This window comes from Sminthopsis crassicaudata, chromosome 4, assembly GCF_048593235.1.
Source record: "Sminthopsis crassicaudata isolate SCR6 chromosome 4, ASM4859323v1, whole genome shotgun sequence".
Lineage (NCBI taxonomy): Eukaryota > Metazoa > Chordata > Mammalia > Dasyuromorphia > Dasyuridae > Sminthopsis > Sminthopsis crassicaudata.
This window is the reverse complement of record NC_133620.1, coordinates 441,383,107-441,603,029: the sequence shown is the minus strand read 5'-3', so window position 1 is coordinate 441,603,029 and position 219,923 is coordinate 441,383,107. Positions and strand designations below refer to the sequence as shown.

Below are 219,923 nucleotides of genomic sequence, written 5' to 3'. Positions count from 1 at the left end.
AAAAAAATTGAATGAAAGCTCGTTCTCAAGGCGGATGCAGAGCACAGAGATAGGGAGGTGATCAATTTCTAATAGGTAGGAGATCAATTTCTAATAGGTAGGATTCGCGCTCAGGTTCCGCCCACAGCCTTTAAGAAAAGCAGCAGACTCGAGGGCGTGGCTGGGACGTGAGCTACAGACTGAGGGCGGAGCTTAAATCGAGCTTTAGTGCCTAAAGGCGGGGCTAGGACGCTAGTTTACGAGGGGCGGAGCAAAGATCGAATTCTACGACAGGGGGCGGGGCCGAGACCCTAGCAACCAGACTGGGAGCGAGGCTGGGACTAGGACTACTGAACTGGTAGCGGGCAACTGGAGGCGGAGTTGCGGGGCGGCGACGTCCAACCAGATGATTCGGGAGGCGGGACTCGAGAGAGAAATCCTCTACAAGGGGCGGGGTTGAGTCAGTTCCTAGCTTTCAGACTGGGGCTTAGGGGTGGCGCCTGCGCGCAGGATTCGGGGGCCGGGACCCCAATTATTTGAGACCCTCTCGGGCTTCCGTGAAGGAGGGTCGCGCGAGCCCTCGAGGGGTCTCGGCCTTGAGCGGAGCCGAGCCACGCGCTGCCTTCGCCCAGGTGCAGAGGCCGGTTAGGATTTGAATTCCGTACCCTACGCCCCCAACGGCAGTCGGGCTGAGGGGAGACTGGAGGAACCTACGTCCCGTATGCGCTGGAAGGAAAGGGAGTTAATCGGGTCCGAAATGGGTGGGGGTACTCTGCATACCGGGAGGGCGAGAAGGGAATTTTTTTTTTTTTTTTTTTTTTTTTTTTTTTTTTTTTTTTTGCTCCTAGAACGGAAGGGGAATCTCACATATTTTGAATTATTTATTAACAGGGAAACTTTGCAATGGAAACAAATCTTCTAGTGCCCAGAGGCTAAATGTATGCATTTCTGTGTTTGTACCTCCAGGTCTCCTCTTCACCATGCCATTTCTTGAAAAAGAGGGTAAATGTTTGTCCTTGCTGCATTTGATTAAGATGAAGTGTGAAATCAAACACAGGCCAAAAACAAACAAAAAAAGTATTTCCCCCAGATGTGTGTTATAATCTTTCACATGCAAATTAAGTGGTTTTATATATAGTATTTGTGACCATGAACACTTGTATGAAATATACCAAGTGAAGAATTGAACATTAATAGGATGGCAGAAGTAGCAGTTAATGTTAATTTAAGCAAATTCCATTCCTTATGTATTCCTTTATTTAAGACTCTTCAAATTGTAAATTCTTTCATTGAAACTTTTATTACCATCCATTAAACCATTAGGAACATCCTTTAGAGAACTCAAACCCCTTAAGAATATCACAGAACTGGTACAACTCAAAAAGCCTGCAGAATTATTAGCAGATTTTTTTCCTCTTTGATTTTTCTCTGTGTCCATCAAAAACAAAACCAAATTTTGCTTTTTGAAATGTCTTAGAAGATTAAGAAAAATCTATAGTGCGATGTTTAAAAGACAATATTAGATTAAAACAAAATAGTTGGGAAAGGTCTGCTCAGAGTAGATTAAAATGTGTTTAATATTAAATATTCATGTATTATAGAAAACAGTGAACCTATGTTGATGAAAAATGAAACACGCCTGCAAATCTTGTAAGTGAAGACTGACCACCTCCAGTGCTAGATTTTTTTCTTCCATGAAATTTATCCTATACTATAATATATAAAATTATTCTGATTTTTTTAATTTGTAGAAAGAACAAGGAACAGAGAAAGAGACTTGTTCATGAAATTTGTACTTTTTTAGATAGCAGCCAGTCTGTAAGTAATTAAGTGTCCTTATAGTTATAATTCAGTTAATTATAAAGTTTGTGGGGGTGGGGAAAGTGCCTTAAAATTTTCCATGAAATGACCATTGATCTCAGTGACAATTTTTATATGATAGACCTTATATGTTCTGGTGAAAATTATAAATAATTATTACAAATTCAGAGAATTCTGTCACAGTTTCCAACTTTGTCAACCGATTCTCCACTTAAAGGAAATTTGTAATTCATTTTAAAACCTTTTATTAGGAATTAAAAAAAAAAAATTTACCAACACTTTCTCAAATAGGACTGAAATTAATGTTAAAGTTGGAGTAGAGGGAAAAAGAAAGAAATAAGCATTTCTATCATATCTACTATATACCAGGCAATGTGCTAAGCACTTTTTACAACTATTAACTCATTTTAGAGAAACCCTGAGAGATAGATGCTACTATTATTCCCATTTTACAGTAGAAGAGAGGCAAACAGAGGTTGACTTGTGATTCATTCAAAATAAATTCAGGGTTACTTGTTTTGTAAATATAATATACTTCATTTTGCCTTTAGACTTGATTGTTCCTTTTCAAAATAAATTAGATTTTGGATTAATTTAGACAATGTTTTTAGACAGTTGAAAAATTGTTAGCTACATTTATGTATCATTACATCAGTTACAAAAATTGACAATATAGTTATCTGAAAGTTTTTTTTTTTTTTCCCCACTAGGTCCAAGAAATTGATGCTTTAAGGACAGAAAACAGGAAATTAAAAAATGCGGTACTTATATTTGTATTTTTTTTCTTTAGACTTGTAAATATATGCATATAAATGAATTAGAACATGGTTACTTGAATGTTTTTTCATTTTTTTCCAAATTGCCAGTACCCATTTTGTATTTATTCAAAATCATCTTTCTTTCCATTAGAACTCAAGGCTTCGATATAAGACAAAGGGTATGTAATCTGAAATGAGTTATATATTTGTCATTGGAATTACATAATAGAGTGATTTCTTGGTTACTCAAGTGTTATTTATTTATGCATTCTCCCAATTCCTTTCTCTCTGCTTCTGCTTAAATCTTTTTTTAAACAATCAATCTATACAGGAATAGAGCAAAGTGAAACTTAAGCCAATCAATTTTCTCTTTGTGAGCAACTCTAGGAAAATAATTGGTGTAGGTATTATATAAACTAATGGATAAGTCAAAAGTATGAATTTTTGTGCCATATTTGGTTCCAATTAATAGGAAGTATCAAGAGGTGGCTACTTTTAGTATACTTTAATTTCAAAATATCTTTTTAGTTACTCTAGTTTGTTACTATAATCACTTTATCAACATTAATTTATGTTTGTAATCTTTTGAAAATTAATGTATTATTTTCTTTGTCTTAATATTTGAAGTATGTATGTATAGTTTTAAAAAGATTAGATATATCCTAGAATAATTGTATTCTAAACTGATTTTTGAAAGCTAACCTACCATAATAAGAAAGAAGAAGATTTTGACCATGTCTCTTATTTATTTATGATATCTACAAAAAGTTCAGTGGAAGAATTTATTGCTTGAAAGAAGCTTGGAAAGATAAGACTTGCCATTAGGTATTATACCATTCAGTAGAAAAAATCAAATCAATAAACAGAACATTCATTAAGGATCTACTAAGTTCTAGATTGGATACAAGGACCCCCAAAATGAAACAGTCCCTACTATCAAGGATAGTTCTTTCAGAATAAATACATGTATAGATTAAATGAGTATAAGATTATATTCAAATTTTGGAAGAAGATTAGTTTTTGAAATCAAGAAAGGCTTTTTGTACAAGGTGGCACTTAAGCTGTGTCTTGAAGGGAAAAGATTCTGTGAGACAGAGATAAAGGGGAATTGTATCCTAGGCCTTGCCTGGCCTACCAGTCTTACCTGGTCAGAGACTGGAGGAAGTTGGGGTAGAAGACTGTCAAGCAATCTTGAGAACTGTTAAGTGCATTATGAGTGGCAATTTGTCAGTTGAGTGGGTGAAGAGAAGGTTTAGAATAGTTTTTATTGAAATAGATTTATTTGGAAAATGAGGAAAAATCACTTTGTTGCATTGAGGGTCCAATTGAGGTTAGATAGCAGTTGACCTGGCCCTCGTAATTTTGTGATTTTCTCCAGCTCTGTTTAGCAAATGTGTAGGAGCTGGCAGGCCATTGGTGGAGTAATACAGAAGAGAGAATTGGCAAAAATGAGCAAGATAAGGTGATAGATTCCCGGGTAGTGAACAAAGGACACTTAAATTGAATAATACTATTGTTGTTTGTCCTTTGTCCTGGAAGAGGACTATGCATTCAGGGAGGTGATGCTGTGACTTTTCAAGTGAATTGGATTTAAATGAGAGAGAGCTGTGCAAGGTTACCTGGCCTCCCTTTTCCCCCCTGGAGCCATCTGGGGCCAGTGGCCAGATATAGATCAGGACAAATGGAAATGGCCCAGATGCACTTTGAGGCCTTGGTCCAGGGGTTCTCAAACTACGTCCTGCTGGTCAGATGCTGCCGTTGAGGACATTTATGTGGCCGCCGGGTTATGGCAAAAATGGTCTGAGAGGCGGAGACAGAGTGTGAGCTTTTGTTTTTACTATAGTCCGGCCTTCCAACAGTCTGAGGGACAGTGAACTGGCCCCCTATTTAAAAAGTTTGAGGACCACTGCAGTTTGGTCTTTTGAAGGCAAGATCTTTAAACAAGTCTTAGTTTGACTGGGGCACATCCCAGATTGGTTAATTACAGTATTGAGAAGGGAAGGAAGGAAAGAAATCAAGAGTAATGATCTAAGTACTGAGGAATAGAGAGATAGAAGGTCAAAATGAGGACCAAAGAATTAAGTTTGTGAGGCATGAGGGAAAGGTAGAATGATAAAGAAAAATGACTAAAAGGATAAAAGAGTGCTTTTATGAAATGCTTCATTTGTTTGCTTACTGTATAGATATTTCCTTTATAGATCTTAAACTGTCATTTTACCTCTCTTCTTTGTCCCCACTGTGACAGCTCACTCGTCAGCATGTTGACAGGCCATCACCCTTGTACTGATCTCATTTGCTTCCCTTCCCAATTTCAGCCCTTGAAACAGGTCAACTCTACACCTCTTTGTCTGTACATTATTGTTTGCATGTTGTCTCTTCATTAGACTATGAGTTCTATGAGAACAGGGGTTGCTTTTTTTTCTTTTTCTTTTCTTTTCTTTTTTTTTTTTTTTTTTTTGGTATCTCTAGCACACTACCTGGCATGTAGTAGCTGCTTAGCAAATGCTTTTTGTCTTGATAGTCTTTAGATCTACTGCATCTAATATAATAATATATTATTAATAATAATAATATAATATAATAATCACAAAATTACGAGGGCCAGGTCAACTGCTATCTAACCTCAATTGGACCCTCAATGCAACAAAGTGATTTTTCCTCATTTTCCAAATAAATCTATTTCAATAAAAACTATTCTAAACCTATAATATGTTATCTAGTAAGTACTTACATGCTGTTGATTTCTTTATTTTATTTTTTTATAGAACTATATAACAGATCAATTAGGTAGTTCACAGAAGAGCAGATGAAAGGAAATTAGAAAAAATATATTGCTAATTTATTTTTGGTTTAGTTGGCTTTAAAATGCAAATCAGTCAGGTGATTTGGTGCAATCTTTTATATGACATATTTTGAACAAATTTGAGTCAAGGGTGGACTATGTATTAGTTTGCAGGGCAGTCTAATGAACTAGTATGTGGATAAGGTTCTTAGCAAATGAGTGAGAAAAAGGTAGGGTTTAAATGATTTTATTGCGATACTAGTGCATTTTGTTTTCTTTTTCTGCAAGGCAATTGGGGTTAAGTGACTTGCCCAGGATTATACAGCTAGTAAGTCTTAAGTGTCTTATAGGCAGATTTGAACTTAGGTCCTCCTGACTTCAGTGCTCTAGCTGCCCCCTAAGTGATTTTATTGGTCAAGATTCATTAACAATTTTAGAAGGAGTAATTTTGTTTCTACCATTAGTGTTTAAGAGCTGGAAAAAGACCATCCATTATTCTACACCAAGACAATAGAAGTTTCTTTAGAGGGTGAGGAATCAAATTTTAAGTTTCATTGAAGGACATCACATTGGGCATTCCCTATCCCCATTTTAAATAGAAATGTATGGCTTTGGCTTCCATGCCCTAATTTTTCTCCTGTCCCACTCTTTGCATCATGAAATAGCATTTTCAGGTAATTGAGAATGAAGTAGAAGCAGACTTTTTGTTTTTGGTGGTATCACATAACATATGAGATAGATGAACTTGTGTTTTTTACTTTGTCACTTGAACTACAGAGAAAAAAAAAAATCCTTTAGCCATTAGTGTAGATAGTTTTTGATAGTCCACTTTCTCACTTTCCCTTTTCTTACTGATTGGCTTTTTTCAACAAGCATTTGATGAACTCCTGTTGAATATTTCTATTATTACACTAAATATAACATGCTTTGGCTATTCTTTCATTGAATTTTAATAAGCAAATAAGTGAATAGTAATCTTTTCTACCTAGATTGGGCATTAAAGAAAGAAGAATATGAAAAGTAAGTTTTACCTTATATTCAGATGTTTTCTTGTGTGTGTGTGTGTGTGTGTGTGTGTTTTGAATTGGTGTTTTCTCTTGGGCTGGATACATAGCAGCTCTTACTTACTAATCTGCCTGGGGAAAACTTTGACAATTTCCAAACTGCATTGGTTCACCTCTAATTTGATACCCTGATAGCTCCATTCTCCCAGTGGTTAACCATTTTGGTTCCAGATTTGATAAGGACATCTGATGGACTTTAAACTCAAAACTTCCAAACTCATACCATCTATCACCTTCCCTCCAGCAAGGATTATTAAAATGCCAGCCCAGGCAGTTTTTAAGAAATGTCAACCTTAAAATATTATCCTTGAGAACAATCATAGAAGAGTTGGTTTTGATTCCTGGGTCCAACCCCTAACTATGACTGTAGGCAAGTCATTGAACCATTCATCATCTTTAAAGTGAAGGAATTGGACAAGAGTTCTTCATAGCTCTCTTCCTACTTTAAAGGTGGTTCTATGATTTGTGCAGATAGGCCAAATTGGTGTAAAAGAAATAGCTAACATGAATAAAAAAGATAATATTTTAAAAAATAACATAACTAAGAAAGTTTATAAAACATTAAGATGTAATGGCTATCACATTGTATTTTCCTTCCTGTCCATAGTGAAATTGAGAGGCTGTCAAGTGAGATATCAAATTATTTAAATGTCACCAATTTTTGGGTAAGTATGGTCACTTATCATTTTATCTTTTTGTGCTTTAGCCAAATGTGCTAGTGAAAGTGAGAAAGATGTGGAGGGAGTGAGGGAAAGTTGTTTGCCTTATCTTCCTTGTCTATCCTTTGGCTTGGTTTCCCCAAAACCCATGTTTGCCTAATCTTTTTTCCTTTTCTTTCATCTGCTCTTTACCTCCCAAATCCCTTTTTCCTTTTTCCTTCCCCCACCAACTAGGTAGAAATCTAAATGCCTGCTTATAACTCTTTGCAGAAGTAGGTCATATGTCTTTTTCCAATCTTGGGTCAAATGAATCCTGAGTGATTTCTCCCCCTCCCCTATTTTTAAAAAGTGTGAAGTAATACTTCCATTTTTTAAAGCTGCACAATGAAGATAAATAAATTACATGCATATAAAGTATTATGATAAAAAGTAATATATCTGATCAGTGTTGACATTTTGCACTATAACTTGCTGAAATGTATTGTCTTTTCCTTTTAGTATCAAGACACAGAGCTTCTTAATGATGAGCGTGAGTTTCTTTAAATGATTGCAAAGATGGACTTATGTATCTCTCAATTTAAATGATTCTCGGATTTTTTTCATTACAACTTATTAGTTCATTTATTGTAAATTGGAACAATAAGCTTTTTTTGGCTACCAGTCCTATCTTCACCTATATTCTAGTAAAGAACTGTGGAGTTTTAAAGATTTCTTCATAACTTTAGCATTGTCTTCTCTCAGATAGTTTTAGTGTTTTAAAGTCACCTTTTATTGTACTATCATTAATTTGGATAGAATTTGGAAGAAAAGTTAGTTTTTAAAATAAGTAACATCTGTTCTTTCTCACAGTTGTTTTTCTTTTCAAGTAAAAGACCATGGAGACACGATTTAATAAGAATAAGCAAAAGTATATACACATATGTATAGAAAATATTTTGATATAACTGAATGCTTTTAAAAGTATCTCACTCATCTGGCTTTATCATTTATTTGATTTTTTGATAGGAAGTATAAAAGCAAAATTCAAACTAGTCCCTTTGAGAATGAGTACAAATTTCTAATTTCTGAAGTTTAATTTAATGCTATATAAAATACTGCTTATTAAGTACGATTTCTTGTTAAAAAGACAAATAATTTGTTTTAGGCAGAACTTGCATCTTTAGTTCCTTGCTAGAATGTAATATCCTATTCTAAAGTAGAATTAACAAAAAATAGAATGCTAATATTCATAAAAACTTTGGTTAAAATGAGTTTAGTTTTTTTTTGTTTGTTTTTTAATGTACCCAGATAGATGATACAGTAGACAAAGCACCAGCCCTGGAATCAGGAGGACCTGAATTCAAATCCAGTTTAACGCGTCCTAGCTGTGTTGACTGTGGGCATATCCCCCTCCCCCCCCAAAAAAGTATTGATATCTTTTATCTTCACCTAAATTTCCCTCCAAAGAGTCATATATATACACATGCACACATATATGTACATATGTATATACACATACATAATATGATTTTAGAAAGAAAAACAAGAAAAATTAGTAAAAACGAACAATTTATTGAAAAAATGTTGAAAACTTATGCAGTGTTCCACACCCATTAACTTCCCACCTCTGCAAAGGAGTAGAAGGAGATGTAAAATCATCTCTTTCTTTGGGACTATGTTCATTCTTTATAATTTGGCAACATTTATTTTCTATTTAATATGCATTTATTAAATCTTAACATCCAACATGCATTATGCTAAGTGCCAGGAATACAGAAGATGACAAAAACAATTCCTGCCATTGAAGATGTTAATATAAGATGAGTAGATGGGAAAGTAATCTCAGAAGGGGAAGGAATAGTAGTTGCAGAGAGTAGGGACTATCTACTGAAGAAGATAGTATTTGAGCTGAGATTGGAGGAAGCCAGGAAAATTGAGGACCAAAAGTGAGGAGGGAATTCCAGGTGTTAGGAATTGACAATCTAAAAATAAGATAATATTGCATTTGAAGCCATAAATATCTTGTAGGGTTTGTGTATTGAAGTAAGCCTTTCTGGATGCTTTCTATGTTAATTGAATAAATTATAATAACTAAATGATTTTCGCCATTTTAGATAATAATATACCAAGGGAACAGGCAAACAATGTAAGGTAAGTCCTAGAAAATCCCTAATTTTTTTTTTTTTTAAAGTTTAAAGTCATCAGTGCTAAAAGGTATTTGTGATAGAACTTTTTTTCTGGTAAAATGAATTAAATGATAGAAATGTTTTGGTCAGGACTGTTAGCAGAATTTTTTTTCAGCTTACTAATGTTTTATAATTATAATAAAATATATCTAAATACTGATTAATGATGTTACTGATAATTTGCATTTATATATTTTTAAATGTGAAGGGTATTTTACATATTTATTATGACATGCTATTTTCTCATATTGTCATTTGAAACAAACTAAATTCATTTAATGTAGGCTGTTATTTTATAGATTATATTTAATAGTTTGGAAGCATATCTTAAATTTTGAAATAATATATTTTAATGTAAATTATGTAAAAGTGGCTAGTAGTGACAGCCTTTCAAATTTTGAGGATATCAGCTTCTTGAGGGCAAAAATGGCTTGGTTTTGCCTTTGCATAGGGCCTTCTATTCAATTTACTAAATATTTCCTAATCTCCTCCTAGATGGTAGACATTGAGTAGATTCTGAAGATTAAAAATTAAGAAGCCCTGTTTTTGAGGAGTTTGTTGTATTTGGAGAGAAAATGTGTATCTTCATTGATAAGTAAATGTAAAATATGTAGAATGATTGGCTTAAGATCCAGCAACCAGAGGAGTTCAGCTGTCTTTATAGGATCTTTGGTCTTTTGGACCATTTCAAAATAATTTCCTTTGCAATCTTGTGTTTATTTTATGCATTTAAAATGGTATTCTGGAAAGGTATCCACCAGACTCCCAAAGGACTCCACGATACTCAAAAGAGTGAAGAATCCCTACTTTAGGAGGGGCCTTCAGACCACTCATACTGAGTCTTGCTGGAAATTAGGATTTTGAGAGTTAAAGATAAGAAATATATTTCAGGCATAGAGAATAGCTTGGGCAAAGGCATATAGATGGAGGTATATCATTGGTTACGAAGAATAGCCAATAGTTTAGACTGGAAAATAGCTGATGTGAAGGAGAACAGTTTGCAGTGGAGTCATATTGTTCATACAGAGTTGTATCATGAAAACACAGCATCCAAGAGAAGATCTAACAATGGCAAATGGTACAGAGAAATTAAGAAAGATAAAAATGAAAGGAAGGAAGGAAATAAGCATTTATTAAGAGCTCATTGTGTATGTGCCAATGTATAGGACAATTAAGAAATTGCTAACCCATTGAAAGATGAATTTTAGTTGAGTTAGTGGTATATTTGAGAAAATAAAGAATTATGAGTGTAGATAGCTTATTCCAAGTTTGGCTGGGAAAAGGAGGAGAAATATGGTAAAGAGGTAAAAGATTCAAGCTTCTGGGAGTTGAAAAATGTGCACGTGTTTGTGGGCAATGGGGGAAGATCCAGGAAATCAGGCAAAATGAAAAATAAGAGGGGAGAGATAATGGTGACTGTGGAGGCAAAATGCTGCAAATAGAGGAAGACTGTATCATGAATACAGTAGAAGAGTTGGTCTTGGACAGAAGAGGGCCACTCTTTGGTAAAGATAGAAGCAAAGAAGGAGATGCATGGAAAATAGGTTTTGAGTTTTGAAATAAAGAATAGGGGAACAGAAGGGAGGCTATGATGATTTCTTTTCTCCATAAAGTATGTCCATGTGAGAGGAAGGGGATGATGTGAAAGGTATTTTATAAACATCTGTTAAACTGAAATAAGTGCTAGTATGTAATATTAAAAAGTGACATTTAGTGGCCTATTAATTTAGCTTTATTAACTATTTATTTACTATATTGAATTTGTTTCTATATATCTTTATATATTAGATTATAAATTCCAGTGAGAACCGTGACCATGTTTCTTACTATGTCAGCAGCCCCTAAGACAGAAGCTGGCATGCATAGACACTCAAATGTTTGATTATAATAATGAAACTCATTCTTCTGTTGAATTATTGGGTTAAAATTCACAATTGTATATGCTCAAAGTATTGTAGTACTTTGAATGAAGTATTAATTAAATGAAGTATTAATGAAGTATTAAATTCATCAGATTATTTAAGGCAATAATTTCATTATTATGTGCTAATTGGAAATTATCAAGTAATAAATCTGCTAAGACTATGATATCTTTTTCCTAGAATTAGATAACTCCGTAGGTGGGCCTTACCTTGGTTTGTATTGAGGAAAGGGTTTACAATCAGTGGCCAAAACAACAAAAGAATAAATCTTAGTAATCTTGCCTTAGGCTATCTCCTGGGTCACTAATGAAATTAGCACTGGTTGTTTTTGACTAAAAACCATCTGTAATTTAAAAAAAATATATGGAATGTTTATCTGACTGAAATAATTTTCATTTGGCTTTGAACTTTTTTCAGCACTCAGACAGAGGGCGCCCTTGGACCAGTAAAAAGGTACCAAACTATATTCCTATTATACATGCTACTGACCCAATAATTATTAGTTATATAAGTGAAAGAAATGTTTTTGAATATATTAAAATCATAAATGTTTTTGCTTTTGGATAAGGACCTTGAAAGCATATTTATTGTGTGAATAGAGAGGCAAAATATTTTATGTTGTTCCTCAATTATTGTGATTTTATATTTGCCTAATGAACTATTTAATGAATATACTATTTTCTTTTGAAATGATTCTGTAACAATGACTAATGGTATGTTTAACTTCTAAGTTGAGAGGCAGCCAGAGAAATTTTCGGGTTTGCATAATACTTAGTCACATTACAATCTTAATGTTGGAAATCTGAATACTTATTGTATCAACAGATAGTAACTTTGCCTCTAAGGCAGTGGTCCTCAACTTTTTAAATAGGGAGCCAGTTCACTGTCCCTCAGACTGTTGGAGGGCTGGACTATAGTAAAAACAAAAACTCACATTCTGTCTCCGCCCCTCAGTCAATTTGCCATAACCCAGAGAGCCGCATCTGGCCTGCAGGCCGATAGTTTCAGAACCCCTGCAGTCTAAGGTATAATAAAGTGAATAAATTTGATGAAATTTGAAAACTTTTAGAATTTTTTGTTGCCACTAATAGTTCAGGGTACAAATCCAGATTAATTTAGTTTAATAATAACTTATTTAACTAATAATCTTAAATTACATATAAGGGTAAAATGTTTAAAGGAAATGATTTTCATGTATGTTTTATGAAAATCATCTCAATAGTGTAGTAATTTGATATACATGTTTTGCTGGTTTCCCAGAAGTAAGTTTGTGTGAATCTAGAACACATTCCTAAATAAAGAGTTGTACTGAATGAGGGCAGGAGTCCACTGAATGTACTTGAAGCTGTCATCTGAGGATTAATTGAAGGAATTATTGAGATATTTAGCTGAGAAAAGAGAAAGTTTGATAAGGATCTGATAAGTTCCCTATAAGTAAAGGAATTCAAACAAAGGATGGACTTCCAGCATACCTTCTGCCTCTGATCCTATTAAATGTACTATTACACATTTACTTGTGAGAGGCAACAAAGAATATTAATGCCATGAATTCATTTCAATGAATGGAAATTAAAGGAGGGAAGAAGTGGGATGCAAGAGTAACAGGAGAGTATATTCTCCAGAGTGTGTTCTCAATTCCCTCTATGTATGAATGTGTATGCAAACATTGTTCCTGGGAACAATATATTTATTCTCTCTGTATCCTGATTATGACTTGTTAGATAGAATAGTCCAGGATGAAGAAAGATATTTAAAGAATACAATTCAGTATATTTACTATTAGCATCCTAATTCCTATGTTGGAGTTTGGGCTATTATAGAAAACTTATCGATGAAAGAACATTTCCACTGATAAAGGAACCAGAGTATCTTTCCTTTTTACCTTCCAATTATGTAGGGACCATAAACTTGTGGGAATAAAATGATGGTTCTAGGACTTGAAAAAAATAAAAGGAAATGGTATTCTAGTTCTTTGGAAGAAATAGGAATTGAGCAGGATATAACTTAATTTTTCTAAATTTCCTTCTCCCTCTTCCTTGAGGGCAGCATGAGAAATACTTCAAGTCTTGAATGGACTGTCACTCTTATGACTTCAATTTTCTAGATGATCCTTAGAGGAAGGTGTTAGAACTATCTTATCTAGCAACAAAATTTTCATCTAGAGAGAGAATACTGGAGGGCTTTTGGAACAACAGTGGTGTAACAACAGTGGTGTACTTAACAAATAAGTATTTTCTGATGCATAGAAAATAATAATTAGGATTTATCTAATATATTTCTGCCTAATAACAAATCACATTTCTCCCTTTTTTTTCTCCTAGCGTCACTGTGAGGTAGGTACAATCATTTATCATTCTTGTTTACCAGTGTAGAAGCTTAAAAAAAAAAAAAATTTAGTGTTTGTGGGATTTACTTCTAGGTCACAGAATTTTAGACTAGAATCTCTGAGTAATTTCTGATTGCCAGTTCCATCCCTGTACTGAATTGCTATTTGAATTTTTAAGTTCTAAAAAAACATTATTCTATTAAATTTTCTATGAATAATAATAGAAGCATCATGATGTAATGATCAGAGAGCTGATCTTAGAGAAGAAAAATGAAGGTTAAGTCTGCTATATTGTTTGTGTGACCTTGGCCAAGCCACTTAAAAATATCTGTTTCTAGGTAATCCTGTAAGTCTTAAGTTGCAGAGAAGGTGTCATCTTTTAACTGGTAGAGATAATTCTTCAGCTAGGAGTTTCCTAGATCAGTGAAATCACAGATTTGGGCTTTAACTCCAGTTTTCCTAAAAATAGCAGTTTTTGCCTTAAATGATTGGGTAATCTGATATTGCTTCTTCAGAAGCAAACTATAACTATGTTTTAAGGCTAGTCCTAGTTAAATTGAACTGTAATATAACTTTATAATATATTAATCTCCTGATTTAATTCTGGGAGCAATCCATAAGATTAATTAAAGTATATGCTCTTCCCCCCCCCCCCCAGGCTGAGGTTAAGTGACTTGCCCAGGGTCACACAGCTAGGGAGTGTTAAGTGTCTGAGACCAGATTTGAACTCCAGTCCTCCTGAATTCAAGGCTGGTGCTCTATCCACTGCGCCACCTAGCTACCCCCAAGTATATACTCTTGATGACAGTGTGACAAAATCTGTTACTTTTAAGATAGGTGCCACTTTTTTATTTTTGTAATTTTTAAAGTTTAAGTAAACCCATGAATAATAATAGGGAAGAGCATTTCCAAATACCTGTTTTTGACATGTCTTGATTAAGGGGTAGAAAGGAATAGGCATTAAATGCCTCCTATATTCCAGGGACCATGCTCAGCTCTTTACAATCATTGTCTCATTTGATTCTCCCAACAATCACAGGAGATAGTGGCTATCATCATCTTCACTTTTTTTAATTCAAGAAACTGAGACAGATTAAGTGACATGCCCAGGGTCCTCCTTAAGTGCTTGAGGCCTTATATCAGGCCTAGAGTTATATTCGTGGGATGACATTGACTTGCTAGAAATAGTTCTTGGAATAGTGAATTTGGAGTGGGGATAGGATAAGAAGGGAATGAGGTTAATGGCAGTAATGGTGGTGGTAATGGTAATCATCTTTTGGCCAGGTTGTGAATTTTCAAAGCTCTCTCTCCTCTCCCATGTTTACTTTCTGTTTTAAGTATGATCCTTACATAAACTTTTTAGTTATCAATCAAGGCAATGTCTCAGAATTGATCTTTAAAACTCGTAGGTCAGAAGAGTTGCTTTTGAGATCTCTGCAGTAATACATACCCCTGTTAGATATCAAATGTTCCAAACTAGTTTTCTAGGACAAAGAAAATTGAGGGAAAGACCACAACATTCTGAATAAAACATTACTTCTATAAAACTAAACAATACTGAATGAGCCAAAATCATGGATTTTGGTTGCAACTTTTAAGTAAATATGCTATAAATATCTATTCCTCTCAGCCTATATCTCTTTATCTCTTTTTGTCCCTTAACTCTGAGTGAGCTCATCTATTTATTCTTCTACATTGTCCTAAAACTAACTATTGTTGCTGTTTGATTCAAATAAGTAATTACTAAGCACCCAAATGCAAGGCACTGTTATAGGTCCTGAGGATACAAAAAAGAAAAAGTCTCTGCCCCTCAAGAAGCTTATAATCTGCTACAACATGTACACAAAGGTAATTGATTTAAAAGAGAACAGTAACAACTGGGGGTGGGGGGTGGGAAAGGCCTTTTGTGTTAAGTAGTTCTTGCATTGACTGTCTGAATGAAGATAAAGGCTCCAAACAGTAAAGGTACAGATGGGAGAAGCAATGGACACACAGGACTCTATTTAGAGAATAAGGAGATAGGAAATAAGATTTTGCAGGCTTTGGAGTTGAAAAAAAAAAAATACCAGAGAATGAATTAAGAGAAAATTTGAGAGAACCCAATCCTCAAGGTTAAGAGAAAAAAAGCAAAAGAAGCATGAAGATGCACCTGAAAAGGGAAAGTAGGACTCCAGGACAACAAAAGAATGGAAGGAGAAGAACCCAAGGAAGAGAAAGGACAGGAGAGGAAACTGAAAGGTAGGAAGAGGAACTACAGAAAAACATTAAAGAAATTTAAGTCAAGGGAAAGGAAGCTCCCTATGGCTCTTATGAATTGAATTCTCCAAGCACTTTGACTGATAATACAAGCAAGATCAGAACTCAGGACTTCACAGTAGGAAGATGTGCATTTCTGTCCTTCCCCTGACATTTGTGGACTGTGGGACACTTCAGGCAAGTTCCATAAGTTCTTTGAATCAGTTTCCTCATCTGTAAAATGAGATAATAGTTCCTATTGTAGAGGACTGCCATAGGCATCAAATGAGGTAATTTGAGGCTTACATGGTTCTACCAGGGCTGCCAGGTGAGGAGTCATGAATTAAGGGTCAGAGGAAGAAGAGGCAAACAGTGCTAGGTGACTTTATACTGTCAGTCAGTACTCAGGCAGTTGTTACCTGATACTAGATCTACCAATTGGAGCATGTTTTAAGGCAAGACAAAAGCTCTCAAAACTTTGCAGTCTGGAATAGAAGACTATTATCCATTCTGATGATTCTTCCTACTGAAGTCCTGAATGATGATTCATTATTAGTCAGAGGCTTTGGAAGAGAAAGACAAATGTGGGAAGTCAACAACTGATTAAGAAAATAGTATCTGGGATTTGGATTTAGGATTCTTAAAATGAATGACAAGCTCTTAGATATGGCATGCTCTTAACAAAGACTGGCTTTAAAAGTATTTGCCTGGAAGCTTGTGATTCCAATCAAAAGGGCCTTCAACTGGAAAGGAGAAAGAGAGCTGTGCCTGTATGTTGTCACCAAACTAGATTGATACCACAAAAAATAGCAGATGGAGATAAACAGAAATTCAGAGACAAACAAAAACCTAAGACCTAAGAAAAAAAACTTATGGCCCCATGGTTGTGTACATCCTCTTTTGTTTTATTGCCCAATTTTGTCATTTCCTAATATATCCCCCTTCCTCTAGAACTCTCCTTTTAACAAAAAGTTAACCCAAACCTACTGACATAGCAACTACATCTGACAACTTATGCAATATTCTGGAACTATAGTCTGCCATCTCTTTCGAAAAAAGGAAAGTAATCATCTGCCCTCTAGGACAAAGATTTGTCCTGACAATTGAGCTAAGTTTTGGTTGTCTTTTAATAATTTTTTCTTTACATTATTATAGTCATTATATATAAATATGTATATGTATATAGTTCTCTTGGTCTACTTGATTTGTCCTATATCAATTCATATACGTTCTCTGTTTCTTTGTATCATTTTTTCTATCTTTTTGTTATTCAGACCACTCTTTACATAGTACCACAACAATCCAACTAAAGTATTGGTATGTTTGGGGCATTTCCATGCTCAAAAAAAATTTTGTGACCCTTATTACTTCTAGAACAAAATACAAACACTTTAGCTTGGTAGCTAAGGTTCTCTGCAATCTGACTCCCTTTCCAGCTTTATTTCTCAATATTTAACCTTGATGTACTTTTATATTCGAATCAAACTAGCCTATTGGTTATTCTTTGAATTCAACATGTTATCTCCTACTTCCATACTTAAGTTTAGGCTATGCCTATCTCCTAATTTCTAACTTTTAGAATCTTTCTCTTCAAAGCCCAAAGTAAGGACACTTCATTAGAAAAGCATATCCTGATTCCCTTACCCCACAGCCGATATTTTTTTCTCTGCAAATTTGTTTGTGTAATTCTTAAATTATACATAGTTTTGTTTTAGGTTTGTTTATTTTTTGTATGTAATATGTCTCCACACTTAACCTTTCCCTGGCAGAATGTAGGTTCCTTGACATAAACAGTCTATTTTATCTTTGAATCCCCAGATCCTAACAAGTGTGTGTTATAATTTTTAGTGAATTATTTTCTTCAGTTAGCTTTTTTTACTTTGCATTTGCCCAATGTGCTTTTAAAGGAGTTGTTCAGTGGGGTTTTCTTCATATCACCTATTCTGTTTTTTAAGGAGTTGTCTTCAGTATATGCATTTTTTCCATTTCATCATTTTTTTTTTTAAGGAGTTGTCTTCATTCAATTTATGTTTCCTTTTCCAAGGTGTTAACTTTTCCCTCAAAAGTTTCATAACTCTCCTATAATACTTTTATTTCTCTTTTTAGATCCTTTTTGAACTCTTTCAAGAGAGCTTTTAAAACTGGAAACCAGTTCATATGCCACTTTGAAGCTTCACCTGCAGATATTTTGCATTTGCAAAATCTGTGTTCTGGTCTTCTTTGACTCCATAGTAGCTCTCTGTGGTCAGAGGTCTTTTTGCTTTTTTGCTCATTTTAAAAGGTTGAGTTCTGCATTTAGGGAACTAGGAAGATTGTCCGGAGCTTCCTCCACAGGGCAACAGGGGCTTCTCACTGACTGAACTGGGGCTGATGTTGCAGGCATCACTGTGCTGAGTGGCCTGGCCGAGCCCTGCCTATTAACTTGGGATTCATGGGCTCATAATTTGCCTTCTGTGGTTGCATAGATGAGTTCTCACAGCTGGTCTGCTGATCTGGCCTTCTGAACCAGGACAAAGTAACCAACTTGTATTTTGGTTAAGAGCCTCTCGCTAAATTCCCATGCCAGGCCTCCTTGCAGGATCTCTTGGTGCCACATCTATACTGGGCTGTGTTTCCCCTGCCCAATTGAGACAGACCTTTCCTGAAGTCCTTCCAAGATAATTAGAAAATTATTCTACTTTGCATGTTTATGGATTCTGTCACTTCTGCACTCCAAAATCTGTTCAGAGAGTTGATATAGTGGTGATAGTAAAGGGAGCGTGGAGAGCTCATCTTGGCTCCACCCCTATGGGTGTGTTTTAAACATGAAATAGCTAATAACTAAAAAAAATGAATTCTAAAGTACTACTGGCAAAAAGAACAAATTAGTATTTCAAGGGGAAATGAAGATTTCTAATTAGATTGTATTACCAGTAGGCAAATCTGAAATAAATTTAAAGCTAATCCAAGTTACATTCACAATTTTTTTTTAACCATTTCTAGAGTTAATTTAATTGAATTTCAAATATCTTTTAAGATTTATAACGACCTTTATCTTAAAACAAAATAACTTATTTATTCCGGAAATACTATAGTATATCTGTTCAAAGAGAAAAAAAATAGCTTTAACTTTTGTATGGAATATTTTAAGCCCAAAATTTACTAGCCAAAAAAAGATATTTTCATTGTACTTCATTATTTGGGGGAGATTTTCTGTTTTTATTTTTAAAAGTGCTTCATCACATTAGCCTGAACAGGACTAACTATAATTATCATTTCTTCTGCTTCACTAGAAATGCGTTAGTAATAATGTTAACAGTGTTAGTTTTAGCTAAATAAGGCTTATCTCTTTTCCTTTTATAAATTCATGTTTATGCCCTCTGTGCAGTAAACACAAATGTTCACTTATCATGTACTTAAGAATACAAAATGCTTTAAGATGACAGTGAATTTTTAAAATTAGCATTTTAGTGGTATATTTGTATTCAGCTAATCTTAATGTTGTAATATGTAGAAGTAATCTACAAAATGTATAATTATTTTGCTTTTACTATTTTCCTCAACATCTAGGAATGTTACAACACAAACTGGAGAAGATGATACAAGGTATAATAAAGCAAATAAGGCAAATTAATATTTAATTAAAACTTTGTTTACAAAAGACTTTTTTTCTTTGAAAAAGTCATTAGCTTTAGTACAAGCTTTTGTTTTTCATCTTTAAGCATGCAAAAGTCAAACAAAAAAGAACCTTAAACCCCAGTCTGTTATTCTTACATAATTCTGATTTTAGCCTTTTCAAATAATTAATATAAAGAGAATATGAAGCCAGTTTTGAATAATAATGATCCTGACAATTTTGTATTTTAGTAATGAGCTATTTATGTATACATATATTGTTAGATGTGAAAAAATTTTAAATCTTAAGATTTAATAATTTTATTGCTGACTCATTTGGCAGCACTGGACAACTCAGTCTTTCATTGTATTTTATTTGCTTTTTTGGGTATTGAACTGCATTAACACATTATTATATAATTATTCTCTTTTTTAAACAGTTTCTTTTCTTTTTTCATCTAATCCAGACACACAAGTGAAGAACCCTTATTACAGGTAAACAATATATTTTGCTTTGTTTCCTATTTTAAAGTTATTTCTTCCTCATCTTTTATAAAGATTGTGAATAGAAGAAATCTTGGTGAATAAGAATAGATTGGTCCCTTTTCTTTTTCGAGATAGCTCTTAGGATCATGTTCTAGAATTGAGGGATCTCAGAGACCATTTAATCTGACTCCCACATTTTGCAGATAAGTTGGTTAAATGTCTTACCCATTATCACATAGGTTATTAGTTTCAGAGGTAGATTTGAACCCAGCTCCTTTGACTCTGCAGTTACTGTAGTATTCTGTCTTGAACTTGAGATAAGAGATGAATGAGTTTAGTCTAACATTGCAAACCTGGTGTGGTAATGATTTTACATTGCAGATACACATCCCTATGACTTTTTGGGAAAGGGCAGAAGTTATCAGACTTGTTTGTATATAAATTCAAAATGTGACCTGATAAATCACTTGATAAAATAACAGTTTTTTTGTTGTATTCATTTGTTTAATTGGGTCCAACTCATTGTGACCCCATGGACCATAACACACCAGGGTCTTCTATCCTGCACAATTTCTCAAAGTCTCTTGAGTCCACATCCATTGTTTCAATGACACTATCCATCTTAATCTCTGCCACCCCCCTCTTTTTTGCCTTCAGTTATTTCCAACATCAGGATCTTTTTTTTAATGTAGAATGTCTTTTCATTATGGGGCCAAAGTGTTTAAGTTTAATCTTCAATGTTTGCCTTGCTGTCCAGAGGATTCTCAAAATGGCCAAATGGACTCTCAGATGTTCAGTGACCCTCCAGCACCATAATTTGAAAGTATCATGTCTGTGGCACTCAGCTTTCTTTAGTCCCAACTCTCACAACCATATATTGCTACTGGAAAAACCATAGATTTGACTGTTTGGATCTTTATTGGCAAGGCAATGCTTTTGTATTGCTTTTTAGTATGCTGTCCACATTTGTCATAGCTTTCCTTCCAAGAAGCAAGTATCTTTTAATTTCATGGCTAAAGTCATTTGTCTACAATGATCTTTGAGCCCAAGAATATGAAATCTGACACTGCTTCCATTTCTCCTCCCTCTGTTTGCCAAGAAGTGATATCACTAGGCAAGATTTTAGAGTTTTTGGTGTTAAGCTTCAAGCCAACTTTATATTCTCAGCTCTTTTATCCTCATAAAGAGGATTCTTAATTCTTCTTTACTTTCTGCCATTATATAAGGCTTTAATTGTATAAATTAATATAGAACAGATTATGCCTTAAGAACTTCTCTGTCCTATACATATTGAATCCTAATCATACCTAGATTCTTGAACCATGAAACAGGCTGCCACAACCAATTGAAGTTTATAATTCCAATTGAATCAATTTACCTAGAATAATGGAGCTGCTAGGTAATATAGTGACAGTGTCTAGAGCACTTGACCTGGAGTCAAGAAAACCCAAGTTAAAATCTCACTTCAGATACTTGCTGGGATGACCCTGTGCAATTTACCCTATTTTCCTTAGTTTCCTTATCTGCAAAATGAAATGGAAAAGGAAATGATTGAGCACTCCAGCTCTCTTTGCCAAGAAAAATGGGGTCACAAAGAACTGGACATGACTGAATCTTAAAATTAGAAGGAACCTTCTAGACTATATAGTTAATTTGCCAATACAGTTTCTTGTACAAAATCCCTAACATTAATTTTCTTAAACACTTCAGATTGTGGGAAACTCACTGTCCTGCAAAGTACTCCATTCTATTTTGAATGATTCTACTTGTTCTATTATTTTGATTGTCTTCCATTAATTCTCACCAGTAATTCTAGTTCCTTTATAGAACTAATAATAAAAATAAATCTAACCTACCTCCAAGTGAGTTTTTTCAAGTATTTGAATGTTGTGATTTTATCCCACCCAAGTCTTCTCTTTTTTGGTTTAAATATTCTCAATTTTTTCAGTCATTCTTTTTATAATAGTTTATAGACCTATCCTGGTCAACCACCTCTGCATTCTCTTTGGTTTTGTTAATATTCCTCTAAAAATCTTTCCTCTAGAAATTGGCACAGTATTCCAAAAATCATTTGACCAATACAGAACGAGAGGCACTATTAACTCCCCATTCCATATAGCTCATTAATTACCTCATTAACCATCCCTCCCAACTTTCTATCTTCTGCAGATTTGAAAAGCATGCCTTTTATCTCTTCATTCAACTAATTAATTCAAGGGTTGAACAGAACAGGTTTAAAGATAAAAGCCCTATGGCATCTCACTAGTTTGACACTGATTCTTTAATGAGCACTCTTTGGGGTATGGTGGCTCCCTCAGTTACGGATTTATTTGATCATCTATCACTAGAATAATTCGGACAATGATTTCCTAAATGAATTCATTCTTCAATGAGTCAGCTAGGTGGCACAGAGAATAGAGCAATGGGCATGAAGTCAGGAAGAACTGAGTTCAAAAGCAGCCTCTGATACTTATTGGCTCTGTGATCTTAACAAGTCACTTAACCTCTGTCTGCCTCAGTTTCCTTAATTTTGTAAACTGGAGAATAGAACAGCACCTACTTCCTAGAATTGTTGTGAGGATCAAATATCATAGTGTCTATAAAAAGAGCATAGTTCTTGGTATATAGTAGGGACTATAAAAATGCTTATTCTCTTCTTTCCAATGATTAACACACTTCCTCCCTTTCATAGCCACCTCATCCCCATTATTTTGAACTCCAAGATGCTGTTTTCAAACCCTGCTCTCCATCCCCCGACTAATCTTTCCTTGATTCCCATTTTCCTCAAACCTCCAGCTCTAAAGAAAGCTCCTCGGCCCTTCTGTGTTTCCTGGAATGTCTGTGTCATAGACAACAAACTTTTTTTCTCTTCTCTGACCCTTCATATTATTGTAAGCCTTGAGACCTGGCTCCCTTCCAAGGACACAGCTATCCCTCCTATCATCGTTATCACTTTCATACATGTCTCCTACCACTCATTGCCAGCCCATTGGAGACAGTGGAGGTGAATTACACTTTGCTCCCCACTACCACTTCCAGGCCCTCTATTACTACATAACATCTCCACTGATATTCATTCAGTCTCTATGTATCTTCCATATGTATCAAGATTCGTGTAACTTGTTCATAGATCTCTAGGACATTCTCCTTTCTTCTTAAAAGAGCTCAATGCTTAGCTCACATGCTGATTCTTTTCCTTAAAACCTGGGACTAAAGTATTTACTGAGTATATATATTGACAATTCTTCAAATATCCTAATATCCCAATCCCTTAGCTTCCTAATTTCATACAAGCTAGTACTTCTCTACAAATTCCCCAAACAGTTTCATACAGAGATGGTCATTCCCTTGATCTTACCATCACCTCCAAGTGTTCCATATCCACATTCAGGAACTCTGAAGTTCTTTTATCTGATTATGATCTGCTTTCATTCTACCTCTGCCCTTGACTTGCCACCCAAACTGTGCTCTTCTGCTGTACTATAACCTCCACTCCTACCACATGCCATCTTGCACTGATCCTTTGTGTCCTTGTCTTTATTGCAAGTTAAATACTGCTTAAAGAAAGAAAAGCTAGGGAAAATCACAAAACTCTGCTAGCTGCATACACTTTTAGTTTGTTACATAACCTCATCTGGGCCATCACTATGGCAAAAATCTTGGTAGGTGGGACAGTGGGTAGAGTATCAGGTCTATGGTGAGGAAGACTCACCTTCTGAGTTCAAATCCAGCCTCCGACACTTAACTAGCTGTGTGACCTTGGCCAAGTCACTTAATCCTATTTGTCTCAATTCCTTATCTGTCAAATGAACTGGAGAAAAAAATGGTAAAAATCCATTACAGTCTTTGTCAAAAAATTCCAACTGGGGTCACAAAGAGCTGATATGAATAAAAATTACCGAATTTAACCTCCCATAGCTCCCAACTGTCCACGTCTCAGAATCTTGCTTCATGTTTCACTGAAAAAGAGACCTCACACCACTCAGATGCCACTATTTCTTCCTTCACCCCTGTTTCACATGAAAAGGTAGCCTTTTTTGCTAAAGCAAACCCCCTCTACATGCACAAGTGATTCCATCACAGTCTTCTCCAGATTTTCCCCCTCCATCATGCTTAACTTTCTATCTCTGTTAAATTGGCTTCTTCCTTAACTGCCTACATAGAGGACCATGCTTTCCTGGAAAAACCCTCAGAGAAACCAACCATCCCCTCTAGCTATCCCTATGGCTATCTGTAATGTTCTTCTCTAAAATGTAATCTCTGGGAGCAAGTTTCCTTGGGATCTCGGGAGGCAGCCTTAGTTTCAGTTCAGTCATCACCCCAAATGCAACCAGGAGTTAAAGTCCAAATCCTTTATTGTCTCCTTAAGTCTTGTCTCCTTCCTGGGGCCGGGGTAGGTTATTGGTTAGTTGGTATTGTGAAACTAAGGCTGCCATCATGTCCCACCTGGGGCCCTGAAGCTGGGCCCTGCCTCTCATTTCCCTGGGTCAATCTACATTCTGAGGCCTGTGGAAGCCCTTGTGGCATTTTGGACATAGGGTTTTAGGTCTTCTCTTACTCTGTCTTCTCACTCTATCTCCATACCTACAATGGGTAATCAAATGTCCTATTTTTCCACACCGAAAGCATCGAGGATTTTCTCTAGAAGTCCCTTGCCAAGAGAAGGGACCCTGTCTTCCCATATTCATTATCATAGTCTTGATATAATAAGCAGTTGTGCCCACTGTGGCACAGTGTCTTATGATCTCCTCTAAAGGAGTATCTTTGTGTAGTCCCCATATAATTCTTTTGCAAACCTCATTGGCATTTTCCTTAGCCAGTTGTCTTCTTATTTCTGTAGCTGCATTTTCTCCACTGATTCTTGTGACAGCTGTTTGCAAATGTCCCACAAAATCCACAAAGAGTTCATTGGGACCTTGCTCTATTTTTGTGAAGGCTTCCCCTTGGTCTTTCCCTGTGAGGGTACCCCAAGCATCTATAGCAGTAGTAGCAATTTGTTTATAAGCTGTTATGAAGTAATCTGTGATGAATTCTCTGCATACTGACCTTCACCTGTTAGTTGGTCAAAGGTGATTTGTTTGTTAAGTCCAGTTTGCTTGGGCTTGAATCCTATATAATTCATGATACTCCAAAAGCCACAAGTTTTGTCCAGGTTCTAAACATGTCCTTGCTATGGATTTCCAATAACTTGGGATTAAGATTTCATAAGCCAAATTATCTAGTAACATCTTAACATAAGATGATGTAGCCCCATAGAGTGCAACCTTTTTTCAAATCCTTAATTTTTTCCAAATCAAAAGGAGTATATCTTCTCCTTTTTTGACCTGAAGAGTCAAGCTCTTCAATCATAGGACATGCGTTTATTTTAAAATCAAATATATCCTGTCCTTCTCTTAGCCTTAACCAATGCCTTTTGTAATCTTGTCATAGGCTGTTTCATAGGTGGTGCTGATTGTGTCACTGCCTTTTCCCCTCCTCTTTCTCCCTCCACCCATGAAGGGTTAATTGAGAGAAGTAGGTCAGGGGATGGGGAATGACCTAATTTCTCCTCCTGTGAAGCACCACATTTAAAATTGTATTTAACTCCATTTTATCTGATTCTTCATTCTTTTTACCTAGTTTAGTTGGATCCTCCCCCTCCTGCTCTTTCGTCTTAGAACTTAAATAATTTCCTAAAGCCAGTTGTATTAAATTATATGTATTAAGTGTGTCTTTGGAAATTGAGTCAGGCCCATTTTCATTGTAGAATTGACATAGTTGCTCTCCTACTAATTTCCACTCCTCTAGATCCAATTCTTTTTTCCATAGAGAACCAAGGAGATATGTATTGTACAGTTTCTAAAAGTTCAGTGATCTGCTCCCAAATTATAATCAAACCTTGGCTTTTCATAAGTCTGACAATGCTCTCTACACATTTTCCTTAAATTGGAAAAGGCGGTTTTTTTCTAAATATCTGTCCCATTTCAGCTGAAATAGTACTTTAGCCCTCTAACAAAGTTTCCTCTCTCCCTAATTTCTGGGTCAAAGGTTGAGGAGACTTTTCCCCTGAAATCAGGATCGTGTCTGCCCCACGTTGGGCGCCAAAGTGTAATGTTGTTCTTTAAAATGTAATCTTCTCTGGGAGTAGGTTTCCTTGGGATCTCTGGAGGCAGCCTTAGTTTCAGTTCAGGTATCACCAACCAGGAGTCCAAATCCTTTATTTTCTCTTTCAAAGTCTTGTCTCCTTCTTGGGGCCCAGTTAGCTTTCTTAGAGGCCTATCTCTCTCCTTGGTTCCAAGAGCTCCTGCTGCTAGTCCTTTGTCTCTGCTAGCTTCTGCCTCTAGTTCCCTGCGAATGTCTCTCATTTCAAAGATTTGTACTTCAGCCTCCAGCCACAACAGAGGTGGAAGATGGAATGAATCTGTCTCAACCTCCAAGAGCTGCTTGTTCTTTCTGGTCCTGACAGCTCCTCCTTATGTGTTCCACACTGAGTATACACCAATCATTATATTATTAGGAAACCATTATTTGTTGTAGGATTAAATCAATGCTAAACTAGATTTAACCATTGCCTCTTCAATTCCACTTAGCACCTTGTAAAAATCTTAACAACTATCTCCTCTGTAAACTCCTTAAGGTGGTGTTCTACAGTAGGTACCTCTGCCTTTTTGCCTCCCTACTAAGTGTTTGGGACTTTTTTAGGCCTGGAGTTGTTATCTCTTAATTGAGAATTCTCTGATCACCTGTTCATCAACTTTCTCTCTACTTGCTTCATTCTAGACTTTTGTGACTACTCTCTCTCAGTTCTCCTCCTATCTTTCTGACTGCTCCTTTTCTGAATCTTCATCCATGTTCTGCCCACTAACAGTGAGGGTTCCTGAAGCTCTGTCCTGGTCTCTCTTCTCCTCTCTTAACTATATTGTTTCACTTGGTAATTGCTATTCCATTATCACCTTATTATCATTATCATCATTATCATGTAGATGACATTCAGATCTGCTTAGCCTTTTCCAGGCCTTAGTCTCAGAAGGAAGGCACTAAATTTTCTTAAATTTATCCTGTATATATTTTATCTGTATGTTGCTGTTTATATGTTGTTAGACTGTCGGCTCCATGAGAATAAAGACTATTTTTCCCCTTTCTTTGCATCCTCAGCATTGAACACACTGCCTAATAATCAGGTACTTTAGTAAGTACTAATTGACTGACTTTCATCCAACTCACATTTGTTCATCATATCTACAAGGATGTCATAAGCCATTCATCTGATGTTAATCTCACCCATATTTCTCCATCATATTCCCAGGGCTATCATAAATATCTTGGTGAAAACAACATCCATTATCTACATTATCTACATTGTTCTATTTATCAGCCTAATTAAATCAAAAAAGAAAATTAGTTTATTTAATTACACTTAGCAAACCCCCGCCAATTATTAGTGCTCACCATTTTCTTTTATAAGTGCTTATGAGATAATTCAGTTATACATAAATATACTATGTTAACTGTGAACAAGCCTATATACTAGGTACTTGGGGAAAAATAAAATTTAGACAAATTCTCTACATTATAGACAGTCAAACCTATGTTCTTAGTGGAAATTATTTAAATAGCTATATAAATATATATATGTATGTATATACATACAAATAAAAATTATGAAAGCATATGTATTTAACATATATATATATATATAGTTATAGTTATATATAGTTATAACTATATATAACTATAACTATACTATAACTAGTTATAGTTATATATGATAAATTTGTATCAAAGTGTTTTGGGAGTCAGACAGGTGAGAGGTCATATTCTAGAATGATCAGGAATTCTGAAGCAGAAAGTTGTGGGAAGAATCCAAATCCTCTTTCTCCCCTACTTTAGTAAGTAACTATCAAAATAAAGAGAATTCTTTGTAGAATCCTCTACTTAGTACATGATACATAGAAGAACTACTGGAACCTGCCACCTGCCACCTGCCACAAACCCTGAAGCTGACAAATCCAAATCTTGGTGCAATCCCAGGGCAACAGGAGAGGTCTAGCATATCCCAGAGTTCAATGGCTGGAGAAGATCTCTGTACCCTGAAGCCCTGAGCCTGGCAACAGCAAGCAAGGAGCCAACTGCAGGGGGGTAGCCTCAGACCCCTGTGGCATTAAGGACAGCCTAGGAAGAGCTTAAATCCCGGAATATCCCTAGACATCCTTGAAGGAAGAGGGACTTATTGACCATCACACTTGGGACCAGATAAGAGTACAGGAATGGAGACTGACACACAGGTGAGCCAACTATGGAAGATTCTGAATATGATGAAGACTGAAAAGCTACCAGACTGAAAGCTACCCAGCAAATAAACACCACGGAACAAAGTGACCCCCACAGCAAATCCAAGTGAATCTTGGCCCAAACAAACAAACAAAAGCATCCTGGCCACAAGGGCTCTAAAAAACTATTGGGAAGAAGGAAACAAAGATATAAAATAGGATGGCTAGGAGGAAAATGTCAAGAAAAACTGATACCTTAGAAGAGAAGTGGAAAATTTGAGCCAAGAACTGAACATCCTTAGAATAAGACAAAAAATATGAAAATAAAATCACAGAACTGAAAAAAAAATTAGCAGAAAGTAGAAGATATAAAACAAAACTGACTTGAAAAAACAGGAAGAGATGATCTAAGAATTATTGTAATACCTGGAAGGGAAGGTTGAAAGAAAAAGTAAAAATTTGGGATTAGAGATAGGGCTGGGGGAAGAGAAAAGCTGCACCAGAGCAGAGACAAGCTACTTGATTATATAGATCAGGCAAACACCCTCTCTTTTATAATGCAGTAATACAAGAGGACAATATAAAGGGAAATAATACAATTATCAAAATGATGAATGTGAATGGAATGAACTCAGCCATTAAAAAAAAAGAGTAGAAAGGTATAGAAAATAGAATACAACATGTTGCTTTTAAGATATATACTTAAAACATAGAATTAAAATGAGAGAGGAGTAAAATTATGCTTTAGCTGCATTCAAACAGCAGGGAATTTTTTTTGGGGGGGTTAATTTATTTTTTCATTTTTAAAATTAATTTTATAATTATAACTTTATTTTTTGACAGTACATATGCATAGGTAATTTTTTACAACATTATCCCTTGCACTCACATCTATTCTGAATTTTCCTTCCTTCCCTCCACCCCTTCCCCTAGATGGCAGGAAATCTCATACATGTTAAATGTGTTATAGTATGTCCTAGATACAATATATGTGTGTAGAACCGAATTTCTTGTTGCACAGGAAGAATTGGATTCAGAAGGTAAAAATAACCTGGGAAGAAAAACAAAAGTACAAACAGTTTACACTCATTTCCCATTGTTCCTTCTCTGGGTGTAGCTGAGCCTGTCCATCAATTGGAACTGAATTAGATCTTCTCTTTGTTGAAGATATCCATTTCCATCAGAATATATCCTCAGACATTACCTTCTGAATCCAATTCTTCCTGTGCAACAAAAAATTCGGTTCTACACACATATATTGTATCTAAATTATACTGTAATATATTTAACATATATAAGACTGCTTGCCATCAGGGGGAGGGGGTTGGGGGAGGAAGGGAAAAAAATCTGAATAGAAGTAAGTGCAAGGGATAATGTTGTAAAAAATTACCCATGCATATGTACTGTCAAAAAATGTTATAATTATAAAATAAAATAAAAAATTTAAAAAAAAAAAAAAAAAAAAAAAAAAGAATATATCCTCAGACAGTATAGTTGTTGAAGTGTATAATCTCCTGGTTCTGCTCATTTCACTCAGCAACAGCAGGGAATTTTAATTGAGTTCATATAAGGCTAAAGTGAAAAGTAATTTTAAAAGAGATAATGATTACATTATGTAGGTGCCATAGATAATAAATCAATATCAATCCTTAATTTATATATACCATATGGGCATAATATCTAAATACTTAAAGGAAAAATTAAATTGGAGGAAGATAGAAGGAATTTCAGAGTACCCCTTGTAGATCTAGACACATTTACTCAAGAACTTGGATAGAATTTTAGAAATATTAGAGATTGTAAATCCCTGATGATTGCTTATTAATTTTACAGTTTACAGTTGTACATGGCACCTTTATAATATTGGACATTGCACTGAGGAAATAAAATCCTCATCAAAAATACAGAAAAGCAAAAATACCAAATTTGCTGAAACAATGCAATAAAACTTCTATTAGTTAAAAAGTTAGAAATTAAGTTTTTAAAAATAGTTGATTTAAAGAATAAAGAAAATTTCATTAACAAATATAACAATTATAAAAATAATCTACAAAACTTCAAGAGATGCAACTGAAGCATCTCAGGGAAAAGGTTTATATATGAGGATGATTTAATTAATAAAAAAAAATTGAGCACTCAACTAAAAAACTTGAATTAATAATTTAGAAATTCTAAAAATTAGAGATTAATATTGAAAGCAAAGGATAATCGATAAATGAAAAGCTTTTTTTTTAAAGGAAACAATTGATAGATTACAAAGCACATCAAAACTGAAAAAAAAGCAATCACGACAATTGAAGGAGAAAAAAAATTAATCAAAGTAAATTTCTAGTTACGTGATAAACTGATTAAGAGGAAATGAATACTTAAAAAATTACAAAATTGGATAAGACTAATAAAGAAGAAATTAGCTGTTTAAATAACCTTGTTTTAGAAAAAAAGATTAGAACAAGCCATATATAATGAATTTATAAGTGAATTCTACCAAACATCTAAAGAATGAATTCCAATATTAGAAAAAACTATTTGCAAAAATAGGAAATGGAGGCCCTTTCAAATTTATTTCTATGATGCAAATATGGTTTTTAATCCTGAAATCAGAGACAAAATAAAACCACCTAGTGAACAGTGATACAAAAAATTTTAAATAAAATAATTTTATTTTATTATATACTATGATTAGGTTGGGCTTATTCCAAGAAGTTCAATATAATGAATATGTTAATATAAATAGTAAACTGATTTTCAAGAGAGGTAGAAAATTATTTGACATGACTCAAAAGCTCGTTCCTGTTTTTAAAAAATCTTAGAAAATATAGAAATGAATTTTTCATATAACATATTCATAAAACCAAGAGTAAAGAATGTTGTCAGAAAATCAGAGGCCTTTCCACTAAAATCAAGAGTAAAGAATGTTGTCATTACTGCTCCTATAATTGTTAATGATAGCAATAAGATGAGAAACAGACATTAAAGTACTAAGCATAGGAAAAGAAACAAAATAGTTTTTGGCAGATGACTATTTAGAAACTCATAAAATCAAGAGCAAACAATGTCAGAAAATCGGAGGCCTTTCCACTAAGATCAAGGGTAAAGAGTGTTGATTGTCATCATTGCTCCTATAATTGTTAATGATAGCAATAAGATAAGAAATGGACATTAAAGTACTAAGCATAAAAAAAAAAAAAAAGGAAAATAATTTTTGGCAGATGACTATTTAGAAAATCTAAAGTCAACCAAAAAGTTAATTCAATAACTTGAGCAAAATTGTAATATAAAAATACCCATCAGAATTAGCTAAATTGGAATTCTCTTCAAATTAACTAGACAGAAGATATCTGGGAATGTAAATACCCATATGTAATCCATGACCTAAATGAATCTAATAAAACCCTATGCCTTTCTCCACCTCTGAATTCATTTTTAAATGGCTTTTTAAAAATTCTTGACAGAACAAAATAATTTGAGAAATAATAACATATGTAAGTTGAGCCAATATAATAAAAATTATACAACCTAAATTTAACGAAAAAGGGGAACACCCATATATGCAAACATTTTATGGCAACTCTTTTCATAGTACGCCCAAATTGGATACTAAGCAAATTGCTGTATATAAATTTAATGGAATATTATAGCATAAAAGTATGAAAATGTCAGAAGTCCAGAAAACTGACAATCATGCCACCCATGTTCGGTCAAATTTGTGATAGACCTAAAATTCAGAATGAATTCTATTTCCAAATACATGCAAAGATAGTTTTCAAAATTCAACTTTGCAAAACCTTGTGTTCCAAATTTTTCTCCCTCTCCCTCCTCAGAGGTTTGTTTAGCAAACAATCTGATACAGGTTAGACATAGGCAATTCTTCTAGACATACTAATGTATTCATCAAGCTGTGCAAGAAAAATCAGATCAAAAAGGAAAAGTGGGAAAGATAGTATTTTCCTATGCTTTGATTCATATTAAGCCTCCATAGTTCTCTAGATGTAGAAGGCTCTTTTTATCACAAGTCTGTTGGATTTGCCAAATCCATCACAGTTTATAATCAAATCTTATTTACTGCATTCAATATTCTCTTGCTTCTGCTCACTTCACTTAGCATTAGTTCATGTTGGTCTGTCCAGACTTTTCTGAAACCAGCCTTTTAGAACAGTATTTCATTACATTCATATAATTTATCCAGCCATTCCCCAATTGATGGGCATCTACTTAATGTCCAGTTAACAACAAAAAGGGTTGCTACAAACATTTTTGCACATAAGGGTTTTTTTTATGATCTCTTAGGATACAGACCCAGTAGTGAGATTGATAATCAAAAGGTAAAAGTTTCATAGCCTTTTGGGCATAGTTCCAAATTGCTCTCCAGAATGGTTGGATCATTACACAATTCCACCAACAATGCATTAATATCCCAGTTTTCCTACATCCCCTTCATTTATCTTTTCCTATCCTCTTAGCCAATCTGAGAGGTGTGAAGTGGTACATAATTTGCATTTATTGAGGGTTTTTAAACTTTTTCTATTATTGGAGGCAGTGGGAGAGAAAAGTTTGTAAAAATGATTTTTAAAAAGCCATTTAAAAATGAATTCAGAGGTGGAGAAAGGCATAGGTAACAAAGGCAGGGAAAGTGCTTGGCCATGCAATTAGAAGCATTGAGTGATCATCTTGGGCTGAACATAAGAGTATAAGAGGGGGATATGAATAAGTATTGAAAGCAAGGATTTGGGGATTTAATATTTAAACAGCTTGTCAGAAATGCTAGGCCATCTTTTTAAGCTTTTGATAAGGGCAGCAAGCATGCTTTTTACCTCTCAATATCTCTTCATCCCACTGCCAGAGATCTTAGATGTGTTCTCAGGAATTGTTTTGTCCCATGTCTTCATTTTACAGATAAGGAAATTGAGACCCAGAGAAGTTGTGATTTACCAGAGGAGAAACCTGGGCAAGATTTGAAGCAGAGTCTTCTTGACTCCAATCAGTGTTCTTTTCCACTGAGAATATTAGTTTAGATGAATCTGAGGCAGACTGACTTTTTTTTTGGTATAGTTTCTATTAAAACTATTATATTACATATAACTATTATATTTTGTCTTTTATAGGACGAATATGAACAATAGAAGAGCAGTTAACTACTATTTTTAAAGGCCTGGACAACAGATTGTTTTATGTTGTTTCAAGTTTGTCTTCTCATTGAATTACTCAATTCTATGAATGAATTAAAGAGACATGTTATCTCAGTTCTTTCAAGTTACTGTAATTTTGGTTAAATGTTTTATCAAGAGTAGCTCTTAAAGTACTGATTGACAGTGTGGTGTAAGGGATAGAGAGCTGACCTTAGGGGTTTGGTAGAATGAGTTTACTGTAATTTCCTAAATCATTGAGATCATAGGTCCATTCTCTATCACAAACAGTTCCCAAATATCTGTAATTTAGTGGGCACTTAAGTCATCTAGGCTTAGGTTAGATCAGCATGACAAACAGTGAATTTTTTTTCCAGCAATGAAATTTTAAAAATAATCATAAATGAGCCTTTATAAAACACAACCTACTTGGACCTCATGAGTGAAGAGGGGAACAATATATTTTAATTCCTTGCTATTAAAAAAAAATTATCAAAGGTCTTGATACTTAGGTAATTGATATATTAGCATTCACATTTAGGCTCAGCAGAATATGAGTATGAGCTGCAGTAAATGTAGAAGTCTCAAAAAATATATTGTTAGACAAGTTAAAAACTGTTTTTCAAAGAAAGTAAGGACTATATGTTTACTTTTATTTTTGGTGTCAAAAGAGCCACAAATGGCTTGTACAAATTAATCCAGGCCTTTTTTTCAGGCACTGGGGAAATTATTTCTAGATTGTTCTGATATGGAGTATCATTCTGATATGAGCCAAAGAGATATGCTGCTTAGAAAGTTTTCAGAAATGACTTTTATTTAAAACTAGCTTTGTCAGCTGGAGAGCAGGAATAGAATAAGAGTAGACTTGCTGAATGTGGATAAGTTGGAGTCAGGAAGAGTTTTTGCCATTAGTACTCCCAGAATATCCAGTGTATGTCCAATTCCAGCAAGAGCTACAAGCTTGATTGAGCATTTATTTGCATCAGAAAAAACAAAATACTGTTGGAACGCAGAGACGACTAATGTCCTAGTTTGATGCCAGTTGCATTGAAAATGCAAATTATTTTTGCATGTGCCTGTTGTGTGTATGTGTGTGTGTGTCAATTGAAGACAATTATCTATTGTGCCTGTTTCAGGATTATTGTGAAATGCTTTGAAAAGTTAAAATCTATTTAAATGGTGAGGCATATATTAATAGTAATCACATCTCTATATTATGAAAAAGAATAGTGAGGAAAACCATCCTCATTTTTATTCCTTTTAATTGTCTATTGACAAGTTCTTTGGAGCATAGAAGTATATTTGATATAGCTGTATTTTTCTTGATCAGAGTTAGGTGCTATATTGAAGTTAGCTGTACTTTAAAGGGGTTTGATCAGTCTCACCCCACCAAAAAATATCCCTTTTCTACTTTTCTACCATTTCTAGTACTACTGATTTTGCTATAAAGGCAGGTGGAAAATGACTGCCATCAAAAAATAGTAGACGGTCTCTGTAAACCCTTAGCATGAATTCTCAATTTTAGCTAATTGACATCTTGGCCCCTGAAAGAATGAAATAGAGGAGGTATTTAGTTATTAAAGGACAATTCAAGAAATTTGAACCTCTAACAGGAATAGCTTAGGGAGGCCAATTGCACTAAAAAATCAATTTTATAATTTTCTTAAGGCAGGCTTTACTCCTGGTTCAAAGGGGAATTGGCAAAACACTCATGTCATTTAAGATTTTATAAAAGTCCATGACTACAAGCTTTTTTGTTTGTTTTTGCAAAAAGAAAGTTACTCACCAAGAATGAGATCATGTGATCCTTTAGCTGTTAGAAAGTTGTCAAGAACTTTTGATACTTTTATCATATATATGGTCAGTTAAGTGGATAACCATTTACTTTGCATTCGTCTGTAATTAGCTTAATTATAGCATGGGCTTCGTAAAGCCAAGATTATAGCTATATCTTGGATCGTAGATATAGACCAGTGAACTTTCCTCTCTTCCTGTCATGGACTCCTACTCCTACTCTTAAGGGATACTTGTCTTCCAGTTCTGAGTGCTTGGTTGATCCTCAGTAAACAAAGAATGAACAAAGTGAACTGAATAAAGCAATATGTGTGATTTAGGATAAATTCATCACTACTGTAAAAATATCTCAAAATACATATTGTACAGACATTTTTGTCAGCATCTTTGAGGACAGTACATTCTTTATGCTGATTCTGCTTGTTAATCTTAGGATATTCTTTGTCAATGACTAAAGTATTGCACTCAGAGGAATGGTAAGTGGTATAATCAGCCCAGTATGGCTGCTAACTGAGAAGTGGCTAGATTGGAAATACTGAGAAAAGTAGTGTCCCTTTCCAATTCCCATTTTGGAAGTTATGTTAGATTTCAGACCAGGAGCACTATACCTTTTCTAATCTTTGTTCATTCTCCCACCACCTATGATCTCCATTATCTTCTGTTATCTTCTTGACTTGCGAACCTTGTTTAAAGGACAGTAATATCTAAATATCCAAATAAGCTGTTATCTAGCATATTTTTGCATGATTTTATGAAACAAAATATTCATTAATCACCACATAGCTCTATAGGCAATTTGGGTTAACTGACTTGCCCAGGTTCATACAGCTAATAGTTCAAATGTGTGAGGCCAGATTTGATTAATTCCTGAGGTCAGAGGAGTGCTCTAGCTGCACCTCTTTTTTAAAAAATTTCTTTGTCCACATGACTATAAAAAACAGGCAATCTGTACTAGAGACTTCTGGTAATTTCTCAGCTGAATTCCTGATCTTTCATAGTAATTTAAAAGTCTATAAACATGTCATACTTCTCATTACATCCTGAAAATACAGTAAGGGCATATGTGTGTTATGTGTGTGTTTTTTGGACTTGTGATATTATTGGTACAGTGACCTATGGGACACAATTACCACTACAAGTGGCTGCTTCTATGCAGTTTGGAGTTTTCAGGGCTTTGGGAAGGTTACATGCCTTTGCCCAAAGTCCCATAACTCTTATCGGAAGCAGGGCTTGTACTCAGATTATTCTGTGTGTATGTGTGTTTATATGGCAGGAGATTTAATGTTAACAAACTGGGATCAAATGAGAGAAGCTTGAGGGAAAGTGTGGTTATAGATGGTAGAAAATATTTAGCCTGCTTAGCATTTTGCAACACTTTACATTCCTGACCATTCCTTTCTATTCTCAACAAAAACATTGAAGATCTAGTATTTAAATACTCTGAAGATGCAACAAAGTAGAAATACAAGGAAGCTAAAAGCATACCAAGTTAAAGAGCAACACAAGAATAAACATTACAAAATAATTTAAAAAGTCACTAACCCGTCAAATGATTAAGTGGCCAGTGAATAGTACAGACAAGTGTTAAAAAAAATGTAGGATTGGTTAGGGAAGATAATTTATTTTAGGTTCCAAGAAACAGAATTATTCTGGTTTTTGCTTATGTCTCCAATTCTTACTTTTTGGATCCCTTATATGGATTCCCCTAGGTTTTGTCCTTAGCTGCCTGCACTTTTCATACTTTTTTTTACTTGGAAAGCTTTTCCATTTGCCTGGCTTTAACCATCTCTTCTATATTGATTATCAAATATTTATCATTGATGCCTCATTACATTCAAATCCATTATTTGTAAACACATACTATTGAGTATCCTGCCTTTTTTATTAGAGACATTTCAAGAAATTTTGAAGACTCATGTTTTTTTTTCCTTCAAGGGAAAACTCAATTTGGGAAATGTGTTAAAATTTATACAATTTATCTTAGTGACCAATTCATATAAAATCATTATTACTTGAAAAGATTAAATGGGTAGAGATTCTATCTCAAAAATTTTCTCCAGAGCAATTTCCACTTATTTTTGGTAGTAACTATAATTTTTAGTATGCTTTACAGATTTAAACTTTATAAATACAATAAAATTTGTCTATAAAATTGTCATGTTTTAACATTTTAATCTTTGATTTCATTGATGTGGTCTTATCTACCAATATGGGTTATGATGACGCCTTCTTATTCTTGACCATTCTTGTCCATGTCACCCATAAATCCTGCATTGAAAAGCAATGTATTAAATGCTTTAATCTTTTATATTGCATGAATACCAAGGTAATACTTGGATAGTTCATCTGTTCTCATTACAACTTGCCGTTTTTGCATCATATGTTTTCTTGATAATGTCTTAGCACAATGCCTGACATATAGTGGGTGCTTAATGTTAATTGATCTTTTATACCCCTCTTCATATGAGCCATTGTTGATAATTTGTATCCTACTTCACATTATGGGCCATAAGTATGCATAATGAATGTTGAATTTAGTTTTTCAGTTTTTTCAATTGTCCAATTCTCCATGACCCCAAACATACTTGGTTTTAAATTTTTAAATATAAAGTATAATAGTTAAAAATTTGCTATTATAGTTTATTTTTAAATATTAAAAAAAATCTTGTCAAATAATGAACCTATAAATTGCTTAAGTAAAGTTAACAATTGATTTTTGCACATTTATAAGAAACGGGCACTCAGGTATTGCCAGCTCCCAGTTTCTTCAGTTCCCTGTTCCAACCAAGTGCACTTTCCCCTTTGTGGACTTAGGCCATTTGGCAATGGAGCTAGATATGATTTTATGAAGTTTAAGGTGCTTTTGCCTCAAAGATCAGTTCCATTTCAAACCCCATTCTTGCTACTAGTACCTAGATTTGCTACTCAAACCCCTTGCCTAAATAACGTATCTTGTAGTCTAAATTCTTTGACCTCACCCTGATATTGCCCAGAACTTCTCCCTAGATCCCTAGCTTTCTGTTCCCTAATCCTGCCAGTGTCTGGTCTCCTGTTTTCTGCTGGCTGACTTTTCTGAACCCTGAAAACTGCTTGGCTGTCTGAGTCTTTACTAGCTAACTCTTCCTTGAATGGTCTCGAACTTAATCACTTTCTGCCCACATCACGGGGATTAGCAGTCCCTCATTCTATATGGTTCAATTCTAGCACTACGTAGAATGACTTGAACTGTTAATCCTCCAGTGAGACACAAGCAAAAACTTGAAGGCAATTAAATCAAATTCAGTAAACATTATATAGAAGAGACCACATCATAGTAGAACAAAGTTTTTTTTTTTTTTTTTTTATGAATTTTGATGTTCGCAACTGCAAGCAGAAAAGAATTCAAAAAAGCTTGAAAAAATGTAGGGAGGAGATGAGGGAACAATATTATGTTACAAAGTTTTGTTATTTGGTTTTTTAATGTCTTCTTATTTGCTCCTGTTAATCCTGTGAAGCAGGAGCTATTTTTCGGATTTTTCAGAGAGGAAACTAAATTCATAGAAGTGACTTAAGTGGAGGGTAGAGGAATATATACAGAGGATACAGAGGAAGTATTTGAACTCTCTTAGGTCAGTATTTGAACTAAGTTCTTTATGATTCCAAATCCAACACTCTTTCTACTCATGTTGAATACAACTTTGGAATTGAGAGCATTGATGATAATTAGTGGTTTCTGCTGCTTCTGATCATTTTTGTCTTTTTGAATTTTTAAGTATTTGTCCAACTTTAAACAAGCTGCACTATCCTTTTGTTAATTTCTTAATTAGTTGTCTCTTCAAACAGGCTGTTTTCTTTGATATAAAGCGGAAGATGAGGAATTTAAAGCAGGTCAGAAAAAATAGAAATAAGTTGTATCATGCAAAAGTCACTGAGGAGAAGATGCATTTATAAACCAAATGCTTGAAGAAATTCATTTGAATAATGACAAATAGTACCTTATATCTGATTGTTCAGTCTTTTTTTTAAAGAACTCTTTCTGACTCCATTTGGGGTTTTCTTGACAAAGATACTAGAGTGGCTAGCCATTTCCTCCTCCAGCTCATTTCACAGATGAGGAAACTGAGGCAAACAGGTTTAAGTGATTTGTCCAGGGTCACACAGGAAGTAATTGTTTAAAGCCAAGATTCATATTCAGTAAAATGAGTCTTCCCGGTTCCCTTTCTGGCATTCTATCCACACTGCTCCACCTATATTTGTTTAGAACTTTACAGTGTACAATAGAGTACTCTCTCCTCTACTTTGATTCTCACAACAGCCCTGGAAGATTTATAGAGCAAGTCAAAAAGCACCAGCTAAGTATCTATACAATGTGGAATATTCTCTGCTAGAAGCTGGGAATGCAAAGATGGTGAGACATGTTCTGTACTCTCATGGGGTTTGCACTGTTGTAAGAGGGAAAATACAAATGTTGATACCATGTCATAAGTACGAGAGAGAAGTTCAAGATAATATGAGAGATACAAGAAGGAAGAGGAAATCACATGTATCTGGAGAGAATTCCATGCAAAGGCAAAATGGTACTAAAAGAAAACTTAATTTGATGTCCCAGATATCTGTGCCAAATCTAGCTTTGTCACTTTTTAGCTGAGTCATTATTGGCAAGTCTATCTTTCCACAGCTGTAAAAGTACTTAAAGCTACCTTTGTGGCAATATGGAAAATGATTCAGAAGAACGAGCCTGGAAATGAGACTGCTGAGGAATTTATTATAATTGTCCAGGTGAAAGATAATCTATGATCTACAGCCTAATGAAAACCTAAACTAAGGCAGTATAGAAGCAGAAAAGAGAGGAAAGTTCAAATCCTATATCACAAATTGTGTGGATTCTCCAGGTGATATAATTTCTTGTCTCTAATCAATTTTCTAAGACATCAATTAGAGAAGAGTTGCTGATCTGTTTTGATAGGGAAAATTCCTTACATCAATTAAACCACAAAGCCAGACCAAAAAAATCAATGAAAAAAGGCAATTGTTACAGAAATGGAAGGAAAGAAAAAAGTTGAATAGATTTCAGGCTTGATTAGCTAAGAGAATTCTTATTCACTATCTTCCAACCATGACAAATCTTTTCAGCACTCAGGACCAATTCCTCTATCCTTCATATATCAATTTGGTCATATCTTAATTTATCTCACAAAATTGTGTCCTCTCCAAGATCTTGAACTTCAAAATTTTATTCTCTGACCATAACTTACTTCTACCTCAGTTTTTGCCCTCATTATGACCTATCTCTTTACAGTCTCTCAGTCACTTTCCCTCAAACTGGCTTCCTTTTTTCCTCTACATTCAGCTTTTATCCATGATTCTCTTATCATTTCAACTGCAACACCTTCCACTGTTCCAGATTTGTTAATTCTCAACTTGGGTAATACACAATATTCCCTTTATTCCAGTATATGGGCTACTGAATGTTACTAGAGAACAAAAAAATATGTATTCATATGATTATAATCATATGCATTTGTGATACATAACAGCTGGATATTCTATATTACTTGATAATACTTCTGTTTCAAACTTATTGCTCTTAGAAAACTATTCTAAAACTTTTCCTCTTTCCCCTCTCCCAATCATGAACCACCTCCATACAACATAAATTTATTTCATTAAGAACATTTTGACCAGATGAAAAGAACTCCCTCAAACACCAGCCTCTTCTCTACTTTTTAAACTTATCAGGATGATCTATTTCCCCCCTTTCCTCCTGTCTCATTCCTAAAGCTAATTATTCTTCACCTTCCTATTTTGCTCCAACAAGCATCTCCTTCATATGAGCCTTTGATCTCTTTCTCCATTTGAAGATGTCTACAAACATGTTGTTTCTCCCAATCATGACTATTTTTGAACTATTATTCATCATATTCACCACCAAACTTCTTGAAAACATTGTGTACACTAATATATTGTTGGTGGAGTTGTGAACTGATTCAACCATTCTGTAAAATAATTTGGAATTAGGCCAAGAAGTGACTAAGAGGTCCTTACTGCTAGTCAAGTTCTTCAAGAAGTCAAAGATAGAAATGTCCCAAACACACCAAAAGAGCACATAGTATCAGGGAACTGGAAACAAAGTAGATATCTATATAAGTTGGGGAATGAGTAAGCAATATAATACAATATCACACCATAAGAAACTGAATATAAAGAATTCAGAAACTGAATACAAAGAATATATGAAACTGATGCAAAGAGACATGAGCAAAATCAAAACAGAGCAATTATTCCAACAATGTAAATGGAGAAAACAACAGCTAGCCTAAACCTACTTAACATGATCAAGCTAGACTCAGAAGACACAGATTGAGAGATGAGAATGGACCTTATCTTCTCATAAGTGGGGGACAATAAGGGTAGAGTTGTATACACTGATGCAATTGATGTGTTGGCTAATTTTGTTGAACTATTTTTTTGACTTTTACCTTTTGCTACATAATCCCCAGTTTCCTGTCTGAGCTATTTCACACTGCTTATTCTCTTCTCTCTGTAATTGATCTTTTTTTATCTTCCTCACTGACCCTTTATCCTGTTCTCCTGAAGACTTTAAATAGCTAAATCCTGGATGGATTTTTGCAGCTTTAAGAGAGAGTACAAATTAGAGCTACTTCCGGAGATCTTTTCCACAAGGGAAAAGGAGGGAATGTCTTTCTCTTCACCATGTAGCTCCAATGTAGCTTTGAAGGAGCTTTTGATTGGACCAGTATACTTCAAGGAACTTAATCACTGATAGCAGAGAAGATAACTAAATTAAAAAGACTTCTTATGGGAAAGCATGGTGGAGTGTTTATGGGTGAAGATCAACAGAGAAACAAATTCCTTTGTCCTTTGAATACATTGTAGACAAGAGCTCCTTAAACATGTTCTACTCACAACCCCCTTTTGCTTGAGAAATTTTTATGTGACCCCAGGTATATAGATATATAAAATAGTTATACAAATCAAACATTTACTGCTAATAAATTATAATTTCATGATAGCTATATTCAGTTTGTTATAAGACTCCCATATGGGGTCATGATCCAAGTTGGAGAAGCTTTGTGTAGATCATTGTTCAGAAAGAAGTAAATAGTTGGTAAAGCTGATGGGAAGCTTGGCACAGGAACATATGTCAGTGATGGAAAATTTCAGTTATTTAGATGTTTTCTCTTTTTCTCTCTAGATTGATGAAATATGGCTATAGTGACATATTTACTCTAGATTTTGTGGGAATAGATTTCAAGAATTTGGAGTAACAATAGGTGGGATCCCATAAACTAAAACGATAGAAGTTAGCTCAGAATGCGTAGAAGAATCTCAAGAATGAAATTCTGAAAACAAGGGAAATAACTCCAATAAGGAGAGAAAAAGGGAGTTGTATAAAGAAAAAGATATGTATGCACATAGAACTTACCAACCAATTTAGATTTTACAAGATTTTTTATAGAAGATGGAAGGAAAGGCTGAAAAGGAAGAAAAGATGGGAGATGACTATAAGAGTGAAAACTGAGGCAAATTTTTTCTTGAGGAAACTTAGATTTAGGGTTAGGAAAATGAAAAGGGCAGTAATCAAGATTTAAATCCCCCTTTTCCCTAATGAGAAGAAAACCAGAGAAAGATGATACTTGTGAAATTAAAGAAAGGTTTTTATTAAACAGGGAAGGAAAAAAAAATAACATAAGCATAGGTACTGTCCAGTCTCTGCTGAATAGAACACCAGGTAATAGATGGGAACACTTTATATACCTTTTAAACAGATGAAGATAAGAATTTTTAGGGAAAAGGTAGGTTTAGAAAAGATTGAATCATTGGGCTTCATCCCCCAGAGGAAGAAAAGGAAGAATTCCAGGTGTCAAAGGTTGTGACCCTTTGATACACAGATCAGAAATCATTCTAGGTGATAAGCAGTCCATAGTTCAAAGCTTGATAAGGAGAAGTCTCCAAAACAGGCTAATTCTGAGAGCCCCATAACCAAAGTTACAAGAATCTTTGGAAATCAGATTGTCTCCAAAACAAAACAAAACAAAACCCCAAAAACTCCATAAAACAGAATATATTCATAGTCTCATAACCTGCAGTCAGGAAAATCTTTGGGTACAGGTTAGTGAATCTTGAAGGTCCATAAACCACCAAATAGCTTAAACTATAGCAGGTCTGCTTCAAAGCTGGTATGAGATTAATTTGGCTTCAGAGTTACTGATTTTCTGCACATCCAGCTAGGTTTACTCTCAGACTAACTATGAAGGATTGTTGGTATGTCAAGTCATTCTGCTTCTTAGTTAATGCAGCCAATTCTCATATTCTCAAAAATCTTGGTTACCTGGATAATTGAGGAGCTCAAACAAGTCAAGGTAGTTAGTATACTCATTTACAGATGCATTTATACAAGAGTTATAGCACAGTTCTATTAAAGTAATATAAAGAAGGTTGAAGTTTAGTATGAGCTGAATCTGGCAAAAGACAGGGACAAAAAATTGTTTTTTTTTCTTTTAAAGTACTATATTGGGAAGAACAGAGGATCAGAGAAAGGTCTGGAGTCAAGATCCTTAAAAGAGGATTTGCTGGGTGTTGATGGGGTGATGATAACTGACAACAGAAAGATGGACATTCTTTGAAACTTCCATATCCCCCATCAAGGATTCTTGTTTTTTAGCTTATTGATCTTCTCAACTCCTATTATGTACATCATCACTTCACCTCTGTCACTCACAAGGGTGATCAAACCTTGATGGAATGGGGTAAAAAGAACAGATGGAAGAATCAGCTATAGCCAGAAAAAAGATCAGTACCACATTCTGAGACTTGAGAATGGGATGTGTAAAGATTGGGACTTTTGAGTTGTGGAACAGAGAAGCTGAGGACTGTCTTGTCAGACAGGCTTGATCTCTTCAGGAAAATAGGAAGCAAGGTCATCTCTTGTGAGAGAATATTTTGAGGGTGGAGCTGGGAGTGAAAAAAGTAAAAGTCTGAAATACAGTGATGAAGGTGATATAAATAAATTAAACCAGTGTTCTGAAGCAACTCTGGACTCCTCCTGAGTTATTGTCTTGAAGTTTTTAAAACAAGAGAATAAGTAATATTCTCTGCAGCTTAAGTTTTTCCCTACCTAAAACATTTCTCTGGTAATGTAGGAATCTGATTCAGTTTAGTTTTTCCCAGGATTATTCAACTCTTTTTCCCATAATCAATCAAAACTATTAAGACATTTGAATATAATGCAAATTTATAAGGAATGTAAAATAATAAATTAGAGGATTTATATCTAAGATTTTCTAGTAAAAAAAAAATAGTTATTACTTGTACTTCAAGGAAACCTACTGTCATGATAAGAGGAAAAGCAGGTTTAGGAGGAGTCAAGGAGTAGAACAAATTGAAAAGCCAGTTCAGAGGTTGGAATATTGGAGGTAAAGCAGTTTTGGAGTTTAAGGTAATCCTAAAGCTACAGTCAGAAAATCTGGGTTAAAATCTTGGTTCCATAATCTATTTGTTTGACCTTGAACAAAACTTTCCACATCTCTGGGTTTTAGCTGCTTCTTCTGTAAAAATATTTTCGTTTGGTTCCATTTTCTTCTGCATGCATCACTTTATATATCTTTTGATATTTCTTTAAATTCTTTATAACCTAGTTCTTATTGCACAAAAATATAGCATTAAATCCTGGACCATAACATGTTCAGAAATTTGTTTCTAGTTGAATTTATTTATTTTTTTGGAATTGTAGTCTGCTAGGGGTAGTTCTATCTTTTCCCTTCATCAATAATTTCTGTGATTCACAGTGTCAGAAATGGAATCAATCAACCAAAACATATGAGCATTTTTATATGTTTTATTACATAAACAGAAATGTCATAGTGTGTATCTTTCGATTACAGTTTCAGGATTTAATTTTGTCTCCTTTTATTATTTTTATTGTTGTTTTTGTCAAGGTAATTAGGGTTAAGTGACTTATTCAGGGTCACACAGCTAATAAGTGTCTGAGGTCCTATTTGAACTCAGGTCCTCCTAATTTCAGGTCCAGTACTCTTATCTACTGTGCCATCTAGCTGCCCCCTCCATTTATTATTTTTGCTAATTTGCTGGGGTTTTGGTAGTTCCTCGGTGTCTTCAATTTGCATTTTCTGGTTATTGGAGTTTTTGAACATTTCTCATGTTGTTTATAATTTGTGTTTTAAGAACTACTTGTTTATATATTTTGATCCTTTCCCTAGAAGAATGGTTCTTAATCTTATAAATTTGTGTTTATTCCTTTTGTTGTTGTTGTTCACCCTTCGTTCTTGAAAAAGGACCAATGGCATCAGGAGGGCGATATCTTGATTTCCTCTTAAAGTTTAGCTGTCATGATTTTTTTCCCATCAAACTGTTACCCAGTTTTTCCAACTATTTTTGTTAAATAATCAACACTTTCCTTAGTGTTAAGATGATCCTAAGTTTCTTGAATTCTAGAATATCATGTGTTTGGTTATAGCTGATTATTATATGCCTTCTTTCTCTGATCTATTTTTCTATTTCTTTTCAGTATCAGTTAGCTTTGATAGTTACAGCATTAGAAGATAATTTGAGATCTGGAAGTTTAAGTCCCCCTTTCTTCTTTTATGTTTTCATAATTTGCCTTGATGTCCTCCTTGATCCTTTGCTTTTCCACATAGACTTTGTCTTTTTTTTTTTTTTTTTTTTTTTAAGTAACCCATGGAATGCAAAGCCCACTAAAGTCAAGTCAAAGGCATTTATCCATTATGATTTCTTCTATTGTTTTCACATCATTTGAATTTGCATTCAGCAAAGCAAATAATATACTAATCCAAATCTTCTATAAACTTAATATTTTCTAACTTTATAGTATGTCCCATAGTGCGCCTATTCGTTCCTTTTTTGCTGAATATATAAAATTTGTCTGGGTCATTATCACAAAGTTTTTGATTCTGTCTCCTAGGGCATTTGTCATCTTTTATTTTCAGTGACTTCCCAAATCCCTTACATAGCAAGCACTCAGTAAAGGTTTGTTGATTTGATTCAAATTGACTTTATTTACCCTTTAAGACAATGTTGCCTATTTTATCCATCCTTTCTTAAACACATTGTATTATCACCTCAGTTTGTGACCATAAAAGAAGCTTCCACATGAATTGTTGGGAGCAAAAAGTAATATGGTCTTCTTAGTCATTTAAAAATTTCCTGCCAGTATGCATTTTTAGTTATTGACAACAATGTTCCCAGAGAATATATTGCTTTTTCAAGAGCATGGTCATTTTTTTCCTTTGATTTTACTTGTAATACAATCTAAAAATAAAACCACTTAATTTTTTTTTTTCCTATAGCTACTTGAAATATTTTGTTATTTGAGGATGTAGACTGGGCAACTCTTTTAACACTGATGTTATGGAAACAGCAGGAAGGAACTTCTTTTGTTTTCTTTATCTTTATGACTTGAGACTGATGAAAAGTTTTTAAATGTCTCCAGGAGAATTTGTTTAATTTTAAAAAAAGTATTTTAACTTCATGATCATTAACAATGACAAAGAATCAAATAATCCTACAAAACAAAGAGAAAAATCATACATATGTAATATGAAGATGGCAATGCGGAGTCTAAAGGAGTCTATTCTCCCCTGTTTTCTTCCTTTTTATTAAAAAGGAGATGAAATTTACATTCTGACAAACTATGGCTATTTCTGCCTACTGAAACTACTTGGAGGTGAGATTTTCTATTCTATTCCTTTCTAGCTCTCTTTTTTTCCCAGCCTGAGTCAGGAGGAAGAGACTTATTGATACCTTTAAGGGTACAGTAGCTACATTCTGAGCTAAGCCCATAATGGCCATCACTTAATCTAGGGGAAATCCAAGTGAATCCAGTTCAAGTTTTAAGATTCTGCTTGTTAGAAAAGCTGTAGAATCATCCCTAACATGAAACTATAGCCTTCATGAAAGCTTCTTCATACCTATGGATAGGTTTTCAACCCCAAAGCCTAAACTGGAGGATTCTAGCCTATATATTTCATGAAATATGAGAAAACCTTCCTGGCTGATGGCCCCATGCACATTCTCATCATAGACATGGATTTGCTTGAGATAATGAGAATAAACTAATTTATAAAAATTATGAGGTTTAGATTTGGGGTACCCAAATGAAATTAGGGTTTCTGGTGGTCAGGGAATTAAATGAGGCCTAGTTGCAGGTTCAGGGTTCAGGGAGTCAAATGGAGCTCCCCTGCAACCCCTCAGAATTGGCAAGGGTAGGGACTTTTGGGGAACTCCCTTCTGGTGGTGCAAGAGTCCCCTGTAAAGGAATTTACACACCCGAAAACCTAAATTGATAAAAGAGGTTTATTATGGGGATTGGAAGTAAGGTTAAAGTCTAGTTAAGGAAATAGGTGAGGATAAAGAGAGGAAGACACTGTAAAGTGTTTTGCAGTGGGCAGAGACCTTTGGTGTGCCAAGTGTAAGGCTGGCATGTTTGGAACTTCTGCAAAGAGAGGATTTTAAGTTTGGCTCTTTTTATAATGAAAGATTTAGCTAAAGGGGGCCTGTGGGTAGAGTCCCAAGTTGGCTCAGATCTGATGTGGGCTGTGAGAGCCCAAGTTGTCTCAGATCCAGTGGGGGCTGGGACAAGCCCAGATCTCCTATTGGAATTCAAAAGGGTGCTTTTAACCAGGATTTGTAAATCAAAGATCCTAGAATCCTGAATTGATAATGCATTAACCAGGAGAGGCTGGGAGTCAGAAAGGAATAAATCAATCTGAAAGGACTAGTTTCTTAAAGAGACCACAATCTGCTTCAAAAAGAGTACCAAACATAAACTACCATTAACAGTAAGGAACAGGGAAATAGGAAATATTTTGTTTTTTCTTTTTCTTTTAAACTCCATCTAAATGGATGAGAAGGAGGAGGAAATGAGCTGAATGAGTGCCTCACAAAGAAGTGGGCATGTTGGGGGGAGAGGATTTGAGTCTTGGAACTTACTGTAACTAATACCATATAGGAACCTAACACAACTGTGAATTTAATTCTTCTCCCAAGTTGGTATAGAGGGGATTATGTCCCCAAGGTTTTGAGGGAAATGTTTGTATGTTTGTACTTAATATACTTTCAAGTATTTCTTTAGTATATTTCTGAAATATTCCTTTTAAAAGCTAATATGCCTCTTAAGTGGTTGTCTGGCCTTCCTTCTCAAAAAGGACTATGACATCAGGGAGATGATGCTGCGACATGCAAGTGAATTGGATTTAAGTGAGAGTTAAGCAAGTACAACTGCCTCACTTTCCCTTCCAGAGCCATCTGGGTCCAGTGACCAGATATAGATCAGGATGGCTGAAGATGGTCCTGGATGAACCCTTGGCCTTTTTGAGCTAAGGTCTTCAACAGATCTCAATGTGACTGAGAAATACCCATTCAATAAGTAAGACTAGGTAGCAACTGAGGCAAATTCTCCAATTGATGGGCATACATTCAATTTCCAGTTTTTAGCCACTACAAAAAGGGCTGCCACAAACATTTTTCATGCTAGACTTTGTGAGAAGAATTTTTATATATCATTCTGGCCTAAAAAAACCTTTCAATCCAGTTAAGGAGTTAAAATATTAGCAAAAGTTAGAAAATAGAAGCTAAAAATGCAAGAAACTATAATGTATAGATTATATTAATAATTAAGAATGGTATAAATAGTTAAGAACCATAGGAATTAAGAGGAGGGTAGGATCATTAGGGACCAAAGTGGTTGGTTTCCAAAATGTCTTTTGCAGGCAAATGCCACTGCTGTCATTATTATTCCACCTCCTGCCAGGAAGAAGATAAGAGAGAAGTACTTTTTTTTCCTTTAACCTCACAAGGACACTGCTGGGATCCTGTTCTTGGTAATGAGAATCCTATCTATTCAGTAGTGGGGGCTGTTTGAATATTGGGCACTGCAGCTTATAGATAATTTCAGAGTTCTTAATTTTTTCTTTGCTGTAGTAGGAGTTTGTTTTGCATGTGAAATATAAAAAAGAAAATAAGTGTAGTATGAAGTCATCCAAGCTGATCCACAGAGGAGATACATAGACTCTGGAGCTAGAAGGGATCATCTAGTCCCATCCTCCATTTATAGAGTAAGCACCTGAGGCACAGAAAGGCAGAATGATGGAGATCTGAACCTGGGCTCCGTGTCTTCAAGTGTAGGGCTCAACCTTTAAAATATTTAGACTGACTTATTCATCCTCCTCCTCCTCTGTTTTTTAAGAAGATAGGTCACCAGAGCCTCATCACTAGACAAGTATTTTCAATTTACAGGACTGTAATGATTAAGTCCCTTTGGAAGATAAGGGTCCACCAGAAAGGAAAGGATAGTTCTTGGTTCTGATCAGGTTTGAATTCTATATGTTTTCTGTGGACAAAGCCTGTTCGATAGTCTATGTTTTGATTGTCTGGGTGCTTACAATGGTGAGGATGAGGTAGAGAATGGGGAGAAAAAGAGAGAGGACAGTCTTTCCTTATATTGTAAAGATGAGCCAAGAGCCAAATCCTGATGTTCCTGGGAGAAACCTTGGATGTAGGCAAATTGAGCTAGTCCTCAATTTTAAGGATTACAGTCAGGATTACAAGTGAGGATACAAAACATTTCTTGAAGCTCTGTCTTGCTTCTAGGATATGATTCCCCCCCATTTTATAGATGAGGACATTAATGCTGAGATTTTTGACTTACCATGGCCACCTTTTCCCTTGTCCCTTTCATTTGATAAATTCATCCTTGTTCATCTAATTTTTGTGAAATAATTTCCTCATTCTTCTCTTTTTCTTCCTCTTAAAATATATTCCTTTTCTTCACCCTTCCATTCTTCTTTTGAGATCATCCATATATAATAGGATCACTTAGACCATTTGTCTAATTAGTCTCCCTCTATGCCCTCTGATGATAATAAAGTTCTAAGGAGTTACATGCATATCTCATTGTATAAGAATGCAAACAGTTAAACCTTGTTTAATACCTTATGATTTCTCAGTTCTGTTTACTTTTCTATGCTTATCTTGACTCCTATATCTGTATGTTAAATTTTCCATTCAGTTCTGTTTTTTTCATCTGAAATTCTAAGGAGGCCTCTGTTTTATAAAAGGGCCATTCCCCTCCATTTCACATACCACATCATATTCAGTTTTGCGGGTAGGTTCTTCTTGAACCATATCCTTTATGTTTGAAGCATTAGGTTTCCTTAATAGTATTTAATTTTTTCCCAATCACATGTAAAAATAGTTTTCAACATTCATTTTGGTAAGATTTTGTAAGATTTTTTTTCCAATTTTTTTCCTACCTCTCTTTTCCCCCCTCCCTTCTACCTAAGATAGCAAGTAATCTGATATAGGTTATATATGTACAATTATTTTTTTTATCTTTTTTTATTAATTTTATAATTATAAAAATTTTTGACAGTATATATGCATGAGTAATTTTTTTTATAACATTATCCCTTGTATTCATTTTTCCAAATTTTCCCCTCCCTCCCTCTACTCCCTCCCCTAGATGACAGGCAATCCCATACATTTTACATGTGTTACAATATAACCTAGATACAATATATGTGTGTAAATCCAATTTTCTTGTTGCATGTTAAGTATTGGATTCTGAAGGTATAAGTAACTTGGGTAGATAGACAGTAGTGCTAACAGTTTATATTCAATTCCCAGTGTTCCTTCCCAGTGTAGTTGTTTCTGTCCATCATTGATCAACTGGAAGTGAGTTGGATCTTCTTTATGTTGAAGATTTCCACTTCCATCAGAATACATTTTCATACAGTATTGTTGTTGAAGTGTATAGTGATCTTCTGGTTCTGCTCATTTCACTCAGCATCAGTTCATGTAAGTCTCTCCAAACCTCTCTGTATTCCTCCTGCTGGTCATTTCTTAAAGAACAATAATATTCCATAACCTTCATATACCATAATTTACCCAACCATTCTCCAATTGATGGACATCCATTCATCTTCCACTTTCTAGCCACTACGAAAAGAGCTGCCACAAACATTCTTACACATACATATCCCTTTCCCTTCTTTAGTATTTTTTTGGGATATAAGCCCAGTAGTAGCACTGCTGGATCAAAGGGTATGCACAGTTTGATAACTTTTTGGGCAGATTGCTCTCCAGAATGGCCGGATTCTTTCACAACTCCACCAACAATGTATTAGTGTCCCAGTTTTCCCACAGCCCCTCCAACATTCATCATTATTTGTTCCTGTCATCTTAGCCAATCTGGCAGGTGTGTAGTGGTATCTCAGAGTTGTCTTAATTTGCATTTCTCTGATCAGTAGTGATTTGGAACACTCTTTCATGTGAGTGGATATAGTTTCAATTTCATCATCTGAGAATTGTCTGTTCATATCCTTTGTATGTACAATTATTTTAAACATACTGGAATATCATATTTTAAGATCTCTGCTCCTTTATAATGGTGGTTGCATAATCTTGTGTGGTTTCTTGCTACTTGAATTCTTTCTTTCTGACTACGTACAGTATTTTCCCCCTTTGACTCAAGAAATGTAGGCTTTGATATAATATTACTATGAGTTTTCATTTTGAGGTTTCTTTCAGGAGATGGCTAGTGAATTTTTTTTATTTTTATTTTACCCTCTGTAATATAACTGGAAAGCTTTCTCTTATGTTTTCTTGGAATAAGATGTCTGAGCTTTTTTATTTTTATTTTTTACCCCCATAGCTTTTAGGTGATCTAGTGATTCTTAAATTATCTTTTCTTGATCTGTTTCCCAGGTCAGTTTTTCTCATGAGGTAGTTAACATTTTCTTCAGACTTTTGACTTTGTTTTTATTTCTTGATGTTTCATGGAATCATTAGTCTCCATTTAACTAATTTTCAAGGAGTTATTTTCTTCAATAAGATTTTATACCTCTTTTTCTAAGATGTTAATTCTCTTTTCATATCTTCTTTAGCTCTTGCTTCTCTTCCCATATTTTTCTCTACTAGTCTCATTAAAAACAAAACAAAACAAAACAAACAAAAAAAAAACCCAAATCTTTTAGCTCTTTATAACTCTTGCTTTAACTCTTTTAGGAATTCTCATTGAACTTATATTCAAGCTGTCTTTTTCTCTGAGACTTTGCTTGTAGATATTTATAAGTAAATTTTGACTATGTTTCTATCTTAACCTTCTTGTTGCCAATAATAGTTTTTTATTTGCTCATTCTTTACAGTCTGCTTGATTTTTAGTTTTCTATATAATTCTGGCAGAGTGGGGACAGAGATGACTGGTCTGAGCTTTTTTTTTTTTTTTATGTTTTCCTACTGCTTTGACAGCTTTATTTGGGGTTTACATTTTCACAAAGTGATATGGTTCAGGGGGAAGTCTATTTAGCTCTTTGTTCCTGATCCAAGTTTGGGTCTATCCATATTTGGAAGTTTCTTTAGAATTAGCCATTGTTAGCCTGCTGGAAGACTCTGTTTGGAGTGAGTGACAGAATGGCCAACTCCCCTTTAACCTAAGATTCCTGCCCTAATTATTTCATTGCAAGGTCAAACACTAGGTTAAAGGCTAGAATTGAGTCACTCCTCTGCTCCTGAGAGCAAAGCTATGCAGCTACATTTCTGGAACTTGTTCCTTGCTCATTTCACAGCCAGAGTCACACTTGAGACTACTCTTCTCTATCCTGGATCTGTGACTCAGAACTGGCAAAAGAGCTGCCAGATTCTATTTGTTCCTGCACCCAATGCTAGTTTAGAAATTCCCTGAGCTCTCTTTCTGACTTGGTGCTTCTTTTCCTGGTTCCCTGTCTTGACTTCATTTTAGTTTCTGGGTGTTGGAATGTTTTATATTAGCTCCTATTAGATCTTGTCCCCAGTATCTGCAGACCTCTCTATTTGTTCTCCGTGGCCTGAAAAAATGACTGACTTTTTCTTGGCATTTTTGATCAGAAAGCAGTCTGATAACACTTTCTAGATTTTTGTGGAGAAAGGATAGTGGAAACCTAGGCTCAACTGCTTCTAATTCTTGGATCTTGATTCTCGTCCCCTAGGCTATTCTCCAGGGAATCATCAAAGGGATAATCTATGTTTGTGCTTAAATGCAGGATTTATTTCTGCTTCTAACCTCCCTTCTAAAAGCCAGTCCCAAGGGCCAGTTCAAGGGTGTGAAGTAATCCGCAATAGAGTGAAACTAATGGATCCCTACTGCTACCAAGACTTTGAAGCTAAGAATTTGAGTGTAGGACAATGGACCCCAAGCTGAATATAGTTAAGTTTTTTTTTAAACCAGTGAAAGTCTTTTCTTATGATAATGTAGTTGGAGACCTTTATCCCCCTTTCAAAATGAGCAGTCTGCAGTAAGTAGATTTTTCATGAAACTTGCTGAATACACCATTTTAGATGCTTAGATATTCCTTCTATTGCTAAGATTTTCAAAATAAGAATTGTATAAAACTTCATTTTCCTCTCAATCTTAAGCATATGGGTGCCTTTGTTTAAGGATCTGTACCCACTTTCCCCTTCAACGTTTTGGTAATGACAAGACTTTATGGTAAAGTATAAAAATTATTGATAGGACTTGATCCTGTGCTTCCTATAGCTATATACACTTAGCTCTCTAATGCCTGATTGGCTGCATTTACACAGTCACCCACTATCAGGTTGCCCTAATGCTATTATCCAGCAACCATCTCTGAAGGCTTTGCCAAACCTGTTTGATTTAAATACGAATTTAGATGGCATAGTGCCAGGAAGGTGTAGTCATTGCTATACATCCTGGAATGTCAATTATTCCACCAATAACTGGTTTTCTAATCCAAAGAAATCCTGCGGTCATTTATGCTTTTGCATTTTATATAGCTAGTTACAGAATCATATCTTTTGTTAATTCAGAATATTTACTTATGGTTTTGTCCTATAAACTACATGCAAATATAAACACATGAGAATATGGTATGGTCCTATAGAGAAGTGTCAGAAATATTAATCTTCAGAATGAGCTGATGCTGATGGTGGAAGCTAAAGGAATAAAAAAAAGTTTTAAAAATTACATTGGGAAGGAAAAGAGGATCCAAGAAGGATCCAAGGATACTAACAAGGTACTAAAGAAAGGATAGGACCTTTGCTTGAGGGAGGTGGAATATTTATAATAGACAAAATAGATAATTCAGAGGTGCTTAATTTTTATTTTGTGTTGATTTACACTGGAAATAGTAGAATAAAAATGACTAACAGGATGTTGGTACCCAAGATAAGAGAGTAGATAGTGTAAGTAGACTCTAGATTTAACCTCCCAACTTCCATACAAACTAGTAAGTCAGGTATCCAGAATACCAGAATACATGCTTTCCCTCAAGGCTTTAAGGTTCTCTTTGAGGGGATGGTGAGTGTCTTTTCCAAGGATATCAGAGTACATTCTGCCAAATATTAATTGCCAGGTACAGTTACAATTTTATCCAAGTCATAATTGACTCAGTGTTTAATATTTAATATTTAGATAATGTCAATTAGTTTCTACAAAAGGGATATTTATTGAGAAGCTATACCAAATATGTCCCTTACTCTAGAGCACCACATTTTATCCAGAGCACATGTGGAGTCCACATGTCAGCAGAGGCAGTCTCAGCAGTAAGACCTCCATACTTTCTGTAAGCAGCAGACAACAGTGATAAGGATAGGGGTGGTAATCTGTACTCTAATCAAAACCCCTCAGGGCTCAAAATTATATAGAGTAGGGGAATGTCTTGTTATCTATAAAAGCAATAATATGAGATTATTCTTGAAATTATCTAATTAGGAGTGAAGAATGAAGATTGGGGACCTAGGTACTTAACCCTAATTATAAGAATCAAGTAAGAGGCTGAAGGGAGTTAATATCCAGTCTCTGGATTTATTAGCTTTGGTAGTCTGGGGGTTGGGGTGTCATACCAGTTTTTATTGGTTGACATTATCCTTCTAGCATGGTAGCTAACCAAGTACTTTGCTAAGGAAGATGACACTGATGATTTGCACTCATCCCTGTCCTTCATCTGCCCAGAGAATTTTCTCAAGTTCAGCTCAGGAGTCTCACCACTCTCTTAGAGAAGTAGGCCCATTGTCACATTTGTTAACTCTTTATTACCTCCCAGACTACTTCAGGGGCATCTCCATACCATGTTGCCACCACTCCGATCATCCCCGTCTCCTTTCCATAAGAACCTGGATCTCCATTCCCTAGAATCACTCTTGAACATGCTAGTCAATACCAATAGTCTTTCTGGTAGTCTCTCTTTCTATGTCTGACTGTCTTTTGGCAAGTCTGCCTCTGCTGTTGTTATTGTTCTGGTAGTCATTACCCTGTTGCTTAGATGCCCAGGAAGGGAGGATACCATTTGCCTTTCAAATTTCCAAAGGCCTTGTGCCAAAAAAAAGAGATCATAAAAAGGAGGAATATATTCTTCCCAAATAGCAATTTTCTTAGAAGGCCATGAGCTCATGGCTTGAGGCTTGGGGATGTGGGTGAAATGTACCATTTTAACATCTCAGAGAGCCATCTTTATATTTCAAAGACTGAAGAAGAGTAGGCCAGAAGGATAGTGATCTCCTTTATAGCATCTGTATGGAGTTCTGGCTCAGTTGTCATCAAACAGTAAAAACCTGTGAATTATCCTGATCAATATGAAGCAGTCAGTTTTGAATAGGGAGAGGAGGAACCAAGAGAGGACTTAAGCATGTTTGAAGTAGGATTGTTCCAAGTTTTCATGAATTTGGCTGCATTCTTGACTAAATAAGTTGCAAGAGGATTGTCCTAAGGAAATGTTACAGCTAGATTTTGATAAAGTAATGTAATTTAATTTTTTCCAGACAAAAATCTATTTTCTTTCCAATTGGCAGGGGGGAAAGGAAACAAAAACTATTGTAATAAACATACTCAACTCACATATATACAAATATATATACATATGTATGTCAAGCAATGTGTATGTGTGTATATATATATATATGTATATAGCCAATAATTATGTGTGTATATATGTATGTATTTATTATATGTAGTCAAGTAAAACAAATTCTCACATTGACCATGTCACAAAACATATGTCATATTCTGCACTCTTGAGTTCTCTTGACAGGAGATGATTAACATGTTTCAATATGGATGTTCTGGAATCATGGTTGGCCATTGCATTGATCAAAGTTCTTAAATTTTTCAAAGTTCAAATTTCTATTTTATAATGTAGTTATGATATATATAATATAATTTTAATAGATTGTTCTCCTGTTCCTGTTCACTTTACTCTGCATCAGTTCATGCAAATCATCCCAAATTTCTCTGAAATCATCCCTTTTATAATTTCATATAGAACAATGATATGTGTACTATAATTTGTTCAGCTAATCCAAAGATGATGGTGCCCCCTCTGTTTCCAATTATTTTCCACACAAAAAGGCTCTACTCTACATATTTATATATATATGAGTCCCTTTCTTTCTTTGATCTCTTTTAGAGTATACAGATCAAGGATTATTCACAATTTTATCATCATATCTGCCAATAATATGCTATTTATTATGTCTGTTCTCCTGAAGCCTCTCCAATGTTTATTAGAAAAAGAATAACAGGTGCAGCTAAGTGGCACAGTGGATAGAGCACCAGCCCTGAAATCAGAAGGACCTGACTTCATATCTGATCTTGGACACTTAATACTTTCTAGCTGTGTGACCCTGGATAAGTCACTTAACCCCAATTGCCTCAGGGGGAAAAAATAGCATCTCAGAGAGAAAAGCACTAACTTATGGTAGAAATGTCTGCGGGGCATTGCTTCCTAGCATAAAATTAGGATATGACTATTTTCAATACTTTAAAGGTTATTGTTGGGACCTGAAAAGCCACTGCAAGTAAAAATTATAAAAGTAAAAAACAGCTAACTATAGATTCTGTTGTTAATTCAGGAAGTTGATCTGATTGGAGTTAAAGTTTGCTATTTGGAAGAGAGAAAAAGAATACTCTGCTGTGGATAAAGTACTGATTGAGGGCAAGGCCCCTTTGCTCTTTGGCTCAATTTATAACCAGTTAGAAATAGGAAGCCTCTATAGCTTGCCTATATTGCCCTTCCTGCCCTTTGTGCTTCAAGAGGAGAAAATCCTGCAAAGCCTATAAAGAAGCTGAGAATAGCACTGCAGATTTCAGGATTTAAGGTAACTACTTTTAAGTGAAAGAGTGTCTCACATTGCCTCAGTGTCTAGCTAAAGGAGCAAACCTGAGAAGCTTTGCAGACATCAAGTTTAAGGTTGCTGTTAGTTAAAAGAGCTTAACACTATTTTAGCAACCCCCCAAATAATAGACTACTCTAGTAACTGGAATGCTTTGCTCTGCAAGAGTGTAGAATGAGAAGAGGAGAACTTTTGCCCAGGAAGTATTGTAAGAATCAAACTGTTTCCTAAATAAAGCATCACTATCGAAATCTATAGTCCAGAGTTGTGAGTTATTGAGCATATAAAGTTCTCTACTCAAGTGCCTTCCTGATAGGCTTTTATAAGTAGTAGTAGAGTAATTGGTAGTGGAGTAACATAAATTAATGAGTAAATTGTTGTGTTTTATTTTTGTTACATTTTATATTCCTTCTTTGGCCTTTCATTTAGTAAATGTTATATTATAATTATTATGATTTTTGTCTTTCCCCTTAATGAATGTTTTGTTTAACAATTAATTTTGTTTTTGTGATTAATTTATGTAAGTGGGAAGCAAACTACACAGGAGCTACAATGTTGAGTGTAGATGTGTATTTTTGTTCATTGCAGAATTACTTCTAGAATCCCAAGTGAGTTGTAGCCACATGGCTGCCTATAGACAACCTTTGATTTCAGACCTACCATTGTGAAGGCAGTTTGGGGGTGGGTGAGATAACCCAAAGAGAGAAAAAGGAGGTTAGGAGTCGTTAGATGTCATGTCCTCTATAGAGCCAGAGATATATGTATGAAATTATATATTTCACATATACTCCCACAGACTCTTCACAAATATGTATATATATTTTACTGTGTGAATATATGTAAATTATATATACATGGACACATGTATTTTTACTAGTGAAGAGTATGAAAAGACCTAACTTCCTTTTTTGAATTCAAGTCATCAGACTCAGATAAATACAGTCCTAGAGAATTGAAAGAACTAGGTCACTGACATATGATCTTTGAAGGAATAAGTTCTGTATAACAGCATCAAATTAACTGGAACTGAAGAAGTCCAGAAACTGAAGTGAGCAGAATATTTTAGTTGAATCAATGAATAGGAGCTGCCTCAGATAGAAGGAGAGGTCTTCATTTGAGCTTTAGCCAGGTCTTCATCTCTGCCCACCCATTCTCCTTCATCACCTTCACCTTTTTGGCCAAATGAGGATCTTACAGGCTTTGAAGGATCTGCTGGATTTTTTATTTCCCATTTTCTCATCAGCATCCTAGCAGTAGTTGGTGATTATTTGCATCAGCAGCCAAGGACAAATGGATATAGATTGGCACTGTAAAAAGGGGAACTTCTTCAGAATCCAATGAATTTTCTGGGAACCAGGACCTGTGAGTTAACTTTTTGCTGTATGTGCTTTCTAAGCTTGAAGTCACTTACCTTTGGATTTTGTAGTACTCATGGGAGAGTCTCACTGACTTTCAGGAGGATTTTTATTTAATATCTATTGTTATTACCATACTATCTTTGCAAATTGACTTCTAAAAGGTATATAAAGTGATTCTTAGTTGATAATATACATAAACAAACTTTATGTTGCTTATAAATGTAATATTAAGGCTATTTTCTAATTAAAACTTATCCTGTATTACTATTCTTTTGTCTGTCAGATTTTCAAATTAAGTGGTTGACCACATTGGCCAGTTATTCAGTAGAGTATCTGTGAGAATATAGCTACCAGTGTGTCAATGATAGAAAAGAAAAAAAATCGTGTCTGAAGAGACTCTCTCTTTACAAAGGCAATTACAATTAAACATGAAATCTCTAGCTACTTAGAACAAGTTTCTAGTCTATAGTTATCTCACTGCACATCATGACTTTCAAAGACATTTTAGCCTTTTAAAACCCATGATTCAAACTAATTGGTTGGACATCTTGTCCTTTGGTTACATAAATATATATCCACCTTACCCCCATTCCTAATTGGTGGGTTGTTTTTCTTTGTTCCTAAAGAGGAACAAAATGCTATCACTTTGTTGGGGGCAAGGTACATTGTGTTAGATTATGGCTGATCAGCACAATATGATCTTGGAAGGCTCTACCACAGATTGGGAACAAATAGTCCATATGAACATTCAGAGTGGAGATGGCTCTGAATCTGGCACTTCATATTTACTTTGAGCTACTGAAATATCATTTTAGCTCATAGAGCACATCTTCTTTAATGTTGTGCACCTATGAAATCTGGGTCATATACTAGCATCATGCCAGGAAATCCCATACTATATAGGTATATTTAAGGGAATAGTCATTGAAAATCCAAGACTTACACAAATAAGAGAAACCAACCATAAGGTGGTAAACTAATTGTAAAAGGTGTGGTCATAATGGCATGGGGACCTGGGAGAACTGAAGTACAGATAGAAACAATTGCCACAGAGGAAAAGTTGACAACTCTGGGAGTGAGGCTGCTTAGGACAATGGAGCATGAGATGTGTCAAGACAGCACTTAGGTTGCTGAAATGCTCCATACTAGAGACCCCAAAGTGGTAATCCTGAATATCTTTTCTCCTTTAGTTTCTGAAAACCTGAAGTCTTTTTTTTTTTTTTTTTTTTTGTGGACATTAGAAAGTGTATTTAACTTTCAATATTTTAAAGGTTTACCTTGTCTTTAAAAAGAATTAATCACTGAACCTACCAGATATGTTATACTTATTGGGAATATGGTTAGGAAGAAACAACTAAAAGAGGAAATATTCTCATAGAACAGAAGATAGATCTGACACATTTGTTTTGCCATAAAAGCAGTGTTTGGCTGGAGGCTTGGAGCTAACAAAATAATAAAGAAAATTATCCTTTGATATTACTCCCAGAGTGAAATATAAACATTTATAACAGGAAAATCCATCTGGGAAAGAGTCAGTAGGATTAGGGGAAAATAGAAGTCAGTGAAAATCCCTAGTCATCACATTATGTGCTTTATCTTGCTTCATATGTATTGTTTGCCGTGATTAGATTATAAGCTCCTCAAGGACAGAGACTGTATCATTTTTTGTTGTTCTTGTTGCTTTTGTTAACTGCACTATGCTTGACACATAGTAGGTACTTAATAAATATTCATTCTTTGATTGACTGATGAGAATAAAATTCTAATTTTATCATGAAAGTCAATGTAAAAGTAGATTTGATTTGTTTTTACCAAAATTTACTAAACACAATATTCCATAAAGATTGGAATCTCTGTGAATATATATATTCATAATATATAGTTTTTTTCCATGAGATTAAATTAGACTGTTTCTTTCTTTTGATTTAGACTCTTGTTTCCAAATAACTGATTTTCTTTTATATATGCTAAGCTAAAGGAGTCTTGAAATTATTCACTCCTAACAAACCAAAAATTAGTTCTCTGGCTTGTATGATGTTCCCAAGAAAAGTAGTCACATACTAACTTCTTCAGCCCTTCTTAGTTTTCTGCATGTATGCCATCTGTTCTTAGTCTTTATCTCTTTGTACCAAAATTCCTAATCCTCTTAATTACACTATTATTATATATCCTAATGTCCTCAAATGAACTTGTATGATCTTCTCATTCTCCAAAGGACAGAGGTAAGATGTGTTTGGTAAACCCAGTCCGGAGAAACTGTTACCTTGACATTTCTGTGGCCTCATTTTCAAGAACAAATGTCAAGAAATATTTTTGAAAGGCCTTAGGTGATGCAAAGTATCATCCAAAATAGAATGTAAGATCTTACAAATCTGCTTAGTGGCTATATTTAGCTTATAATTTTATGTACTGAAGCCAATACTGCATTGTTAAAACAAATTAAGTATTAAAATGCTTAATAAATTGATGATGAAGAGGAGGATGAATGTGTATAGTTAATGCTCTATGAATAGGAACCTACCCTTCTTGCCTCTAGCAGTGATCACTCTGTTAATGTTAAAAAGAATAATGAGAGAAATAGTATTGCTCTAGGCTAAAATTATCTACTACAGTCACCTGTCACCCTATTTTGTGAATTTTATGACCCAGAGGAGGAACTAGGAAATATTGATGTCATCATGTGAATTGTTCCATTTGTGTATATGAAGTCAACACTTCCTGATTCTTTCCCCCCAGAGCATAATCAGGTTAAAGGGAGTTTCCCTGACCTTATTGCCACCCTAGTCTACCTACTTAGTCCAACAGTTCTATTTGGTGTACTCCTTGTTAAAAGATTGACCAAATCCAGAAAAGTCCTAGTGGACTCCATGACTCAAAACAGATAATGATAATGATAAAGATGAGCTGGACTTCTTATAATCTATGAAATATGCCATAGGGCACTTTGATTTTTCTCCCTAGATGTTCTTAAAATGCATGACATTTATTACAAGGTAAGAGAAAAACCAGTGTTCGTTAAGGATATGTGTTATTGGGAAAGGAAGTGAGCCAGAATATTGAAAGCTAGAGGTGGCAAATGTAGGTACAACAAGTACTGGAAGAATGTAAAAAAATAAAGGAAGGCTTTGTGATGGGCAAATCTGCAGGAGAACATGAACAAAAAATTTGCAAGGATGGAATGAATATACTACATATTAATGGAATCATAGTTCTTTTGAGGAATTAAAAAATTTGAAATCCAGCATTATTATAAGACAAATAAATGCAAATTAACTCCTAACTGATTCTCCTGGAAGATATATTCCACTCTCTTATTAGTGGTTTGCCAAAGCCTGCCTAGAGGCGTTATGATAGGCTGCTATTAGATGAATTTTTTAGGACCTTTCTGAACCATCCTGAATTTCTTGTTACCTTCTGGACCCCAAGGCATGAGATCTTAAAATCTTTATCATCTAGGAAGACACAAATATAGACCCTGAATCATTATACATTTCCACTGTATGTTGTAAACACTAGAGTTGGGAAAAAGGAAAACAAACATAGAAAGATTCTATAGAATTTCCTACTTAAAAATAAATAAATAGGTAGGTAGATAAATAGATAAATAAATAAACAGACAAATAAATAAATAAAATAGGAATTTGAATCTTTTAGGTGGCATCCTACTTATTTGATGGCAGGAGAAAGACTAAAGTGACCCCTGATATGGTAATTAATATGTGGAATATGCACATAGCCATATCTTTTCCCTCCCCTTACCTCCCCTCCCCATAGTGGCTATTGAGAATTAGTTCAGCAAAACACACAGTTTAGAAAGTCTAAACTGTTTTTCCATTCATCTATTTCATATGTGAATGCTCAAAAAATGTTGACAGCCTGCTTGTCTGGTTTCATCATTTAATCATCTGAATAACATTTATTGATCATTTGGATATGGATCACTCAACCTTCTTTCTAACAAGAGTTAATCCTTGTACTTAAAAAAAATATATGCATGCCATTTAAAACAGTGATGGGGAGTATTTTGGTCATTTATCAAAGCAAAAAAATTCAACCTAGAATTATCTGCAAGTTTAAAAACAAACAAACAAACCCAAACAACTTCCAAATCTATCATAATTTGAGATGGGTTTATTTGTTTTGTTATTACTGTTGTTTTTAGAGAGATAAAGCTAAAATGCACAATTTCTGTTAAGTAGTCATGATTTCATTAATATGGATATATACCCTCCATCAGATCTACCAAGGTTATGGCAGACTGAAATCCTACCATATGTAAATTGTCATGATTAAAAAAAAGTCATCATCTTCTGATGATAACTGTTTTTGGACTTAGACTATGATAGTGACAGTCCATCATTGAAACCTTTTCAACTAGGTAGGATCTTCCAGAGTTTATGACTTCTTCAGTGTAGTCTTCAGGAATCTAAGGTCATCTTCAAGACAATGGCTCACACTAGGCATTTTTTGGGGGTATTGATATATTCCTTTTGAAGGTGAGATAAATATAAATGATCCATCTTAGCAAATTTTAAAATTAAAAAGGAGCAGAAAACAAAAAAAATTAAATTAAAAAAATTACAATTACATTGAACTCCTTCCTTCCTTCCTTCCTACCTTCCTACCTACTTACCTATCTACCTACTTATTTATAGCTTGTTAGTGTTAAATGTCTGAGTTAAGTTTGATTTGAACTCAGGTCCTCCCGACTTTCAGACGAATACTCTATCTACTAGATGCCTCCATGCATGCATACATATATATATACACACACACACTTAGCTTTTTAATGCTACCTTAGGTGACAAGTCATTATTGGTAATATGTTATAATCTCTTCACACAGCATTAGCTTAAGTATCAGACAACCTGAGTTCAAATCTTGGCTCAGGCATTTCTTTCATATTTAATCTTGAGCAAATCATGTCTCCTTTCAAGGTCCTCAATTTCCTCATTTTTAAAATGAGGGAACTGGATTAAATGATTTCTAAATTTGCATTCAGTTCTATATCTAAGATCAAAGGTCTTCAATTTTTCTGTTTTTTTTGTGTCACCTGGAATTTTCATTCTTCCCAAGTAGTCATGATTGTGAATGTTCACCTTTTATAATCCCACTATGCCTAATACGTAAAAAATACTCAATAAATGTTTGCTAAATGAATGAATTAACAAATAAATGAATGAATGTAGTATTCTCTACCGGGGCTTTAGCACTTTGGTTTCTTCATTTGAGGTCTACAAATTCTCTTATTTCCTAAATTCTTGTTTCTGCCCTTTCCTTCCTCTCTCTTGTTTTCAATTAATTACCTGATACTGACCTAAAGATTGAATTATTATATTGAGAAACTCAGAGGGTGATAATAGTATTTCTTTTACAATTTTCCCCATTAGATCCCTCTATTCTTTTGTAAGTCATAGGTCATCATGCTTGGGAAAAAAGCAGAGATTGATAAATATCTGTTTTACTCTCCTCTTAGCATAATTTCTGATTGTGAGACATGAAAAAGGTAGACAAATATGAGCAGTAAAATATTTAGGGGAAAACACAAATTTTGTATTTAATTATGAAGAAGATCTTTCAAAATATGATTCATGTTTTCTGACAGTGTGCTACAAATTATGCATCACAGGTAGAAGAAAGACATCAGCAGAATTCATCTTAGCAAATAAGAAAAATTGCTTTCTGAGACATAAAAGGAAGTACAAGAAACATATGATGGACTAGACTTCTGAGTAAACTGCATTTAATTGAAAGGAGAATGAAGACAACTATTACCATCATTATCATAAAAATATGTATTGCAAATCTATATGCAATAAATACTATATTTACGATGCAGGATATACAAAAAGTACATTGCCTGTTTAATGTTCTAAGGCAACCATTCTGATTCCTTGCATTGAGGAGGAAAGATGCTCAGAGCATGGCTACTACATTGCTTACATTGCTTTGAGAATTTAAGGGTAGTCCTGAGAGGCTGGAGGTTGTCTTTTGTTAGGATTCTTACAAGGTGCTAAATCACTGGAATGGATATAATTATCTAATTTAGTATGGTTCAGTATGATTGATCTGAGATGTTATGGGCCAGAACTTGAGACAAGGTAATGTACTTAGTTCATACCTTTAAAGGAGTTCATTCATTAGTTCACACATTAGACTTCACACCTTTAGAGAGCATATATAAGGGGGAAAGGAAAAGCCTGCTCATAGACTTTGGGAGATTCACAACTAGGATTAATTTCCCAGAGATTCACTAGCCCACAGAAATCCACAATCCCACTCTCGGAAGCAGAGTCAAGATTCATTCCCACTTCCACCTTTGTGCTGGCTGGAGACATTCAGACAAGAGCTCTTGGAAACCAAGGAGAGAGATAGGCCTCTATTAAAGCTAACTGGGCCCAAGGAAGGAGACAAGACTTGGGAGGAGAAAATAAAGGATTTGGATTTTAATTCCTGGCTGCATTTGAGGTGATTATTGAAACTGAGCTAAAGCCAAGGCTGCCTCCAGAAGCTCCCCAAGAAATCTACTCCCAGAGAACAATTATAATTTAGAGAATAGAACATTAGAGTCTTTTGATTGCTATATAGCTCATGAGCCCCCACTAGTGTGTTTCCCATCATAATTTTCATTTATCAATTTGAATCATTTAATCACCCAGACTTAACTTTTTTTTTTGGAGGCAATTGGGATTAAGTGACTTGCCCAGGGTCACATAGCTAGGAAGTGTTAAGTGTCTGAGGTCAAATTTAAACTCAAGTCCTCCTGATTTCAGGGCTGATGCTCTATCCACTACCCCAACTAGCTGCCTTAATTAACTTTTAAAAAGGGCTATTTAAGGAAGTAGTATAAGAATAGTTGATATAAAACATTCTTCCAAAGTGTATGGAGCTCAAAGGAAAATGGACTTAAATTAAGGGAAAATATGTAGCAAAAAGGATAATTCACAGCTCCTCTTTTCCTGGACTCCTCAAGATGCTACTCTTAAGTGTGGTATAGTTTTCTGCTGAGATCTCTGTAGAATTATAAATTGTGTCTAATCTGTCCTTGGCTTCCAATGCCATCAGCTAGTCCAGGGATGCTGCTAAGATGCTGATGGGAAAATGGGAACTTGTGTAGACCTCCAAAGTTCACAAGATCCTCATATGGTCAATGATGGCAGTAGTGGGGAGGAGACCAAGACCAAGATTAGAGAGTTCTCTTTTTTCCCCAAGCAACTCCTCAGAACCTTTTCCTTATTCACTATTTCCTGAAATCTCAATTTGAATTTGTTTGCTATTTTGTAGAAGACTCATGGATATATGACTAAGTTCCTTTGGCCAATTCAAATGTTTTTCATTTACTCCAATTCATCCATTGGATTTTTAGAGACATAATTTGGTTGAGGCCTTTTTCACATGTGTTTGGAATTTGATTCAATTAAAGATTGGTAAAGGCACCAAGATATAATATTTTATCACTTACAGGATAAAGGTAACTTGATTGTTTTTCTCATTTTACTTCAATGTTTGTAGGAAATGAGATTAAAAAGGGAAAGTAAGCAAATTTATACTTATAGCCCCTTTATCCAATGATCTTTATTAATAGGTTCTCTGAGTACTGTCTGTTTCATGGGTTGTCAGGGAGTAGAAGATCCCAGTGTTCCCAAATTTCCTGGCTGATCATTTATCAAGAGTGGGAGATAATGGATAGATAAACTAAATGCTATGGCACCACTTGTGGAATAATAAAATAGCCATAGAAAAATGTCTAGCCAGTTGGATGGGTCCTTTGGGTAAAGCTTACAGAAAAACATGGACAAGGGTTTCCTGGGATGAAATGTAAAGGACTTTTGATTTATTTTCTCAGGTAATGAAGAGATCTAATTCAAAGAACCTGGATAATAGGCAAATATTATGTCAAGTATTGCCAAGGTGGCACTTCTCCCACCTTCTAGGTCAGCATTGGAATGAGATACTTGATGCATAGAAATCATATAACACACTGTTGTGGTTTTTTATTCAGTGACATTTAGCAGTTCAAAATACTTGTACAGTTTCCCATTTCCTGGACCTGTGTGATCATATACAACATATCTGTGGGTAGAGATACATGATTGGACTTTCCCCCACATATATATATATATATATATATATATATATATATATATATATATATATATATATATATATATATATATATATAAATGGTTATAAGAAACCTAAATGGTTATAAGAAACCTAAAAAGGAGTTAATTGCTTTAGTAGGGTACTCACCTACAATTCTAGATGGATTTTGGAAACAATCTAAATTGTTGTCTTTGGGGCCTTAATTATGTGGATTCATGTATTGATCCAAGAAATTGAATCATCTCACTTGCCCAGAGAGGTGCACACATTTTATTTCTATTATTATTGTTATCATTTTAAAAATATATGTATAGTTTTCAACATTCACTCTTATAAAACCTTGTGCTTCAAATTTTTTTCTCCCTCCCTTCCCTTCCTCCCTCCCTTAGAAAGCAAGTTATCTAATATATGTTAAACATGTACAGTTCTTCTATACATATTTCCACAATTATCATGCTGTACAAGAAAAATCAGAACAGGAAAAAAAAGAGAAAGAAAACAAAAATCAAGCAAACAATAAGAAAGATGAAGATTCTATGCTGTGATCAACATTCAGTTCCCACAGTCTACTCTCTGGATGAACACAAAAGTGTTGGAATTGGTCTAAATCACTTCATTGTTGAAAAGAGCCACATCCATCAGAATTAATTATCACATAATCTTGCTGTTGCTGTATACAATATTCTTTTGGTTCTACTCATTTCACTTAGCATCAATTCTTGTAACTCTCTCCAGGCCTTTCTGAGATCATTCTGCTGTGTTATCATTATTATTATATAACTTTATAAGGATCTCAGACTACTATCCAGGTTTAAAAATATATATTCATAATAAAAGTGGATTTCAGAGGTTATCCTCTGTTATACTTTGTTTCCAGATTGAACTGCCTCTTATATTGCTATTGTTGAGTTGGTTTTCTTGGCAAAGATATGATTTGCCATTTTCTTCTCTGGTTCGTTTTACAGATGAGGCTACTAAGGCAAACAGGGTTAAGTGACTTGTCCAAGCTCACATATCTAGTATGTCTGAGGCTATATTTGAATTCATAAAGATGAATCTTACTGAATACTACCCAGTAGTGCTCTGCCCACTGCTCCATCTAACTGCTCATATATCTAGTTAAGTTCATTCTTTATTATAGTCTAATGAAATAAACAGAACAATTCATCTTCCTTTTGTGACAAGTTACATTGTGAAAGATTTTCAGATCCTTTTTAGCTCTCTTCTCCAGGGTAAACAATATGTGTCCTTGTAGCCATTTTTCTTGGGTTTTATTTTCCATACTTTAGTGGTTTTTGTTTCTTCCATAAAACAGTCAATATTCTTTAAAGCTTAAGCTATGGAAGTACAAATTAGATTTTATAGTCTAACAACAGCATTACTAATTAGAATGACTGGATTTAGAGACTCAAGAGGACCTAGGTTCAAATCCTGGGTTTATAACTTATTGTCTGGATATGTTTCAGCAAATTTACAACTTCTCTGGGCTTCAGTTCCTTCACTTGTAAAAAAAGAGAGGATTGGACTAGATTTCTAATGTCTCCTATCATTCTACTACTTTGATCCTATGATGATAAAGGAAAACTTGGTTCCCAATCATTATTGTGCTTTTCAATAAAGATAAAGTCACAGCATTATTGGTTAATATGATAAAGGCATATCATACAAGACAACATAATATATATATTATATAACAATACAACATAATATAGTTTTATTTTCCAGATGAGGAAAACTGATATGAAGAGAAGCTATGATTTGTTTGGAGTTCCTGAGTGAGTCAGTAATTCATCTGGCTGAGTCTAGAACCCACACTTCCTTATCCTGAGTTTCATATCATGACCCCCTTTGCCATATTGCATTTTTTAGTTGTGATCATTCTTCTTTAGGGAAAAATAAACTCCAAACCAAAACCATTGGTATGGAGATATGTGTTGGTGTGTCTTAGTCTTTAAACATGGTGAATATAAATGTCCAGTGCCTAGTAATTTTTTAGAGAGAAGAGTTCCAGCTGCTTGGCTAATGACTCCATCTTGTGTCTGGGAGGGTTGGGGTTAAAAGAGTGGGTTCTTTGCTCCCTAGCTCTCTTGTCCCAGAGCTGTTTACTGCAATAATAATAATAATAATAATAATAATAATAATAATAATAATAATAATAATAATAATAAAACAAAGATCCTGGAAATGCTATTCATGCAGAGGAAGGAGGAGGGGAGGAGGAGCCCGAGATCAAAAGAGAAACTTTGTAGGAAGTAAGAAGGGCATGACAGAATGTACTGTATGTATGGTAAGAATTAGTCCTTTCAGCTCCTTTCAGGAATTGGAGGGTTCAGAGTCAAAGGGAGCATTGTCTTTGTCTGGCTTCTGTCATCTTTCCTCCAGTGTGAGGTGAGGTGGAGGGCATGTTTTCAATAGAGCAATGATAGACTTTGAGGTCTTAATGCCTGTCTTAGTTTGTGGTTTTGTGGATTTGGGGTCAGGGGTCTTGGGTTCAAATTCTACCTTTAACCACAACTTCTCTTGCTCTCAGTTCCTTATAGAATGAGGGATTTGGACCAGATGATCTTTCTAGTCCCTTCCTGCTTCTGAAGCTTTGATTTTACAATCCACTTTCCTGGATCTCTGTTGCTCATGGCTAGGGGACAGGGTTGGTGTTGAATTAATGTCAATTGCTAACAAATGCTGAGCTGTTCCTGTCCATGTGAATGTGAAAAGGCCCAGAGAAGAAGCAAAATAGCACTGTTTGGGGGACACCCAAGGGACATTCCGAGCCACTTTAGGAATTGTGGCAGGGTGAGTGTAACTGATTGAGGCTGTAACCTCTTTCTATCTGTTCTCATTATTAGAGTTTTCATTTTCTCTTCTCACCCCTCCCATCTGTATCTATTTATTTTCAAAAGATTTTAAAATTTTTGCATATTCGCCTTCAGACTGTCCCCTAGAGTACTTTATTGAACCCCCTCTTCTGTCCTGGAGCATCTTTAATAGATGTTTTCTGGCCTCAGGGACCCTAATTGCACAATGGAGGTCACCTACTTAAGGAAAATGTTATCTAACTCTGGATTTGTTCCCAAATTTAAAAGAAAAGGGAAAAAAGTTGCTATCTCATTCTTTTTTGGCATCTCTGATTATTCTCCTAGAGCATGTGACATGTGTGCTGCTAGGATGCACATCAGTCCAGTGAGATGGAAAGCAGCAGCGAGAGGGCAATCCCAAGGGGAAATGTATGGGTGTCAGCCAGTGGCAAGTAAGTATTTATTTAGATCATCATAGGACTAACAATAATGGTGTGTGTGTGTGTGTGTGTGTGTGTGTGTGTGTGTGTGTGTGTGTGTTTGCTTTGATTCTAAAACCGTGAGATTTGGAAATGAAGCTTAGAGATCCACTAGTACAGACCCTTCACTTTACAGATGAGGAAAATAAGTCTCAAAGAGATGAAATTCAACCCTGTGTCTCTTGTCTCACAAGTGCCTCATTTGTTGGGCAGTGCCTACTGGGCACTCTGTGGATTTTGGCTCTTTCCCAATGCTGACCTGTTTATTCAGCTGACAGGCTGACAGTGTAACTTACCCATCCCTTCCTGGGCTCCTCCCCTTCTGCCTTGGCCTATGTGTTGGCAGGGTTGATAATATGCATCCTCTGGCCTTGGGGTGAATCATAACATTGCTTAGACATGAATCTGACCTATCTCACCAACATTCCAGGTCTCTGCTCTCCTCCGGGCCTTGAGGACTGACTTCTGGCTTTGATTTGTTTGACTCTTAGGCCTGTCAGAGTTCTACCTGGACAATTCCTCTATGCCCAGCTTGCTTTTTAGGAGTGGAATACTACCAGTCTAGCCAAAGACCTATCTTAAGAATTAGTCCTTTAGGTAAGGTCTCCAGAACAAATGCTTTGGGACTGGAAAATATGGCAAAATCTGTCTTGTGGTCTTATGGTATTTCTCCCAAGCTTTACAGGTGTATATATATAGGTAAAAGAGAGGAGAGAAGGCAGACAAGGCAAGACAGGTGTCTTCAGTATTCCTGCTAGCAGATCCTGGCTTAGATTGGTATCACTAGGCATTTTTCTTATTTTGCTGTTCCAGTAACAACCATATTTTTCCATGGCCTTCCCACAAGCATCTGCTTCTTGGAGACCTGATTCATTTTGAGGATGAATGGCCCCCAAAGAGGAGAGGCTAATTTTGCTCATTTCTTTGGCTAGTTGCTTCATTCTAGTCAATCTTTTAAATAAAATCTAGGTGTGGCTCATGTCTAGAGATATCCCCAGTCATCCATGGGCTATTGTATATATATACATATATGATATGCATACTTTATATCTATCTATCTATCTATCTATCTATATACATATATAAAGTATGCATATCATATATGTATATAGCTATAGTACGTTCTTGTCAGTCATTACAACATAATTCCAAGCTTGGCATTCCAAAGCTCAAGGACTTAGTTCTTCTAGACCAAAACTTCTTAAATTTTGGTTTTTGACCCCATTTTGGGTCATGTAACTGAAAGTGGGAGTTGTGAAATTATGACTTATCAGTACATGTTTAATTTGTATGTCTATTTATATACCTGTATACCAGGGAATTACATAAAAATTTCTCAGGTGAAAAGGGTTCTTAAGTGGAAAAAGTTAAAAAAAACAAAACAAAACAAAACAAAACAAAAAAAAAACCAAGCTGTTCTAGGGCATGTCCTCTTGCAATCCTTATTGGAGGGTATAGTAGCATAAATAGGAAGATTACCCAGGGTTGGGGACATGTGACTAATCAATATATGTTAGTATCTAAAGAAATATGACTCAAAAAAATACGAATGTAACCCTGGATTATAATTCACCTAGGGACACTATAGTGTACAAAATGCTGGATCTGAGTCAGAAAGATAAGAATTTAAATGTAGACTCATATACTGATCAGCTATGTGATCCTGGGCAAGTCTGTTTGTCTTAGTTTCCTTAACTATAAAATAGAATAACAAAACTTACTTACCAGGGTTGTTGCAAGGATCAAATTAGATCATATTTATATAGAACTTAGCACAATGTTGGATATAGAATAGGAGCTTAGTAAATGTTCCTTTGCTCCCTTTCCAAGCTCCCTGTCTAGATGGTGTTGCTATGGAGATGAAATTCTCAAACATCAGTACCTGTTTCTTCTTATGCCCTAGCCCAAGAGATGTGTCTCCTATATCTTTAAAAGAATCAAAACCTCTTTCCATGACAGCATTAATCATACCAGACAAGTATTAAGCAGCTACCCAATTTTCTTTGTTTATAATCAAACACAGACAATACATGAAAATACAAAAAGGAAATCAGATTAGGAAGTATGTAACTGTCTGAAGAAATACTGGCCATTTTGTCTAGGGGCTGGGGACAAGGGGGAAAGGGAAGAGGAAGATTCCTTTATTTCTTCTTCTTGTTGAAATAGGAAGTAAAGTAGAGCCCATAGTAATCAACCTCATTAATTATGAATCTCCTGTCACCAACCAGCCACTGCATCCAGACAGAGACATGATAAGACTGGGGAGATAAGCAGGAGCTGATACTTAAAAATTAGATCTTGCTAGTAGCATATTTCTGCCTGAATGGTGTGAGATAGACCACCTCTCTAATCTCTTCTAGCTCTTTCTTTCCAGAAACCGCTAAAGCTAATTTCATAGATATCATCAAATTGGTAAATTCTAGGATAGAATCTATATTTCATTCTCAATATCCCAGGGTTTTGTGTTTTAAGAAGGAAAATAATAATGACAATGGAGATGAGGAAAGATTTCTCAGGAGATGGCCCATGACTTGAACACTGAGGGAAGCTAAGGATTTAACACTGGTTTCTAATTTGAACTAGTTCCTGCTGGTCATAACTAGACTTAGGCAAAACATGGTGAAAAAAAAAATACCAAGGAGGAAAAGGTCACTTTTGTTGTGAGTGGTTGGGGAAAACTTTAAGCAGAAGATGAGACTTGAGGAGTTCAGACATAGTCAGAACTGCAGCAAATTTTTATGAGGTGCTTGTATATAAAGGATAACTGAATTGCATTTTGAGAATAATGAAAACATGAGTCTGGATTATGGGACATTATATGGTTGGAAATATAATTTGGGATTAGATTATAGATGGTTTCTGAATTCCAGAATAAAATATTATATTTATATTCCAGAATGAGGGGTTTGGACTTTATGTTGTATATAATTGGGAATCATTAAAGGTTTGTGAAGAATAGAGTGGTATGATGAAAATAACATTTTTAGGGAGAAGTGTATAGAATAAAATGGGAGGGGGACTAGAGACAGAAGGAACAGGAAGGTTGTTATTGTAATAATTAGGTATAAAATGAAAAGAACCCAATTTTTGGTATTGCTTGTGGAAAGGGAAAGGAAATAACTTTGAGTTATCATCATGAAAAGACACTTGACAGCAAACTTTCCTTTAAATTCCCTCTGGTTTTCTGGGTTCCCCCTTTACTACTTATTGCATGCTTGAGCTTCAAAGTTATTGGCCTCTCTGGTTAGTTTCCCCAGTAAAATACAAAGTCCTAATTTTCTGACCTTTTTCTGGGTACTTTGGAAGGACAGAATGTTGCTATACTTTCCTGAGGGAGTTTTTGGTACTTTTTGAATGAATCACTGAGAACAATTGTCTTGGAGAAGGGCAGAGACTTTTGTTATAGGGCAAAAAAGGTGGCCTTATGGGACCTAGTAGAATTTTTTCTCATGTCTCTATATTCTTAATATTCTCCTGTTTAGGAGAAAAAATATTTGTTGTGTTCTCTTGCTTCTGAATGACAGATGTGTAGACAAAGAACAAGTGGATTGCGTGTGCATTACTAGAATAGGTTTTTTTTCTATTCAGTTTCACTAAAGGGAAACTGAGACTTGGGAATGAGAAAGACTTACCCAGTGGATTAACAACTGAGCTGGGACTAGAACCCAGGTGGCTTGGCTTGAAACCCATTTTGACCACACTGCTGCCCACATAGCCTGGGTGAATCAACAACAAGTAATTCATTGAGCAACTGCACAAATAACAATGAGTTATCATAGTAAGAAATAGTCACAAAGCAACTGCAGCCCCCATCTCTCCATGACCTCTAGATTGTCAGGGAACCCTCAAACTATGATATCTTCAATGTGTTTGATCAGTAGCTTGAACTAGTATTAAATCTGGGCCAGCATACCTTTTGGATTCACAGCCCCAATCTGAACATACATTGGCTGAACAGAATTCTAGGGTGAAACCTGGGAGTTATTGAAGTTTCTGATATACTTAGGAGCCCCAACCTGTGTGCTCTCTATTAATTATCAGTTTGAATTGACTTTTAGAAAGGGTATTTGCTAAGCAAGTATATTAAAGATATTTGTTACAGAAACATCCCTCAAACCAGGGGTACATGCCCTTGATTCCTTCTACATGTGAATTATTATTTATCAAGGCCCTGTAAAATGTCCCATGCCAACTATTGGCAGTTACCCGATTCTATGTATGGGTTGATAATCAGTCAGTAAATATTAAGTGCCTACTATGTGCCAGGCACTGTTCTGCGCAACAGAGTTCATGGAATAGCACCAGCATATGTGATATTTCCCTTTCTAGGCTTTTATAACAAGTCTGCTTTATGGAATTACTTGCTCTCCTGTTTCCCAGTCTTGCCTTGGAATTCCCATCATTTTAACTGGTAAGAAAGTAATGTATTGTTTATTGCCTCTAGTTCTCAAATCTACACTTTGGATCTTTGAAGTTGAGCAGCTGAAGAAAGGAAGAAAGGAAGTGGTGTGAGCAAATTTATCATATAATGCAGGGGGGAGATGGGGGGGGAATAGAGTGATACTGCTTTCATTTCTGGGAAGTAAGTTCATTATCTCTATGACCTATAGGCCTTCAGAATGGTAAACCTGGCAAATCTCTTATAGTTCAGAAATATAATGAGTAATTAGCCCCTCCTCCCCCAAGATGACATCAAATCCACCCATGGAACAGTAAATGTCAATTCTCTTGAGCCAGTCTCTAACTTTAAAACCTGATGTGAATAAAAGAGATGAGGAACAAACATTTTTAAGCACCGACCGGGCTCCAGCGCTGTTAAGTACTTTACAAATATCTATGTTATTTGATCCTCACAAAAACCCATAGAGGCAGGCGCTATTTCACAGGTGAGGAAACAGAGGCAGATTGTGATAAGGACTAATAATGTCTTCTCTGGGATTTCTTTCGTTCAGTACTTCACCACTGGCGTGCCTCACATTGCTAAAACAGAAGGAAGCTAGAAAAAAGTATCCTTTGCTCTCATAGACTAGCAATTCTTGTAGCACCCCAGGGGACCTGGGAGTTAACTTCCCCGAGCCCGGGCTCCTCCTTAGGAGAGCCCCCCAGGAGGTTTCCGAGACTGAGCTGGCTCACCACAGTTGGTCTCTTTATACTTTTATTGCCCCGTATAGAACCTAATAAATGCTTAAGAACTGACAGTTGACTGAACCAGGTGAGACTCACGCAGTAGGGCACAGGAAGGCTGATTGAAAACTGTTGCATACTCGAACATAATTCAGGCAATAAAACATTAATTTGGCGTGAAAAGCAGATGTCAGGAAGTTGGAATCCTTGGACGCCTTTGAATTCCCTTTGGCATGACACTTCGTCATCACAAAGTATTCCTGAAATGTCAGTTTTGTGCTCTGCCCTGCACGAGGTACCAGTGCACAGTCCCATCCTGCAGGAGCTAACTCCCGAACCTGGGGGATCCATCCCTTCGGTGCGGACGGGGGACACTGGTCCTTTAGGGAAGGGGAAGATGAGCTAGTTCGGGATGGGAGACCAGGAGAATTTAAGAGAGCATCTCCCCTCTGTTCCCCCTCATTTTTGTCCATCCCTCTCTCCCCCTCATCTCCCCAAGCACCAGCTCTGGGCCGCTCCGCTGGGACGGATGGACTAGGCACTGTGGGGCTCGCGCCGGACTAGACAGGGTCACACGCGGGTTAACTGCAGGGTGGGGCGGAGGCGGAGGCAGCGACGGCCGAGGCCGTAGAGATCGAGATAAGGGGGCGGGGCTTCCAAGGGGGCGGGGCCGATCCGGAGGCGGCCTCGGCTTCGGCCGCGGTAGCGGCCTCAGCGGCTTTAGGTGTCACTACCAACCCACTCCGGCCGGAAACAGGCGCCAGTTTCCGGCCGGACGGTTGAGGAGTGGCCGCTTCGGGGCCAGCCATCGGAGTCGAAGTGGGTACCGGGCTTGGAAAGAGCGGGGAGGTGTTGGTAGAGGCGAGCCGGGACTGGCTCGTGAAGAGCTGCCGCCGCCGCCGTCGCCTGGGCTGGGGGGAGGGGTCCGGGTCGACGGAGAGGGAGGGGGCGTCGCCGGTCGTCGCGGGATGAGGAAAGGCTGCGGGGCCCCGCGCTCCGCCCCGGCGGCCTAGGGTAACGGAGCCCCCGCCCCTCGGGACTCTGGCGGCGTGCGGCCGCCCGTCCCCTCCCTCCGTCCGTCCGTTGTCGGACCCCCCACCCGCCCCGCCTCCCTTCGGGTCCGAAGTCTTCCCCACCCCTTTGTCGGTGTGCGGAGATACTTTCGGGGGGTCACCCCTGACCTTCGCCTGGCTCGAGCTTGTGGGCCCCTTAAGTTTGCGGAGCTGCCCCGTTAAACGCCCCCGGGCGTTTCGGCCCAGGCCCCTACCCCGAACGCTCTTGGCAACGAGCTGCCGGCTCCGGTACACAAAACGCGGCCCGGAGCGGCACCCGAAGGGCCTTCGTCCGCTCTCCCTATTTCGGGCCGAGGGGAAAGTTGTCGGGGGAGGCTGGAAACTTGAGAAGCGGCGGGGTGAGTGAGGGAGTGGCGGCGGCGGGGCCGCTCCGGCCGCCTGACCGTGGTCACGGGCTGGCCCCCGGCTTGTTTACTGGCTCGCGATATTTTTAGCCCTGCTTCCTCCGGGTTCGGCCCTGGTGACTAGTTTGTGCGTGGGGGCTCCACCGGGAAAGGGCTGGTTCTCTGGCTGGTCCGGGCGCTCTCGAATCCTCCTCTGCCGACCCCCCACGGGCAACTTTCAGCCCTGCCGGAGGCCCTCGGCAGCCGGGAGGAGCCGGGAGAAAGAAGCCACTCAACTTTTGTTTTCCTACTTTTCGTGTAAAGTTACTGACCTGAAGTCTTTGCCAGCCGTAGACTACTTTTCGATTGCACCCCGTAGGTCTCTTTGAAGTAATTAGCCTCTTCTATAGTGGGGAAATTCGTAGGAAGGTATAGTCAGTTCGTAATCACCGCCTTCATCAATGGAGGACAAATCAGAATGTCAATTCCCCATTTTTTTATTTTTAGTTTTGAAATGGTTAAAAAAAAAAAAAAACTCTCCCTCTCTCCCTCCCCACGTTATAATACTTAGTTTTAATGAGAAAATGCATTTGTATTACTGACAAATATTCATCTATTGATGGGTTGAGTAAGAAGACAGCTGGGGGGTGGCTAGAGGGAGAGGGATCTTAGCTTAAACATGTCCCTGAGCATAAATCACAAGTTAATAAGACCAACAAAATCATTGATTTAACCTATTTATTCTCCTTGTTTCTCAGTAGTTGGTAATTAAAATTTATCATTCAGTTTTACCCCTTTATTTTTCCCATTGTGGATTGGCCACAATAATGCCCTAGTGTAATGGATAATAGTAATAATAATAGAATTGAAATTGACAGATGAAATGTAATAATGCCCCAATGTAATGGATAATAATAAGAGAATTGAAATTGACAAATGAAATGTAGGCAATTCTTGAATGTCTGCAAATTTTTTTTTTTTTAATATATTGCATCTTGGCTACCTCCCTACTTAATTGAACATATTAGTCAATAGTGATAGTCTAAGAAAAACATTTGAAAAGGGGAAAAAATATCGAAAAAATACATTCCAAATAAATTTTGGATTCTTTACTATTTTGGACCATCACATCCTTCATTAGGTTAGTGATCAAGAGTTGATCACTCAGGGACATGACTGATTTAGGATTATTCTGTTCTGGAATAGAGAAGGAAGGCTGGGGAAAGAGCAGACTGTTCCAGAGCTGAGTCAGTTACTCACATTTCTGCCTAATTAAGCCTGTCCCTTTGGTTTAATGCCAAAGATTGCTCTGAGAAAATGTAAAATTTCTGGTTACAGATCTTAGTGCATTTTCCACTATGTTGATATCCATTCCTCTCCAGAATCTGGAAATTTAGCCCCTCAAACCCAGACGATTTAGACAGTGTTCTATCTCGGACCCCAGAATTAAAATACACAAGTTCTTTAGAAAGAACTTCCTTTTACAGAATTTTGGATTAGGGCAATCAGTACTGCATTGAATTGGATTTTGGAGGGGTGTTCTGTTAAAGTCATAGATGTTGTTTGAGGTAAGGGTGCACAACCAACCTAAAATTATTCTGAAAACTCATTTTTTTCCTCCCTGTTTCACTAGCAATGTTTTGAGAAACATATTACGGGAAGTGGAATGCTTTTTTTGAAGTCACACACCCAAAGAGATTAGTAGTACTCCGATGCTTCACTTTTTGTGTTAGTTAGCTCAATTATTACTGACAGGCTCCGTGACCTATTTATAATTGTGGCTGGAGTAAATCCCCTGGTTGAAATGTTGGCCCATAGTTTGAATAAATCTCAAAGAGGCAGGGAAAGAATTGAGATGAGGCTGAGCATATTTGTCACTAGCCTGACTCTGGAATATTGTTGATGAATTCTTCAGAATCCAAATACAGTAGAAAGAATACCTGCCCTTGTGGCCCTTTAGTTTATTTAAAGAGACAACATGGCTTACTACTTAGGGATCGGCATTTGAACTAGTGCAGTTTTATGTAGTGGAAATTGCTGAGAGAACATATCCTAAGGAATAATGATGCATAGTTTCTCAGAGAAGATAGATTTTTTTTGCCTAGGTTTTGGCAGACAATATTGAGATAGAGAAAAAAAGGGAAAGATTTTCTAGCGAGAGGAAGTGGCATGCATAAAAGTTAGTGTGAGTAGAAATGAGCAAGGTACCTGGGAAAAATGGGGAAACATGTAAGATTGACTAGATTGTCTGGTGGTAGGTTATAGAAAGTGATGATGAAATAGAGCCTTATAAGGAGAAGGGGTTTGGAAGCCAGACTGAGTTTGGATTTGTTAACATTGCATACTAGAGAATCATGGTAAGCCTGTGAGCAGAAGAATGATGTGCTAAGAGTTCTGGTTCAGAAGAGACATATATCAGAACCCATTTTCTCTTATCCTGAACCAGACTGGTTGCAGAGTATCTTGGCTGGGGCTTCAGTTTTCTCTAGCAGTTCTGTTTCAAATAACCTAATTTTACAAAGATCTCTCCATGCCCATCTCAGAGTTGTTTAACACCAGGGAATCCCAAAAGGATGTAACTAAAAGTTCTTCACATTTTTGTGGTAAGCAAAAAATAAAAAGGTCCACCATCTGTGTATATTTAGTTTTTAGTCTTCAGTGTTAAGATTGTAAGAGATCAGTAATATAGGCAATCCAGAATTGAATAGTGCAAAAAGTATTTTATTTGGATAGCATTATAATTAAAAAGTTTAATGGAGTTATGTTTTCTTTTGTTTATGCTACTATTAAATTTTGAATTACCTGATCACATGCCATCTAATACTAGTATGTGTTCAGGTAATTCTTCTACCCTTGTTTCTTGACCAATTCATGTTTTCTAGTTCCCAGGCTAAAATTTCTTATCCTTTTTCTATTGTACTTTATAAGTCCTCTTAATATGGTGGCATACTAAATAGCCTAGTAGAGGCAGCCTGGAATTTTCCTTAGAATGGTATAAAATAAACAATTCAACTTGTGGATAATTAAAAACTAATTGTACTAAAAATGTTCATGAGGAACATGTTCACTTATTTTTCAGTTCTGTCAGTCTTTGTGACTCTTGGAGTTTTTTGGCAAAGGTATTGTAGTTGTTTGCCATTTCATTTGACAGAGGAGGAAGCTTGAGGCAAATAGGATTAAATGACTTGTCCTGGGACATGAAGCTAATAAGTATCTGAGGTCAGGAGGTTTGAACTCTGTAAAATGAAACTTCCTGACTCCATGCCTGTTATTCTATTCTTTGTGCCATCTAACTGCCCCACATGTATCTTATAGCAAATCCCTTTTAGGATACATATTGCCCTCGAAGCCTTATAGGCTCATGGGTTTTTCATGTAATAACCAGAGCCATTTAATCAGTCACAAGCATCAAGAGCTGATGGAGTGCATCGAGCTGATGAGAAATAAATTCTCTCTCCCCTTCAAACATAATATCCAAAATAGGGGATTAGAGATAACCAAATTGAATCAAAATTTATCAAGACCTTTCCTTCTAGAGTAAATTTATTTAAAAAAAATTTTTTTGACCAATTTTTTAAAGGGAATATTAGCCCCTTAAAGTTTATAAAATATTGTTAGCTATTTTTCACATAAAACAGTTTGATCTGAATACACCTGACCTCATAATTGTTACCAAAACTGTGTACTTGTGATGTCACTGGCAAAAGATTATGATTTAGCTCTTGAAGGAGAAGATTGTCATCTCCCTTGGACTCTGGAAATAAGAGATTGAAAAAGACTGGTTTCTATTCCTTCCACCTACTCAGGATCATTCTTAACTCTGTGTGTTCTAGGGTTCTGTCTCATCCCTTTATTTTCTCCAAGAAATAGTTTGCTTTCAATTATTTGTGCTAATAGAGGGGAACAGTCAATCAACAAATATTTATTAAGGATCTACTATGCACTGGTTGAATAGTGGGGTGAGAATACAAGTATAAGATACTTGTAAAAGATACAGCCCCTAATTTCAAAAATCTTATGTAGTTAAAGAAATAAAACATATACCAGAAAACTGTCAGTGCAAGAAAGTGTACAATTAAATGTTTAATTATTTGGCATAAACTATAAGTACTAGAAGAATAAGTGAAAGCTTATTGAAGAAAGTGGTATTTGAGCTACAGCTTTGAAGAATAAATAGAATTTGGATTCTAAGAATGGTGAGCATATATAGTAAGGTGAATAGAGATAAAGAATTTATGAGATGGAGAAGACCATGAGGGAAGGTGTGGAAACAGGAATATGCATTGCAATTAAGAAATTGGCATCAGCTTAGGGTTTCATTTGGGGTTAGAGAAGTAAATTTGCTAGATGTGTTGGGACAGTATTATTAGGAGGGGGGTAGGGAATCATGAGGCTGAAAGCCAGACAGAAATTTGAAACTGATTTTATAGGAAAGAGAGAATGAATGGAATGACAATGAAAGAGGATAGTGAAGTGGTTTGGGGAACTTGTTTAGGAAAGAAATGGGATAAGTTTTGGATGTGCCGAGTTTGAAATAAAAGGATGACACAGGAAAATGTCAATAGTTGGAAATATAAAATCAGATTGAAAAATACAGGGTCATCATTATATTGAACCTTGAAAATGGATGAGTTTTTTATAGACAAAAAAGAGCAGAGAACCCAGGATAGTGATCTTGATTATATACATAGTATTTAATGTAAGAATCATGTTGATTTTAATGTGTATATTTTGTTATTTAAAAAATACTGTTTTTATAGAACATTTTCTTAATATTTGGCTCAGGGATAACTAAGATTTGTCTAGCACTTATGTATCAGGAACTATCCTAGTCATGGGATACAAAATAACAAAATATACTTGTATTTCTTTCTGCACTTAACTAAGTATCATTGTGGTCTGGGGCAACATTAGGAAATCCAGGATCAAAGTAGTAGCAATTGAAGTTTGTTGATAGAGTTGGAAATCTTTTTTGGTTTGACTTTATTATTAGGTTTATGACCCCTCTGGGGTTTTGGTGGCCCAATCACTTCTTTTTTAGATAATTATAATAATTCTTAATTGGTCTTTTGCTTCCAGTGTCTCTGTTCTCTGAAATAATAGGCTTTAGGCACAAATTTAATAGACTTAAGTTACTTCCCTGCTTTATAACCATTTGTGGCTTCCTGTTGCATCAGGGACACAATTCAAATTCCTCAGCCTGGAATTGAATAAAGCCCATTGAAATTTGACTCTAGTTTACCTTTCCACTCTTATTCTGTAATATTTCTCTTCATAAATTGTACTTTTTAGCCAATCTGAACTGTTAGATGTTCTTGAAATAGACTTGCTATCTCTTGCCTGGTTTCTTCTGCATAAGTTATTCATCATACCAGGAATATATTCCAATTTCATCTCTATCTTCCAGAATCTTCATTCAGACTTAACTCAGAGGTTGTCTCCTAGAATCCTTTAGTTGTGAGTGCCTCTTCTTCTTCAGATTATCTTGGCTTCTCTGTGTTCCCTGATAGATTGTGAGCTCTCCAAAGGCAGGAACTATTTTGTTTGTCTTACAATCCCTAGTGCCTAGCACAGTTCCTCTTGTATAGTAATCATCAAATTTTCTCCCTTGCATTGTTCTGTGCCAGTTTGATAAATCAGTCTTCCCAAACATCTTTATGAACATAACCTTTAAAATATTTTTATTTAGGAATAATCTTCCCATCTACTTTGGTTGAACCAATGAAGGGGAGAGGGTAATGAGTTAATCCTATCCTAACTTAAAATTCAATTCAGCAAATGTTTGAATGCCTTATGTGTGCAGGAATAAGTCATTTAGATGGTATTTTCAGGTTTACAAACATATATGGAATTATAATCCTGTGAGGTGAATTGTGCAAGAAATATTATATATTATAATATAATATAAGGGAATTCGGATAAATTAAGTGATTGCTAGCAGTCACATGGCTGAAAAAAATGACTGACTTGGGAATCATACTTTGTTTTCATGCCTCTAAATCTATTGTTCTTTGCACAATGCCAGTGCTGCCTTTTCATAGTGCCCATTCTAGGCTTTACACAGATGGATTGGACTGGGAATCTGTACTTAAAATACTTATTACCTAACTGGAGAGAGAAAATAAGAACAGATAACTAGAATTGCTGAATGGGATATTGATATGCAGATAAAGGAACTTTGAAAGTAGATTAGGGAGAGATTACTTCCTTCTGGAGGAATCCAGGATGATTTCAGTGGAGGGAGGTGGCTTTCAAGTTGGACTTTGCACACTAGTTAAGATATCAGTATGTGTAGGGCAGGGTGCTGAAGGGAGAAGAAACTGAAGTATTCCAGACATTGTAGAGAGGATTCTGGGGTGAACAAAGGCCCTATATACAGGAAGTGCAGGGTTGTGGTGGAGCATAGGGTACTTAAAAAAGAAAGAGTGAGAAAAAAAGCTAGAAAACTTAAGTTGGATACAAAGCCTTGAGGGGGTTTGGTTTGGGAGTATCTACCTACAAAATTAAGACTTTATTATATAGGCAATGGGTGAAGTATGGAGCATTTTTGAGAGGGGAAATAATAAAATCAGTGATATTATTGAGCTGCACATATAGACTGGATTGAGGTAGGAAGTTTTGTTAGGAGGCAAAGGTAGGTGATAGGAGGTTAAAAGTTCATTAATTTATTAAGCACCTGCTATGTAAGATTCTAGTTCTTAGAAGTAAATACCACATTATGAGAGAAGGAAATGACAGATGAATTAGTCCTGAAATAATTGCAATAAAATTGCGTCTTTGTAGAATTTTAATATTTTCAAAGTGCTTACATATGTTATTTAATTCTCACAATGTGAGTTAGGTGCTATTGTTCTGTTTCCTTATTCTAGAGATGAGGAAAGTAAGGCATATGGAGAGGTTAAATAACTTGCTCAGGATCATATAGCTAATAAGTATTTAGGGATTTGAATGCAGTTCTTCTTGATTCTCAACTCAGTGCTTTCTCTATTATACCAGGATATTTATGTCTTGAAAAGTAATTATGAACCCAAGCAAAGAGATTATAGGTAGTGAGGAATGTAGGGATACCTCTTCTTTTGGAACTAGAGAAAAGAAAAAGAGTGAGTTGGGGAGGAGCTTATTGAAAAATTTTCAGGAATAGCAGAGGGAAATAAGGAAGCTCAAATGTGATGGACTTAAACTTCTTGAAATAAATTAGAAGGCTAGGTAATCTGTTGTGGGTGCATGTGGATTTGTGGAATGTTTGTAATTTTGGACTTGAATTGAGAAAATAAAAGTTTGAAACTAACCCTTTGGATAATGAGATAAAGACAAAGAGGGCTCAATAAGTTTGCTTGGGAATGGAAAGGATAGGATCAATGTGAGAAATATTGAAGAGGTTTCTATTTATTTGCTTTCTCATTTCCCCCCAGATATCCAAATAGGTCTCCCTGATGTGGTCATGTCAATATAGAGAAAAGCTCTTCTCTTGAAACTATATGGCTGATTGGTGTTTGAGGGTGGGGCCTGGGTTGGAGAAGAAAGGAGGGAAAAGTTCTTCTGATTAGAGGCATTTTGCTTTCTTAAATGGTAGGGCAGTATTTGTTCTTTGCTTGTAGGCTGAGAACTTTCCCTTTACTTTGTTTTTAGGGAACGTTTTTGAAATTGAGCTGCTGCATCTTATATTAAAAGAAACAGGGCATATTAAATTGAATTGTAACTAAAAAGGATTTGTTTATATTTGCCTAAGAGCAATGTCTGCCACAGTACTCAATCTGTATTTTCCCTTTTCTAAGATTGAAAGTTTCATTACATTTTTTTTCTGGGAATGTGGAGAAGGGCAGTTTTGATTTTGATGTGCTGACTGAATTGCAAGTATATGTTTTGAGCAAATATTTGCCTTTCTGATATTTGGAAGTGCAGAAGAATTTAGTTCATGTCCTTAGGTTTCTTTGGAAGGACTTGGTCCATGTCTAATAGAATGAGAGGGTATATTTTTTGTGAGTATTAGACTTAGTTGCATGTGTTTAGGCTCTGATTAATGTTTCTTTTGGAATTTTCAAAATTCTCCTTGGAGAAGGACTTTATTTTGGAAACTATCCATGTTGGCTGAGTTACCAATTCCTAATTCTTTCTTAAGTGGGCAAGGGCACATTTTGTTTATGAGTGTGTGTGTGTGTGTGTGTGTGTGTGTGTGTGTGTGTGTGTGTGTAGGGGGGTGGATTCCAGGAGGTGGAGAATGACTCATTCTGAATAACCATTCTTGTCTGTAGATGGTTAGACATCCTTGTCTTTGTTTTAGAGTACCCCACATATATCTCCTGATATATAGGAATGATGGTCCTCATTTTGCTCAGATAATCTGAGTTGAGGTAGAAACTAAAATTCCTATATTTTTGTTTTTCTCAATCTCCTCTTCTCTATAGATATGTGTAGTGGATATTAGGGAAATCCAAAGGAAGGAGGAAGAAAGCCATGATTTCTGCCCTCAGAGAGTTTACAGACTAATATAGAAAAATATAATCTGTAAACTTGAAGAGATGCATAGCAGCATAAAGTAACAGCAGTAAGGGGAAATGATTGTAGTGGAGTTATGTAAGAGTTGAAGAGGTATTGAGTAAAAATGTAATCAAGAAAAACTTCCCGGAGGAGGTGAGATCATGCATTTCTTTGGGGAGTAAATTAAAGAAGCAAAATATTATAGAGAGTTAATAGGTGTGAAGCTGGTAGGTTACATCTACCAGAAAAATGTGTGTATATGTGTATGTATGTATGTGTATACTTGCATTCATGTTTTGGGAGTGGATGGGCTCTAAGCTGCTGTGCTTTAAGAGTCTTAACATTTCATTGAAGAGGAGTTATTGGTGCTTAGAAACAGTAGCCAGATTAGTGGCACGTTAAAAAAATTTTCTAGGAATTAAAAGTCTCAGAATCCTAGTTTTCTAGAAGGTTGTTGAATACATATTTCTGCTTGCATAAAGTCATGTTTTTTTCATTTGGGCAAGATTCAGCAAAGGTATTGTGAAGATTTAAATTCTAGTGTTTTGTGTCTCTAATTTGCTTCATGTTTTAGGGAACCTTCTGGAAGAATGTCTCCTGAAGCCATCCTAGGGAAAGTAAAAATAAGTATAGATGACTTGATTGTTCCAAGGAAGAGAGGGGAATAACATAATTTTAAAACAAACAAACAAAAAAAGTCGTTTATATTTAACATTTGAATGTATCTTATTATTAAAAAAAAATAACAAATTTCCTAATTTGTCAAAACTATCAAAATCAGGGTATGTTTGTTAACCATATACAGGCTAATAGTTTTGAATATAATATGTGGAACAAGATGATATCCCATGAAGTACTGGGTTGGCAAGGGAAAGCAAGCATGGAATCTAACATTTATTACAAGTAATACATAGTAATAGTTAAGAATTGACTAATTTTTCAGTTTCTAGTGAATTAGTATGACTTTTCTCTTATGCCAACCTTTACCCTCTCTACTATTGACAGGTTGAAGCTACACAAATCAATATAGAATCTTGTTTGAGATTTCTGATGGCTTTTTTGGAGAGTGTGATAGGAAAGAGAGCTTAAGAGTCTTAACTTCTTGTCCTAAACTGGAGACTGGCTAGTCTCCAAAGCCGATTTGGAAATCTATAGATAATCTCAGTAGAGGTGAGGGTGTAGGGATCAGAGACTAAAGAGACCTTTGCAAAAGAGGGTTTTTTTGGGGGGGATGGGAGGAGGGTAAGTGAGTAGAAAGATATTCCTAGGGTGATGGTGAGGGATTCCAGGACCTGGTTGTATTGTGGAGTTGGATCATACTTGGGATAAGTTTAGGTATAAGAATGAAGGAAGTTCATGTAGTCTAGTTAATCCTGCTTTCCAAATTTGGCTTCCAGATTTGACCAGTTTTCTAGGATGCTTTCTATGAACTCTATATCATGTACTTTGATTTTGTAGTCCCTCGGTGTAGTTGTATCAGGCCATCTGTGAAATCCATCAGACAGAATCCTGGCAATATTCTAATTGAACTGCTAGTGTTTATTATAAAAGAATCCTTCTTTGAAAAGCCAGAGTTCTTGGGGGAAAGTGCCAATACTGGTTCTGGTGCAGTTTTTAGTGATAATTAACTATTGACAGAAGAGGAGACAACCTAAGTGCTTAACTGAAATGTTAACAACCTTTGACAGTTTGTGGGATTGATGGTCTGATTGTGCCATTTACAATCCTCCTAAATCTTCCTATCCTTTGCAACTTTTCTCCCTTGCTGAAAGTGCTCTCCGAGAGATTTAGCAAATTCATCTAATCCTTTGAGCTTTTATTAATTGCCAACTGTATATGAAGCATAGTGGGGTAGGCACCAAGGATAAAGAAATAAATTTCTTTCCCTTAAGGAGTGTCAACTCTGCTGGGCAGTCAGTCAACAACTATTTATGAATCACCAATTATGTCCCAAACCTATGATAAGCACTGAGGGTACAAGTACAAAGAATGAAACAATCCCTGATCACATGTAAACAATGTGTATTTTCAGGATAATTTCAGGAGAGAGAGTACAGATGTGAGAAAGTCATGTAATTCAGCTATGGTGACAATTGTGCAAAAGTGGTGAGAGGTGAGAGGTGGGAGGTTGAATATCACATTAGGGGAATTGCAAGTCTGCTTGTGTAGCTGGGACAACAGGGTGTATGTAAGAGGGAGGAGGAAGTCAGTAGAGAGGTAGGAAATGAAATAAATCAGGAATGGTAAACTAGAACCTGATGATGAAATACTTTAAATGCCAAACAGAGTAGTTTGTATTGTATCCCAAAGAAAATGAGAGCCATTTAAGGCTCTTGAGCAGTTGAGTAACATAGCCACACTTGTGCTTTTTAGGAAGGTTATTTTGTCAGCTTGTGGGGAGGATAGTTTGGAAAAGGGAAAACCTAGAAATTGAAAGTTCTGTTGTAATGTTATAGTGGTTTAGGTAGGAGATGATAAGCTTTAGCAATGGAAAGCACCTGAAGAGATAGCTCTTTGTCTTTTTTTTTTTTTTTTTTTTTTTGATTCTCTATCATTGTGATGATACCTTCTGTACTGCTTCTCTCACATTAAAGCTTTATTGTTAATGGAGCTTACTCACACCTTCCATTTGCTCTTTTACTGTTCTTTGGATGACTTAAAGCTCATAATTCTTCAGAGAATGATGTATTTGGAGACTTGGAGCCATATAGCATATAGAAGAGTGACAGGACTTTGTTTCATGGAGAACCTTGTGGGATATGGGGGAGGAGGAAGGAATCCTTAAAAGCTTTGTCTTGTTCTCCTGTTCAGCTCTAGACTCACTTTATCCCCTTCTCTCTCTCTCTCTATCTCTCTGTGTGTCTCACTCTGTCCAATTGAGAGTTAGATTTGGAATGGATAGGAATTTAGGATTTGGCTTTCCAAAGTCTAATCTAACCCAGTGACCAAGTTTTAAGTGCCCACTAAGATGGAGATACTCAGGCAAAACAAACAAACAAACAAACCAAAAAAAGCCCCAACACCAAAAAACAGCTTAACATTCTTTTCAATGGAGTTAGTGTAGAGAGGCTTAAATATGTAATTATTTGAAGAGGAAAGGGCCCTAACAAACAAGCTTTTATCTTGACACAGGGAAGCCTTCATTTATGATAAATTTCTCTTTGAAATGACCATTTTGGAGGCAAAGGGAATGAATCATTTCTCAAGGACACCTATTCTTATTATCTTAAGTTTACACATTTCTCATACTAAATATTTGCTGTGGTCTAGTCTTTTAAGTGTTAATATTGGACAGGAATTATTAACTTTTTGTTGTCATGAAATTGTATGGAGTACTGGGCTTTGAATCTAGGAAGACTTAAGTTCAAGAATTGCCTCTAGTTAACTGTGTACTCGGAAATCATTTAACTTTTGTTCTCAGTTTCCTAAACTGAAAAAAGGGATAATAATAATAATACCAACATATCAGGTTGTGATAATCAGAAGAGATATTTTAAAAATACTTAGCATGGTGCTTGGCACCTGGCATATAATTTTATGCTTAAAATTTTTAAAGATGTTTTTCTTTTTTCTTTTTACAATATGGAGAAACCTGTCCCTTTTTAAAAATAAAAATGTTTTTAAATACATAAAATAAGATAAATAGAAAAAAGTTACATAAGATTATAAAGGAAACCAATTATAATTATGGTTATCAAAATATATTTTAAAAATTATAGATCTCAGAGCCCCTTTTCTGGGGAGATAGAATGAACCTTAGAAACTTTGTAGTTTTTTGTTCTCTATTAAGAAATTGAGACCTTTCTCTTCCCTTTATTTGCCTATTATTATTGGTGCTTTTTAAAAAGATATTTTTATATTTTCTATTAATAAGCCTTTGTTTTATCTCTTACCCTTATTTTAAAAAAAAAGAAAAGAGAAATCTTTGCCAAAAATATGTACAGTTAAACAGATTTAAGCATTAGCCGCATATCTAAGAAATGTATGTTTTATTCTGAATACTTTGTCCACTACACGTCTGTCAGGTGGTAGGTAGTATTCTTCATTGCTGGTTTTTGAGAACTGATCGATAAATTCAAAGATTAGGATTCTGTAATCTCTCAAAGTTGTTTGTTTTTACAGTGAATTTTTCATCTCTTAGTTTTGACCATTTTACTCTATCATTTCATACAAATTTTTCCAGATTTCTGTAAAACCACTTTTCTTTCATCATTTCTTAAAGTTTCCATCATAATTACATACTATTCTCTAATTATTCAATACTACCCCCTTAGTTTCCAGGTTTTTTTGCCACTATAAAAAAGAATTTGTATAAATATTTTTGTATGTGATAGTTTTTTTCTTCCTTTTTTGATCTCTTTGGAATACAGGCCTATTAGTGGTAATGATGGCTCAAAAACTATGTATACTTTTGTAACTTTTGGGCATAGTTCCAAATCGCTTTCTTCAGTGTCAGGACTAATTCATAGCTCTACTAACAGTTCATTAGTATATCTTCATTCCCTCCTCCCCCCAAAGCTCCATTGACATTTGTCATTTCCCCTTTTTTGGTCAACTTTGCCTAGCCTAACGTATGTGAAGTGGAATCTCAGTTTATTTAATTTATATTATTTCAATTATTAGTGAAGTATTATTTTCATTTATATGCTATTGATAATTTAGATTTCTTCATTGAAAAATGTTTATTACCTTTGAGTGTTTGTCAGTTGCAGAATCAATATTATTGTTGTAATTAATATGAAATTAAAGGATTTTATAGTTGTAATCGACATCTACTTTTATTAAATACCTAGGAGGTGTTTACCTTCTAGAGCACTGTCCTAAGTGCTGGAGATAGGTTGTGGCATAAGACATCATCTTCACCCTTAAGGAGCTTGTGGTCTATTTAAAAAAACATAGAATCTAGATATAGATAATGCATTTTATTTGCATTAAATGAATGCTTCTGCAGTTCAGAAAAAGAGAAGTTCTGTGAAAGTTTCACCTTTGTTAAAAATTGACATTGCCATTGGGTAATCAGACCAGTAGTATCCTTGATATTAGACATAAATAGAAAGAGATTATACATTTTTTGAAGGTAGGGACAGTATCTTATACTTTCTTGCCTAATGAAGTATTCTGCATGCTCTCTTATGTTTATTGATTATAGTAACCTTGAAATGATAGAACCCCTCCCCCAAAAAACCCACTCCACTAAAAACTAGATTTGACATAAAATGATTTTCTGTGCATAGTATAGAATTTTAAATTAGAGGGGATTCTATAGATTAACAAATTTAGCCTCCCTTAGAGTGCAAAAATGTGAAGTGCAGAGGGTGATTTAGAGTTTGAATAGTAGCACTGATGTCTGAAATGGGAGAACTACTTAAAAGAAAGAGGTATATTACTGCTAAGTATAAGTGGAGAAGGTAGAGCATATGCTTGAGAAATTGAAGACCATAGTATGGGGAAATTTGATCATAAACTTTTGTTTCATTTCTGCATTGTGTTCTTTAAATTTAGATGCTGTTTATGTTTGTGTCTATTATTTTATAAAATAGACTAGTGTGAAGAATAGTTGCTCAGCAGGACTCAAGTTTGCTCCTAAGGATTTTCTTTCTTTGGGTTTCACTTCTCCATGTTCTGGGAATTATTAGCCTAATTATTAGCATTCCCTAGGGTTCTATTTTCAACCCTCTTTTTCACACACTCTTTCAGTGTCCACAGCTCCAACTGTCACCTGTACACATTACCACAATATCTATATCCCTAATTTTGATCATTATCCTAAGTTCCAGATTTGAATTGCCAGCGGTCTTCTCTATATCTACCTGGATCATTCATTAATACCTGAAACATCATGACTATATCTAAAATCAAATTATTAGCTTTCTTTCCTAAATCTGTTTTTCTTATTTCTGTTCATTGTACATTCTTTACAGTTATTCAAGTAGCAATTCTTACTTGGATTCTGTCTGATATACTTTGTCCTGCACATCTAATCAACTACCAAGGCTTTGGGTTTGATTCTACCTTCATAATATTTTTCAAATAATACCCCTCATCTCCATCTTTTTAAAACCAGTGCTATTTTCTTTACCCTAGTATAATTTTTTTTTTTATTTTTTGCTGAGGAATTGGGGTTAAGTGACTTGCTCAAGGTCACACAGCTAGGAATTGTTAAGTGTCTGAGACCAGACTTGAATTTAGGGCCTCCTGACTTCAGGGCTGGTATGTTATCCATTGTGCCACCCAGCTGCCCCTGTAGTATAGATCATTAAAGTTTTATTGTCTTTTTTTTTTTTTTAATCACCATGTTTTCTCCCAGGACCCCTCCTTCAGAGAGCCATTCCATATAATAATATTTTAGAGATAAAAAATTAGAGAAAATAAGATTTAAAAAAAGCAACATAACTGATTAATACATCAAATCAGGACTCTTTCTTATCAAATTTCCCTGTTTCTTCTATCGTGAATATTGCTTTCAAATAGATTCCCTAAAACATAGTATTCATCATGTCCTTCTGCTCAGAAACTTCTAGTGGCTCTTTACTATTTACCCATTAAAATATAGAATCCTTGTTGTGACTTCTTATGATTTCTTTTCTTTGGTTTTAGCCTAACCTTAGCCAATCACTTATGCCAAAAAAGCCAGAGTTGATCCAGTTCAATGAAGATCTACAATATCTTGTAGAAATAAGACCAGAAAAAGGTGTCATATTCATTATAGGAGCCTGGAATGCTAATGCAAGAAATCAAGAGATATTTGGAATAACAGGCAAATTTGACCTTGGAGTGCAAAATAAAGCAGGGCAGAGACTAATGAAAGTTATGTCAAGATAACTCGCTGGTCATGCACTCTTTTTCAGTAACCCCAAAATCAGCTTTATATATGGACATTATCAATATTGAAATCATATTGATAATATACTTTGTGTTTAAGAGTGGAAAATTTCTATACAGTCAGTTAAAACAAGACCTGGAACTGATTGTGGTCCAGATCATAAGAATCTTAGTGAAAGAATCAAACTTAAATAAAGTTGGGAAAACAATCAGACTATATTGGTATGACCTAAATCTCCCGCATTTCCAGATGATAAACAGATTTAAGGAACTAGATCTGGTAGAAAGAATGCCTGAAGGATTGTGGACAGAGATTCATAATATTGTACAGGAGAGAGCAACAGAAAACATTCCAAAGAAAAAGACCAAGAAAACAAAATGGTTGTCTAATGAAGCTTTACAAATAGCTGAAGAAAGAAGGAAAGAGAAAGGGAAAGGAAAAAGGGAAATAGATATCTCATTGAATGAAGAATTCTAGGGAATAGTAAGGGGAGGAGAGAAGGTTTTCTTAAATTAACAAGGTAAAAGAATACAATAAAATGAAAAAGATCTTTTTAGGAAAAATTAGAAATATCAAGGGAATGTTTCATGCAAAAATGAGTATCATAAAAGACAAAAATGGTAGGGACTCAGTAGAAGCAGAAGAGATTAAGGAAAGATATAATATACAAAAGAACTATCCAAGAAAAATTTTAACATCACTGATGACCATAATATTTTGGTTAATTATCTAGAATAAGACATCCTGGAGAATAAGTCAAATGAGTCTTAGGAAGCATTGCTTATAAGGTAGTGGAGATGATGAAATTCCATCTGCATTAAGATCCTAAAACGTGATGCTGTTAAAGTGTACTCAATATGCCAGGAAATTTGGAAAACTTAACAGTGGACTGATGGAAAAGATCAGTTGACATCCCAATCCTACACAAAAAAGGCAATGTCAAGGAATTTTCAAATTACTAGACAATTGCACTCATTTCATGTGTCTGCAAGGTTAAGATTCTAAAATCTAAGCTTTAGCAATATGTGAATCAGAAGAGCAGGTTGGTTTTCATAAAGGCAAAAGAACTAGAGAGCAAATTGTCAACATTTTCTGAGATATGAAGAAAGCAAAGGAAAATGCCAAAAAACTTTTGCTTCATTGAACTATATAGACTAAAGCAAGCCTTTGATTGTGGATCACAGCAAAAGATGGTAAGTCCTTAAAACAAGGGGAATTATCTTGCTTATCTCCTTGTAGAACTTTGTGGGCCAAGAAACAACAGTCAGAATCAAACATGGAACAACTGATTAGTTTAAGATTGAAAAAAAAGTGTGCGACAAGCTGTATGTTGTCACCCTATTTATTTAACTTATATGCAGAGAACATGTGAAATGCCACATTGGATGAATCAAAAGCTGGAATTAAGGTTGCTGGGAAAAATATTAATATTCTCAGATATTCAGATGTTACTACTCTGATGGCAGAAAATGAAGAGAAACAAGAAGTCTTGATAATGAAAGAGAAGAAGCTTAGCATAAACAAACCCTGAAGAACTTAGCAATAGGTACCATCACTTCCTGATAAGGAAGAAGAAATGGTAGCAATGTCAGATTTTACATTCTTGGGCTTAAAATCCCTGCAAATGGAAACTCCACCTGTGAAAAGACATTTGTTTCTGGAAGGAAAGCTATGACAAATCTAAACTCCAGATACAGTGTACTAAAAAATAGAGATAATCATTTTGCTGACAACTATTTAAGATGACAGCTGTCTAAGTTAGAGCTATGTTTTTTTTTTTTTTTCCTGTGGTAACATGTGGCTTGTTGTTGGGAGTTGGATTGTGCCACAGAATTGACACTTTTGAATTGTGTTACTGGAGAAGACTTTTAAGAGTCCTTTGGATAGCAAGGGAATCAAATCAGTCAATACTTGAAGAAACGAATTCAGGCTATTCATTGGAAGGTCATATATTGAAGGTGAAGCTTAAATATTTTGGTTATATAATGAGAAGATGGTACTTACTAGAAAAGACCCTGATGTTGGGAAAGAATTAAGACAAAAGGAAAAGGGGATGGCATGGAAGGAGATAGCTATATAGTGTCATGGAAACAACAAGCATGAGAGTTTGTGAAAGATAGAAGGGCCTGGTGTCTTGTGATCCATGGAGTCAAAAAGAGTGAGACACAACTAAGTGACTGAATAACAACCATCAAATAACCTTAGCTGTATTTCCTGCTATTGTTCTGCACATATCTTATCTCTATTCTCAGAACATGTATCATACTTTCTGGCCTTTGTGATTTTTTGTCCTTCCTTTTATTTCTGCCTCTAATGCTCTCTTTTGCCCATGATATAGTTATTTCTCTAATTCCTACCAATTCTTTAAGACCTTACTTAGATTCCATTTCCTTTTTGTAAAGTATTTCTTACTTTCCCTCAGGAATAAGTATCATCTGAATATTATAATGATTTTTGATTTTATTTTTAGAAATAGGAATAGGAACTGGACCTGTAGTTTCACTTCATTAGGAAATTTCCAAGGGAAGATGCTGCTCCTAAAAATATGTTGGCCTCTTTTTTTTTTTTTCTTTTTTTAAATTTTTTTTATTAATTTTTATAATTATGACATTTTTTTTGACAGTACATATACATAGGTAATTTTTTTTTTTACAACATTATCCCTTGTACTCCCTTCTGTTCTGAATTTTTCCCCTCCTTCCCTCCAACCCCTCCTCTAGATAGCAGGCATTCCCATACATATTAAATATCTTATAGTATATCCTAGGTACAATATATATGTGCAGAACCGAATTTTGTTGTTGCTGTTGTTGCAAAGGAAGAATTGTATTCGGAAGGTAAAAATAATCTGGGAAGAAAAACAAACAAAAAAATGCTCACAGTTTACACTCATTTCCCATTGTTCCTTTTCTGGATGTAGCTGATTCTGTCCATCATTGATCAGTTGGAATTGGATTAGCTCTTCTCTATGTTGAAGATATCCACTTCCATCAGAATACATCCTCATACAGTATCATTGTTGAAGTGTATAATGATCTTCTGGTTCTGCTCATTTCACTTAGCATCAGTTGATGTAAATCTCTCCAAGCCTCTCTGTATTCCTCCTGTTGGTCATTTCTTACAGAACAAAAATATTCCATAACATTCATATACCATAATTTACCCAACCATTCTCCAATTGATGGACATCCATTCATCTTCCAGTTTCTAGCCACTACGAAAAGGGCTGCCACAAACATTTTGGCACATACAGGTCCCTTTCCCTTCTTTAGTATTTCCTTGGGATATAAGCCCAGTAGTAGTATGGCTGGGTCAAAGGGTATGCACATTTTGATAACTTTTTGGGCATAATTCCAGATTGCTCTCCAGAATGGTTGGATTCTTTCACAACTCCACCAACAATGCATCAGTGTCCCAGTTTTCCCACAGCCCCTCCAACATTCATCATTATTTGTTCCTGTCATCTTAGCCAATCTGACAGGTGTGTAATGATATCTCAGAGTTGTCTTAATTTGCATTTCTCTGATGAATAGTGATTTGGAACACTCTTTCATATGAGTGGAAATAGTTTTAATTTCATCATCTGAGAATTGTCTGTTCATATCCTTTGACCATTTATCAATTGGAGAATGGCTTGATTTCTTATAAATTAAAGTCATTCTCTGTATATTTTGGAGATGAGGCCTTTATCAGAACCTTTAACTGTAAAAATGTTTTCCCAATTTGTTACTTCCCTTCTAATCTTGTTTGCATTAGTTTTGTTTGTGCAGAAAATTTTTAATTTGGTGTAATCAAAATTTTCTATTTTGTGATCAATAATGGTCTCTAGTTCTCCCTTGGACACAAACTCCTTCCTCCTCCACAAGTCTGAGAGGTAAACCATCCCATGTTCCTCCAATTTATTTATGATTTCGTTCTTTATGCCTAAATCTTGGACCCATTTTGATCTAATCTTAGTATGTAGTGTTAAGTGTGGGTCCATGCCTAGTTTCTGCCATACTAATTTCCAGTTTTCCCAGCAGTTTTTGTCAAATAATGAATTCTTATCCCAAGATTTGGGATCTTTGGGTTTGTCAAACACTAGATTGCTATTTTTATTCACTATCTTGCCCTGTGAACCTAACCTATGCCACTGATCAACTAGTCTGTTGGCCTCTTTTCTACAACTTTTAATCTTACAGAATCTTGCCTCAAGCCCTGAAAGGTGACTTGTCAAGGGTCATAGCATCATGATGGGTCCAATGCAGGGATTGAGTCTATGTCTTCCTGACTTTGAGACCAGCTTTCTATCTGCTAAGCCATGTGGCATCTTTAAAATTTGCTTTTATCTCATTTCTTTCATTGTTCATGTTTTATTACATTGTACATCTAATCTTTCTCTACTAGCTTAAAAGTTTTAAAAAAGGAGTAATAGGACCCAGGTTTAGATGCTGGCCCTGCCTTTCATTTTGTAGTTATCACTTAACCTCTCTGAGGTCCCTTTCAGCTCTAGATGAACTGTGTCCTTTCTATCCCTCCATGAGACCTAGGACAATTCCTTGCTCATAGGAGACACTGGGAGTAGTAGATTTTTAAGTGAATGAAAGGAATTCCTCTCTCTCTTAGTGGCAAAAGTTAAACTATGTTTAACTATTTAACATTTGAGTGCTTTCCTCATTGCAACATTGTGTTAGTCCAAGTATAATTGTTTCCATTGTATAGATGTGAAGAAGGTGCTTCAAAGAAGTTGAGTAACTTCCTTACAGGCACACATGTAGTAGAAGCAGTATTCAAATCAGGAGCCTTCATCCTCCAAGTTCTGAGTTCTTTCCATTACACTAACTTCACTTTCTAAGACATAAGAAGATTACATCATTTGTGTGGTTCACCTTTCAGTAACACAAAAATCATTTATGCTTGGCTTTGGGACAGTGTAGAATCCCATAGCATTTATATTGCTCTAAGCCCTAATGGCTCTCACCATGGTAGGGCAGTTGAAGGAAGGAGACTTCAAACAACCTACTATCTGTCATGCACTCATAGATATATCCAATTTTGTGAGATTTTTGTTGTTGTTGTTCAGTAGTTTAGTTGTGTCAGACCTTTTTTGACTCCATGAACCATAGCATGTCAGGCCCTTTTATCCTTCAATATATCTTGAAGTCTTGTTCCAGTTTTTTTATTGTTGTTTCCATAGTGCTTTCTATCCATCTCATCCTCTGCTGTTCCCTTCTCCTTTGGTCTTGTTGATTATAAATACAACCCTTACATACACTCTCTCTCTCTCTCTCTCTCTCTCTCTCTCTCTCTCTCTCTCTCTCTCTCTCTCTCTCTCTCTCTCTCTCTCTCTCTCTCTTTCTTTCTCATAGCATGCATACTCCACACTCATGTTTGTACACAGTTGAGATGACCTGTTTTGGTGTGTGGATGACTTTGCTTTTAGAATGAAGAGAATTTTATTTTGTTTCTTTGACTTCCTGAGTGTTCCCTGTCCACTTGCAAGTTTGTTTTAGTGCATGGTGAGTAATATATGTCATTAATATTGTTATACTATGATACCAAATGAAGTATTTCATTTTATTCTTTCTTTTTCCCTTAGTCCTCTCTGTTTTGGTTGTGTGCATGTGTGTGAACTCTGACCAGATAGACTGGCTTATTGTTGCTTATCCAGATCAAGGTGGATGGCTCAGTCTCCTCCTGGTATTCTGTATTCAGGTAAATGGAAAATAGTTTCAGGGACTACAGGAAAAATCCCTACCTTATAATCTCCACTGAAGTTTTCACTTTTGTTATTGTTTGAAAGTTTACCTGTTTTGGGGCAGCTGGGTGGCACAATGGATAGAGCACCAGCCCTGAAGTCAGGAGGACCCGAGTTCAAATGTGGCCTCAGACACTCAACACTTGCTAACTGTGTGACCCTGGACAAGTCACTTAACTCAAATTGCCTCAGCCAAAAAAAAAAAAAAAAAGGAAAAAAGTTATCTGTTTGATCTGAAGGAACCAAGAGACTAGGTATTGTCAGGACTATACTGAAGGAAACTTGATCTCTGTGGTTATGGACTCAATAAGCACTCTATCCAAGCTGTGTAAGTGCCAGTCTCTGGTGAGGAGAGTCTTTAAATGTGTGCAAGGCTTTCTTATCCTCACTCATTTATTTTATAGATAGCATTTTACATTAACCAAGTTCAGTAGTAGGGAATGTGGCTGCTTAGAAGGTATCATATTGCTATATACACAGATAGTATTTGGATGTTGTCATTGTATTTTCTTAGGGCAGTCTTTTAAAAATTATTGACAAATAATTGCTAAGAACATAATTATGTAGGAGATACTATCCTAGGTGCTGTAGGAATAAAAAATATATAAACAAATAAATGAATGAATGAATAAAACAAAAAATTAGACCTAGGATATCACCTTAACCTGTTGGGCTTATCTGGCTTAACCTCCCACACTCTGAGAATAGACTATTGTTATAAGGAATCTAATTCTGTTTTGAAGGAATGAGTCTCCTTCTCACCCACTTTGATAAGATCAAGTTCTTGATTAACTGGTAATAATGGCTCAGACTGTCTATAATTGAGGCCCAGTAAAATTGCTCTTGCTGTCTGACCCTTAGGTAGCATGAGATGGCTATAAAGTCCTCTTATTTATTTTTCTAGTACTTCACCTAAATAAAGGGTAGACATGCATGTTCCTTCTTTGTTATAACAAAAATTTATTTTGGGGACAGCTAGGTGGCACAGTGGATAGAACACCAGCCCTGAAGTCAGGAAGACCTGAGTTCAAATCTGGTCTCAGACACTTAACATTTACTAGCTGTGTGACCCAAGTCACTTAATCCCAATTGCCTCAGCCAAAAAAAAAAAAAAAAAAAAAAAAAAAGTTTATTTTTCAGTTCAACAGGACCAATGCTTCTCATTTTTTTTTTTTTTTTGGAGGGGGAGAGGGCAATACAACACAATATTCTTTGACATAATGTGGCACACTGAATATTTTAAATTGGGAGACTAAAACATGTTTGTGATTGCAGTTATAAGTTCTGTGCAATTAGAGATGATTAACAACTGCAAATGCAAAGTTCAGTTTGATACAGTTCATGTCACATCAATGTAGTGATTTTGAAAAGCACTGTATTCAAGAAAAAGGACTTGTGTCTAATTGGGACTGCCCCAGATGTCAGTAGAATGTTTACTAGATTATCTGTGGAGTAATCAATAGTTTTTATAATTTCGTGGAGAAGTGAGAAAAAAGGTCTGGCCATGAAGGCTGGGTCAGTGGTCTGGCATAAATAAGAATTTTCAGGGTATATTTTGTCCGATTCTTTATGATTGAAAGTTTGAAGAACACTGTGTTCTTTCTCTTTGAAACTTGATGCTTTAAATTAAATATACCCATCTGTGGAGCAAATAGCCCCTTCCAGTTTGTTGTCTAAATCTGTAAATATGAAATATGAAGGTTGAATAGAATCTTAGAATTTTAGATCTGGGAGGAACTTAAAATATCATCTAGTTCAACTCCCTTATTTTGGCATTAATACAATATTCACAGGGGAGGGCAGCTACATCTAGGTCATTGTAACCTTGTGTTGAGTTGTAAGTTTCCTTCTGGTAAAATAAATATAAAGGCTTTAGGTAAACCTTAAAGTACCATATACATGAGTTGTTCTCCATATCAATAACAAATTCCATGAATGTGTGGCAGGGACTTTGTCCCTTTCAGAATCTTTGACTTTATGTTGATCAAGAAGAAATCATTTTTAAAGTTGGTGTTTTCCTTTCTTTTTCCCCGTATGATATATATTTTGATTGTGATTTGAAAGTGCTAATTGAAAATTTTAAAAATATGTTTCACAGTTTTGTTCACCTCTCTCCACTAAAAAGAAATAAAACATACAATTCTGACATTACTTGTCTTTGGAATACATTTTGTGATTATTCTTGATAACAAGTTTTCCTTACTTTGCCTTATTATTGCTCTTAAAATGAATTTCATTTGTTTTTAATATGTTACTGATGTCAGTGAAAAAAGGCTGATAGGTTTTTGAGGTGGGAGGGAAGAGAAGACAAACTAGGATTAGAAATTTTTGAGAAATGGATGAAAATAAAGAGTGCTGGGCATAAGAATTGGGAGATTTGGCTCTGCCCCTAAGAAGCTATGTTTGATCTTTGCTTGTTGATTAATTCCTCTTCCATCCCATACATAAATAACAATATCTTTCATTTTTGCTGTTCTTTATAGTTTCAAAAGTTCTTTTGCATTCTCTATTTAACCAATAAGCATTTATTAAATGTCTCCTCTGTTTAGGTCCTGTGCTCAGTGTTGGAGAAAAGGTGCAAAAAGTTTCACAAACTCTACTTGGGAAGAATTTACATTCTATTAGAGATGGCAACAAGTACATATGTAAATACATGAAATAGAAATATAAGAGAATGAATAAATACATGGTTAAATACTAGCTTATCTCAAACGGTCCTGGGAGGAGATAGAATAAGACAGATGAAGAAATAATTGATTAAAGACGTTAGATGCCTTGCTTAGAATCCGTTTTGTGAGTTTATAGTCACCTTAACCCAAGTCTTCTGCTTCTGGTGCTGCTTATTATTAGACTAGAAAGATTATCTAATGAACCTGTACAAATAAGAGCATATCTAAAGTCCAAAATACTATTGGGTAGGAAATTTCTGTTTCTTTACTCCAACTTAAGAAGAGCAGAAAAGTGAGGGCAGATTAGAATAGATCTTTAAAACTAGGCATTTTTGGTCTATGAAGTACCTGGGGTCAAGCTGACTTGGCTGCACTATATGATGACTATTCAATTAGCCTTGATTAGCCATACTAGTTGGACATATTGAAAATAAGTAAAGCCCACAAAAAACAGACACAAATCTTTAAACTTTGTTTCTGATAGAATAAATGTCTCTGTTTATCTGCATTTTGGAAGAAATTACAGCATAATTAATACATATTTATGGAATATCTCCTCTATTCAAAGCACTGGATGAGGACTTTGAGGACTTAAAGGGTGCTTCATTTTTCCTACTCTCAACTTGCTGATAATTTATAAAATATGCATAGAATGAAAGCTATCAGTAATTCTGAGTAATGCTTGATAAATGTCTAATGGTTCAGAGGAGAGAGAGTTCAACTGACATTAGATATTCATAAATGTAGAGCTGGAATAAATCTTAGAGAACATAAATTCCAGCTTTTAATTTTATAGATAAGTAAATGAAGGCCCCAGAGGTGAGTGAGTTTCACAAGGTTATAGAGATTATAAAAGGGTGAAGTAAGATTTGAACCCGAGCCCTTGGACTTCGAATCTGGTTCTTTCCATTGTATTCTGGTGTAGATCAGAGAAGGCTAGAAAAAATTAGAACTTGAACTGGATCTTGAACAATGGATAAGCAAAAAGTATTATTTGGCTTTTTAAATTTTCATTAGAAATTTTCTGAGGAAAATTTACCTTTCTAATTGTTTGTTGTAGGCCTCTGTTAAAATTTTTGTATATTCTTTGAATATGTCAGCCAACAATGATGATGGAAAATGATGAGGAAATGATTTAGATATGTTAGATGATAGGGGAAAATAACCCCTTTGAGATGAAAAGAAAATTACCACAATAGACATATATAAGTAAGAGTTGGTCATAATCTGTCAAATACAAGGTAAGCTCCTTGAGGGTGAGAACTGTTTCTGTCCATTTCCCTAGCCAGGCATGGGACCTAATTGTAACATGCACTCCTGGCAGTTACTATTACCAGTCTGTCCAAGGCCCAACAGAGTACCTTTGACCACTGACCTTTGCAGTGTCAACTCTACAAGCTCCCCTCCTCTTGAGGCCTTCAAAAGGGCCATGATTTCTTGAATCTATAGTTTAATAACCGGTAGCGCACTCAAGGACAGCCACATATAATCTTAAAAACCTTTATTATACCTACTCACATAATGCCCTGACTTGATGCCCTGACTTGTTAACTTCTTACCTCTCATGGCTCCATCAGCTTGGCTCAGCTACCCCAGGCTAGGGAGCCAGGTTAAAGAGAGCGAGTGCTGTCTGCAGTGGGCTTATAAAGGGCCTGTGAGGTCAGACACACACTGCCAACCAGTGAGAGAGCCTGTCACCCATTACGAAGCTATCTCAATATGGCCAGGATCCCACCCACAGGGCAATCCTATATCCACAGAGAATACTTCTGGGCCACTCAAATCTCCTGTTGTGCTGTGCCCACCCATTTAAAGGGCCCTTAACAATTTCCTTCTCTTGTTTTGCAGAACCGCATCCTTACTCCTAATTAACATGTTTGTTGAATTGAATTTATCCTCCATGTTCCTTCTCATCCTTTCTTGGTGATGTAAGCAGTGAAATGGCTCAAAAACATAAAAGATATAAGAGCATCTGGGAGAGCAAATAATCCATTGGTTCAATTTTTATCCCTGAATTAAGTTATATGACATTGTATGGCAATGGTAGGTTTATTAGGATTCACTTAAACATCAATTAAGCATATCTGTAAGGCATAGTTCCAGGGACTAGGATAGAAACCTGTAGTTTAAGAAGCTTCCAGTCTAATTGGCACGGATGACAAGTCTACAAGTTATAATGAAAGGTAGCATGTGATAGGATGCCAAGAGAATTAATGAAAAAGTTCTCTAGGAAAATTCGAGTAGACACTAGGTTCAGCTGTAGATTCAAGGAAGGGCCAGGCCCCAGGAGGAAGTGGCACATAGTCTATGTCCTGAAAAAAGAAATCAATTTCCATAGGGCATTGATGAAGGGGAATGGCCTCTCATTGAGAAAAGTGTTTTTAAATACATTATTTCATTTGATCTCCTTACTATACTTGTGAACTCTGTGGGGGATAGGATCATGTTATCAGGTGAGGAAATTGAGGCTGAGATACATTAGGTAACTTGATCTGGATTACATAGCTAAAAAAAGAGAAGCTAAGGTTTGAACTCTGGTTTTCAGACTCAGCTGTTCTTTCTATGCTATCTGACTGTATGATAGTGCTGTTTCCTGAAGAAAATAAAAATGTATTGTATTTGGTAAGCTAGAAAATGGGCTAGACCTCAAAATAAACATTAACCCAATATCTGTTTCTGTCCAGTCTGCTGTTGTGCCAACATCATAATAACAAACTTTACCTCTGGCCTTCACTATACTGAAGTTTTTGAAGGTCAGAGGCATTGTGCAACCCATCCAAATTATTAAAATTTCCCAAATAACTGTAATCCAAGGAATCTTCTATTAGCAGCTTTGAAAACACAATTGCCAGTACAAAGAGCTTTGTGTCTACCACTCCCTTTCCTATTCACCACCCCCAGACTTTTTGTATTCACATTTGACTCTTGTGGGATATGACAGATGGGATATTTGCTTTGCCATTTATGGAGCTGAAATAAGCCTAGAAACATTTAGAAAATACTACCTCTTCCCCTACAGTTGAAGAAGACATTGCCTTTTACCTGTTTTATCCGAATTAAGAGATTCACAGAATTTGGCAATCAGAAGGGAGCTTAGCAGCCTTCTAGGCCAACCCAGAGTTTGGGATATTTTAGAAATATGCTATACTGTGTCCAGTCTAGAGAACAAATCACTTTCCTTTGGCCCTTTTCTTGCTTTTCAGGGACCTTCTTTTTGATGAGAGAGTCAGGAGAAGCACTCAAATAATTACTTGCTTTGTGATCTTGGGCAAATCCTTTAATCCTGTTTGCCTCAGTTTCCTGGTCTGTAAAATGAACTGGAGAAGAAAATGACAAACCACTGCAGTATCTTTGCCAAGAAAATGGGGTCACAAAAAGTGGACACAAGTGAAATGACTGAAAAACAACAATTATTAATATTATCATTACCTCCCATTCTACAGATAAAAAAGCAGGTTAAGTTCTTTTCAGTATTGCATATCTACTACATGTCAGAGCCAGGATTTGAACTTATCTCATGTTAATCTTTCATCACTATGGGGGGGGTGGGGGTGGGGAGGAGAGAAATGGTTTTATTCCTCTTCCATGGTGATGTTTTATTTTGTTTCTGTGATTTGTATTGCCTGTACAAGTTGTTCCTCTCTTACCTCTCTTATTCACTTGCAAGATTAAAAGTAGTTTGAAGTCTCCCAGGGCCCCTCGATCTCTTCTCATATTTTTTAGTTTGGATCCCTTGGCTTTATTTGACATCATGTCTCAGAGGAGTTGAACCTTTGAAAATTTCTCTCAGTTTTGCAGTTGTGGTTCTTCACTGAGTTACTAAAGATAGTTCAGTAGGCATAAATGTCTGCTTCAGGGTTGGTAAAGGATTGATGGCAAATGTGGAAGATATACAGGGTATTGTTGATTTCTTAATGTTATTAGCCATATCATATTACATTTGATAAAATTGACTTAAAATGATCAATATTATGGATTATCCATAATTAATGTTGAATCTCAAGTCATCTTTAGGCACTTGTGGTATGCAAGTTGATTTTGATTATTAATCTAGAGTCCAATCAGAAATGGTAGCACATTTCCAGTGGCTTTGCCACTATTTAATGTTTGACTGTTAATGAGCCTTAGAATTAGGGTAAGGGTTAGAGCTCTCTGAGCAGAGTTCAATGGTAGGTATGCTGGGGGGAGATGGGCATACAGATGGAAGAGAAGACCCTGTCCCTGCCCCTCAAGCATATCTAAACAGGTATAAGTCAGCTTGCCCAGAGAGTCCCCGTTGCTCCATAGCCCCAGTGATGCTTTTTCATTGACTGTTTGATCCTTTATGAAGTGAGAATGGAAGCTCAACAATATTTAAAACTGGTTGGAGTCTCTGCTAGCTGTGTCTTAGTTTATAATCTAGCTGTTAGGACAGATCATATATGCATGGAAAAGATATAATTAATTATAACTGTATTCAAAGTAGTAGCACAGGTAGTGTGGCTTAGGTTCAGAGAGCTGGCCTTGTTGAAAAGACCTGGGTTCTATGATTCTGAGTAAGTGACAACCTCTCAATGCCTCAGGCAACTCTCTAAGGCCCAATAAGTTGCTAGTCTGGAGGAGTATGGAAACCTTACAAAAGGCAAGGCAGGTCCCCTGAGCATGTATTGTGACAGGCACTGTGCTGTATCTTGGGAATACAAAGAAAGGAGGGAAAATCACCTCTTGTCATTATGGAGTTCACTTTCCAGTGGGGGAGAAAACATGCCAACAACTCTAGCAAGTAAGTTATATAAAGTAAATTGGAGGTAATCTCAGGGAGGTCAGTAAGATTATGGAGGACTGGGAAAGGCTTTTTATTGAAGGTAGGATTTTATCTAGGAAGGCACAGATGAAGAGGGAGAACATTTCAACCGTGGAGGATGGCCTGTGAAAAAGTGGAGGCAAGAGGAGGAGGGTTAAAGAACAGCAGAGAGGTCCCTGTCTGAGGGAAGGTAGTGGAGAGTCATAAGATGATGAGGGCCCCTGCTGCCAGGGTGGTACCAGTTTCAGAAGGAAGGGAGCACATATGTGTTAGAGGTGAGAAGGGAGCATAGATAGGAGAAATGTTGTGAGGATAAAATTGATAAGATGCAGCAACAGATTGAATGGGGGCACAGGGTGAGAAGTGAGGTGGTGTCTAGGTTGTGAACCTGGTTTGTAGAGGGCTGAAGATAGTGGGGGAATTCTGGGTAAGGCATAAGACCCTTCAGCCCAGAGGAAATCTGCTGACAGTGTCTGGTTTGGCTCCCCATTCCCCTTTGGTGTTCTCATCTCCCTTCCTGAGAAGTCCAGGAGGGCGTGATCACACCTGTGTTCTACTTAAAGCAAGGGATACTTACAGCAGCGTGCTTATAGTTAGCACTTACTCAGTGTAATTGATGATATAATGGTTCTCTAGTTCGCACATACTTAGTGTGCTATAATGATGTCGTAATACTGAAGTAGTTAAGGGCTAAGAAGACTGGAAATGACAGACTCCATCTTTGACCATCATCCTGTTGGCTCTCCTGCCTCCTTCACTCCTCCACTAAAATCAAGGTTGGTCCCAAGATCCTTCAGAGAGTTAGTCCGGATACTACATTGGTTGATTGGGAGGATAGTTTCCTTACCATCCTTAGAGTGGAGAGTTTAGGAAGAAATATATTGAGTTCAGTTTTGAATATGTTGAGTTTAAGATCTCTGAGACATCCTATTTGAACTGTCTGGTTGGCAGTTAGAGATGTGAAATTGGATTGGTGAGAGTAGAGAAATAGGCGGAGGGCAGAGCCTAGGCATTGTTAGTGGGTATATTTGGGAAAAGATTGAGCAAAGGAGGCAGAGAACGAGTTGTCAGATAAGAGATAAGTTATCAAGGAAATCTAGAGAGAAGACAGTATTATGAAGAAGATGATCAAGAATGTAAGAGGTTGCAAGAGTCAGGGGACTCAGGATGGGTGAAGATTGAAAAAAGATCATTGGACTTGGGGTTTTGGTAATTGAGAGATCATTGGTAACTTCAGAGAAAGTTGTTTCAGTTGAATGATAAGATTGAAAAACAGACTGCCCAGAATTTAGACTAAAATGACAGGAAAGAGGATAAAGGCACTGAGGGCTTTCTCAAGGAATTAAACAAACAAATGAGACTTTGTGATTTCCCCACTGTTTAAAAAGGATTCTGCCTATCACAGCTACTTTGGTATTTTTATGTTTAAAGTAGCTGTTTACACCTGATTTTAATTCTCTTTAAGATATAATTCTCTAAAATACTTCCTCTGGTTATTATCTAAGTCTCATGAATAAAATCACTAGGCTGAATGCTATTTGTACATGAGGATACTAGGAAGAACTGGATCTTCTCAGCTCTTTTCTCCCATTTCATTATGCTGAACCACAAATAAGTAATAACTTCCATCACACAATAAAGAACTAGATTTCACTATTTTCCCCTAAAATAACACATAACAAACCAAGGGGGGGAAAATCATCTCTGCCATTATGGAGTTCACTTTCCATTGGGGGAGAGAGAACATGCCAACAACTCTAGCAAGCAAGTTATACAAAATAAATTGGAGGTAATCCCAGGGAAGGCAGTAAGATTATGGAGTACTGGGAAAGTTCCCAAATGGCTAGAAACAGGAAAGGTAAGAGTGTGATAGATGTATAACATTTTCCTCTTATGATAAGCTGTGTTACTTTTACCTTCACTCTAGGAAAAGGTGGACTTTGGCTCTTAACTTCTTCGATTCCTTTAAATTTCAGATTGTGGTGTCAGCTAATATACTTAAAAATGTTTTTTTCCCCTGCTAATATACTTCAAAAATTCCACAATTAAGAAATAATTTAATTATTCTGTGGAATTTGGATAGAGGGTTTACCATCTTTAGTATATGCCATTTATGTAGATGTCCTCCTTTCATTAGCATGAAGAGCATATGAGATCTCTGTGGATGCAGTGATGAAATATGTAGGCTCTTGAAATATACTCTATTGGGGGCAGCTAGGTGGTACAGTGGATAGAGCACCAGCCTTGAATTCAGGAGGACCCGAGTTCAAATTTGGTCTCAGACACTTAACACTTCCTAGCTGTGTGACCCTGGGCAAGTCACTTAACCACAGCCTCAGGGAAAAAAAAAAAAAAAAAAAAAAAGAAATATACTCTATTGTTGAGGTAGTTGATCAGAGGGATTTTTGTCTGTATGAAGTCCATGACCACAAGTGAAATACCAGAGGAAGCTGATTTTTGACAATTCCTTGTTCAGTGTTTTTATCAACAGTTTGAATGAAGATATAGATGTACTTTCAAAAAAGTTTTTAAAATATTTTATTTGATACCTTTTGTTTTTCCCTCATTTATATTTCCCAAAGTATCTCCCCTCACCAAAGCCATTCCTTGTAACAAAGAAAATGAGAGTGCAGCAAAATTAACCAACACGTTAACATGATCTATATTGGTTTGTATTCATAGCCCCAACTTCTGCAAAGAAGCAGAAGAGGGGAGGTGTCCTCTCATCTCTTCTTTGGCACCAGATTTAGTCATAATTCAGTGTTCGGTTTCAGTTGTTTGGTTTTTTTCTAATCACATTATAGTCATTGTGCATTTTGTTTTCCTTGGTCTACTTTATTTTGCTTTAGTTCATATAATTCTTTGCCTGTTTCTCTCTAATACTTCTAATAGTTTCGATCATGGGGTGTGATCTTCTGTTATATTCATATACCACTACTTGTTTGGCCATTCCCTAGTCAGTGGGCATCATTAACTATGTTTTGATTTCTTTGTATTATTGCTGGTATACATACATAACATACATACATACATACATACATTTATTTACTTATTTCAGTATTTGGGTTCTTTTTAGTATTTCACCTCCTTTAGTGGAATGTACCTAACAGTAGAATATCTGAGTTAAAGAGATGGACTTTTTAAACAATTTTTTCCAAATAATTCCATCATGGGAATTGCTTCCCAGCCTTGGTGTGAACTGCTGATGCACACTTCCAGTAATAATATATTAGTGTATTTGTCTTTCTATGGCCCCTCCAATATTTACTATTCCTATCTTCAGTTATCTTTTTTATATATGAGGCAAAAATCTTGAGTTGTTTTAGTGTACATTTCCATTATTATTAGTGATTTAGAATATTTTTTTCCTGAACAGAGGTAAATAAACAATCTGATACTGATATATATATAAATTTCAGATATAACAACAGGAGAAGGGATATCTGACTTGATAGAAGTTCATATGAAAAAAAACAGGAGTTAGTCATCAGCAAGTTTAATAAGAATTGATAGATTCTACATGCCATGAGGGTAGGTACTGTAGTTGAGTTGAACCAATACTGTGATATAGCTTAAAAACAAACAGACTAGCACAGTGTTAATCTACATGTAGAGAAGCATAATATATTATAGAAGTCCTAGCTTCATGCTTTTATTCTCTGTGCTGGTTCAACCATATTTTTTTTTCAATATTCAATTCAGTTCAACAAATCTTAAAACACCTTTTATATGCCAGATTTTAAAAGGAATATTAACAATTGAGCGTGTGTTAGGAAAAGTGGAATATGGCTGTCAGAAGTTTGGAAGCTGTCACATGAGAAACAATTGTAGGAAATTATTATGGGCGTGGGTGGAGGTGGAAAAATTAACAAAGGACTAAGGTGCTTAGTTCCAAAGTATGGAGAGCAGGTTTTGCAGTAAAATCAAAGTTTTCTTCCCTGCCATTGGCCAGTCATTGTTATTTAGATTGCACATTCAGACTGGTCCCTTTATTAGAAGCTCTATAGCTTAATAGGAAGACTGAATTTCTTTAAAAGAAAAAAAAAAAAAAAGGCAGAAGGGCTTCCATGTAAAAAAACAAACAAAAAGAATCTGAAGGAGCATAAGGGAATCTTGACCTGGTACTGAAAGAAAAGCTACTGGCTAGAGAGAGCCAAAACCCAGCTCTTCTCAAAGAGGAGGGAACTGAATTCTCTAAACAAGAAGCAATCACTGGTTTTTCAGGAAATGATGTTGATACATATGTGAGATCTATTATCTATTAAAAGTTAGGGAAAGAATAGGTGAGTAGGAATGGTTGGTAATTATAGTTGGTAACTCTATGTGGAGGAATGCTTAGGAATCTGAAATCCATTACAACTCTTACATTCTGTGAATTAGAGATATTTAAGTGAGAAAAGAAGATCAATAAAATTTTCAGTCATATGAGTTGTTAGTAGAAATTGAATAAATGCTAGAATGGAGAACTGTGACGAGAATCATAGAATCTCAAAAGATGGGAGGGAACTTAGAGGCTATCTAGTCCAACTTATACCTGAACAAAATCACCTTTTATAATATTCCTAGCATATCCTTTCAAATCCTTTAGTTAAGAGAACCTGCTGCCTCCTAAAGGATAGTGCTAATTGTTGGGAACATTTTTCCCTGCACTAAGTCTAAATTTGCCTCCATAGCTTCCATCCATTGTTCCTCATTTTCTCCCCACATTCTAAACAGAATTAAGTCTGATTTCTCTTCTGCCAGCAAGTTCTTCAAATACTAAAAAAGACATCTAATGTTCCTCTCAGTCCCTCCAGCTGATTTCTATATATAGCATTTGAAATGCTTTACAATACAGGTTGGTTACTTGGAGCATTTTCTAGCTTTCAACATCCTTCCTAAAATGTAGTTTCGTAAACTGAAAACAGTGCTTCAGATGGGGTCTGCCTATGGCATCCATTGGAATCATCCCTTGAACTCTCTAAAATTTTGTTACCATTTATGTTTTGACTTGTTGAATTTACCATCTGGAATTCAAGAAGCACATAATCTAAGAGCTAGAGGGTATTGCCTAAGCCATTTAGGCCAACCCCTACTTCAAAAAGAATTGCTATTATATCATATTCGTCCAAGGAGGTCAGCCATCTTTGCTTAGGAATCTTCTCTCAATTCAAAGTGTCTTCCTTATCCTAGTTGATTATTCTTTTACTGTGGCCAAGGAAATCTTTTATCAAGGCCTGAATTAAGGTCATAGTTAGCTATGTGAGTGGAGTGTAGAAGTCACATTTGTGAGGTATTGTGAACAAGATTGAGCAGCAAGATTGACCAACTGCTTGGCTCTGTGGAATGAAAGAGAGAGGAGTGTAGCTGATGATGGGATTATGAATCTGAGACACTGAAAGGATAGAAGTATCCTTTGACAGAATTAGGGAAGTATGGAAGGAAGAAAGAGAATGAGTTCAGTTTTAGACATGTTGAGTATCTCTGGCATCCACTTTGAAATGTCCAGTAGACAGGTTACTGAAATAGGATTGAAGCTCAGAGTCTGGGAGTCATCCATGTAGATATTAATTAACTAATAAGAGCTGATTGAGGTTTACCAAGGGAGTATAGAGGGAGAAGAGAACTTGAGATCTCTTTTAGTCCCCTTTAAATGTCCATTTTATTAATGCCCTTTTAAAAATGTCACCCAGCATTGAACACAATTCGAGAGATGTGGTCTGAGCAAGCTATAGCATGCCACAGGACTTAACACCTCTACTCAAAATTTCTACATCTTTTTTTTTTTTTTAAACTAACCATACTTCTCCATTTTGTACTTGTGAACTTGGTTTTTAAACCTAATTATAAGACTTGCCAGTTATCACTATTAAATGTTACTTGATCAGATTATGCCCAGTATTTTACCCTGTCAGGATTTTTTGGATGCTGACTGACATTTGTGTTCTCTATCCTTCCTCATTTTATACTGTCTTCACATTTGACAACTATGCTGTCTACCTTTTTATCCAAATTACTAATAAAATAAGCAAATTGTTGGCCTTAGATAAAATGTAAAAATATTAAACATAGGACCAAGTACAGATTCCTGGGGACTTGTTTGATGGAACCTTGATGATTCTTTATTGTTTCCATTTATTAAGTATTAAGCACTTAGTCTATATCAGACATTGTTCTGATGCTGGGGATACAAAAGCAAAAATGAAATATTGGACTGAGAGGAAATAATTTTGGCATGAAGAAGGTTTACAATAGTAACTAAGGGAAATAGGAAAGGACATATATAAGGTGGCGTTTTAGCTAATCTTGAAAGGAAGTTGAGAATTCTAGGAGGTGGAGGGGAGGAGGGAGTTCATTTCAGGCATCAGGGACAACTTATTCAAAAGAATGGAAGGTAGGAGGTTGTAACATGTTAGGGAATGGCAAGTAGGTAACTTTGGACAACAGAATTCATGAAACAGATGAAAGCTTAAATGCCTTTTACATATGCATTTCTCACTTTTAGTATGTAATTTTGCATGAGCACAAGAAGATAACAGAGAATTTAGATTCAAATCCCTATCCCAACACTTAGCATTTGTAACTTTGGGCAAATCCCAACTTTGTTAGGCCTTCCTTCTTTGTAAAACTTAACTTAGATGGCTTCTAAGTCTGTACAGGTAGGGCAGAGCTAGATTGTTAAAGGCTTTAAATGCCAGTAAGGAATTTGTGTTTTCTTCTTTTGGTATCAATGAGCTGCTTGACTTAGTGACTAAGAAGTCTCAGAACCTTTAGTATTATCAGTTTGGAGGAAAATGGGAAAGTGAAAATACTGGAAGCAGGGAAACCCAATGAGGAAGTTATGGCAAGAGGATAAGTTTGAGTGAGGAAAAAGAAACAGATGTGAGAGATGCTATTGAGGAAGAAATAAGATTTGGAACCAATTGAATATAAGTGGTGAGAGAGAAGGAAAGATTCAATAACTGTGTGCTTATAAATAAAGCTGGATTATTAGAAGGATGTTAAAGTTCTCAGCAAAAAGAAGGAAGTGGGAAGATGTTTTGTAGTCAGTTGTGTGGAATTGAAGTTTATGAGAGTTTAAGAGAGAGTATAAGGCTGAATTTATATATGGTAAACTTATCTGCATAGAAGTGATAATTAAACCACTTTCTTTTCTAGGTACTTTCTAACAGTCTCTTTTATGCTGTGTTTAATAATTTTCCCAGGAATGTCAATTCCCTGACCTGTAGTACAGACTTTTATTATATCTACCCACTTTCCTTTTTTAAAAAAATGACCAACTTTTGTCTTTCTGTAGTTTTCTGATATCTCTCTTACCCTTGTTAACAGCTTTTGAGAAATCACTGATAATAACTTAGCAGCCACATTAGTCAATTATTTTAGGATCCTGGATACTTTGAACCAGTCGGTAGAGCTTGTATTCTTTTGGCATATCACTGAAAACCTAGCATTATCTCTAATTTCCATAGAGGCATCTGAAAAATGAAATTTAGTAAATATAAATTCTATACTTTGGTCAGAACTCCCAAAATACATGTACAAATTAGGGAATTGTAGGCAATTTATAATTTATAATTAGGCAATAATTTATGTGAAAGAAACCTGGATTCGTGGCCATCCCAAGGGGATGGAGTGGAGTGATAGGAAGCAGTGTTGTGAGCTTGCTTCTATAAATTTCTTCAAACATCTAGAAAAAAGCACCAAACGAAATCCTGATGGGGAATCATAGAAAAAGTCACTGTGAATCATTTGTCCAACCCAATCCAGCACAGGGAGAGGCAGGTACTCTGGGTGTTCTTCAGTCTTAGAGTAGATCTCACTTGTAGCATCTTGTCCAGCTTGCAGAGGAATCCTAGATTGGGCTGTGCAAGGCTGTCATTCTGAACCAACAGGCTTTTTAGCTAGCTGAGAAGGGCAGAATTTCGGAGCAATCTGCTCTTCTACAGAACCATCCTTGGGTTAGGAAATTTCAGAGCCCCAAACTAGGAATATCAGCAAACAGACTTTGGATCAGAGCACTTTGGGAGCACTGAAAGTGTGCAGGCAGGCTTCCAGCCTGTTCTTGAGATTTTGGTATAATACAATAATCAACTCTTTAAAAAAACAAGACTACTAGTCCAGACCTTCCTGTATAGAAGTACCACAGAGCCTAATTCTAATATGAAGTCTGAAATCAAGAAAGAGGCTGAAAGTGTGGGCAAACACACACACACACACACACACACACACACACACACACTATACCATAGTATAATAAACAGGACAGGACACATAATGCAAAAGAAGAGAATGACTCTCAAACATCTACAGGCAAAGCCTCAAAGGAAAATATAGTTTGGACACAAACTAAACTAGAATTTTTGGAAGAAATGGAAACAAGAGTCTAAAAACCAAGTTAAAAATGTTTTTGTAAATGGAATGAAAGTGCTCAATGAAAAAGTTGGGGAGAAAAAAGAGCTATGGAAGAATTGGAAAGGGAATTAGTAACTTGGCACAAAAGATGCAAAACCTTGTCCAAGCAACAAACTCTGAAAATTAGAATGGTGCAGTTAGAAGCCAGTAACTTAATGAAAAAGCAAATACTAAAACGGTCAAAAGCCTCAAAAAGTGGAGGGAAATGTAAGATATCTCATCAGAAAAACTGATCTGGAAAGCACATCGAGGAAATAAAAATTTAAGAACTGATTGAATTCATTGAATTATCTGAATCAAAAAAAAAAAGTCTAGACATCATATTTCAAGAAATCTCAAAAGGTAATTGCCCCAAATGATTTCTTAGGACCAGAGAGTAAAGTAGAAATAGAAAGAATTCAATTATCATCTCTTGAAAGACACTCCAATATCCAGAACTTCGAAGTCAAAGAAAAATGAATACTTAGCAGACACAAATAATTTTAAGTATTAAAAGAGTCATAGTCATGATCTCACGTGATTTAGCAACCGCTACTATGAAGGAACAAAAAACTTGAACTATGACATTCCTGAAAGCAAAACATTTTAAGCTTATAGTCAAGAATAACTTATTCAGCAAAATTGAATATATTATAGGGAAAAAATAAATTAAGAAAATAGAGGATTTCTAAGCATCCTGATGAAAAGACAGTAGTGTAAAAATGTTGAAGTACAAACATTAGGCTCAAGATTAACATAGAAAGGTAAACAGGAAAAAAACAAGGGAGCTAAACTACTTATCTTCTGTGTGTGGAGATGATACATGTGTTACCTCAGAACCCTCTCATCTTAAGGGATCCTAGAGGAAATTCTATTAGAGAAAGCCTGGTTCTATTTTGTTTTGACAATCTTAACTAAAAAATGGAGAGAGTAGGAGGAATATACTGGAAACAAGTAGAGAAGAAAAAGGGAAATTAGGGAATATCATCCCACATATTCATAGTGTACAAGTAGACATCTATACAAACAAAAGAGGAGGACATGGGCAGAATGGCTGACATTTGAACCTCACATTTCACTCATTGAAGTGTAGGGAAAGGATAGAAAAGTAGAGAGTAATTTAGAGGGAAGGTAGGTTAAGGGGAGGATAGGTTGTAAATAAAAACTCAAAAGATGCACAAAAATATATCTTTTATTTTTGAAAAGAATGACAATCTGATGGGATTCCATTATATAGGTGAATTAATAAACAAATTGTTGTATATAATAAATGTGATGAAATACTATTATGTTTAACTCTAGCATGTGACCAAGTGGAGGTTTGATGACGATGCTTGCTGATTAGGTGAAGGATTCACTATGCAGAATTTAATTTTGATGTGGCCATTGTGGAAATCTGATATAATCATATGTTTTTCTTGTATTCTCTTGGGATGGAAAAGTGAGAAGACAGATCTTGGTTGATTAGAACAAAATGTGTTTTGTTTTTTTTTTTTTAATTTTGCTGAGGTAGTTGGGGTTAAGTGACTTGTCCAGGGTCACACAGCTAGGAAGTGTTAAGTGTCTGAGGTCAGATTTGAACTTAGGTACTCCTGACTTCAGGGCTGGTGCTGTATCCTCTGTACAATCTAGCTACCTCAACAAAATGGTTTTTTTTTAAGAGAAAAAAAGAAAAAGACTTGAAATTACTGACTCCCTAGGAGCCAGAAGGGTGCTATATTAGCCAAAAAGCTAATGCATTCTAAGATTGCTTGAATACTAGTCTGACTCTGTCTTATTAGATCATAGCAGAGTGTCATTTTAGGAAATTCAGTGACAAGTTTGAACTAGGATGTTGAAGAGTGTATGAGGATGTTGAAGGAGCTAGAGGAGTTGGAGGGACCAGTTAGGCACTAGAAAAAGGTTAGTTTAGGTAAATAAGATTAATTTGATTCAACTAACTATATCAACTAGGTGGTGCTGTGGATAGAGTGCTGGGCAGAAAGACCTGAGTTAAAATCTGACTTCAGACACTGGCTCTGTGAACCTGGGTAAGTCATTTAACCCTGTTTGCCTCCATTGCCTCAACTGTCACATGACCTAGAGAAGGAAATGACCTATTTCAGGATCTTTGTCAAGAGAATCCCAAATGGGTCACAAAGAGTTGGATTCGACTGAAACAACTGAACAGCAACATTTAGTTGTAGTATATACTTTGATAGGTGCCATCTCACAAAGTTCAAGTAAAATAATGATTCCTGCTCTAATATATCCTATATTCTAACAAAAAGGGAAGGAAAACACATGTTAACAATTTCAATAGGACCTGATCTCAGCCAAGTTCAAATGTACCTAAATGTTTTGGAAATACATGAAACAAAATACTCTTTAAAGTTTTATGGAGAAAATTATCCCTTCCAGTCCCTTCAAATTAAATTTAAATTTTGTCATTCTGAATATTGGCTGTGTACCAGCTTTATTAAAGTGTGCTTTTTGTGCGGAGCACTATATATTTTATTTGATAAAAATCAATACTGACAGTCTTATATGCTGGACATATTCCAAATGATGATGTCACTACAGCATCTTAGTCATTGGCTTGGAGATTGCTCTTTGGAATTTGAGATGTTCAGACCATGTGTTGTTATGTAACAAGAGCTTTTGTATATCTTCACCTGTTGTGTGGGATGGGGGTTGGGTTGAAATCTACCTGGAGCTGAGGAGATAGGGAAGAGAAAGATAAGAGCAGATTCGACCAAACTCAGCTTGGGACTTAGAATATTTGCTAGTTTGTTTGTGCTTTTTTTCCCCTATGGTGATTATAAAGCCTTAACAGAACGTGAGGAATTTGAAAATTAGGTGGGCATGGGAAAACAGGAAATGTGGGGTATGAGATGTCTGTGGGAGTTAGTAGAATTCCTAAGTTATTTTTCTAGCTAAATCTTAAATGCCATGCTAGGCACTGACCTATAGGGTTGTTAAATTTTGTTTTTGTTTTTATTTTTTACTTTTAACACACAATGTTAGGAAAATGCTTTTGAATAGTGCCAGAGAACTAAACTAGGTTTGAAGTTGTTTGAAGTCAGATTTAGACTTGATAAGGGGAAAAAAACCTTCCAAAAAGAATTTTGCCAAATTAGAATAGGTTATCTCCTAATATAATGAGTTCCCTTTTCCTGGCAGCCATGAAGCAAATGCTAGATGACCATTGGGTGTTTGGTTGAGGGGATCCTTGAGTTACGCATAAGGTCACAATGACGTCTTAAGGGCCATTTCTACGTAGAAATTCTGTGAGTCTGAATGGTGGTACTTTGGCGATTAAAATCTCTGATGATCTTAGAAAATGTTGGATTGCTGGTTTTCTTGAGCAATATCTAGTAGATGGATTATCTAAAACCTTTCCCCCTTAATCTAGTCTCCTTTTAACTTTTTTGCTGCTTATTTGTGTCTTCACCAGAGAAAATAAAATAGTGAACTATTTTTCCAGTGAGATGAAAAATTCTTGGATTTGGGTTATCTGCGCATTTCATGTGTCTTTGCAGCCATTTTCTCTTATGACCAGAAATAATGGGAGAATTCTGGTTTAATTTTCTTTCTTTTTGAGAAAATTTTGAATTTAAAGGAATTGAGAGTTAGGTTCAGATTCAATTTATATAATTTGATGCTTCAAATTTTAGAATTTTTTAAGTTTAGGCTACATTTTGTGTGTGGTTGCCTCCAGATTAATAAAACATTAAGCTCTTCAATGTGCCAGGTTGTTGTTCAGTCACGTTTGACTCTTTGTGGCCCCATTTGAGCTTTTCTTGGCAAAGATACTGGAGTAGTTTGCTATTTCCTTCTCTGGCTCATTTGGCAGATAAGAAAACTGAGGCAAACAGGGTTAAGTGATTTGTCCAGGGTCACACAGCTAGTGTCTGAGGCCACATTTGGAACTCAGGAAATGAGTCTTGCTAATTTTAGGCCACTGTGTCACTTAATTGCCTACAATGTATGGGGTACTTCCTGACAAATGTTACACTGCAACTCAATTTTATTAGACATCATTTAATTGTAAGTAGAAAGCTGTAATCATAATTATGTTTTAAGATGAAAAGAACCATATTATGTTGATAGGGTAATTGGTTTGGTGAGGTTATGTGAATTGCCTTACTACACTGACAGTCTCAAAGTGTGTAATCATGGCCATGTTCTTAAAATTTGAGGAGAAATGAGTTGGATCAATAGTTAATCTTAGAGGGTGAATTTTTTTTTCCCTACCTTTGCATTCCTTTGCATCACTGCTTAAAATAATATCTGGCATATAATTAGTGTTTAGTAAATGTCTGTTGATTTCAGATGTAATGGAGACTAGGGTATGCTAATGATATCTATGGCCAACTTTTATGAGACCCTTGGAATTTAATCTGCTATAAATAAGGGCCTTAGACTGGTTTTGCTTGCTTACTAGGTTGTTAAAGAAGCCACTCAATCATCTACTGAATTTGTATTGATGTGCACAGTTGCAAAGAATCTGTTTTTGTTAATTAAAAATAGATGTTGTGGCTTTAGCCAAGCTAGTTGTAATTTTTTAATTGATTATATCAATAAAAGCTCTAATCTGGACAGACTGCAAAAGAGGCATGCCCTAAAACTAGCATTGCATAGTGAAAGTGGGCCTGGCCTTCAAGTTACAAGTAATGAGTTTTTAGGTCCAATCCTGTGATCTTGGGCAAAGCTATTTAATTTCTATGTGGCTTTGTTTCTTTATCCATGAAACTGAGGGGCTTTCCAGTTCTGACATATGAGTCTATAACAGAAGAAGTTTGAAAGCATTTTTTATAAAAAGTAGAATTTCACTTGAGGGATACCATTTAGAAATGTAACCTGATATTTTTGCTACAATGTCCAGGATGCCCTAAGCCAATCACCATCATGTTTCCAAATTAATCTTGGGAAGGCACAACTAATTTATGTATATGTGCATATATATACACGTACACACATGCATTTATGTAAGCATGTATATATACACATATTGTAAAAAGCATCCTTGAATTCCCAAGGCAGTTTTCTAGACTATCTATTCCATATGAATAATCAGTTAAAAAAAATTTTATGAGGTGATAGGAGAAAGGGGAAAGGTGAGTGATATCTAGGCATTCTTATAACTATCTTTGCTCTTGACAAGGTCCTTTCTTTCATCTGTTACATTTGATACATTACTTCCCCTTCTCCAGAAGTCCCTGGATATGTAGTATCTTCATGCTGCAAATTCCTATTAATTGGCAGCTATCTTTAATATATTCTAATCAGGTCTGAGCAAGACCATTCCTTTTCCTATATAATACCTGGCCTTCTTCCACATTAGGAAGTAATATTGTTGTGTGGGATAGAACCCATGCCACACCATATTTGGAGGAGTAGAGAAAGCTTGACCTAACCTGCAATATAACAATAAGAGAATCAGCTTTCACATGCTATGATCTCTTAGATGAACCTGTGCCTGGATTCCCCCTTTATCTTGGAGATAGGAAAACCAGTTGTGAGAAGGACTACAAGTTTTCTTCCTTTCCTCAACCTCTCTATTCTATGGACTCTTCCCAGATGTTAAATACCATCCCTTGTGTAAATTAAAATATGCCACATAAAGGACCATTTGACCAGTCTGCTGCTGTTTTTGAAATCTTAAAGTTCTAGAAAAGCAAATGTAATAGAATTTTCTCTACTATGTGAGAAAAAATGCATAAACTAATGTAGCTATAACAATACATACTTAAGTGTACCTGTGTTATTGAAGTATATGGAACAAAATGGTATTTGTTATCATAAACTTCATTTGAGGATATTGAGACTGTAGTTAGTTGGAATGAAGGCAGAAAGAACATTTTTAGGTAAGATAGTGAGTAGAAAATCAAAGGGATAGAAGAGCAACAGAGCAAGATATAAGGATAAGAAAATAAAGAGAAGACACTAGAAGCCTTTGATAAAGAAATAGAAGTTATTATCAGAAGGGACTTTAGTGTTTATCTCTAGTGATCAATATTGTGGGTAGTGAAACTTGGGAAAGATAGGTTTATCACTTCTGTGCAGGGCATCTAACTATGGCTCCAAAATACTTTTGATGTAAAAAAACAAAAACCAAACCCAAAATAACAGCAACAACAAAACCCCTTAATTTTGTTTTTATGTTTGCATTTTCCCCTTTTGCCTTCTCCCACACCCTTTCCATTGAGAAAACAAAAACAAAATCCCAAAACATGTTAGTTACAAACATGTATGATCAAACAAAACAAATTCCTGATTTTCCATGTCCAAAAAAACGTTGCACTCTGAATCCATCATGTGATTCTTTCTCTAGAGGTGGAAAAACTATTTCATTATGAGTCTTCCAGAATTATATTTGGTTATTGTGATGATCAAAATTCCTAAGTTTTAAAAAAAACTGTTTGCCTTTATAATATTGTTATCATATAAATTGTTCTTTTGGTTATGCTCATTTCACTTTGTATCAGTTCATAGACATTCCAGATTTCTTTGAAATCATTCTCTTAATTTTTATAGCATTATATTATTCCATCACATTCATATATCATAACTTGTTCAGCCATTCTCCAACTGATGAAGAGCCCCTCATTTTCTGATTCTTTGCCATCACAAAAAAACAAACAAAAAAAAAAAACCCTGCTATATATTTTATGCATCCTTTTTCCCTTTATTTGGTCTTTTTGTGGGTAGTGACCTAGTTGGGATATCTCTAGGGTAAAGAGTATACATAGTTGAATAGTATTTTGGAGATTAATTTCAAATTGCTTCCCAGAAATGGCTAAACTCTTTCACAGTTCTATCAACAGTATTAGTATTTTGGAGATTAATTTCAAATTGCTTCCCAGAAATGGCTAAACTCTTTCACAGTTCTATCAACAGTATGTTTATGTACCTATTTTTCCATAGCCTCTCAGCATTTGTCATTTTCCTTGTCAACTTTGTCAATATGATGGGTTTGAAGTGGTACCTCAGAATTGTTTCAATTTTCATGATTTCTCCTCCTCTTACTCTGTAGCTGAGAATCTTGTCTCATATTTTACAGAAAAAAGCTTGAGGCTGTTTGTTGTGAGCTCCCTCTTCTCTTCTTTTCTTTATTTCCTGGTTTCAATGGATTAACTTGTGGAACAACCCAGCGTTTAACTATCAGTAATCTCTGAAATCAACATATGTCTCTTTTTATATCCTTAAGAAGGAGTTTATTCCTCAAAACTACTGGAAATCCTTTGAGAGGTGCACCTGTGAATAAAAGAATATTCATATTCATACACACTCTCTTTCATTTGATTCAACCTTTATACCATCCAGTACTAAGTTCTTTCTTTTACTGTTTAAACCTCATTCTTGGTAATCTCATCAGGGACTGGTTTCTGGGCCTCCCTGCTCCTAACTTATTGATGGGTTTTCAGTAATCAGAATATCCTAGACTCAGTTAACAATAGACACCTTTCCTTTGCTCATCCCCAGCCATAGGTATCTGTGTCTCAGATATGTGGAGAAGGCATATTTAGAAGCAGATTATTTTATAGATTCCAGATCCCATAATAAACAACATTAAAAAAAAAAAAAACAAAAAACAACAGTATATAATGTCAAAATGCCTTAACAAATAGTATATAATGTCAAAATATCTTTTCACCTTCCTTTTTAAATCAGGACAAGGTAAAATGACACAAAATGACATGAATTTTCTACTGTTTGAAATTATTAATAGTGCAATTTATTTCCTTTTAACTGGTATAGATACTATAGAGTTGCCTGAATTGGCATTGTGAATGGGAACATCATGCCAAAGTATGAGATTAAATGGTGATCTCTTCAACTGGAATTTAGCCTTTTGGGTTCCTGTTTCCTACCCTTTATTTATGGGAATACCCTAACTGCCCTTCTCTTGCCCTTCCCCAAAATGTTTTATAACTAAGTGGTTAAAGCCCTGCTTTGAAAATAGTGTCTAACTCCATTGACTTAAGTCCTTTGCCATATAGTTGGTCTAGTATTCCTCAGAAGGAATGTGAAATAGTTACAGAGATGACCTGGGAATTGGGAAGACCTGAATTCAAGTCTTGCTTTTTGATTTGCTTTTTACTGGCTGTGCAACCCTGGGCAGGTCAGATTGCTGAGCAGGTGCTGAAATGTGTTGGTAAACGTTCCTTACCAGGAGCGCTATACACTGATGAAATCACAGGTCTGGTCAAAACATTCTTGAGGAATGTGGAAAATCAGGATTTGGGTAGAGCCCTGATCAAGCAGCAAGGGGAAGTGGTGATGGTGGTGGTGGTGGGGCGGCAGAGTGGTGTAGTAACAGGAAGCTGCCCATGGGAAGGTTTAATTTTGAGTTAATTCAATTTTGTCTTCCAAGGATTCTGAGATAAATAAGAGGTATTTTTTGAAGGGAGTCTCACCTTTTACCTTTGAGGATTTTTGTTTTACTTTAGAGTAAGGAAATGAGGGTGAATTAATGAAATAAGTACCTTCTCTAAGAGATTGGCAAAACTGCCAGAAGATTTGCCTTCTCACTGATAATACTGCTGCCTTCATGGCACAGCCTGTTAACCTTAGAGGAGCCAGATTAGCTGCAAAGAGATTTTGCAGAAGACTGCTATGTTATAAAAGAGATCTTTTCAGGTGGAATTCATTTGAATTTGAATGAACTGGGTAGGAGCTACTTTTCACAAAGTAACTAATAGGCTGAATACATTTCTTCATAAACTTTTAAACTCTCCACTCAGCTTTACAAAGCTGCTTGTTAAATTTTCTTTAAATAGTTTTAAAATAAGTTCTTCACATCTCTGCTCTTATTAAACCTAAAGTCTAATAAAGACCTGATTTTAGAGGTGGACCCCCAAAGTCTTATAGCTAATATTTTCTCTGACTCAGCTATACCTTGTGCCCATGTGTCCCTTCACTAATGAACTCATGAGTTCATTGTCTGAACAACTTTTGGGGGAGGTAAAAAAACAAAGTAATATTCATAAGTTGAAAATTTATATCCTAAATTATAAATTTTAAACTTTACTTTTTAAAAAGTCCATGGATATGAATGGGTTGTTGTAGTTTCCCCATTTGCAAAATTCCTTGAGTTAATTGTCTTGTAATGAAATTTGAAATGTGTGCATTTATTTCCTTTTTTAGGTAGAAGCCTCAGTTTTGATCTATGTTCCACCTTCATCCAGCTGCCTGAGAGGATTTCACGATCACATGACCGTGGATATGGACGCTGTCTTATCAGATTTTGTCCGTTCCACTGGAGCCGAACCAGGGTTGGCCCGTGATCTTTTGGAAGGTGAGGAATTGAGAAGGTGTTTTGTTTTATTGCTGGACTGGTTTATGAAACTTGAATATGGCAGAAGGATTGGCATATGATAATTTACTATTAATAAGATCATCATTAAATTATTTTTATCTATTACTGATCATAATTTTAAAATAAAAAGTTGCTCTTCCACTGTCATTTATTACATTAATGAATTGCCTTCCTCAATTTGAGTCCCTGTATGCTTAGGGATTGTAGACAAATTTTCATATTAACCTAGGAATAACAAAAATAAAGAAGGCAAGTCTCCTGGGGAAATTCATTAATGCATTTTGAAATATAATTTTTTGATTATTCATTCTTTGGCATTTTTCATGCTGTTATGTCTTACTCTTCTCCCCTTTCTTAAATTAGTGTGGATAATTGTTGAATAGATTGGTTTATAGTTTTTATTTTGCTGTCTGAGTGCCCACGTGACTGTCCTAGAGTATAAGGTCCTGTAGGGCAGGAATCATGATGTTCTATTTCCTTCTCTTCACTCACACAATCACTATTCTGGTCTGAATTGCTCATCACTCTTCACCTGGACTGTTTTAGTATCCTAATTGGTCTCCTTGCTGAAAGTCCTTCTCCCCCTTCCCTCCACTGGCAAAGTGGTTTTCTTCAAGTATATAGCTGATAATGTTAGTTCTCTACTCAATAAACTCCAGTGGCTTCCTTTTGCCTTTAAGATTCAAATATAAATTTCTTCGTTTAGCCCTTCACAACTTGTCCTCAGCCAACCTTTCCAACTGTCTTTACTATAGAGTCCTTCCAAACTGTGTTCCTTTTCATTCCCCTCATATACTTTCCTATCTCTTATTTCTGACTATTTGCATTGGCATTCCCTGATATCTGGAATGCACTTCCATCTTACCTTTGCCTCGTAGGAGCCCTTGTGAACTTCAGAGCTTGATTTAAATGATACCTAGCCATAACCTTTCCTGAACTTAGCTGCTGGTTTTCTCACCCCCTTAAATATATCTTATATATTTTTATGTACTTATCTATAAACATGTATCTCCCATAGAATATAAGCTCCTTGAGGGCAGGAGCTATTTCATTTTTGTCTTTATACTTTCAGCATCTAATACAATACCTGGCACATACTAGATGCTTAATAATTTCTTATTGATTGATTAATTTATGACTATAGAATTCTTTGTATAATTCTCTGTTGGAAAATAAATGCTTTTTTTTTTGGTAATGATTGTGAGATATAATAAAGCAAAAAGATTAGATTAAAGAGTATCCAAAGCAGAACTCATTTTCTTCTCCTCCCCTTTGCCCCCTACCTTTTCCTCTCTTTCCGACTTCCCTATTTCAGAAAATCTTAAATGCTTCATTGTTTAGTCTGATTGAATTTCTAGGTTTTTGCTGGAGTAGATATTGGAAGGGAAGAGTAGCCTGCCTCTGTTTAGGCAGCTGTGTCATCCAGAAAATTTTTATTGACTGATTATTCAGTGGCAATTGGTTAGAGGGATAGAATTAATTCCATAAGACAATTTAATATTTGTCCGGTGACTTGTGAGAGAAATTATTTGTTGAGTAAAAGAGGCTTAAGTATAGGATTTACTTTAGATTAATATCTATCAATACCAATCTCAACTCAGTCAAAAAAAAATTAAAAAAAGAAAAAGGTGACATAGCCACAAACCCATTTGCCTTTCCTTATTTTACTTTTATATTACTTTTCATTGACATTTCCTTCAACTCTGGTAGAACCTGACTGGTGGTACATACTTGAATGGAGACTATGTCCTGTGTCTCCTAACCACATACATTTGAGACTCCTTTTCCCCATCTTGTCTTTTAGAAAAGTCAGCCTATTAAATAGTGTTTACCCCTCTTGCCTAAAGTTCTCTGATAGGTAGAATGACTTATATATCTGAGGAGAGGGGGATGGAGGGGGGGATAGGGTTTCATTTGGAAGAATTCATTAAGTACTTTCTCAAGGTGTTGCCCCATAGCCCAGAGCTTTGAATTTGTTTGGTCTTCAATTCTATTTTAATGTGTTTGAAATCAAATTATAGATTCCTATAGGTCCTTCCTGGCTATTTTGGAGTGGCCTCCCTAATTATGGACATTAACCTTTGCCTTTCTGCAGGGAGCCTGTAGGTATTTCCTATTTCTAGACAAAGGCTGACATTCTCTACTCTGGTTCCATCAAGTTTGAACAAACTGCCATGGATAAAGGACTCTTCTTGCTGAGAAGCTCAGAATATTGCATAGCCCTTAGCAGCCTTTGTAAGTACTAGAGGTGACCCTAGCCTTCATGAGCACACTTTTAGCAGTGGTTCTAGATTTGTTCTCAACTATCTCAGTTTCTAAAAAATAAATGTCAGTATTTTTCAAACAAAATCTGCCTTCCTTTTTCATGTGGCAAAGTGAGCACTTGAATATCTTTTCCAAGATATAAAATAAAGTACTGCAAATTTTATTTTGAGTCATCATTTTTTTTGTGTGGTGAAATCTTGAGTTTTATGCCTCACTGTCTTTCTCTCCTTGACTGCTGTCAAGTTCTTTCTGGATATGATAGAAACCAGGTGGTTTCAGATACTGTTCCATAAAATAGCTCTTGCCACCATTACCTTCTTTCTGCTCACAAGACCATGTCCTAATTTTATGCTCTCAATAGGTGAATGCTGTGATAGCTTCTTAATTCTTTGTCTCCAGTCTTTCATTTCTTTCATTCATTCTCCACAGCTGCCAAAGTGATATTCCTTTAAAATATATATATTTTATCTCCTTCCCTAAACATGTAAAAGCAATTCTTTGTGAGAGTAGGTTCTGAGAGGGGTGAATTGGGAAAGGTGAATGACATAAAAACAAAAGATATCAAGAAAAATTATAAGGCATAAACTCCTTTCATTCTCTGGCTCTGACTTATCTTCCATTTGTTTTCTGTTATCTTTTCTATCTTTCTCTTCCTTCTGACTTAACTTCCATTTGTTTTCTGTTGTCTTTTCTATTTCTCTCTTCCTTCTGTGCCTTTACCCAGGCTTTCCTAGTGCCTGGAATATTCTCTCTCATCTTTGCCTTTCAGAAACAGTAGTTCTTTTAAAGTTCCTTCATCTGCCCTTGTTAGTGCTCTTCTCCAAATTACATTGTTAATTGGTATATATTGCTTATCTGTGTGTGACAGATTTGTATAAACAGATCTAGAAAACTCACCAGACTGAATCCTGATTAGGAAATCCAAGGGGAAAAAAATCACAGTGAGTTATTTTTCTAGTTCACATCAGCAAAGGGAGACAGACAGGTCTGTGAACACTGAGAATAGGGTTTGGCCAGGAGCATTTCTGTACAGAACATTCCAGAACAGGGAGAGGCTGTATACCAGGGCAAAAAGAGGTCCCATTTCCAAGATAATGGGTCTTAAACTTAAGGTTTAAAATCCAGGGCAAACTGAGGAGAGGACCTATGCCAGAGTAGTATTTGAGGGTGAGGAGCAGTTGAGGGCCCTAGGCTGTGTACCCCTTAAGGAGCAGATTAAGAAATACAGCAGCTCTGTGGTTTGTACCTTAGAAGAGAGAGGTCTCAGAACCACTTTCTAGTCTAGTATGAAGCTAATATAGGAAAGACCAAGACTGGAATCTTAGTCTAGTTCTGTCATTTTGAATCAGCAGAGCTTTCTAGCAGGATGGCTAAATCCAACAGTAGTCTAATGAAATTCCAAATAGGGCAGGACTATATGCCTATTGTTCAGACCCAAAGCCAGGTCAGGAACATGTAAAGTTCAGATCAGACTTTGTACTGGATCGGAACATTTTGGCAACACTGAAAGTTATCAGGTCCTTAGCTTGTGAGGTGTCTCTGAGATTCTAAATAATACATTTAGTATCCTAAGAAAGTAACAACAGGACAAACACAGATATTCCCTTTAGATATATAAAGAATCTTTAACAGCATGTCTGGTCAGGAAAAATGAGCTGAAAGAATGAGCAAACCAAAAAAGAATCCTATTATAAAAAACTATTATTGCGACAAAGATGCTCAAGACATAAATCCTGAAGAAGAGAATGACTCCAAAATTTATAAGCAAAGCCTCAAAGAAAAACACACCTTAAAATAAAATTCAAATAGAATTCTTGGAAGAGATAAAGCAAGAAGACTTTGTTTTAGAAAATAGTTGAAAATGTTTTTATAATTAAATGAAAGAGCTGGAGGGAAAAAATGAAAGGAAATGAGAGCTATGGGGAAAAGAATTGAAAAGGGCATTGATAGCTTGATACAAGAATCATAAAGACTTGCCTGAACTACCAAATACCTAAAAATTTGAATGAACTAAATAGAAGCTAATGATGCCATGAGGGAAAAAAAGGAAATATTTACAACATAGTCAAAAAAACTAAAGAAAATAGAAGAAAATATAAGGCATTCCATTGCAAAAAGTACTGATCTATAAAATAGATTGAAAAGACATAATTTAAGAAGTATTGAACTCCCTGAAAGTCATGCCCCCCCAAAAAGATGCTAGATGTTATATTTCAAGAAATGACTAAAGAAAACTGTCTAGTTCTCTTAGAACCAGAAGAAAAAGTGGAACTAAAAAAAAAAAATCCAAAAGGTTATCTTTTCAAATAAACCTCAAAAAACTCCCAGGAAATTATTGCCAAAGTCCAAAGTTTAATAGTCAAATAAAAAATACATTAAGTAGCCAGGAAGAAAGAATTCTATTACCAAAGAGATATAATTAGGATCATGTGAAATTTAACAGCCATCACTATAAAGGAGCAGAATGTTTGGAATAGATATTTCAGAAAGCATATAACATAGTAGGTTTATAACTAAGAATAACTTATCCTGCAAAACTCAGTGTAATCCTTTATAAGGGGGAAAATAGATTTTTAATAAAGTGGAGGATTTCAAAATATTTATAATGAAAAGAATAGAGAATTAAAGAAGCTTTGAAGGACAAACACAAATATGGATGAACACTAAAAAGTATACAGTCAAAAGTGACCAAAAAAGGATAAACTGCTTATATTCTAATGTGAGATGATATATGCATCCCCTGTGGGTCCCTGTCATCATCAAGGGACTAGAGTGTGTCTAATTAGACAAAATAACAAGGAATAGTTCTCCTCATTTGTTACCTGGCTACACTATTTTGTAACTTGTCTGACTGATTTCTCCGCTATCTCCCTGTATATAGGGTACCTTTCCCCTTTTCCTTTTTAGCTTTTGTATTGTCTTCCTTCATTAGATTATAAACTCCTTTAGGGCAAGAATCACTGCCCCCCCAATTTGTATCCCTAGTACTTATTACATAGTAGGAGCTTAATAAATGTTTTGTGACTGTAGTATATCTTGATGATCTTAAAAAAAGGATTGGAAAGAGGAGGAAAGAAAAATATACTAGGGTGTGGGGAGAAGAAGGTTAAGATAAATGATATATTTGAGTTAAACGTCACTATTCTATCTTGACTCACTAGATAATCTCATTAGCTTCTATGAGTTCAGTTATCATCTCTATGCATATGATTCTTAATTTTAAATATCCAGCTCTAGTATTTTTTGCTGAACAATTACTTTTCACCCATCATCTTAGATACTTCAAACAGAATGTTTCATATTAGGTCTAAAACATTGTCTTTCTTCCTAAACACTATCCTTTCTATGCTTCCCTAATGCTAACAGTCAATAGGCATTTATTAATTGCTTACTATATGTCAGGCACTGTGCTAAGTGCTGAGGATACAAATATAAGCAGAAAAGAAAGTCCCTGCTCCCAAGGAGCTTACATTCTAATAGATGAAGCCAACTCATAAAAGGAGATCTGACAGTGGTAACCTTTTGAGGGTGTAGTGGCCAAATCCAGAGAATAAAGGATGGCTGTCTGGGCCATTTCCCAAAATGAAAGTTTTAGGAAGTGTACTACTTCAAGGGGTAGAATCAGAAGGCATCTGAGGTACATTGAACAAGTCTAGAGAATCAGGATTGGCTGATTTGGGCCTTTTCCCGAAATGCAAGTTTTAGGAGGATTTCATTAATGGGAGAATGGCCATTCTGAGTAACCCAGGCTGGCAAACTCAATGCCATTCTTGACTTCTTACTCTCATCCACATTTATTGTCAGGTTCCATCATTTCTACCTTCACATCTTTTTTTATAAAATCACCTTCCTACTTAACCTTATCACTTCCCTCCAGGATTATTAGAATATCCTTCAAATTTCCATTTAGTTTCTTCCTTTTTCAGTCCATTTTCCATGCAGTTGTCAAGATTTTTCAAAATTGTAAGTCTGACCCAGTCAGATGAGCTCCAGAATTAAAAATAAACTTCTCTCTTTGACATTAAAAGATCTTCAAAATCTGGTTTCTTCCTACCTTTCTGAACTTTTTACACCTTATTCCTCCCATATATTTTGCAGCCTAAGCTACAGTCACCTACTTGCAGGTCCTCACATACGAAATTTATCTCCCATTTCTGTGCCTTTGTACTAATTAATACCCATGCTTGAAATGCTCTGTCCCTTCACCTATGCCTTTTAGTTAACTTGAACTTTCTTCAATCTCAGATCTCATTTTCTGCAGCAAGTCTTTCCTGTTATTCCCAGCAGCTTAAACACTTTCCTTTTTAAATTATATTTCATCTACTTTGTTTATATCTTGTATGTACCTAGTTATTTATATATTCATTTCTCCCTTTAGAATGTGAACTTCCCCAAATCAGGAACTAAAATATGTGTTTGTGTGTGTGTGTGTGTGTGTGTGTATTTGTATTTCCAGTGCTAAGCATAGTATCTGGCACATAGTGAGCACTTACTGCTTATTGACTGACTCTAGTTTTGTTTTGTTTTGTTTTTCTTAATCTAGAGAATTACACACACACATACACACATGCGCGCATACACACATACAAACATATGTGTGTATGTGTGTGTATTTTTTTATTTTAATAGTTTTTATTTACTAGATGTATGCATGGGTAATTTTACAACATTAACAATTGCCAAACCTTTTGTTCTAATTTTTCCCCTCCTTCCTCCCCATGTTAAATATGTTAAAGTATAAATTAAGTGCAATATATGTATACATGTGCAAACAGTTATTTTGCTGTACAAAAAGAATAGGACTTTGAAATAGTATACAATTAGCCTGTGAAGGAAATCAAAAATGCAGACAAAATTAGGGGTATTGGGAATTCTACGTAGTGGTTCATAGTCATCTCCCAGAGTTCTTTCGCTGGGTGTAGCTTGTTCGGTTCATTACTGCTCTATTGGAACTGATTTGGTTCATCTCATTGTTGGAGAGGGCCACGTCCATCAGAATTGATCATCATACAGTATTGTTGTTGAAGTATATAATGATGATCTGGTTCTGCTCATTTCACTCAGCATCAGTTCATGAAAGTCTCTCCAGGCCTTTCTGAAATCATCTTGCTGGTCATTTCTTACAGAACAATTATATTCCATAATATTAATATGCCACAATTTATTCAGCCATTTCATTCTCCAGTTGATGGGCATCCACGTAGTTTCCAGTTTCTGGCCACTACAAAGAGGGCTGCCACAAACATTCTTACACATACAGTCCCTTTCCCTTCTTTAAGATTTCTTTGGGATATAAGCCCAGTAGTAACACTGCTGGGTCAAAGGGTATGCACATTTTGATAACTTTTTGAGCATAGTTCCAAATTGCTCTCCAGAATGGCTGGATGTATTCACAATTCCACCAACAATGTATCAGTGTCCCTGTTTTCCCACATCCCCTCCAATATTGTGCATTATCTTTTCCTGTCATCTTAGCCAATCTGACAGGTGTGTAATGATATCTCAGAGTTGTCTTAATTTGCATTTCTCTGATTAATAATGATTTAGAGCATCTTTTCATATGGCTAAAAATAGTTTCAATTTCTTCATCTGAGAATTGTCTGTTTATATCCTTTGACCATTTATCAATTGGAGAATGGCTCGATTGCTTATAAATTAGACTGACTCTAGTTTTTTATTAAAGTAGGAAGCGAGACCCTCTGTTGAGAAGGAACAAAGAGAATATGATATAAAAACTTAAAAGAAGAAAAAAGATTTGAAATAGCTGCTCCAGGTTGTATAATTGAAAGTCAAGGAAAAATGCACTTTTTATTTTGCCATGTGGTAATGAAGGCACAGTTAAGTTGAAATAATCTAAGTTTGTCTTGTATTTATATGATCTGGTTACATTTCTTTCTTCAATAGCATTTAAGATCAGATGAGTAGCTGTAAAAAAGGCATATGGTAGAGGTGAGTGATCCAGGGTTTGGGTTTGAGAAGTTATATTTAGGGATAGCTGACTTTTGCATGGTGTGAGGGTGATTTCATGATTTCAGAAGATTGAAGCTAAAGGAGAGCTAAAGCTTGGAATGGGAAAACAAGACTGGGTCATAATTAGTATAGAAAATGGGCTGAAGAGTGAAACAGAAAAAGATAGGAAATTGTTAATGAAGAAAGTGATTTCCGAATTTCAGATAATTAAGAACCACCACAGTGGGTGGTTCTATTTATGTATGTGTCTGAGGTATTAAGATAGAGGTAATTGGTACTTTGAGAGGACATCAACTTTTAAAGTCTCTAATATGAGGACAGGAGGTAGGGTGGAGAAGGGAATCTATGAGCCATGTATAGGACTTCATGATAAAAGAACAACAACATGAAACTTAATAAATGATTTTGACAAGTCTTTCAAAGATAGATGGAGGAAACTTCAGAGGAAGAGAGGTTGCTGAATCCTTAGTAGCAAAGGACAATCTGAAAATGATAGTAAGGAGCAAGGAGTATGTGTACTTTTCTAGGCTCGGTGTTTTGTGGGTCATGAGGGATATCACATATTTTTAGATAATATGAACTCTGTAAAATTAACTCTGTTAATATGACATTTGGAAAGTATATTAATAAATGCAACCTAAATCTTGCAAAATGTGCACATTGGTGGTTATTAGCATTCTAAGTCAAGGACTCTTGCATGTTCTTCCATGCCTTTCCTGTATTTATTTGATACTCAAGTGATCAGTTTTCCCTCTTTGTTGTCTCTTGATCAGGAAAAAATTGGGATGTAAGTGCAGCCCTCAATGATTTTGAACAACTTCGTCAGGTCCATGCTGGGAACCTGCCCCCACCCTTCAGTGAGAGTCGTGGTGGCCCCAGACTCCCTGAGAAGGGACCTCCTGAAAGGGAGCCCACTCGTCCCCCCCGGCCCACCCTTCATCGTCAGGATGACATTATCCAAGGTACAAGGGTATTCATAAAGAGTAAGGGTGGGGAAGGAAGGAATTGGAAAACCAAAAAGAGGGGATTTAGTAATATTTCTTGTAATTTGTCAGTAGCCAACAGAGTTCTCAGGATGTTATTCTCTCTTTCTAACCAAGAAAGCCTCAATGCATTCAGCTTATAGGGTCTCTTCAGTCAAAATCAGTGATTTCCATCCATTTTAGGTGACCCCTATATTTGGGGCTCTGTTTTGAGGGAGAGGAAATAAAGAAATATAATCCCTGAACTTATCTTGAGGTAAATGGTCATGATAGGTTACATGGGGTGGAAAAACTCCCATAGAATTTCAATAGGTTTAAGATACTATAAGGGCTATAGTCAGCTCTGACTACATTTTACTTATTATTATTATTATTATTTGCTGAGGCAGTTGGGGTTAAGTGACTTGCCTAAGGTCATACAGCTTAGGAATTGTTCAGTATCTCAGGCCAGATTTGAATTGAAGTCCTCCTGACTTCAGGGCTGGTGCTGTATCCACTGTGCCACCCAGTTGCCCCTATTTTGCATATGGCAAATTTTTGACAAAAGCCTTTTTTTCCTCTTAGCCTCATCACAGTTCAGGGAATGAAATTACTTGTAATTGGTCATTTTTTTTTTCATGTTAATTTCAAGATTCCAGGGCTTAAGGTAATATTCCTATTTTGTCAGATGAATAGTCTGCCCTTCCCCCATCCCTTTTGACCTTTGGAAGGGGGAATTTTGAAGTCCTGTTTTAAGACTATGAGAAAATAAGTTTCTTTCTGATTGGACTCTCAATGAAAAGACCCTCCACTTCTTAGAGTATTCGTATTTTTTTTGGTTAGTGGACAAGATGTTATGTTCTAAAGGGAATCCATTTCTCGTTGCAGAGAAACGCTTGTCCCGGGGCATCTCTCATGCCAGCTCCAGCATCGTTTCCCTAGCCCGTTCCCATGTCTCCTCTAGTGGTGGGAGTGGGGGGAGCAGTGAACACCCTCTGGAGATGCCCATTTGTGCCTTCCAGCTTCCAGACCTCACTGTATTCACTGAAGACTTCCGCAACTTCATCGAGAGGGATCTTATTGAACAGTCCATGTTGGTTGCCCTGGAACAAGCAGGTCAGCATCTTTATCCATGTTGTTCCTTTCACCATTCTTGAGAAATAGGATTGATGTGTTACTTTAAGGTTAGTTCTCAAGCTTCCAGGTTCAGTGGGAAAGGCATAATTTAATCACATTCAGAGTTTTTAAACAGCCTGAAACATGTATTGAATGTTTCCTTGCACACTCAATAACATACAGAATCTAATCCTGAATGTTTGGGAATGAATAAAAGAAAGTAGAGTATAGTATCACTTATGTCCTCCAGAAACTTTAGTCAACATGAGAGAGACAGAGACAGACGCTTAGACTTAGAAGTGCTTACAAAGCAGTGTACAAAATGAATACCAATTGAGTATAAACAACTCTCAATTACCCATGCTAATGGAAAGGAGAAATTATCACAGATACCTCATAGGAATCCCCAGGATCACTATGGCTATGATTGTTCCTCAACAAACAGATTTACCTTCCTAATTATGAAGCAGCTGGGAGTGTGCTAGATTTTGAGGAAGAGAGTGATTCCAGTTATGGATTAGAAATATCTGTAGATAATCCACAATTAGGTAATAGTTTCTGTGGATTAAATATAAAGCAATGAGACTGCTTTTGTCAGTAGTTTATATAATTATATGCCATATGTGAAAATGGTGCTACTATAAGAGTGTACCTTCTTCCTTTTTTTTTTTTTCATGGGAGGGGGACTGGGTTTGTAGGACATTGCACATTCTTTTTGGACTTTGTTGATATGTTAATTAGTTTAAGAGAAAGAAATATATCAATAGCACATATTGACATTTTAGGACACTTGCTGATTCATCTTACAGTAAATAGTATATATTTGCCAAGTAGCTGAATAAGTAAAATGCTTTTTCTGGCCACATACTATCAAAGCTATGAGCCCATGTAGGCATTGAATCCATAACTTCAGCCTTATTAACATTTCTCTTTAATCATTTGAACTTGGTTGTTTCAGACTGACTCCTTGAGGAATTTATCCATGGTTGGTGGGATTATTGACATTTTAATTTGAATCGGTTTTGACATAAACAGAGAAACATAGAACTTGATGAAAAGGATGATTATTTAACCTACTTTGTCCATTTCTTGCCATCCTTAATATTTCTCTAGGGCGCCTAAACTGGTGGGTAAGTGTAGACCCGACCTGCCAAAGACTTCTGCCTCTAGCAACAACAGGAGATGGAAACTGCCTCCTACATGCAGCTTCTCTTGGTGAGTCCTAGCCTGGTCTCTGGCGTTCTCCCAGATTTTTGATTTGAGTAGCAAGAAGAAAACCTGTAAAACCCAAGGAAATTTTTGTAAAACCCAAGGTATTTTTGTGAAAGGGTCAGCTGAATTTCTGAGATATGAAGGAAATCTATTTGAACAATTCTATACTGTTCTCCATGCAGAGCAGGGATCCATTGTATCTGATCCTTTGTGTGCATCATGATCTGACTTTTAGTGTAGGTGAGACACACGTATCAGTGCTGGATCAGCCAAGATGGGAAACTCAAATAGGTTGCTGTTGTTCAGTGACCAAATATTTATTTAGAGATGGTAGAAAGTGTAGACCCCATTAGGGAGTATATCTGCATTAGGCTATCATGACCTCCCCCCCTTCCATATCTTAACTATGTTTGACTTTTCTTTTTTCATATACCTTTTTCATAGTCATTGCTTCATTGTGAATCCATCAAGATTATTCTTTGAGTTAAAATAGCATTCACTGCTTGCAGCTCTAGTAGTCTTTATCTATTCAAAAAACTGTTTTCCTTACCTCTCTCAATCTCCCCCATATCCTATGGCTATGGGATAGACCTATCTTTTCTGCTTCTGTGGTTTTCCAGAAGTTCTTAGGACATTTCTATATGTCTCTTATATCCTCTATGTTCTGCTTAGAGTTACTCTACTTTAGTGCAATAGGAAAGAGTTATAATCCAAATTCTTTCATTTCTCTCTCTCTGTCTCTCTCTCTGTGTCTCTCTCTCTCTCTCTCTCTCTCTCTCTCTCTCTCTCTCTCTCTCTCTCTCACACACACACACACACACACACACACACACACACACACACACACTCTCACTCTCTCTCTCTCTCTCATTCTCTCTCTCTCACACACTCACACACACATAAACACTCCTCTTGGACAACATAAATATTGGTTATATATAGGGAGGATATGCTTTAAGATTAGTTTTTCTGATTTTGTTAGTTTAGTTAGACTTTGTTTAGTTGTAAGGATTCCCTAATAGGAGTTTGTAGAGACAGAGCCCTTCTAAAAGTGTCACGTTCTGTAAATTAGGATCTGCCCTTCTTCCTTAAATCATGATGGCTGGGGATTGTAGCATCCTGGAATGAATTGGGGCACAGGTCAGGAAGAACTCAGTTTTCTGTATTCACTTGTTCCCTGAATTATGGTCTTTGAACCTGAGGCTCAGCCCACTTTGCTTCATACAGTTGATCCATGCAGAGTCAATCAGTGCTTGCCGTGCCTTTTTTCTTCTCAAGTTCTCTCCTTCTTTAGGAATGTGGGGTTTCCATGATCGAGACCTAATGCTACGTAAGGCACTTTACTCATTGATGGAGAAGGGAGTTGAGAAGGAGGCACTAAGACGGCGTTGGAGATGGCAACAAACACAACAGAATAAGGAGGTAGGAGAATCTGAATAGGAAAACCTTCCCTGTGTTGTCTAGGCAGGTCCTTGAAGGTGGTGCTTTCTAGATCCTCATTCTACTATTGTTGTATTTTTTTTTTTACTGCTTTCAGAATTGCATAAAATTGAGATGACTCCACAGAACAGAGATTCTTGGAGCATAGGGCATGAGACGGGAATCACCTATCTGCAGACTATTTGGCACCTTGCTCTTTTGCACATTATAGGTACTTAGATGCTTATTGATGATGAAGTGTCTAACAGATGAGATATTTATACTTCTAGCTATAAAAGTAAAATTTAATAATATAATAAAATAATAAAATAAAAATTTAAATTCTTATGTGAAACAAAATATTGATTTTATTCTATTACAATAGATAACCTTTCACTCTCTAAAGTGAAGCATGATAGTTTCTACTTTTCAAAGAGATGAGAAGTAAGGGAGTTTTTTCTATGAAAAGTGAGATGATTTTATATTGGAACATTTATATTTTTTAAAAATATTTAAGTTCAGAAATATCAATTTTAAAAAATTGGGGGAAGAGGGCAAACCTCTGATTTTCCTTGGTTTAGATAGCTCCCATTGAGGAACTTTCTGAACTTATGGAAGATTTTATCAAAATTTTATCAAATTTTAGTTAGATTAGTTAGAACTATGCTTTTTCAGATCTTTGGCAAATATTTAGTCAAATATAGGCTCATCAAATTATATGTAATACTCCTCTCTTTTTAAGAGGTACATTTGTATAAACTTAATGTCTCTCTGTTTTTTCTTTATTTTCTCCAGCCATCTCTCCTATTTCTATTCCTCATTTCCTGTCTCTTTCACTCTGATTTATGTCTGTCAGTCTCTATTTTTGTTTCCCTTTCTTCCTTCCTTTGGGTCCTATTTTCCTATCTCTTTTCCACCTTTCTCCTTTAATTGACTGTAATTTAAATCTGAATATGTTGTTAGTTATGTTTTTTCTGTGTTCCTCTCAAATATAATTCATCACTTGAAATTATTATAATTATTTTTTTTTACTTGATATGTTTCTCAGTTGACTTTTCCTTGGATGTGAGGTTCTGAATTAATAGAGGGCTTTCTTTTCCTGCTGTAAGTATAGAATAAATCTGGGAAGATACTCCCCCTAGTGGCCAACATTGAATTAGTAGTTACTCAATCATCTCAGTTGTGTCCCACTCTTTGTGACCTCATTTGAGGTTTTCTTGGCAGAGAAACTATTGTAGTTTGCCATTTCCTTCTTCAGCTCATTTGACAGATGAGGAAATCGAGGCAAACAGGATGAAGTGACTTGTCCAGAGTCCCACAGCCAGCCAGTGTCTAAGATCAGATTTGAACTCAGAAAGATGTCTTCACTCTAGGCCCAGCATTCTGTGTACTCTGGTGCCCCCTAGCCAACCTATTTAGTAGTTAGGACTAAGATAAAAGGAAGAAGCAAAACCTTTATATGTGGTTCTCTTTAATAATACAATCAACCACATATACCTTAATTATGGGTTATTTACTTAATTAAATATACTTTCTTTTTGCCCAGACTTATGACTTCATCAATGTAGAGAGTTTCTCTTTTGGAGATTCCTTTCCTTGATGTAGACAGTGATTGTAACTTGTAGTCTTAGAGAGTTGCTTGGGTAACTAGCCCAATGCCAAAGGCTTTGAATCCAGGTGTTTTTTATTTTGACAAAGGCTTTCTATCCATTAGCCATTGATGCCTCTCAATTTCCATTTGCTTGTTTTTAATCAAAGGAAAGCTTTCCCCTATATCTGATATGTTTCTGAAGTAATTTCCTCTCTGTTAATTCGATCCAATAACATTTAGTAGGTGCCCATTGTGTTCTGGGTAGTATGTTAGGTGCTAGTGATACAAGGAGAAACATGAAATAAGCTTGAAGGAAGCTAGATACTCCAAGGGTTAGATATGAGGAAGGAGAACAAGATAGGGAGGGACTGGTGCAGTTGCTATAGAATGCTGGGCTTGGAATAGGCACTATCTAAGTTACTTACTAGCTGTGCCTCAGTTTCCTCATCTGTAAAATGGGAATAATAATGGCCTTTACTTTCTAGGTTGTTGTGAGGATCAAATGCCAAAATAACTGTAAAGTGCTTACTACAGTGCCTGGCACATAGCAAAGACTATATAAATATTAGCTATTATTAGCTGTTCCAGGTGTTGGGGACAGTCTATGTGTATATAGAGGTGGAAGGCAAAATGTCATGTTTAGGGACCATTGGGTAGGTTGAAATATAGAATGGGAGGAATAATGTGAAAAAATGGAAAGATAGGTTGGAAGTAGATTGTGAATAGTTTTAAATGTTGAGCAGAGGAGTTGAACAGGAGTATTTTATTCTAGAGGCAACAGGCAGCCATTGAAACATTTTAAGAAGAAGAAGAATGACATGCTTAAACCTCTGTGCATTAGTGATATTCTTTTGGTTGCTGTGTGGAGGATGTGTAAATAGGGGAGAGGCTGGAAGTAGGAAAACCAGATAAGAAAGTATTGTAAAGTCTGAGTAAGAGGAAAGCCTGAATTAGAATGGTGTGGTGTTAGTGAAGAGAAGGGACAGAGGTGAGAGATATTATGGAATTAAAATTGATGGGAATTGGCAACTTGTTGGAATAGGAAAATGAGAGGAAGGGAAATCTCCTAGATTGCAAACCCAAGTGACTGGAAGGATAGGGGTTCCCTGGACAGAAGTAGGGAAGTTAGAGGAGTTAAGAATAGGCCATAATGATTTTGGAAGTCTGTGGAGCATCTAGGCAGAAATATTCACCTGACATTAGTGATTTAGGACTGGGGATTGAGATGATTAGTTATCTAGTTTTGATAGTCATCTGCATAGGGACTGCTGACATCACTAAGAGATAAAGTTTGAAGAAAGATGGGAAAGGGGCCTGAACAAAGTCTTACAAGGGAATAGATAAGCCAAAAATGACAATTTAGCAAAGGGAGTTGAAAAAATAAGAAGTAAATCAGTAGAGATTAGTGTCATGGAAATATAAAATGAAAAAAATATGTAGGAGGAGGGAGTGGTCAGAAAAGATGAAGCCTGAGAAAAGGCCATTGGTAACCTTGGAGAGAGCAATCTTTGGCTGTATGGTAGGGTTAGAAACAGATTGGAATACTCATATAAGTGAGTGGGATGTGAGAAAATGAAAGTAATGATTGTTGACAGCTTTTTTTAGGAAAGTGAATGAAAGGAGAAAAGATGTATGGGTATAGCTTGAGAAGGATGGCAAGATCAAGTGGAGAGTTTTGCTTTTCTTTGTTTTTAAGGCTAGAGTAAATCTGAACATATTGTAGGCATCAGGTAAAAAGCCAGGGGATAAAGAGAGCCTGAAGGTTCGAAAGAAAAGTGGGGTGATCTTCACACAAGTTCTTGGAAGAGCACAAATAGAGTTATTGAGTTCATCAAAAATGAGGATGACCTCTTTCTTTGAGACTGGAACAAAAGTGGAATATGGGAAATGAATTTTTTCCAACATGAAGTAAGATTCTTTGCTGTAATAAGGAAGAATAGTGGAAAAGTAGTAGAATTTTCTAGAGGAGTGAAATAAGTTTTAATTCGAATAGGCATTGTGAGTTTGATTAAAAAATTAATTAGGTATTATGACTACTTTTTTATGGGCTGTTCCTCATTTGAGAATGAATAAAATGTAGATATGAACATCGTGTATTATTTCTGTTCTATAATAAATCTCTAATGTAGCTTATTTATTTTTAAAATTAAAAAAATTGATAAAATTTTATTTCTCCATATAAGTGTAAAGTTGTTTTCAACTTTTGTTTTTGTAAGACTTTGTGTTCCAAATTTTTCTCCTCCTTACCTTCCCCTTCCCCAAGGTAGGTAATATTCTGATATAGGTTAATATGTGCAATTCTTTTAAACATATTTCCATATTTTTCATGTTATGCAAGAAAATCAAAACAAAAAGAGGAAAAAAGATAAGAAAAATAACAAACAAAAAGTGAAAATAATATTCTTTGATCTATAGTTCAGATGGCATTTTCTTTTTTATTTTGAGGCTGGGGTTAAGTGACTTGCCCAGGGTCACACAGCTAGGAAATGTTAAGTGTCTGAGACCAGATTTGAACTCGGGTCCTCCTGAATTCAAGGCTGGTGCTCTATCCACTATGCCACCTAGCTGCCCCCTTCAGATGGCATTTTCAAGTCTCTTGGCTTGGGAAGATATGTATGATGAAAAAGAAATGATGATGAAAAAAATTCTCCCAGTCATTAATAGTAAGAGACACACTGATTAAAATACCTTGAACCCATTGGCAAAGATGATGAAAAAGGGAAATGATAGTATTTGGAGGAGCTATGGTAAGAAAGTAATATGTATAATATGTAATGTGATATTGGATTTGTGAACTGGTCTTGACATTCCGAAAGTAATTTGGAATTATGTCCAAAAAGTCACTGACCCATGTATGTCCTTTAATGCAAGCAATACCATTTCTAGTTATTTTACTAGATTAGAGGCAGAAGGAAAGTGAAATTTTTTTTGTATATGTGTACAAAAAATATTTATATTAGAATTTCTTGCAACAAAGAACTGGAAATAATAAGAGCATGTAAATTGAATAGCTGAACAAAATCCCTTTTCTTTATATTATGTAAATTGTTCTGGTTCTGTTACTACATTTCTGCATTAATTCTTAATATAGAATCAATTGATGCTGTAAGAAATTATGAAAGGAACAGTTTCATGGAAACTATATTAAGAATTGAAGCAGAACATAGTAATAGAACCAGGAGAACAATTTATATAATATTTTAAAAAAGGGATTTTGAAAGATTTAACTCTGATATAGTAACTAAATGGGACCAGTGATGGAACATGATAGACTCAGGTGTAGAATGAGGGTCCTACATTTTCAGATGTGTTTGGTGAATGAAGTTGTTTAATTTGGTTATGCTTATTTGCTATGTGGGAAGCTTACAAAAGAATTGGGGTTTCCTACAGTTTGGGTTGTGATGATGAGGTAGGGAAAAGAAATAAGGATGTAAAAAAAGAGAATAGAGGCACATTGAAGCATTTTTTAAATGTACAGAAGAGAAATAAAATGAAATTCAGAGAGACACAGCAGGATAGATTTGTAACTAACTTGATGAATTTATTATATATGTTTTTTTAAAGGAAGCTATGCATAATATTATTTGTGGTTTCATATACATGTCTCTTCCTGTTTGTTTTTTTTATATTAAAGTAACTTGGATTATATGATAAATATGTTTAACATACAGTTGGAAGGAAAAGAGGTTACTGAGTGATGTTGGAAGGGGAAGAGCTGGTAATGGCAGTGAGGAACAAGGTCTGTTTTCTCAGTAGGTGTGTGCAAAGCTATGTGAATAGTCTTGTAATAGCTAGTATGGTAAATCTGTTTCCATAATCATGTAAGACACCCCCAAATCAGTAAGTAACACTTTTCTGTCATCCTTCAGTTTATATTATTTTTGGCAAAGCTCTCTTTGACATTCACTTGGACAGTCGAGTTGAATTTGTAGTATAAATCACTTGTTAATGAAAGGATGTAGGGTCATAAAGTGACCTGTGGGAATTGAATTGACTATAGATGAAGGGTCCTTGGGAGCCAGCATCCTAATCACTGCCCTCATCTTTATCTTTTTCTTATAGTCTGGGCTTGTGTATACAGAGGAGGAATGGCAGAAGGAATGGAAGGAGCTCATCAAGCTTGCTTCTAGCGAACCCCGAATGCACCTAGGGACCAGTGGAGCCGGCTGTGGAGGGTATGTGTGTGTGTGTGTGTGTGTGTGTATGTGTGTGTCTGTGTGTCTGTGTGTTTGTGTGTGTGTTGGGGGAGAAGGGGTGGGTAATGCTCCAATTTTTTTCTGAGTACTTCCTATCTGCAGGGTTCTCTACTAGAGGGAGAAGTAATCCTGGACTTCATCATAGAAATGTTCCATTTAGTGAAAACTGGATAACAATTCACTCAAAACATTTAGCAAACAAAAAAGAACAGGTTTTTAAAAATTTTTTTTTTTTTTTTTTTTTTTTTAGCACATAAGAAATGTAAGTTGATTACATGAATGCAGAAGGTCATGCAAAGTTTTAAGGGGAGGTTAATCTAGGTCAGATTCCTGAAAGAGGTCACGTTTGATTAATTGGGAAAAGATATGAATTTAGGAAGGTTAGGGATGAGAGAATGGGGTAGCATCCTGTGAAATCAGTTTGTAATTTCTTTAATATTTGGATGTTTCTGGTTCCACAGATTGGCACTGTGAACTTAAATTAACCTTTATCTATAGCATCTTTTGTTGTTGTTAGCAGGTGTTGTATGAGTTGGGAGTGGGACCTTTTACTATTAAGCTTGCGTTAGAGGCTAGAGGAACAGTTGGTAAAATTCTTCCAGTTTTGTGTTGGCCCATTAATTTTAGTAAGAATGGGAAGAGGGGAAGAGATTGGACAAATTGCTAAACTGGTTGAATATAAAGAGATAGTCATTACTCTCTGTTACTGATGCACCCCCGAAAGACTTACTGTCCACCCACTCTCCATTCCTTCAGTAAAGGCTTTTTTAGTGCCCATGGTGTGTATTACTATGGGACAATACAAATACATATGTCACAGATCCTGAAGTTTTTCTCTGAACCTCCATTCACACTGGCTCCTAAAACTGGCTGTTCCATCTTCCTTAAGGTTTCTAGGACTAACCTTGAAGGGTTAAGTGCTATTGCTTAAGAATCCCCACTAGTATGCTTTTCCTCTTGATTATAAGTTGGTATCAGACAGCCAGACGTAGCAAGTTCTTGAAACATGTGTTTACTGCAGTGGTATAGTTGATACATAATATCCCAGAAAAAGTCTGTGATAACATTATTTCGTCAGTTCATAAATAATCACTCTGTGGGAAAATGGAGTTGAGCTTAGAGAATACATGTGACAAAAAGGGTTACAGATTTTGGGTGTTATTAGAATGTGCTTTTTTGTTAAGCTTCAAGAGTGCTTAGTCTGTCCTTGGTTTCTGACTAGACTATTGTGATTGCTAACAGAAAGATACTGCTAGGATGCTTGTGAAAGAACCTGTCCTCTGGCCCTTCAGAGTAGAGGAGACTGCCCTGCAGTCGAGGCAGGGAAAAGACTGAGGCTAGGGCCTGGGTTCTGCTTGTTCTTTCTTCCTGTTCCTCAAGTGGTCTCTTCTCAGGGACTTTGCACCTGCACTAACAGGTGAAGCTTGAATCCCCAATTCCAAAGTAGCTTCCTGCCTTTATGCCTGTCTCTTGGTGCACGGCCTAAGACTCTTAACCAACCCTGAAATACTTTATGTGGTTCCTGGGGACAGCGTTCATACCCACTTCATGGTTCTTATTGATGGATTCACTAGAATGTATTTGAGCCTGATGGGGTGGTAACAAAGTGAAGGGGAGAGAGAAGAGATTGAATGACCAGGTCACAGTCTCTGTCTTCCAAAAGTTTATAAATAAGCAAATGGAAGAAAGGACCAGAGAGACGAAATAAAAAGAAATAGAACCTGTTTTAGGATTTATGGGATGCTTAGCAAAGTACTTAATAAATGTTGGCTGATCTGTAAGGGGGGGAGGGGTTAATCTACCCTAATTGTTAAATCAATCAATCAGTCGAATTAATGTGGGTATTCCCTTTAACAATATAGACTAACAATCCCACCTCTTTCTGATCATATTTCTCTTACAAGGTATCTTTTAGAAGTCTTTGATTATATATAATAGACTGCTACTAATTTACACTCACTGCACATTTCTCTATTGCCTATCCAATCTCCAAGAGTTTTGACTTTTTAAAAATTTTCAAAAGCATTTTATTTTTCCAAATACATGTAAAGAAAGCTGTGTGATCTCAGGCAAGTCATTTGACCCTAACTGCCTCAACCCCAACTCCCCCCCAAAAAATATGACAAAAAATACATGGAAAGATAGTTATTAACATTCATTTTTATAAGACTTTGTGTTCCAAATTTTTTTCTCTCCTTTCCTTATCTCCCCTCTCTCCAAGAGAGCAAGCAATCTGATATAGAAAGGATAAATTGGTGCAGTTCTTTTAAACATATTATCATGTTTGTTATGTTGTACAAGAAAAATTGGACCAAAGGGGAAAAAAACAGAAAGAGAAAATAATCAAACAAAAAAGGTGAGAGTACTATGCTGGGATCCACATTCAATCTCCATAGTTCTCTCTTTGGATGCAGATGGCATTTTCCATCCCAAGTCTATTGGAATTGCTTTGAATCATCTCATTGTTGAAAAGAGTCAAGTCCATAACTGTTGATCATCACATAAACTTACTGTTATTGTGTACAATGTTCTCTTGGTTCTGCTCACTTTACTCAGCATCAGTTCCTGTAAATTGTTCCAGGATTTTCTGAAATTAGCTAAGCAGTTTTGACTTTTTGGAGATGAGGGCACTCCATGATACATAGCCATATAGTATCCATTGAATAAGCATAGACATTGGGTCAGTGATTTCATTAGTATAGATAATTCCTGGAGGAGGAAATTACCTTTACCAATGTAGAGTTCATACCTTCTCTGAAAAATAGTCTTAGAGAGTTGCCTTGGGAATTTTGAAATTATATAACTTAGCATAGGTTACATAGAGTATGTGTCAGAGATGGGACTTGAACTGACTCCAAAGCTACTTCTCCATTTTATCACCCAGTACATAGATTTAAATGGAGATGGTTGTTTTCAGTTGTTTTGATCCTTTCCCATTCTTTATGACCCCATTTGAGATTTTCTTGGAATTGTTCTCCATTTCCTTCTCCAGTTCATTTTACAGATGAGACACTGTACAACTGAGACAAACAGGGTGAAGTGATTTGCTCAGGGTCACACATCTATTTGACTCATATTTGAACTCAGCTCTTCCTGATTCTAGCCCAGCACTCTATATATCTACTGTGCCATCTAGCTTCGTCATCCATTATTCAAATGAATAGTGGTATGAAAAAGATTTTGGTTTCATGGAACAGCTGTGGAATTTCCAAAACTCTGGCCAGTTTTTTTCCCCATTAGAATCTGGGCCAAGTGGCTAGCCAGATATATGACCTGAGGGACCTACTTGATAGGCTTTGTGTTCAACTGTATTGCATAGTCAGAATATTGAAGATTATCTTGAGTGGTTGTGGATCTCATTTAGAAGATGCTGTACTATTCCAGGACTTGAAACAGTCATTACCATGTCACCATTTATATCTTTTAATGTTGTCAGCTGCTGCAATTAGCGTAACTACTTTATTCAATTAACAGCATTTCACTGTTAATCACCAGGTTCCATCTGCCTTCATCACTGGTAGCACAGGATTATTTAAAGGGGAGAATTTGTATAATGTAGTGTGCCATCCTCCTTCATCTCCATTACTATTGAGATGTCTTTCCTCTGCCCTCTAGTATTGTTCAGGGTTAACTCCATGAGATGTTTCAAGCAACTCCAGGGGATATTTCAAGCAATTTCAGAGTCTTCCAGTTAGTCCTACCCACATTAACAGGCATGGAAGCTACTATAAGGTCCAGCATAGGTACTGAATCCCCCAAAACTCTTTATTATCTGTACTCATAATATATTGATTCCATCTTCCTTCTGTCAGCTATCACTGTGGCGCAAACAGTATCCACCTGAGCATGACTTTTTGTCCCTCCAAATCTCCAATAAAAATTGGACTACCTTATGAAGCTGATAAAATTATAACTTGGTTACTAGTATCTTAACAACCTCCTTGGGTGTATGGGAAGCCTTCTCTTATTACACTAATGCTTAGGACAGTATCTGGTACTTAGCAGACATTTAGTATATGCTAATTGATTGTCTGAGCAAAGATCTTAAAGAGGCTGTCCTTCCTAGATTACTGAGGTGTCTACTATTAGTGATTTAATGGCAGCTGAGTTAGATGAGGCGAAAGCTTAGATTGGATGATAGCTCATATCAGAGACAAAGGATGTGGGATATTAATCTAAGAAAATTCAGGGTCCAGCTTACTCAGTTTTTAGGGTTACATTAAATAGGGAGAAACCTGATGATTTTAGATAGATAGATAGATCACAACAAGGTATTGATATTTCCCCACAAATTAAGAAGGAAACTTAGAGGCTTGTTATACTTTTTAGGTTTTGGAAAACCTATATCCTATATCTGGGTATTTTTTAAATGACTCCTTTTTATTGAATTATTTATGTTTGTACCTTTGAAGGATCAGTATAATATGATTCTTTGTGGATCTGGACCTGCCTTTGATTGGCAAGTTTCTTTATATCTAAGGAATGGTTTTTTTGTTTTGTTTTGTTTTTTTGTCATAAAACCTTTTGACAGTTTGCCTATGGATCCTTTCCAGAGAAATGTTTTAAAATGCATAAAATAGAGCATGTAAGATTACTAAGGAAATAAATTTTTTGAAATGTAGTTAAAAAAATATTTTTAAAAATTTCTTCAAAGAAATTATGATAATGAGACAACATACCAAACTTGTGGGATGCAGTTTAAAATAATTCAGAAGGGAAAATTGATATCTCTGTAGGCTTTCATCAGCAAAAGAAAGAATGAACAAACCATTTGCCATTCCATTTTTAAAACTTTCAAAAAAATAAATAAAATCTTAAATAACAATAATTTTTAAAATTAAAAGAAAACATTATTAAAATTGAAAGAAAACATTATTAAAATTGAAAGCAAAAAGGCTATGACATTAATAAAATTTTGGAGTTGTCTTTTATTTTTATTAGAGGAAGAGGGGAAATAGATAAAACACATAAATAATTAGATAACTTGATTTTTTTGAAAAGAAAGAGGAAAGTCAAATTGTTTGGATAAAAATGATGAGAGTAAGAACAATTGAAGAGGAAATGAAAGACATTATCCAAAACTTTTTCTTGTAATGACATGCTTACAAAATTGACAACTTAAATACACAAATACATACAAAATTATATTACATCCAGATTAACATAAGAAACCCAGTGTTTTCCCTCTTATCATGAGTACTCAGTCTTCATAGGATTACTTTTCTGTTTTTTTGGCTTCAGTGTGGAAAGTTCAGAAGAACCTGTGTATGAGAGCCTAGAAGAGTTCCATGTCTTTGTTCTTGCACATGTGCTTAAGAGGCCGATTGTTGTTGTGGCAGACACCATGCTTAGGGATTCTGGTGGAGAAGGTGGGTCTCTTATTTAATCTGTGTTCTAATTTTAATTCTGTGTAGAAAATAGGTAAGTCTTTGACAGAGAAGACACACGGGGGAATAAAATTCAATTACTTTGAAAATGTAATAGATTGATTGGAGTTAATAATGAAGGCTTCCTGAGAGAGGGGAGTATTAACCTGTCTTTGTTGGGAATACACCAGTGGTAAAAAGGGAGGAAGGTATCTACTAGGCAAAGGGAATTTATAAGCTTAATGATTGGTTCCTGTATGATTTTTCTTCAGCATTTGCCCCAATCCCCTTTGGGGGTATCTATCTGCCCTTGGAAGTCCCAGCCAGCCGATGTCACCGATCGCCCCTGGTATTGGCCTATGATCAGGCTCATTTCTCTGCACTGGTGTCGATGGAGCAGAAAGAGAACTCCAAGGAGCAAGGTGATAATGATGATGTCTATGTCTCTAGTTCCTTCCCATCTTCCTTCCTTTACAATATCTTGTGTCTTCATGGGGCAATTGAAATAAAAAGATTAAGGAGCCTTAAAAGTCAATAAGGCCATTGGTATAGCCAGCATGTTATTTCAGTTGAACTTCTTACTCCATCATGAGACAGGACCCTATATATCAGGGTAATTGGGTTATAAGACTTTCTTAATTGCATTTTGCTTAAGTTTATGTTCAGATGAGTTTAGTCTTGCAGCACAGGCTGCTTGATTGTCTAATCCAGAGGCAGTAAGTGATCCCCATTGATTGTTCTCTGACAGTGGTCTGGAGCCTCTCTTGAGACTATATAGCAGGAAGAAGTTAACTTCACAAAATAGATAATTGAGTGCAGTATAGTCTGGTAGAGGTGGTAATCATTCCCTTTTCCTTTCAAAGCAGGCTGATTTGTGTCTGGTTACTCAGAGGCTTCCTAATGATCTGTTTCTTTTCTTCCCTCTTCCTCTCTCCTTCTCCAGCAGTGATCCCACTCACAGATTCTGAGCACAAGCTACTACCTTTACACTTTGCAGTGGATCCTGGAAAGAGCTGGGAGTGGGGCAAGGACGAGAGTGACAATGTCAGACTTGCCAGGTCAGGCACGTGGATTGTTTTTGAGACCTTCACACTTATATCTGCATACGTCTTAGCATCTCCATTACATGTCTTCCATCTCAAAGGGTTCTATGATACTACTACCTGCATTATATCCCAGATCTCTTTAGGTGGATGGAGGGTTGGACATAGGCTAATATTAGAATTGTGGTGTTGTATGATTGTTTTTATAATTTCTTGGCAAGGGGAGGGAACAGAAACAGAAATTTTTGTTTTTGGTTTTTTTTCTTTCAGTGGAAGAGAGATGATAGTTCTGTCTTTTATATTACAGACCTGGCAAAAATAAAAACTAAAATGAAACAAAACATAATTCAAGAGGTCAGCCAGGGTTATCAGATCTTTGGCTTCTAATAACTCGTTTTGTCCATCCTAACAAAGAGATAAATGAGGGTGGATTTAAAATTGTCCACTGTAGGTTTGTGACCTTGAAGAATTTAAATAGACAAATTCTCAGATCTCAGGTGTCTAATAATTTCTAGCCTTCTATTCCCTCTTCACAAAAGTTTAGAGACTATATGAATAAGAATAAAATGTTTTTTCCTAATCTTCTAAATCCTTTCCCAACCCTGAATCTGGGAAATCTGGAGAATAAATACATTTAGAACAATACTCAGATCTTCCCTATTTCTTTTCTCCCATATAGGAATGATGGCCTAGTTTACCTGACCTAGTACAATTCTTAGGAAATATATGTGACTTTCACTAATTTTTTTTTCATATTTTTATTTTTATATTGTTACAAATTTGATAGACACTGACAGACTGTAATCTCACTCATCCCCTTTGAAACCTTTGGGTTTTGATTCCTTTTTTTTCCCTTCTGCAGTGTGACTCTGTCCCTGGAGGCAAAATTACACCTGCTTCATAGCTACATGAATGTGAAATGGATCTCTTTACCTTCTGATGCACAGGTGAACTTCTCTGCCTTCATAGTCATGGCTCATCTTTCATTAGTGAGGGGACCCATTGTTGTGGGGGAAACCTAGGCTAAGTGGGAGAATGAAGGGTGACTCTGGATAGAGTACATAAGGCACATTTGGCAGAGTGGAAGGAATGAGACATTTGTAAACTCAACTCTTCTGGAGCTTATACACAGATAAGCTAGGTGTTGCTTAGAATCCTATAGGAATATTTAGGCATGAGATTGAACTACCACAGGAAGTCCAGGTTTGGTGGGTGCGATGGAAGTTTAAAACCAAGAATTCCCCTTTACTTGTTATGGCAGTTACCTTCCTCAGTGATTTTACTAAAAAGAACAAAGCAATCCTCTCCACCTCTGTTCTACAGAGTTGCTAAAGAAATTGGAAATGGTGATGGCAAAGAGGTGGGTGGAAATGTGGGATACTCTTCATGATGCTTTTGTCTTTCACAGGCTCCCTTGGCCCAACCTGAGTCTCCCACAGCCTCAGCTGGGGATGAACCCCGCTCTACCCCAGAATCAGGGGAATCTGACAAGGAGTCAGTTGGCAGCAACTCCACCAGCAATGGAGGAAGTGGTCGAAAAGAGAAGCCAAAGCGAGATCGAGAGAAGGATAAGAAGAGAGCAGATTCAGTTGCCAATAAGTTGGGCAGCTTTGGCAAGACTTTGGGCAGTAAACTCAAGAAGAACATGGGGGGCCTGATGCACAGTAAGGGGGCCAAGCCTGTTGGAGTTGGGGCGGGGTCCGGAGTGCCTCCCAGTGCCAGTGAGATACTGGACAAGAAAAAGAAAGGATCGATCAAGGGCTGGAAAGGCAGCAAGGAGGACACATCTGGGGATATCATTGTGTCTGAAAAGCCCACGCCGGAGTCTCCAGGAGATGGAGGGAGCAAATACAGCCAGGAGGTGAGGCTGAGCTTGAGCATTATGAGAATTGCAATGCAAGGGGAACGTAAGTTTATTTTTGCTGGAAACCTGAAGATGAGTCACCGACACCAGTATCAGGAGGAGATGATCCAGCGCTACCTGGCAGATGCTGAGGAGAGATTCCAGGCTGAGCAGAAACAGAAAGAAGCAGAAAGAAAAATGAATGGAGGGGGTGGAAGTGGCCCTCCCCCAGCAAAGAAACCAGAGCCCGATGGAGAAGAACTCCTGAGCCCCTCTCCACCAGACTCCAAGGCTGCCCTCTCTACCAGCCACCCTGGGGGTTTCACTATCCCCAGGCCAACTGGGGGTGGTCCCCACTTCCAGGACCTTGGAAGGCAGGTGGCAGGGGGTCCCTGTGGAGGACTCCCTTCTTATGCTACCTTCCCTAGACAGTGCTCCTCAGGGCGGTCCCACCCCCATCAGGAGCCAGTACCTTTGGAGAGAGACAGTCATTCTGTGGATGGAAACCAAGGGGGATCACTGTTACCCTCCCCCTATCGTGTGGCAGACAACTACAGTAATGGCTACAGGGAGCCCCCAGAACCAGATGGTGCTGGTGAATGGGGTGGAGGGACAGTGGAAGACTTGGGGCTTCCCCTGACCCAGACCAAGTGCAAACAACCAAACTGCAGCTTCTATGGACACCCGGAGACCAGCAACTTTTGTTCCTGTTGCTACCGAGAGGAACTGAGGCGGAGGGAGCAGGAAAGGGGTGGAGAGCTGTTGGTACACAGATTCTGAATGGGGGTGGAAGCTGGGAGGGTAAGGGGACAAAACAAAGAGAGGTAAGCGCAACTCCTTGGCTCATCGTGACCCAGCCTGCTGTGGGTGGGACTAATGCAATAACTTCTGTGGGACCCAACCCAGGCTTCAGGATGTTGGGGGGATGGTAGCCTTGGCTGCTAGGAGCTGACCTGGACTGGGTTGGGGGACTTGAGGAAGGTACCTCCCAATAGAAGTAAGACCCGTGGAACTGGGTTTATCAGGGTAAGTGAAGCAAATGGGACATTGTTGTGATTCCACTGAATAACCCATCTTGGAGTGTTAAGGGACAGTTGGCTAATGGGACATACCATGAGGCTAATAGAAAAATAGGCTTGAGGTTGGAGGAATAAAAGACCAAAATTCTTTGTAAGTTGGAAAAGTATGTGACAGAGGGGAGGTTAAAATAAACTTACTATGGTTAGGATTTAGTAGGGTGGGATCCTCCCTGGAAGAATGGCTGGGGTGGGGTGGGAGAAGAGGGCAGTGTTTAGTTTTAATCACGAAGTTTATTATTTCCTAGTGATGGAAGGAAATAATCTTCCTACAGTTCTTGTTTCCTCCTTTAAAAAAACATTTTAAGAAGTCTGTGTCATTTATTCCAGTTTGGGGGGAGGATTGTCGTTTGTTCTTTCCTACCCTTTTCAGAGTCACAGTTCAGTTGGGTTGAGGTAGCTGCCAGTTTGATGGGTTATGGTTTATTTTTAATTTTAATTATCTTAGCTTTTAAAGCCTTTTGTGGAGGGATAGAGGCAGAAGAGCAACTTCTGAGTGTTTTGGGGTTTATTTTTCTGGATGAAGATTGCAGAGAGCTTGTAGAAATCATGATTTTTGGCCACATCAGTAACTAAACATGGGGGTTTGGGTGAAATATAGCCTTGGCTTGGCGGGTGGGAGATAACTGGCAAGACTGTTAAAAACAAACCCTACAAAACCCCTAAATCTGCTGTTCCCAATCTATATTATTGCTTTAAAGTAGAATGAAAAATTATTTTATGGACTAATTTGTTTGAAAAAAGAAGAAAAACCACACAAAAAGATTTCTTTTTTCTATTGTGTGACCATTTTTCCTTCCTCTTCACTTCTAGGGAGTGAACTTAATTAACATCTAGGCTTCTTTTGTTGAGCCATAGCTGACCATAGATTTGTGGGTAGTTTATTTTAAAATGAAAATTAATGAAAAATAATTTACGAGAAGATATTTTTGATATTAGGACCGAAGAGACATTTAGAGGTGGAGGTAATTTATACACTAAATAGGGAATTTGTGAAATATGACATTTTGGGATTACAACCACAGACTTTACTGTCAGTGACCTGGTGGGTTAATCCTTTGATTAATCTATTTTTCTGGCTATCCAACTCCCTTTCCTTGGTAATTGGGGGGGGGGGGTGTTTCGAAGTTTGCACAAAGCACAAGCCAGGACAGAGATGGTTCTGGCTCTGACCACTTCTAAAAGCTTTAAACAGAGGACCTTTCTTGGTCCCATCTTCACTTTCTCTTTGACTTTTCTTAAAGGTGTCAACTATGCAATTGTATCCATTCCTGGATTTGTTCTGAGGAGAATAATTATACCTAGCATCTGGAGTGCTGGTTGAGCTTAATATTTCTCTATTTGGAGTTTCCTGAGATGCTTTTTTAAAACCTCATCTACTCCCAAAATGTAGTGTTCCCTATTTTTAATTCAAGCCCCTCCCCAATACCTAGGGACAAGCATAAGGGCTTTCTGTTGGCAGATGCAGCTGGGGAATTTTCATTAAGAAGAGGGGCTCTTCACCTCATTGTCTAATGATAGATATCCTATGGATAAAGCTGCTACATGTCAGAGTTGCATATAACTAAATATTCTCCTTCTATTAGCCACAAAGCTCGCCCTCCTCTCCCCTTTCTTGCCAGGATCTGACTTTGCTGTTTTCTGTAATTTTACTGCCTCTGGCTCTTTTATGTTGGACTCTCTTGAAAAAGTTATTTGGTTTTAGATAAGAAAAAAGTACCCAAAACCAAATGGAGTGTGTTTTCCTGGGGTGAGGGTGGAGAAGCTGATTATTACATGCTCTCCCCTCTAACATATATACACACACACATATTTTATAGTTCCTCTGCCATCTTCCTAAGTTTATTGTGTGGGCTTGACCTAGAGAGATGGAAGCAGATCCCAAGAGAAAAAAATTAAGGAAGTTTCAAGCCTTTTCTTCCTTAATATACAAACAAATAAAAACCCAAACCCCCAAACCACTCTATGGTTCTTTTGAGTTGGAACTCTTAGGTTCTAGTTTGACACTTTTATTTTTAAATTTAAATTTAAGAGTGAGAGTGAGAACAGAAATTATTACAAAATCTTCCATGGCGTTGTGTGTGTGTGTGTGTGTGTGTGTGTGTGTTTTCAATAAAGATGTAATTTTAACTCCTTTCCCTTTCTCCACCTCAAATTTTTTTCTCAGTTTCCTGGCTGAGGATGGGTTGTGATATAGGTTGGGTCTCCTTCAAGCCCTGTAGGTTTTTCTTAAAAATTAAATTATTTTTTTAAATGGAAGGAAATTATTTATTGAGACAACCTCCTTCCCTCCCCCCTTCTCAATGTGAGGAGGGGAACTGAGATTAATAGCTATTTTTCTACAAGAGAAAATAGGTGAAAGAATGGGGGGAGGGGATCACAATATATATATGAGATCATGACAATGGGTAAATTTTTGTTCTATAGCAGAAAAGACTTTAGCAAGTGGAGAAGAGGGGGAAAAGTGTCATTAGTGTTTTCAGCATGGAGATGGGTGCCCTGTCAAATCTCTCTGGAGCTCTCGAGTTTGAGAGGTATCTATGTGGAAGGGAAGCAGAAGTCCTTTAATCAAGACTAGAGATGCCCCTCCATCTCCCAGTCTTATAAGTGCACTTATACTATTGCTGTACAGGGCTTCAGGGGTTCTGAGAATGAGAGCTTTTCAAGGTTCTTTTCTTTTTCTTTTCCTTTCCCTTGCCCCAGACTTTTGCAATTGGTCCTCCCACCTTCTCATTCCTTTGACCTTATCCATGTGATTCTAGGATGTTGTTTAGAGACATCCTAGAATTCCTCTGGTATGTTCTCTTTTTAAAATTTCCTCATTGCCCTGCTGATTGTTTTTGAGAGTTGTATGAAATTTAATCCAGATTCCCCTTCCCCCATTGGTTTAGCTTTTAATTGACAAAAAAATCTGTAAAAGGGTTTAAAAATTCACATGGTGGGGTAGGGTTTGGGGGAGAGGTCTCAAATCTCTCCTAGTTAAATTTACTGCTGTAAAAGAGCCAGAGGTGAAAAGGGGTGGGGTTGGGGGGACAGGTGCTACCTTCTTTCCCCCTTACTGATTCCTTCTCATTTATGCAAAATCTAGAGCTCACAGACCAATAAAAAATTTTTTTTAAAGCAAATGGCTTTGGATCATGTGTTTACTCTGCAAGTTACCAGTAAACTTTTCAACTTCAACCTCCCAACAACTGATAAATACCCAAGAAATAGTCTTGAGTAAGTCACTTCTTAATTTATGCAATCAGCCAAGCCTCAAATTTGAGGATGGGGTTACAGAGGCACCCCCTCCCCTCCTCGAAACAACCGTGGAAGATGTGCTTGACCAAGAGGGGTGGATAAGGTCGCCCTACTTCAAAATAAGGAATATATTTGGTTGTAAGAGCTCCCCAGGTAGGGTTTGGCTGTAATAGAGGCAGAGTTCCATATTCTCTTCGGGTCATTCTCTCCCAGAAAGAAGGGAAGCTAGGTTTGAGCCAGGTAGAAGAGTGGGAAGCTGAATACTGCTATTTGACATTAGGGGAGGTGTCCCCCTTCCTTTTCACCACATACACACAGCTGAGTCATGACCTTCGCTGGGCAGCTTGCTGCTTTTTCCTCAAGCCACTTTCTTCATGGTATTTTTTCCTGCCTTTCCCTGCAGTCAAGTGAGTCATCCTGGCCCAGCAATCTCCACTTTTCAGACGGAGAAAGGACTATTACTTAAAGCCCAAGGTCGTGACTTTGGCTCAATAATTCCATGCTCTAATCTCCCCGTTTAGTGTCCTCTTGCTTCCCTTCCATTCCTACTCTTCTGGGCATTGAGGGAGGAAAGGGGGATGGTGTCCAAAAAGAGAAGAGAGAGCACAGTCACTGGCCGATGGGGTAGAAGGGGGTGGGCAGGTCTGTGGCCTTGTTTCTGTGCTTATATTTGGGTCTGTGACTCATCAACTGACTCACTGAGCTCCACCCCCTTCGCCCTCCTCCTCCCCGCTTCTCTGCTCAGATGTGGCCCGAGAAGGATCGGGCAAAGTGGTGGTAGGTGGGGGGCTGGAGGGCTGTGGAGGGGAGCAGGTCCTGAGGGTTCCAACAACCAGGAGTAAAAATCGCCAGGCTCAGCCTGCTGTTCGCTGCTCCCTGGTTTGTGTTCTTTCCATTTTTGGCCCAAAGCTCATCGTATTGTTTTGCCCCCTTTTCCCCTCCATCATGAATGCCTTGGTCTTCCTATTTTCTCCTCTCTCCCTTAAGTGGCTCCTCCCTCCTCCTCATAGATGTGAGACATTCAGGGAAAGGGAGAGTCCTGAGAGGATGAAAGGGTGCTGTGAGCATTTTCAGTGTGGGAGGCAAGAGATGCTCAGGCATTTGGTGGTACTTCATTGATCACCTTGGAAAAACCTTTCCTCACTGCCCCACTTCCCCCAAGATTTGTGTGGTAAATGCCCAGCCAGAACTGGAGGTGTGGACACAATACCAGACTGGGTTCTTGTCTCAGGCTCCATAATAGCTTCAGGATTTCCACAACTGCAGCCAAGGTAGAGAAAACATTTAAGATGGAAGCGAGAAAAGGGGAGGGGAAGAAGGGAGTAGGAGGGGTGAGGTGGCTTGGAAAAACCTGGGGTCCCAGAATTCCCTTTTCCCACTTTAGCTTAATTGTTTCTAGGCACTCAAAATAAAGTAGCCACTCATTTAAATTTCATTTTGCATCTTATTTTTACATTCGTCTTGTGCCCATTTTTCTCCAGCGACTTCCAGTCCCCCTAACTCCCCACCCCAGAGCCTGTCCCAAGGGACTGTTGTATGGAGAGCTTTCCTGGCCCCCAGCCCACTCTGCCCAGAACATGAATCATTGATTGTGGGGGTATCCAATGTACAGCAGGTAGGAGGGGGGAAGGGGGAGGTGTCTAAAGGTTGCTTTGGTTCCTAATTGGTTGCAGAATACTGGAAAGGAAGCTCCAGGGGGAGGAACAGTCTGTCCCACACGTGAGTTTGTGTTTTATTTCCTTGGCTCAGTCCTTACCTCCTCCTACAACAACACAGAGTTGGGGTATATGCTTTTTTTTTCACTCTGCCTAGCCTCTCGATATTCCATCCTTATGTACCTGAGCCTGATGAGAAATCCCCAGAAGCCCATGCTTTTTCCCCTACCCATAGCAACTTCTGTCTGTTTTGAGAGAAGGAGTGATGCCCTATTTTTCTTTTCATAAAAAGTGAATACTTCAGCACATGGGGGTACACACACAGACACGCAAAACTAATTGTACTTCAAGAAGAAACCCAGATTTAGACAGCTTCCCCTTGACCTAAATTATAAGCATTCATCTAATTCTTTTTCGTTGTCTGGTATTGTCTGGTTTCCCTCAAGGCTCCTCAGTGGGAAGAAAAGCAAGTGGAGAACTCTTCTCACAGACTCCTGCACACTTCCAAATTTACTTTTCCAACCTACTCTCGTAAAACCCTTCTCCAAACTCTCCTCAAATAGTGTGTATTCCCCTTTAAGGGGCAGGGCATCTTATTTCCACCCTCACCCCCCCCCAATCTCCGGAATAGTCTGAAGTTTCCAGAGGACCCTGAGTTGCCCCCCAACCAAAGCTAGCTCTCTCCCCCGCCCCAAAAAAGAACTGTCCAAATCCTCTTTTTTGCTTTGCCCACTCCTCACCCTCAGTCTCCATCTCTTTCCTTCCTTAGAACTCAACCTACTCCCAGTTGGGCCAAGACTTCCCTGAGTCTCTCTACATCATCACCCCCCTTCCCATCCCTCAGTTCCCCTGAATGGAGCCAGGGAGATGTGGTGGGGGGGCCGGGGCCGGAGTTTCAACATTCCACCGCAGAAGGAGCCAGAGTTGGGGGTAAGAGGAAGGGGAACTTGGGTGGGGGGTGGCAGGGAGGTTGGGGTGGGAGCTGTGAAACAGAGGGTGGAGCTGACTTCAGGATAAGTTCGTTCTATGTGCTGCTGTCTGTGTTTCTTCTGGGTCTCAAGTTCACTCTTTCATTATCCATTAACCAGTTCTTCCCCTTATGCTGCCCCACCCCAGACCTGTCCGCCCATATCATATCCAGACCTCAGTTTCCCTAGAATATTTGAATATTGGTTTGGAAAAGATCTGGCTATCCTACCGTTCCTCCTAGATCTGGTGCATGCTGTCCCAAACTGACTCCCCAACTTGAAAGACCAGGGACATGGAGGGAGGGGGAGGGTAAGATCTGGAATTAACTGAAATGAACTTTTTTCAGCTCTCATACCCAAAGTCCGTGCAGGTGAGTGGGGCGGAACAGTCAAGAAATCCCCCATGTCCAGCTCTCCGATGCCTTCCAGGTACTGACTACCTTCCGGTCCCCTTGATTGTAGGGAATGTCTTCAAACCTCAGTCTTCCCTGACCTTCTTCTCCCGGGGCTTCAGCCCATTGATGAATCCCAGCAGGATAAACCTTGCTCTCCCTCACAAACCATCCCCTTCTCTCTGCAGTTAACTGTAAGCTTGAACATCAGGCTCTCTTATTTTCCTAAAAGGGGCATGGATAAAGTGAAGCCCTTTCCTCTGACCCCCCTGGTTTCTTCTTTCCTCAGACTTCAGGGTCAGGGAAAAAATTGTATTCTCTCAGCCTCCTTTTTGTTCTTGTGGAGGGAAGAAGGGTGAAAAGGTGTGTTTAGAATAGTGGGAAGGAAGTTTGTTGAGAATAATTTTCCCCACATGACTCATCTTCCCCATTCTTTCTCTTCCTGATAAGGGGAAAAGGTCTTGGCCTGGGCACCAGGAGTGAGAAGGGGACTGGAACCTGAAATACCTGGAACCCTGATATGTACCAACCTAAGATTATTGTTCCGCCCTCAGGGATGGCAAGGGCGGCAGGTGAGGAGCAAAGAAAATTATAGGAGATAGGTGGGATAAAGTAGAAAGGGGAGGCAAGAGTTAATAAAGGCTGTTAAGCAGATCATGGGGTAAGAACCTTTCCCACAGGCTGCTCTTGCTTGAATAATTTTCAAGGAGTCTTTTGGGGAGAACCTGAACTGCCTTGGCATGGGAGAGTTTCTGAGGAAAACCATAGGATCAGAAATTTAGAAGTGGGAGAGGAGTCAAAATTCAGAAAAATGGTTTGTTTGTTTGTTTGTTTTTTAACAGTTCCTCTGCTTTATTCTTTTCTAGGATTCTATATTGAGCAGTGACTATGATTTTGCTCTCAGTAATATTGGACGATTGGAAGCTGGTAATTGAAAAGAGTGGACCCTTTTTAGAAACTGGGTGAGAGGGTGCAGCTAAAGGTGTGGGAAAGCCATTTTCTCCAGCCTCCTGGGGTATGAAGAAGATGCATGGACTGGAAGAGTTCCCCCTGGGAGAGGGGGCCCTATCCCAAGTTTCTGTGTTTTACTATTTTCTGACCCTTAACCTTTTACCTCAGTAAGTGGCCTAGGCAAGCCCCAGATCCTTCGTCCAGGGTCTCTGCTCAAGTTCATGCCCGATGAAATTCTAATTCATGGACGAGATTTCCGGCTTTTAAGAGTTGGCTTTGGAGATGGGGGGCTGGAGCCCCTTGCCTTTAGGGTAAGATACCCCTATCTCCTTCCCCCGCCCCCAGCCACATGTCACATTCCTTCCTTCTTTCCATCTGGAGATGTACTCCCTTTACCAGGCAACTCCATACATTTCCTTTGGGATAATAATTAATTGATTATTATTGTTATTATCAAAATAGCCATATTTACATATTGCTTTATGGTTTGCAAGGTATTCTATATGTTATCCCATTTGATCCCTAATGAGGATTTCTTTTAACTATAATGTAGACCAGAGTTTCTTAATCTCTTTTTATGTTATTTTGTAACTCTTCTTTCTATAACTTAGGAGTTCACAGTTCTATAGAGACTGTTGTTTGAATTCTGATGACTTGCCTTCTATTCACCTTTCTGGTCTGAGCCCAAGGGCTGAGATGGCCATTTCTTCCACAGGTGGCCATGGCGATTATCCAGGCTAGAGCCCAGAACAGACAAGTCCAACAGTATAAAGGAATGACTTTGAGCAAAGCTGGTGAGTGGAAGATCTTTTTGGGGTAGTGGGGAGGGGGGTGGAGAGTGATTTTGGGGTGGGACAGAGGAAAGGTAAGAAGTGGGAGGAAGCAGGAAGAGAGAGGCCTCGGTCTGGTTGGAGACAGAGGGTGAGCTGACTGGTACTTCTCTTTCTCCCTTTCTCCAGGTTGTGGCCTGGGTCCCAAGGAGCCACCTGTTCCCCTCTTAGACACTCGTGAGGACTGGGAGGCTGAACGGAGGAAGCAGGGGGCTAGAGGCTGGAGGGTCAGCACAGTAAATGAGAGGTTCGATGTATCCACCAGGTGAATCCATCACTTCCATATGCTCAGTCAGTCCTTACAAGGCTAAGCATTCAGCCTGCCTCCTGGAGATATCTTCATGTCAGCTCCCTTACCCTCATCCCCCTGAACCCGAGACTCCGAGACCCCACTAGGATTACCTTCCCCCTCAAATTATAACGTCATCGCCAAACGATGAGGTCATTGAGCCAAGCAGTGATATCACCTTCAACTCCACAGTCTCCCTCGTTACTTCTGGGTCCCTAGACGGACACTGGACAGTGAAGTCAGAAAGGCATTTGGTCACTTCCATCATGGCCGTGGACCGGTCAGTGTGGGGGGTCAGGGTCAGGGTAGTGGGTTTGGGGCTCCCTGGGACCAGTGGGAAGAGAGGGAAGGAGGATCTCTTGCCCTAATGATCTGTTTGAAGATGCTGTTCCCCGCCCCCCCCCCATTTGCAGCGCCTTTCCTGGCACCATCCTGGAGGCAGTGACCTTCTCCGCTCTGGTGGCTTTTATGAAGCCAGTGATCCTAACAGAGAGGATATCAGGTAAAGGAGAAGTTGGTGGAGAGGAATGGGGTGGGAGTCAGGACACTCAGAGTTCCTCATACTCCTTCCTTCTCCACTTTCTTCTTTGTACCCAAAGGGCAGTGGAGTTACTACTCCAGGCTGGGCATTCGGATATTGTCCTGGTAGATACTGTGGATGAGCTTCCCAGCCTTGCAGATATCCAGCTTGCCCACTTGAGGCTTCGGGCCCTCTGCCTACCTGGTGAGGTTGACTTCTAACTCATGACCCCAGACCTACTGATTCTTTTGCCTCCTCTGAGGAAGTTACCATTATCCCACTGATCCATCGACCTTTCATACTTTTAAAAAGATGGGTTCCCTTCGATGGGATCCTGAAGACCCATTAATTCTGACTCTGATCATTGACGCTATTTTTCTTAACCAGTTGGACCTCATTTCCTGTGCCTTGAATCCCCAATCCTCAACTTTTCTCACCTTCCCTATTCCTTTCTTTTTTCTCAACCAGATGCAGCTGAGGAAAAATGGCTTTCAGCTTTGGAGGGAACGAGATGGCTGGACCATGTCAGGTGATCACCCCCTTCCTATGGTCTGCCAACTTGCCTGCCTTGCTCCAACCTTCCGTTAACCTGGACCCCTTCCGTGGTCTTCCATTAACTCCTCCAGACTTAGCTACTTGTTTCTGCTGGGAGTAGCTACACTTTTGTTTTGATGCCAGAAAAAGGATGCTAAACCCAGCTTTCCACCTTTACCATGATGATCAGCAAATGGCTTTCCTAACCCCTTTACCACCCCCTCTTCTTATCAGGTCCTGTCTCCGAAAGGCCAGTGACATTTCGGTGCTAGTGACCTCCAGGGTCCGATCTGTAGTTCTTCAAGGTAAATTCTTGGATTATCCCTGCTCTTCTTCCTCTGCTTCTGTGTCTCAGGCCATAAGATTGGAGTCTTTTCAGGGAAGGTGACAGAGAAGTGCATTTGCTCTCTCCCATGTCCAGGTCTTTTCTGTGCAACAATTTAGAAATTATTCTTGGGCTCTCTTATCCCTTTTGCATCAATCTCAGTTGGGGATGAAGAAGTTCAATAGAAAAAGCGGGAAGAAGAATTGAAATTCTCTCTCAAGCTTACTCATTCTTTACCTCACCTTTTTCTATGTCTCTTCCTTTTATCCTGATTTGTTTTTCTCCTTCCTCCTCACCCCTTTCACTTGCATCTGCTCCCTTTCAACATCACAGTGCTTTTTCTTACTATTCTTTTTAACCTGGACTCTTGATCCCTATTTACTATATCTCCCTTTTTACCTCCCAGAACAAGGTGACCGTGACCTCAATGGCCTCCTCTCTTCACTTGTCCAGCTGCTCTCAGCCCCCGGAGCTCGGACTCTGCATGGCCTCCAGACCATTATACAGCGAGAGTGGGTGGCAGCCGGACATCCCTTCCTGACCCGTCTGGGAGGGTCTGGGGAAAGTGAGGAGGTGAGAAGGTTATTGGGTGGTGATATTGAGAAGGTGAGGAGGGATGGTAAAGTTTATTTGGATAGTCTGCAGAGATTAGCAGATTGTGTGTAGAGGGTAGAGGGCTTTGGAGGAGTATTAAATAGGAGCAGGTAAGAACATGTCTAGTGTCTCAGAGGCCTACAACACTTTGTTTCCAACTGTCTCAAACCTTTCTTCCCTTGAAATTTCTCTTTATTTTTAAATCCTCATCAACTGTTAAGGACCATGCCTAAGTGAAGGGGCAGGTCAGTTCTCTGAGAGCCTCCATAGCTGTGAATCATAACATCTGAAGGAATTGCAAAGAAGCCTTTACTGTTGCAGATGTTGTGGATTGGGAATGAAATAAATTGGAGGCAAGAAGGAAAAGGAGAGAGGTCAGAGAACAGCAACTGCCTCTGTCTCTTTGTATCATCATTCTCCTCTCACATGAAGAGATCCATTTTACAGGTCTGAGTTAGACCTCCAGCAGCCACTGGCAGGTGGCTCCCGAATCACAACAATCAGCAGTATCTAATGATGGCTTTCAAATTCCCAACTCCAGGCCCCAGTGTTCCTTCTTTTCCTTGACTGCCTTTGGCAACTAGTCCATCAGTTTCCAGCAGAGTTTGAATTTTCCGAGTTCTTCCTCCTGGCCCTTCATGATAGTGTCAGGGTTCCTGACACTCCCACCTTCCTGAGAGACACCCCCTGGGAACGGGCAAAGCATAATGGACAGGTTAGTGATTCTCTCTCACTGGCTTTTAATCATGAACTTTTTCTGCTGGGTGCTAAGAAGCTGGGAGGAAGATAGGAAGTAAGAGAGGATGCATGATCATTGTCAGAACCTTCTAGCCACTGAAATTCCAAGACTTTTGATTTTGGGGGGGGATGGTAGTGATGATGTATGTGTGAGTGGGCAGGTGTTGTTTATAATACTCCCTTCTGCTCTGAGAGGAGGATGAAAAGTATCTGAGTCCTAATAATCTTTTTTTTTTTTTTTTTTTCCTTATAGGAGTTCAATTCCTATACACAGGTGTACACACCAGGATCCCCTCAGTCTCCAGTTGGAGATCTCATCTCCAGACCCCTGACTGTCTGGGACTGGGGTCTTCGATATAGTCATCAGCAAATAGTTCAGTTCTATAACCCGTGTTATGAACCACAACATTGCTCAGATTCCTCTCCTCCTAGAGAAGAGGTGAGCTTAATTGTAAAGGAGGAGAGAGAATTAGGAAGGTGGGAAAGAAATGGTACACTGAAAAAAGTGTGACTCTCATGGCCTCATATATCCCCCAGGAGTCTGGAATTCTAGGAGATAAAAGGCAATTTAGTTGTCTTCTTCCCACCCAGTCCATAAAGCCTGGGTATAAAATATTTTTCTTAGTATATTACCATAATGTTATATATCACAGATATATATATTATTTTGGGGTATATCCTAAATCAATATTCTCTCCATTTGTCCTTCTGAAGTCTGAATCTTAATGCATGGGGAGGGAGGGGGAAGTCACAGGGGGATGCTGAGATCTACAAGAACTGCATTGTTTGGTAGTGAGCCGACTTCCCACTTCCTTACAGCCAACTCCAGCGACTCCTAGCCCTCCACGATCCATCCTGCTCTTCTCTCGGGGAACTCTGACCCCATTGAACCAGCTCTCTCCCTGGCGGGATGGTTTTTCCTCAATGATGTCCTCATCCCGATGGCTCCTCCGACACAATCCATCCTCTGAGAGCCTGGCTGACCAGGAGTGGGGACTCCCTCCTCACTGGGGGCCCTCCCCTTTGCCTCCGGGACTTCTGTTGCCTGGATTCCTAGGACCTCAGATCAGACTCTGGAAACGATGCTACCTGAGGGGACGGCCTGAGGTCCAGGTACTACTTCATAGCTTCCCAAAGGCAGGAACGTGGAGTAGCAAGTAGAAGCCAAAAGAAGGAAATCTGGCAGGGTGAGAGGGTCAAGACATCAATCAACAAGCATTTATATTAAGTCCTTTGTAAGTGCCAGGCACAGGGGAGACAAATGCAAAAAAAAAAAAAAAAAAAAAAAAAAAAAAAAATGAAGCATCCTTTCAAGAATCTTATTCAGAGACACAAGGATGGGATGTAAGATTGTTATAATGCTGGAACAGTCTGGCAAAAACTGGAACTGCTTGAGGGTTTGAGGAAATACTAGAAACAGTGAAGGCACAGGGTGAATGGGATGGCTACGTGGATCTGCAGTGACATCTCTTTTTGTTCTGGTCTCTTCCTCAGACAGGTATGTCAGCCCCGACAATCTCTGGACTCTTGGATGAGCTAGCCCAGCTCCAGCAGCTGCTGAGGACGTGGTCATCAGGAGCATCACCTGGGGCTCAGGTGGTGACCAGAGACCCAGACACCCCACTATCTGTCTCCTGATGAGATGTCTGACCCTCTTTATGCTTCTAGGTTTCCTTGATCTGCCAGAGCTTCCCTTTGCCTTAACCTCCATCCTTCTAATTTCCCCAATCACCAACAAGCTTAATAGGATTTAACCTTCTGTTCTGGCCCTCCTCCCAGCTTATAAACATAGGACCAGATTTTGATCTGGAAAAGGCCTTAGAGATCTAGTCTTATTCTAAAATGGGCTAGCTGGCTGTTTGGTGCATTGGGAAGAGCGTAGGACTGGGGCTCAAGAGAACTGGGTATTCTTGTCGTGTACAAATCACTTTTTTAATCTCGTTTTCTTTATCTGTAAAATAATATATGTACAGGATGTCCCTAAAGTCTACTTTAAGCTTTGACACCTTAAAGCTGCACAAAAACATTTGGAATGGTATGTGTGTGTATGTATGTATTAGAATTCATTTGAGGCTATTTCCAGGTCTGGAATACTGTAGCCCCAACACTGACAAGTGCTCCTCCTTCCAATTCCCCAGAGACTGTTTTGTGCCTGAAAAATCCTTTTTGTGTAATTCTCTTTGTATTTAGGGGATTCATTTGCTCTCTTCTCCAGGACCATTCCGTCCTTTGTAGGTTTACAATTGTACAGTATTTGAAGTGACGATGTTGGTTGTGACTCTCACCAATGTGGCCTCACAGATTTGCTCCTAATCTTCCTTCTGCCTTGCCTCTCTAATTCTTAATTTCTAGTTCTTCTTTTTATACTTTTTCATGAAAATAAAATGGGAGAGAAAGAAAGGGAATAGCTCTTACTATGTGCTAGGCACTGGGCTGAATGCTTTCCTCAAAGATGACTTATTTGATTCTCACAGTAGATGCTATTTTTATCCCAATTTTACAGTTGAGGAAACAGAATTTAAATGGCTTTCCCCACGGTCACACAGATAGATGGTAAGAGTTGGAGGCCAGATTTGAAAACTGGGTCTTTCGTATCTAAGCCCAGCTTTTTATAGCCTTTGGGTGAGATTAGGAGACACTCTACCACCTCCTCATGCAGAAACTATCAATGAACAAGCTTCCTGTATATGTTTTTTTATTTTGTGGGAATATGTGGGCATAAGTGCTAGGATGAAGCTGGGAAATGGAGACATAAAAATCTTGCACTGTGGAAATATGTGCGTCCACCCTCTTTTTAGTGATATTCTATTTACAGAAACTACCAATGAACAGTATCTATATAAGCTTCTTGTATAATGTTTTTATTTTGTGGGATCAAATTGGGAAAATGGCGACAGAAAATCTTGCACTGTGGAAATACGTGGTTCCAGACATCTTCGTGCAACTCACTGACAATGCATTACCCAACACCCAGTACCAATTCCAGGGAAAATGAATTATGGTCCGTCCCAATTACAGGTGGGACCCTGTGCAAATTTAGTGCAGGGTCTTCTCAGGAAATACTGTGGTGGGACCAAAGATCTGAGTTCTTGGCGGCTCCAACCTGAGCCTCCTGCAAGGTTCAGAAGCTCACGGGATCCCTTTAATCGAGGATAACAAGTACAACAGCTAGGTTCTGGAATGGTAACAAGGAGTCGTCTACACTCCAATCCCAGTTTGTGTCGTTTGCTTTGTTGCAGATGTAATGTGTGACACACGTTTGGGAACTTGAAGGGATCACACCAGATTTCTAACGGAATAGTTTGTTTTCAGCTAAAAGTGTCTCTTCTTCAAGGCTTTTTCCCGGTGATTAATCTCTGTGCTCTCCTTCAGACACCATGCTCTTTGCACATAATTGTCTGCATGTTGTCTCCCTATTAACTAAGGGGCTGTTAAAATCCCCATTTTACAGTTGAGGAAACTGAGGCACCGAGCTCTCTGGGAGAGTTTTTGGTCACCTAGTGAGGGTCTGAGGCGCAGTTCCTCCTGCCTCGGGAAGCGCTGCAGAATCCCCCTTATTGCCTTAAAGGACCCCGCAGGACCTGGGCCGGACCACAGGGCCGGGCCGCTCGACGTCGTTCCCGAGGTGGAGGCCCGGGGCTCCCCTCGGCGCGTCTCCACAGTGGGCGTTCTGAATGCTGGCCAGGTCATGGGGGAGGGGCTGGTGGAGAGCCCAGCTAATAGTAACGGATGGTGATGGATCGGGAGCCCGGGGGGCTTCGGCTCGGCGTGGAAGGATAAAGGGGCAGTGGGAGCTGAAGTGGTCCCCCGAGGCAAGGCGTAGGGACTGCAGCAGCAGCAGCTCGGAAGCCGCGGGGTTCTGCAAAGCTGCCAACTTGAGGGCCCTTTCCGCCTCACTGAACTCACATCCCCCACTCCTCAGCTCTGCTTCTGGGAATCATCCTTACTAGCCCCGGGTTGGGGAATGCCCCCGTTGCTATGGCAACGATTCGGCACCGCCACGTTAGGGCAAAAAAGCGCCTTTCGTGCGGGTGAGCGATGAGCCGCTTCTTTTGTGGCCCGATCACGTTTGACCTTGATTTAAGGGAATGGAGGGAAGAAAACCTAAGTGAAACTGTGAAGGTTAGAATGTCAAATTATGTGATTAGGAATTTTGAAAAATAAAGCTCTACTACGTTTAGACTTGTTATTTCTGGTTGGGATGGGAATGTGGGAAGAGAGCCGTTATTTATTCACTTCCCCAAATCACGTGCAAGAGGCCTCAGGGTGGCCCTTCCGCCCAGACACTACGTGACGGACTCCCAGCATTCCCTCAGGCGACTCGAGCCAGCTCAGCCAACATGGCTGCTCACGTCCGATGCTTTCAAGATGGCTGCCGCCGCGCCTGTCGCCTCTCCTCCTCCGGCGGCCCCGCCCCTACCGCTGCCCCGGAAGCGGAAACGCTCAGGAAGCGGACCCGCTGCTTGGAGACGGTGGGAGCACATTCAGTATGGCGGCGGGGCCCATCTCCGAACGGAATCAGGGTGAGTGCTGAAGAGGCGGGAAGCCCGGAATCGCTCCTACGCGGCCCTGAGCCCGGCTTGTCTAGAGGGTTGGGGCCGGGGAAGAGGCGTCGCCGCGCCGGAAAGACCCGGGCGGCCTCCGCGATCCCATGGCCGGGCAGTCCCAGCGGGCGGGAGGGGAGGGCTCCTCGGGCTTCCCTGGCCTCCAGAGCGGCGACCTGGAGGCCCCGCGAGGCTCGCTGCTGCCCCGGAGGACGACCTGGTCCCTGACGTCCGACGGCCGCTCTTTCGCCGGCCCGGCGTTGACCGGGTACCGCTACCGGCTTCTCGGGACCGGCCGCGCCCCCTTTTCGGCCACTTCCCCCGCTTCCGTCCTTCCGCGCGCCCCCTCGCCCCGATTCACCGCCGCGCCCCTTTCCCTCCACAGATGCCACGGTGTACGTGGGGGGCCTGGACGAGAAGGTCAGCGAGCCGCTGCTCTGGGAGCTCTTCCTGCAGGCGGGGCCCGTTGTCAACACTCACATGCCCAAGGACCGGGTCACGGGGCAGCACCAAGGTGAGGGGGACACTGGCCCTCAGTGGCCGCCCGAGGGTTAGGAGCCCGGGCGGGGCCCACCCGGGGGCCCTTCCCTTTGCCCGCCTCGCTCCCTCCGGTGATAGCCGCCTTTGCCCTCCCTGCGGGTGCGGGCCGGTCGGTGCGGGGCTGACCCTCTGTCCGCTCCCTTCCCCAGGCTATGGGTTTGTGGAGTTCCTGAGCGAGGAGGATGCGGACTACGCCATTAAGATTATGAACATGATCAAACTGTACGGGAAGCCGATCCGCGTAAACAAAGCCTCAGCGCACAACAAGAACCTGGACGTGGGGGCCAACATTTTCATCGGAAACCTCGACCCCGAGATCGATGAGAAACTGCTCTACGACACCTTCAGCGCCTTCGGGGTGATTTTGCAGACCCCCAAGATCATGCGGGACCCAGACACGGGCAACTCCAAGGGTTACGCCTTCATCAACTTCGCTTCCTTCGATGCCTCGGACGCGGCCATCGAGGCCATGAACGGCCAGTACCTGTGCAACCGGCCCATCACCGTCTCCTACGCCTTCAAGAAGGACTCTAAGGGCGAGCGCCACGGCTCGGCGGCCGAGCGCCTTCTGGCCGCGCAGAACCCGCTGTCCCAGGCCGACAGGCCCCACCAGCTGTTTGCCGATGCCCCGCCCCCGCCCTCGGCCCCCAACCCTGTGGTGTCTTCCCTGGGGTCCGGGCTCCCTCCGCCAGGTGAGGCGGGTTTGCAGAGGGGAGGGTAGCAGATGAGGGGGCGTCTCTCGGAGAGGCCCTGCAGGAGGCCTCTGTTTAAATTGCCTCCTTTCTCACGTGCAGTTTGTGCGGAGGACCTGCTATTTGTCCATACGAGTCTCCCCTTTCTCCATTCTGTCCTAGGGATGCCCCCACCCGGCTCATTCCCGCCTCCGGTGCCGCCTCCTGGAGCCCTCCCTCCGGGAATCCCCCCAGCCATGCCGCCCCCTCCCATGCCTCCCGGGGCCGGAGCCCACGGCCCTCCATCAGCAGGAACCCCCGGGGCCGGACATCCTGGACACGGACACTCCCATCCCCACCCGTTCCCACCAGGCGGGATGCCTCATCCGGGTAGGTGTTCTGTGCCCGGATGACGGGGAGGGGCAACTGCTTCTTGCTTTCTTCTCTTTCTTTTTTGGTCTATAAATCATACCCTGGACTCCTCTTGTCCCTCTCAACCTCCCCTAGTTCCCAGTTCTGATCCCCTGGGGAGAACTTGCGAGAATAGGAAATGGTTTTTATATTTTAACAAATCAACTTTTAGATTCCTCTTTGAGGAAGACTGTCTCCTGCCAGCTGTTTCCCCCTCTTTCTCTCATCCTTCCACCTGCTTCTTTTTCTTTTGGACTCCTGGCTTTCTCTTCCTCTTCTCCTTTCTATCATTTCAGTTTCTTCTTCCCCCCACCCCCCTCCATTTTATTCTTATGGCTTCTCTCTTTTGTGTAGGTATGTCTCAGATGCAGCTAGCCCACCACGGTCCCCATGGCTTGGGTCACCCCCATGCAGGGCCCCCAGGCTCGGGGGGACAGCCTCCTCCGCGACCTCCCCCAGGAATGCCTCATCCTGGCCCCCCGCCGATGGGAATGCCACCCCGAGGACCCCCTTTTGGATCTCCCATGGGTGAGTAGACCCCTACCTCTCTCGTACTTTCTTCTTTCTTAAGCCCTTTACTCCCCATTTATTGCTCTCCCTTCACTTTTCCGTATCTCACGTTTCCCCCAAATGCTTGTACATGTACCTCCTTTGGAGATGTTCTCTGTGTCTTATGTCTCATCTCTTTCTTTTTTTCGCTTAGGTCACCCAGGCCCCATGCCTCCCCATGGTATGCGAGGACCTCCTCCATTAATGCCCCCCCACGGATACAGCGGTCCCCCTCGACCTCCACCTTATGGATACCAAAGAGGACCCCTTCCGCCACCCCGACCCTCCCCCCGTCCCCCAGTACCCCCTCGTGGTCCCCTTCGGGGTCCTCTTCCTCAATAGAGCCAAATTTTCCTACAACCTACTGCACTCCTCTGAGACTCTCCCTATCTTTTGGACCAATCAGAGGAACTGTTGCCCCTTGGGCCTGAAGCACCCCTTTCTTCCTCAGATTTGTCCTTTTTTCCAGTGTGATTTTTTTTCCCCACTGGATTTTTTTCTATGTTGGGTTACACTTCTTCCCCAGATATTGACAGTGAATAAAGCTGGATCCCTTGTTTATCCTGTATGTTATTCTTGTGGAAATTCCCCTCTTCTCCTTTCAGGAAGGAGGCCAGTGATGGAGGGATGGGGGTGAAGATTATAGCAAGTGCTCATTTACTGCTTGATTGTTGATTCTTTTGAATATTTCCTTATTTATTCTAGGTTGATTCACCTAGCACTTAACACTTAATAAAAGGCCTCTTTTTGTACATGTGATGGAGATGCAAAGGCAGACATGAAACAATCCCTTTCCTCAATGCTCTTACATACCTGTTTATTCCTTTTTGAGCTTATGCATTCTAGAGGGAAATACTGTGCAAAATAATGTGTATTGATGAGCAAATAGGAAGTAGTAATATAATTTTGGGGGGGAATGCATACTAGCAACTATTGGGGCAATTAGGAAAACTTTTGTATAAGGTGGTATGAGCTGAGCCCACAGCAGGAATGAGAAAAGATCATTTTAGACATGGAAAATATCTTAGATCCAGAAGTAGAAAAAGGAACATCATGTACAGGAAACAGCCTATAGGCCAATTTGGAGCATATTGTGTTAGGTTTATGATGAAAAATTAACCCTTGAAGTGAAGAGCTTTATAAATATCAAACAAAAGAGGTGGTCAGCCACTGAAGCTGCTTGGGCAGGCCGATGACATGGTGAGACCTGCCTATTTGATAGTTTTGGGGGATATATGAACTGTTGAGGGAGTCCAGGCTGTAACTGAAGAGGACCTGAGTTAATGAGAATGTAGAGCATACAAGTGTGAAAGGTACAGAAGTAGAATCAATTGACTATAGGGAGGATGACTCCTCAGGAGGAGGGTTGACTCCTAGCTTGTAAATGTGGGTGATTGGACAGAAATGGTAATAAGGTGGACTTAACAGTGGGAGATTCTGTTTTGAATGTGCTGAATTTGAGATGCTAATAGTATATCCAGGTGGAGATGAGTCCTATGTGTGGATTTAGGCATTATCTTAGAGATTATTGAACCCCTGAGAGGACAAGAATGTGTTTTCTGTCAAAGTAGTTTATATTTACTGTCTCCATATTCTTATTGCTCAATCATGTCTACCTTTTTGACCCCCATGGGGATTTCTTGACAGATATGGATTTGTTTAATATTTCTTTTCCCAGCTCATTTTACATATCAGGAAATGGGGAAATGGTTAAGTGACTTCTCTAGGGTCAATCAGCTAATAAGTATCTGATGCAGTATGTGAACTCAGGCCTTCCTGACACCTCATCTGGCACTCAATCCATTTTGCTATTTGGCTGCCCTCATTTTCTTACAACCTTTTCTTAACTCTACAAAATCTGACTTATACTCCTCTTCTAAAACTACTCTCAAACTCACCAGTGCCCACCTTGACAAATGCATTCATCTTTTCTCAGTTTTCATTGTCATTGACATTTGCAGTTTTTGACTCATTTGAAAAACTTGGAAAAAAATCACTCCTGAGACATCATCTACATATTTCCAGCTCTTTTTTGTTTCTTCGTAACCTAAATACATGATACTCTGAGAGGCTCAGCCTTATGCTTCTACTTCCCTTCCCCCAACTGAATCTGTCATTACTTTCAATTACTTTTGTTATCCCGATGACACTTCTCTAGCTTGATCTTTTACCCAAGCTCCAGTTCCTTATTATCTAACAGCCTATATGATCTGCCAGTTAAGCATTTCTTCAGCATTACTATGTGCTTGGGTCTGTCCTCAACTCATTGTACTTGCAAGTCCTATTGATACCTCACACTTATATATCGATTGAGTAAGTAGAGGAGCACTTTGCCTTTCTTTCCTGACCTCTCTATTTCTGTCATTAGCACAACTATTCTTCCTTGTGCCTCAAAATCAAAGTCAAAACCACTTTCCTCATTTATACTCATTCAACCACTTTTAAGTTGATTCTACCTATGAAATAGCTTCAGTCTTTTGACTTTGTCCCATTTCTATCCATTCTATCACCTGATCACTCAATGCATTGGCTATTGCCAGCTAACTGGTCTTGCCTTAGTTTATTTATAAAATTAAGGCTTTGGTTTGCAGAAGTAAAAACTGCAGCTTAAATGCCATTCTTTCCATGTAGCTTTTACTAATTTCATCCACTTGAACTCCTTCAGACTGATCTTTCCTTACTGAGATCTCTCAGCACTTGGGATCTCTTGTGTACTTTAATCCTGCTTGCATTATATTTATGTTTGTGTTTTATTCTAGTCTACTAGATTATAACTTTCAAAGAACTGTTGCCATTTCTAACTTTATATTCCCCCTCAGCTCTTAGTACATTGTTTCTTAATAGTGTCTTGCACAGGGCACTCAAATGTTGAATTTCATTCTTGTTAAAGGATGCCTTACATTGTTATTCAACTAGGTTTCATGTTTTTCTTTTAAAGTATAAGCTTCTAGAAGTCAGGGGCTAATTTACTTTGTTTATCTTATCCTTCCTCAGGGACTTAACGTCCCTGATGCCCTGTTTATCTCATCCTCCCCTTCTTCCTATTGGAAGAACCTTGTGCAATTGATCTGGAGGCTGGTTCTGGTGAACGGGCTTTAACTGTAAAATAAGTTTTATATATATCTATATTTCCTTCTACTTCTGGGTTGTCTTTTTCAACATAAGCCAAATGAGAAAGGTAGGAAATACATTAATTACAATTCACTTGTATGGCATTTTGTCTTTGCAAGATACTTAAATGAGGCACTTTATCTTTACAAGATACTTAATATCTCATTTGATTCACATTCTTGTGAAGTAGAGCAAACATTCCCATTTTACAAATAAGGAAAGAGATTCAGAGTGATGAAGTGAGTGGAGGACTTCAAAAGTAATTTTTAGACCATTTCCCACTCCATTTGAGAATCTCCTTAAAACCTCTTTGATTTTAATGGATTAAATTATTTGGAAGATTCCTTCCAATTCTAAATCTTATGATTCAACCACAGTAATACAGCAACAGAAGAAAAGAGGCTGAGACTAGAACTCAGATTTTTAAAAATCTACCCGCAGTGCTTTTTCTATTATACTGTGTCTCCAAGAGAAAAGCTAGATTAGGGGAGATGGGCTGTGTTGACAGGACTTCTTGAAACCAGTGGGTTGGGATGAGTGAAGGGAATTGTGTCTACTCTAATTCTCATAATCACAATTTAAACTAAGAAGCCTCTTTGGGCTATGAAAAAGGTAAACTAAGATCTAAAGGGGTGGGATGTAGAAGAGATTAGGACCAATCACCAGCAGTCTTGGAATTCTGATATTCAAAAGCTTCATTAACATGTGTGCATGATCCTAAATTTGAGTAAGTTGATGAGGTTGTTCTAGGGACTTTATTCCTTTCATGGGACAAAGAAATGAAAGTAAATTTCCATTTCTCTAAGTTTTCTATACCAAGATAAAAAAAAAGGTTACACAAGATTATTTGCAAGCTATTTGTTTTCTCAGTGTTTTATGATCTGTTGCATGTGGTACTTGGGTCTTAATTCTGTGTATCTTCTTTGATGATCAATCTAGGGTCCAGATGTAAATTCCATCTAGTCTGGGTTGACTGTCTTTGACTCTGGACTGGGTTGACTGTAGTCTCCAGTAAAAATTCTGTTTTCTTTCACCTCTTTATCTCTTAGTAAATTTCCACACTACTCTCATACAATTTGAGGCTCTTTCAGCCATTCACTGGTAATTCTGCATTCCAATCTCTTTCCCATTGATTCAGTAAAATGAATTGATAAAATAATTTGCTATTATAAACACTGATTAATCCATTAGTATAATATCTATTTGAAGATTCTTGCCTTCCTCTGGAAGGTAAGGTCCCTTAATCTAGGGCACTGACTATTATTATTTTACCTATTTTAGCATATAGACTTAGTTTAAGACTTGGAGAGGAGATGAAGCTCCCTTTTGAATAAGGGAGAATTTAATAAGGGGGATTTTTAAAATCTAGAGCAAAAAGAGGATTCTAGGGGCCATCTAGTCCAATTGCCTTATTTTATTTTTTCTTTTCAAAATTTAATTTTCAAAACATGCATGGATAATTTTTTGACATTAACCCTTGCAAAACCTTGTGTTCTAATTCCTCCCCTCTCCTAGATGGCAAATTAGCAAATATATACTAAATCCAATATACGCATACATATTTATACAATTATCTTGCTGCACAAGAAAAATCAAAAAAGGGAAAAAAAATGCAAGCAGACAACAAAAACTGAAAATCCACACTCAGTTCCCACAGTCCTCTCTCTGGATGTAGATGACTCTTCATCACAAGATCATTGGAACTGAATTGCCTTATTTTATATTGAAGAAATAGGACCAAAGAAACAAATTACTTTTCCAAGGTCAAACAGGAAAAACAGAGGAGAGAGAATGCAGGCGTCTTGATTTCTGGTCCAGTGCTTTTTCCAATAGAACTGCTTTTCAATTCCTTAGCCCTTTCTAGAGGGGGAGCAGCATGGTGCCTGGGAGTCAAGGCTCATGGGTTTAGTCACTCCGTTGTGTGGTTTGGGAGGATTAGGTGGGGGCTGGGAAAAAGGAAGCGGTGACAAGAGGAGAAATCTGACGTTGGAGGTCTCTTAGCCCAGGCAGGAGATGAAGGGTTTGGGGAAGGGGTGGAGGAAGGGGGAGCAGGAGGGAAGGCAAAATGTGAGGAAGTTCTTGATTTTTGTTCCTTTACACACTATGTGACCAAAAAGGAAAAAGAATATGGCAGGAGATAGTCAGTTAATGCCCTTTTCTCTTGCGTGTCTATTTCTGCAACTGGTAGTGGATTAAATGGGCAAAGAAAGGGTGATGGAGTAAGGTCTCCTTGCAATAAATAATCAGAAATTCGGATATCATAGGGAGGTGTGCATATACTTACCATCCCTCCGATGTGGGGACAGGAGCCCAAAGCTCTAGGAAATCTACCCCCTAAATCAAGCTCTATTCACCCTGTTTTCACTAATTAGGCATGTGCTGTTGGTACTGCAAAAGGTACTGCCATATGGCTAACCGAAGGGGGGGATTAGGGGAAGGGTGTTTTTATAGGGAGGGTTCGGAGACTTGAGGATTTAAACGGTCCGAAATGTTGCGGGATTGCAGACAAGAGGCTTGGGGTATGCTCCCTGAGAAGCAGGGCGCCCACAGCTGCCTCTTCTGGTTTGGACCTCATAGATAACGTGTAGGAAGGGCTCACCCCTTGCCTTCCTCGCCTGTAGCTTTCTACTTCTCTCTTTCCCAAACAATCCCCATTTCTTTCTTTCCTTCTTTATGGGGGAGCAAGGCTGGATTTCCGCCTGCCCTCTGACAAATGTCCCCTCAAGCATCTCTTCATCTCTCCCTACCTCTGGCTTGAGTCGGTACTTTCCTTTGCATCTAGTCTCCTCAACCTCCCCCTCCCCCCAATGGTCTCTCCCGATGTTCGGCTGCGCGAGTTGGTGGGGGGGGGGGGAGAGAGGCGGAGCTGGGGTGTGAGTGGGGGGGCAGGTCTGCATTGCCGCTTCCCTTGATACCCAGAGCAGCAGCTGCCGCCGCCTCCTCCCAGCGGCCCCGACATCCTCCTCCCTGCTTCATTGCCGCGGGGACCCTTTCCAGGTGAGACCCCCGACCCTTCATTCCTTCTTTTCCGGCTCCCTTCTCTCCTCCCATCCCCATTCAATCCCGCATCCTTGAAGCATCCTCTTCTCCATTCAAATTGTAATCATTTTATGCTCCAGTGCCCTTTTTTTTTTTTTTTGAGGTGGGGGTCCTCATCTTTCATCAGGAGTTTTTGTAGGGATGGATATTTTTTCCACTAAGATGCGAAGATGCGCTCTCTCTCTCTCTCTCTCTCTCTCTCTCTCTCTCTCTCTCTCTCTCTCTCTCTCCAAGGCTCCCCTCCCCCCACCTCGGAACGAGGGGGGCTTTGGGGGAATTGTCCTGAATTATATCACTGTCCAAATCCCCAAGCCCCAAATCTATCCCTCACCTCTCCATCTTTCCCTCCCCAGTCTCTCCTACATCAGGACCGAAGATAAATGACCTTGCCAAGGGGGGGTGGGGTGGATTATACCTCCTTTTTAACGTTTGGAGCTTGAAATAAATAGGTTGGGATGGGAAGGGGCTAGATGCAGAATGATGAAAATAGAATAAGATCATTGTACCTGGTAGGAGATTTGGGAGGGTTGGAGGGGGCAGATTGTGGGGAGTTTGCATGTAGGGAGAGTGGTAAATAGCCAGGAATAAGACTATGAGGATTGATACCTGGAGATGTGGGCAATTGATAAAGGCGCCAAATGTTGGGGGGAGGTAATAATGGACATTAGTCTAGCATGAAGGCTTGGGGGGAGTGGGAGATGGAAAAGGGGCTGAGGAAAAAAAATGGTTAATTCTTGATACCCTGTTGCCCTCTAGATCAGGAAAAGAGGGGGAAGGAGACATATGAAAAATAGTTTTGATGAAGGCCTCTGTCCCTGTGTCCTGTTTGCCTGTCTTTGAGTTCCTGTCTCTCCATATTCCTTCCCTTACAGTCTCAGCTGTCACCTCCATTTTATCTTCACAGCAGTGGCCCTTTCCTCACGCACAAGCTTGGAATGAAATGGGGAGGGGGTGCAGGGAAGGAGGGAGGTGTTAGCACAGTGCTGCATATCCTTGAGGGGGGGGGGGCTGAGATTCTGCTTATGCTTCTGGAAAAAGAGATAGGAAGCTCTAGGACAATCCTCCTGTAATATCCTCAGGAGGGTGGGGATTTGGAGGTAGTCAGTTTACCAATGACCTTGTCACTTGTGATGGGAGATGGAGGGGGAAAGATGAATTGTGTCTCATATCTGAGGGCTTTTGAGATATTGGGATCCTTCTATACCCCAAATCTCCCAACCACGGTTGACTTAAGGAAACTGAAAACACCTGATTCCTTCCACACACTTGCTCTACAGAATCCATAAGAGGAATGAATCCCAGTTTTTATGGTCTAACAGTATTTATAACCAGACTGTCTCTATACTACACCCTTCTAGGTTCTTCCTTTTCTCTAGCCCCCTGTCTCTATACACTTCACTGAGACTGAAGCTAAAAATAGCATTATTTCTCCTACCCTTAGCCAGCTCTTGGAATCTCTGACTCCTCTTCTCCTTCCTCTGACCTGTGTGACTCTATTACCTGGAGAAGGAGGAGAAGGATGAGCTGCTCCAAAGCTCAGGAGAGCGGCCTCCATGTCCCTGGGGCAAATGGAGGGACAAGCACAGGGTATGGCCTCAGGCAGATCCTCCAGCAGGACTCTTGGGAGGTCCATTTTGGATTGGGAAGGGGATAAGTTGAATACAATTCTTCAATTCTTTCTTCTTGAGGGATAAGGAATGTGTGTGTGTGTGTACATGTTCACTGCTCCTGAAAAAAAAATGACAGAAATATAGATTTAGGACTGGAAGGGACTTTAGAAGCCACCTAATCCAACTCTTTCTTTAAATGATGAACTGAGTCCCAAAGAGGTAGTACAAGGTCACACAAGTAAGTAAGTAGCAGAGACAGGATTGAAACTGAGGCCCTTTGACTCCAAAACTGGTCCTCTTTCCATTATAGGGATCATTAGTCTTGATCAAACTAATCATGATTTTAGATACAGCTTGAGTAATCCAGGCTCTGATTTTTGTTCTTTCTACCTCTTATTTCCCAATCTCCTATCTGGGGGGTATCCTCAGTTTCCCAAACTTAACCTACAGCTATTAATATAAGGAACCTCCTCTGATAAGATTTTACACATACCCAATAGGAGCATATGGGTGGATCTCCCATGATCTTTTCCTTGAACTCTGTTTTGGGGGGAGTCCATATACTCCCCTTATTCTGCATCAATCTTTGACGCAATGCAGTATCCATGAAGTCCTTTCCCCCCAACCCCAGGGAGGAGGAATAAAAAGGATTAAGTAGGGATTAGGAGGGGAAGTCCTCAGGGGGCAGGATGGTAGACAAAGATTTCCAAAGACTAGAGTGGGAAGAAGACCTAAGACCTCTCAAGTGCAGGCGGAGTCTGGAGGTAAGTATGTTTGAAATGAAGATGCTCCTCTACACCCCAACCAGAGAAAGAGGATCCAGCTATTGGCCCCTGGAGGGAAGTGGTAGTACTTTCCCAGGCCTGTCTCCCACTCAAATCTTAGTCTTTATTTCCTTCCTTGGTCAAGACAATGGGCCATGAATGGGTAGTAAAGGTTGGGTACATTCCGGGGAACCTTGGAGCCCTTGGGAAGACAGTTACCGCACCCTAGTATGTCCCGTAGTCCATGATCCACTTCCTTTTTCTTTCATCCCTTCTGTTTCTCTAGCCAATATTTCCTCCCACTTTGGTTGTTCTCCCAGAGATGGCCCTTATTTGTTTCTGTTTCTGGTAGAATGTGAACCTTTGCTCTGGTTGAGCTGGCTATGTCAATCTCTATAAGTTCCACCACAGGAGGGGGAGATATTGTAGAAAGAGATCTGACTTTGGAGTGAGAGACCTGAGGATTGAATTGAAGGGCATGATTTAAGCAAGTTCCTTAAATTCACTGGGTCTCAACCCTGTCATGTGTAAAATGAAGGCATTTGGACTCAATGGTATCCAAAGTCTAGCCCTGTCCATGAGCCCAGGACTTCCTGACCTTGATGGTATTCTGTCTGTGACACAGATGGAGAGGCATGAGGCATATATTAGTCTTTAAAAAATGGAAGATTGTTCTTGTGGGACTTAGACCTTAGAAGAGTGATAATGGGCAGGATGTGAGAACATCATCTTCCAAACCTGCCTCATTGCACTCTTCTATCCTATTATAAATGAGTTTGAAGACTAAGGTGACCAGACCAGAGGGTTAAACACACCATCTAACTATTGAACCAAAAAATAAAATAAAATAAAAACAAGGTGTTGAGTTGAAGGAAGTTAGACAGCAATGCTAATATGTCTTTGGGTCTTCCCTCCCAATCTCCTTTTGTCTAGTTCTTTTTAGGGCAGGTGGGGTTTCTGGGCTGAATGGGAAAGGGGTAGGATAAACTGATGGAATAGAATTCTAGACAGATTCTGTGTAGAGCTGGGACCTGTTCTGCAAAGCTAAGGTGAGAAGGTGCTAATTACTACTGGAAAGGAAGAGATGGCTTTGGGTCTTCTCTCCTCTCTGGTTCAACCATCCTTTCACTCTGGGGCCATTTTGAAACTTGGGTTGGACATAGTAGGGATTGGGATGGGAAAGGGACTACATTGAATTGTTTGGCTTCTTTCTGGTTCTCATTTTCTTTTCATTTTCTTTCTCTTTTTCTTTCTCTTCCAGGACAACCAGTGTTCCCTACAGAGACCTGACTGTTCTCCCTTTGCTAGCCTGAACATTCCAACTCAGCTCCAGCCAACCTGATTGTTTTTTCTTTTCCTTTCTCTCTCCCCAATTCCCCATTATTTGACCATGTTGAACAGGTTGTAGGTTTATGTTTTCTACCAAATACCATCAAAACCTTCCTCTCTTCCTCCTTACCCCTTTAATATATGTCCCTTTCTGGTCCTACATGCTCTTTCATTTTATTCCCAAAGATCTTTGAATGTACTTTACCTGGGGTAAAGTGTATTTACTAGGGGGTCTTCTAAAATCTAGAGGTTTCTTAAGGGACAAGACAGGGAGGGAGAGAAAGCCAAGGGGGGACCCCTAAGGGGTGTCCAAAGACTTCAGTCACTGCCATGGATGAAGGCTTCCGAGATCGGACAGCCTTCATCCGTGGGGCTAAAGATATTGCAAAGGAGGTCAAGAAGCATGCAACCAAGAAAGTGGTTAAGGGCCTTGACAGAGTTCAAGATGAATATTCCAGGAGGTCCTATGCCCGATTTGAGGAGGAGGATGATGATGATGACTACCCTGCCCCAGCTGATGGTTATTACCGTGGGGATGGAGTTAGGGAAGATGAAGAAGAAGGGGGTGCATCTAGTGATGCTACTGAGGGTCACGATGAAGATGAGGAGATCTATGAGGGGGAATATCAGGGAATCCCCCGGGGGGAATCAGGAGGAAAGGGAGAGCGGTTGGCAGATGGGGCTCCCCTGGCTGGGGTGAGGGGAGGCCTGGGTGATGGAGAAGGCCCTGGAATTGGAGGGGAAGCTCAGCGACGGAAGGAGAGGGAAGAGCTGGCCCAGCAATACGAAACCATCTTGCGGGAGTGTGGCCATGGCCGGTTCCAATGGACCCTCTATTTTGTGCTGGGTCTGGCACTTATGGCTGATGGGGTCGAAGTGTTCGTGGTGGGGTTTGTGCTGCCCAGTGCTGAAAAGGACATGTGCTTGTCTGACTCCAACAAGGGCATGCTAGGTGAGAAACTAAAGTCTTTCCTGTTCCTTTTCCACCTCTCACCCCTTATCTCCTTGGTAGTCCCCTATTACGTTTCCTCTCTGACCACAGAAACATTACAGGGCACTGACCAACACCTCAGAGTATCTGCTAAGGACAATAGGGCCTTACTCCAGCTCCTTCTTTTTCCAAATTCCCAACCAAGGTTTGGGAACCTTATGGTCTCCCCTAAGGATTTGGACCATGGCTTGAAGAGAGCAAGGGAAAGAGACCTGTTCCACTTCTGGTCTGGGGACTGTATGCTTGTAATGAATCTGATTACGTGTTCCTCCTCTCAGGACTTCTCACTCCCCTTAGGAGGTAGACTAGAGTCAAGGGAAATGGTTTATCTTCATAGCATTTAATCTCTGTCACAATGGGAGGCCAGTTCTGTTCATCTAGGCTTCCTTTGTGCCCTGCTGGGAGAGGTTAGAATCCCAGTTCTTTGCTTGGATGGGGGAGAGAGAGACACTATTTGACCTTGCCCCCAGCTATCAGTTTCAGGTGGGAGTGTGTGACAGGTCTAAAGCTGAGAAAGCTATAATCTACTGACACTTGGATGGACCCTGGTAATACCCAAATTGCCATCAGTCTCAGGACAAAAGGTTTAGGCTGGGGAGGACTCTTGTGACCCCTTCTCAGAGGTGATTAAGGAGAAAGCTCCCCATACTTTGAAAGGAAATAGATTATGAAGAAAGAAAGAGGTTGAGATTGGTGTTGGAAGGAATAAAGGTTAGATCTAATGGGGGAGATGGGAATTCCCTGACTGAGAGATTTATTGGAGATGAATAAGATCCCAATCAGCTGTCTTTTCTTAGGTTTAACCTTGATTCATCCTGCAATAGTTTCACCTCATTTTGTATTCATTTCGCTGGAGTGACCTTCCCATCTTTTCCCTCTTATGTTCCTCCTTCCAGGTCTCATTGTCTACCTGGGTATGATGGTTGGAGCCTTTCTCTGGGGGGGCTTGGCTGATAGACTGGGTCGGCGACAGTGTCTGCTCATCTCACTCTCCGTCAACAGTGTCTTCGCGTTTTTTTCATCCTTCGTCCAGGGTTACGGCACTTTCCTCCTCTGCCGCTTGCTCTCTGGGGTTGGGTGAGCACATACTCCAAAGATTTCTTCCTTCCTTTCTTTTCCCCATTCCCAGTATTCCTTATATTTACCTACAACTTCTATTTACATTCCCAGATGTGCCTTCCCATTTTAATGTCCTCAGTTTCCTCAGAAATGCCTTCTGGTGGAAGCCACTAGAGATTTATATAGCACCCAGAAGGTTTCTCATTCTCCAAGATCCCTAATTTTCCAAAATATATGGAACCTATTCAAACCCTGGAACTTCCCATCGTCTTGGTCACCCCAGTGACCCAGTAACTGTCATCTCAACCGTTCTCTTAGTCTTTAAGATTTTCCACCTGCTCCCTCCTTTCCTATAGAACCCCTCATTTTAGAAGCTTCTTTTTCCCATCTTTAGAAGAGATGAGTTAGGAAATGGGTTTGGTGGTGGGGAATGGGGGTAGGGAAGATGGGCCTGGGGATCTGATTCCTGATCTGCTCTTCAGCAACCTTTTCCCTGGAATTCCCTACAGGATTGGGGGGTCTATCCCTATTGTCTTCTCCTATTTCTCCGAGTTCCTGGCCCAAGAGAAGCGAGGGGAGCATTTGAGTTGGCTCTGCATGTTCTGGATGATTGGTGGTGTGTATGCAGCTGCCATGGCCTGGGCCATCATTCCTCACTATGGTGAGAACCTCCCCCCCCCCCACTCCCACCAAGGGGCCTTTCCCCTCTTGAAGATACCCCTTTGGATTCCCCTCCCTTTAATCTGGTAGGATTGGAATATCCATTTTCAACTAGAATAAAAGCCCCAGAATCTCCCCCCTCCAAAATGGGTATTCTTCTAGCATGGAACTTCTAGATGAGCTTCTTTCTGGTTTCTAGTGATAATCTCTTCATCTTTTTTTTTTTTTTTTTTTTTTTTTTCAGGATGGAGTTTCCAAATGGGTTCTGCTTACCAGTTCCATAGCTGGCGGGTTTTTGTTCTCGTGTGTGCCTTTCCTTCTGTATTTGCCATTGGGGCCCTGACCACACAGCCAGAGAGCCCCCGATTTTTCCTGGAGGTAAAAGATGATGAAAATTAGGAGGGGAAATCTTTTGTTTGGGGATTACTAACTGCTTGGTTTTTACCTTTTATCTACTGATTCATTGGTTGATTTTTTTTTTTTTTTTTTTAACTTTCCTTTGAGGTTTTTATGACTTATAGCTAGTTCAGTTTGATCCTGATCTCTGGTTTTGGCTCTCTCCCTTTCACTGATGGCTTTTGCTCTGTGCTGTGGGATTTTACCTTTTGCCATTACTCTTTGTGGCATTTTGGGAATGGTATAAAAGTCTTTAATGTCATCTAATGACATTAATACATTCTTCCATGCACTCACTCTGAAATGATGGCCAGGACAATTTCATTCAGGAAGCCTGGGCTTCAAGAACTCTGAGTTCAGTGGTTTTCTGGTATTTCTGGTATGGTTTCCAACTCCCTTGCCACATGATTCCTCCTCCTAAGGGTCACTTGATCTGGACATCAGGAACTCTTGAGTCAGAATCTGGGCTCAAGTGCTGTCACCTAATTACCTGGCTAGCTTTTGGCCACATTATTTAACTTTCTTGGTACTCAGTTTCTCATCTCTCTCTAGCATTGTATAGGGTAGGTCCTATTATGGTGATGGAAAAAGAGCTTGTTACAGTACTCTCTCTTTCTTGCTCCTATCCTCTTGTGAATAGTAATACATTTTTCCCCTCAGTTCCTCCCTCCAGGCTGACTTTCTCTCTAGTCAAGTTCCTCAGCTCTACCTCTCAGGGAATTGGTTTTCCTTTTACACACAAGGGAGGAAAAAAAAAAAAAAAACCAACAAAACAATGGGAAGACGTTATTTCTTTGAGACAGTTACTTCAGCAATACTAGCTCTCAGCTTGTTTACAGCCTTTTTCAGAGAAAAATATGGAATATGTAGATTAGAAATGCTAATGTTAATCTCTTTATCTCAGTTTGTCCCTCCCTCCCTTCCTTCCTTCCTTCCTTCCTTCCTTCCTTCCTTCCTTCCTTCCTTCCTTCCTTCCTCTTCCTTCCTTCCTTCCTTCCCTTCCTTCCTTCCTTCCTTCCTTCTTTCCTTCTTTCTTTCTTCCTTTTCTCTTTCTTTCTTTCTTTCTTTCTTTCTTTCTTCTTTCTTTCTTTCTTTCTTTCTTTCTTTCTTTCTTTCTTTCTTTCTTTCTTTCTTTCTTCTTTCTTTTCTTTCTTTCTTTCTTTCTTTCTTTCTTTCTTTCTTCCTTCCTTCCTTCCTTCCTTCCTTCCTTCCTTCCTTCCTTCCTTCCTTCCTTCCTTCCTTCCTTCCTTCCTTCCTTCCTTTCTTTCTTTCTTTCTTTCTTTCTTTCTTTCTTTCTTTCTTTCTTTCTTTCTTTCTTTCTTTCTTTCTTTCTTTCTTTCTTTCTTTCTTTCTTTCTTTCTTTCTTTCTTTCTTTCCTTTCCTTTCCTTTCCTTTTTCTCTTTCTTCTCTTTCTTTCTTTTTTTGTTCTTTCTTTCAACAGTGGTGAATGAAGAGCAAGATTTAAGAAATAAAGGTTGATAATAAAGCCTCTCCATTTGAGAGAGAAACCCAAGGAGTTGCAATGAATAGATCTGTGGGCTTGGAGTCAGGAATAATTGAGTTCAATTTTTGCTTTAGACATTAACAGCTGTGTGACTCTGAACAAGCCACTCAACAGGAGTCAGCTTCAGTTTCTCCAATTGCAAAATGTTGTAATAATATCACCTACCTGTTAGGGTTGTTATGAAGATCATCTAAGATAAAATTTGTATTAGTACAGTGTTTGGCACATAGTAGGTGCTTAATAAATACTTACTTTTCTTCTTCCCGAGAGAACTAATAAATGAACAGCAGCAAAAGCCAAAAAAGTGGGGCATCCCCAGTTCTATTCTCAGCACTAGAAGCAAAACAGTTCACATCACTTATTATCTACTCTTTGTGACCTCTGCCTCATCAGGTTATTGTTTCTTCTCTTAGAATCTCAGTTTTTATTCCTCTGAGATTATACTCACATCAACTCCACATCAGTTTCTCAGCCTGCTTGTACTAGTCCCACTTTCTTGAGACTTCTCCTCCTCCTCCTTCTCTTTTAAGAACAGGTGAATAGTCACAAAGAGAGTCCCAAAGGCTCCTAAGACAAGGGAACATTGGGGATTCCCTACCTGCCAGGGGCCATTGTCCTCCAATATCCTGTGGTGATCAAAATGAAGTGATGACTTTTCAGTTTCAGATCTCTGATCCTATTCCCTCCTTACCTCCCTGATCCAGTTAAATAGCTTTCATCATTTTCCTTATCCCTAAATTTCTCCCTTTTTGCCTTCAGATCACCAACTAAGAATCTCTCCTTGGGTTGTCCCCTCTGTTGCTCTCCACTCTAGTATCCATCTGGATCCTGTTGAGTTGGGCAAGAGCACATTGGTGGAAGGAGCCATAAAATGGGAGTCAGAAAGTCTGGGTTCTAGTTGTTTGTGTGTGAATGAGACCTCCATGAGGTTATTTTATGAGTTCTACAACTTCCTCTGTTAAAAGATGGGATTGGACAAGATAATATTTAAGATACTTTTTTTTTTTTTTTTTTTTTTTTTTTTAAAGCTCTGGACCTCTGAGTCCAGGAAACTCAGGTGTGATTTGTGTATATATTATTAGGGATTAGGCCTGGTAGTGGGGTGAGGTGGTGGTATGCCTCTGGATGCCATAAACCATAGATTTAGAACTAGAAGTAGAACCTTAAATATTTAGAACTAGAACCTTAAATATTCTTTAGTCCAATCTTCTCATTTTACAGAAGAAACTTGAGAATCAGAGAATTAAAATGTGATTTGCCCTAATTCATACAGCAAGTACTTGGCAAAGTCTGTTATTTGAACCCATGCCCTTTAGGCTGGAGATGAATGTCTATAACTCAAAAAAGGAATCAGATGGAAACTAATCTAGGTGTGAGTGAGGGCTGGCAATGGTTGGGAGGGAGGGTGAGAGAAGCAGCTATGATCTGAGGAGGTTAGGAGGTTTAAACCTGCATCTGTATCTCTGTGACTGCAGAATGGGAAACATGATGAAGCCTGGATGGTCCTGAAGCAAGTTCATGACACCAACATGAGAGCGAAGGGGCATCCCGAGAGAGTGTTCTCAGTAAGTCACTTCCTCCCCATCCTGGGTATGATTCCTTCCCCTTTGGAGCTCTGCAGACTCAGAAATTACAAATGTCTTGAATGAGTTACCTTCTCCTTCCTTCATGTAGGTCAAGACTCCTGGCTATTCCCCAAACCTGCCCACAACCCTCTCCATGTGCTCAGGAGTATCTCACACTGAGTCAGATTTCTCTCTGGCTATTTCAGTCTCTGTCTCTGTCTCTACCCATATCTAACTTGCCTCATGCCCCATGACCTTCCACTGGAATGGAACCATGTGACCGACCCCTTGACTCTCGTGTGACAGCTGGACCTGTCTCTTTCCTATAGGTGACCCAGATTAAGACCATCCATCAGGAGGATGAACTGATAGAGATCCAGTCAGACACAGGGACCTGGTACCAGCGCTGGGGGGTTCGGGCAACGAGTCTGGGGGGCCAGGTAATAGGAAGATTTTGAAGGGGAAGAAAAGTGTCTGGTTGGATAGGAGAACAGAATGTATAGAGTCTGGGGAACTCCTAGATTAGGGCTGTGTGGTGACTGTATGGGGCAGGGGGGCAGGGTGTGCATCTTTCTCTCCTTGACCATCTGCCCCCACCTCTAGGTTTGGGGGAACTTCCTTTCCTGTTTCAGCCCTGAATATCGTCGCATCACTCTGATGATGATGGGCGTGTGGTTCACCATGTCATTTAGGTGAGGGGCTGTTGGGGTTGGATAGATATTTGTGTCTATTGGGGGGAGGGGAGAACAGAGGAAGAGCTGAAAGTCGCCAAACATTTACAAATGCTTGCTGCGTGCCAGGAACTGTGCTAAACACTGAAAAGGAAGGAAGGAAGGAAGGAAGGAAGGAAGGAAGGAAGGAAGGAAGGAAGGAAGGAAGGAAGGAAGGAAGGAAGGAAGGAAGGAAGGAAGGAAGGAGGAAGGGAGGAAAGGATGACAGGAGGAAAGAAGGAAGAAAGAAAAGAAGGTGGGAAATGAATGTAAACTGTTATTTTTACCTTCTGAATCCAATTCTTCCTGTGCAACAAAAAATTCGGTTCTACACACATATATTGTATCTAAATTATACTGTAATATATTTAACATATATAGGACTGCTTGCCATCTGGGGGAGGGGGTTGGGGGAGGAAGGGAAAAAATCTGAATAGAAGTAAATGCAAGGGATAATGTTGTAAAAAATTACCCATGCATATGTACTGTCAAAAAATGTTATAATTATAAAATAAAATAAAAAATAAAAAAAAAAAAAGAAAAGAAGGAAGAAAGAAAGGAAGGAAAGATAGAAGGGAAACAAACATTTATTAAGTGTGTATTTTAAGCCATTTACAATGCTTAGGAGATCACATTTTAGTGGGGAAGACAATACTGTACAGCAGATAAATTGACATATTTGGTGTCAGAAAGACCCAGATTCAAATCCTGTCTCGCATATATACTACTCTTGAGATTCTAAGTCATTTAACGTCTGTGCCTCATCTGTAAAATGAGACAGACATAATGACCTCTAATTTTCCTTCAGCCACAAATTCTTGATCCCAAGATAGGTACAGAATAGATGGAAGGAAATCTCAGAGGAGAGGGAGAGGAAAGGGCATCAGCTGCTGGCTAGACCTGGAAAGCCTTCTGGCAGAAAATTGTATTTGATGTGAGTCTTGCAGGAAGCCAGGGATTATAAGAGGAAAAGTGAGGAGGGACTAGAGCTCATTCAGGCCTTTTTAGGGATGGGGGTGGCCAGTGCAGAGGGATGGAGAGTGGGGGAGGTGTAGTTCTTATGCAGACTGGTCTATGTTCTGCCCCCTTCCATGGACTGATGCCTTTCCTCAGTTACCACTAACTCTTGGGGTATGAGCGGCCCTTCACTTTTCATTTCATCCCCAAACTCTGTTCTTTAGCTACTACGGCTTAACGGTCTGGTTCCCGGACATGATCCGCCACCTCCAGGCAGCTGACTACGCTGCCCGAACCAGGCTCTTCGCAGGGGAGCGGGTGGAGCACGTGACCTTCAACTTCACTCTGGAGAACCAGATTCACCGTGGGGGCCAGTACTTCAATGACAAGTACGTGAGGGCTTCTCCCATTCCCTCTGCCAGGCCCCGTCTCAGTTCCTTTCTGCTCCCAGCCAGTGAATCTCCACACAGGCAGCAGAGCTCAGGCTCTGGAAAGTGTAGAGAAGACTCCAGTGTAGACACCTCTGGTTTCAGTCTTCCACCGTCACAAGGGTAAGGGGGAGCAGGAGTGTAGCTGAATGTGAGGGCAACAGAGAAAAAACTTTCATCTTTCTCCTCTCTCCCATAATAAGAATGACTGGTATTTTTAATATACTCTTCTAAGGTATGCAAAACAACTTCTGAGGTATGGCTTTAGAAGCTCCCAACAGTCTTGTGTTGTAGGTGGTTCTAGTGTCCTCATGTTAAGGGCAAGGAAATTGAGACGGAGACTGTGACCTGTGTTGTCCCCTCCCTTGCCCCTCTAGGTTTATTGGCCTGAGACTGAAGTCGGTGTCTTTTGAGGACTCCCTGTTTGAGGAATGTTACTTCGAGGATGTCACGTCCAGTAACACGTTCTTTCGGAACTGCACGTTTATCAACACAATATTCTACAACACGGGTACTTTTTGCTTGGGATAAAGCAAGGGGGGTGATGCTGAGAGATGGGGAATGAAATTTTGGTCATTACAGATCAGCACACTTTTCACTTTGCCCTCTAAAAAAGAGAGAGAGGGAGGAAGGGAGGGAAAGGGAGAGAGAGAGACAGAAAGAGGAAGGGAAGGAGTGAAGGAGGTAGGGAGGAAGGGAGAGAGAGAGAGAAAGAGAGACAGGAACAAAGACACAGAGAAGCAGACAGAGGGAGGGGGAGGGAGGGAAGGAGATAGAGGGACAGAGAGGGAGGGAGAGAGACAGAAAGAAGGAGTGAGGGAGGAAGGAGAGAGAAAGGGAAAGGGAGTGAGAGAGGAAGAGAGGGAGGAAGGAAAAGAAGAAGAGAGAGGGACAGAGAGACAGAAAGAGAGAGAGACAAACAGAGACAGAGACAGAGGGAGAGAGAGCATAATTTGTCTTCAGCCTTGGACTCTTTTTTCTGTCCTCCAGACCTGTTTGAGTACAAGTTTGTAGGCAGCCGGCTGATCAATAGCACGTTCTTGCACAGCAAGGAGGGCTGCCCCCTGGACGTGGCTGGGACCGGGGAAGGCGCCTACATGGTTTACTTTGTCAGCTTTCTGGGGACGTTGGCTGTGCTCCCCGGGAACATCGTGTCGGCTCTGCTCATGGACAAGATTGGACGACTTCGGATGTTGGGTAATTGGGGAGGAGAGGTGGGAAGAAAATAGCTTTGACAGCTGAATAATTAGGACAGGACCTCGGGGCTTTGCCCCAGGGCATTGAGATTGAGTGTGTCACTGGTGGCACTTTCACCTCTTGGAGTTTAGCATCTAATTGGCAAGAACAATTAGTCAAAAAAGGAACCGACCCCCCACTGCCCCTCTGCCCTTTCCCTGTACCCCCCTCCCCGGGAGGCTGGTCTCTGTGACCCCCCCGGCAGCATCCTTGAGGTGTCCTAGCGCTTCTGGATTCCTGCTTCCCTTCCTCCCCTCACCCCAAACGGAATGAGTCAGAACAGTTTTATTTGAGATTCCTGCTTCTTTCCCTGGCTCTTTTGGGGCCGATTGCATAAACGGCCCCGCTGGTTCTGATTCTGCTCAGTGCCACTTCCTGGGCAGCAGATATTCGGTGCTAACTTGTTAGGCTCGGGGCACTGTGCGGGGCGATCTGTGCCCGTGAAGGAACGTCAGAGGGGTGATGGGGGCCCGAGATGGAAGCCTCTGGCAGGAGATCAGAGTAATGAGGAAGACGAGGCGGAGAATCCCCTAGTTTGTGATGCTGTTGATTGTACCCTGTTCAGGCCAAATGGTTGGTTAACTGATTCTGAGCTGTAAATAGGAAAATGGTGGCTGGTGTGGGACCTGTGACCCTCCCAATCTTGATGTCCGTTCTCCTGTATCCCCCCCAGCGGGTTCCAGTGTGATGTCCTGCATCTCCTGCTTCTTCCTGTCCTTTGGGAACAGTGAGTCTGCCATGATCGCGCTACTCTGCCTCTTTGGGGGGGTCAGCATCGCGTCTTGGAACGCGCTGGATGTGCTGACCGTGGAGCTCTACCCTTCAGACAAGAGGTGAGCCTGGGAGCTCAGAGTGGCAGAGGGAGCCGAGGAACTAAAGGGCTCGAGGTGGGAGAGACTGGCTGGGAGGGGGTGGGGGGTTGGGGAGCTGAATGGAGGAAAATCACAATTTCTTCTAAGGGGCAAGATGGATGGAGGTAGATACTCCATGCCCTTTCCCGTATTTTGTTGCTGTACTCCCAGAATTCCCACAGCCAGTGTCATTAGGGTGTCTTTTTCCTTTTATTCTCTCTAATCTCCGTTGGTCTCCTCCTACTTCCCACCCCCATTTACAACCTCTACCTTCCCTTCTGTCTCCCCCCTATACCCTCTCTGCAGCCCCTTGCCTTTGGGCATTTCACTGAGCCTCTCTTTACGTCCCCATTTGGCCGTTTGGTCTCCGTTTGACCCTCGTTTCCCTGCTTTTTCAGGACCACGGCCTTCGGTTTCCTGAATGCGCTGTGTAAGCTGGCAGCCGTGCTGGGGATCAGCATCTTCACCTCTTTTGTGGGGGTCACGAAGGCCGCCCCCATCCTCTTTGCCTCAGCTGCCCTCGCCCTTGGCAGTTCCCTTGCTCTGAAACTTCCAGAGACCCGGGGGCAGGTGCTGCAGTGAGGGAGAGCTGGAGGCTCCGGGGGCAGCGCACTGTGAGACCAACAGCTCCTTCATCGCCATCCACCTCCATCTGGCCCCGAGAACCCCCGTTCCCCTTCTCTCCCCCCCTGTGTTTGATGTCTTAGCTGTGTGTTTGTGTGTGTGCGTGCACATGTGTGTGTGTATGTGTGTGTGTGTGTGTGTGGTCCTCACGGAGCAGGGGCTACAGAGGAGAAAATTCTCCCCCAAGGATTTGGAGAAGCTCCATTCCCTACCTCCAATTCCCTTAATGTACACAAGATTCTCCTTCCCCTTCTTCCCTGATGTGATGGTTAAGGCTCTTACCCCCCCCTTCAGAGCCTATAGAGAAGGCCCTTATTCAACCTGTATGAACCTCAGTTCTCTCCGGGAGCTAAGATCCAGGAGAAGAGGTGCCAGGGCAGAGCTGGGGGTGAGGTATCTCTTTTCCCCTTGGCTCTTCTGGGTGTTCTTCAGGGGTGGAAGGAGGTGAGAGGCTGAAGACCAGGGGTCTGAAGATATGAGGAACGGGATCTTGGGGAGAGAGAAATTCCGAATTGGAGGGTCGAAGGATGCTCTCCTCTACCTCCCTGTGGATGCTGGGAGGGGTAGCAATAATCCTTAGTCCCCTGGCCTTCCCCTCCCTCTCCTCCAATTCGGGATGCAAGTTTGAATCCCGAGTTTTATAAAGCTTGATTTCTTATTTTTATTTATTTATATTCAGTTCTGAGGCAGCTCAGCAGGTGCGTGTGTGTATGTGTGTGTGTATTGTGTGTATGTAGTGGGGAGGGGGATGTTGCTGTATCGTCTTGAAATTTAAGCCAAGGGTACTTTTAACAGATACACATGACTAAGGCTTCACCAATGGTTCCCTGCTTGTCCTTCCTATGTCCCACCTAGGAAGTGTAACCTGGGCTGGGTGGGCAAAGCAGACACCTAAACTGAGGGGATGACTCCCGGTAAAACACGATCTCAGCACAGTGTCCCCTCCTTCTCCCCCTAGAGAAGCACAGGTTCCCCTGCAGGTAGGGGTCCTACCCACTATAGCACAGAGAGAACAGCACAGGCACCCACTGTCTCCAAAGGGGCCCCATTCTAGGAGTCATGGGGAAGCCGAAGAGACCTGGCACTTGGTCAAACCAGCAGATGGCCCTAAAAGCACAAGGATCCCGGAGTGGGAAGACAGGGTCCCTTTCCCTGAGTCCCTCTAGCCAGGCTGGGAGCTCTGGTGAGGTTCCAGCCCCAGCCCAGGAGCCTCGGTTCCCCCATATTATCTCTTCCCCCATGAAATGGCCCCTGCCATTTAAACTGTAGCTGCTCCTTACCCTGTGTGACTGGTCTTTCTCTGGTGCCCCCCACTGTAGTTGTGATGTATTGTAGTTTTTAGCTGTTTGTAAAATGTAAAAAAAGAATTAAAATTAAAAAATTAAATTAAAAAAAAAACAGGAAAAAGAGGAAAAGTATGAAAAACAAAAAGTTAAATCCAAATTCCCCCTCCTGCCATATTGCGTCTGGTCCTCTCCCCTCAACCCTGTGGTCACTCCCCTCATTTTGTAACACTGACCAGGTGGTGACCGTTGAACTTTTTGTGTCTGTGCTCAGACCACCCTTTCCCTTCTGGTGCCATGTGTTATGAGCCATAGCTCTGTCACTCCACCCTGCTGGACTCAACTCCTTCCCCTCCACCCCAGGAGGGGCCGTCCATCTTCCCACCCTCCTGGGAATGCCCCTCCCTTCCAGTCGATGTGAAAAAATGAAATGAAAATAAGAGAAAAATAAAATTTTAAAAAATCCTTAAAACTGAAAGTGTTGTTCCTTTATTTCTTCTATCCAAATCCCTATGTGTTGGTCCTCCTGTCTGTTTTTGTCTTCTTTGGATTTTTCCATATTTGGGGACTGTTTCAAGATAGTGGATGGTTCCCATATTCTTCCATAACCAGCTGGAAGCTTTAGAATACCTTTCAGGTAGAACATTCAGAACATTCAGGTATAAAGTCCTGCTTTTTCCTTTTTTTTTTTTTTTTTTTTTTTTTTTAACTATCTCTTAAATTCTTGCCTTTGTATTTTAACTGGTCAGAACCTCAGTGCAAGTCTACCTTTCTCCTGTATTCTTGCAATAATTTCCTAATAATATATGTAATATATATATTCCTAATTATATCATATATAATATATTCCTAATAATAATAATTCCTGGTCTCCAATCTATTCTACATATATTTTATCTAGCTTATTCCCTCTCCCATCTTCCTACATAGGCTTTTTACTGACCAAAAGATTGATTAGAATAATTCCAGTTTCCATCAAACTTAAATTTAAGTCACTTTTTTATGAAGACCTTTTCTCAGCCCTCAGTTACTAGTGCCTTTCTCTCTCATCTGAATTTCCTTGTATTTATTTATATGTTCTTACGTGTACATGTTGTCTCTCTACAACATAAGATCCTTCAAAGCTCTTATACTTTCTTGATGCTGGGATCAAGGATCCCATTGACTTGAAAGCTCATTCCAATGATGGAGACCTCAATCCAACCATGTCTCTTCTTCCTGAACTCTTGTCCCTTTCCTCCCATAAGTTCACCATGGGGGAGCTACCCAAAATGCTGGAGAGTTTCCTCAATTTTTCCTGATGTCTCTCCAGGATACAAATGGAACATCCTGGCTCTCTACTGTGCCATCTCACCCTCACCATGTAAGCCAACTCATCTTTTCTTCCTTTCATAGATTTTCTTGACATTTCTCACTCTATTCTTTGAAATTCCTCATTGGGTATATGTTGGAGCCTGACTGCAATAACCATCTGCCTCTCTATTGCCCTCTGTGATTTATATATAATTCTTTGAAGACTGTTGTATTCTTTATCTTATGACAGGATGGAAAGATACCAAAAGTATGGAAAAATTTCAGACTTTATTTTTTTTAAAGCTATGAATGACTATCAATCTCTATGCAAATTATATAAAATCATTATTCATTATCTCTACATGAAAATATCCTCAGTGAAGATATGAATAAGGAACAGGAAAGCTTCCAAGATGGATATTTAACAATGAACTACATTGTTACAATTTTACAATTGCCTCGATATGACAGGTGGAAAAACTGGGATCCAGAAGGATAACACAACATAATGGTTATTGTCAGATAAAGGGACTGAAAAGAAACATTTCTCATCTCCTAGACTTACATTCTTTTCATTAAACCAAACTATTTCCTACTTATATTTATTATGTCCTTGTCAAATGGTCTTATAAGACTGAGAAATAGAAGGGCCCATAGGTAACAATACACCTCTTTTTTCTCCCCTTCCCTCCCTCCCCCTCCACTATCCTAGTCATTTTAATGACTTGGAAACCTAACTTATCACATCATTTGCTCAAGATCATTCAGTTAAATTGAAGCTCCAGAATTTGAATCCTCCAAATCTAGCCCTCTTTCCATTATACCTTATATCATGTCCTGTCTTCTCTGACTTCTGGAAGATGAAGTCTGGGTTTCAACCTTGCCCTTATTCCTTGCCAAAGCAACCCGTTTACATACACAATTATTTCATTCCATCCTATCTTCTCCAGAAAATTGTACCTGATATCATTCCCTCTTTCACTTATCCTTACACTCTCCCCATCATACTGGCTGCTTCTCTACAAACCTGTCCATGTTTCCTGTATCCTCCCCAAACCATCAAATGATTTTCCCATCCCCTCCATCACAAAGATTAAGCTCTTAGAGAAGGCCATCTACAATCAATATCTTTATTTACTTACTTTCCTTAACATTTTTATAGTCTGGCTTCAGATGCATCTTTTAAATTAAACTGCTCTCTCTAAAGTTACCAACGATCTCTTCATTGCCTAATCTAATAGCTTCTTATGAATACATATCCAATTTTATCTCTGCAGCTTTTGATACTATCAATCACATTTTTTTTCAAGACTTTTTGTAACACTGTTTCTTTCCTGGTTCTCTTTCCCATTGGTTAAATTGATCTTTCTTGGCTTCCTTTGCTGGACTTTCTTCAAAGTTGTACCTAACCATGGGTGGGCCAGAAAGGTTCCACCTTGAGCTGGTTTTTTCTACTCCTTCTATACCATTTCCCTTGGTGATTTCTTTCATCAGCTCCCTCTATGTATGTTATTCTCAATTCTATTTGTCCAGTCCTTAATCTCTCTTCTGACATTCTTGAATCTCTAATCTCCCATTGAATAGCTTAATCTCGATATTCCGGTATCTTCAACTCAACTCGTTCATAATCTTTTCCCTACAAATTCTCTCCCTAACTTTATTACTGTTGAGAGCACCATCACCCTCCTAAATATTCAGGATGGCATCACTTTCATACCCCACATGCAATCTATCACCATCTGTTTGATTCTACCTTTGCAATAATTTTCTTCCACACCTCTTGACACTTACTGCCCTGCGGCAGACTTTCATGTCTTTGGTCTTCCTGCCTCCTTTCTCCTGTGCCACATTCTGGACAGTGATGGTCCTCCAGTATGGTTCTGACCGTGACACTTTCCTATTCAGTAAATTTCAGTGGCTCCCTGTTGCATCTAAGATTAAATATAAAATTTCCAGTTTGACTTTTAAAGTCCTTCTTAGGACTTCCTACCTTTCCAGTCTGGCGTCTCCTACCCTATGTCCCTCCAATCCAGGGCTTCCACCCAAATCTGGACTCCTTGCATTTTTACAAGCAGTCCTGCATGCCTGGAATGCTCCCTCTTCTCATCTCCTGGCTTCCTTCAACTAACATCCTACTTTCTGTAAGCAGTCTTTCTCTGCTCCCCTCCATGTTAGTGTCTTGCCTCTGAAATTATCTCCTTTTCCCTGCCCATATCTTATTTGTACATAGTAATTTGCATGTTGTCTCTCCCATTAGCTTGTGCTCTCCCTGAGGGAAAGGACTATTTTCGTCCTTTCTTTGTATACCCAGCATTTAGCAAAGTGATAACTAGCATTTATATCATGCCTACTGTGTGCCAGACACCTTGCTAAGTGCTTTACAAATATCATCCCCCTTAATCCTCACAACAAGAGGGAGGTGCTATTATTACCTCTATTTTAGTTAAGGAAACTGAAGACGGATTCAGTGACTTGCCCATGGTCACAAAGATTAGAATTTAGGTCTTCTTGACTCTAGGTCCACTGTTCTAATCACTGGCGCCACCTAGTTGCCAGTGCCTGGCACAGTAAATGTTTGTTGACTTTGATATGGTCTTCTACCCCTAGTAACCAGTCATTTTACTTCTGTGACCCTGTTCTGTCAGTAGAATGGGTATAAGGTATGGTATGACTACTTTGTAGGATTATTGTGAGGTTCCAAATCAATATATAAAATACTTAATTTTCATATCAAAGCCAGCCATCATTCTTTGCTACTGACACCAAGACACTGCATATTGCAGGGCTTCAAATAAATCTCAGCTGCGTGCAGGAGATAATTCCGTGCTGCCCCTCCCCCAGTCACAGGGATAAAACGCCACTTTGCCCTTATCGGGCACTGCGGGACACACTGCCCCTTCTCGGCTCAAGTTCACAATCATAAAGACGCTGTCAGACACAATCACATTTTTATTTTGGGAGGGCAGGCCCCAATAGAGGTCAGTAACTCTCTCCTCCCACAAATCTAGAATACATGTGTTCCCCTCTCTTCTGCAAGCTTTCAGGAGATACCATGGAGGTCTTTCTTGCTCCCACCCAGGCAGGCAGGGCTGATTTCTATTTGGGGGTTATCTCTCCATTGGGCAGGGGTCCGAGCTTGGATAGCCAGGGCGTGGACAGGCCCCGCGAGTTCTTCGGCCAGGGCGGCGTGGACCAGTCGATGGCGCTGCAGGGAGCTTAGTCCTTCGAAACGGGAGCTCACCACGGCCACTCGGAAATGGGTCTCGCTGCCGGGGGGCACAGCGTGACCACTGCTCTCATTTCGAAGCTCCAGCACCTCCGGGCTCAAGGCTTGCTCCAGCTTTGCTCTTATCGCAGCTTCCACAGGGCCCTCCATTCCGGCCCTCTTTACGCAGCCTCCGGACAGATGGACGCAGCCGGACATGGCCCGGGGGGCCAGAAGTCGGATTGACAGTACACTCAGCATCAGCTACAGGAAGGATGGGGGAAGGGGAGAGGTAGGGAGGAGGGAGGAAGGGACAAATGAGGCTTGGAGACCCCCCCATACGACCTTAACTTTACCCCTGCCCCATTCCCCAGTCCAAGCAACCAACCCCCCCTCCTTCAGGCAGCCCACCCACATTGTGCTGGGCTGGGAGTTGAGAGCCAGGAGATCCCGGCCCACCCTTCTGTGACGTCGAGGGGGGAGACTACAAAAAGCTGGGGGTGGGCTGCAAGGGGGCTGGGGATGGTGCCGGTAATGAAAGGGGGGGTAATGGACCGGACTAGGGGTGAGTAGAAGGGGGGGATGGAACACAGGTAGAGAAAAGGGAGGGGCGGGGGGGGGGGGGTTTGTGGGGGGGAAGGGCAACCCAGGCAGGGGTGTTTGTATTAGAGAGGGTTGCTGCTGCAACTGAATGAGTGAATGAATGAACGAAGGATAAATAAAATTTACCGCTTATTAAGTGCGCAGCTAAGCGCTGGGCATCCAAGCCGAACTTTCTATTTTCTGCTATTTCCTATATTCTAATGGCGGGGGCGGGAGGGGTGACAAATAAGGAAGAGTAGGGGTGCACGTACTTCGGGGATTGACATCCGAGCCCACGCCCGCCGATACCCCCCCTTTCTACCTGTCCCCCAGGGGTCAGCTGCTGGCGCCCTCCGGGATTCGTTACACACGCTCCGTGGCTACTTCCGCGGAAGACGCACCGGTTATTGGAGTCTCGGCTTCGCGAGACACGCCGGGAAATGGAGTCCTTAGTCCCTCATTGGCGAGCAGGCCAGGGCGAAAGTACCAAATTTTCGAGATGCCGCGGAGCAGCTTCCCTAGCGCTCATGGGAGTTGTAGTTTCTTGGAATTTAGGTTGAGCCTGCATTACGCAATGCAAGTCAACCCAGAGGCATTGTGGGAAAGCTAGGACATGAAAGAGAACCGGTTACTGTGTATTCCATTGAACTGTTTGCCTACACTCTCGATTCATCAACCAGAGACAGAAAATAGCAGTGATATAAATCTCACTTTCCATTCAAACTGTTGTGCCACAGTTCCCTTTTATTCCCCTGACTCAGTTTCCCTAAATTGTCCTGCCTCAGTTTCCCTGAATTGTTCTGCTCGATCCTGCAACACCACCCCTCCCTCCTAATCATGATCCAGATAAGGAGAAAAACCTATCTTAGACATCCTCAGAATGTCCGGTGCCTCTCCCCATCCCAATTTATCAGAAAGCCCACCCCCACCCTGTCAGAACCGGATTGATAGTCCCTTCCAGATCTCAGCGCTCTGACTCCGCCCCTGCCTCGGCCCACCCCTGTAGCCGAGCCACCTGCGTATCTATGTCATTGAGAACTCACATTGCCGGGTGGGTGCTTTGGACACCAGCCCTAGGGGCAGCATGCCTCCAGCACAATCTCTCCCTTTCAAATAAAATGTTAAAAACTCTAATCTCTATCTCGTCTCATTTTCTCCGGCATTACACAAACCATAACCGTAAAAGAGAAAAAGTTTATGTTCTAATGGGGAAAACACATGTGCCAGGGGTATGGTGAATGCATCTCAGGTTAGTGTGGCGTGGTAGAATCTAGATGTCAGCATATCAGAGTCCCACCCATTTCATATACTCAAGAAGTTGGGTGATCAGGGACAAATCATTTAATATGTTTGAGCCTCTTTCCCCTCAACTATCTATAAAATGGATATTCTAATTATTTGTACTACTTAGTTTAGAGGGTATGAAAACAACAATTTACAAGAGACAAAACATCAATGAGAGGAGATTATTAAGTAGTTTGCCTTTTTTTTTTTTTTTTTTTTTAAGTAAAAAGCTGTTTACACTCTAGAAATAAAATAGCAGTGTCTTGAAATGAGTATTAAACCGGTAATCTTCCTAAATTCTAGAAATGTGTCTAAACCAGCTGTGGGAGTTTAGATAAATCATTTAAATTTTCAAAATCTCATTACTCTGATAAGTCAAAAGTGGGGATTAGATCTCTAAGGCTGCCCTTCAACTATAATCTTATGATAATTATATTTAAATATTCTTTTTAGGAGAATATGAGCAATATCATGCTTTGTCTCTTACTTGCCATTTCCTAAAATAACCAGATGATACCCCCACATGACTTAGAATGTTATAAAATTAGAAGTACCTCTAAAAAGTCAGCATAGACCAGGAATTAGCAAATTTAAGACCAACTTTCTTAGTTCTCTTAATTCCTACTTTTCCTATGCTATTCCTACGTTCCCCACTTAGTGATCCAAAATCTGGCTTTTTTTCTGTGGCTCAGGATGAGAGGGACTGAACACTACTAAATTTTCCCACTAACAAGTGAAATTTTGTAGGGAGCTATTTGATCATTGATTTATATTTCAACCTCTGGTATACACAAATGTACATATACCTATACATTTAAACACCATTAATAGGTGATAGACATATGCATACATATGCACAATTTTTTTGGTTCAGTCATGTCTTGACTCTTTGTGACCCCATTTAAGGTTTTTCTTGGCTGAGATGCTGGAGTGGTTTGCCATTTCACCAGTTCATTTTACAGATAAAGAACTGAAACAGAGTTAAATGATTTGCTCAGAGTTCACACGGCTATTAAATATCTGGTGTAGGGGCAGCGAGGTGGCGCAGTAGATAGAGCACCAACCTTGAATTCTGGAGGACCCAAGTTCAAATTTGATCTCAGGACACTTAACACTTCCTAGCTGTGTGGCCCTGGGCAAGTCACTTAACCCCGGCCTCAAGGGGGAAAAAATATCTGATGTAAAATTTGAACTCAATTCTGATGGTCTCTCCATTGTGCCACCTAGCTGCCCTACATGCAAGTGCACATGCACACATACTCTCTTACTCACACTTCCCCCCCCTTTTCCTGAGTTATATGACCTAGTTATTAAGAGTTCTTCCTCCTCCTGCTCCTCCTTTCTGCCCCCCCCTTCTCTTCTTTCTTTTTCTTTTTCTCCTCTTCCTCCTCTGTCCATGTGAGGAGAGTATCACCCTTACATTTGGGTCCTTTGTCCAGAAGACTATAATTTTTTATTGTATTACATAAGGCCTCTTGAGGTTTGGAGGCTAGTTTCTGTCCCCCTCCATTTACTTATTTTATTATTATTTTTTAAAAATTGCTGAGACAATTCACTGTCTCTTGTTTTCATTTATAATTTTTTGAAATATAATTTTGAGAAAACTGGCTTTGAAAAAGCCCATTGTGATTCAGATGAGGCTACTTGACTATGCCTTTCTACCCAAATCACTTCGGCTTTCAATGAGCCACCTTAATTAGGCCTTTCTTGTTCCTTGTTTGGATTTTGTTTGCTCCTAGTAAGTGTGAATAGCAATGGTTTTCCATTCAGGCCAGAAACCCAGAGCATCTTCCCTTTTCAAATGGATTCTTTTGTGATGGTAAACTGAGCCATCTTTTGACTCAATTCTTACCTAGCCTTGAGCACTGAATGGATCAGGCAAACAGAAAACCTGGTAAAGACCTTAGTTTGAAAAGACCAAGGTCTCCCACTGTATCCTGGGGATCTCTAGTCATTTTACACCTTGCCACTGCACTCTTGGGGAGAAAGTGAGGTTGGTGATTTTGCATTGTTTTGTTTCCCTTAAATCCAATCCACTGGAAGTGAAGACTTCACCTTCCTGATGCCTTTGTTCTTTTGAAGATCAAAGTTCCAATTAGGATTTATTCAAGAACAGCAGAAGAGAAGAATTGTATATTGCTGGGTAAGATCCTATAAAGTACCTCTGCAGAAAGAAAAGGTTATATTTTGGAATGCTTAAACTGTTACAAAGAAAAGAATAAATGTATCTGATACCATAGTCATTTACAATAGACTAAAGAAAACAGTATCTTCTTTATCAGGCCGTTGGTTAATTAGTATTTCTTAAGCTACTGTTGCTCAGTTGTGTCCCTGAAAACTTTTTTTTTTTTTTTTTTTTTCAGATATGGAGTAGTTTGCCATTTCTTTCTCTAGCTCATTTTTACAGATGAGGAAACTGAGACAAAGAGTGACACTTCTAGGTCACATAGATAGTAAGTGTCAATACAGATTTGACCTCTGGAAGATGAGTCCTCCTGACTCTAGGTTCAGCATTCTATCCACAGAGCCAACTCGATGTCTATTTTTAAGCTACAAATGCTGGGTTATAGGATAAGATAAAGAGAAGGGAGTGAGTTTCTTGAACTATGTATTCAAAGTCTTCTAGAATAGTTTTTTGTAACATTATGAAGGGGAAGGAGAAAAACAGGCATTTGGCTTTAAGCTGTCCCTGAAATACATGCTGAGACATTACCCTCTCCCTTTAATTCCTCCCACCCTCCCTAAACCAAAAGGCAAAAACAGAACAAAATGCAGTTACTTTTGTTCTCTCCAAAATCTACTTTCAATAACATATATAGGCAGTATCCCTAGTTCCCATTGTGAAAGCATATGAAACCCTTTTTAGTTCAACTGATAATATTAAGAAATAATATATTTTTTTCCCTCAACTTAAAACCTTTAGAATTTTCCATAGAAAAGTGCATAACAAAAGCTAAAGCCTTTCTCTTAAAAGGATGAAGCTCAGATTTATTTCTTATCTTGTTTAGAGATCTTTGGCTTCCTCATTCCCTGGAGCAATTGGCAAGAGTGAAGTGCCCTCTTTTGTTATTCAGAAAGGATTTTGTTGTTGATCTTGGGAGGGGAGCATTTCTGTCTTTGTGGGGAGAGATAATGGAAGGAACTGAGTAGTGGCTATTGTTCTGGAATGTTAATCATAAATCATACTTTTAATTATCCTTTTTTCCTTGTTCAAATTTTCTTGAGGTAGAACTACTGAGAAATGCCCAATGGCATGAGGATACTATACCAGTTTGGACATGTCTCTCTCTAGGCTAGAAATATTTGCATTTAAAATAAAAAATGGTTTCTGGCAGATATTACTAAAATCTAGGTTATAATATTTAATTTTTCTTCAACATTATGCACTCAAAGTAATAATGTATATTAAGTGCAATTTATTTATTATTTATTTCATTTATTATTTATTATATAGACAGAACTTGAAGAGGGGAAGGCCACAAAGTATTTTATAAATAGTTGATACAATTCTCCATCTCTTAAGTACTCTAGGGATCTAGTGCTCTCCAGATTTTTTTTTTTTTTTTTAATTCATTTTTCCAAATTATCCCCTCCCTCCCTCCACTCCCTCCCCCCGATGGCAGGTAATCCCATACATTTTACATGTGTTACAATATAACCTAGATACAATATATGTGTGTAAATACCATTTTCTTGTTGCACATTAAGTATTAGATTCCGAAGGTATAAGTAACCTGGGTAGATAGACAGTAGTGCTAACAATTTACATTCGCTTCCCAGTGTTCCTTCTCTGGGTTAGTTATTTCTGTCCATCATTGATCAACTGGAAGTGAGTTGGATCTTCTTTATGTTGAAGATTTCCACTTCCATCAGAATACATCCTCATACAGTATTGTTGTTGAAGTGTATAGTGATCTTCTGGTTCTGCTCATTTCACTCAGCAACAGTTGATTTAAGTCTCTCCAAGCCTCTCTGTATTCCTCCTGCTGGTCATTTCTTACAGAGCAATAATATTCCATAACCTTCATATACCACAATTTACCCAACCATTCTCCAATTGATGGACATCCATTCAACTTCCAGTTTCTAGCTACAACAAAAAGAGCTGCCACAAACATTTTGGTACATACAGGTCCCTTTCCACTCTTTAGTATTTCTTTGGGATATAATCCCAATAACAGCAATGTCTCCAGACTTTTTAAATCATGAACCCCATACATTTTTGATCAGGCATATCTAATATGTGCATTTTTATTTACAAATTATCTACATATACTACTGTACCAATATGCTTTATAAAACTTGTACAAAATATAAATTTAAAAAGGATGAGATAAAGGTGAATTATTTGAGCCTAGTGTTTATAAAGAGCCATTAGAATTTACTGAACAGGGGAGTGATATGGTTAAAACCATTACGTTGAAATAGCTTGGGAAGTTGTGTTAGAGGATGGGTTGTAAAGCTTATCTGACTTAAGGCAGGAGAATAATTAGGGGGACCACTGCAAAAACCCAAGCAAAACCTAAATCAGGACTGGAATAGGATGGTAGCTGTCTGTATGGTGAGAAGAAGATGTGTTGTGGCCATCTTTCCCATACCCAGCAGGGATGGATCCTGAAACTCACTTATCCCACTCAGAATGAAAATAAAGAAGCAAGTCTCTTAATTTCTGCCACAAATTTTGGAATTTACACTTCAAATGGGTACTTGAAGGTTTCCCAAGGTGAGTGCTCTGATAATGGTTAGGTAACAGTCCTGGGGACTCACCTTAGAAAAGAGGAAGTTAGAAATCTGCACAGATGGAGGAGGAGGAGCACCATTGCGGGAGTAATAAAAGATACACATAAGTGAGAAGGAAATGAACGCAACTCCCATGAATGGCTATTGCTGGAAGAATGGGATGTAATATTCTCTGATTGGCTGATCCTTGGGGATCAGATCTCAGCTCCTCTTCAGACTAGAATCTGCACTTGGAATACCACAGATCTAGCCCTGGTGGGTATGAGTTGAGAAGTTTTTATTACTGATTTGTAAACAGTGGTAATATGAATAGTATTTAACTCTCATAACTATGGCTCTTCTTTTCAAAACAATTACATGTACCCTCTACTTATTACCACACAAAAACTCTTCCACTCTTCCCTCCACCAAAATGCATGCTCTTAATCTCCCTTCTTCATTGCAACAATGCAGTTGCTCAGGGTAGTCAAAACCTAATCCTAATTGGGGCATCCTTAGCTCAGCTGGCAACATTGGAAAATTCCCATTTTCCATTTGTTCATTTTAGGTGGAACAGAATGAGTCACACCAGATAAGCAGGCTTGGTTGGGCTGTGATCTGCATGGCAAATCTCAATTGCTGTATCTCTTTCCTTCCTTACTTCCTACATAACTCTCCTGGAAATTTCTTTTTATATTTTTAAAAAGTATTTTTTAACCATTGAAGACACTACTGACTTTCCAGTCACTCTGTTTTGCACTAATTATTTGCTTTTACTCACTCCAGATATTGCCCTTTTGATCCTACCATCTGTCCACCTTTCTCAATTTCTCAATTGCCAGGGCAATTATAATAACTTCCTAACTGGTCTGGAACTATTAGTTGACCTATATTGAATATCCCCCAATTAAAAAAGATTTTTTAAAAGAAATGTTGACTGCTTAATTATCTTGATCAAATTAACTGATTAATTACTAGCAAACAACTATAACTTACAAATTTATAGGTATTTTTCTTTAATAAGGTAAAAGAACTAGAAATAAATGCCCTCCAAGGCCCTGTCGTTCTCTAACTCCCTTAGGAAATGAGGCCCAGAAAGACTAGGGGATTTGCCTGAGGCCACATAGGCAGTAAGTGTTTGAGATAGGATTTGAATCTAGGTTTTCTGACTTCAAACAGTGCTCTGTGTTAGGTATATTCATTGATATTATTCTCAAGAACAAAAAGTTTCCTTCTACTTTTAATAAAATAAAAACTCCAAACATAGTTTATTCAGCTTTATTTATTCTTTCATTTCAATTTTAAATAATGTACATAGTACAATATCATGCACATATAATTTGTGAGAAGTATGCTTGCTCAAAATACTTTTTTTCCCCCCCACGGGAGTACCTAATTATGATAAATTTGGAAACCACTACTATAGACTAATAGCTCCACCTTGTGGTTTAGATTTACCTCAAAACAGAGGGGAAAAAATGGGAGAGTTAAAGGCAGCCTCTCCCAGCATTTAATTTAAGTTTCATATTCACCTTAGACACCTAAAAAGGCCTCTGATATGATACCAGAATGGGACCACTGATTCTCCTTATGGAGGGAAATGAATTTAGGGCTTTTGGAAGAGGTTCCCTGCTCCTTTCCCCACCACTGGACCATCATTATAATTCAAGGTGACAGCAGTCCTCTTGTTCTCGATGTCATAAAATTGAAACCTAGATGGCTCTTGACGGCTTTTCTACTTCCAAGGGTATCAACATAATTGTCCTGTCCCTAAGAAGTGATCCAGTCCAGTGGAAAGATCTGGAGTCAGATGATCTAGTTCATATCTCACTTCTGAAATGACTGTGAGTAAACTACTTCAAAGTCTTTGGGTTCTCTCATCTGTAAAGCAAAGGCCATTGGACTTAATTATTTTTCCAAGGTTTTACAATTTTAGACACATGATAATCCCAAATTTAAGAACTCTTTCAAGTTTTTCAAGAATCTTACATTGCTCAGATATATTTTCCCTATTCAAAAGACTGATTTCCCCATCTTTGACTCTTTAATTTCATGATTGAGACTATGTCACTCCCTCTGACTTTCCCTGCCTCAATTCAGGAATTCTTGGCATTTCACCATTATAGCTGCTACTATTTCTTGGGTGCTCTCTCTCCCCTGCCTCTTCTGAGAAACTGACATCTTAGTGGGTGGATTAGACAGTGTATAGTGGGAAAGGGAAGGGGAAGTGTTTACATCAATGCTAAACCGTCCCCTCTGAAAGACTAGCAGACATATGTAACATCTTTAGAAAAAAGACAGCTCCTTTTTATTGGCCAAGCACAAAGCTTGGCCTCCACGCTGCAAAAACCCAAGTCAATTAATTACCAATAGATGAAATTAAAAGAGATGTACCTAATTGTTTCTAAAAGATGCTAGTGGGTATGTTCACAATCTCCATCAGGAGACAAATGGCATAAAGAATTCTCCATTTTTAGCTACTTTTCCATCTAAACTTTGGACCAGATGAGACTTTATTTCATCTAATTCCTTAATTTTACAAATAAGGAAGTGTAGAAATCTAGAAAGGTAGTAAATAGTAGAATCAGTATTCAAACTCATTTCACTAATTTCAAATTCAGTGATCTATCTACTATATATCATGATGAGTCCTTGAGGATTCTTTCTGCATTTTTATCCTGATCCAACAAAATAAAGAAAAGCCAAAGAAGAGAACCTCGAAGTCCCTGTCATGTAGGCTTTGAATTAATCATTTCACTCTGGGCTAATTATCACAATGGTGTGCAAAGGAGTATACTCCAATGTGTCTACAACTCTTTCAATGTGGTGGGATTGAGTTGCTCAGAAATTTTATAGTGCCAGGGAGATGGCTTTACTTTGAGGATCTTTACATCCATTTATATCTTTTTACTGCTTCATTGAAACCTTAGGTTGGGAGAAAGGATATTGTGCTAATGAGGAGGCTGATCTGCAGACCTAGGCCCCCCTAATTCATTTTTGCACTCTTTCAAAGACACTGACTCCTTTGTTAAGTTGATATTCATTCCTACTTGTCAGAACTAATTTCTTTTTGTCATTAGGCTAATTATCTACATTCCCTCCTGCCCTCAAAGAGGTTTCTGTTCTTATTTGGGGATTCTATTTAGCTTACAGCCTGTTAAGAAAAAAGTCAACCAGATTTTTGATTCACCTGGTCACTTTGTTTTCTGTGGTGCCACCCATATTGTGACACCTTGGGGACTTTGGCTGGCATCAGAAAAGAAAAAAAAATAACATTTTAAAATTTAATTAAAAAAAAAAAAAAAGCTAATCTTTGAATTTCTATATTGGTCCATCACAGAAAAGTGCATGAACTATGAACTAAGGGAGAATCCTTGAGCTTTTTTTTTTTTTTTTAAAGTCTGTAAAAATAAAGCTTAAAAGGATGTTTTTTTTTTAGGGTAAGGTTTGATTATAAGGAGTCCTATACAAAGTCAGAATTAAAAAAAAATATTCTCTATTGTATCTATTGTTCTCATTTAAGTTTTGAACTATATGGGACTTTTAAAATATTCTTATCTAATCTCTTCTTTTTGCAGGTAAGGAAGTAGAAATCCAGAAAAAGTAATAAATACTAGAACCAGTATCCAACTTTAATAATTTCAAATTTAGTTGATAATTTTAAAAAAGTTTGTTTTAATTTCTTTAATTTTGATGATTAAAAATCATGTTGTTCATGATTGGATTTTTAACAATTTAACAAATGTTCACTTTAAATATGTTGAGTATGCTATAAATATGTTGAGTATACTAATTATACAAATCCTGTTGTACTGGGACATGGAAACTTTTTAAAAAGGGACATTTCAAGGACAAGTGAATAGGATAATTTGTAGATACTTTCAGGGGCATAAGTCATTTGACTTTGAAAGCAATCAGCTGAGCTTCCTCTGGCTGGCTTCAGTAAAAGGGAGGCTTAGCTTTTTCCTCCCAGTCTTATTAGTTCTTTGTCAATCTCCAGAGACAGTTAGGGAAATGGAGGTAGATTGTATTATACTGGTGGTAAGAATGAAAACATTGTGGCTGGTCCTGCCAAATTTTTTTGCCTTTGATTTAGAAACTATTAGGTATTCTGCTGAGAATGCAATGACCATGGTCATATTAGTAGGATTTGGAAGATGGAAGTATTTCCTGAGATCTCAGGAAAGTTAAAGACATTTCTAAGCACCTTGGTTTACAAAGTAGGTAGGTTCAGAGAAATAAATCGATTAGGCCTGCTAGGCCAATGCATTTTCTATTATCCAAACTACCTCCTATCTTGTGGGGCTTTTGAAATAGAGGAAGAAGAGAGAGGAAACTGGGATTGTTTGTTTCAAGTAAGACACTTCCAGGCACAAACACTGCTGGCTATGAGGCTCTCCGTGGCTCAATGAGGCTTCCTTCTTGGACTCGGCAGACAAAACTCCCATTGTCTCCATCTTTTGATTTCCAGCGTTCTCCAGACTAGAGGGTTCCCTCAAATGCCTACGGATTTCCACATAGCCTCGGGGAGGAGTCCCAACTTTTGTCCCAGCAACAGGGGCATATCTATACTGTCATTAGTCCCCAAGCTTGTCTAGTGGAGGAAGGGGTGGCACACCTTATCCAGCTTCATTTAGAGAATTCTAAACTCGGCTTCCCTGAACCCCAAAGCCTCGGACTTTTATTTTTCCTTCTGTCCCCCGCAAAATGAAGCTGTAGAGGAATAAAACGGTCAATCGAAAAAGGGGCGAACTTTGAGGAAAAGTCCAAATCTAATATTTCTCTTACGGTTACGACTGGGCATTGAATGTCTTACCGTAGGGTCCGCGGGACCTTGGGGGTCTTACTTTCAGGTGGAAGAAAGCTATTGGAATCCAATTCCTTCCTATAGGCGGGGGTGGGAGATGTTTGAAAACCGATGAAACACAAAGGAAATTAGATTGCTTTCAGAAAGGGGGAGAGTTCAAGAGAAGACGTCTTTCCCGCCAGTTCCCAGAATGCGTCGGGTATTTCAGGGATAGGGTAGGAATGGTTCTGTGATTTTCACAGGCAGAGAGAAGTCCCTCTACCAATTAGAAAGGCAGCTATGGATGCAGGTCGGCACCTTCGCTGCAACCAGTCGTAGAGAATTGCCCGGGTCACTAAGGATAAATGACTGGGCCTGGAACAGCTAGGTAATTGCTAAGAGGCAGGTCTTAAAACCGGCTAGTCCGGACTCGTAAGAGCTCTGAATGAATCCATTTCGTTACGCAGTCTCGCGAGGATAATTAGGCAGACAGAACACAGACCTTTATTAAGAAATAAAGTCGATTAGGGGAGCAGGAGGCTATGTGGCGTAGAGCCAGCTGGATGCAAAAACACCCGATTTTAAATCGTCTTGTTCCCTTGGCCAAACAGTATTGGGGGTAACGGAGTTCCAACGCGCCAATGTGTGGATGTGATTGCTGAGTCTGTTAGATTTCAGCATTCAGAAATTTCCCAAGCCTACAAAACTACTCGTCTTTTCCTTATAATCTACAAGACAAAACAGAAAGGAGCCACTATTTACCTACTCCGTATTGTCTATTACCGAAGATAGAGACAATTATAAGGTTTAATTTATGATAAATTTCCATCCCAGGTTCCCTAATTTTAAGCTTGCAAAAGACAATATAGAAAAACCATTTGTGTTTTGTTTGAAACTCGAGTGAATAGCATCTTTTTCTGACAAAGTGGGTGGCTCTGAAAAGAGCCTTTGTTTCATGGGAAGTCGATGACTCCTGGAGCAGCCGCTTACTTGGAGCTGGTGTACTTGGTGACGGCCTTGGTGCCCTCCGACACGGCGTGCTTGGCCAGCTCCCCGGGCAGCAGCAGGCGCACGGCCGTCTGGATCTCCCGGGAAGTGATGGTGGAGCGCTTGTTGTAGTGGGCCAGACGAGAAGCCTCACTGGCGATGCGCTCGAAGATGTCGTTGACGAAGGAATTCATGATGCCCATGGCCTTGGAAGAGATGCCAGTGTCGGGGTGGACCTGCTTCAGCACCTTGTAGACGTAGACGGAGTAGCTCTCCTTGCGGCTGCGCTTGCGCTTCTTTCCGTCTTTCTTCTGAGCCTTGGTCACGGCTTTCTTGGAGCCCTTCTTGGGGGCAGGAGCCGATTTTCCTGGTTCAGGCATGGTTAGAGAATGCACAAAGCCACTGAAGTCGCGACTGAAGTACAAAGACACAGAATGGCGACAGGCCCTTTACTTATAGATCCGGCATGCAAATAAAGGCTTTAGGATACCTACTAATGATTGGTAGATGATTTTTCGTCATTTCCTGGTAGCTTACGATGCAAATGATGAGATGAAAATTCTCTTTTCCTATTGGCTGTTCTAATCAAAAGGCCTTCCTAACCAATCAAACGACTCCCTTTCTGCCTGCCGGTAGGTCTTATAAATTACTTCAAATTGATGCTAAAAGGTTTTCGGTCTTTCTTTCTTTAAGAGAGGGGCTCGTTCCTTTTATCGCCATGTCTGGCCGTGGAAAGCAGGGAGGCAAGGCTCGCGCCAAGGCTAAATCCCGTTCGTCCCGGGCCGGGCTGCAGTTCCCAGTGGGCCGAGTGCACCGTTTGCTCCGTAAGGGTAACTACGCCGAGCGGGTCGGTGCCGGAGCTCCGGTTTACATGGCGGCGGTTCTGGAGTATTTAACTGCCGAAATTTTGGAGCTGGCGGGAAACGCAGCTCGGGACAACAAGAAAACCCGTATCATCCCCCGCCATTTGCAACTAGCAGTGCGCAACGACGAGGAGCTCAACAAACTCCTCGGGGGAGTCACCATTGCTCAGGGCGGTGTCTTGCCCAACATCCAGGCCGTCTTGCTGCCCAAGAAAACCGAGAGCCATAAGCCTGGCAAAAGTAAATAAGCGATAAAGGGGGACTAGAACTTGTCCCTCCACCCCCCCCAAACGGCTCTTTTAAGAGCCACCCTCCTCTATCAGATTAAGGGGCTATTATCACTGAAAAAAAATAATTCAACATCTCAGCGTTTCAGCTCTTTTTTGATGTAATGGGTGGCTCTGAAAAGAGCCTTTTGTCTTTGGTGTTATCACGTGTAAGTTGCTAGACCAAAATCATTTGCCCTTGGGTTTGTGGCTTTCAGTTTTCTTAGGCAGAAGGACCGCCTGTATGTTGGGCAGAACGCCGCCTTGGGCAATAGTCACTCTACCCAGAAGCTTGTTGAGTTCTTCGTCGTTGCGGATGGCGAGCTGCAAATGGCGGGGAATGATGCGCGTTTTTTTATTGTCTCTAGCAGCATTGCCAGCCAGCTCCAAAATTTCTGCTGTGAGGTACTCGAGCACAGCTGCTAAGTAGACTGGCGCTCCGGCGCCAACCCTCTCGGCATAATTACCTTTGCGGAGCAGGCGGTGGACACGGCCCACTGGGAACTGGAGTCCAGCCCGAGAAGACCGCGTCTTAGCTTTAGCACGAGCTTTACCTCCTTGTTTCCCTCGGCCAGACATGACGAAAGGACAATTACAAACGCAGATTAAAAAAAGACGAAAGCTTCAAGAAAATAGCTCGGCGAATTAAATAAGGTATCTTTTGTAGACTTCTATAGGGGCGGGGTTAGAAAAGATCAATTTTCATTGGCTTAGAAAAGGCTCCGGAAAAAACCAATGGAATGAAAGTAGGTGTAATGCAATTACATTACATTGACCAATAGGAATGAAGACCACGTTGAACCCTAATTTGCATGCTGCCGTTATAAAAGAATGCAGGATCAGCTATTCCTTCACTCTCTACGTTTCTTTTAGCTACCGCTTTCGCTTGTTTTAAGCTGAAAAGGGTCGCATCACCATGCCCGAGCCGGCCAAGTCCGCCCCTGCCCCCAAGAAGGGCTCCAAGAAAGCCGTGACCAAGGCTCAGAAGAAAGACGGAAAGAAGCGCAAGCGCAGCCGCAAGGAGAGCTACTCCATCTACGTCTACAAGGTGCTGAAGCAGGTCCACCCCGACACCGGCATCTCCTCCAAGGCCATGGGCATCATGAACTCCTTCGTCAACGACATCTTCGAGCGCATCTCCGGAGAGGCTTCCCGCCTTGCGCACTACAACAAGCGCTCCACCATCACTTCCCGGGAGATCCAGACGGCCGTGCGCCTGCTGCTGCCCGGGGAGCTGGCCAAGCACGCCGTGTCGGAGGGCACCAAGGCGGTCACCAAGTACACCAGCTCCAAGTGAGCAAGTGTTCTGAAAGGGGCAGGCTCCCTGTGAACAAAAGGCTCTTTTCAGAGCCACTTATCTAGTCCTAAAAAGAGCTCTAACTAACTTAAGCCGTGAAGTTGTGCAAGCATGACTTGCTTTCCTGGGGATGTCCTTGGAAGTAGCAATGGCTGTTGAAATTTACCAGCTTTGGAACTTCAGGCTTAGAAATGATTTGTGTTAACCTAACAACTTTTGGTGTCCAATTAAATCCTCTTTGTGTAGTCAATTTCTAAAATGCGTGCTGTTTGGGCACCTATTTGCATGGAGCTCAGCAGCTGACTGCTTTTTGCAGCATCCATTTCACAAGTCCCACTATTTTAAGATGTATGAAAGTAAAAAGACCTTAATAGGGAGTCGTTTAAAATCGTGGGGGTGGGATGGTGGGGAGCAAAATTTTATTACTGGCTAACATGCCTTGATTTCAGCAAAACCTTTACCCTCCCAATTCACTGGACTCCTTTTGCCATTGGGTAGCATTAAAATTCGAAAGTCCCTCGCCGTTTTCGAATTGGCTAATGGATACTGTTTACTCTCCTTTCACTGGAGGACTTCCGAGCCTCCTGGACTTCTTCCATGCATTACAATACAGGATTTCCATGCACTGTGTAATTCATTGTAAGATATTGAACAAACTATTCCTCTATTCCATTTCTATCTTTTCCTTCAATCTGTTATAGTTTTGTGAATATTTGTGAAAACAATCTCTAAATGCCTGACATTATGGAACAAGTACATACATTTTATTTCGAATCAAAATACTCCAATACAAGGTGAAAGATTTCATCTTCTAAAACAACATGAGCATCTACAATGTTCAGGGCTGTGTGCTAAAGAAAACAAACAAGAATGGGAGACCTAGAGAAGGTATTTTGCTCTTCCCCTTCCTCCCTCTCCCCCTCAAAGGATTAAACCGATTTCCCTTTTCAAATGAGCTTCAATCAAGTTTTAACAATGACCTGCGGAAGAAAATCCTTCCCTAGAGACTTTTCCTCCTGCTTTCATCTTTTTCACTTTCTTCAGCGGCTGAGCTAGAAAAAGTAAATCCTTCTTAGAAAATATTAGCCAATCACATCAGGCACATTTTTACTAACATTAGTCTGAGGACAAAATAAGATAGATTTAATGTGAGTCTAGAAAAAAGCTTTTTTAAAAAAGAGTAGTTGATCTGGAATCCAGACCTAGGGTTGCCTAATAAACAAGCAACTAAAAATATTAACCAGCCCATCTATGTCGGGAAGCCAAAGTCTATGTCTAGAGCTCAGGAAGAGAAAACAATTATGGGGATGGGATGTCAGTTGCCCAAATTGGGACAGGCTATTACTGGAAAAGCAGGATTTGAATATGGGCCCTTTGACTGCCAAACCTATGCTTTCCCCAAAGTTAACTTTACTTTTCTATAGGTAGGGAGAGGGGGGAAAATCTCTATAGAGTTTTGTTGAAACGATTGTGCTTCCTAGGATGACTGGAAATAGCTCTGGATGCAATGGGAAATCTGGGCCTTTTCAAGTTAACCTAAATAGGTAGGAAATGAGGCAGAGAATGGTATTTATTATACAGTGAGAGAGAGAGAGAGAGAGAGAGAGAGAGAGAGAGAGAGAGAGAGAGAGAGAGAGAGAGAGAGAGAGAGAGAGAGAGAGAGAGAGAGAGAGAGAGAGAGAGAGAGAGAGTCCTTCAGAGTTTCTGGCTAACACAGAAAGGACATTACTATTTACATTCAGTCAGAATTGATCCCAGAAATAGCCTGGTGTAGTGAATCCTGCATTCTTAGGCCCTGGGTGATAATGGTGGTGTTCTTTTTTACTTTTATTGAAAGAAAGTTATATTAGAAACCTTAATATCCTTACAAATTTAGAAAGGATCACTCTTCTAAGCCAAATACTTTACTTAATCAAGAAGGTAGCATTTCAGGTGAATTAATTTAATGAAATTTTTGTTGTCTTCCAAATGATAATCCTTTAGACTAGCCATCTCCACACTTTTTGGATTCCATATCAAGTTATGTAAAACATTTTAAAAGTATGGCCCCACTGTAGGTTCATTTTCTTCTAAATCATATAATGTACTATTGCAATACTAAGAACTACAAAATATATCAAAATAGAAATGAGAAAGTTAAATAAAAGTTAAATGAGATAAAGCTGAGATGTTATTTGATCCCAGAATCAATAGAGATGACTGGAGTCTGTATGACATGATCACATATCATTAAGAAAATAATTTTTAGGAGCAATCAAGAAAATGAATTAGAAGGGATGAGACGAGTCAGGAGGGCCAATTAGTGACCATTGCAAAGTTGTTTTTGACTCTTTGTGACCCTATTTGAGGTTTTCTTGGCAGTGGTTTGCTATTACTGCAGTGGTTTGCTATTTCCTTTTCCAGTTTATTTGATAGATGAAAAAACTAAGGCATTCAGGGTGAAGAGACTTGCCCCAAAACACTACTACTGTTTGAAGCCAGATGTGAACTCAGATTTTCTGACCCCAAGTCCACTGTGCCTGAAATGAAATAGTGACTCAGTGGATACATGCAGAAGTTATTTTAGAAGATGAAATAACCAAATTTGTCAACCAAACAAATAGTAAAATGAAGGGGAACAATAAGTTAAAGATAAAACTTAGATTGTGAATCTGGGTAACCAGAATGGAGGTGATCTTGACAGTAATAAAAAAAGTTTAGAAAAGGAAGTGAGGAGGAAGAGAATGTATTGAGATCTGCAATAAAATTACTAATCCCACTATGCCTGTTTATACTGTGCCACTTAGTCTCACTTTAAATCAAAAAAGAAGTCTTTTTTTTTCTCCAAGAATTTATTTTTATTTTAATTTTTAAAATAGCTTTTTATTGACAAAATGTATGCATGGGTAATATTTCAACACTGAGCCTTGCAAAAACTTCTGTTTCAATTTTTCCTCTCCTTTCCCCCCACCCCCTCCCCTAGATGGCAGGTAGTCCCATACATGTTAAATATGTTAAAGTATATATATGTTAAATACAATATTTGTATACATATTTATACAGTTGTCTTGCTACACAAGAAAAATCAGATTTAGAAAGTTAAAAACAAAACAAAACAAAAAAACAAACCTGAAAAGGAAAACAAAAATGCAAGAACAATAACAGAAAGAGTGTAAATGCTATGTTGTGGTCCACATTCATTTCCCATAGTTCTTTTGCTAGGTGTAGCTGGTTCTGTTCATTACTAATCAATTGGAACTGATTTGGATCCTCTCATTATGGAAGGCACCCGTGTCCATCAGAATTGATCATCATATAGTATCGTTGTGGAAGTGTATAATGATCTCCTGGTTCTGGTCATTTCACTCACATCAGTTCATGTAAGTCTCTCCAAGTCTCTCTGTATTCATCCTACTGGTCATTTCTTACAGAACAATGATATTCCATAACATTCATACACCACAATTTATTCAGCCATTCTCCAACAGATGGGCATCCATGTAGTTTCTAGTTTCTGGCCACCACAAAGAGGGCTGCCACAAACATTCTTGCACATACGGGGTCCCTTTCCCTCCTTTAAGATCTCTTTGGGATATAAACACATTGCTGGATCAAAGGGTATGCACAGTTTGACAACTTTTTAAGCATGATTCCAAATTGCTCTCCAGAATGGCTGGATGTATTCACAATTCCACCAACAATGCATTAGTTTCCCCACATCCCCTGCAACATTTGTCATTATCTTTTCCTGTCATCTTAGCCAATCTGACAGGTGTGTAGTGGTATCTCAGAGTTGCCTTAATTTATATTTCTCTGATCAATAATGGTTTGGAACACCTTTTCATGAGTAGAAATAGTTTCAATTTCATCATCTGAAAATTGTTCACATTTTTTGACCATTTATCAATTGGAGAATGGCTTGATTTCTTATAAATTTGAGTCAATTCTCTGTATATTTTGGAAATGAGGCCTTTATCAGAACATTTAACTGTTAAGATGTTTTCCTAGTTCACTGGAGATGCCTTTTAACATACTGTCTGAAGGACAAAAACCCACCTTCTATGGTGAGCTTGCCATAGTCACAGGTCATCAGGAGGAGGAGTTTGTGTGAGGAGTGTGTGTGTGTGTGTGTGTGTGTGTGTGTGTGTGTGTGTGTGTGTGTGTGTGTGTGTGTGAAATTTTTCTAATGGCTGAAGCTGCTGCTTTTTAGGGTAGGGAATAGTAAGAATAATTGGGGATAAAGGTTGTTGCTTGTGATGGAGACAAGCCTAGCACGACTTGGATAGGGAGGTAATAACCTTACTCTACACATAGAGACCTAAAGCAACTTATCCACTCACTGCCTGCCATTAGCACAATCTAGTAAGTGAGTAAGTATTAGTGGAAGAGGAACTAGTTAGCACAAGATGCGCAAGCACATGTAGGTAGGGATTACATTACCTTTCATCCCAATCTTGTTCCTCTTCTAAACTTCCCTATTTCTATTGAAAGCATTACTATCTCTTCAATTACCTGGTATTTTCCTTGACCCATCAATATCCCTTACCCCATATATCTAATCAAATGCCAAATCTTGTCATTTCTACCCCCCAAAATCTCTTGTATATCCATACTTTATCTAAATGCCACTAATGTAGTTCATACCCTCACTAATTCTGATTCTTTTCTAATTAGTCTCTTTGTCTCTGGTCTCTCTTTAATCTATCCTTCACACACCTACCAAAACAATTTTCACAAATCACCAATCTAATCATTTATTCATTCCCAATTGGGAATAAAATATAATATCATTTTATCTTTATCTCATACTTTTTATAATTTTGTGTAAGCTTTACAAGATTATTAGGACATATATGTAATTTGTAAATAAGTAAATATTTATTCAGAGAGTGAGATCAAAAATTTTCTTTCAGAGACATGCAATCAAAAAAAGTTTGAGACTACTGCTCCAGATTCTCTCCTCTTTGCTTAGGAAATGATTTAGAAGTTTGAATGTTCTACATGAAGAGATCTACAAAGGGGAAAAAGAATTATGATAAATAGGAAGATAATTACATCCAAAATATAGGGTTCTTAAAAAGAAAATTCAGTCTCTGGATTTTAGGATCAATCTGAAAATAAATCCCTTATGATGGTTGGAGGAGAGAACTGTTACCTATGAAGAATTGCTTTTGGGAATTACTTCACCATATATAAAGAAAAAGGATAGTTCTGGGAGGAGGTGAAATCTTGTTCAGTAGGAGCCTTTCTATTTCTACAGAATAATTGTACAAGGAATTCCATTTAAAGGACTCCAATAATTGGGATAATCATTCACTAGGAAATAAGCTCAAATCCTGGAATAATGAAAACTGGGCAGGCTGTCAACACCTACATTTTAATAAAAGTCTTTCATCAGATGGAAAATAAAGTAGATGTATTATTTTGAATTTGAGTTGAACAATAATAATAAATAATATATAATATAATAAATTTGAGGAAGTTGCTTAGCAGTTGTTAACTTTATCAGGACTGGACCAGTGCATTTAGGGTTAGGATTTTATAAAAGGTGGAAACAAGGTGCTAACAGAAAAGGAAAATAGTAATAGTATAAATGAATTTAAAAAAAAAAATTAAGGTTTATTATTTTGCCAGGCTCTATACTAAGTATGAAAGAAAAAGGAAGAATTTGAATTGATGCTTGGAAGTTAATTCAACAGTCATTTGCTAGGTGTCAAATGCTGTGCTGAGTGAAGGTTTGAATGAATTTGCAGAAGTCTAGTAAACAAAGATTTATTAAATACCTTTTTTTATCCTCCACAAAAAACAACAACAAAAAAAAAACCACCAAAAAACCCCACAAAAACCTTTTATGGATAATTCACAGAGGCCAAATGATCATATGGTAGTCAGAAAAAGATCTCAAGATCTCTTTAGAACTTTAGAATTGATTGTATGACATGGGAGACACTGGCACAGGATGGCCCAGCATGTTGAGCCCATATCAAAGAAGCTGATGTGTGCTTTGACCAAAGCAGAATTGAAGTAGCAAAAATTGAGAGAGAAAGAGAGAGAGAGAGAGAGAGAGAGAGAGAGAGAGAGAGAGAGAGAGAGAGAGAGAGAGAGAGAGAGAGAGAGAATTAGAGAATCTACTCCAAATATTCATGTGAATTTTTTTCTGCCTGGCCTGAGGCAGAAGCATCCTGAATTTGTGCTGATCTGATCAACATAATAAGACACACTGTAACGTCATTCTAACATAGGTGTGTCATTTTGATCTCCCTAAAGAATGGATAACAATCAATCAAATAACCATTAATAATCTAATATGCACCAAGCACCTTACTAAGCACTGGGTAAAAGAAAGACAAAATGTAGTTACTCTCTGTTCTCAAAGAGCTCACAGTCTAAATGTAAGAACAAAATCTAAACCATTATGCCCAAAAAAGATGAATTGGAGAAAATCAACAATGGGAAAGCATTAGCATTAGGTTTAATTGAGAAAGGCTTCTTGAAAAAAAGGGGATTTTATAATTGTAGCAGCTGTTTTTGTGGTGGTTAAGAATTGGAAATCAAGGGGATGCCTATTGTATGGAATATTATTGTTGTATAAGAAGTGACAAGCAGGATAATACCAGAAAAACCTGGAAAGAATTACATGACATGATACAAAATGAAGTGAGTGAACAGAACCAGGTGAACATTATACCCAGTAACAGCAATATTGTTTGATGAACAACTGTGAATGATTTGGCTATTCTCAACAATACAGTGATCTAAGACAAATCCTAAAGAATAAATGATGAAGCATACTATTTGCCTCCAGAGAAAGAATTGATAGTGTCTAAAGCATGCTATTCTTCCCTTTTTTTTTTTTTTTTTTTTTTTTTTTTTTTTTTTTTTTTTTGGCTCTTCCTGAACAAAATGGATAATATGAAAATGTTTTATATAATTGTTGCATGTACAACCTGTATCTTGATTGGTTGTCTTGGGGGAGGGGTGAAGGGCAGAATGTGGGGAACCATTGCTGATTATAAGAAGCCAGTAAAGGTCAAATTTTCAGAAAGTGCCCACCCAAAGTAACAACGCTCTGCTCCCTGTTCTAACCATACCCTTGTTTTAACTATCGCCATCAGTGGTTAAACTGACTGTTCTAACTCCTCCCCCATTAGACCTATGGAAATCCCCCACTTCCTCCTAACCCTTTGTGTACTGTTGTGCTTATCCCTACAATAAACGAGACTTCATCAGAAAGCCTGTCTTGTCTCCATTCTTCGCGCCTCCTGTCCCCGGTTCCCTCTTCTTCTCTTCTAGGGTCCACGTTTTTGCCCCGCTGGACCGGACAATTGGTGCCCCACGTGGGGCCCGAAGAATCATGGAACAGGCAACGGTTTCTGTCGGATCGAACTCTTGGAGAAAGGAAGACTGCAGTCTGAGAAATAGAAAGAAAGGTCGCCGCGGGCCCGCCTGACCCGAGGCACAGAGACCCGAGGTAAGTGAGGCGTCTGCATAATGGGACAGGACATTAGTGTTCACGATCCATTTATTGAGGGTCTCAAAGACTCTTTAAGGACGCGTAAAGGTTAAGAAAAAGGACTTGGTAAAATTGTTTCAATTTCTGGAGGCCGTTTGCCCGTGGTTCCCACAAGAGGGCACTATAGATGAAAAAAGGTGGAAGAGAGTGGATGGCTGAAAGACATTACAGAACTTTTGGGCCTGACAAGGTCCCCCTCACAGCCTTTAACTACTGGGAGTGCATCAATGATCTCACTGCCGTCCATCGCCACGATGACGATGTAAATAAAGTCATCCAGGACAGCGCCTCCTTTTTGGAAGGTGCTCTCAGGCGCACCTATTCTAGTCTTGAGTTAGGCCCAGCTAACAATGAAAAAGAACAAAAGGAGGAGGACTCTGTGTCCATTACCGCGCCTTTAGACAAGACCTCAAACAATTCCCCGCTAAGACTACGGACAAAAAAAATCTACCCCTCTCTCGGGGAGAATCCCTTGGTAGCTTTGAGGGACGAGCCGCTGGACCCTGCCAGCTCAGCCGAACTAGGAGGAGAAGCCGCCCGATACAAGGACCCTGATTGTGCTTTTCCTGTTCTTTCTAAGGCTAACATTACTGCCCCTCTGCGCCCGCCACCCTATTGCATTATGCCCGCTTTCCCCTCCTCCTCTAACACCGCTCCTGCCCCCTCCGCCGCCCCCGCTCCCTCTCCCCGCGACCTGAAAACGCAGGTCCGATCCCTCCGAGAAACTTTACAACTCACAAAAGAGCGCAATGACCTTTTAAAGGAACTCAGGCTTTTAGACTTAGAACTCTCCCAACAGCCTGCCCCCGCCGCCCCCGCTCCCCCCGCCCCCCCCCCCCCCCGCCCTGCGCCTAAGTCTTCCCATTCCCGCGGTTCGCGTTCGGAGTCCTCTAGCTCTCTCCAACCCTTTCCTGTAATTGAAGCCCACCCTGTTAAATCAGATGAGGAGGAGGATCCTGAGCCTCGCCGAGAGTGTAGACGCTTCGGCTATAAGACGTTGAGAGAGCTCAAGTCTGCTGTTTCTCAGTATGGTCCCGTTGCCCCGTTTACTCTTTCTATCCTTGAGGCTCTTGACCACCTCTGGCTAACGTCCATTGACTGGCACCATCTTGCTCGGGCTACACTCAGTGGGGGGGACTTTGTGCTGTGGAAATCTGAATTCAAAGAGATTTGTAAAGACACCGCCCGCCGGAATGCTGAGGCTGGAGGGGACAGTGCTGGCTGGTCTTTTGAAATGCTCGTTGGCGCCCGCCCCTATGACACCAATGAAGCCCAGACTCGGTATGCAGCGGGCCTATTTACCCAAATCCAAAATGCGGCCACCAAAGCTTGGGGAAGACTCCCCCCTAAGGGGTCCGCCACCACTTCCGTGGCCAACATCCGCCAAAAAGCGGAGGAGCCCTACTCTGAGTTTATCAGCCGCCTCACGGAGGCCGCCGAAAGACTCCTCGGCGCTTCTGAGGCGGACAGTGATTTTGTTCGCCGACTTGCCTTTGACAACGCCAGTTCTGCTTGCCAGGCTGCCATTCGCCGTTTTAAAAGGCGGGGCACGCTTTCTGACTACGTTCGCCAGTGCGCCGTCAGATAGGCGTTGCCATTGGCGCGGCCATTCGGGATGCCCTTTCGGGGCCGTCTCCACTCCTGCTCCAGACAAAATGCTTTAATTGTGGCGGCTTCGGTCATTTCGCAAAACAATGTAACGTCCCTAAACGGGGTCGCCCTGGACATCCTGGCGTTTGCCCCAGATGTGAGAAAGGCAAACACTGGGCCTCTCAGTGCCGCTAGAGGACAGATAACAATGGCCACCCGCAGTCGGAACAGGGAAACTTCCCTCGGGGCCGGCCCCAGGCCCGGCAGCAAATCCAGGGTTCAGCCTTGGGGCGACTCGGCTGACCCGGTTCCCCCATCCTGCCCTCGGGGCATCACAGAACTGGCCAGAGCCACCTCAGGAAGCGCAGGACTGGACCTCTGCTCCACCTCCCGCCCAGTACTAACACCCGATATGGGACCTCAGGTGTTGCCCACTGGCATTTATGGCCCCTGCCCTGAAGGGCTTTTTGGACTTATTTTGGGAAGAGCCAGCTCTACCCTTGCTGGCCTCCCCATTCCCCCTGGTGTTGTGGTAGACAGTGACTTTCATTAAACTCACAGCCTCTGCTCACTCCTTCCCTATTACGATCCCTGCAGACCTTAGACTTGCTCAGCTCCTTCTTTTACCTCTAAATAACATTTATGGGTTTGCCATCATGGCTCGGGGAGTTTTGGTTCGTCTAATGCCTACTGGGTCCAGAGCATTCTGCCACAAAAACCTATGCAGAGCCTCAAATTAGATGGAAAAAGCTTTGAGGGCCTTATTGAAACTGGTGCGGATGCCACGGTTTTAAAAAAGGAAGAATGGCCCAAGTCATGGCCATTATCAGCTTCCCTGACTCACATTGGGGGCATTGGCCAAACTACCAACCCTGAGCAGAGTCTAAAATGCTTACATGGGAGGCCTCTGAAAATAATTCAGGTACCATTCAACCTTATGTCCTCCCGGGGCTCCCCTTTAACCTGTGGGGACGAGATCTCCTTTCACAAATGGGCCTAGTGATGTTTAGTCCCAATGAGGTTGTGACCTCTCAGATGCTCAGACAGGGATTTTTGCCTGGCCAAGGCCTTGGAAAAGATGCACGAGGCATTAAAGAACCTATCATGGTC

The 219,923-nt window shown here is 38.6% G+C and overlaps 10 protein-coding genes across 23 annotated transcripts in view; 7 read left to right on the top strand and 3 right to left on the bottom strand.

Moving 5' to 3' along the window:
* Window positions 1–75,605: 75,605 nt before the first annotated feature.
* OTUD7B (OTU deubiquitinase 7B) lies at window positions 75,606–150,891 on the top strand. Of its 12 annotated transcripts, none has more exons than XM_074263352.1 (12): window positions 75,606–75,781; window positions 122,351–122,501; window positions 131,531–131,719; window positions 132,742–132,835; window positions 133,949–134,050; window positions 135,342–135,469; window positions 141,120–141,232; window positions 146,495–146,622; window positions 146,892–147,041; window positions 147,566–147,677; window positions 148,525–148,609; window positions 149,071–150,891. In XM_074263352.1, exons 3-12 carry the CDS (start codon window positions 131,561–131,563, stop codon window positions 150,283–150,285), a joined length of 2,286 nt encoding a protein of 761 aa, XP_074119453.1. In that variant the 5' UTR covers window positions 75,606–75,781; window positions 122,351–122,501; window positions 131,531–131,560; the 3' UTR covers window positions 150,286–150,891. The 12 variants fall into 12 exon arrangements, with proteins under 12 accessions (XP_074119453.1, XP_074119449.1, XP_074119446.1 ...); XM_074263348.1 differs by having other exon boundaries at window positions 147,563–147,677; XM_074263345.1 differs by having other exon boundaries at window positions 132,608–132,835.
* A 5,318-nt stretch (window positions 150,892–156,209) lies between these two features.
* On the top strand, window positions 156,210–164,017 carry MTMR11 (myotubularin related protein 11). Of its 2 annotated transcripts, XM_074263355.1 has the most exons (17): window positions 156,210–156,406; window positions 156,792–156,873; window positions 157,287–157,408; window positions 157,703–157,763; window positions 157,956–158,098; window positions 158,503–158,581; window positions 158,747–158,882; window positions 159,099–159,186; window positions 159,320–159,408; window positions 159,506–159,630; window positions 159,895–159,955; window positions 160,195–160,265; window positions 160,692–160,858; window positions 161,421–161,594; window positions 161,871–162,056; window positions 162,437–162,730; window positions 163,112–164,017. In XM_074263355.1, exons 1-17 carry the CDS (start codon window positions 156,344–156,346, stop codon window positions 163,253–163,255), a joined length of 2,085 nt encoding a protein of 694 aa, XP_074119456.1. In that variant the 5' UTR covers window positions 156,210–156,343; the 3' UTR covers window positions 163,256–164,017. The 2 variants fall into 2 exon arrangements, with proteins under 2 accessions (XP_074119456.1, XP_074119457.1); XM_074263356.1 differs by lacking the exon at window positions 156,210–156,406 and having other exon boundaries at window positions 156,632–156,873; window positions 157,992–158,098.
* Window positions 164,018–166,033: 2,016 nt separating this feature from the next.
* On the top strand, window positions 166,034–168,893 carry SF3B4 (splicing factor 3b subunit 4). The gene is made up of 6 exons (XM_074263357.1): window positions 166,034–166,140; window positions 166,547–166,675; window positions 166,851–167,393; window positions 167,556–167,762; window positions 168,138–168,311; window positions 168,487–168,893. Exons 1-6 carry the CDS (start codon window positions 166,107–166,109, stop codon window positions 168,672–168,674), a joined length of 1,275 nt encoding a protein of 424 aa, XP_074119458.1. The 5' UTR covers window positions 166,034–166,106; the 3' UTR covers window positions 168,675–168,893.
* Window positions 168,894–174,326: 5,433 nt separating this feature from the next.
* Window positions 174,327–190,564, top strand: SV2A (synaptic vesicle glycoprotein 2A). The gene is made up of 13 exons (XM_074263335.1): window positions 174,327–174,440; window positions 178,118–179,137; window positions 180,073–180,253; window positions 180,745–180,896; window positions 181,140–181,273; window positions 184,271–184,360; window positions 184,690–184,800; window positions 184,964–185,052; window positions 186,252–186,416; window positions 186,833–186,966; window positions 187,446–187,652; window positions 188,365–188,524; window positions 188,941–190,564. Exons 2-13 carry the CDS (start codon window positions 178,516–178,518, stop codon window positions 189,122–189,124), a joined length of 2,229 nt encoding a protein of 742 aa, XP_074119436.1. The 5' UTR covers window positions 174,327–174,440; window positions 178,118–178,515; the 3' UTR covers window positions 189,125–190,564.
* A 4,109-nt stretch (window positions 190,565–194,673) lies between these two features.
* On the bottom strand, window positions 194,674–196,615 carry BOLA1 (bolA family member 1). Its single transcript, XM_074264903.1, has 3 exons — window positions 196,573–196,615; window positions 195,852–195,985; window positions 194,674–195,211 (listed from the first exon to the last, which is right to left on the bottom strand). The coding sequence occupies exons 1-3, from the start codon at window positions 196,613–196,615 to the stop codon at window positions 194,783–194,785; spliced, it is 606 nt and encodes a 201-aa protein (XP_074121004.1). The 3' UTR covers window positions 194,674–194,782.
* A 6,464-nt stretch (window positions 196,616–203,079) lies between these two features.
* LOC141539931 (histone H2B type 1-F/J/L) lies at window positions 203,080–207,750 on the bottom strand. The gene is made up of 2 exons (XM_074263338.1): window positions 206,349–207,750; window positions 203,080–203,413 (listed from the first exon to the last, which is right to left on the bottom strand). Exon 1 carries the CDS (start codon window positions 207,683–207,685, stop codon window positions 207,305–207,307), a length of 381 nt encoding a protein of 126 aa, XP_074119439.1. The 5' UTR covers window positions 207,686–207,750; the 3' UTR covers window positions 203,080–203,413; window positions 206,349–207,304.
* A 218-nt stretch (window positions 207,751–207,968) lies between these two features.
* LOC141539929 (histone H2A type 2-B) lies at window positions 207,969–208,746 on the top strand. The gene has a single exon (XM_074263336.1). It carries the CDS (start codon window positions 208,024–208,026, stop codon window positions 208,414–208,416), a length of 393 nt encoding a protein of 130 aa, XP_074119437.1. The 5' UTR covers window positions 207,969–208,023; the 3' UTR covers window positions 208,417–208,746.
* Window positions 208,624–209,085, bottom strand: LOC141539930 (histone H2A type 1-F-like). Its single transcript, XM_074263337.1, has one exon. It carries the CDS (start codon window positions 209,011–209,013, stop codon window positions 208,624–208,626), a length of 390 nt encoding a protein of 129 aa, XP_074119438.1. The 5' UTR covers window positions 209,014–209,085.
* A 195-nt stretch (window positions 209,086–209,280) lies between these two features.
* Window positions 209,281–209,791, top strand: LOC141539932 (histone H2B type 2-E-like). The gene has a single exon (XM_074263339.1). It carries the CDS (start codon window positions 209,351–209,353, stop codon window positions 209,729–209,731), a length of 381 nt encoding a protein of 126 aa, XP_074119440.1. The 5' UTR covers window positions 209,281–209,350; the 3' UTR covers window positions 209,732–209,791.
* A 6,954-nt stretch (window positions 209,792–216,745) lies between these two features.
* Window positions 216,746–219,923, top strand: part of LOC141539927 (uncharacterized) — a 7,553-nt gene continuing 4,375 nt past the window's right edge. The window contains exon 1 of one of the 2 annotated variants that reach the window (XR_012481417.1): window positions 216,746–217,181. Coding sequence is in view for 1 of the 2 variants with exons in the window: in XM_074263333.1 (XP_074119434.1) it covers window positions 217,351–218,504 (1,154 nt within the window). In the remaining variant the exon portion in view is untranslated. Of the gene's footprint in view, window positions 218,505–219,923 lie in introns of both variants that reach the window. The other variant, XM_074263333.1, reaches the window with a different exon arrangement.

Excerpts from the sequence above, each read along its gene's own strand:
- OTUD7B (XM_074263341.1), top strand. The coding sequence starts at position 122,417 with ATGACCGTGGATATGGACGCTGTCTTATCAGATTTTGTCCGTTCCACT. Across the intron at positions 122,502-131,530 it reads GGCCCGTGATCTTTTGGAAG|GAAAAAATTGGGATGTAAGT; the intron begins GTGAGGAATTGA and ends TCTCTTGATCAG. Across the intron at positions 131,720-132,607 it reads TCAGGATGACATTATCCAAG|AGAAACGCTTGTCCCGGGGC; the intron begins GTACAAGGGTAT and ends TTCTCGTTGCAG.
- MTMR11 (XM_074263355.1), top strand. The coding sequence starts at position 156,344 with ATGTGGTGGGGGGGCCGGGGCCGGAGTTTCAACATTCCACCGCAGAAG. Across the intron at positions 159,409-159,505 it reads CCTAACAGAGAGGATATCAG|GGCAGTGGAGTTACTACTCC; the intron begins GTAAAGGAGAAG and ends TTGTACCCAAAG. Across the intron at positions 159,631-159,894 it reads TCGGGCCCTCTGCCTACCTG|ATGCAGCTGAGGAAAAATGG; the intron begins GTGAGGTTGACT and ends TTTCTCAACCAG.
- SF3B4 (XM_074263357.1), top strand. The coding sequence starts at position 166,107 with ATGGCGGCGGGGCCCATCTCCGAACGGAATCAGG. Across the intron at positions 166,676-166,850 it reads GGTCACGGGGCAGCACCAAG|GCTATGGGTTTGTGGAGTTC; the intron begins GTGAGGGGGACA and ends TCCCTTCCCCAG. Across the intron at positions 167,394-167,555 it reads GTCCGGGCTCCCTCCGCCAG|GGATGCCCCCACCCGGCTCA; the intron begins GTGAGGCGGGTT and ends ATTCTGTCCTAG.
- SV2A (XM_074263335.1), top strand. The coding sequence starts at position 178,516 with ATGGATGAAGGCTTCCGAGATCGGACAGCCTTCATCCGTGGGGCTAAA. Across the intron at positions 179,138-180,072 it reads CTCCAACAAGGGCATGCTAG|GTCTCATTGTCTACCTGGGT; the intron begins GTGAGAAACTAA and ends TCCTCCTTCCAG. Across the intron at positions 185,053-186,251 it reads TGGTTCACCATGTCATTTAG|CTACTACGGCTTAACGGTCT; the intron begins GTGAGGGGCTGT and ends TCTGTTCTTTAG.
- BOLA1 (XM_074264903.1), bottom strand. The coding sequence starts at position 196,615 with ATGCTGCCCCTAGGGCTGGTGTCCAAAGCACCCACCCGGCAAT. Across the intron at positions 195,986-196,572 it reads CAAAGCACCCACCCGGCAAT|GGACTAAGGACTCCATTTCC; the intron begins GTGAGTTCTCAA and ends CTCGCCAATGAG. Across the intron at positions 195,212-195,851 it reads AGCTGACCCCTGGGGGACAG|CTGATGCTGAGTGTACTGTC; the intron begins GTAGAAAGGGGG and ends TCCTTCCTGTAG.
- LOC141539931 (XM_074263338.1), bottom strand. The coding sequence starts at position 207,685 with ATGCCTGAACCAGGAAAATCGGCTCCTGCCCCCAAGAAGGGCTCCAAG.
- LOC141539929 (XM_074263336.1), top strand. The coding sequence starts at position 208,024 with ATGTCTGGCCGTGGAAAGCAGGGAGGCAAGGCTCGCGCCAAGGCTAAA.
- LOC141539930 (XM_074263337.1), bottom strand. The coding sequence starts at position 209,013 with ATGTCTGGCCGAGGGAAACAAGGAGGTAAAGCTCGTGCTAAAGCTAAG.
- LOC141539932 (XM_074263339.1), top strand. The coding sequence starts at position 209,351 with ATGCCCGAGCCGGCCAAGTCCGCCCCTGCCCCCAAGAAGGGCTCCAAG.